The 279,918-nt window shown below is 45.7% G+C and overlaps 1 protein-coding gene across 3 annotated transcripts; it reads left to right on the plus strand.

Moving 5' to 3' along the window:
• Positions 1 to 132,832: 132,832 nt before the first annotated feature.
• On the plus strand, positions 132,833 to 232,201 carry CYRIA (CYFIP related Rac1 interactor A). 3 transcript variants are annotated; one of them, XR_013484412.1, is made up of 13 exons: positions 132,833 to 132,909; positions 175,745 to 175,871; positions 202,675 to 202,754; positions 212,601 to 212,722; positions 216,105 to 216,210; positions 216,746 to 216,882; positions 217,200 to 217,277; positions 220,229 to 220,345; positions 220,435 to 220,514; positions 222,108 to 222,234; positions 224,024 to 224,094; positions 227,402 to 228,888; positions 229,243 to 232,201. XR_013484412.1 is itself a non-coding variant. In XM_078149223.1 (13 exons), the coding sequence occupies exons 4-13, from the start codon at positions 202,685 to 202,687 to the stop codon at positions 227,463 to 227,465; spliced, it is 972 nt and encodes a 323-aa protein (XP_078005349.1). In that variant the 5' UTR covers positions 132,833 to 132,909; positions 175,745 to 175,871; positions 184,744 to 184,901; positions 202,675 to 202,684; the 3' UTR covers positions 227,466 to 232,201. The 3 variants fall into 3 exon arrangements, 2 of the variants coding, with proteins under 2 accessions (XP_078005349.1, XP_020823091.1); XM_078149223.1 differs by adding an exon at positions 184,744 to 184,901 and having other exon boundaries at positions 227,402 to 232,201; XM_020967432.2 differs by having other exon boundaries at positions 227,402 to 232,201.
• Positions 232,202 to 279,918: the final 47,717 nt, after the last annotated feature.

A 279,918-nucleotide genomic window follows, 5' to 3' on the forward strand; every position in this document is an offset into this window, starting at 1 on the left:
CACCCCAGAGGGCAGAGTTCTGTATTTAGGTCAGAAGCTACCGGAGAGTAAAACTCCAGGTAAATATGAATCAAAGCTTAACTACAGTTTGTGTCTGCCAAAAGGTGAATGGGAGGGTCCTCTCCGGCAAGGATGTTCAATGCGCAATATGCCTATCAGGTAAGGGCCAATGTCCTGTTCTTCCTACCACAGGAATTCATAAAGACCCCCAAGTGCCAATGGGCAGACACAGAGAAGGGCAGTTTCCTTTGCATTGTGCCCTGTGCCAGGTGAAGGGCCCTTCTGACAAAGGGCCACACCCTCTTATTGCATTGTCATGATGCCTCATACAGAAGAGATACTTAATGCCAGTTGACTGACTTGGGGACCTTAACAAACTGGCCAGGGATTCCCCCAGTCTCTCCTGCTACATTAAAAAATGGCCTAGAAAGATCGCATGGGTCCAAATAGGGAAATCAAAGTGGAAAAGTCTGTATTATGCAAATTACGTAATGGAGGGGGTGGGAGTAGCCAATGGTTTGTCCAAAAAGATTGGGGGGTAGGGGAGGTGTTAGGGAATTTCAGGTTCCACATGAGGTGGCAGTGATGGAACAAAAAACAAAGACTCATGGGGTCTTGGACTGCCCTGACGGGGGCAAAGCTTCTGGGAACAAGGATGGAGAGCTGGCTGCCTCTGCCTTAGGCAGGCCTCATCAGGAGGATGGCTCTCAGTTCTGGGCATCCATACTGACAAAGGCATGGTTTACAGTAAGCCGTCCAGCAGGAGACATATAGGCAGACAGCCTGGTGGAGGGGACAATCATCTCACTGGAGTGGGCTAGGGGGAGTTATGAGTCTTGCCTTCTTAACAAGCCTGCAAGCTCATCAGGGTAGCAAATGAGCCCCTGGGAGCTTTGTAGCCCCCCAGAGCCAAGCACAGAGCACTGGAGCAGCTCTGGAGGGTTCCTGGGGCAAATGAGTAGTCATCAATTATTGGATTATCAGAGCTTCCAGGTGCCAAGTACCTAGAGTCGGAAGAGCCTTGGGAGACTTTGGTTCATCCCTGCCATTGGACAGGTCCTAAATGGCGGGGTGAGAATTACACCGTAGAGCCTCTGGCTTCAACTCCGGTCTTATTTCTTTGGCTTTTGCTTTTGTTTGTTGCGTTTTATTATTTTGAACTTAAAAACATAAATAAACACAAACATGTCAAGATACAATGATGAGCAGGAAAGAGGATCATATAAGAAACTGGCAACTTAGGATTCATTCGGTATACACACACACACACACATGCACGCATTATACATATGTTGCACATCCACATACATAGGCATATATGTGTGTATATGTATATACATGTATATATGTATATAGTTTTGTTATTCCCTTGTTATATTTTATGCATATATGTGTAGATATACACTTTAGCAAGGTAGGAATCAAGTTGCCCTATCTCTGGACTCTTGCATGCATGCACATATGCATACACACATACAGGCACAGATCCAAAGCCTCACTTTCTGCAGTGCACAAACAGCTGGAGATGATCTCGATGCCTCTTCTTTGGGACGTGACCAAAGGAGCCCCGGGACATGAAGGTAATTGACTCTCACTGCTCTAAATTACAGTGGGTCCAGTGGATATTAAAGACACAGAGAGCTCCATGGGAACCGATGCAGAGTGAAGCCAGCAGAACCGGGAAAACGATGTACACAATGGCTACAATGGCGTGCAAGGAACAAACAGCAAGTGAGGGCAAGAAGGGCTGCATTCTGCATCAGTGCCTCTCCAGCGTTTCGCACAGAGTGAGTGTGTAAACTGCTAATTTATCATCAACAAAGAATGAAGCAGAACCATGCGTAGTCATCGTGGCCAAGCATGACCCTAAAGAAGAGGTGGAGGATTGTGGATGCAGAATACTGCATACGCTGGTGAACAGGGTTGGTTGGTTTTCTTGTACTACTTTTAAAAAATTCTTTGATACAAAAAGTAGCTCTCTGGGTAAGTGAAGGGGATGGATGCATTTGGAAATGAATGTGATGCAAAAGCAAAATATGTCTCTAAAATGTTAATTGTGAAGCAAAGTAACTCCATGAGAGCAAGGATTGTTCTCTTCATTTTTGTGCCCATAGCATAGTGACTTAGATTTGGCCATCTCCCAAAAGTGATGCGCTGAATGGATGCACCCCCAGACTGCCTGTCACCCCCTGTCCTTGGCTCCTGGATGGTTCTCTATCCAGCCTTTTTTCCCATGTGCACAAAGTATGAGAAAGGGATATCTTTCCTACAACATGAATTCAATCTATTCCTTTCCTTCCTTCTCTTTTTGACATTTCATCAGGGGTCTTTGCAATGCTTGGTTCACTCCCAACTCAACTCATCTGCAGCCTTGTCCTTGGACATGTTACCTCCCCTTTACCCTCTTACATCAACACTTAGCTTGGCACATTGCAAGAACCTAATGAATGCTATCTATCTATCTATCTATCTATCTATCTATCTATCTATCTATCTATCTATCTAAATATATATCAATTATCTATTATCTATCTTGTATCTATCTCATATATTCTATCATCTATCTATTTATCTATTTCACATATTCAACCATCTGTATATATATTTATTTATCTATAATCTATCATCTATCTATCTATCCATCCATCCATCCTCTATCCTATCTATTATTTCTTCACTGATGCTGGGAATAGTCATAGTCACTGATTTGGAACATCTATTAGTTCAGAAATTTAGCAGCTGAGTCATGCTCTTATTTAAATAATTAACTCCTTGAAACCAAGTGAGGACATAATTTGAAAGAACTAGGCATTAATTGGCTTAGCCTGGTAAATAAATGAAAGCAGCAGAGGATGCCATGAACTTGAATGCATTCTTCAGACACCATTACTGATCGCCCAGGAGCAGAAGCAGATCTGTCTCCCATCCCAAAGACACATCCTACCCTCAATTTTCCTCCTCTTGGTTTCTGGGGCTCTGCCAGAGGCTCTCCCACTTCTCCAACATTGTGGATTTCCCCTCCTTGTTCACCTTCTCAGTCCAATCAGTGTTGGTGCTGGCAATCCAGCTACTGTGATAGGTCTCAAATCTGCCATCCCCGCTGCCCTGACCTTAATCCAGATTCTCAGGACTTCTCTCTTTACAGCCTCCTAGCAGTTCTGCCTAGCTCTCTTCTCCAAACATGTCCCACCTCCTCTCTAATTCACTGCACTGGTCTGACTCTGTTACTCCCCTGCTCAAAGCCATTCTGTGGCTCCTTATTCAAGAAGCTAATCAATCAGCCACACTGATTAATTGATTAATTGTCCCTGGGTTCATTCTTCAGGACACAAAGACACTAGTGAGAGTCCTCACCATCAGGAAGCTTACATTTTATTTCTATTTCTCACTAAATAAAGGTAAAAATCCATTCTTCAGCATTCAAGGACCCTCTGCTACTGGTTCATAGGATCTCTGGGAGCTTAGAAGTCAATGGGTATGAGATCCTTCTAGCTTTATCTCCCCTTCAACATGCCCCATCAGAGACAGCCCAGCTGCATCCTCCTCATATCAATGCAATGTACAGCTCAGCTAAATAGCAAAAGGGAGGGTTGGGAAACATCTCTGTTTAAATGAGGAGCAAGAAGGCTCATTAGTGTCTGTGATGAAGCCAGCATGCTAATGATTCAGTATTTGATCAACTTAGAGCATCTCAGAGCTGGCACCAGCCTCTAGTCCCTCCAAAAATTGAGTACATTAGGCCCACCACATGGTCATTCATCTTCCTCATTACCTCCCAAGGCAGCTGCCATCCAACATAGGACCAGCTCTCAGTGGGAGGAAGTCCCCCTGCTCTCCCACCACCCATCAAAATCTGGCTCTCAGCACATTGCACCCATTATAACTGACTGTTTCATGGAGTCTAAGAGAAGAAGAGTAATCTCTCCTCTACTTGCCAGCCCTTCAAAAATGGAAGGAACTTTATGTGGCTATTGTTGTGGATATTGATTTGCAGTGCTATTTTTAAGAAAAGATTTAGCTTAAAAACAAAATGAAGGAGAAAGTATCAGGTGCCATGTTCCCTAAGCCTTCTCTTCTTTAAAGCCAAGCATTCTCAGGTCAACCCGTCTTCAGAGAGCACCATCTCTGGGTTCTTCCCTTTCCTTCTTGTCCCCCTTCCCCCAGACCCTCTCCAGCTAATCAACATCTGCTTCGATGAGGATGCCCAGACTTGGGCTCAGTCCTCCAGGTGGAGGGAGCAGCTTTGAGCAGAGGGCCATGGCTCTGGGACCTCCCTCACTCTGGATATTAGACTCAAATAAAAGAAGCCTGTGTAATGATGGCAAAAATGCTCCAGGACTATGTACCCTGGCTGTCTCGGCCAGCTATCATCAGCGTGACTTTGGGCCAGACATTTACTGATCACATCTGCTTCTCTGTGAAACGATGGAGTGCGCTGCATGTTCTCGGGTCTCCCTGCAGCTCTCATTGCCTGATTCTGTGGCCTCTGACTCTCCGTTTTCTCCTCTGTAACATGGAGACTAAAAATAATTTCATTAAGTATCTCCTCTGGTTTTTGTAGGGAAAGGGCTTTGCAAACTGGGGCACAGCTAGCAATGGGAGGCATCACTATTAAGGCCTTGGAAGATGGCATTAGGTTCCAGACCCACTGAGCCAGAAGTTCCATTGTGGGCTCCCTGCCCTGAAAGGCATTTCTTTCTTCATCTCTTTCCCTAGGAACACTGAATATGCTGCTCTGTCATGTCTTTGAAAGGATAAAGACCATTGGAAGGGCCTGGGAGGCCACAGAATGACTCAGGAGAAGGGGGCCACTGAACTCTCTGCATGGGGTGAAGGGGAGGGCAGTGCAGGTGAGGATGAAAAGAGAAAATATTCTATATTGGGATTAGTTAAAGCAAATGGGGACGTTTGCCCTGGAGAATGGGAGTAGCGTATTACTTGCAGACAGTAATAATAACTTGAATTTATTGTTATTATTATAACAATACAGGACAGCTGGGTGGGCCAGTAGCTAGGGCATTAGATCTGGAGTCAGGAAGACATGAATTCACATCTTTCCTGGGACACTTAGTAGCCATGTTACCCTGGGCAAGTCAATTGACTTTCATCAGACTCAGTGTCTTTATCAATGAAATGGAAAAAAAATACCACCCACATCCCAGGGTTGTTGTGAGCATCAAGTGAAATAATCTTTGTGAAGTATTTCACAAACTTAAAAGTGCTGTAGAAATGCTAACCAATATTAATATTGATATTAATATTAGTGAATTCAAAAATAGCCTCAGACAGTTACTACCAATGTAATTCTGGGCAAGTTACTTAATGGTATTTGCCTCAGTTTCCTTATCTGTAAAATGGGCTGGAGAAGGAAATGGCAAACCACTCCAGTATCTCTGTCAAGAAAACCCCAAATGGGGTCATGAAGAGTTGGGCATAACGGAAACAACTGAACAACAACATTAATATTAGTATTATTAGTATTACTATTCAGGTATTTGAAAGGTGGCAGAGTGACTGTTCTGTTTGACCCTACAAGGCAGAGCCTGGAGCAATAGGGAGGAGGCCACAGAGATCCATTTAGGTCCAAAGTCAAGAGAAATTTTGATATTCGAGACCACCAGAAGATGAATGCACCTCCTTGCAAAGGAACAAACTGTTGAAGGGGTCAGAGAGAGCAGACCCTGTCAGGACCACTCCCAGAGACTTCTGCCACTCAGGACCAGGGCCCACCTCAGATGGTGCAGCTCTGAAGGCCTTTCCAGTTGGCAGGTTCTGGGATTTTGCGAGGCACAGAGAAGAGATGTGACTTGCAAGCAGTCACAGAGCTGGTGAATTAAACTCCATCAATAAGAAAACTCATTTATTAAGTGCTTAATAAATAACAGTGCCTGACACATAGAAAATACTTGGTCAAGGCTTTTTGATTGATGAATTGATGAAGGTGAATTTACCCGCTTGGTGTCCTTGGGAAAGCTCTTACCTTTCAGAGCTGCCATGTTCCCATCTTATACATGAAGCAGTTGAATGAGACATCTTGGACAATTCTGCAATTTTCTCTATCCTTCTTCCACCTGTAAAGACTTTCTAAAAGCAGAGCTCACATTGCCAAGGGGCCTCAGAGGTCTCAGCATCCATCTGAAGAAAGGTGGTACAATAGGGAGAACCCTGGCTTTCCGGGGCCAAGGACCTGGGTACAAATCCCAGCTCTGCTCCTTCCTACCTAGAAGAAAGAAGGTGGCTCAGTGGCTAGAGCTCTGGGCCTGGAGTCAGGAAAGCCTGAGTGCCCATGCAGGCTCAGACATTTCCTATTGTGTAGCCCTGGACAAATCTCTTATCCTCTGCCTGCCTCAGTTTTCATAACTGAAAAACTGGAATAATAATAATAATAACATCTACCTTCCAAGGATATTATGAGGATCAGCTAAGAGGATATTTATGAAGCACTTAGCACAATGCCTGGTACACGGTAGCTAATTACTAAGTGCTAGCTCATTTCCTCTACCTCCCCTTCCTATCTGTGTGACCTTGGGCAAGTCACTTGTGAGTAATTAATTATTTTTCTCATATTTAATAATTAATTATTCTAATAGGACCAAGTTTTCCCCTTTTCTACTTCCTCATCCAGAAATCAACCAGTGTGGGAAATCTCTCTTAAAGACTTACCAAGGGGGGCAGCTAGGTGGTGCAGTGGATAGAGCTCTGGCCTTGGAGTCAGGAGGACCTGAGTTCAAATTTGACTTCAGACACTTGACACTTACTAGCTGTGTGACCCAGAGCAAGTTACTTAACTCCAATTGCCTCAAAAAAAAAAAAAAAAGACTTACCAAGGCTAAGATCTAGTCAGACAACAAAAGAAATTCTAAGTTTAGGCTAATGGATGTATTCCTGTTCATTGTGTTTGCTCAGACAGGTCCTGGAAAAATGTTTATTCTGCTTATTGTCAAGACAGATGATAAGAAAATTGAAGTCTCTTTGACCAAGATTTGAGTGACCTAAGTCACATACCCCAACATAGCTCACCTCTCATTTGATTAGCCCAATAAGCATTGAGTAGCCACCCCTTGGGAACACCTCCTCTTTGAAGGACATATAAACTGACCCCATCACTATCAGGGATCTTTGGTCTAAGAGAGATGACCAAATCATCATCCTTTTATTTATAACTTGATGGCCTTGTAAATTACCCAGAAACTATGTCTTTTGAACTTTTACTATTGTCACACACTGAACTTTAGGCCTCAATTCCTCTTCTGTCAAATGAGGGGGTTACACTGATGGCCTCTGAGGGTCTGTCCTTTCCAGCTCCAGTCTTGGAGCCTTTTTCCCCATAGCCTCTCGAATGACGATCATCCCTGTGTTACAGAGAAGCCGCGGCCCAAAGTCTGTCTGGTGCCTCATTGAAGGCTGATTGGAGGAGCTCAGCTGTCCAAGTCTCAGCCAGAAGAGTGCAGGCTTAGGCAGATCCTACTGAGCTGACAAAGCCTCAGGCCTATGAATGGGAACAGCTGCATGGACAGGGCATGAGCAGGCTCAGACTCAGCAGATGAATATATTGGGCAAGAGAGGAGAGGAGGAAAGCCCTAGGAAAAGCTAAAAGATCTCTTTGTGGGGATGCGATGGAGGAGTTCCAGCTCGACTCAACGATTCCTTCCTGTTCCGAGACTCTGGGCTGCTGGGCTGCTGTCCTTTACTGAGGCTCAAGGGATTGGGATCCGAATTGGTGGAGGGCCAAGAGGCAGTGGGATATTAGACTAGATGACTGGCCTTGGATATAGGAAGAGCTGTGTTTGAATCCCACCTCAGTTACTTCCTGAAAAGCCAGGTAACCTCAGAAAGACTGGGCTTGGGGCCCCTCTAAAGGCTTTCAATCTATGGTTCTCTTATTTATACAATGGAATCATGGGTGCTAGCAGTATTGATGGATTTCAAAGGTGTGGGTGTGGGGCCAAGGTTTAGAGAAAGGGAGAGGCTAGCCAGGCACACACCCAGAGAGTAAATGGAACAGCAGGAACTTCCACGGAGGTCATGCACCCCTAAGTCTTGAATTCCTTCCACTGCAGTTTCCAGGTCCCAGGCTCTTTAGAGAATGGCCTCTGCCTTGAATTAATTTATCATCTTAGAAACTTAGAAAGGTTAAGTGATTGGGCCATGGCTTGAGTTAATCAACATGTATTAATCATAGCATATCAGCACTCACAAATCCGCATAATAGGAAGGACGTTTCAAATTCCAATTAAATGTTATTGTTGTTATTTTTCTTTTCTGTTTTTTCCTCTACAAAAATAGTGCTTGCTTAGGGCAATGAGAGGGAGAGAAAGCAAACAGTGTTGTGGGAGGGTACTGGGCCAGAAGAGCTGGGCAGGAATCTGGACTCCCCAGTTACTACTTCGGGACCTTTGGGAAATCACTTCCTCTCCTTTGGCCAGTTTCCCCATCTATAAAATGAGCTAGTCCAATGTAATGAACTTCACCAGTCCCAGCTCTAAACCGTATGTTCCTAGATTCAGCACTGGGGGCACCAGCCTGAACTTATCCTGGATGCTAAGGGGCAGGAGGGGAGACTAGTATTGCAATGGTCTTGCCAGGGACTGCAGAAAGAGCTAAGGGCAAGTAGAGATTCTCTGAGCTAGGTTTAAGGTGATTGAGCAGCTGGGCCTGAGAAGAGAGATGAAAGGAAAAGGGCCCCCAGGAGACACAGCCTAGCCAGTGCAATGGGTTCAAGAGAAAACCCATGTTAGACTTGGCAGTCTCATAGAGTCATTATGGCCCTGTAGGTAAGGGGATTGTAGAAGGGTGGCCAAGACCTTTCTCCCTTAACCCAGGGTTTAACAAGACCAGAGGAGCTGAGAAAGGAGATCAAATATTAAGAAAGACCAACTCAAACGCTCCAATAGATTTGAGAATTCCATTAAGTCGAGGGTTTCCCACAATGATGCAGATTGCAAACCTACCATGGCTTTCCATTTTGTGCAAGTCTTGCCCCTGTCCCAATTCAAGTTCCACCACAGGGGTCCTCTTATGTGCATGCAAACCTGTCCAGCTTTCTCCTGACCTCTTAAGGATGAGAGTGGAATGTTGGGGATGTTCACCTATTAGCCTTGGCCCTTTCAAAGTGACCAGCCCATCTTCTTTTTCACTCATTCATTTCTCTCACCTCAATCAATAGTCATTAAGCAGCTATTGTGTGCTAGGCACTGTGCAGGGCACTGAGGACACAGAGGAGAAAAGTAGTTTCTGTTCTATCCATGACATCTGAACTCCAGTTTTTCATAGGCCCATAATTTGCATATGCTGCAGCTCACTCATCCTCACCATATTCCTCTCAAATGCCCTCTGAGTGATGACCATAGAGCTGCATCACACACAGACGTACAACAACACTGCTGGGCTATTTGCAAAATTTAAAAAAAAAACATTCCTGCATTTCAGATAAAGATCTGGGACATTAACAGAGCCTGGCAATTTCTTGAAAGTGGAGCCAGCCTGGATCTGTCCTCATATTTAAACATTTAGCCTATTGTCCATTTGTACTGTCTGTTCAGATGAGAAGAAGAGAAGAGAGGAAAAAGAGGAGGGGAAGAAGAAAAAGAAGAAGGAAGAGGAGGAGGAGGAGATGATGATGATGATGATTATGAAAAAAGGAGGAAGAATAGGAAAGGGAAAGAAATGTATGGATAAGGTCAACAAGAGAAGAGAAGGTAGACCAAAAAAAGGGTAAGAAGAGGGAAAGCAGAATCAGAGAATCTGTGAATTGGAAGGGGGCTCAGAGGTTATCAGCTCCAACTCATGCTTGAAAAGTATTCTCTCCGCAGTGTATGTGTAAAGTGGCCCTCCAGCCTTTAGAGAATGGACCCCTGGGAGGGTGATAGAGGGGCACCATCTCCCCAGGAAACTTGTTCCATCTTTGGAAAGCTCTAAGTTTTAGGAAACTCTTCTTTAAATTGGACCAAAATTTGCCAGGCTGTGCCCCACCCCACAGCTCCAAATTCTTCCTTCTGGGACCAAAGAGAATAATTCTAACCCTTTTTCTCACTATCATGTCTTTCCTGAGTCTTCTCATCTTCAGGTTAGAGATCTCCAGTTATGTCAATTCCTCTAACAGTGTCAGACATTTGATGTTCTAAGATCCCTAGCAACTTTGATATTCCATGGTCTGTGTTCTAAAATCCCTCCCAGACCTAAAAGTCTTCATCCTATGCTCTAATATCCTTCCCTGTTTTGACATTCTGGGTTCTGGGTTCTAAGGTCTGACATCCATTTACTTGTCTGAGTCCATGATGAAGGCAGAACCAGAGCACCCAAAGCTAACCCATTTGTTAAAGTACTGATCCTTTAGAAAGGCAGTTATCTCTGTGTGTTCTTACTTTCTAATCTGATGTACCCATGGACTTCCTACTTGGAGCTGTTTCTGGAGCTGTCCCTAAAATATAATATCACCAGCAGCTACCATCAATGCACCAGCTGAGCCAACACTCATTATTAATTGCAAATATTACCCTTCACACAGTTTCCAAGGCTGAGGAAGGAGGAGGGGGACTGGCCTGCTCTTGACAGGACCCTGTAACATTCTGCTGGAAGGCTTTAATGCCCAAATGGAATTTCAGAACCTTTGTCCTGGCTCTTGCAACATGTAGACAAAGACAGATGTGGCTCAACCAAGAACCAGTGTTCTTTCTGTGATTGCTATTTACAGCTGACTGCTCTCAATCTATGAGAGCTATGAATGAGGCACAATTCCATGGACATAATCGGATGCCGGGGCTAAGAGGGACCTTAGAATATGGAATATAGAACAATGTCATATCCAGGAGGGACCTTAGAACACAGATGATCAGATCTAGGAGACAGAATACAGAAAGAACATGGACATTCAGATCTAGAAGAAATCCCAGAGTCTGTATCCCAACTTAAACAAACAAGCCTTATTCCATCATGAGAAAATATAGCACTGGATACAATTTAGACCTGAAAAGGACTTAGAGATGACCTAATACAAACCTTATTATTTTTCAGGTAATCGCATTGAGGACTATTTGGTGACTTAACCGAGGCTACATAAGTGGCAGGTAGCAAAGCTCTTTAGCTAGCTCCTGGGCAGCTAGGTGGTGCTGCAGTGGATAAAGAGCCAGGCCTGGAATAAGGAGACTCATCTTCCTCAGTTGAAATCTTATCTCAGACACTTACTAGCTGTGTGACCCTGGACAAGTCACTTAATCTTGTTTGCCTCAGTTTACCCTCTGTGAAATAAGCTGGAGAAGAAAATGGCAAACCACTCCAGTATCTTTGCAAACAAAACAAAACAAAAAAAAAATGGGTCATGAAGAGTAAGTAGGACAGAACTGAAAAATAACTGAACAACAATCTCAACAACCAAAGTAAAACTCCCACCTGAAAGAGTAAGGGAGAATCTATTGGCTCCTGAGGCCCCCTCCTCTATTTTCAAGCAGCCCTAAATGCTAGGAATTTTTTCTGAAATCAAATTCAAACTGTCTCTTTGAAATATTTTCCCCATTTTTACTGATTCTGCCATGTGACCAGCAGGACAAGTCTACATATTCTTCTTCTCTTCCACATGTAACAGCTTTTAAAATACCTGGAAAGCAATGATTGAGACCCTGCCCCCACCCCAAGTCTTCTTTTCTCCAAGCTAAATCTCTCCCTTTTCCTTCAAGGTCACCTAGCAATCTGATCAATCAGCAAGCATTTATACGATATTCTAGGTGCCATGCTATGTGTTAAGGTACAAAGAAAGGCAAAGATAACCCCTGTCCTCAAGAAGCTCAGGTTCCAATGAGGAAGACAACTTGGCAAAGATTAAATACAAAGAAGAAATCTAGAAGGGAGTTTGAAAACCAACAGAGGGAAAGGACTAACAACCCAAGATGAGGATGGGGAAAGCCTTCTGTGGGAGATAGGATTGAACCAAGGAATTCACAAGGCTGAGCTGAGGAGGCAGAGCATTCCAGACTTGGGGGACAATCAGTGAAAAAGCATGGAGGTGGAAAATGAAATATGGAACATTTTATGCAAGGAACAATAAACAGGGAAATATACTTGGTTTGTACATTTCATGGAGGGGAATAAAGTGTAAGAAGACTTGGAAGGTAGGAGGGGGCAGCTTATGAAGGGCTTTGAAAGACAAATGAAGGATTTTGTATTTGCTCCTGGCGGAAGCCAGTGGTGTTGAGTAAGGTGGAGAGAGTGGTGACATAATCAGAAAAATCACTTTAATAGCTGAATGGAGGATGGGCTGCAGTGGGGAGACCCTTGAGGCAGGAAGACCACCCCCTTCAGCAGCTTTTACAATACTCCAGGCTTGAGGGGATGATGGAATGTACCAGGGTAGGGGCAGTGTCAGAGGAGAGAAGGGGATAGATGTGACAGCTGTTGAGGAGGCAGAAATGACCCCACTTCCTATAATAGCCACTGCAGTCCCTCCATCTCAGGCAGAGAGGTTGCAAGATGGCAGCATTACCTTCCTAGGGCTGAGTCATCCAGATGACACCAAAAGGATTGTTAATTAGGAAGGGGGACTGCGGGTCTCTGCAGCATCCCAGACAGGCTTGGTTCTCAGCTCAGGTTTCCTCTTCTCCTGGACCTCATGTAAGGTTGTATCACCATCTGGTGGATAAAATGGGAGAGACAGGCAGAATTGTCAACAGCAAAATGTTTCCATTAAACTGAGTTAACAGAGATATTTGAAAAACTTTATAGGTTTCCCTATTTACGAGGGCCTTACTCTCCTTCGATAGTCTGGAGAGATCTGGAAGGGGCTCTAGAGACCATCTGATCTAACCCTCTTATCTTATAGATGAGGAAACTGAAGCCTAGAGAGGGGAAAGGACTCACCCAAGGTCTCATATAATAACTCTTGTGATGACTACGTGAAAGAACTGTAGAGACTTAACCTGGCAGAAGGAAGGTTTAAAGGGACATGTTAGCTGCCTTCAAATATCTGAAGTGCTCCTGCATGGAGGAAGGATTAGGCTTGTTTGGCTTGGCCCTAGAGGGCAGAAGCAGGAGCATTAGGGTGAGATGGAAAAAGGAAAGCTCAGGAGGAGTCTAAGGAAAGCTTCCTAACAATTAGAGTTGTCTAAAAGTTCAAGCAAGGTGCTTCATCAACAAATAGTGAGTTCCCTGTCATAGAAAATGTTTGAGCAGAGGGTGCATATGACCCTATAGTTGGTAATTTTGTAGAAGAGATCCCTGTCACAGGGAAGGGTAAGACTTAATGACAACATAATTCAGTTACAATGCTTAGGAGAGCATTTACGGGTTTTTTTAAAATATTTTATTTTTTCCCAATTCTACGTAAAGACAATTTTTAGCATTCATTTTTGCAAGGTTTTGAGTCACAGATTTTTCTCCCTCCCCTCGCCTCTTCCTAAAATGACAAGCAATTTGATACAGGCTATACATGGATGATTCATGCAAAACATATTTCCATATTAGTTGCAGTTGTAGAAGAAGAAACAGACGAAAAGTGAAAAAAAAAGTAAGTAAAAAAATCATGCTTCAATCTGAATTCAGATTTCATTAGTTCTTTATCTGGATGTAATACCATTTTTCATCATAAGGCCTCTGTAATCATATTGCTGGGAAGAGCTAAGTCGTTCATAGTTGATCATCCCAGTGTTGCTATGACTGCGTACAATGTTTTCCTGGTTCTACTCATTTCACTTTGCATCAGTTTATGTAAATCTTTCCAGGTTTTTCTGAAATCTATCTGCTCATCATTTCTTATAACACAATAGTGTTTTACATTACATTCATATACCACAACTTGTTTAGCTCTTCCCCAATTGATGGGGATCCCCTCACTTTCCAATATTTTGCCAATATAAAAAGAACTGCTATAAATATTTTTGCACATGTAGGTCCCTTTCCCTTTTTATGATCTCTTTGTGATATAGACATAGTAGTGGTATTGCTGGGTCTAAGGGTATGCGTAGTTTGGTTGCCATTTGGGCATAGTTCCAAATTGCTTCCAAATAGTTCCAAATGGTTGGGTCAGTTCACAACTCCAATAACAATGCATTAGTGTCCCCATTTTCCCACATCCTCCCCAACATTTATCCTTTTCCTTTTTCTATCATATTAGCCAATCTGATAGGTATGAGGTGGTACCTTAGAGTTGTTTTAATTTGCATTTCTCTAATCAAAAGTGATTTAGAGCACTTCTTCATGTGGCTATAGATAGCTTTGATTTCTTCATCTGAAACCTGCCTGTTCATATCCTTTGACTGTTCATCATTTGGGACTCAGTGGAACATTTAGAGATGTCATGTGTCATTAATGAACAAGGATTTCTATATTCATTTCCCCTTCATTTTTCTCTTCATTATGCATTCCAAGTCACTTTCACATTCCTGGCCTCTTCATAGAAGAAAATGAGCTATGTAAGAATTCCCCATGTCCTGACAACTCATAAAAGCCTCGCAAAGGTCCATGAATTTGTCTTATTCAATAAATAGTTAAGACACAGGATTTACGAGAAGGAAGGGACATTAGATACCACTGAACCTGGAGTCCAATCCATGCCTAAGAAAGAATCCCTGCTAATCCTCCTTAATAAGAGGCCATTGAGCTGTCACTTAAAGCCCACTAACGTGGGCAGCCCTCATTTCTACTGAGGCAGCCTAGCCCAGCCCATCTCTGGAGAGCTCTGTGATGACATTTCTCCTGACATCACACCTCAAATGATTCTCTGCTTCCTTTACCCATCACTCTTGGTTCCATGTCTGGGGCCCAGCATTCACTCCTCTTTGGATTCTTGGGTGACAATCATTCCTTGCTTCTGCTGCAAGTGTACTCTTTTTTTCAGGCTCTCTATCCCTAAGGATCTCACCCAACCATCTCCTGGTATCACCTCAAGGTTCTGTACTTTCTTGGTTGTCCTTTCCCTGATAAGGCCAGCTTATCTCTATCTTCTCTAGAAGGTGGTACCCAAAACTGGACACAATAACCCAGATATAATCTAAACATGAGAAAAAGATAGAAGGAATTTGAGAGCCAACTCCTAAGACACATTGGTATAGAAAAGGAGCAGAGAAGAGGCTGGTGCCTGACTTTCCTAATGCTATGCTAGCTCTTTAGGGAGATACTCATGCTTCCTCTTGACATGGAAATTCCGGATTCAAATGGAAGAAAGGGAGTGTATTTGACTGGATAAGATGTATTGGTCCAACAACTCCAGTGCCAGGATTCTTTCCAGGGAAATTCCAGACAGTGTGGGTACTTTCAAGGGTAATCCAAACTATGTAGGTACTTATTAAAAAATGGACTCTTTCCAAGCATCCAGACCCAGCAGCAGACCCAGAGCAGCAGGTGACCATCTAGGTCTAGAAACCCCAGCAAAGAAGGCCAGTGGCCAGACCCCTGGCCCCCAACACAAGAAACTTAGGACAGTGCCCCCTATACCCCAGGAGTAGAGCTCAACTTTAAAGTCATGAAATAAGCTGGAAAATGAGGCATAAATAAACAAAACCCTGACCATAGAAAGATACTATGGTGACAAGGAAGATCAAAACACAAAATCAAAAGAGGAAAACAATATTGAAGTTCCTATAGATGAGCCTGAAAGAGAAATATGAATTGGTCTTAGGCCCAAAAAGAACTCCTGGAAGATTTCAAAAAGGATTTTGAGAATAAAATAAGAGAGAAGAAAAAACTGGGTTGGGGGAGAGAATGAGAGTTATATAAGAAAATCATAAAAAAAAGAGTCAACAGCTTGGTAAAGGAGGCACAAAAAAAGGGGTGGGGTGAAAGATGTATGAGGGAAAAAAACACTCAAGAAAACAATTCATTAAAAAGCAGAATTGGCCAAATGGAAAAGGAGGTATAAGAGAAGCTCACTGAAGAAAATAATTCCTTAAAAATTAGAATTGGAGAAATGGAAGCTTGTGACTCTATGAGACATTAAGAATCAATCAAATAAAATCAAAGTAATGAAAAAATGGAACAAAATGTGAAATAACTCATTGGAAAAACAACTGACCTGGAAAATAGATCCAGGAGAAGTAATTTAAGAATTATTGGACTACCTGAAAGCAATGATCAAAATAAAGAAGAAGCTAGACAGCATCTTTCAAGAAATTATCAAGGAAAACTATTTTGATATCCTATTTTTTTATTTTTTATATTATTTTTTTTAAAATCTATTCACTTTTAGTTTTCAACATTCACTTCCACAATATTTTGAGTTCCAAATTTTCTCCCCACCTCATCCCTCTCCCCACCTGAAAATGGCATGCATTCTGAATACCCCTTCCCCTAATTTGCCCTCCCTTCTATCTCCACCCCCGTCTCTTATCCCATTCCCCTTCAATTTTCCTGTAGGGCAGGATAGATTTCATTGCCTCTATATCTTATTTCCCAGTTGCATGTGAAAAAAAAATTAACATTTGTTTTTAAAATTTGGGTTCCAAATTTTCTCCCTTTCTCCCTCCCCACCTACCCTCATTGAGAAGGCAAGTGATTCGATACAGATTATACATGTGTAGTCATGAAAAATATTTCCATAGTAGCCATGCTGTGGAAAACTAACTATATTTCCCTTCATCGTATCCTGCCCCCTATTTATTCTAGTCTCTCTTTTGACCCTGTCCCTCCTTAGAAGTGTTTGCTTCTGATTACTCCCTCCCCAAATCTGCCCTCTCCTCTATCATCCCCCTGCTCTGTTGTCCCCTTCCTCCTCCCCCATTTTCCTGTAGGGTAAGATAGATTTCCATACCCAATTTAGTGTGCATGTTATTCCATCCTTAAACTAAATCTGATGAGAATGAGATTCACTCATTCCCTCTTACCTTTCCCCCCTTCCCCTCCACTGTAAAAGCCTTTTCTTGCTTGTTTTATGTGAGATAATTTACCCTATCCTACCTCTCCCTTTCTCCTCCCACTATAATCCTCTCTCACCCCTTAATTTTATTCTCCAGATATCACTCATTCACCTTCAACTCACCTTGTGTCCTCTCTCTGTCTATCTATCTACACACACACACATACACACACACACACACACACACACACACACACACACATATATATATATATATATATATATATAATATATAATTTTTTCCCTTCAACTACCCTAATACTTTACAGATAATGATGCAGTGAAAATTACATTTAATAAGAGAGCATGGAAAAATAGATTAGAAATTAATTGAAAACTAAATAATCTAATCCTAAAGAATAAGTGGTTAAAAGAACAAATCATTTAAAAAAAGAAACAATCTCATTAAGGAGGATTATAACAATGAGCCAACATACCAAAATTTATGGAATACAGCCAAAGCAGTACTTAGGGGAACAATTTATATCTCCAAGTGCTTACATCAATAAAATAGAGAAAGAGAAGATCAATGAATTGGGGGAAAAAAACTAGAAAAAAATAAATTAAAAAATCTCAATTAAACACCAAATTGGAAATGCTGAGAATCAAAAGAGAAATTAATAAAATTGAAAGTAAGAAAACCATTGAAATAATTAGCAAAATTAGGACCAGGGTTTATGAAAAATAAATTAGACTATTTGTTAATTTGATTTTTAAAAAAGAAAGAAGAAAACAAAATTAGTATTATCAAAAATAAAAAAGGTGAATTCACCATCAATGAAGAGGAAATTAAAGCAATTACTAGGAGCTATTTTGTCCAATTGTATGCCAATAAACCTGACAATTTACATGATGGATATTTACAAAAATGGGGTGTAGTGTGTGCTCAGGAAAGACTAGTACCTCTGGTGTGAGGGCTGCCAAGCCATTTTCAGGGCTACTTTTCATCTTTGGTATCCACCTGATCCACCTAACTCTCACCTGAGTCTCCAAGAAGCTGTAGCATGCACAGTGGCCACACTGTGGTAACCCATTGTGTTAGATGGGTTGAACCAGGTTGAGGGTAACCAAGGGGTCTCAAACCTGTCAGTGAGTTAAGGGCATGTCTACCTCAAATATGTGAAGACTTCCCCTAATGGCATGAGCAGATGAGAAGAATTTGTTCCAATGGCCACAAAGGCAGCTGAAGTAAACACGTGGATCACTTAGAACTTGGTTACACATCAAAGACGCAACAGTCATCCATTGCATCTTCAGCCATCACCAGCCATCTTGACTCTGTTCTGCCACTGGACTGTGATGAATCTGGAAGAGAGAATGAGGCCAACGACTTCATGCAACTTTACCTCACTTAAATCCAATTCATGCACAAATCAAAAGACATCACCCACACCATTTTACTTTATTTATTTATTTTTTAGCTATCTCAAAGTGCCTATACTCACAGGCAAGTGACAAAGCAGCAGGTGTGGATACAATGAGAGCTGTAGTCATAGCCCTGCACACAGGCAGACCAGGCCATCACTGGAAACAGCAATGGGATTTGGCAAACCCATGGATTTCTGAATGACCATAGAAAAGTATCTTGATGACAGGGAAGACTGAAACACAAATTCAGGAGAAGATAACATTGTCAATATATCCACATCAGAAAACTCAGAGGGGAATATGAACTGGTCTCAAGTTCAAAAAGCCTTCTTGGAGAGCTCAAGAAGGATTTTAAAAGGCAAATAAGGGAAGTAGAAGAAAAGTTGAACAATTCCTTTAAAAATGCACTTGACAAAATGGAAAAAAAAGGTGCACTGAAGAAAATAACTCCCTAAAAAGTAAAATGGGCCAAATGGAAAAGGGGGTACAAAAGCTAACTGAAGAAAACAATTCATTAAAAATTAGATTTGAGCAATTGGAAGCTAATGACTTTATGAAACATCAAAAATCAGTCAAACAAAATCAAAAGAATGAAAAAAATAGAAGAAAATGTAAAATTCCTCATTGGAAAAACAACTGACCTGGAAAATAGATTCAGGAGAGATAACTTAAAAATTATTGATCTACCTGAAAGCTACGATTAAAAAAAAAAGAGCCTGGATAGCATCTTTCAGGAGATTATGAAGGAAAACTGCCCTGAGGCCCTAGAACCAGAGGGTAAAATAGTCATGGAAAGAATCTATTGGTCACCTTCTGAAAGAGATCCCAAATTGAAAATGCCAAGGAATATTGTAGCCAGATTCCAGAATTATCAAGTCTAGGAGAAAATCCTGCAAACAGCCAGAAAGAAACAATTCAAATATCATGGAACCACAGTCAGGATTATGCAGGACCTTGCAGCTTCTTTATTAAAAGATCTGAGGGCTTGGAGTACAATATTCCGTAAAACAAAAGAGCTTGGATTACAACCAAGGATCAACTACCCAGCAAAATTGAGCATAATCTTTCAGGGGAGGAGATGGACATTCAATGAAATAGGGGACTTCCACAATTTCCTGATGAAAAGCCAGAGCTCAATAGAAAATTTTATCTTCAAATACAAGCCATCAATGAACTTCCTAGGAAAAAATCTCCAGGGCCAGATGGGTTTACAAGTGAATTCAATCAAACATTTAAAGAACAGATAATTTCAATACTATATAGATTATTTGGGAAAATAGGTAAAGTCTTACCAAATTGTTTTTTATGATACAAATATGGTGCTGATCCCTAAACTTGGAAGAGTAAAACTAGGGAAATAAATTTGTAAACCAATTTCCCTAATGAATGTTGATACAAAAATTTTAAATACAATACTAGCAAAAAGATTACAGCAACTTATCATGAGAATAATACACAAGATTTATACCATGAATGCAGGGTTGGTTCAATATTAGAAAAACTATCAGCATAATTGATCATATCAACAGCAAAAATAACAGAAACCACATGATATCTCAATAGATGCAGAAAACGCTTTTGATAAAAAACAACACCCATACCTGTTGAAAACACTAGAGTACATAGGAATAAATGGAGTCTTCCTTAAAAATGATAAGTAACATCTACCTAAAACCTTCAGCAAGCCTCTTTGGAATGGGGACATGCTAGAAGCATTTCCAGTAAGATCGGGGGTGAAATAATAATGTCCATTATCACCACTGTTGTTCAATATGGTACTAGAATCATTAGCTTTAGCAATAAAAGCAGAATAAGAAATTGAAGGTAGGCAAAGAAGAAACAAAGCTATTACTCTTTGCAGGTGATATGATGATATACTTACAGAATCCTACAGAATCAATTAAAAGCTGCTTGAAATAATAAACAACTTCAGCAAAGTTGCAGGATATAAAATAAACCCACATAAATTATTAGCATTTCTGTACATTATCAACAAAGCCCAACAGCAAGAGATAGAAAGAGAAATTCCATTTAAAGTTACTATAGACATTATAAAATATTTAAGAATCTACCTACTGAAACAAACCCAGAAAGTTTAATAAATACAATTTCAAAACACTTTTCACACAAATAAAGTCAGATCCAAATAACTGGAAAAAAAAAACATTAGTGCTCATGGGTAGGCCAAACTAATACAATAAAAATGACAATTCTACCTAAATTAACTTACTTATTCAGCATCATGCCAATGAAAGTGACAAAAATATTTTATAGAGCTAGAAAAAATAATAAGAAGATTCATCTGGAAGAACCAAAGGTCCTGAGTATCAAGCGAAATAATGAAAAGAAATGCTAGGCAAGGTGGCCTAGCCATACCAGATCTTAAATTGTATTATACAGCAGCAATCATCAAAATTACTTGGTACTGACTGATAACTAGAGTGGTGGATCAGTGCAATAGGTGAGGTACTCAAGATACAGTAGCCAATAACTATAGCAATCTACTTTTTCATAAACCCAGAAACCCCAGCTTCTGCAATAAGAACCCATTATTTGACAAAAACTACTGGGAAAACTGGAGAGTATGGCAGAAACTAGGCATAGACTGAAATCTTACCATATGCCAAAATAAAGTCAAAATAAATACACAATTAAGATATAAATGTTGATACTGTAAGCAAATTGGGAGAGCAAGGAATAGTTTACCTGTCAGATTTATGGAGAACAGAAGAATTTATGAGCAAACATGAGATAGAAAACATTATGGAATGCAAAATAGATAATTTTGATTACATTAAATTGAAAAGTTTTTGAACAAGCAAAGCCAATGCAACCAAGATTAGGAGGAAAGCAGAAAACTGGGAAAGAATTTTTACAACCAGTGTCTCTGATAAGGACCTCATTTCTAAAATGTAGAGAGAACTACGTCAAATTTATAAGAATACAAGTCATTCCCCAATCGATAAATGGTCAAAGGATACAAACAGGCAGTTTTCAGATGAAGAAAATTAATTAATACAATTAAGGGGAGAGAGGGGATTGCATGAGAGAAGGAGAAAGGTAGAGGTAGAATGGGGTAAATTACCTCACATAAAAGAGGCAAGAAAAATTTTTTACAGTGGAGGGGAAAAGGAGGGAGGTGACATTGAATGAGTGAATCTTACTCTTATTGGATTTGGCTTAAGGAGGGAATAACACACACTTAATTAGGTATGGAAATCTATCTTACCCTACAGGAAGACAGGAGGGAAGAGGATAAGAGAGGGGGGGTGATAGAAGGGAGGGCAGATTAGTAATCAGAAGCAAACACTTTTGAGGAGGGACAGGGTCAAAGGAGAGAACAGAATAAACAGGGGACAGGATAGGATGGAGGGAAATATAGTTAGTCTTTTACAACATGATGATTATGGAAGTGTTTTGCATGACTACATATGTATAACCTAGACCGAATTCTTTGCCTTGTCAGTGAGGGTGGGTGGGGAGGGAGGAAGGGAGAGAATTTGGAACTTATGGTTTTAAAAATGAATGTTGCATATTGCTTTTATATGCGACTGGGAAATAAGACATACAGGCAATGGGGTATAAAAATCGATCCTGCCCTACAGGTAAATCAAAAGGCAAGGGGATAAGAGGGGTTTTGAGATAGAAGGGAGAATAGATTGGGGGAAAGGGTATTCAGAATACACCTCTCTGGGGTGGAGGAGGGGAGAGATGGGGAGAAAATTTTTAATTCAAAATCTTCTGGAAGTTAATGTTTAAAATGAAAAATTAATTAATTAACTAATTAACAAAATAAAATAAAATAATTGTTGACCTTATTGAATACTTGAGAGTCTACTTGCAAAGACAAACCCAAGAACTACACGAACACAGTTAAAAAAACCAAACACTTTTCACACAAATAAAGTCAGATCTAAACAATCAGAACAGTATTAATTACTCGTGTATAGGTGAGCCAATGTAATAAAGATGACAATTCTACTTTAATTAATTTCCTTATTCAGGCCAGACCAATCAAGTGACCAAACATATTTTACAGAGTTAGAAAAAGCACAACGAAAGTCATCTGGAAGAATAATATCAAGGGTAATAATGAAAACAAAGGGCAAGGACAATGGCCTAAGTGTACCAGATCTCAGACTGTATCATAAAGCAGTAATCATCAAAACTATCTGATACTGGCTAAGAAATATGAGTGGTGAATCAGTGGAACAGATTAGCTTCACAAGACTCAGGAGTAAATGACTGTAGAAATCCAGTGTTTGATAAACCCAAAGACCCCAGCTCTTGGACAAGAACTCACTATTTGACAAAAACTGGTGGAAAACTAAAAAACATTACGGCAGAAAGTTGGTATAGACCTATACCAAGATAAGATCAAAACATAAAGGGTGATACCATACACAAATTAGGAGGTCAATGAATAGTTTAAATATCAGATCTATGGAGAAGAGAAGAATGTATGACCAAAGAAGAGGCATAGAGCATTACTAGAAACAAAATGGACAATTTTGATTATATTAAATTAAGAAGTTTTTGTACAAAAAAAACCTAATGCAACCAAGATTAGAAGGAAAGCAGATAGCTAGGAAACAATTTTTAGCAAATATCTCTGATAAAGACCTCATTTCTCAAATATGTAAACAACTGATTCAAATTGATAAGAATAAAAGTCAACCCCCAATTGATAATTTGTCAAAGAATATGAACAAGCAGTTTTCAGACATAGAAATCAAAGTTATCTATAGTCATGTGAAAAAATACTCTAGACCACTATTGATTAGAGAAATGCGAATTAAAACAACTCTGAGGCACCACCTAATACCTATCAGATTGGATTATATGACAGAAAAAGAAAATGCTCAATGTTGGACGGATGCGGGAAAATTGAGGAACTAATGAACTATTGCTGGAGTTGTGAACTAAACCAATCATTCTGGAGAGCAATTTAGAACTATCCCCAAAGGGCTATCAAACTGTGCATTCCTTTTGACCCAGCTGGGTCTGTATCCCAAAGAGATCATAAAAATGGGTAAAGGACCTACATGTACAAAGATGTTTATAGCAGCTTTCTGTGGTGGCAGAGAATTAGAAATTGAGGGGGTGCCTATCATTTGGGGAATGGCTGAACAAGTTGTGGTACATGAATGTAATGTAAAATATTATTGCATTATAGGAAATGATGAGCAGGTAGATTTCAGAAAAACCTGGAAAGACCTATATGAACTGATGCAAAGTGAAGTGAGCAGAACCGGGAGAACATTGTACACAGCAAACAGCAGTATTATATGGTTATCAGCTGTGAAAGACTTAGCTATTCTTAGCAATACAATGATCCAAGACAGTCCCAAAGGAATAATGATGAACCATGCTATCCACTTTTAGAAAAAGAACTGAAGGAATCTGAATGCAGACCTAAGCATACTATTTTTTTACTTTCTGTATTCTTCTGCATTTTGTTTTTACTTTGGATCTGTTTCTTCTTCCACAACTGTGATTAATATGGTAATATCTTTTGCATGATTGAACACACATAACCTAAATAAAATTGCTTACCATCTCAGGGGAGGAGAGGTGAGGGAGGGAGAGAGAAAATTTGGAACTCAAATTTTATTTAAATGAATGTTTAAAATTAGCTTTATATGTAACTTGGGGAAAATACTATTTAAAAAAGGTACTCTTTCCTCTTGATCCTTCACAGGGAAAATGAATCTCTGTAGTTCATTTAGAGAAAGAGGAGCAATCTCAGTCTGATAGAAGTATAAACAGGTTTGAGGCAGCTTCATCACCACCATCTTTTTTCTCCTCCACCCCTCACAGAATAATATTGAGATACCAAGATACCACGTCCTTTCAAATCTCCCTGGCATTTGTCCCCTTTTTTTAAAAATCCCTACCATAGCCGCTAGTTTAGGGCCTCACAACAAGCTCTTCCTTGGCCTAATCCCCATTTAAATTGATCTCCTACACTCCCCTCCAATTCATCTTTATCATATAGTACTCCAAGCCCTTCACCCCTCAGTGTTGTCATAATTAGCTAGTGACTAATTAGCAGCATAGGCCAGACTAGGACGCAATTGTCTGCAGCCTAGCTCATCTCTGCCAGTACAAACATGCTGTGTTCCCACCACCACCACCACCTGCACAGGTCATGGAATTGAGAGAAGGGATCTTTCTTTTGTGACTGTAGGTCAGTACTTTTTGGATCCATAGTTGTGGTCACCAAAGAAACGTGTAGATAGGGTGAAGAATGATGACATTCTGTTCATGTGATAAGCTCCTCCTTCTAAACCAACTTCTTCTTTCAGGTGTATGAGCTCTATGTCAGAGCTCAAAGCACTTTAGACTGTCTAGTTTAACCCGCTCATTTCATAGAAGGTAAAAATGATACCCAGGGAGGGGACACTTAGTACAGTGCTTGGTACACACATGTGCTTAATAAATGCTTAGGGACTGACTGTTCTCCCCCAGGCAAATTTCTCATATCCTTATGATCAGACCACAAAGTGAAGAACACAAAGGAAATTGTGTCCTCCCTAGAGTGGATGACTCGAATGTCCCCGATATCTGAATCACCAGAGCTGTCCTGATCGAGCAGGAATAGAAAACTTAATGAAGAGCGATTGTTTCCAGAAGACTTGATCCTCGTACTGTTTGGGGATAGATAAAAAGCTAACAGGATGCAAATGGAGGAAACCCTGTTATCACCTTGAAGGCCTGTGTATTTGACCAGTCACATCAGTTCAAAGATCAAAACACACTTGCATTCAACTATAAACGCGCAATTAAAGGTTGACATTCTCTGTCTCACAGTCCCTCCCAGTTCTGACATTATGTGTTCCAGGTTCTAAGGTCCATTTCAACTCTGACATTCTCTATTCCCTTTCCTAATGTCCTTCCCAACACTGACATTCTGTGTTCTAGGTTCTAAGGTTCCTCCTATCTCCGAATTCTCTGTTGTAAAGAACTCCTCAGCTGTAGCATTCTATGTTCTAAGGTCCATGCCAGCTATGGAATTCTCTGCTCAATGGAACTATTAAGCTCAGAATTCAGTGTCCTGTGTTTTAAGCTTGCTTTTCTCTCTGACATTACTTGCTCCGTGTTTTAAGCTTCTTCTTACCTCTGACATTCTATGTTCTCTGATTCTCTGGGTTGGCCTTTAAGGACAGGTCAGTGTTGGCAAGGAAGGACTGAGGTGGGAGAAAAGGCCAGGTCTACCGCTTCTGACACACCATATGTTGTGTGGCCCCAGCATGAGGAATCCCTCTAGTTCAGAGAAAAATAACTCAGACCTCTGTTTTGACTTTCTCCTTGGGTTTCAAACTTTCCTGCCAACCAGAAGGATCCAGACTCTTCTAAAGACCTCTCTGCACATGGGTCTGGGAGCACCCAAAGTCCATCAAGGCCCATAACCACCACCTATAAGACCTCAGTCTGCCCTACTCTGCAAAGCCTGAGAAAATGGCTAAACCTCCCTTAGGCCACTAGATGGCAGCATGCCACACATCTTTGAATGGCTCCCACCCATTACAGAACCCAGTCCCCGGTGCCCTTAGGGAAAACAAGGGGATGTCACAGGTGATAGATAGATAGATAGATAGACAGATAGATAGATGGATCCATGGATGGATGGATGAGGTGGATGGATTGTGTGCGCTCATTATCCTTCTCAACCAAGCCTGGCCCTTTAATAGCCATGTAAGAGTGTGGATGTACTTCATGGTACAGAGGGTTTTTTCTAACTTTTTTTTTAAATTTTTATGAAAAAAGCACCTGGGGGCAACTAGGTGGCACAGTGGATAGAGCTCCAGCTTTGGAGTCAGGAGGCCCTGGGTTCAAACCCATCCTCAGACACATGACAATTACTAGCTATGTGACCTGGGCAAGTCATTTAACCCTAAATGCCTCACAAAAAAAAAAAAGCAACTGCGTGCTAAACAAAGTAATTTTCTTGTTAAAAATCTGTGGGCCTTCTTTTTCCAAGATATGAAACTCTTAACTCTCATTCTAATAAACTGTTTATCAAGTAGAAAAAATGTAGATAAGTGAGACAGAGAGAGGCAGAGAGAGAGAAAGAAAAGAAGAAGAAGAAGAAGAAGAAGAAGAAGAAGAAGAAGAAGAAGAAAAAGAAGAAGAAGAGAAGAAGAAGAAGAAGAAGAAGAAGAAGAAGAAGAGAAGGAGGAGGAGGAGGAGGAGGAGGAGGGAAGAGAGAAATGTTTTTAACTAAACACTGTATTGACCAATTAATTATTCCCAAGGGAAATAAGGAGGAAATAGCTTTTTGACATAGAAAAGAACTCTCACATAAGAGTCAAGAGACATGGATTGTTATGCCCAACCCAGAAGCCTCTGGGACCCTATAAATGGGTAAGGAAAGCCCCACCTCTCTCTGGGCCTTAGTTTAGCTTTCTGAAGAACAAAATAGCTATAATATCCCTTCCAACTCAGTCATTCCCTTGTTCTCCATGGAGGTAAACTTAGGAGTTAGAACAGCCAGGGCCAGTAAGTATCATCTGTGTGACCTAGCATAAGGCTCCACCATGCTGGCAGGCCTCCTACAGCACAACAGCATAGGTGAGAGCCAACCATGGGAAGCAGATTCAAGGTGATCTCCTGTGACCTGATAAGGTAGGAATGAAATGGAGCTGAGCTGCTACCTCCTAATTCAGAACTGAAAAGTGGTGCAGAGTCAAAAGTACATCTCCCTAGTCTTTCCTTTTGCACTAAAGCTCTAGGAATTACTAGCTGGGTGATTTTGATGATTCAATTTAATTTAATAAAGCCCATACCATGATCCAGGTAAATCTTTCCTTCCTTCTAGACTTCTGCTTTCCTTTCTGGAAGATAAGATGGTTGAAGTAGACAGCCAGCATGGTCTGTCCCCACTCTGACGTTCTTTGTTCTGTGTTCTAAGGTCTTTCTCAGCCTTGAAATTCCACGTTGTATGTTTTACGATGACTCTCACCTCCTGTGTTCTAGATTCTGTATTCTATACAGGGTGTCCTAAAAGTTTTAACAAAGTTTTAAGCTAATAAACCTTAAAATGTAGACACCCTATATTCTAAGCTCCCTCCTAGCCTTGACATTCTGTGTGCTAGCTTCTAAGCTGCCTCTCACTAATGATGTTCTCTGTTCTAAGATCACCCCCAGCTCTGATATTCCAGGTTCTGTGTTCTAAGGCCCTTCCTAGTTCTGATCTTTTTTTTTTAATTGCAGGGCGTGGGGATTTTGCAATCCCGATTTTTGGAGTGAATACCACAGCTGTTTCCCTGACCTTCTGACTTGGACCAAACAGCCCCACAGCTGCTCTTTTGCGAGGCAGGAGAAGGAAGAGGTCCAGAGAAGGATGTAAAAAACAGCTGAGTGGGCTGGCTTCCTCTGCTTCTGAAGATCAGTTTATCGATGGGCAGGGAGATTTCTGCTTTTGGTTTGCTGGCTGGGGGTGGGGGTGGGAGCTGTTACTTGAAAAGAGCAATTCAGAAACAGAGTCTCCAAGATGGAAAGGAATTCCAGTTAAGGTGCTGTCCTTCATGGTCCTTTCAACATGACTTTAATGGAATTTTTGGCTTCTGCAAGCCTGTGTCTGGGAAGATTCCTGGGAAGGTTCGCATCTATTGTTATCCTACTGAATTTTCACAAAACCCCTATAAGGATGGTAGGGCAACTATTCTTACACCCACTTTGCCAATGAAGAAACTGAGGCCCGGAGAGATTAAGTGACTTGCTCACTATCACACAGCTAGGAATGAGCAGATCCAGGATTGGACCCAGGTCTTTTAAATCCCAGTCTGTGCTGTGTCTAGATGCTAGAGACAGCTGTGGGACCACAGAAAAGGCCCTGGACTGAAATTCAGGAGACCTGGGTCTGAATCTCAGATCTGTTTCTTACTACTCCGTGACCTAGGTCAATTCCCATGTGCCCTCTAGCTTTCAGTTTTCTGATCAAAGGAATGTGTTGGATTGGTCTCAAAGGTTGGTTCCCAGATTCCGTGCTGCACTCTCTCTCTCATAAATCGACTTTGGCTCTCATCAGATGGCTTTTCCTCCCTGCTTGGGCTTATTCACACATTCTCAGAGAAAACCATGAATTTCCTGGAGTCTGAGACCTGTCGTTCCTTAACTCAGATGGCCCCACGATCCCATCCTGTGGTCGCCCCCACCCCCAACTTCCTGTCTTCTTATGTTCTCGTCCATCTCCTCCCGCCATGTCTCCACACAGAGTCTGCACTGTGCGCTTGAGTCTTTTTCTTGTTCCTCCAGTTATCTTGTGGGGCAAGCATGGAAATCGATGAACTTGTTTTTTGTCTTCCTTCATTCATTCCTGTGATCATCCTTCCTCCTTTTCCTCAGGATCAGAATTTTTAGCCCTGGGAGTGACTTAGAGCTCCTCCTCTCCAACCCCCTCATTTAGTAGTTGAGAAAGTGGAGGCTCAGAGAACTTGGTGACTTGCCCAAGGTCACACAGGAAATGGCTGAGTTAAGTGTGAATTCACGTCCTCGACTTTAAGGCAAGTGTTCTCATCCTGATGCCCTGATGCTCACAGTCATACATGACTCAGATGGGGGTGTCTTTTCTGTCCTTTCTCAGGTATGAATTTGGTTTTGGTGACATGCTGCAAGCTCCATGTGTCAACATGCTCCAGATGTTTTTTCTATTGCCTTCTCGATCAGCTACAACTGGACTCATTTGGGACCTCCTACTTCATTTTCCTTCTCTCTCTCTCTGTCTCTCTCTCTCTCCCTCAGTCTTTCTGGCTCTCTGTCTCTCTCTCTCTCTCTCCCTGTTTCTGTCTCTCTCACCCTCTCCCTCTTCCTCCCCCATCCACCACACAGCTGCCAAATGGATATTTCTAAAGCTCAAGTATGATCATGTCATTCTCCTGCTCAATAAATTCCCATGACTCCTTATTGTTTCTAGGGGAAAAATACAAAGTCCCTGGCCTCACATTTCAAGCCTTCCCCAGCCTGGCTGCCACCCGCTTTCTCTGTTGTCTTTCATCCTTCACACATCCTTCACACACTCCTCTGTTCCTGCCAGCCTGGTCAGCTCACTGTTCCCCAATCATGACATTCCCTCTCCCACCTCCATGACTTTTCAGATTGTTCCCTGTGTCTGAAATTTTCAATTTAATAAACATCTATTAAACACATACTCTTTGCCAGGCACTGTGCTAAGCACTGGGGATACAAAAAGAGACCAAAGACCCTATGGAACTTACAATTTATCAAGGGAGACAATATTCAAACATACATACAAAGTAGACTATATACAATTTACATAGGAAATAATTAATAGAGGGAAGGCACTGTAATGAAAAGGAGTTGGGGAAGGCTTCCTGTAGGAGGAGAGATTTTAGCTGGGATTTAAAGGAAGCTGGGGATGTCAGTAGTCAGAGTTGAGGAAGGAGAAGGTTCTAGGCAAGGGGGACAGAAAATGCTCCTTCTCTTCGCCTGTACCATTTCTGGAGGGTTCTCCCTCCACCCTAGAACCCTGAACTTCCCTCAAAGCACAGCTCAGGTACCACTTTGTGTTCTAGGCTTTTCAAGATTGTTCCAAGTGTATAGTGCCCATCCCTTCTTGAAGTGACTTTAGGTTAGTGGGCATGCATTGTTAAAGGCCATATGGTAGAGGGCAGAGAGAGCTAACCTTAGAGTCTGGAAGACCTGGCTTCCAACTCTGCCTCTGATACATCCTGGCCCCTAGTGGCCAGGAAACTCCCTGAGGCTGGAAACTTCAGAGTCGGCACCCCTCTGCATTGTGAAGAGGAAATTTCTCAGTGGGAATCCTATGCCATGGAATCACAGAAAAAAGAAGGAAAGAAAGAAAGAAAGAAAGAAAGAAAAGAAGAAAGAAAGAAAAGAAAGAAAGAAAGAAAGAAAGAAGAAGAAAGAAGAAGAAAGAAAGAAAGAAAGAAGAAAGAAAGAAAGAAGAAAGAAAGAAAGAAGAAAGAAGGAAAGGAAGGAAGGAAGAAAGAAAGAAGAAAGAAAGAAAGAAAGAAAGAAAAGAAAGAAAGAAAGAAAGAAAGAAAGAAAGGAAAGAAAGAAAGAAAGAAAGAAGAAAGAAAGAAAGAAAGAAGAAAAGAAAGAAAGGAAGGAAGGAAGGAAGAAAGGAAGAAAGAAAGGAAGGAAGAAAGAAAGGAAGGAGAAAGGAAGGAAGGAAGGAGGAAGGAAGGAAGAAAGAAAGAAAGAAGAAAGAAAGAAAGAAAAAGAAAGAAAAGAAAAGAAAGAAAGAAAGAAGAAGAAAGAAAGGAAGGAAGGAAGGAAGAAGGAAGGAAGGAAGGAAGAAGGAAGGAAGGAAGAAAGAAAGAAAAAAGAAGGAAGGAAGGAGGAAGGAAGGAAAGGAAAGAAGGAAGAAGGAGGAAGAAAGAAAGAAAGAAAGAAAGAAAGAAAGAAAGAAAGAAGAAAGAAAGAAAGAAAGAAAAGAAAGAAAGAAAGAAAGAAAGAAAGAAAGAAAGAAAGAAAGAAAGAAGAAAGGAAGAAAGGAAGGAAGGAAGAAAGGAAGAAGAGGAAGGAAGGAAGGAAGAAAGGAAGGAAGGAGAAGGAAGGAAGAAGGAAGGAAAGAAGGAAGGAAGGAAGGAAAGGAAGGAAAGGAAGGAAGGAAGGAAGGAAAGAAAGAAGGAAGGAAGGAAGGGAAGAAAGAAAGAAAAGGAGAGGAAGAAGGAAGGAAGGAAGGAAGGAAGGAAGGAAGGAAGGAAGGGAGAAAGAAAGAAAAGGAAGGAAGGAAGGAAGGAAGGAAGGAAGGAAGGAAGGAAGGAAGGAAGGAAGGAAGGGAGGAAGGAAGAAAGGAAGGAAGGAAGGAAGGAAGGAAGGAAGGAAGGAAGGAAGGAAGGAAGGGAGAAAGAAGGGAAAGGAAGGAAGGAAGGAAGGAAGGAAGGAAGGAAGGAAGGAAGGAAAGAAAGAAGGAAGGAAGGAAGGAAGGAAGGAAAGAAAGAAGAGAGGGAGGGAGACACTTTGTACCCAGGATTACAGCATCACAGTTTCCAAGTCCTCGCTTGATGGAGGAAGAGGCTGCAGCTCAGGGAAGTTGAGGTGTTTGCCAGTCACACAGATGATGAGCGTCAGAGTGGGATTGGAAGCCAAGTCCTCTCCCTGCAGAGCTCAGCCCCTTTCTGTGTCCCTGCTTTACCCTCTGTTCCCTCAGCCTAACACAGTCTAGTACCTACTGCAGTGGATGGGGAACTGGACTCAGAGTCAGGAGGACCTGGGTTCATATCTTGCCTCTGGGACTTATGTGCTGTGTGACCCTGGGCAAATGTCCCAACCTCTGATTTTCTCATCCATAAAATGAGGGGGTCAGACTTAAGGGCCTCCAAGGTCCCTCCCTGCCCTTCATCTAGGACCTTCTATTCAGAGCTAAGAGAGGTCAGAAGAGTTGAATCCAACAAACAAAATGTCATGCCCAGTGTTCACCAAGTCGCTTCTTTCAGTGAGTCCTTACAGATGGACATTGGGTGGGGCCAGCAGGAGAGAACGGAACATGTTTGGTAAGCTGGACAAGTCCTAGGGACTCTTGATCTCTCCTCTTTCCCACTAGTTTTTGCTCTCAGTGGTTTGAAACCATTTGCCAGGCATGACTGAGCTTCCCCTCCTTGCCTGGGCCTCTCCTGAAGGCTCCAGCTCCTCCTGGAATCTGAATATTAGAACTCACAGGAAGATGCAGGCCAACATCCACCCTGGCAGTTACGCTCCCAGATTCTGAGATGGGGCCTCCAGCCTCGTCTGCTGCTGCCCTAGGATTTGCGGTGGCCACGGCTGTTCAAATATTCCGTAGCCTTGTGAGAAAAGCCGAGGCCTGGGTAAGAAAGGAAGTTGAACGGACAATTATTCATTAACCTTGAGGGTGGGACCCTGTTATTTCCGGTTTGGTTTGCTTTCTGGGCCCAGGGAACAGATGGTAAATTCTGAATTTGACTCTAATGGGGGCCCGAAACAGGGAGTGTAAAACAACCACCCCAGACAGGAAAAGCAGCAGGAGCCATGGCCCAGGCCTGGTGGTTTGGAGCTTAACCCCATCAACAGAATCAGAGATTGAACATGGGAACTGGAGGCTTAGCCCACACTCTTTGCACAGCCTATGGAACGTTGGGACTGAGACGTGCTCCTTGCGGCCGCTGCAATTTCTACTTCCACTTCCACGTTTATATCAATTCTACATCTGCCATGCCGCCTTCTTGGATTAAGGCACCACGCAGAAGGGAAGGGCCTGACAGCACAGAACACACAATGTCAGATATAGCAGGCCCTCAGGCCATATGGTATAGAACAGGGGCCGTCTTCGATAGAGAACATCTCGGGTCAGGGATGAGGGGACCCTTATCCTCTGGAGTGCAAAGTACCCAAGCTGGGAAGGGCCTTCAAACCCAGAGCACAGAACAGCAAGACTGGCTTTGAAGAGGAAACAGAAGAGCTGAGCTGCACCTTGGAGCAGACGCAGAGAGCCCCAGAGCCGTGGGGCCCCAGGGATCAGCTCCTTCAGCCCCTCCCCCTCCTCCTCATCCCACAGAGAAGCTCTTCCTCCACCAATTCTGCCACTTAGTAACTTTGGGATCCTGAGAAAGTCACTTTCTTTTTTGGACCCTCAGTTTCCCCATGTGTAAAATGGACAAACTGCAAACCATTGCATGTATTAATTACCTCACAGCCTTGATGTAATAATGCATCAATCAACCAATCATACAAAAGCATTTATTGAGTACCTACGAAGGGTCAGGCTCTGTGCTAGGCCTGGAGATACAAGTCCAAAGAATGCAATAATTCCTACTCACAAGAAGCTTGCATTCTAACTGAGGAGCCAATAAAGCCTGTGCATGTAAGTGAGTGCACACAGAATGAATCAGAACAAGGCTGTTGGAGAGGGATGGCAGGAGCACTGGGGGTGGGGGTGGGGGATCAGCAAAGGCTTCTTGGAGAAGGTGATGCTTTAGCTATGTCTTGAAGGATAGAGGGATATGTTGAGGGGAGAGGCCATTCCAGGTGTGGGGGGGACATCTACTACAAAGGCACAGTGATAGAGATGGAGTATTGGGTGAGGACCAGAGACAAAGCCAGTTTAGCTAGACTGTGCATGGTGTGGAGAGGAATAATGTCCAATGAGCTCACAGAGGTAAATTGGGTTCAGGTTGACAGGAGCTTTAAAAGCGAAACAGAGGATTTTATATTTGATGCTGGAAATAATACAGAGCCATTGAAATTGATTGAGTAAAGGAGTGAAATCTAGAAACCTGCTTTTTAGGAAAATTACTTTGAAAGCCACATGGAACAATGATGGAGTGGGCAGGGGCTAGGGAAAGGGACACTAATCACAAGTCCATTCTAATAGCCCAGGAGAGAAGTGAGCAGGGAACATACTGAGAGGTGTCATGAAGAATAAAATGTCAAGGTTTGGTGATGGGACAGACACACGAGGTTAGGAAGAGTGAGAAGTAAAGAATGCCATTGAGGTTGTGAGCATGGGACACTGGGACGCTGGCCATGGCCTTGGCAGAAATAGTGACATCAGAAAGAGCAGAGGCCTGGAGGGGAAAGAAAATGAATTCTATTTTGAACATGTTGTGTTTGAAATGCCAGCAGTTATCCAATATAAGATGTATTCATTTGGAGGAGAGAATCATAAAATCTTGGAAAGTTAGAGTTGGAAACACTTCAGAATGGATACAAAGCAGGATACATAGAAAGACAGATGGATGGATAGATACAATACATACATACATATATTTATATCTGTCTTCATCTATCTATATCTATATCTATCTATCTATCCTTCTATCTATCTATCTATCTATCTACCTATCTATCTATCTATCTATCTGTCTGTCTAGTGATTAGTGTAGGAGGCATTAACAGCCAGGAGGAGGATCAAGAATTGTCTTCTGAATGGTACTAAAAGGAATAGAGACTTCTAAGAGGTGGAGGAGATAGAGGTGGAGGAGATGGAGGTGAGCAGAGAACATACAAGCTGAGGGCAAAAGTGGGATGTTGGTGGAATGTCAAGTTAACTAATTTGATTGTGTGTGTGTGCATGTGTGTGTGTGTATTGGCTAGGTGGGTGGTGCAGCATGGAGTGAGGGAATAATGTGTCATCAACCTGGAAATCTGAACTCATATTGTGAAGAGCCTTAAAATGCCAGAGGACTTTGTACGTAATCCCAGGGAATACATGAAGCTTTTTGAACAAAGAGAAGTAACATGGTAAGAGTTGTCCTTTAAAAGTAATTTGAGAGAGGGATTGGAGAAGGAAGGAACTGGAGACAGGAAAATCAATTAGGAAGCTGTTGTGCTTCTGCAGACAAGAGGTGATGACATCCTGGACTGCTCAGATGGCTGGGAGATCAGAGAGAAGGTGATGGAGATGGAGAAGGTGATGGAGATGAGAGAAGGTGATTGGAGAAAAGAGAAGGTGATGGAGATAAGAGGTGATGGAGATGAGGGAAGGTGATGGAAATGAGAGATGTCATGGAGATAGAATTGTCAGGACTTGACCATGGGTTGGCCACATGGCATAAAAGAGATGCTCTATGCAGAGGGTGCCTTGCCCAAATAAGATTCAATTCAATTCAATCCAATTCAACAAGTGTTTGGCACTGTCCCAGGTGCTAGAGATACAGAATCAAAAAAACCCCTCTCCCTCCAGAAGCTTCATGGCCACAAATAAGTAAATACGTGGAAATGCATACATTTGGAAGAAAAACAAAGCCAGTTATTGCTGAGGTGGGAGGGGAGGCGTGGCATTAATGACTGAGGGCATCAGAAAGGCCAAGCCTGGAAGGTGGCACCCTGTGTTGTGCTTGGGAGGAAATCATTGATGCTACAAGGTAGAAGGGGAGGAGAGAGAACATTCCAGGCATAGGGAACAGCATGTGCAGCTAGAGGCTGCCAAGTTCAGGGATTAGCAAACAGGCCAACTTGGCTAGGACAGAGAGTGCATGGAAAGCATTTAGTTCAGGGCCTGACACATAGTAGGTATTTACTAAATCCCTTTTCCTTCCCCTAAGCAGATCATCTACAGCCAAAGGACTGTGAAAAGTAAGGTAGATGTCTCTGATATTAGAGATCTGAAGATGTCTCCTCTGAATGCTATAGCAATTCCGATCTTCTCTGCAATTATTTTTATCTCCCACAAATGTTTGCTGTTTTTCCTGAGACAGCAGCTGAGGAAATCGTTAATAAACATTTGTAAAGCCCTTATTCCATGCCAGGCATTGTGGTGAGCTCTAGGGACACAAATAAATAAAAATGAAAGATAATTACTCAAAGAGCTTATATACTAATTGGGGAAGACAGCATATAAAGGGAACTGATAAGTTGGGGGAAGGAGGTACAGAAATGGGGGCAGCAGAAGAAGGAAGGCCAGTGGAGGCCTCTCCCCACAATGGAGGCTCTGGGAAGAATTTACCAATGGAAGGGGATGCTGGGGCAGAAAGATGTTCCAGGGTGAGAAAGACCCAGGCACCAAGTGAAGTTTTCAGGCGGAGAAGGCAGCTGAGACAAAGTGGCAAATCCTGACAGCAAATGTATGCCCTGAGATTTGGGGAGATTTGGAGACCGCACGGGCGAATCAGAGATTGTCAGAATCAAAGAGCTGGAAGGACTTTGCCGAGGTGGCAGACTACGAGGGTAAGACATTACACATATCATCCAACTGGCTCAAGGGTTGATTGGTCTAACCAATAGGCTAGCTTTGCTGAACTGATTTTTTTCTCTCTTTTTTGTATTCTTTGTTGTGAGGAAAGGATTTCTAGTGATCAGAGACAGGGATGTATTTGGAAAATTAGGTGATATTAAAATAAAATACCACTTTTTTTTGAGGTTGAAAGGACCTCATCTCAGTGGGCTTCTAATCCAGACCATAAAGTGAACAAGAATCCCCTCAACCATCATATGCCCAATAAGTGGTGATGCAGGTTCTCCTTCAAGATCTTTGCCCATAGGGAAGTCATTACCACTCAGGGTAGCCCATTCTACTTTGGGACTGAGCTAATTTGGAGGAAGCTTCTCCTGATATCAAGCCAAAACTGGCATCTCTTCAACTTCCATCGATCTTGGTTCTGGCCTCAGGGGTTAAATAGAATGAGTCTTCCCAATGACAGCCATTTAAATACTCAGAGAGAGCTAGCATCCCTCCCTTGCCCAGTCTTCTCTTCTCTAGGCTGAACTCTTCAACAGGCCATAAAATCAATATGGAGGTAACATGGTGATCATGGTGCAGGGGTGTGTAGCAATGTATATAAGCACTCAGGAGAAGTTGAAAAATGTTGAGGACTTCAATCTCTTTGTTAATTTTTCCCCCCTTAGGCAATTGGGGTTAAGTGACTTGTCCAGGGTCACACAGATAGTAAGTGTCAAGTGTTTGGTCTGAGGACAGATTTGAACTCCTGACTTCAGGACCACTGCTCTGTCTACTGAACCACCTAGCTGCCCCTCTTTGTTAATTTTTTAGAGATATTATAACATGACACAGCTCATGTAACCCACCATTAGCAAACACATGAGACTGAAAAAGGTGGCCTCATGTGGTGAGGAAAACAATGAACCAGGAATTAGGGGACCTGGCTTCTGGTCTTGGCTATGAAACATACTAGCTCTATGACTTTGTGTCAGTCAAATAACTGAGAAAGAGACAGCACTGGATTTTTAACAGAGAGCTTAAAATGGAATTTTAGCCCCTATCTGTGTGGCCTTGAGAAAGTCACCAGGCTTTGGGTTCCATCTTCATAAAATGAAAAGGTCAGATTAGCTGTCCTCCAGAGTATCCATGAACTGAGCTTCAGGGTTCTCATTTGTGATATGGGAATAACATGGCCATCCCTTATTTCCTGTATGTCAAGTTATTGTGAGGAATGGCCAATTTCCACAGGAGTGTCTGATGAGGTATGAGCTATGGTGTAAAAGTTCCTCCCAATTCTGACATTGTATGTCCTAGGACATTTTAAGGACCTTCACATCAATCTGTTTCATGTTCTAAAACCTAAGGGCCCTTCAAGCTGTAACACTGTGTTCTTTAAATTCTGAGAATCCCCCAGTTATGTCGTTCTTCATGTCTATGGCATGGAATTTCACAGTAATCCCATTTTCCCAGGAACCTAGACATTTAGAGGTTTTCCCCCTTGCAGAGTTTATGGAAGAGTTTTATTGTTTGATTAAAAGCAAAATCTAAGGTTTGGTCCCAATATTTGCATCCATATTTTGATTAAGGGTTTATGCAAATTCCTCCCATAGGCGAAAGAGTTTCAGGAAACATAGCCCATCCTCTCCTTCTGGCTGAGGTCCCCTTGGATATAGACCTGGGAGTGGTCACTGTGCAGACAACCCAAGTGGTAACCACAGAGACCAGCACCTAATATGAGGAAGCTACTGGATTCTGCCCTTGGTTAAGCAGAGAAGACCTTCTTGATCTGCATATTGTTTACATAAATTTGCATGCCCTATTCAAGAGACTTTGACTGCACATTTATATAATAAGATACTATACAGCAGCTGTAATAATTGGTGATTGAAATGGCTATAGCATTGTCAGGTTTGCAAAACACTTTACAAATATTATCTTATTTGGTCCTCACAATAGCCCTGGGAAGTAGGAAATATCATCATCTCAATTTTACATATGAGGAAAATGAATCAAATCGATCTTTCCCAGCATCACACAAATGGTGTGTGAGGCAGGATTTGAACTCAGGTCTTGCTGACTCCAAATCTAGCAGTCTCTTCGTTATACAATGTATTCATCATTTAAGACTCAAGACCTACAATTGCAGAATCTAAAGCTGAAAGGAACCTCAGACACCTTCTGGTCAAAACATGTCATTTCACAGATGAGGAAACTGAGGCAAAATAGTGAAGAGAATTGTCCAAGGTCAATAGGGAATAAGCAGCAGGTCTAGAATTTGAATCCAGGTTCTCCGACTCCCTCTGATGTAGTGCTGAATTTTCAGTAGGAAGACAGGGAAGAGTTTGGGGGAATGTTAAGGACCCACAATAAACCTTGCATCTCTGTGTCTTCTATCACTTTTCCTTCCCCCAGGTGCCACAGAAAAGAAGCCAGGACTGCGGCACCACTGGAGGAGAAGGGCAGCCTCCTAGACAAAGGAGTTTGTCTGCCTGCTTGTCTCACCTGCATCTGTCTCTCTGTCTTTATCTGTCCCAGTCTGTCTCTCACTCAGTAGCACATAAAAATCCAGGCAATCATTTCAGCACCACCTGTTCTAGTACTACTTTAAGCCCTGTCCACCTCCCAAAGGACTTTGTGTAGGAGGACTGGATCTCGCTCCCAGGTAGTTTTTCTATTTCCCTTGCTATCTGCACTCCCTAGGAAAGTCCTTGGTGCTATATCACGGGCTCTGAGAACACTGAAGAGCAGAGCCACTGTTCCACACATATCCCTTCTTTCATTTACTCACTAAAGCATAGACATGAACATATTACTTCCCTGCTCTACAAACTTCGATGGCTCCCTATCACCTCTAATATCAACCTACTCTGCTTGCCATTTAAAGCAAGTATTTCACAGCCTGGCGTTTTCTCACCTTTCTAGTCTTTGAGCATGTAACTTTCAAAGCATTCTGCTCTCCAGCCATACCGAGCTATTTGTGCCTCAACCAAGATGGTCCATCTCTGGTCTCCCTGCTTGGTGCGGGCCAGTGGAATCTGAACTCTGCAAAGTCCTGTTTCTGATGGAAAGGCACAGCCTGTGAGTCTCTCATGCCTCCCTTCCCCCACCCCATTACCCTGAATTTATTTCGTTTGTACATAGATACATTTCACTTCCTGCTCATTCTCTGTTCCCTTCCACTTTCACATTGGCTGCCTTCCCCCTAGCACCACCATGGGCACCCTTCCTCCCCATCTCCCCATCTCCCCATCCTTCTCCCACTTCCCAGGTCCCCTTTATGATTTGTCTTCCTCTCTTAAAACGTTGGCTCCTTGAGAGTAGGAGCCCAACCCTAATCCTGACTACCTTGAGGCTTTTCATTTGTTTTACTTTGCTGGTATTTGCAGCACCTATGATAATTTCTAGAACGTAGTGGGTGTTTAATAAATGTCTTTTTTGATAGAATGAGCAGTTATGTGAGAATCCACCTTGTTTAATGGCAAGTGTCTCCTCACCAGAGAGGAAATGCTTTCAGCTTCAGCTGCTATGTCTAGAAGAGCTGGGATCCATGTCAGTGGCCAGGCTGCCCACAGTGAGGAAATCAGGGCTTCCTGCAGTGTTAAAGGAAGAAGTACCAGTAACTCACTACACACAGAAAAAGCTAAAATGCTCTCTTGTTATTTTCCTAGCAAGACGTTGTTCAGCACTAAAGTTCACCAAGGAGGCTATGAGGAAGCTCTGTTTTTTCTGCCCAGAACAACCTCGATCCCAGTAACAGCCCCACAAAAGAGAAAGAGAATTAGCTTTCCCATTAAAATGCTAATTTCCCACCCCTCCTCAGTCCCCCACGTCAGGAGATCATTTACAGTGTGTCAGGTCAGTCCTGTTAGTTAATAATCCAATGGATGTGGCTGATGGGAGGGCCCAAGGAACTGGAGCCTAGCCAGTTGTGTTCCTTCACAGTGCATCGTTATAGGACCTACACTGGGAAACTGGAGTCTGTCCCCAAGAGTAACATGTGAAGAGGAAGGGGTTACAAGTATGGTGAAAGGGATGGAATATGATTCACTGGGATAAGAAAATACTTGGTATTCAGAAGCAAGATCACTGTCTTCAAGCACTAGAAGACCTATCATGGGGAAAGACATGTTCTCTGTGGACCCAGGGGGTAGGACCAGAAATTCCAAGGAAGGAAATCAACCTAGTATTTGAGGCCTTCTACAATCTGGCTCCCACTGACCTTTCCCGACTTATTTTATACTATTCTCCTTAACTCACTTTGTTCCTGTCACAGTGGTCTGCTAGATCTTCCTCTGCATGCCCACCTCCCACATAGGCAGAGTTCTCCCATGTCTGGAATACAATTCATCTTTATCTCTTTGTCAAATAACCCCATGTTCCCTCTAAAGCATATGTCAAGCCCTACCTCCTACACAAAACCTTTCCTGATCCCAACAAGTTGGTAGCCTTTCCTCCATCTTGAAGTCACATTGTTTATATTTGTACCTGCACGACCCCAGGAAAATGTAAGGTCCTTGAGGACAGGGGCTATTTTATTATTTTTTCTTTGTATTCCTAGTGCCCAAAAGCACAAAAAAAAGTATGAAATTATGTAATAGAAGTTTATTGGACTGAGTTGGAGAAATCCGCCCTAAGAACTTCCAAGCCACTGGTGGTGTCTCTGCTGTTCAGTGTGGAGACACCAGCATGCCATCCTGGCATTGTCTATCTGTGCCTTAAGGTGAGATAGCTTGTTGTCCTAGAAAGAGCATGGAACCCAGAGTAGTAAGACCTGGGTTCAAGTGCTGGCTCTAACAATCGCCTACACCTGAAACGATCTCTTTCCTCCCTCTGGGCTCCAGTTTTCTCATCTGGACATGAGAGAGTTGGCCTAGAATCATCTCTAATATCCCTGCCACCTTGGATAGCTCAAGTTCTGTGTTCTAATGCCCTTCCCAGATCTTAAATTACACATTCTGTGTTTGAGGTCCCTCCCAGCGCTGACATTCTATATTCCTCGTTCTAAGATCTTTTCCAGTTTGGCTGTTTCCTTTTCTCTTTTCTAAGGTTCCTCTCAGCTCTGATATTTTCTGTTCTGTGTTCTAATGTCCCTTCTCATTGAAAAATTATTTGGTTCTTTGACTCCTGGTATTAGACATGTTCATAAGGGGCTGGGGTCTGACCCACTGAATTAAGGGGAGAAAGAAGGAATTTATGGATGAGACCCTATAGGGGATGCTATAGAGCAAATAAAAATGACCACCCTCTCCTCAAGCAAAGGAGAACCCAAGCAAGGACAAGATACAGAAAGAGAGACAAAGAGAGAGGAGAGAAACATACAGAGAGAGACACACAGAGAGACAGAGACATAAAGAGAGAGAGAGAGAGAGAGAGAGTGAGTGACAGAGACAGAGAGAGAGGGAGATAGACAGAGAGGGAGAGAGAGAGAGAGAGAGAGAGAGAGAGAGAGAGAGAGAGAGAGAAGAGAGGAGGGAGACAGAGAGACAGAGAGACAGACCGAGAGAGAGAGAGACAGAGAGACAGACAGAGAGAGAGAGAGAGAGTGAGTGACAGAGACAGAGATAGAGAGGGAGATAGACAGAGAGGGAAAGAGAGAGAGAGAGAGGGAGACAGAAAGACAGAGAAAGAGAGAGGAAGAGAGAGAGGAGAGAGAGGACAGAGAGAGACAGAGAGACAGAGGAAGAGAGAGGAGAGAAACAGAGAGGACAGAGAGAGGAAGAAAGAGAGAAGGACAGAGAGAGAGAGAGAGAGAGAGAGAGAGAGAGAGAGAGAGAGAGAGAGAGAGAGAGGATGGTGGCACGGTAAAGAAATCCAGATCAAGTATGTATTCCAAGGTCCCAGCTTTGGCCAGAAGAAGAGCCACCTTTTCATCAGAGACTGGAGAGATTTTGGGGGAAAGTGAAACATGAAAGAGAGAGGAAGGAGCTCACAGTGAATGGCCTCAGTTTCTTTGGTAATGTATAAAGTGAGAGTCTCAGCTAAGAGGGTTGTGTTGAGAGCTCAAGTAGAGGATGGAGGTTTGGGGACAACCAGTGCGGGGAGTAGGGTAGAGAAGTGATTTGAGAAGGAAGGCACTGAAGGATTGTCTCTCCAAAGTGTGGGATCAACCAAGATTTGAGAACATACGTGGGTAGTAGACTCAATCGCCAGGGTTTTGTGACTTCCTCCAGTTCACTCATCAGCATACAAGTGAAAGCAAAGGAAGTGGATTGGAGGAACGGGGGACTAAGGGGGGGGGAAGTGATCCAGGTCTGGAGTTTGGAAAGGTAAGGTTGGTAATAAGTGTAGGAGGAGGGGCTCAAGAGCAGTGGATGGTGTAGGGATGAACTGATTCACCAAGGGATCAACATTAGGAAGGGTGGAGAGTGAGTCAGAACAGTACGGATGGACTGGGAAAGTACTGAGAAATGATGGGAGTTGATGGTGAGGATGAAGAATGGATGACTCTTTACTGGAGATTGTGTAGAGAGGATTCATTCCTTAGGTGGTGGTTGGAGTAATCATCTCTGAGGTCCTGGCTAACTCTGAGGTTCTAAGTTAGCTTTGCTCCATCTGAGGATCACAGAACTTAAGAGTAAAGAGAAAGCATAGCGGCCATGTAGTCCAACACCCATACAGGATCCTAGATTTCAGAGCTGAAAGATCTCTTCAGTCATCCAGTCCAACCCACACATGAAAGCAATTTCCCCCATAATAAGCCCTAAAAGTAACTGTCTAACCTCTGTGCAAAACCCATCGCAGAGAGGGGACCCACCCCCTTCCAAGGTACCACATTCCATTTGGGAACAGCTCTCCTTACAAGAAAAGTTTTCTGGACACCATGCCTGGATCTCTCTCTGGGCATCTTTCACCCCCTGGTCCTTGTTCTGCACACAGAATGACCCTAATCCCTCACCTACATGAAAGTCTTTCAGATAGTTGAAGTCAGCCATCATGCTCCACCCCCACTCTTCCCTTCCCCAGGCTAAACTTCCTCACTTCCTTCAACTTATTATCATTATGGCAAGAACTCAAGGGCCTTTGCCATCTGACTTACCCTCCTCTTATTATCCTCCAGCTTATAAAATTCTTCTTAAACAGTGGCTTCCAAAATTAAATCCAGTCCTGCAGATGAAATCCAAATTCCGCCTAGAGGAACCACTTGTATAAAAGTCCAGTGTCAGGAGAAAGCTAGAAGGTCATTTAGAAATGAGAGTGTAAGGAGAGGCGTAGGAGGATCCAAGATCAGAGAAAGGGTGGGACCCAGAAAACAGAGTACTTTATATGTCAGGCTGAGAGGAGTTGGCATTTTGATCCTTGGGAAAGTAGAGAGCCATTGAAGTGTTTTGTGTGAGTGGGAGGTAGTGACATGGTCAGACTTGTACTGCAGGAATCTCAATCTATTTGAACATCTATCTGAGGATGGATCAGAGAGACTGGATACTGTATGACCAATCAGCCACAGTTTCTGCATCCAAATCTCATTATTTTACTGACAAAGCCAACCGAGGCACAGAGTAGCCAAAAGATCACTGAATTTGGAGTCCTGAGACCCTGGTTTAAAATCTGGTCCACAGCAGTGAGGGAATTTTAGGTAAGTCACTCTCCAGTGCCTAGTCTAGTATTTAGAATATGTTTTTGCCTGAATCTGTGATATCATGGTATAGAAAACTCTTCTTCTGAGACAACACCCCAGGGGCTTTTATCTTCTGACCTGTCAACTTGTTTTGTTTTAAAATATTTTGATAACCATATTCCAGCATAATTGCTTTCCTCCACAGTCCTATCTATTTTATTTTAGGCATTTAAAAGCATTATCCTGAGAAGGAATCCATGGATTTCACCAGACTGCCAAAGGGGTCCATGGTGCCAAAATGCTTAAGAACCTGTTCCCTGTGCCAAGGCAGGTCAGCACCTGCTTAGTGACCTAGAATCCTAAGTTTTCCTACAACTCTAAGAGGTCAGATGCCTTGTCTAAGGTCACACAGACAGTGTTTGTAGGAGGCAGGGCTTGAATACCAGTATGTACTATGCCCAGCCTGGTATAGAGTAGGTGCTTAATAAGTGCTTATTGATTGATTGATTGACTAGGGGACTTGGAGTGGATCATCCCTGAAGTAAAATGTCCTATGCTCTCAGTCTCTTCCAGCTCTAAATACCTTAATCATTTAAGTTGTCCAAACCTGTCCAGGTAGCATGTGACAAAGATGGCCAACTAGGGGGTGCCACAGTGCATAGAGCTCTTCACCTGAAGTTACAAAGATCAAATTCGACCTCAGACACTTACCGGTTGTGTGATCCCACACAAGTCACTTAACCTTGTGTGCCTCAGTTGCCTCAACTGTAAACTGAAGGTTATAACAACACCTACCTCCCAGGGTTGTTGTGAGGACCAAAGAGATAATTGTAAAGCACTTTGCCCAGCGCCAGGCAGATAGTAGGTGCTATATAAATGCTTATTCTCTTCCCCCATTCAGGCCCTTCTATGGCTCTCAATCCAATGTCCTTTGCACTACACCATTTTTGCACTACACCAACAATGATGGCAATAATGAGGGTAAATGGACTTTCTAGAGGGCCTTAGAATCCCAAGGACTTTATCCTAGCCATCATCTCCTTGGGCTATCCCACCATCTTTATCAATTAGGAACCACTTCATAAATGAGGAAAATAAGGATCATAATAGAGCCTCATTTTCCTCATTTATGAAGTGGTTCCTATCACATGACTTGCCTGAAGTCCCACTGTTGGTCAGCAGCAGAGTTGAGTTTTCTGACCCCCAAGCTCAGGACATTAGATCCAAAGAAATATACTGTTAATGGTGGGGTTAGTAGTCGGGGGCTGTACCTGGGAAGTGGACCTCCTCAGGCTGGCAACTGGGCACAGAGCTGCACAAGGGCTGCATGAATGACTCACCCCAGAGTGACTTCACCATGGTGCCATGGACTGGACACATGTTTTGTGTAAATAGCATCAGCTGAACCACTGATGCTAACTCTAGAGGCAGCTGGTCTGGACACACATCAGATATGAAAGCCCATTCCCTGAAGGTGATGACATATCCCCATGAGCTCATCTGCCTGTCCCTGGATGCCAGGGAGAGCAAGGGGCCTTGTCCATAGTGTCAGGGAAGGATGGACCCAGCAGACTTTCAGGGAAAAAATGACCCCAATGAGCCCTGGGCTGGAGCTCTGTATTGCCCTAACTGTGATGTGGACAAGTAACTTTCATTCTCTGGGCTTCAGTTTCCTCATTTGCAAGATGGACTACTAACCCCTGCCTTGTGTGTCTTACAGAATTTCTGAAGAGTTAGAGTAGCTGATCACTATTACCCACAACCACATGTGAAGCTTCAGGATAAGTGGAGGAATGATTACCGAAAAACTCAGCCCTTTTATTGCTCTTCATGAAGTTCCATTCCAGCTCGGATGTATGTTCTTTCCCTTAGATTCGTGTGGAACACTTTCTAAATGCTCAGCCCTAGGCAGAGGGGTAAAACCAGAGCAGGTAAGAGGCACACACAGGTCCTGCCCTCAGGGAGTATACAGTCTACACAGGAAGAGGGAGCCAATAAATGAAAATCAAGCCAGGAACTGGTATTATTAACCTCAAGAGCCCGAATATGTGCCTCACCACGATCACCATTGACAGGATGACCTCAACGTAGCAGTCAGAAAAGGAGAGCTCAGTGTGGGCTGGAGGAGGGGAGACTTTGCAGAGAGAATGTAAAGGTTGGGCAGGGGCTGGCCAGACAGAGATCTGAGAAAGGAAGTCCAGGACAGAGTTGTCCTGAGTCTCTTAATCATCAGCTGTGATGTGCAGAGAACAGATATGAAGGTGACCCTCAAACTAAATCCAACTTGGTAGAATTTTAGTGGCAACTTCTTCCTTTTGTAATCTGACCACTCAGACCAAATTCCCTGGGCCCTTACTTCAGAGGAAGGTAGGCTGGCTAGTATATGGGTAGAGCTCTAAACTCAGAGTCAGGAAGACCTGGATTTGATTCCTGCCTCAGACACTTACTACCCATGGGACCTTGGGCAGGTCACCTCTCATCTGGCTCTGAGTTTCTTCATACAATGAATGGGCTGGATTTGATGAGCTTAGAGGTCTCTTCTAGCACTAAATCTAAAATCCTACAGATGAGGAGGCCTTGGAGGCTAAGCTAAGAATACTTTGCACTAATTGAATGGAGCACCATCACCATACAGGGAAGAGCCGATGAAATATTTGATGAAAGTGTTGGGACAGCTAGGTGGTGCTGCAGTGGATAGAGTGCTGGGTCTGGAGTCAGGAGGGCTCATCTTCCTGATTTCAAATCTGGCCTCAGACACTTACTCGCTGTGTGACCTTGGGCAAGTTACTTAACCTTATTTGCCTCAGTTTCCTCATCCGAAAATGAGTTGAAGAAGGACATGGTAAAACACTGCAGTATCTTGGCCACAAAAACACCAAATGGGATCATGGAGAGTCAGACATGACTGAAAATATGATTGAACACAAAAGAAAGTTGCTTCTAGGCTCTTATCACAAGAATGGAGCCATAGTGGGACAAAAGAACCCTGCTAGAAATATCCCTGGGGAGCATTCCTTGAGCCATGGGCTAGGTAACAAAAGTCTTCCATGAAGTAGAGAGTCCCATGTGGGAGAACTTCAGGTGAACCCCTCACCCAATTCTATCTAAGGACAGACACCTCCAGCAGCATCTCCAACCTCAGCAGCATCTGGGGCTGCTCTCTCTTTTCATGGATACACTTCAGCAATGTAAGCTTCTCATCCAATAGCAGGTGCAGGAAGGACCTTAGAATCTGGAATGTCAGAGCTGGGAAGGGTTTTATGTAGCACCCTATATGGGAGACCTCCTCAATCTCATACTCAAAAGTTTTCAGCTTGCTTCCTATGCTCAAGCTTCACAGTTTCTCTGTGGGATCTGCACTCTTTAAATGTTGATTTGCAAGCCCCCACTAGAGCACTTGCTTTTAACATTCAGCCATTAGATACAATTAGCTCAAGATAAAGGTTTTTATTAAGATAGCATAGTAAGAGAACAACACACAAACACACGCATGCCCCAAATCTAGGAAGGAATAAACTAATCTACAAATTTATGAGCAAGACACTCATTCCTTTGTCCAGATAACTGGGTGTGTGTGTGTTTGTGTGTGTGTGTGTGTGTGTGTGTGTGTGTGTGTGTGTGTGTGTAAGGATATCACAGAGCCGCACACAGATCTCTGAGTCCTTCTTTGGAGACTCTCTACTGAACTGACATTGAACTCTTTGGGTCCAGTCATTCGATAAGCTCCGAATACTGTCTATTCCAGATAACTCTGTCTTTACTGAAAGCACATTGTCAATGAATCAACAAGCTTTTATATATTTATTTTTCATGTTTCCATCACCACCCACTGACTCATTGCTATGTTTTTTTGTTTGTTTGTTTGTTTTTGCAAGGCAATTGGGGTTAAGTGACTTGCCCAGGGTTACACAGCTAGTATCAAGTGTCTGGTCTGAGACTGAATTTAAACTCTGGTCTTCCTGACTCCAGGACCAGTGCTCTATGTACTGTGCCACCTAGCTGCCCCTAAATCAACAAACTTTGACTGAGCATTTATGTTCCAAGCAGTGAACAAGTCTCTGACTACCAGAAGCCCATGATGTAACAGCAAAGACAGTATATTGTGTATGTGTGTGAATGCACACACGAATATCAAGTTAACAGGGATATAATAATAAGAAGAAGCACAATGCTAGGAATTAGCACTTATATATCACTTTAAGGTTTGCAAAAGGCTTTATAAATATCTCATTTTGTCCTCACAACAGCCCTGGAAGGTAGGTCCTATTATTATGCCCACTTTTCTGTTAAGGAAACTGAGACAGACAGAGGTTAAGGGTCACACAGCCAGTAAATGTCTGGGGCTGGGTTTGAACTCAGGTCTCTGATTCTCAGTCCAGTGTTCTGCCCACTGTACCACTTAGTTGCCTTAGTACATCCAGGTACTGTGCTAGGAGTACAAGCAAACAAATACTACAAACAAAAAGACAGTTCTTTTCCTAAAGGAACTGACATTGCCATGGAGGAAGAAGCACATAAAATGAAGTTGGGGAGGAGGCACCTGGAGATAAAGTCCTGGAGATGAGGAGTGGAGCGGCTGAGACCTTCTTCAAAATGAAAGTTCCTGGAGGAATTCCCCAATGGGAGGAGTTGGAGATCTTCCAGGAGAAGACTGCTGAGAAATAGGGTCGGAGAGTAAAGAGCAGATGTGAAAAAGGAACCTGTCCCCTCCTTGTGTCTCCCTCCATCTCTGTCTCTCCCTCTTACCTCCCCCCTTTCTCTCTGCTCTATCTGTCTGTATCTCTCTCTGTCTCTCTCCATACATACACACACACACACATATACAAACATATATACATGTGTGTGTAAAACATGTTACAGGTATCTATGTAAACATATAGCATATACGAAGTGAATAAAAGGTGGTTTGGGGTAGGTGGGTACTAGCAGCTGGGAGGATCCAGGGAGGCTTCATGAAGGATGTGGACTTTGTGCTGAAGCTGGAAGAAACCTGGAGATTTTGAGAACTGGAGGTAAGGAGGCTGAGCATTGCAGGCATGTGAGTCGGCCAGTGGAGTGTACTGTGGTAGACCAGGAGGCCAGCATGGCTGCTCACAGAGCACACAGAGGGGCTGAGGGGGACAGAGATGAGGAAAATCAGAAGCTCCCATGTTGTGAAGGCCTTCAATAGCCAGACTTCCTATCTGATCCGAGGGGAAAGAGGGAGGTGATGTAATTTACTGAACCAGAAGAGATGTGGTCAGACCTATGGTTTAAGAAGATCACCTTAGCAACTAGCTGAGTGGAGAATGACTGGAGAGAGGGGAGAAGTAAGGCAGAGACCAATCAGGAAGCAATTGTAATGGTCCAGATGAGAGATGATGAGGTCATGAATTAAGGTGATGCCTGAGAGAGTGGAGAGTTGGGAGATATTGTGGAAGTCGAATCAACGAGGCTCGCCAACTGAGTGGCAGTGGGGACAGGGTGAGTGGGAATGAGGAGTCAAGGATGATGCGGAGGCCTTGAGACACTGAGCCCGCATGAACTGGGAGGATGGGGCTGCCCTGGACTTTAACAGGGAAGTGAGCATGAGGTACAGGGCAAAGATACTAGGTCTAGTTTGGAATAGGCTAAGTTGGCCTGCTTATCTCACTGCCTTTTTTATTTTGACAGAGATATTTAACTGGTGGTTGGTGGGAGTTCTTCAGGTATAGTTTACGTGGGCCTTTGCTAAGCATTTGATCTCATATCCTATAAAATGACTTACCAAAATCAGTCACCTATATACACAGCACTTCCATCATCTACCACTTAACGATTCCATCAAAAAACACTGAGGTCAGTCTCCCTTGACTCCAGGAGGCCAGGGAATGTTGCAAATGTCTTTGTACCCCCAGCATCTGATGTCCTCTATGTGCCACTGTAGGCCCTGAATAAGTCTTAATGATCAACTGATTGATGGATGGGTGGATGGCCGGTTCTTGAGCCAGCCCAGCTGCCTTTCTCTAATTAATTGCTGTTTCCATTTCTAAATGTTCACCAGCCATCTTTTCTAAAAACCTCTTCTGGAATTTTTCAAGGAATCCATGTCAAGGGACACAGTATAGCATAGTGGCCTTGGAGCCAGGAGCACCTAAGATTGAGTCCTACCTCTGATCCACAGTGACAGTGATGATGATGATAAACAATATTTATCTGGAGCCTTAAAGTTCACAAAGCATTATATATGTCATCTTATTGGACATTCACAACAACCCTAGTAGGTAGATGCTGCTCCCATTTTACAGATGAGGACACTAAGAAGTTAGTGACTTGTTGAGCATCACACAGCCAAGTGTTGAAAGTCCTGACTCAGAGCCTCCTGCTGCATCCTGCTATGTGCTCCTGGGGCACTTGGCCAGAGGCATCAAACCCACTTGCCCAGGGCCAGGTGCATGTCGCGTTCAACCCTCCTGGGTGCCTCCTGGCCCCAATTCAAATGTCATTTCTATCTGCCTTTAATGTGTTAACATATTAGTAAAATAAGGAAGACAGAAATGTGTGGTTTTCTAGGCCTCACTGTGGTCTACAGTAATCCTTACTCAGGATTTAGTGACTCTCATTTCTTTTGGCTTGGACATCCCTGTTCTATGAATGCTGTTAGACTAGAAGCAGAAAATAAAGTGGCCAACTGAATTGGAGGGAGAATTTCTTCACCTGGGAGTTTTCTATACTCATGGAATCATACACCCAGCCTGCACTCTGTCAGAGAAAGGTCCCTGGCCAATAGCTTGCAGACTCTGCTGAGAGCCGCCATTTGCCTCCCCCATCCAGTGGCACCACTGTTCCTATTTGTCTAAGGAGACACTGTTGGCCAGTGTTGGAGACAGAGCCCCTGCTCACAACTCCTGCTTCTGTATTGGTTGGCAAAATGAACCCGATACACTAAATCCTAATTAAACACATCCCTGGTTCCATTTCATTCAAGTGGGCCTTGGACAGTAATACATGCAAATACGTGATTCGGGTTTTATGCTATATGCAACACTGGATCATGAGCCTTCTCCAGTTGCAATTAATAGTCTCATAAACTAGGAGATTTATTAAGGCTTCAGGACAAAGTGAGCTCATGTTTTTAGATGAGGGATTAGAGCCCATGGCTCAGATTCTTAAGGCTGACACAGAGATAGGGTGGACGCCAGCACCGGGCCCCCCTAGTCTGGCTCCTGTGGGCCTGTACTCTTTGTCTGGGGGCAGATCAACATGGGAGCAACAGTCCACCCTGGGGAGGAACAGACTGGTCCCTTCCCCAAGACCCCTGTGCCTTGCAGGTGGGGCAGAGAGCTTCCATGCAAAACATTAGGTACTTGCCTGTGACGTATTCCAGTCACTGTTGCTGTCCTTGTTAGTGGCCCAGAGACAGAGGAGTCAGCCAGGAAGTCACTGGGAAGGTCACTCTCCACTCAGGTTCTTCCTCTTGAATGTAAGGGCATGGGACACACAGTAGGTCATCTTTGGACCCCACCACAGTTTTGCATGATAACCTCATTGCCTAGAGTTCTAAATGGAAGCTGTCATAGGAATAGGAGACTGCTCTCAGGGACTAGAGGGACCAGACAGAAAGCTAGAAGGGCTTTGGAGGCAAATTCTCACCCAGCCCTCTAAGTTCAGAGATAAGGCCCAGAGAAGTGAAATGAATTGTCCAGGGTCACACAGTCAGTCCTATAGGATTTGACAGATAGGCTTCTATATGTTTGAAAGTGTCTCAGACAAAGCAGAAGTGAAGTCCTTCCATTTTCTCTTTCCACTGGCCTCTTTCTCAGCATCCTTGGATTCAGGATAGGAACAATAACAATACGTGGGCTGCTAATGGGCCTGGTACTCCCCTGGAACAGACTGACTGATACGTCAGTCTGAGACAGTGTGAAATAACCTGAGTTCAAATTCAGCTTCTTCTTGATACCTTTGCAACCTTAAGCAATCATAGAGTTTCCCTGGGCCTCAGTTTCTCTCTCTGTAAAATAAAAATGGGATGGATTCAGTGCATTGAAAGACTCTTTTTAGCTTTGAATCCTTGACCCTATGAATTCCCAGAGGCCTTTCAGCAATGCTGATATTTTTTCTGGAAGGAGGATGGGAGAGGAGGATTCCTCCTCACTGAAGTCTTCAGTCACTGCTTGGATGACCCACCATTGGGTACGTGGTGGAATGGTTCTAGTTCCACAATGGGATGGACATGGTGCCCCGCAATCCCTTCTACTTTGGGAATTCGGCAGCATCCAGGGAGTCCTGATGCTATACCATAACTCAGAGCAATGACTGTGAAGTCAGGCCTAGAATAACTTCTAGGCCTAGGTTTAGCAAGTGCTCTGCTTATTACAGCCCCATGCAAGGAGCATTACAGTCCCATTTCCAGGCTTCAAGCTGGCTGAGAAGTAACCGAAGGATCCACTGTTTATAAATGCTCAAGTCAGGACAAAAGCTTAGACCTTCTTATATCAAGTCCAAGGCTTTTCCCAAAACTCCACCCGCAAAGTACCATAAGCCAGAGTCAGGGGACCTTAGAGAACGCTAGGTTAAGCCTTTTGTTTGGGGCCCAAGAAAGTGGAAGCCCATAGAGGGGAAAGGCTTAGCCCAGGGCTCTTTTGGGTTAATAGCAATGTCTGGGCTAGAGCTGCTTGGGCTGGGCCCAGGCAGTAAGGGGAAAGCTGATTTATGGTGTGATAATACCAGCATGCCCAACCATCTTTCAATGCTCCATCAACTGCATTTGGAAAGCTCCAGTCTCATTTTCTATGCACCCCAACATTCCTCCTGTGCCTGCAGGAGCAGGGTGTCTGTGAAAATGAAACTCAGATGAGTCCCCTTCTGTCCTCTTGGCTGCTTTGAGATGTAGCCAAAGAGGCACCTGGAAGTAGGAAGGCACGCTATCAGACCGTAAGACGTGAGTCCGCTCCTATGTCGCTGACAGAGTGGTCCCTCAGGGCGGCTTTTCTTGAGAGACACAGTACAACGTATTGGAGGGATCTCTGGCTTTGAAGCTGGAATACCTGAGGTGAATCTCAGTTCAACCTCTGATGAGCAGGGTGACCTTGAAGAAATCTGAAGAGTCCAGGGTCATTGCTTCCTCATCTGTAAAATGAAGGGGCTAGAGTCAGTGAAGTGACCCAAGTTTTAGATCCTATGATACCCAAGGGCAGTGAACAGATATAAAGAGGGTCCAAGATGAGAGCTCTCTGAGTCTGTCACAAAAGAGTTCCAAGAAGATATAGTTAGGACCTCATTGTTCAATGGAAAGTCCTTGGTAATATCATAGTTAACCCCTGATGCTTGGTTACTCTAGCTATGGGCAATCAGGGAGGGAAGAGGCAATGACTCACCCCTCCCTCCCTAGCTCAGCTCCAGGGAGGACAATGGTGGTGCTTAATGAGGCTTTTTATTGGCTTGAGGAGGCAGCTTTATATTGTTAAAAGACCAGGAACCCCTTGACTCAAAACTGGCTTGTGCATTGGAAAAAACAGGGGCACTGACCTTCAGATCTCATGGAACTTGGAATGTAAAAGGTGCAGTATTGCTTCCAAATTGTAGTAGGAGGAGCTAAGTAGGGGAGGGGCCAGTAGCATGGGGCTTGACTAATAATAATAATAATAATAATAACAATAATTAACATTACTGTGTTGCAGACACTATGCTAAGCACTTCACAATATCATCTCCTTTAATATCTGATGTAACTATGAAGGAAATACTGAGCAAAGCTGAAAGCTGTCATTCTTCTGAGCTTGCATCTTCTTGCTTTTCTTTCTCTTCCTGGTAGGCCAAAAAAAAATGTTTCTCAGTTTTCTCTTTTATTCCTGGCAGATTATGAAGAAGACATTTCTTTCTACTTTTCCTAGAGGCAGCTAGGTGGTACAGTGGATAGAGCCACTGGGCCTAGAGTCAGGAAGATGAGAGTTCCAATGGGGCCTCAGGAGCTTAACTGTGTGCTTCTGAGCAAGTCACTTACCTCTGTCTGCCTCAGTTTGCTCAACTATTAAGTGAGGAGGATGATAGCTCTTATCTTCCAGTTGTCATGAGGGGCAGATGAGAAAGCATCTGTGAAGCATTTGGCAAGCAGTAGGCATTTACCATATTCTTGTACCCTGTGCTCTGGGGCTGGAGGCAGAAGGACAAGTTCTTTTCCTCTTTCCATCTCCCTCTTTCTGGTGAGATGACTTCTGAGTTTCTGAACTTAAAACAGTTTCTGACTGAAGCAAGGATGGAGATTGATCAAGTCCATTAATAAAGTTATGCTACTTGACTTAAAGTAACCAATACTACAGAATGCCCTGATGCCTGACAAGAACTCATCTCACCTGCTTCACAGAATTAGGGGTGAAGATTAGATGGAAAGTCCCATTGTATGTGTATATATACATACGTGCATATATACATACATACATACATACACACACACACACACACAATCCCCATTTAGTTAAGGCTTTTTGACTTGGTGTCACAAGAAGTACATTCTGTGGTCTTGGTCCCACCCTATAGGGTTTATATAAGATCAAGAATCAAAGATCCGAGCACCAGGAAGGTCTGTGGTGCCAGTCTCCAGGAAAGCCCCTGTGGCAAATTGCTTGGGAGGTGGGAGTAGAAGGAGAACACATTGCCCCCTTCCTATCTCCCACACATCCAGAGGAGGACTTTGTGAAATTTGAAGGACTTCTCACCTCCATCCTAGCAGCATCCCAGGGGATGGCATCTACTGGTAGCGGTATCTGTATGGGCAGCTGAAGATGGACTGGTGGTGATGAGGAAAGGCAGATTGAAGGCTCCTCATGAGCCTAGCAGAAGAGTTCCATCATCCCCCCAAGGGAACTCCATGGGTAGCCAACTGAAGGAAGAAAACAGGCTCTGAGATGGAGCCCACTTCTCCCTCAACTCTGGTGGGAGAGTGAGGCAAAGGCTTTCAGGGGGATATTTTGTACTAGCTTTTACCAAAAGCTAATTAGGTCTGGCTGATTCATTGTTATTAGCTGGTAAATAATCATGGGAGGAAACAAACCAGTGGGATACCCCCTCACCCTTCAGGGCTGCCCCTTGACTCATAAGATGGTGTGCAGGGTACCATCGGGCCAGTGTGAGTCAGGATTGGGAGAGTAGCTTCAGAGCCTCAGAATTACACTAACAGTCATCTGCTGATTGAATGATTATGGTTCTTTCTCACTACACTTTCTGTGGACTTCAGCTCAGCACCTCCCCTTCTGGATCTTAATTTTCTCCTTTATAAAACCAGGAATTTGTGTGAGACAAGCTTTGAGGTCCCTCCTAACTCTGACAGCATGTGCCAGGGAGGCACACAGGTGGTGTGATGGGTAAAACTGCTTGAATGGGGGTCAGGAAAACCTGAGTTCAAATCCTGCAGGCATTTGTTTTTCAACTTATGATCTAAGTGTTGCCTAGAGCCCTGAGAAGTTGAGACATGCCCAGGAATCCCCAGCCAGGATGGGATCAGTTAGTGCAGTGGCTAGAACACCGTATTTGATGCTGACTAGCCACATGACACTGGGCAAGTCCCTTCACCTCTATCAGCCCCAGCTTCCTCTTCTGCAAAAAAGGGATCATGGTAGCCCCTACCTCACGGGTTGTTGTGACGAGCGAGTGACATAGCAAATGGACGGGCTTAAAGCACTCTACACACGCTAGCTATTATTCTAAGCATCTTTTCAGCTCTGACATTCTGTGTTCCATGTTCTAAAGCCCTTCCTTAACCTGATGCTCTATGTCCTATGGTCTCAGGTCCCTCTCAGCTCTGCTGTCACCTGTTCTACATCCAAGATGTCTTAGAACTATGATGGTCTGTTCTGACACTCGTATAATAAAGATAAGAACTGGAGCTAAGGATGGATAAGAAGGGCATCGTCACGCTGGGGCTCCTCTCTGACACTTACATTCTTGCCTCCCCCCTTCCCTTTCATTTCTGTGGGAGACCCAAAGGATGCTGAGGGTTTGAGAAAAACTTGTGAAACCTCAGGCCAGCAGACTATGGCAGTTTGTTCAAAGGAAGCCTTTAAAAATTATTCAGAAGGAGTACACACTGGCACTTAGGGATTTCTGGACGTCAAAAGGGGATTTTCTATACTTAAGTCAGAGAGAGACTGGGGACTCTGAGCTGGCTCCTGGCAAGCAGGAGATGAGGCACAATGACAGACTTATTTTCTGCAGCCTTTACTCTGCTGCTGGCTGTTCTGCGTTCCACATGTGTGTCACCCCTAGAGATGAGTTTTCTTCTGGATAGAAACAGCCCCCATAACAAAAATTCTGGGAAATGATTTTCTTTTCTTTATGGAAAGAAAGCAGCATAGAGTTCAGATCTGAAACTTCATTTTTTGAGTTCCAGACCCAAAGCAAGATGGCCGAGGAGCCCCTCCCAGCCCCTTCTTCCTTCTGCCGTTATTTCCAATTGACCCTGCCTTCACTGAGTTGATCTTGTTTATACACAGCTTTGCCTAGAGTCTTCTGCCTCGGACCTTCTGTTTGATGTTGGGCTTTGTTTTTCTTTGCTTTGTATATCCCCAGCACTTAGCACAGTGTCTGGTGCACAGTGGGAGCTTGATAAATGCTTATTAACGGACTGAGACCACTCCTCCCCTGATGGGGAAGAAGCAGCTGCTCAGCTGAAGACCAGAGGATACTCAGAGCCTGGTAGTGGCAGGCAACTCAGGAACCATGTTTGCAAGTGAACAGCACCTAGAAATGATCATGAAATCCATGGGGCATCACTCAGCAGAGACTTCCTGCCAGCCCCATGAGACCATCGGGGCAACACAGTAGAGTACCAGAGGGCATCAGCCCCCCTTCAGTGCCAAAGGTGTGAACTGCCCCCTTCCTGACCAAACATGTCCGTGGCGTGCCCTTCTCTATCCCCCTAGAAAGACTCCTCATACTGTTGCCACTTGTACTGTGGGGGAGTGTGCTTCAGGTTAAAGGGGAAATGTTCTGTTCCTACTGTAATTACTATTCCCTTTCAAAAGATCCTTTGGCTTTTAATTTTGGCTGAGCAGTAAAAAGTAAACACAGATATATACATATACGTGCACATATATAAAGAGAGAGAGAGATGATAAGTAAATAGATTAGAGAGAGAGAAAGAGACAGAAAGAAACAGAGAGAAAGAAAGAGAGAGAGAGAAATTTTAGTGGACACAGACCTGCACTGTTAGGATCTCAGATAGCTCTTTTGGGAGTCTCACATGTGAAATGGGGTACTCCAGGTCCTTCTCAGCTCTGATATTCCATGATCTAAGGTCTCTGATCTTCTCAGCTCTAGCATTCTCTGTTCTAAGGCCTCACATCAATGTCCTTTGCTAAGGAAGGTATTGACCTATGAGATCTCTGCAGTACCTGCTACCCCTGACCTCCCAGTTTCCATTTTCTTGGGTGGGTTATAATTGTAAAAACAGGATACTTCAGCTGATAACATGTTGGCCACATCCTCGTGTCTGGCCAGACACTGAAGAAGGGCTTTGTCATGAGAAAAACAACAGTCCCCTCATGCAGACTGCTCATTACAGATAAACACGTTTCTGGGACAACCTCAGAATAAATGTGAACAGTGAAGCTTTTCTGCTGTCTGTCCGCAGACAGTTGGAGGCTGAACCTCTTCCATTCTAACTGCAAGCCCCCAAGGCCCCAGAGTCCCAAGGAGGCTGCAGAAGCCTTCCTGGCTGCTCAGCTCCATCCACTGACCCTCCTGGGGGCAGTGCAGTCTTCAGCCTCCTCCTTATCCTCATTGCCTTCTCCCTTTTCCTTTGCGGCTCTGAATCATCTGTGCCTGTCTGTAGAGCTGGTGTTTAAATAATTCATAGTTATTTCTTTCTCATCACGCCTGAAGTCCAATTATGCTAATCACCAGCGGGTCTCCCACTCTGCCGTGTGCAGCCTTCTGTGGTCTCCCCCACATTCCCAGCCTCTCCAGGGATGCCTGGGACACGAATGCTGGCCTGCATTTGTCCCCACTTGTCTGCTCCCCTGACCCAAAAGCCAGTGGCTCACTTGGGTCTCTTACCCTACATTTATTTCTTGGCAACTCTGGACTCTTTTCCTTTTTAGAATTAATGTAATTTTCACTCACAGATACCTCGAACATGCAAATCTCTTCAGAGGATCTTGACCAGTCAATCTCATGGTCTCCTAAGATTTTAACAGCCATTTTCCCTTCATCTCTTGGGGTAATGGGAGAAGCTTTGGGCCTGGGGCTATCGGTCTGGTCCAAGTGTTGGCTCCATCACTTACAAGATAAGTAATCATGGCTGAGTCCTTCTTTCCCTCCGGGCCTCAGCCTCCCCATCTGGGATGAGGGTGGAGGAGACAGTGGAGTTGATCTCTAAAGCTTCTTCTAGCTGCAAAAAATCTCAGGGCTGATCAAATTCACACCCTTTGCACCTCAGCTTCTTCCTTTCTAAAGTGAAAATGTCAGTACTAACTCTGCAGGGTTTTTTCATTCAACCCAACAAACATTCCTGCAGTTTCCACTCTTGGCCAAGCTTTGCTATGGAATGGAATTTCTTCCCTCCCTTTCTTCCTCCCTCCCTCTCTCCCTCCCTCCCTCCCTCCCTTCCTTCCTTCCTTGCTTCCTTCCTTCCTTCCTTCCTTCCTTCCTTCCTTCCTTCCTCCCTCCCTCCCTCCCTTCCTTCCTTCTTTCCTTCCTTCCTTCCTTCATTCCTCCCATCTGGTCCAATGATTTCATTGGCATTACATATTCCTAGTGTGAAAATGCCCTCCGCCAATGCAAACGAGCAACTCCTTGGCAATGAGCAGTCTTCCTTCTCTTCCACCTGCAGTCTTTGAGAGTTACCTGAAACAGTAGGGAGTTACTTCCTTCGCCCATTTTTAAACAGTCAGTATGTGACAGAGAGGAGCCATGATCCCAGATCTTTCTGACTCTGAACCTGGTCTCTAGCCATGTTACCACTCTCAGGCTTTGGAGATGCAGAGAGGGAAAGAGAGAAACAGCCCAGTGGCCTCCCTCAGTAGGCTTCCAATCATAACAGACATGAGAAGGGAGCCACCAGATCTGCCTCCCAATCATGGAACATGGCATATATGCTTTGGCTCTATGGGGAGGGCACATTCTTTGGTATCTTGTTATAGGATAATGAAATAACATAATGAAAAACTCCTTGGTTGGTCCTTGGGTATCCGTATGACTGAGGACTGTGCCAAAGAGAATCAGTGACCAAGTCAGAAATCCAGTTGAAACAGCCTCTGGTCTCTTTGAAGGTGGCTTCAATGTTGGGACATGATCAATACAAGTTCTGCCTTAGAAATCCAGCAAGGAAGAATGGGAGGTGGGGTGGGAATTCACTACCCCACCCCCTTTAATCTATGATGACTGCACATCCCAGGCAGGAAGAACATGTTTGACTAGGCAAACATGAAGCTCCCTCAAGTCCATGGCTACCTCTTCTGCTCCCCTCATCCCAGGTGCCCACACAGTGATTCTGATAGGTGGCTGCTTCCACACTCAATGCCTATCTTGGAAGTTCCAGAGGTCCAGAGTCAGGATATGATTGTTGATCTCCACAAGAGCTTTTCAGAGAAGCAGGCCACTTCTGCCAGAAGGCTTCGGTAGCTGAAATCTGGATGATCAGATGATCACTTTGCAAGCTAATTGGACAGAATCTAGCTAGTATGAATATGAAATAAGCATTTAGTAGTCCTACAAGCCTCCCAGGAATATTTACCTCCCAGGAGAGTATTATAAAGGCTAAGGGTGACAGTTTCATGTTTTAAGTCCCAGTGCATGCTTATGAATCTTAAAGCACAAGCTTTAAGCATGTCTTTTGTGGTAAGAAAAATAAATAGCTGTCTTATGCCTGATGTCTACTATTCTGTTCAATGCTTGCCTTTCTAGAGGGGACTCTGTTAGTCTCCTTTGGAGACACCTTGGATATGATATATCTGAGCTTGTTTTAAAAACACTTTTCCACTTCACGCTGAAGTGGGAGTGAGTAAATCAGAGACAGCATAAGGAAAGCCAGGCTCCCTCTCTCAGGGGTCTGAACCTGAGTCATATGAATCTGAAGCAGGAGTTCCCTTGGGAGAAGGGACTTCCCTGGGGAATCCATAGGTGATGTGTTCAACTCCCCATTTAGCCAACAGTTATTAAACACCTTCTCTATTCAAGACACTGGGGAAAGAAGTGAGGGGCATGGCAGATATGCAAATAAGGCTGAAAGGAGGCAGAATGCAAGCCCAGAGGAGATCCCTATAGTGTCAATCAATCAGTCACCAAGCATTTGTTAAGTACTGAGATTTCCATTAAGGAGCCCTGCGTTTTGTCAACCATTAACAGGCTGAGCAATGTCAGTTATTAGAACCACCCGACTCATTTTATTTTCTCATCACTTCCATTCTAATCATAGTTCACATCCCGATAGTGCTTCATGGTAGCGCTCTCCTTAAATTAAAATGGGTAGTAGGAATATAATTTTTCACATTTTACAAGTGAAGAAACCAAAGACCAGAGAAAGGAATTGGTTATGTTCAGGCCAGTATGCTAGCAGTAAATGGGGTAGCTAGGTGGCACAGTGAATGGAACACTGGACTTGGAATTGGGAAGACTCATCTTCATGAGTTCAAAGCCAGCCTCAGACACTTAGCTACTGTGTGACCCTGGGCAAGTCATTCAACCCTATTTGCCTCAATTTCCTCTTCTGTGAGATGGAGAAGGAAATGGTAAACCACTCCAGTATTTTTGTCAAGAAAACCCCAAATGGGGTGACAGAAAGTTGAGCACAATTGAACAACAATATGCTAGTAAGTAGCAGCTAGGACTGAGATCTAGAACTTTGGAGGGCCAAATCTAGGACTCATTCAACCACTTCTGAGAGGTGGAAGGACATGAGTTCAAAACCTACCTCCAACAATCACTACCTATGTGACCTTAGACAAGTCATTGTGTAAGTTTCCTCATCTGTAAAATAGTGATAATGATGCTTCTAACACTTATCTCACAAGGCTTTTAAGAAAGCATTTTCCAAACTTTAGAATCCTATGGAAATAGAATTTGTTGCTATTAGTACTGGTGTTGGTATTGGAACCAGTGTCGTGTTCTTCCTAAGTATTAGGGTTTGAAGCTAGCCTCTGCTTCTGACAAATCAGTCCCTCCCACCCCGCTTGGTGCCTCAGTCTCTTCATCTCTAAAGTGAGATGGCTGGACCGACTCACCTCTAGAGACTCTTGTTCCATGGGGCTTGATGGATGGATTTTTCCTCTCCCAGGTCCAGGGCTTTCCCCTCCACTCCTCCCCAACTTTGTCCCTCTCCTAGACTTCTTTAGGTTCTGGTTCCTTCCTCTTCCCTTCCTGCAGAGGCAGAGAGAGATCCACAGCAGCCACAAGGACATGTTCTGGCCCATCTACCACCTTGTGTAACTTCCTTCCTGACTCTCACAGTGACATGTCAGGGACCATGACCCAGACAATCCATCATCTTCCCCTCTTCTCCTTCCCTTTTCTACTGTAGCTGACCTAGTAATCAGAAGAATCACTTTCTTTTTTTACGGCACTTTGAAGTTTCCAAAGTAATTTGTCTCTTCAAAAATGGACAGTGGTCTATGTGGTCTACTGTATAAAGTGCTTAACACAGTGTCTGAGATACATTGGGTGCTTAATGTATGCATGTTGCCTTCCCTTCCCCTCTGCCTGAATATCAATTCGAGGTGAGCCACAATCATTCATCACCCTAATTTCCAGCCTCATCTCATACTCCACCATAAGCAATCAAACCTCCAACAAAGTGAACTCCTCTCTGCCCTGAAACGTATTGGAACTTCGCACACAAAAAAAGATCTGGAAATTTAAGATGTTAAGTTTAATCTGAGGCAGCCAAGAGAGATAATGGAAATACTGACTTAATATCCAGAACCAAAGAAGTTTTAGCATTGCTCTTCTCTGGCCCAGTCAGACTACAAGAGGTTTGGGTTCTGTGCTAGGTGTTGCTATGGCCCAGTAAAGACATTGATACTGGAGAGTCAAGAGGAGGGATGAAAAAGGCTTCTGGGTTACATCACACAAGTCCATGGAAGAAAGTGAGGCTGTTTAGCCCAGAAGAGAGAAGGCTGGTGGGTGGAGGTGGGCCAGGAGAGCTTTCTTCCAATAGTCAAAGATCTACCCCATGGAAGGGGGGATTAGCCTTGGTCTGCCCAGGAAAGAACTAGGAGCACATGGGAGGGAAAGTGGTGAGAGATGGAGAATTCAGCTTGATGTCAGGCCAAACTTCCTGGTTCTGAGCCCCACTCCAGAGCGGCCTGGGTTGCCAAGGGGAGTCGGGGCATCCCCTTCACAGGAGCTAGGCCATCACGCATCAAGTTTGTGGGAAACAACAATCTTGGTGAAGTAGGTCAGGGTTTGGAGCCTGAACCTTCTTTCATTTGGCTCCAAGTTTTGTATTTGTCCAAGCGTTTCACATAAATCACCTCACATGATTCTTCCAACAACACTCTTTGTTTTCTATTTTAAGAACTGTGTTTCAAAAAATCCTAATTAATCTTTCTTCTCCAAATCCTCTGAAGGGGAAGTCTGGCAGCCCCCCGGGTCAGAATAACCCCTGGATTGAAGCTCCAGGAGCCTGGCCCAAAGGTGAGTCCATTCCAGGACAAAGGATGCCTACAAGGGGACATCAAAGGCTGGATCCTGAGAGAAATGCTCATCAGGACCTCCCCCTTGACTCTGCCAGAAGCGGGGCCAGGGTCTGAAAAGGCAGAAAGGAAATGAACACTAGCCACTCTCACTATATATGTAATAGACAATTCCTCCCCACTCCCCATCCCACCCTGGGATTTTGCTAGGTGGGGACCATTTAAAGCAAGAAGAGACACAGAGCAAGAGACAAAGAGAGAGAGACAGAGAGACAGAAAGACACAGACAGGAATAGAGAGACAGAGACAGAGACAGAAGAGAGAGAGAAAGAGAGAGAGAGAGAGAGAGAGAGAGAGAGAGAGAGAGAGAGAGAGAGAGAGAGAGAGAGAATGAATGAGTTTAGAGATCACCTAGTCTAACCCCAAATGGATTTGCAGAGAATTTCAATAACTTATCCAAAGTCACACAGGCAGAGCTGGGAGAGAAACATAGGCCCTGAGTCCAAATACGGATGCCTTGTACAGTGATAGATAGTAAGTTCCTTGAGGGCAGGGACTGTCTTTTGCATCTTTTTGTATACCCAGCACTCTGTACAATGCCTGACACATAGTGGGTATTTAATAAATGTTTATTGAAATGAATTGAATATACATATATATGTATATGTAGTGGTATATTATGTATTTAAAATATGCTTTATATAATATGTATTATACCAGCTATAATAAGAATAACATACTGTAATAATACTAATATTAATAATATACCACACACAATAACATACCATGCTAGTGGGTCACTGGTCTGGAAAAGTGATCTAATTAGAGTAGAAGCCTCCCAGGTAAGAAAACTCCTTTCACAAAGCAGATCTGTACATGCTTCACATTGGGAACTCTTAGAGGATCACCTGGGGCACAGGGGGATGATCTGATCAGGTTCATGCAGCCAGTCGGGGAAGGAATTTGTTCTTCCGCCTCTAGGTGAATGCCTGGCAACCCCCAGGATCTGCCTGGTGGCGAATAGTGGCCACTTGATAAATGTGTTTTCATTCTTTCATTCATTCCTTCCTGTCTCTGGGGATGGCTTTGTAACCACCGTGCCATACCCCTCGCCCTTTCTAATGGATCACAGAATCAGAGAATCATAGACCACTATCACCAAATGAGATATTAATGGTAGATTAAGTAGGATATAATCATAGTCATACTTGGCATTTATATTGGGCTTTACAATTTGCAAAGCACTTTATGTGCATTAATTCATCTGAGCCTTACAACAACCACAGCCAGATACCATGTACTATAATTATCATCACCCCATTTTGCATACAGGAAAACTGAGACTCAAAGAGATTTAGTGACTTGGCCAGCATCACACAGCTAGTAAATGCATAAAAAGAAAACAACAACAACAGGCCTTCCTGACTCCAGGTCCTGCAATCCTGTGTTGAAATAACAGAGATCCTTTCCAACGGGGGGGGGGGGGGGGGGGAATTTAAAAAAAAATCCAATTCATCCCCTTTCCTTCCCTCCCCTTCTGTTCCTTTTCCTTCTTCCCTTCCCCTCTCCTATCCTCCCTTACTTCCTCCTCCTCCTCCTCCTTCTTCTTCCTTCTCTCTCTTTCCTCTCTCTGTCTCTCTCTCTTTGTCTCTATCTCTCTCTCCCTCTCCCCCAATCTGTCTCTTTCTCTTCTCCAGTTATTAAGAAATTGTATGTGCCTGTGGACTGCCGTGGGAGGTGGTGAGTTTCTCCTCCTTGGAAGAGGTTTTAGGGAAAGTTTCATCGCCACGCGTTGGTGATATCGTAGAGGGAATTCTTGTTCAGGCGTGGGTTGTCACAGCTGGTGTCTGAGGTCCTGAGATTCTGGGTTCCGTGATTCTGTGAATGAATGAGGGAGTAAGGGAATCCAGTCCAAGCCTTTATTTCACAGCTGGGGAGACTGAGGCCCCAAAAAGGAGTCCATTTCCCCTGTGAATTCTCTGCGTTTCCCCACCAGGCCAGAGAGGATGGGATGCACGTTTACGCTTCTGCGGGCTGCGAACAAAGGCAGGTGCTCGTTGACATCCGCGGCCAAAGACGGGGCCAGCACGGAGCCAGCCTCCCAGTTCGTCAGCAGACTCGGCTTCCTTCTGGCTCTTGGGGCGGCGAGCTTGTTAAGAGCTGCTTCACCAGCTTATGTCTCTAATCCAGTCGTTCTCATTCACCAGGGCCTCGCGGTTTCCATTTGCATTATTTATGCCCTGTAAACCGGGACCAGGATGGGGGTCTCGGAACAGCTGCTCGGCCGGAGCCCAGACCGACTTCTCTCGTCACCTCGTCCCCTGGCCTCCAGTGGCTGCCAAGGCTCCGTCCTTGCTCCCCAACCCGACTCCACGGCTGGGAAGGACCATCCTCTCTGACCATCTTCAGTCGGCCTCCCTTGCCTGCTGGGAGCTTCCCGATCCAGATCGCCGGCCTTGCCCTTTCACCCCCTCTTTCTGTCTGCGCTCAGGGCGTATCCCTCCTGGCCTTCATTAAAATCCCCACTCGGGGCTTTCTTTTCACCTTTCCCACAACGTCTTCACAGGCTGAAACCTTGGCCACAGGCAGCTGTGACTGGACCCTCGGCCCTGCCCAGCCAGTGGTCCGGTCATTCGGATTTTCCCTTGAGTGGTAGATGGCATCCATCATATTCCTGGCAGTGATAGCAATGGTCCAGGGCAGGGGTGGGAAACCTGCAGCCTGGAGGTCACGTGGGGCCCTCTAGGTCCTCAAGTGTGGCCCTTTGACTGATTCCAAACTTCACAGAACAAATCCCTTTAGAAAAGGATTTGTTGTATAAAACTAGGACTCAGCCAAAGGGCCGCACTTGAGGATCTAGAGGGCCCCATGTGGTTCCCCTTCCCTGCTCCAGGCCCTCATCACCCAGGCCAAGCCTCAGCTGACTCCACGATATGCCTTGTCTCTATTTTATGTTTCCATATTTCTGTTCAGTTTGTCTTTCCTGAGGGAATGCATGCTTCTCAGACACAGGGACCCTTTAATTTCAGTCTTGTATTCGTAGCACACGGTACATAAAACATCAGGGGCTTAGTAATTAAACAAGCATCTCTTAAACACCTACTACGTGCTAGTCACTGCCATGTGCAAGGATACAATTCAATGAATTAAATAATCCTTACAGGAAGTAGCTTGCTTTCAATAAATGCCAGTAGCTCTCAATCATCTACAGGATCACCTTAATCCTCCTAAGTACTCTGTAATGACTACAGTGGCATTGGCCTCCTGGCTATTCCTCACACAAGGCCCCCCATCTCCTGACTCCAGGCATTTACCCTGGCTGTGCCCCATGCCTGGAACACACCCTTACTTCATTTCTGCCTCCTGGCTTCCCCAAAGTCTCAGCTAAAATCTCACCTGCAAGAAGCCCTTCTCGATGCCCCTCCATGCCACTGCCTTCTCTCTAAGAAAGCTCTCATCAATCCTGTCTAGGTCTTATTTGTATGTCATTGATTTCATGGTGTCCCCTCCTAAGATGGTGAGCTTCTGAGAGCAGAGACTGTTTTCTTCCTGTCTTTGTTTCCCTGGCAGGTTAGTACAGTAGGTGCCATACAGGAGGTGCTTAATAAATTCTACTGACTTGATTCTAATTTTACTTAGCTTGCTAATCAACCTAGTTCAAGTCGTGCTCTGGCTGGCATTCCACATTCTATATTCTAAGGCCCTTCTTTGCCCTGACAATTCTGCAGTCTAAGATCTAGTCCATGGCCCTCCACCTCCTACCTCCTTCATCCCCCAGTCCTGGAATGATTCCATCCTCATCATGGCCTCTAAGACTCCTGATTTTCCTTCCAGACTCAGAACAAGTATCCTATTCTACAGAAACTTTTCCTCCTGCTCTGTTCCCCCTCCATGCTCTTGGATCTGTTTTGCACAGACCCATCTAAAGATGACAGAACAGAAGCTACTTGAGGGCACAATCTGTTCCACTTTGCATCCTTGGGTGCCAACACACAGTAGGTACTTCATAACAAAACGTTCATCCATTGATCTCCCAGCCCTGACATTCTACACTCAGATCTTTACCTGCTCTTGCAAAGTCCCTCTTCTAAGGCAATTCCCAGCTTAGCTGTCCCAGATTCTGTGATCTAAAGTCCCTTCCTGCTTGGCCACCCTATGCCATAACAGCCTGCTCCATTTCTGAGTGCTATTTCTAGACTACAGAAGTAAAGAACTCCCAGCGTTCACCAGCAGGTTTTCAACTTAGCAGACACTCTTCAAAAGGACCAAACAGCACAGTGATGGGTGAAGTTATGGGGCCCAAAGATGGTACTGCGCAGAGTAGAGGGCCCAGGCCAAAGGCCGCCACCTGGTCTCCCTCATTGAAGGGGAAAAATAGCAGGAGCCCTCAGGCCCTAGAGGCACAGGACCCACAAGGAGGAAGACCTAGGAGCCAAGGAAAGAATGGGGATGAGGCTGGGCATCAGTGAGGTAACTTCAGACTGGGTAAAGCCCACTCTGCTTACTCAAGAAGTTTGCCCTGCTACTGCCTCTGGACAGTGGGATGTCACACAAGGTCCTGGGCTGGTGCTGCAGTGGGGAGATACCTCCCTCCTGGCTGATTTCTTATTTTTTGAGCCACATCAGGGAGGTGAGCTGCCCAACTGGATGGGCCAAGGAAGCAATGGGAGGTGGCAATTCCCAAGAAGTGCAGGACTAGAACAAGTGAGTCAATGCAAAGGTAGTCTGGTCTCTATAAGGGAGCCTCGTTTCTCTGAGAGGCCCCAAGAAACAGACCCAGGCAGATATAGGGGCTTACTGCCCCTAAACAGAAATTGATGCATCCACTAACAAGCATTTATTATGTGCTTACTGTGTGCCAAGGTATGTGTCCAAACTCCTTAGCCTGGTATTCAAGGCCCTCCATAACCTCTACCTCTACAGGCTAACCTCACCTTGCCAGCCTAAACAGGGGTCCTAGTAACTGCTGCTTACTTCTAAATGGTAGTTAAGATTGCCAAGGGTTTTCTATGCATGAGCTATCCCTCCCCTCTCCCTCTCCAAAAAGCTGCTATACCTTGCTCCCCTATGCCTTTCCTTCACCATCACTGACTTAAAGCCGTCACCTTCCTAGGCCTAGCTCCATGATTCCTCCACCATGAAGCTTTCTCAGCTGGAAGAGCTCACTGCCTCTGAATGACCATCACCTCTTTGTCCACCTCCCTCAGGCAACTGATTTCTAATTGACAGCTCCTGAGCACTCCGAGGAACCTGTTCCTGTGGGGAGCTTGTCCCATTCTGTCTCAAGTGGCAGTTAACCATTCCTGATGGCTTACCCCTGAGCAATGACTGGTCTTTCATTTGGTCTTTTATCCCCCCCATAATGCTTTGCCAAAGGCCTCATACTCAGCAGACATCTGTAAAAGTTTGTTGAATGAATAAATGAAGGATCCAGAGACTGCCTTCATGGGCAGCAGGTTGGCATTCTCTCAGAATCTCTGGGACTGTGCAGGGATGGGAAAATGCATTCTTAAGCTCCAAGAGGCTGCCTGGGCCCATTGTGTTTTTAGAAGAAGAAGGGGGCAGACGATGGCTTCCTTCCTGCTCACACTCACTTTTATGGGATATGGGCATCTAGAAAGACAACGGAAAGTTCTTGCTGCTGATGCACAAGGCAGACCTGTCTAGCTTTGCAAATTCTGCAGGGTCTGACACAAAGAAAGCAGGAAGCCATCGTAGTAGGGATGGCTTCTGGCTCTTCCTAGCTGTGTGACTCTAGGAACATCACTTCTGAGCCTCAGTGTTCTCATCTGGAAAATGAGCATCATAACATTTCCAACACCTGCCTCGCAAGGTAATGACTCTTCCATAAGGTCATGTATGCAGATTTTAAAAAGCGCCATGTGAAATTCAAATAATATAGCTAAGGTTGTTTTGTAAGGCGCCTTACAAATATTATCTCTTGATCCTCACATCAACCCTAGGAGGGAGGTGCTGTTATTGTCCCCATCTTACAGATGAAGAAACTGAGACAGACGTGGGTTAAGAGACTTGCTCCGGGTCACACAGCTAGTAATGAACAGAGGTCGGATTTGAACCCAAGCCTTCTTGATACCAGATCTATGATCTTTCCCTCACCTGAAATAGCCCCTCATTTCCTTTCCCTCTGTACAGTCCTTTCCCATCCTTCAAGACCCAGCTCCACCCCGTCTCCTCCCTGAAGCCTTGCCCGCTGCCCCCGACTGAATTCCTCATTCTCTGAACGCATTTGTCACGAGGTCTGAAGTCCGTCCTTTGTACTGAGTTAAAATGCGTTGTGTAGTTTTTCCCTCTTCCATAGTCTTAGTGAGCTGGACAGGCCTGAGCACTGAGAACGCTCAATGTAGGGGGACCTTTCACATTACTTGATCCTGCTCCCTTATTTTGTAGGGAGGGAAACTGAGCCACAAAAGGGAGAACAGACTTGTCCAAGTTCCAACAATGTCTCAGGGGCAGATTCAGAAGTAGAATCCAAGCCTCCCATCCTCCTAATTCAATGCTCCTCATGATATCCTATTGCCAGAAATAATGAAAATTAGTGGGGTTTTGGTGAGGGGGAAAAATAATAGTCATTGCCCAAAAGTGCATGTGCCTTAACAAACAGTGTATCCTCTACAACCTTCAAGGTTGTAAGCCCATTTCGTGAAGGGGAACCAATGTCAGAGACAGGATTTGGTCCCAGGTTGGTCTAACACACTTTCTATGGTCCCAAGATATTGGAAGCAGAGGGGAATAAGGGCTACACAAAGAGGAGAAGAGGAACGTCAGAGGGGAAGGAACAGGATGATTCCTCCAGGGAAGAGGAGACCCTCCAAGGGTTGTTTCTAAAGGAGAGAAGGAGCCCATGAGCCTGCAGGGTCTTCCTTCCACCCTAAAGCTGCAGATGTTGCTTCCTGCTGTTTGGGCATGATTAATGTGCTCACCCAATGCTGTGGGCTGAGGCTGGTCCCACCCATGTTACTGGAATTACAGAGGCAGTGGCTGACACCCTTGTTTGCAGAGTGTCCCCGTCTGTGTCCGCCCCAAATGATGGGCTCATTAAAAGCTCATGCTCTTGAGAGCCGTCACCAGTGGCTGGTGACTGAATCGGTGCTTAGAAGAAGAGTTAGTATAAATAAGTGAGCGGAGATCACTGAGTCTCAGCCTGACAGGGCTGCACAAGGCATCTCCATCATAGGGGTAGAGACTTCCATCTGGAAGGCCCTGAGAGGCCAGAGACTCCAACCCCCTCCTTTAAGAGGGAGGAAGTTAAGGATCAAAGAAAGCCATGATTTGCCCAGAGTTACAGGCTAGTCAATGTCGGAGGCAGACCTGATTCACTCCAGTCTCCCTCCCAGGGCAACAGGCCCATGAAAGGATTCCTGGCTATCCCTTGCCTTTCTCAAAAATGAGAAATAAAGGCAATGATGACTTTGAGGGTAGTACATGTCCTTAGAATGATACAAAAGGTCTGCAAGGGCTGAAAGACCAGTGGAAGGAGAGAAGAATCCAAGTGAAAGGCTGGTCCCTGACTGAGGAACTAGAGGTTCCATTTGATAAGCACAATGGATGTGGCTACTGTCTTTCCAGAGCATGCATCCAAGACAGTGCAGGGAAGACTTGCTAAGACAGAAGGAGTGAGCTCCCTCTTTTTAAAGGTATTCGAGCCAAGTGAATAAACATGTGTCAGCATATTGTTGAGGCAGAATTATAACTGGGAGTTCAGGTACCTGAGGGAAATTCTCTTGGATGGGTTGGAGGTGGGGAACCACGGACAGTGTAGACAACAGTTAGGTGTAGTCACCATGAGATATACATACCCATGAAGCAGGGGATGGTGCCAGACAGTGAAGGACAAGATGGGGGGCTCAGAAAGTGTAGGCACCAGGAATTTAGAAAAGGCCTGAGAAGTCAGGGAAACCTCAAACCACTGAGGCTAGTAACTCCAATGGAAAGCATTATGGCCAGTTGTAGAGAAGAGAGAGAAATCCTCTCCACTGTATTTTCCCTGTTCCTGGAACAAGGAGAAAGGCAAAGATTGATCTCCTTTGAAGAGATGGGGTCTCCCTGTATAGCTGGCTCTCCCCTCAACTGACACTCGTCCCCCTCCTTAAAACAGGTTCCCACCCCAGGTGTGCCTCTTGCCTTTCAAAGCCCACCAGGGGCATGGAATCTTCTGGATCTGCCATTACTTAGACATTCTCTAATGTCACCCAAAGAATTTTTTCATCCTTCTGAAAAGGGTAATTTAGTGCAGAGACATCTTCAAACTTCATACAGCATATTAACACCTCATAGACTCTGTTACCTCCCCTGTGATTCCATCGGCTAGGCTGGGAAGAAAACCAAAGGACCAGGGTCTTCTGAATGCAGTATTGATCTGTTTGTGTTGTGTCCTGCCCCCCCCATTCCTCCATTGTGTAATTCTTATGGTTGGGATCATTCCTGGGTTTCTGTTTTGTCTCTATAGCCCAAGCATCTCCCACAATGCCTTGCACATAGCAGGTGCCCTTCCAATGCTCTTTCAAATGACTCAATTTGGTAGAGGGAGGAAAAGCTCATTCTTTGTGCATGTTTCTGGGGTCTGTGGCTAAAGTCAAGAAGACCCACATTCAAATCCTCCCTCAGGAGCTTTAGGTGTATGACCGCGGGAGAGCTGTTTGACCGCTATGTGCCTCAGTTTCTTCATCTGTAAAATGAGGCTGTTGGACTTCATGGCTTTCCAGCTGTGAAGATCTATGATCTGCTGGTCTGATATCAGATAAGACACCGAGAGACCACTCTTCCTTTCCGTGGGAGAGAAGCTATTGTCCTACATCTGGAGCTGTGCAGTTTCACTGGGAGCTTGGCTGCACCTTAATTCCATTTCCTAGATGGGTGATTAGGTGATATTTATGCCCCTGCTCTGACCTCCGATTTTGGTCCTGGGCACAAGGGGTTGGCACTAGCTGACCTCCAAGATCCCTGCATCTTGAATTCCTTTGAGTCATGGTCCTTGATTGTCAAAATATTAATTAATTACCTAATTAACTAATTAGCTGCAAGGCCCTGTGCTGAGCATCAGGAGAAGGAAGAACACTGGAAACAGCAGCAGGGCTTGGCTAAATGTAAGTCCATAGGACCACGGAAGCACCGGGGTCTGAGAGCCCTCAGAAGCCGTAATACTGTCTGCCGCATTTCACACTGAGGTCCACGCCAATTGAATGACTTACTCAGAGTTCCACAAACTGGGACCAGGGTCACACAAACACTAAGCAGCAGATCTGGACTGTGGAGCCAGTCCCTCTGACCCCCAATCAAGAAACGCTTCTTGAGCACGACCTGGCACTGGGCTAAGCCCTGGGGACACAAAGCAGGACCAGCCTGCCCTCAAGGTGCTTGCACACTGGGAGGACCACTTACCCATAAACCAATGCCCGCTTGATACTTCACAGAGCAGTCTGAGCGGTCATTCAACACACATTTAGTGTTTGCTTGCTTGCTTTGCTTCTTGGTGATGCAATCAGGATGAAGTGACTTGCCCAGGGTCACACCGCTAGTAAGTGTCAAGTGTCTGAGACAGGACTTGAACCCAGGTCCTCCTGACTCCAAAGCTGGAACTCTATCCACTGCCTACCTAACTGCCCCTTCAATAAACATTCACTAAGCATCTACTTAAGTGCCAGGCACTGTGCTAAGCACTAAGGATATAGAAACAGGCAAAAGACAGTTCCTGACCTCAGGGAGCCCTCAATCTAAAGGGGGCAAAAACAAGCACATAAATATCTACAAACAAGCTATATATTGGATAAGTAGGAAATAATTAAAAGAGATAGAATCTCAGTGAGGAAGCCGCTGGAAACTGAGGAGAAATGCCGGACTCCTTTGGTTGACCGCACTGCCTGTGGAGGCCTGTAGTGAGCTATCTGTGATGGTGTGGAAACAGAAGCTGGGTGAGCTTCTATCAGGGAATTCCTGCTTCAGGTGAGAATTGAACTGGGCAACTTCAAAGATGCCTTCTAACCTTAGGCATCCATCCATCCATCCATGCTTCCATTGATTCATTCATTCATTTATTCATTCATTTGTTTAATAAAAATTGACTATAAGTGTCAGCTGCTTGAAACATAGGGGCTTTTCAGAAGGGAGAAGCTCCTACGTGTGTTTGTTTGGTTGCATTTTTAGCTCAGCCTAGAGCCAGAGGGCCCCACTTCAGTCCAGCTCTGAGATCTGGGCAACAAGACTGGTCCATTTTACTCCTGCACTAACACTCTTTGCTGCTATGGAATTTTCCATTTGCGATATCCTTTGAGTAACAGTTTCTGAAAGCCCTGGCCATCCCTAGCCTGTTCCTCTGGCATTCCTGGCACGCCCCTCAGGTCACCCAGTGAAGATGCTGCTTGTGGAGCAGAGAGCCCAGAGCTTTCCAGTACTGTCTCCCCAGCCCCAACCCCCACACCAAGCCCCCAAAACTTTGAAAGAGAGCCCGAAAATTGTGGAAACATGCCTTCCAAAAGTTGCTTGCCATGTGACAGACGGAGTCTCTTTCTGTATCTTATATTTTCCCAAACTGGCACAGTTAGACAGTGCCAGAAAGCCTGCCCCACCCCCTCTTCATTCTCCCCCAAGCTGCATCTTTTCAGAAAACAGGCATCTGGAAGCTGGCCGGGATCTGGAAGACGCCCGTCATTTCTGACAAGCTGACACAGAGCCAAAGCTGTTTGGTTCCAATGGCAGCAGGCGAGTGTGCCCGGCTCCAGGGATGACAGTCTGGGCTGGAAACTAAAAGCTGAGAGGGGGGAGGGGCAACCTATTAGCAAGTTCATTTACCCTGTGATGCAAAAGACTTCTCCATCCCTGAGCTGACCCAAAGTAGGAAAATTATGTGGGAAGTGGTACATGCATGACGAAGCCTTAAAAACCAAACACAAGAGGCAGCTAGGTGGTACAGTGGATAGAGCACCAGCCTTGAAGTCAGGAGGAACTGAGTTCAAATCTGGCCTCAGACCAAACACTTGACACTTACTAGCTGTGTGACCCTGGTCAAGTCACTTAACCCCACTTGCCTTAAAACACACACACACACACACACACACACACACACACACACACACACACAACATCTTTGACCTGCAAGAAACAGTTGAAATAGTGACCAAAGACTGGCTGAGCTGGGTGGGACTTTGGAGGATAGAGGAAAGAATAGCCCAGCTGGGAGAGGACTTCCTCAGAATATGGGATAGCAGAGCCAGGAGGGTTCATGGCATGGAAAACAGTAGGTAGCTAGTAGGCACTTAATAAATGCAGATGATTTGGGAGACTGATATAGTGGGTAGAATGGATAGAGTAATTATTTAGTATCAGAGAACATGGATTGAAGTCTCAACTCCACTACAAACCACCTGAAGGTCTTGGGACAAGCCATGTAATCTCAGTGGGACTATCTCCTCACTTGGAAAATGCAGGGATTGGATGAGATCATCCCTGAGGTCCTTTCCAGCTCTAAAATTTTATGTTGCCACAGTCTTTGAACATCAGAGAAGAAGGGCCATTAGAGACATCTAGTCTAATCTGCTCATTTTGAAGACAGGGAAAGCGATGCTCAGAGTAGATGTATGTGAGGTGCCCAGGGCCACATAGTGAGTTTATGTAAGAAACAGGATTTAAACTCAGGTCCCAGGCCAGGACTGTTTCCATTACCTTGTATAACTGCTAATCTTTCTTTAAAATTCTAAAGTTAAAAAAAAAGACAAAGTAAAAGACTGCTTCATTTCCCTCAGAGGCTGCCTTCAAAAGGTGTGTTCCCATAATAAATGATGGGGAGTGTGACTCAGAACACCCCCACTACCTGTGCATGCTAACAAACAGCAGGTGCCCCACAGTCTGTGGGTGCCTCCCTCCCCTGCTGTTGGGAATCTTGCTGTGATTCCCTAGAGCTTTCCCTGGTCCCAGCCAGCAGGCTCAGGGCCTCGGGGACAGCAATAAATGTTATCTCTCATCCAAACTCTTGGTTCTATCATTTAATGCCTTCTGGAATCTGGTTCCCATCACCCCTGGTCCCAAATATTCACATATTCAATATGCCTTCCCCCCCCCAACTGAATTCTACATCCTGGTTGCTGCCTCCCTGCTATCTCCATTCCCAGCTCAAGCCACTCCCTGATGTTTGGAATTAACTGTCCTAACCCCATCTTTGCCTATCAAAACACCTTGTCTCCTGTGAAGTTCAGCACAATTACCACCTTTTCCATACAGCCTAACCTCATATATCTTCAACCCACTCCTATACCCCCTTACAATACACACAGCAAAGTGAACTCTTCTTCAACCATTCCATAGACATTTGCTGCTTTGCATTTTTATCCTTTGTTTTCATTCCTTCTGAAGCAGAGTTATTTGTGTCTTAGGCTCTTTCTTCCAATTGGGTTATAATCCTGAAGAGCATGAGATAGATGGATAGATGATACATGGATGGATGGATAGTTGGATAGACAGATAATGGATGGATGGATGATTAAATGGATGGATGATGGATAGAAAGGAAGGAAGGAAGGTGAATAATTAGATGGATGGATGATAGATAGATAGATAGACAGATAGATAGATAGATAGATAGATGGATAGATAGATATATAGATACACATACATAGATCATCCATGATTTCATCAGGATCAGAACCTCTTGTTGAAGCTTCCTCTAATAATTTTGGTAAGCAATTCATTTGTAGCCCATGGTCTTAGGGAGTTTCCCAGGCCACTGAAAGGTTCATTGACTTGTCCAGGGTCACAGAACCAGTTAATGTCAGAGACAGAATTTCACCCCCGGTCTTCCTTAGTCCAAAGTTAGCCCTCAAGTCACAGCACTACATTATGGATTATCATTATCAGTGTTTCATCTTTCAATGAGACTGTTATTTGAACAGGAAAGAATAGAGGAAAAACTGTTAACAGGAATTTGAAAAAATGGCTAGGCAAGTTTAGGTCACTGGTCCAAGAATAACTCTACCTCATAGCACTGAAGGAACGAGAGCCAGGATTGATAAAGTACTTTCCGTGAATTCTCATTTGATGCCCACAACAACCTGGGAGGCACAGATGCTTGACCTCCAAGAGTCTGGGAAGAGATTTTAGAAGGTCGGTCAACTTGAGTGGAAAAAAGTCCACTTTCATTTCCATGTAGTTGGTTCTCTTTGTAATCCTATATATCTTATTTATGCAGTTAAATGCTTTTCAGGACACATACAAAAAGTGCATGGCATGCAAATAGTGGCTTGTAACCCTGGGCAAGTAAATCAGTGACCTGGGACCTTCCCTAAAACTGTGTGTTACAGATTAGTTTCTTACTTGAATTGCTGGAGGAAGTTTCAATGAGAGTTCCTAGCCCTGATGAAATCAAGGGCTGTCTAATCTAATCTAATCTAATCTAATCTAATCTAATCTAATCTAATCTGTCTATGTGTATCTGTCTGCCTATCATTTCATCTGTATATATGTCTGTATTTGTCAAAAGGGTAAAGAACCCATACCATAAGAAAAGTGCTTCTGTCATTCCTATTTGGCAAATGAGGAAACTGAGGCACAGAAATATAAAATGATTTTCAGGGGTCACACAGATGGAAAAATGTCTGTTGTGGGAACAGAACTTCAGCCTTCTTCACTCTTCAGTCCTGCACTCTCCCCTGCACCTCACTGTCTTTCTTGAACCAGCATTCAAGACATAAAAGCCACTGTCAGTTACATTTGAAAGATGAAGGGGAAGGGAAGAAATGGCCCCAGATTGGAGAGAAGCAAAGGCTGTTAGTTTTCCAAAAGAGGAAGCTGGTGGAGCCTACAGATTATAGCTGGTGAATTTGATTTAAATGCATGGCAGAATTGTTAAACATCTTGATAGATGGGTGGTTTGAGAGTAGGAAGGAAGAAAAGCAGCAGTGGCAAAGAGCTGGTCTGGCTTCATCAAGAATAAATCACTCCAAGCTAACCTCACTTCCTTTCTTGACTGTTACTGGATTGATAGTTCAAGGGAATTTTATAGCTAGAGTTTCCCTCGGTTTTAGCAAACTGTCTGATAAGCAGTTTGTGTGATTCTTGTGGAAATGATGAAGCGCTGTGGAATAGCCTGAGATGTGTGCCAAGCCCACTGGCTGTTCAGACATAAAGGATGTGCATTAATAGTTTAATGCAAAGTACTAAGGTTAAAATCCCACCCTAAGCATTCCATCCTCAGACCACATTTGGCATGCTGGGATCTCATTTGGGCAATCCATTTTAGTGAGGAGGCTGAGAAGGAGGAGAGCATCCAGATAAGTGCAATGAGGATGGCCAGAGGGTAGACCACACCATACTTCAACCTGACTTGGAGGAACTCAGCATGTTTAGCCTGGAGACAAGAAAATCCAGAAGGAACAAAATCATATTTCTTCTAAACAATTTTTCTTCTTTGAAAATTATATTTCTTTCAAATATATGGAAGGGTATCAAACAAGATGGAGGACTAGCCATTCTCTCTAATCTGTACAACCTCTCAAATCTTTCCAAAACACAAATTATGTGCTGAAGATAAAGCAACTTCATCTGTCTTGAAAGTGTAGGACTCCAAAAGAAGGACAAAACAAAGAAACAAAACCTGGGAAGTGATGCTCAATGCCTCTCAGTTCACTCAGTCCTCCCACCCCCGTGATACCAGCAGCAAGGCTGCTCTAACAGACCCAAGAGTCTGACACATGGGCTTACAACAAAACCTACCCCCAAACCCTGATCTCCCCTCCTTCTTTTTAGTTTCATGGAGACCCTGGATCTAGGAAGATCGCCAATGCAGCCACAGCCTTTTAAGAGCAAAAGCCAGACAGGCCAACAACCTCATAGCACCAGTGCTGCAGAGCTCTGAACTGTCAGTGCCATGCCAGGAAACGAAAGAACAGAGGGAAATAGACAGGCCACCAGGACAGAATGGCATATACGTGTGGGGAGGGGAGGGGAGGGGGGGGTGCTACACAGGACTCCACTAAGCCTGAGGAAAAGAGCATAGCATCCAGATGGGGCAGTTCTGACCACCCAAAAATCAGAGACCTAGACTGGTGACTGTTCAGCATGGGAGGAGACTGAGATGTTTTGTGATCCAACCCCCAAGGAAGCCATTATCAGAAGTGAGTGAGTCAGAAAGTGAATCAGGGAAGTCAGGGCAGGGGAAATATTAAAACCACCAAAGCTCTTAGGAAGAAGAAAACTCAAAGACCTTGAACATAGCAAATAAATCAACAGGGAAAACATTAATCCCAGGAGGAAATATGGCCCCTAGAGTTAGTAAATGACTCTAGGTATCCAAGAATGAATATTGAAAACAAAAGGAAAATTATATTTGATGAGAAAAAAGATCCTGTGGAATGTGAGAACATGGAACTACAACATGATGTTTCTTAGTGGTTCAAAAGAGAAGGGAGATGGGGCTTATTCTGGGTGTAGCCTGGAGCATTTGGGGCTTGAAAAGTTTATTTGTCTCACCATGGGAGAGGGAAGAACTGGAACTCCTGAAGGCAACTGGAACCTGAGGGAGTGGGAAAACATGGATGTAAGGAGGAAATTTGGAGGCCAATGTGGGGGGGAAAAGGTAATTAGGGGAAGGTATAGATGAGTGGCGGGCTATATAATCCAAGACATAGTGAGGAAGGGCCCTACAATGGGGTAGTATCCTCTCTGACATGATAATAGTTGGCATTGTTTTGAGAGTAAGGAACAATGGAAAATGGAAACCAGAAAGCAAGCTCTATGAGACAAGGCAGAAAGTAGAATGGCCTAGGTGGCCTAAAGGGGAGAACCTAGAATGAATACCATAGAAACTCTGGTTACATGAGAAATATGAAGAAGAAAGAGACCAGATCTTATAGGAATCATGAATCAGCAAATGAGAGTCTACAGCTGACAGAAAGAGGATGGAGAATGAAGAGAGAGGGACAAATCATTTTTGGAAAAGGATGAGAAAAAAAATAAAATAAAATAAACACTAATGAACAGGCCTGGTCGAAGGGGAGGAGAGGAAAGGAAAATTTACTTGACTGAGAGGAAAAAAATGGGAGAAGAGTTACATAACCTGATAAAATCAGGAGAGAGAAAGGAATTTATAAACCAAACCCCAAAGGGGAAAGAATAATAAATGAAAGGAAGGGATGAGAAGCAAAAGAAAGAGAATCAGTGGGAACAGGGGAACCTTAAAATAAAAGATTAAGGGAAAGTAACTGAAGGAATATAGGAATATAACTGTAGAGGGGGAATCTTAACTTGGATAAAAAAAAACTATTTTAGAGACAGCTGGGGGAAAATATAAACTGAACTCTCATAACTGAGTCTTATAACTGTGCTGATGGACCCAGCTTTTGATGCTCAGTACTTTCTCAACTCTTTCAGATACTAAATCTCCTGCAGTTATGGGTAGGAGATTCATTCTTAACCAAATAAGAGATAGAGGCAATTAGAAAAGATATCAGATAACTTCGTTTACTTAAAGATGAAAAGCTTCTGCACAGACAAAATTAATGCACCTAGAATAAGAAAAGAAGTGGTCAAAAAGGAAAAAAAACTTTGCATCAAATTTATCTAAGGGTTTATTATCTAAGATATAAAAGCAATATCTGTGTGTATGTGTGTACACACACACACACATATATATATACAGATGTATATAATATACATAATATATGCACATACGTATTTCTCTGTGTGTGGACATATATATTATAGATACATGCATACATATATACATACATATGTACACATGATTACTAGTCATTCCCCAATAGTTAAATAGTCAAAGGATATGAACAAATAGTTCTCAAAGGAAGAATTGCAAAATATTCCCAACCAAATGAAATAATGACCCAAATTACTAATAACAGGAGAAATTCAAAGCAAAACAACTCTGAAATTTCATCTTACACTCTGAAAACCGGCAAATATGATGAAAGAAATGGTAACAGTTGGCTCAGATTTTTACAATCTAGACAACAGCTCACTACTGTTCATACTCCTTAAGAGTCTGCCCAATATGACGGATGTTCTAATAAATCTTGTCTTTGGCTGAAAAAAATAGAAAAAAGAAATGGTAACAGTCAATGTTGAAGGGGTTGTAAGTAGGTACACTAACACACCATTGGTGGAGTTGTGAAATGGCACAACCATTTTGGAAAGCAATTTGGAATTATGCGAATAAAATGATTAAAATGTCCTTAACCTTTGAACTAGAGATTCCATTACTGAACTTATACTCTAAGGAAAACATCAATAAGAAGGAAGTCCACATATACTTCAAAATATTTATAACTTTTTGTTTTAAATAAAAATTGGAAAGAAAGTAGATGCCCATCGATCGGGGGATAGTTAAACAAATTGTGGTACATGAATGTAATGGAACATGACTGTGCTCTAAGAAATGATGTATGTAATGAATACAGAGAAGCATGGAGAGATTTAGATGAACTGAGGCAGAGTAAAGTAAACAGAGCCAAGAACACAATGTGCACAATTTCTGCAACAACGTAAATGAAAAGAACAACAAGAAATTAATGAAATGATGATGTTCAGGCATGTCTAACTCCCTGTGACCCCATTTGGGATTTTCTTGGCAAAGATACTGGAGTGGTTTGCCATCTCCTTCTCCTGCTCATTTTACACATGAAGAAACTGAGGCAAACAGGGTAAAGTGACTTATCCAGGGTCACAGAAATAGAAAGTGTTGGAGACCAAATTTGAATTCAGGAAGAGGAGTCTTCCTGATTCCAGGCCTGGCCCTCTATCCACTGGGCCACTTAGCTGCCCAAAGTGATTGCAACAAAATGACAAATATCAAACAAAACTCAAATGAAGACATGTGGGAGGACACACTCAACCCACCCCTTCATGGAGCTGGGAGGTCTACAGTTGTCACACATGGCACGTGTTTTGGGAGTTTTTCAATGTCTTGACCAGTTGTGCTGATTTTTTTTTCCTCTCTAAAAAAACACTTTGTTATATGGGATGACTATATGGGAGGGAAGGCTATCTTCCCTCACCTGGGATAAACATGATAATAAATGAAATAGAAAATATCAATAAAAACTTTAAAAAGTTGTATCATGTCAAAAGGGATTAGATCCATTCCTTTTAACACAGCAGAGCACCACTTGAAGTAACCAGCCATCAATTCGCCAGTGTTTATTAAACCCTGACTATTTGGCAGGCGTTGTGCTAGGTTCTAGGGATCCAGAGTCAAAATGAGACCATTCCAACCTTTCAAGGAGCTTGCATTCTGCCACAGAAAATGACACGTACTGAGACAGTTAACTATGCAAGAGATAAAACTCAACTTCAGGGGGAATTTCTGCTAGCCACAGACAGGAGAGGGGTCTTATGTGGGAGGTGGAATGTGAGCTGAGTCTGAAAAGACACTCATAATCCTGTGAGGCAGAGCCCTGGTCAGCTTTGCCAAGGGACACATTTAAGCTTAAAAGAAAGCCTTCTGGGCATTAGAGTTGTCCCAAACTGGCAGGGGCTGCCTTCAGAGGTAGTGAGCAGGCTCCTCCTCACTGGAGTTCTTCAGGCAGAGGCTGTCAAAGAGGATATGCCTGCTCAGGCAGTACTGGTCATACCACAGGCCTCCAGAGTTCCTTTCCAATGCTCGAGATTCTGTGACCTATTTGGGAATGATGGTCATCCACTCAACACCACAAGCACTTACTGGTTGCTTCCAGCCCACAAAACCTCATCCTTTAAAGTCAGTCAGAGCAGCTCCTTTCCAGCCAAGGTCTCATTCCATACCCCCCCCCCCACATCACCTCTCCCTCCAAGTTCCTACCACTGAAAACACACCCTTAACCAAATTCAGTCGTGGATGAATTCTGGTCTTCCAGCACTCACCTCTGCTACTGGGAACACCTTTCAGAGTGTATTAGAGGCTAGAGGAGGGGAGATATTGTGATTTCCCAGATGAGGAAAATGAAGTGGAGGCATAATAGTGGTGATCTGGGAGTTAGCCACACGACTAGGTACCAGGTCACCTCATTCCCAGTTCTGTGCTCCTTCATCATCAATTACATTAAAACAAAATTTTAGAGCTCAAAAAGACTTTGTAAGTAACTAAGTCCAACTCCTGAATTTGTAAAGGAGGAAACTTGGGGCCAGAGAGGAAAAGTGACTTGTCTAGATTCACACAACTAACAGGCACCCAAGGTAAGATTTGAACTCAGGCATTCCTGACTCTAAGCCTAACACTTTATCCACTGGGACACATAGCTACCATAAAGCCATCATATATGGCAGGTCCACTTTTCCTCCCATGTCTTCACTCTTTCCTCAAGTATTGACAGTGTGGATGGGTGCTGCCATTGGCTAGGAAGATTCTTAGTCAGACTAGGCAGATACGAGAAGGTCAAAGCTAAGGTCAAGATACAGTCAAGATGAACACTGGGGAAGAAACAGGGATGTAGATTGCTCACCAGAAAGTGAACTCAGAAGTAGGATTATGGAGACTTGGCTCAGCTTCTGGCCACTTAGCCGGTATACGATCCAACAATCCAACCCATTAAGCAGGTTTGAAGTTCCACCACTTTCCAGGCACTGGGTAAACAGGGACAAATGAAACAAACAATGGTCCTTACCCTCAAGGTCTAAGGGGATACGTACCAAAAAATCATAGATTTAAATCTGGAAGAGGCCTTGGAGATTATCATTCCAAACCCTCCTTTTACAAATGAGAAGCTGAAACCAAATGAAATTGAGCAACTTTCCCAAGACTCTAAAGCTAGGGAATATCAAAGGCAGGATTTGAACCCAGGTCCTCTGAAATTCTACTCCAAAATTCTTTCCACAAAACAAGCCTATCTCTCATGGACAGATGTGGTCACTGGAGGACAAAGGGAGCATTAGAGTTGCGAAAGACTTCCTAAGCAACAAGTCACGTGAATTGAACCTTGAAGGAAATCAGGGATTTTAAGAAGCAACAGTGAGGTGGGACAGCATCCCAAGAAGGGGGAGTGCAAAAGCATAAAGAGAGGAGATAGAGGATTGAATATAGAGAACATTCAATAGCCAGGTTGTGAACAGGAACAGAAAGCCTGTAAAGGCAGGCTAGGATCTGGTTGTAAATCTGAGCTGAGCTTCCGTGATATTCCAAAGGCAGCTGTGTACAGCAGAAAGATCACTGATGCTAGAGTCAGGTTCTGGGGCCAAATCTCATCTCTGGTACTTCCTACATGCATGAACTTGGGCAGGTCACTTAATCTTCATGAGCATCAGTTTCCTCATTTATAATACAAAGAGACTGGACTCGATGGGCTCTGAGATCCCATCTAACTCTAAAGCTAAATGGTTGTGGTACTAATAAATAGTCAGTGGAGTTTGGTCAGTTCTAGCATTATAGAAAATCACTGTGACCATCTAATGGTTTGGGAGATGGGATTGAAAGGGGGTGAGACTTGAGGCACAGGATTAGTTAGGAGGCCATTGCAATAGTCCAGGTGAAAAGCCACACCTAGATGGCAGCTGTGGGAAGAGAGAGAAGGCAGTGGAAGGGGGAGATTTGTGGAAGGTAGGAATGAAAGACCAGGCATCTGATTGAACATAAGGTTATGAGAAAGTGAGGAGTCAAGGATAACTCTGAGGGGTTTGAATCTGGGCTCCTCTGAAGAATGAAGCATCTTTAACAAAAATATGGAGATTTAGATTAGAAGAGGGGTGCATTTAAGGAGTAAAGATTTTTGTGATCTTAGACATTTTGAGTTTGAACTTTAAGTCAAGAAGTCCTGGGTTCTAATTCTACCTTAGAGACTCACTACCTATGAGACCCTGGTCAGATCATTTTATCCTCCCCCCAGCCTCATCTTCCTACTTGGTAAAATGGAGATAGTAACAGCATTCACTACTGTGAGGAAGTTATAAGATAATGTCTGCAAAGGGTTTTGCAAACATTAAAACATTGCCAGTTATCTTTTAAAATTCAAATAATGTTTACTAATGTTTACTTTTACCAAACATAAACATTCCCATATACAAAGAATAACAAGAAATAAGAGGCCATTTGTTTTCATGAGTATCCATTTCATTAAAGGGCAGAGCCAAGGTCCTTCCCCTGAATCACACTATGTCTTCCTGAGATATGTGCTTCTCAGTGTGAGCGTACCCTTCATAGGTGAAGATCATGACACCATGCCTTCTCCTTCTGGGAGATTTACACCCTTGTCCGGAGATAAGATTGGCCATTCAGAGAAAATTGCAAGTCCTTACCTTCTCCACCCCCAAATGCTGGAAGCTTCTTTCTTTTTCTTTCTTTGTCACAGTAATTCTTACAGCATAACTAATTCAAGTTCCCCTTATTCTGAGTTATTGGTAGTGGGGGTAGTTAAAGACTGCCAGAGAAAGAGCTTGGGGCCCTGCTTTGTGGAGGAAGATGGCTTTCTGAGTCTGTTGGGTGGAGGGAGTGGGGAGAGCTTCCCAGTGCATACTGGCTTGGACCTTTTGGGAATGGGCACAAACAGGCCTAGTGATGAGGTAGATAGGGGGCCACCCCTCCCAATTTACTGTGGCTTCATAAAACACGCTATCCTCAGACAGCACAGAGTGTTGATTCAGAGCCAGGGCAAGGAGTCTCACTGACCCTGCTCCACTGACCCCCCTCCAGAGACAATGGTGCCTTTATTCCTAAATGGGATCATGCCTTTCTGGGCCTGGCCCCCAGAGCTACTTCCCCCAACCCCCATTCTCACAGCAAGATGCATCTGCAAGAGATTTTAACAGGCCTGATGAGATCTCCTGGCTGCAAAATGCAGTGCCAGCCCTTCATCGCTGGGTAAGTACCAGCCTAGGTTGCCAAGGTAACCACATTGGGAAGCCCCCAGAGATGTCTTAACCAGTACCATGGAGAGCAATAAGGGAGGCTAAGCATCACTTGGAATGAGGCCGTTATCACCTGCCTATGGTTTAAAAATCCTGGCAAGTTTCTGTCTGCAAGACAAGCAATGAACAAACCCCATGCAATTGAGAATGACAAAAAAGAGATATTGAGACAATAAATGCAATATTGGTTACCATCACTAGAAGCAGAAGTATTTAAAGGAATAATGTGATGACAGTTAGCAGCAGAAAGCCTCAGTATGTCTTCAGTGCATGGAAAAGGGGTGGCCAGGAGAAGGAGAGAAGAGCACTGTCCTGGGCCTTCTCTACTCCACTTCTTTCTCTGTGACCTTGGCCAAATGGCTTTCTTCATGAACCTCAGTTTCCTTGTCAGCAAAATTAGATAATTGGTAGCATAAAAGAAAGAGTGCTGGAATGGGGGTTGGGAAGCCTGGGTCCTAGACCTAGATAAGTTAATATTTGATGTAAAATATCTCTGTCTAGTCTTTAGGGATTAGAGTACATGGTCTGTAAAATTTATCTCAGCTCTGACTTTCTTTATTCTAAAATCCCTTCTGGCACTGACACTCTGTTCTAAGGACCCACCCAATACCGACATTCTCTGTTCTGTATTCTAATGCCCTCTCAGTTTTGAAACTCCATGTTCTATGTTCCAATGTCCTTCCAAGTCTGACCTCCTCTTTTCTATGTTCTAATATCCTCCCAAGCCTGGAATTCCATTCTAAGCTCTCTTTTCCAGCACTGACTCTCCCTACTGTGAATCCCCTTCCAACTTGGACATTCCATAACCTATGCTCCATGAAAACTCTCAATTCTTAAAATCTGCATTCTAATCAGGAAGCAGAGAAAAAGAAAACCAGAGATGGTGAGAACTGGAAGGGAACTCAGCAGCTGATTTTTCCAACCCATACGCCAAAGGGATACTTGAATCAACTGTTTAACTTTGGACAGATTTTTCTGCAGCCTCCCTTAGCAGTACACAATTTAAAGTATACATTACAAGCTTGCTTCTTGGTGATCTCAAAAGCCTGTAACCCCATCTGCTCCACCTCTCTTTTCCCCACCTAAAGCCCAACACTGCCAAATAGCCAAGTTTTGTACCAACTGTCCAGGTGCCACTGTTGTGGTGGCTTGGCCATTTTATAGAAGCTACTGGTCTTCACTCCCAGCCCTAAGAGTAGATGTTCCATAAGAGTCTGCCCTTCTCCTTCCACATTGTCTCCCTTGGTGAACTCATCAACTTCCCTGGGCTCAATGATCATCTCTAGCCTGATGGTTCCCAGATCTATATGAATCCCCAGGTTCTCTCCTGAGCTCTAGCACCAATGGCTTACTGTGAGCATTTCAAACTATATGTCTCAGGGGCATCCCACACCACTCAACATGTCCAAAATAGAACTCATTATCTCTCTTATGAAACTCACCTCTCTGTCCCACTTTCCATCACTATTGGAAGCATCCTCAGCTTTCCAGTCAACTAGATTCTCAACCTTGGTGTCATCCTTGACTCAGCATTGTCTCCCACCCAACATTTCTAATCACTTACCAAGTCTTGTTGATTCTACCTTCACAACATCTCTCAGATCTGTTCTTTTCTCTCTATTTGGATGGACACCACCATAGTTCAGACCCCCCTCACCTCTCACCTGGACTGTTGTCATTTCTCTCCATACCCAGAGGCAGCAAGGTAGCAGGGTGGATAGAAGGCTGGGACTGGAATCAAGATAATAATAACATCTACCTCTCAGGGTTGTTGTGAGGAGAAAATTAATTAACATTTATAACTTATTTTGCAAACCTATGTAAATGCCAGTTTTGTTATAATTATCATTTATTATTAACAGTAACAACAATAATATATGCCTCTGGTGGGATTCAGACTCAAGACCTTTACTTCCCAGATCCAAGTCCAACATTGCCCATCATAGGACGTCACCTCTAGCAAAACACTACTCAATTTAGAGTCAGAAGATGTGGTTTCAAATACGAACTTTGTTTGCTACCTGTCACTTATGTCACTGGACCTCTGGGCCTCAGTTTTCTCATCTGTATCATGGACTAGATGACCTCAGAATCCAATTCTAACATCCAAGATATTCTGATGACCTTTGGAGAGGGTAAAAAAGAGGTCATGAGAACCAGAATGGACATAGGGATGGAATTACTGCTGCTCTTGCAATTCCAAGGTACCAAGAGCCCAAACAACAGACCTGTAGATGTTGGCTGGATCCCCAGCAGGGACACAAATCCCTAGGGATGGGTGGTGCATGATGTGCAGGTAGAGTATGTCCCAGAATCATCCTGCCTCCAAGTATTTTGAGGACTAAGGAAGGAAATTGGACTTAGCCAGGCTACAGCCAAAATTAGCTTGAGCTTTGAAACTCTGAGGTATCACCCCTTGGTCTCCTAACAATTCCCTCCCCCAGAAGCTTTCATTCTTTTTCCTTGGCCCCAATTCATCAAAGAGCAGGGTTAAAAGGAAGAAAAGGTGATTGTTTGATCTTTCAATGTACTTACTGCTCAGACTTTTTTAGATGTGACCTGTCCCTCCTCCCCAGGCCCCCCACTCTCCATTCCTAGACCTCAGGATGGCCACAAAATACATGAGAGTGAAAATGGAGTCAGCTAGAAATAAAGAGAGAGAGAGAGAGAGAGAGAGAGAGAGAGAGAGAGAGAGAGAGAGAGAGAGAGAGAGAGAGAGAGAGTATGTGTGTTAGTGAAGGAAGCCCATTTGGGAGTACTGGGAAGGTTATTGGAATGATGGGAAGATCTAGATTAAAATCTCTGTGACAAGTCTCTACCCTTGTCTGAGCTTCATTTTCCACCTCTATATATTCCTTGTAAGGATCCCAAAGGTCCCTTCCAGCTCTAACTCTCTATGATTCCATTTCTGTTCTCAACACCTGGTTTCATGTCTCTTTGGGAAAATCATCTTCAGTTCCTAGAGGATCCATACGGGGAGGCCTGATGCTGGCCCTCAGAGGGACATGAGAATCGGTCCTAGTGAATTCCCTCATCTGATGCCAGGGTATCAGTGGGACTTCATTTGCATTAAATGAAAAGGGTAAGTTGTTCAGGAACCAAAAATACGCTGTTGCTACGGTTACATCTCGCTCGATGCAAATTACAATGTGTCTGTGCAGACGGGGTAAAAATAACCCGGACTCTACTCCCTCATTCTCTCTCACTTGCTCGTTCACTTGCTCTTCTCTCGATGGGCAAGCAGGACATTCAGTCACATCCTGGCTGCATGGACTCAGTATATGGCTTTCTCAACATTTGCCTGAATCAACCTGAGACCCAAGGACACTTACTTCTGAACAGTGTTTTCAAGCCATGGACAGATGGTTTTACCTTGTAATTTTCTTTATAAAGTTATTCAAAACAATTATTAAATTCAATGAACATTTATCAAGTGCCTACTATGTGCCCAAACCCTCTTCTATGTGCTAATGATACAAAACTAAACTTTCTTGACCCTAATCATTCAACAAGCCTTTATTAAGTGCCTACTACATGCCAGGCTGGAGATACAAACACATTGAATTAAATAATCCTTACTCTCATGGAATTTACATTCTAGGGGAGACAGTATGTGCACAAGTCACAAAATATGTAGATCACAGACCTAGGGATGCAAGGGATCTCAGGGGACATCTAGTCTATCTACCTCCTTTAACAGAGGAGAAATTGAATGCCTAAAGAGGCCAGGTGACTGGCCCAACCTCACCCAGTGGGATGTGGCCCTGCTCCAGTTCTACCCTAGGTCTTCAGTACAAATCTTGGGCTCTTGCCATCATGACTCTCTGTCTCTGGTATCCAAGCCAAATTGCCATACTTGAGCATCAATCGTGTGCTAGGCCCTTCTTGGGCACCGAAATGAGGTGGGGCGTGGAATCCTTTAAGAGCTCACTGTCTAGTAAAGGGGTAAGACGTGCACACAAATAATTCCAATGTGAAAGAGAACGTCAGAAAAAAAACAAAATTCAAACCACATGGGTGATATTATAAATTCCTTGGGGTAGGGGGAGAGGAACAGAGCCTGATTTGTATTCTCAGCTCCCTCCCCATAAACACAGAACTCTGAACATAGTAAGTGTTTAACAAATAAATATGGAACATCTAGAAAAATGAAGACAAAGATGAAGGATCTGAAGGGGAATGAATGGAAGGCACCCACATGGAGGCAGGGGCAGTGGCTGTGGGTCTTTTCAGACCCAACAATCCTCATGATTTTCCTGGGAGAAGGTCCTTGTTTTTAGCCCATGGCACCATATCCTAGTCCGTTGAAAGTCATTCTGGATGCAGGAGAGAAGACGATTGTATTTGGAGTCAGAGCACTCAAGTCCTCTCTGTCCCTTACTACTTGTATGACACTGAGGAAGCCCCTTGGCTTCTCTTGGTCTCAGTTCCTTTATCTGTAGAAGGGGTTTTCCTGGATAAATATCCCGCTCCCCACCTGGCTCTGACATTTTCTATTCACTCTTCCAAGACCTCTCTCATCTCTCAAGCCCTTATGCTCAGACATAACATGTTCCATGTTCTCTCCCAGTTGTGATTTTTTCTCTGTTCTGTATTCTGAAGTTTCTCCCTCCTAGTTCCAGGGCTGATACTGTGATGGCCAAGATCCAGCATATGAGAATGAAAAAAGTTGTTCCCCAAATACAAAACCCATGATGCTGCAGAGGAAGATGCTGGGCAAAAATAAAGCTCACAGGGATTTTTAAAAGGTCTTACACAACCCCTGCCAAACTGTGCCTGAGCTCTTTTTAGTGTGAACATAAGCACTGAGGATGTATCACCCACCCCCATTCGCCCTAGAAAGATCTCAGCTCCCAGCTCCTTTCCCTTTGCTCAAAGAGATGTCTAGGTACCCACATTCCACTGGCCCTATGAGAATTACAAAGTACTAGAAGGGACCTTAGAAGTCATCTAATATGACTGGGGGTAGGGGGAAGGAAGTTCAAGTTCATAGAGGGATCAAGACTTGCCCACAGCCATGCCAACAGTAAGATGCAGTATCAGAATGTGAACCTGGGTCCTCTGACACTCCATGCAATGATCTTCCCACTTAATCAGTCCTCTGACTACTGATCCAACATACCACCCTTTTCTGGGGTGCCCTCATGAGCTCCACACCCTCTGAAAGGACCTGAGGTCCCAGCTGTGGGATGCTGCTTTCCAGATTTGGCTTTTCTGAGCAGAGGCTAGCTATGGATCAAAGGACTGCCAAGGAGTAGGATTGGCTGGTTTTAGGCTCCCTCTAGGAGTCTAATCTTGACAGAGCAGGGAGGTGGAGAGAAGCTGATGATGAGGGCCCCAGCTTGTAAATAGATCTTTCATTTTCTAACTCCTTTTTCTTAGCTCTTTCTTCATTTGTCAAATGGGTATAATAACACTTGCAATACCTGCCCCAACAGGGTTGTTGGGAGAATCAAATGATGCAGGATACATGGAAAGTACTTTGCAAAGCACAAAGCATTCTGTGAATGACAGCTGCCCTCAGACCCGTAACTAAGGTGTGGCTACTGGGTCTTTGTCTTCAGGTGCTAACTGGAGCAGGCACCAGAAGTCTGGGCCTCTTCCCCTTTGTGGTTCTTTGGCTTAAATTCCCCTTGTAAGCCACTAGCTGCATACCAAATGGAGCAGCTATATCCACTTCCTTACCTACCCTAGGCTTCTATCTCTCTAGGGGTTCTAGTGTCTGACCCAGGCTGCTACACCCCAGAGGACTCTCCAAGTGCCAGAGGTGGAGAGAATCTGGTGATTGGATTGGATTGGGTAGACAAACCCTGCCCTTCCCAACTGAATCTTTCCTAAATGCCAGAAATCCTAGTTACATCCATGAGGACCAAAGCCTTCCTCCACTTTTTACCCACTTTCTTCTCCCCTCCCTTCATTCCCCCTTGGAACCATAGACCAGTGTGATATTAGGTGAAGAAAACTCAATTTTTTCACAATGGACTGATTTGTGGGTCTTTCTTTTCTAATAGTATTCAATCAATTAATCAATGAGTCTTTATTAAGCACCTGCTGTGTTCTAGGTACTGGGCATACAGAAAAACAGATGAAGAAATCTTTCTGCACAAGCAGAGAACACTGTTGATACCGCATGGACGCACTTAACCTGTTCTGTTTTCACAATCATTATTTATGTATGTTTCATATTTCCACACACATCCCCTTCTCTATACTGTCATATCGAAGGGAGAAGAATTTCATAACTTCATCTTTTCATCTCTCCCAAACTCTAGACACAGTGGTATGCTCCTAGCAGGCAAGCAATAAATGTTCTTGAAATGAATTGAACTGAAAAGAAGAGAATTGAATTGGGGAGGGGTGTGGTGCTTTGGATTCAGGGGGCCTGGATTCTATTCCTGCCTTGGTTGCTTATTAGCTCACTGTATGACCTTGGCCAAGTCATTTCACTTTCCAGAGCCTCAGTTTCCTCAGCTATAACATGATAGGGTGGGACTAGATGGATTCTGAGCTCCTTCCTGCTCTAGATGTGGGACCCTATGAATTAGCCTTCAATCAAGTCAGATATCAAATAAATATGTGATTTCATGGATATGTTTTTTCCTCCATCAGTAAAAAGTCCAATAAATCCATTTCATGACTCTCATGCAGGTATTTGCATTGGTTCCCAACATGGCATCCTCCTAATGTGCCAAAGTGTTTTTAGCCTCTTCCCAACACCTCAAACACAGTAGTCAAGGGGCGTGTGGCCAATTGAGCAGGCAGGCTGATGAACCCCTCTTCTTTTTCACTCATCCATTTCTTTGGGGCCATCCTTCACTCCAATTCTTCTTCCTGCTCCTTACTTTTCCGTATGTGGTGGACACTTATCCCCAGCAGGCACCTCTCCGTTGCACCCTGTGTGATCCTCATCTCGAATTCCCCAGAAACAGTCGTAGTTCATGACTAACAGCCACACTCTACAATTGGAGTATCGGTCCCTTCCAGCTGTCAACCCTGTGAGCCTATGATTCCATGACCTATGAACAGAGGCATTGAACATAAGCTAACCTGTTCTCAATAAAGCACATTTGTGATTATTATTTTTTATACTGAGCAGTACTTCTGGGATCCCCTCAGGATCTTAAGAGGTATGCAGTGCCGTTTATCTGTGTGTAGAATGGCCCCAGACTTCAGGGGCTCTTGGTTTTATTTTTTCAAGTTAGGATTTTCCCCCTCTTTTGTTATAAAGACAATACTATGTTCCTTCAATTATTTTACTTCGATTGTTTTCAAGGTAGCCCCATTCGCACTGGCTCTCTTCCCCTTCCCCCAGTCTCCTCTTCTCCTTTGGAACCCTTTTCCCATTAAGGGTTTTTTCTGTTTGTTCCACTCTCTTGCCTTTATCTATTTATATATTTCCTTCCCTTCATTTTTCCTCCCAGTACAGAAGATTCCCTTTTCCTCTCCTTCCCTTCAGCTAGTCCTGTTGATTTTTAAATTTCATTTTGTGCCTCTTTTCAAAAATGATTTCTCTCACTCTCTTCATTTTCCATCTTCTCTGTCTGTTTAGTCTAGAAGACTCTCATTCTCTGATTTATGACTCCTATAATCATCTGGTCTCTTTCTTTTCTCTATATTCTTTATATAACAAAAGCTTCCAAGCTATCCAAGTCTCTCTCCTCTAGGCATTTTTTGCCACTGCCTGGTAGGACTTGCTTACCCCATGGATTCTCCTTTCCCCTTGTGCCTCTTAGAGTAATGCAGATTATTGCAAGTGTTGGAGAGTACACTGCCACAGAGTGGGGCGGGCACCTCTACCTGCCTCTCATTGATTTATATCCCTTCTTGTTGATTTTTTTTACATTTGCCTGGAAATCTACTTCCTACATCCATGCTGTCCCACTCTCTGGGTGCCAGTTGCCCCCAGAATTCCATCTCCCAGGACAAGTAGACTTTTTAGACAGCAAATTCTTCAGGAATCCAAATCCAACTAATGTGAGGTTCTGTTCTTTCTTCACACTAGGACCATTTATCAATCACCTCTACAATAAAGCACCTTTCCTTCTCCCCCTTTTCAACCTTTCCCCCCTCTTCCTCACTCACTCTCCTATAGACTTTTCTCTTTCTGAGACCATGAGGTCACCTTCCCCTTGTTTCCAGGCCTTGATTTGATCTCAACACATCACTCACTTTTCTCTATTCCCTGTCCACCTTCTCATAGAGTGTTTTCCTACACAATAAGTACTCACCTAAAGGCAGATTGTGGTCATGTTCACTCCATAATGCTCTTTCTTCACTGTTCTCTCTACTTGATTTCTGCCTTCACTCCTATCTCCTTGCATATATTTAGAAAGAAGTTTCTTACTGGCCTCTCTGTCATCCCCCTGTTGCTGTTGCTGTCTGCGTTTATTCACTATTACAGCAATTCTTTTGTTTGAGGTGTGTGAGATGCAAACAGTCTTTTCAATTTTGATTTTCTTTCTAAAAATGCTTGCAACTCTTCTTTACTATTGAAGGATCATCTTTTGTCCTATATTGTTAAGCTCAGATTTGCAAGATAGGTCACCCTAGGCTGCATCCTAAACTCCAATGCTCTTTGGACTACATCATTCCATTCTCTCCTCCTTTTTCTAGTGGGCACAAAATAGTCTTGCATTATCCTCATGTCCTTTGCTTTGTATTTGAAGGTCTGCTGATAGCTTGCAGAACTTGTTTCTGAATTGAAATGTTAAATTTTCACTTTATGTTAAGGGATATGCAATTTTGTTTGTTTGCTTGTTTGTTTTTATGGTAGTGATCAGTGAATACTTTCAATCAGAATTTCATTTTCTATATTCAGAAGTTCTGGGTAGTTCTCTTCTCTTATTTCCTTCATTATTATGTTAAGGTTTTTTGTCCTGTCATGTTCTTCTGGGAGACAGATAATCCTTAGGTTGTCTCTATATATCTTGTCTTCAAGAGCCATATGTTTTGTGGACATAATGAGGAAATTTTCTTTTAATGTTGTTTTTTTTTACCTCTCTTTTACTGGGTTGTCCTTCACTTCTGTGTGTTTGTATTCCCAACTTTTGCTTTTTCTTGAGACGTGCCATTGCAAATTTCAGGTTTTCTGTTCATTATTTTTGCTGTGCAAGACATAAATTCTGCATTGATAATTCTCATTTCTCTTTTAAACACCTCAGAAACAGCATGTTCTCCTCAAATTCCACAGGGTTCTCTGTCTCATCAAGTATTGGATCATTTCCCTTACTTTTGTAGTATTTATGCAGAGACACATGAACTCATTTACTAGATCTAGAGACCATATTTGCTTCTGTCATTACTGTTTTTTTTCTGTTGATTTATCTATGTTCAAGGTTTTGAAGATTTATACTTCCTGAAATCTTTGATGAGTTCAGTCTCTCTCCCACTCCACCCCCTTATTTCCTTATCACTCACTTCTTGACTCCCTCCCCTCTGCTGATGGTTTTCTTGGGGGATAGATCTCAAAGCATCTTCTCCTCCTCCTGTGGCAAACATTTCATGGTTCACCAGCCTAGGTCTCTGCTCCATCTGAGTTTCGGGGGTCAAAATTGGCCTTAGGTGGGTGCTGTGCTCTTTCCGTCAGGATTGGTGGGGTGCTGCATAGCTCCACACTCACACAGTGGCCTGTCCTGATGACCTATCTCACTCTCTGTTCCTCAATTCTCTGGCTCACAACTGGCAACACAGAGCCTGCTTTTTCCAGTGCCAGCAGTTCAGGGTTTTGTAGCACTGATGTTTCTGGCTTGCCCCCAGCAGGGTTTTACTCCTGAAGGGTTGTGGTCAAACTGGCTGTTGAGGCCCGAGCAAACTTTTGAAACCTAGAGCCAGGGTCCCTGTAGCACTGGAAAGGGGGAGGAGAGGAATGGGGTATAGGGGCGGATTTTGATGTAAGCCTATGTTGTATCCTTAGATCTGTTAGAGGAGTCACTGTGGAGACATTATGGAAGGTGAGGGAGGGGTGCTGAGTGAGCTCAGGCTCAATGTCAGTTCCTGAGCCTTCTTTTGGATTTTGGCTGTCCTTAGACCATGAAATAAGCTGAAATTTGTTTATGTTTGGTGTATGATTTCTGTTTTGGAGAAGTTTGAGAGGTCACGTGGATCAGAGAAAATGTTTGGTCTGCCATCTTCTCTCTATTCCTTTTATAGAATCATCATCATCATCATCATCATCATCACCATCATCATCATCACCATCATCATCATCATCATCATCATCATCATCATCATCATTATCTTTCTGTCTCTTTCACCATCCAGCATTCTAGTCTCACAGCTGACTGGGTATCTTCTTTTAGCAAACCTTATCTTCATCTATAAATGGCGACATCTGAAGGTTACTAGGGGAAATGAGATAAACATGCTCTTTAAATTAGCTATCTAAATCAGCCACATAATATTCAATCTATGTATCCAGCTAAAGGGCTGAAGGGGAACTTTACCCTCTTCACTCTAACAAAAACTGCATGGGCTTTGTGGCAGCTATTTGTTGTTTTTTTTTTTTTTTTTCTGAAACAACCAGAAGTCTATTTCACTTATGTCTGCATTCCCAGCTGTGCCCAAGATGGTTGAGAAAGCTGGATGTCTGAATGTTGAACAAATAGGGTCTTTCAAAATGTGGAGACACCCTGGGGTGTTGCCAAAACAGGCTTGGGAATCACTGCTTAATCTAACAGACTCCCTGACCTTCTTTTGCTGGAAGTTTTCCATAGCTTAAGATCAATGTCAGATGGTAGAAGGAGGGAGATCTCCTAACAACCCCCAACACCAGCCAGGCAGGTCAGCAGCAGGAGGTTCTTTGTAGCAAGGGAGCCCTTTCCTTCCTGAAAAACTTATCTGAGAGGTAGTGATGAATAATAATCCATGTGTAAGAAGGTGAACAACAACTCAAGTGGATGTAATATTCGACTTCCTCCCCGCAGATCTGTGGGGGGTTCCAGAGATGGATTATAACCCCCATTTTACAATTCCTTACTGAAACCCAGACAGGGAAAGTCACTTGAGTAGAATCACACAGCTCTTCCACCACAGACCAGGAACTTGAGCTGAGCAATGTTCTTTTAGCTCCACCAGGTTATTCATCTGGTTAGCCATGGTTCACTCGTGAGAGGGGGAATTGTTGGAATGTGGGTTAATGATCAGAGTTTACCTGGGCTTGGGAGCAGGTGGTAAGGAGAGAGAATGATTCCATTTCCTTTGGTCTTTTTTTATTCTTAAACTCAGAGGAATTACCAGAGAAGCACCATTTGCTTCTTACATAAAACACACTTTGGGGCTTCTAAGAAAAGACTTGAGATTTATGTAGTCCGTGGCTCCCACAGTTGCTGCTGGACACCATGGTCCCGATCCAAAATGTCACTTTATTCCATGCTCCCCCTCCTTCCTGTGCTTCTCTGGGGAACTCATTCTAAAGGTATCATTTCTTTCTGGGCTCCCAGTGCCACGGGCCAATGGGTCTGCCTCCCAGCTGCTCTGAGCCTCCCCCCTGCACCCAGATCAGTTCCTGGGCACAGATCAGCTTCTGACATTTTAAGGCACCTTGCACATGTCAATAATATAGAAAACACAAGCTCGTGTGGGCATATCATACCTCTACCTGCCACTTGTCGATAGTCCCATAGACTATCAGAGCTTGAAGGGATTTTTGAGCATGTGATACTTGAGAAGCATCTGATACAATGCCCTAAGTACGACCTGTGTGCTAGATGCTGTACTCAGCACAGGAGAGACAAAGAGCAAACAGGAACTAGGTGCTACCTTCTAGGAACTTACAGTTTGTTGGAAAGTTACAGCAGGTACATAGAGAAAGGAATTTCAGGGGACAAAGAGCAGTAATAAATAGGGAGGTAAAGGAAGGGCTTCCTGGAAGCTGATGACAGCTGAGCTGAGTTTTGACAAAAGCAATCAGAGGATGGTAAGGAATGGGAGGAAATAAAGAAAAAGGAAATGTGAGAGCTAAAATGTGAGTTAGAATATAGAAGGTCAGAGATGAAAGAGACCTTAGAACATAGAACAGAGAAGGTCAGAGCTTGGAGTGACCTTAGAACAAAGAAGGTCAAAGCTGGGACGGATTGATTTTAGAACATAGAACAGAGAAGGTCAGAGCTGGGGAGGACCTTAGAACAGAGAAGGTCAAAGCTTGGAGGGACCTTAGAACAAAGAAGGTGAAAGCTGGGAGGTATTTTAGAACATAGAACAGAAAAGGTAAAAGCTTGGAGGGAATTTAGACCATAGAACAGAGAAGGTCAGAGCTGGAAAGGACCTTAGAACAGAGAAGGTCAAAGCTTGGAGGGATTTTAGAGCATAGAACAGCAAAGGTCAAAGCTTGGAGGGACCTTAGAACAAAGAAGGTCAAAGCTGGGAGGGATTTTAGAACATAGAACAGAGAAGGTGAGAGGTCAGAGCTGGGAGGCATTTTAGATACCATTCTATAAATAACTCAAAAGTTAAGGAACTTCACAAAATCAAGCTACATTTAACATCACTCAGACTCAAAGGCTAATATAATCTCAGAGCTGGTAATGACCGCAGAGGCCAAGCAGTCCACCTCACTCAGTGGCCCAAACCCAGGCCCTCTTCCCTTACAATCCAGTGTTTTTCCTGATGTATTCTTCTGCCTCCCAGGATGAAAATGACTCCCATTTCTGGTGAGCTTTAAGCTTTGCAAAGGCTATTAGACTGAGAGTCAAATTAGACTGGGTTCAAATCCTGCTGCAGACACTTACTGGCTGTATGACCCAGGGAAAGTGGCTTAACTTCTCTGTGCCTCAGTTTCCTCAGCTGTAAAATGAGGGAGTTGGACTCATTGACCGCTGGGATCCCCATCAGTTCTGAATCTATGATCTTATTATCCTATAAGTCAGAGTACAAGGTTATTATCCTCATTTTACAGATGAGGAAACTGAGGCTCTCAATGTTTAAGTGATTGCTTAGGGTCACAAAGTCAAAAAATGTCTGGGGAAAGATGGAGACCAAGGTTTTCTGGCTCCATTCAAGGCTCTACCTGCTATAATAGCTGCCACTTGATCAGTCAGTCAGCAAGCAATTTAGTATTTACTCTGTTCCAGGCACTGTGTTAAGCTATGAGAATACAAACCCACACACACCCACACACACACGCACACACACACACACACACACACACACACACACACACACACACACACACAAAGTGTGGCCCCTGAGGCAGCTGCTTTCTTCCAGAGAGGGCTCCATGCTGGGAGCTATTCTGCTGGCTTGATGACAGACTGGATGATGAGACAGGGGGCAGACACATGTCTGACATGACCAGCCTTCCTCTGTCCTTTGCTGAGCTCATATGTAGGGAATGCCAGAAGCCAAGCCTACAGCTGGAAGCAGAGACGGAGAAGGAGTCCATTCAGAAATCATTGATGAAGCACCAAACACGTCCCAAGTCCTGGTTCTTAGTGGGACGTACCAAAATAGATTTGCCCCACACGCTACATGTTTACCATGGAGAAGCAGGGGAGGAAGGGAGAACAAGCACCCAGCCAGCTCCGAAATAAGGGGGCAGTGACCTGGCAAAGCAGAAGTCTAAGTGTCCTGTAATGAGAATTCCCTCAGGAAGGACTGAATCAGAGAAGGCAGAGGAGCTGTCCAATGGAGGAGGTGACCTAAGACCTTAGTCAAGTTCCTCCAAGCCCTACTGCAGGTCCCATTTCCATGACACTGCAGGCTCAGAACTCTGCTGTGCCCACTCTCTAGATCCTCATGACAGAGGCAGAGCAGAGGTCGTGCTTCCCATTTCCTAATGACTTGAGTTCAGAGAAGCAAGGATTGACTTGGCCAAGGTACTCCAAGATCTCCTGACTCCTGGTCAATCACGTCTTTCCAATGCCCTCCACCTCCTAAATCTGATTATTCTTGAAAAGGACATTTTCATCATGCTGCTTGTCAATGCAGGATGGTGTAGTGGCTACAGTTCTAGCCCAACGCCCTGAAGACCTACATTCTCATCTTGCCTCTGACCACACGTTGGCTATGGGACCCTGAACAAGTCACCAAACCTCTTGGTGTTCTAGGTAGCTCTAAGATGCTAAGCATTTATTAATCTCTTGCTGTATGTCAGAAACTGTTGTAAGGGCTCCAGACACAAAGAAAAAAGAAAAGGGAAAAAAACATGGTTCTGCCTTCAAGGTATTCACATGCTAATAAAGATGACGATATACGGTTAACTATGTATGTCCAAGATACATACCATGCAAATCATTTCAAAAAAGGCCGTGGCAGTGAGGGAGGAACCAGGAGGAGACGAGGAAAGGCCTCTGGAAAAGGCTGGGATTTGAGAGAGACTTGAAGGAAGCCAGGAAAGCTAAGAGGTAGAGGTGATGAGGTGAAGAGGGTGGAGAGATGGAGGTCCTGGGCAAGGAGGAGCCAGGAGGCCAGTGTCACTGGCTCAGAGAGTACTCAGCAGGAGAGTCAGGTGTAAGAAGGCTGGAAAGGTAGCAGGGGTAAGGTTGAAGGGCCTTGAATGCCAAACAGAGGATTTCATATTTGATCCTGGAGGCAGTCTGAAGCCAATGGAGTCCATCGAATAGGGGTTGACGTGGTTGGACCTGAGTTTGAGATCCTTTTGGCAGGTGAGCGGAGGATGGGCTGGAGGTGGGAGAGACTTCAGGCAGGTTCCTGACAACATGGTAATATGAATGACTTCACATGTATGATGATATCCTATCGATTCACTTCTCCAAGAGTGGGGGAAGGGCTGGAGGGAGGGAGAGAATTTGGAATTCAAAGTTTTCAAAGATGAATGTTGGAGATAAATTTATGAGAAAGAAGAAGACTGTTCTTATTTGTGTCCAGGTAGGAGGGGATGAAGACACACACCAGGGTGGAGGCTGAGAGTGGGACATAGATGAAAGATCTTATTCCAAATCCCCAGAGGAAGAAACTGAGTCTCAGAGATGGTAGGAGACTTGTTCCCAGGCAGTGTCAAAGCCAGGATTCAAACTCGGGTCATCTTTCTCCGAGAATCATTTCTCCATCAGAAACAAGGCTGTGAGCCTGATAGCGAGGTGGCACTAGCTGAATCAATGGCCAGATGTCCAGAAGGATGGGAGGGGATGGGAGCTTGGAGCAGCTGGGCCTGAGAGAAGTAGAATGCCTGACCTGAGGAGGAGATCAGCGGAAGGAGGAGGGGAGGAGGGGGTCTGACCGGTACAATCCAGAGAACAAGTGTCTGTCAAGTGTGAAATTGGCTCTGTTTAGGATGCCCTGAGCCCGCAAGAGCAAATCCCTGAGATTTATTGTGACATCCCCCAACCAGCTTCTTTCCAGCTTCGTCATCTCTTTCCTCACAGCTGTGTTCCCTGAACACACCACTGGCAGTCACTGCCTCAGGCAATGCAGCTGTGGGATGGCTGGACACCTGCTGCTGTCAGCTCTGCTCATTACTGGACCCAGAAGCAGGAAGGAGGCACTTCTGAGGTCAGAGAGAGAAAGCTAAGGGACACTAGTGATGAGTGTCCTTGGAAAAGCAGTCCTGAGGATGGTCTCAGATAGAGCAGTGAGCCTGCTGCCCTAGATGTTAGGAACAGCTAGAGAGGCTTTTCTTGTCTATCTAATAAGAACACAGGTCATGAGGCATGCTGAGGAGAGAGCCAGCCTCAGAGGCAGCAAGGCCTGGGTTCAAGCCCTCTTCTAACACATACTGGCTGGGTGACCCTGAGTAAGTCACTGCTCTGAGCCAAAGGATGCAGAGAAGGTGGTGACCTGAAAAGGAACATGGACTTTCCTCATCTTGGAGTTTCTTATGCCGAATGAAATCCCATGTCTAGTTCCTATCTCTAATTCTAACGGAATAGGAGGCACATGAAAGAGGTTATTGTAGGTTACAGATGAAGCATCAGCAAACAGACTGACTGTGCATGGAGCCCTAATGAAGAATCTTGATGCCTGGGAGAGGGGACATGAAATTTACCCAAATTTTCAAAAATGGAAGGCCATGGAACATACTGGCTACAGGCCAGTGAGCTCTGCTGCATGTGGCTGCAGTGAACTCCTCTTCCTGGATGCTCCTCCTGCTTTCCTTCTGCCTGTCTATCCCTACTTCTCAGTCCTCTTTACTGTATAATCTTCCATGTCGTGCCCGCTGACCATGGGCATTGGCCAATGCCCTCCACCGGGCCCTCTTTTCTTTTCTCTTTACACTCTCTTGGCAATCTCATTGGCTGCCAGGGATCTGAGTATGACCTTTATGCTGATAATTATCAGACCTACATATGCAGCCTCAGCTTCACTCCCAAGCTCCAATCTCTCATCACAAACTGCCTTTGGAAAGTCTCAAAAATAGATATCCCACAGACATCTCAAACTCAATGTTTCTGTTCCAAACTGAAGCCAATGTCTTCCCCCCAAGTTCTCCCCTCTTCCACAGCTCCCCTTTAGTGCTAAGGGTACTGTCATCCTCCCAGCTCCCAGGCTCCCAATCTTGGACTCATCTTCTGTTTCTCTCTCTTGTTCACTCCAGTCAGTCACCAAATTCTATCATTTCCTTCTCCCCAACTTCTGTGCTGTACATTCCCATCCCCCCTCTGACACTGCCACTACCTTCCTTCATACCTTCATCACCTCTCACTGGCCCTGATGACAGCAAAGTATGACCACGTCCCCATCTTTGGGCGTTTCTATTGCCCATAACTTTATTAGCCTCCTTGGATGCCACAGCACATTTTCAGTCATATTGAGTTTGAGGAAACTGTCCTCTCTCCATGGTCTTTCTGTTCTGTACGTGTGAACTTGATTTTTGGAATCCAGGTTAAGACTTTATATTTTCCTCTAATGAATTTCATCTTCTTGCATTCAATTCAATGCTTTAGCCTACCAAGAACCTTTTGGAACCTCTCTATTACCCTTTGTTTTAGCCATCCCTCAAGCTTTGTCTTTTGCAATTTTGATGAGCATACAGTCTCTGTGGGGGGGGGGGACCTGAAGCCTCAAGGCCACATGTGGCCCTATGTGGCCCTCTAGGTCCTCCAGCACAGCCCTTTCACTGAATCCAAATTTCACAGAACAAATCCCTTAATAAAAGAATTTGTTTTGTGAAGTTTGGATTCAGTCAAAGGACTGCACTGGAGGACCTAGTGGACCACGGTTGGGCTCAAGACCACAGGTTCCCCACCCTTCTTGCCTTTATCAAAATCATTTAAGAAATCTTTTTAAGCAGTACAGTACCAAACACAGATCCCCAGGGCACTCCACCAGAGACCTCCTGCCATGTTGACATTAACCCATTAATGCTCTGTCTTTGCGTCTAGCCATTCAGCCCATTCTGAATCCATCTAATTATATTATTCTCTTGAGCTTTTCTAGAGCATTTCTACACAAGTCACTACCAGGAGTCAGTCTGTCAAATGCTTAACTGAAGTCTAGGTAACCTTTAGCTATAGCATTCCCTGACTGGCCAGTCTAGTGACTTTGTCAGAAAAAGGAAATGAGTTCAACGTGTCATGCTATTTTCTTGAAGATCTTCTGGATCATTGGCATGCTCACAGGCTTTCCCAGATGCTCACCAATCATTTCTGTAGTGATCCATTCTAGAAATGTGCTAACAACAGAAGTCCAGCCCCTAAAGCAGGGCAGCATCTTCTGTTCTCTAGGTCTGCACTCCTCCTCCTTTTGACCAGCATCATTCCAAGGTGCTGGACAGTAGCTCAGCAATCACACCTACCACTTCTCTCCACATTCAGCTCTTTCTGGGCCAGATGAGTTGCATTTGTTGAGGGCAGTGATGGGCTTTTCTACTCTGTTTTTGTCTTGGGTACCAGCTGCTTATTGGTCAACGTGGGTTTGTCCATTCTGGGGTGCAGGTCATTTTTCATGATGCAGAAATCAGAAGCAAAAAGAGAATTGAGCAGCACTAGCATTTAGAAATTCTGCTATTTGACCATTCATTTATAGCTTCTTGTTGTCATTGCCCTTAGATACTCTCTCCTCAATCCCCCAGACACAGTACATCTGCCGCTTGGCAGCAGACACCTTCTACTTCAACACACAGGCTTATCCTTCATCCCCAAGTCCTCTTCAGACACTTATGGATAACGGTCTAGGTATTGGGTAGGGGAAATGAGAAGCAGGGAGGAAAGGAGTATATCTGACAAAATAACCTTTGGACTCTCCTGATTCATTTGGAGCCACAGACTATAGGAGAAAGGGAATGAAAGGGTGGAGAGTCATAAAGGAAGACTAAAGGAACGGGAGATGTTCAAGTAGGTGATCAGATGGGCATAATAGGCTATGTGAGGTACTCACCTCTCAGCACAGGGCAGGAGTTCCATATCTAAAAGGATGAAATCCCCCAGGGTATAGCCTCTGGTACAGAGGAAGCAGAAATGGGGCAAAAGGCAAGAAGATGGTGAGATTATGAAAACAAAGAATGGCCAAGTTTGGGTATAGGGTATGTAGAGGGAAGATACTTAAAAGGCAGCATTGGCACCAGACTGAGAAGGGATATGGAGGTCAGTGTTAGGAGCCTGAACTGGAACAGGGAGGTAGTAGGGAGCCACTGAAGGCTCTTGGTCAAGGGAAAGCTCTGACTGGATCTATGTGTAAGAGTCTGGAACAAATCTACCAATTTCAGACTTTGCCTTTAACTGGCTATTTGGAGTGGCCCACTGAATATTAAAAGGTCAAGAAATGGTAAGAAATGCTAGATCTTTGTTATGCCTGCTCAAAGAATGAAACTGAGAGGCTAAAAGCAAAGAGGACAAACTCTACAGAGGCCAGCTTCGGAGTCAAATCAACTGAATTGTCATGAGGAGTTGTGTCTGGTCCCAGGAAGTAGGCTCCTGCTCAGGGGAGGGCCAGCCTAGAGTCTAAACTTCCACTGGTCCAAGGATGGAGTGCTGATTCTTTCCAAAAGACTATGACAGACACCTAAGCTCAAAGTTATGCTAACTCAGAAGATGAGCATTGTGGAAACTTGGACCAATTATCTCCTGGTCTCAGAGAAGGGAGTCCCACTTTGACCTGAACGTGAGTGGTAACATACTAGGTCAGCCCCTCAGCTCAATGCGAAAATGGGGACAGTGCAGAACATGGCCAGGCATTAGAGACACATGCCCTGCCCAGGAGCAAGTGCAGAGGGCCCAGCAGAGTGGCTGGACCACTAAAGACTGTCATACCCCATGAGAAATAGTTGAGGTCAAGACAATAACAGAAGGAAGCCTGGTGGCTCTGTGAATAGAGCACTGTGCCTGGAGTCAGGACGACTTGAGTTCACATCTGACCTCAGACACTTAGTAACTGTGTGTCTCTGGGCAAGTTACTTGACACTGTGCCTTAAACCATTCAAACATCTTCGCCAAGAAAACCCCATGAGCAATGTGGTTCAGGGGTCACAACAAGTCAGACTCAGGTGAACAATTGAACAAGAAGGCCTGGTGACATTGGAGAGAAAAGCTTCTCAGACTAGATGTGTGCCTACAAATACAAAGGCAAGATGGAATCTGTCCTCAACAAGATTGTGTTCTACTGGGCTTCTACATAGGGGATAGTTGGCCAGGGAGGGATGTGTTGATTGGGGAAGTCACAGGCACTGCACAAACAGTATTGACTCTCAGTACTGATTTGGTTACAACTCTAGTCCTGGAAAGCTGGGTGGGTGGGGATGGCATGAAACCCAAGTGCCAGAGCAGGAATGTGCTTCCTTGCTTGTGAGCTCTGCACGGCGCCTGTTTCCGTGGCATAGTGGATATCTTTGGGAAAGCACAGCCCACTTTACAGTGCATGGTTTGCTCCTATTCTTACTGTGGTCATTCTATCAAGTGCCATTGCTTTGAGCTAGCGGTGTCCTCAGATTAAGAAACAAGGTGAAAAACACCAGGCGGGGCTTGGGCTTCGTGGTTTTAGAAGAATGTACCAAAAGAGTACCTAGAATCGGGGGTAGGAGTGAGGGGCGGGGAGACAGAGACAGTGGACAATGGTACTCCATGAGGCAAATGGAAGAATGGCCAGGCCATTTCTTGTATGCAGAATGGAATCTAAGGGGAAATGGGCAGAGGAGGCAGCAGCAGCAAACTTTTGTGACGTTTGTGGCATGCCTACTGAGGGTCAAGCAGTGTGCTGAGCACTAAAGGATGTGAAAGCAAAGATGACAAGGACTCCCTGCCCTGGAGGATCAGACCTTCCACACACAAAAGGGCCTGCTGAGACCCTGCAACATCCTTTAACGGCTGTCCTTACCTCCCTATCACTGTCTAATGTCTGTGAGGTTTTTATTTGTTGGCTTGCATAGCCCATATTTGATGCTTTGTTAGAAAGACATTTCCTTCCAAAGTGAAAGTCTCACTGAAGACCTGTGGCCGTTTCTGGTCATCAAAATATCACCAGGTTTCTTGAAGCTCCGGTTTCCCATTGCCTGCTGTTATTCAACTACTGTTATTCAAATTGTGCTCTCCTCTGGCCCTTTGTCTCAAATTCTGTAGCAGCTCCCATCAGTCAGGGAGCCTCAGCAGGCACAGATAATGAGGAGCGAAAGGAGAAACCAAGGGAAATTGGAGCCCTAGGCCTGCAGGAGACACTGGGATCTGATAAGGATGGAGACACAGAAGTAACTAGAACACTCTCTTTTTAGGTGACAAAGAATGGCCCTTGTTTGAGGGAAGCAGACATTCCCAGCTCAGCTTCCAGCACCAGAGCCTCGCCTAGCAACCCTGCAAAGCTTAGCTCCTTCAGGAGATCCAGGATTTCAGCAGCATGAGTGCGCTCCTTCCTATGGCAGAAACCACAACTCGTCCACACGGTCTCATTCCTCCTCTGTATCTGCCATAGATGGTTCACCCAATGTGTGTGAGGACTTCCTGGATGCCTGTTTATTGTATTTTTAAGATTTCATACCAAACCCCTCCTGTCAGGTGGCTCTCCCTGAATACCACCATGTGGCTGGACCACCTCCCTTTCACAGCACATGTCTACTGGGTTTCTTAGGCCACTTCTTGTGGGCAAGACCTGATTCTATCCTGAAGGCAGTTTTTACCCATTACGGGGCTCTTCTTTGCCCTTGTGATGACTTTCTTGTTTTATCAGTAATTGTGGCACTCCTTGGCTTATATCCATACAGTATCCAAAGAGGAATGCTATGATTAAAAAGATGAAGCTTTATTTCAGGGAGAAACTTGGAATCCCTGAAAACAAAGTACACATTCCCAAATGTAGTTTAGCCTGTTGTCTTCTTACTAGTGAATTCCGGGCCTGGCTCATTGAAAATATCTGACCTGGGAAGATCTTTAAACCATAGAATGTTAGAGCTGGGAGGGGAACCTTAGGGCTGGAAGGGCCCTCAGTACCTAGAATGTCAGAGATAGGAAAGGGACCTCAGAAATTACAAAGTGGGAAGGCTCTTAGAACTCAAAGAACAGAGAATGTCAGACTTGGCAGGGCCCTCAGGCTGTTCATTGTGCAAATGAGGACACCAAGGCCAGTGATGGGAATTCACTCATCCCAGCCCTGGTAGTTTATATCACAGTGACTGAGTTCTCTCTGGTTCTCAGCCTGTGTCCCCATTCCCATACACCATTGTGTCCTCAGGGGTCAGCATCCTTCACTGGGATCTCTGAAAGAATGAAATGACAGATTGTATTGGAGGATGCCTGGGGGCAGACAGAATCTGAAGGATATTACGAAGTGGAATGAACAGCCGGACTCATCCTGCACCGTGCGCCTCGCTTGTTCGGTGCTAGAGCAGAGCGCTTGAGGGCCCCTCTAGCTGAGGTGTTTGCCTGGTGTTCTTGCCAAGGAGACAAGGCATCGGATCGGAGAATGTTAGAACTGGAGATGAGGCTTTGAGAAGATGAGCTAGCGGGTCAATACCACAACATGGAATGTGAGCTCCCTGAGGGCAAGGGCTGTTCTCTCCTATGTCTGTGGATCCTCCAGTGCCCAGCCCACAGTCTCATTTTCACTCAATCACTCATTTGCATGGTTGCAGTAGAATAAAGGAGAAAGGACTCAGGCTCAGTGCAGGGGCCAGTCTTGTCTCCCAGGCAGAGAGAGGCTAGAATCCAGCTGTGAAATGGGGCCGGCTCTACCAGACATGGTCAATGGGCCAGCTTCTTGGGCAGAAATGAAATTAATCCAGAAAAGGGCGGGTTCTGTGGGAAATGCGACATCGGGAAATAGCAATGATGTAAGAAGAATTTTTGAAAGTAAGCGAAGAAAGACTTTGAATAAAATGCGGGCTTTTTCTTTCTTGGATAAAAGCACAACCTTACTATTGCTGGGATGCTGGGACCCAGATTTTCTTGGCAAAAACAGGTGCTGTCAGTTCTCTGACCAGAGTGTTAGTCAATTCAAAGGGATTTATTGAGGTCCTAATTAATACTGTGTGGAGTACAGAAGGGAAAATAAAAAAGTTTATCTCTGATCTAAATGACATAATGCAACAAATAATAATAGTTATGACCCAGATAACGTGTTATTATTTGTACTTTTATTATAGCACCTTAAATACTTTGGATGCCAGTCTCACTTGGATCATGTTGAGGCTAGTAATTCAAGTAAGCTCACACCCATTCTACAGATGAACAAACTGAGATCCGGAGAGTGGAGTGATTTATTTACTTGGGCCATCTAGCTTTTCTCAGGCTGAGCTCGACTTTTTCCATTCATTCTTCGCTCCAGTTACTGAGGATCCACGATTTCCCAGTTGGGTCCAGGTCAAACACAGTCTCTGAGGTCCCTTCCAACCCTCTGATTCCATGAATCCCTGATTCCCCCCACAATGCCTCTGTGGCTTGGCACAGGGTCAAAAATCCTCATCACCCTGTGGTTACTTTAGTAACGAGCCTCCCTAAATTTAACCAGGCTGATACCCTGATTACAGACAGATGCCTTTACATCATGCCAACAACAGTGCTAAGAGCTATGAATAGGAAGGGCCAGTGTGTGTGGTGGGTGGGACAGCGTCTATGAGGAGGTAATAAATGCCTCCCCAGACCCTTCCCAGCTGGGCATTCCCAAACCCAGTGCTTAGCAGAGCGCTCAACTTATGTTGTTGCTGAGTCGTGTTTTTCAGTTGTGTCTGACTCTTTATGACCCTATTTGGGGTTTTCTTGGCAAAGATACTGGACTGGGTTTCCATTTCCTTCTCCAGATCATTTTGCAATTGAGGAAACTGAGGCAAACAGGTTTACATGACTTGCCCAAGGTCACATACCTATTAAGTGTCTGAGGCCAGATTTGAATTCAGGTCTCCCTGACTCCAGGCCTAGTGCACTGCACCACCTAGCTGCCCTTAGTAGGTGTTTAATACATGTTGACTGACTGACTGACTGCCCAGGTCACTTGGGGGTTGCCTTTCACTCTTCATTCTCACTGAGGCCACATAGCCAATTGGTTGCCAAATTTTTCTGCCTTCACAACCTCTCTTGCCTATATCCCCCTTTCTCCTCCACTCACATAGACACCACACTGATTCAGACTCTTATTACCACCTACCTGCAATACTGAAATAGCCATCTACCTGGTCTCACCGCCTGATAAATCCTCCATTCATCTGCCAAAAGCAGAGATCTCTCCTTGTCACACCACATGCTCTACAATTGAGTGACACTGGCCTCCCTGCCATTCCATGAAAAAAACACTCCAGCTCCCGGCTCTGAATTTTCACTGACTGTCCCCCGGACCTGGGACTTGCTTCCTCTCTTCTGCTCTTCCTTCCTGGCTTCCCTGGCCTCCTCCAAACCTCAGGCCAGGTCCCAATTTCTGCAAGCTGTCTTTCCTAGTCTTCTTAGGGCCTTCTACCTGATACTACCCTCAACTTGTCATATATATATATATATATATATATATATATATATGTGTGTGTGTGTGTGTGTGTGTGTGTGTGTGTGTATGTATGTGTATATATAGGTATATATAGGTATATGTATATATATATGTATATGTGGAGAGAGAGAGAGAGAGAGAGAGAGAGAGAGAGAGAGAGAGAGAGAGAGAAAGGATAAATTGAAGGATAGATGTGATAGACAGACAGACAGACAGATAGATGATGGATGAATGGATGGATGGATAGATGGATGGATGGATAGATGGATGGATGGATGGATGGATGGATGGATGGATGGATGGATATTCATTATTGTTTACATTTTGTCTCCCACATTAGACTGTGAGTTCCTTGAGGGAAGGACTGCTTTTGCCTTTCTTTGCATCCTCACAACTTAGCAGATAATAAGCATTTAATAAATGTTTTTATCTGATTGAGTGACCTAACTTATCAATGTATTGATATATTGATGTATTTCCTTATCTATAAAATAAAGGGGCTGGATCAATGGATTCCAGTGTCCCTTCCAGCTTTAAATATATAATTAAGTAGAAAAAACTAAACATTTAAAATGCTCCCCTCATCTGTTTGGTGGGGGCACTCACTCGATCCAGTAAGAATGGATTTAATGTTCCTCTCTGGCAGTCACTGTTCTAAGCACTGGAAACAGAAAGGCAAACATCCAGCCACGCCCTCTCCCCAGGCATTGCCCCGCCTCCATCCTTGCCCCAGCCTCCATGGCAGATCTCCTCCTCACTTTCAAGCCCAGCCTCTGGAGCTCTCACTACATGACTGTTGACATTCTATGAAACTCCTGGTTTGCTAGTTTTAATAGTGATGCCCAGGAGCCTCTTTCTGTCCAACAGCCTCTCGGGCCCCTCCAGTTTGGACTTTTCTGAGCTAAAGATATCATATAATTCACTGTCATTCAGTGTCACTGGGAGACTGTTGTAGTTGAAAGTTGGGCATTTTTTATAATTCAATTTCATTTCATTTTCAGTTCTCAATTCTCTACTTCCCACTTCCCCCTCACCCATCTCACTGGATCTCTCTCTCAGCTTCTCAATGGAAAAAAATCCTGTTACCAATAAGTCTGGTCAAGCAAAAAAGTCCACATTAACTATGTGCAAAACATTTTGAAAAGAAAAGAAAATATGCTTCAATCTTGTCTCTGAATCCGTTTGCCCTCCCCCGGACTTAGTGCGCCTCACATCTGTCCTTGTGATTCCTGGTTGGTCATTGTGTTGCTCAGGGTTCCCAACTCTTTCAATTATTTATCTTTACAATAAACCTGGTGCTATTCACCAATGGGATCACCTCAACAGCAATCTCACCATCTCTAGCAGGGTCATAATCTGGAGGTCATGAAGAGATGCCAGGAGGTCAATGAACTTAGATTAAAGTACATCTTTATTTCATTATGATGTTTCCCTTTCTAATCCTCTATATTATACTGTACACACTTAAACACACTATTTAAGGAGGGGCCATTGGCTTCACTAGACTGACTGCCCGTGGAGTCCATGACATCAGGAAAGTGAAGACCCATTGAAGACCCAAGGAAGACGTTCTTGCCTTTGGCCCTTGCCTAGAACATCTTCCATGATAACGGGAGACATAACTGTTGGGCATATGCTGTGCTTTATGCTTCCATACTGGCAATGAAAACATCATTGTGTAATCGTTGCTGGTTGCATCTGTCAAGGAAACGCAGGTGACAGGGACATGTGTGTGATGGGGACTAGTCCATGAACAGAGTGCATCTGTGCATGCCACTGACGCAAATTCCCCATGGAGGAGAACATTAGAAAATGCAGAGACCTTCTGGAATTGGGGAGCATAAGAAAATGGGGGGAGGGAGAAGGGAAAAGTTTTAAGATAAAATCCAAGTGGTTACCTATGGAGCTCTGTGGGAAGGCTGGGTAGCTTTAGACCAGGACATTGTAGGGTGGGGTTGATTTGAGGGGGAAAGGAATGAGGGAGCAGGAAGTGAGAGACAGAAAACAGTGTCTGAACAATGGTGGCCAGAGTTCAGTGCCACAGGAATGGGTAGGGTATGACACACTACATACCCCAAATACCTCGAAATGTCTTGGAGAGCTTGGCCAATAAATTGTTCTACAAGAGGACCATTATCTCAGACTACATGGTTGACCTTTGTCACCTGGTAACAACATTCTTCCATAAAAACTTAAGAACATTTTGAGTAGATGCCACTATCTCATAGGGCACCTAGGTAGCACAATACATAGAGTGCTAGCCCTGGAGTCAGGAGAACCTGAGTTCAAATCCAGCCTCAGGCATGTACTAGCTGTGTCACCCTGGGCGAGTCACTTCACACTATTTGCCTTAGTTTCCTTATCTGTAAAATGAGCTGGGGAAAGACACGACAAACCACTCTGTATGTCTGCCAAAAAAACAAACAAACCCAAATAGTGTCACGTAGAAGTGGACAACCACAAGCCCATCTCAAATACTCAGCAGCTCCTTCCTCCATAGAAGGAGAAGATTTCAAATTATAGAGAAAAATGATCACGTGGGAACAGGATGACAAGCATGTCATCCCTGCAAACCTGTCCCTACAGGAGATGTTCCCAAGAGGTGTGTCTGCAGGGAGCCTGCAGGCACTGAGCTTCCCTCTCAATACTGTTTCAGATAAAATTTTGTTGCTATCTTTGTCCTATCACCTACATTTACTAAGGTATCTCCCCTCTCCCTTCCTCCCCCCACCGAGCAATCTCCTCTAACATATAAAAATAGCAGGGGAAAAACAAACAGCTCAGCAAAATAAGTCAGCATATGAAAACCTCTGACATTATAGGCAGTGTTACACATACACACACACACACACACACAAACACACACGCCTTGCACAACATACATACACACACACAAGCATACCACACACACACACACCTCTCACAGACACACACACATCACACGTACACACCGCATGCACATACCACACCACACACACACACACCTCTCTCTCTCTCACACACACACACACTCACACACCCCTCTGTAAAGAATCAGAGGAAAGGTCTTCTCATCTCTCTTCTTTGAGGACAAGCTTAGTCATTAGACATTCAGAGCATAGAATTTCAATTTTTCGTTCTCATTCTTTCCATTTCTACTCTTACAGTCATTGTGTCCAAACTATTTATTCCGTTACAAAGAACAATCATTGTATCTACTTTCCAGAGGCAGCTAGGTGGTGTAATAGAGCGCTGGGCCTGGATCAAGAAAGTCGGAGTTCAAATATACCCTTAGACATTAACTAATCATGTGACTTGCACAAGCCACCTTCTGTCTGCCTCAGTTTCCTCAACTTTTGTTCAATCATTTTTCAGTCACATCTGACTCTTTGTGACCTGATTTGGGGTTATCTTGGTGAAGGTACTGCAGTGATTTGCCATTTCTTTCTCCAGCTCATTTTACAAGATAGGAAACTGAGGAAAAAGGTGTAACTGCCTCACCCGGGGTCACGTAGCTAGTGTTAGAAGCCAGATTTGAACTCAGAAAGATGAGTCTTCCTGGCTTCTGGACAGACACTCCATTCACTGCACCATTTAGCTGCCCTGTTCCTCACCTTTGCAATGAGCATGGTCATAGCACCTGCCTCCCAGGGTTGTTGCCAGAATCAAATGAGATTAATATTTGTTAAGTACTTAGCACAGCATCTGGCACATATCAGTGTTTAATAAATACTAATCTCTTTCCCTTCTCCCTTCTTTCTTCTCTCCCTTCCTTCCTTCCCTCCTTCCTATCCTCCTGCCTTCCTCCCTCCTTTTCTTCCTTTTTTCCTTCCTTCCTTCCCTCCCCCCTTCCTTCCTACCATCATCCCTCCTTTTGTCCTTTGTTTCTGTTTTTCCTTTTTCCTTCCTTCCTTCCTTCCTTCCTTCCTTCCTTCCTTCCTTCCTTCCTTCCTTCCTTCCTTCCTTCCTGATAATCCACTGAACAGTAAACCTGGAAGAAGAATAGCAGGATAGTGACTTGCCCCAGGACCATTTCTCTCTGATTCCCATTGAATGTAGAGCTGAAAAGACAGACCTAATCCTAATGCCCCATCCTCTGTCTGAGCCTACCCCCTCCAGGTGCTTGCTGATGCCTGCTTTGCCACCTCTCAGGAGACAGGCGTGACCACGAGATCCACAGAACTCTCATTGGCTCCATCGCTCCCCAGCCAGAATCTCTCACTGACAAATGCATCTTCACCCTCCCTCTTCTCTCTGGAATTTTCAGGCTTTAATCACCTCCCAAGAGAGCTCCAGGCCCAGAATGTACCACTCCTGAGATTTCTTCATGCTGATGCCTTTTTTTAGACTTAATTAAAAATAAGTGTGTGACTCCAGGGGCAGAATAGAAATTCTGACCCAGATCCAGCTCAGAAAAGGCCTGTCAAGGGAACCACTCTAGCAGTACCTACCCAAGGATGCAGCCTTCCTTCTCACCCTCCCGCTGTTCTGACCACTCTCGAGCCAACAATGTCCTCCAAGAGAAATAAAGGGCCTTTGTCTGAGCACTGAAAGGGCCCATCCTCCCTCCCAGAATCATAGCATCTCAAAGCTGGAAGGGAGCATAGACATCAACATATACCCCTGGAATGGAAGCTCCCTGAGGGAAGGCATTGCTTTCAGTTTTTGTGCTTGCTTTTCCAGTCCCTAGCATAGTGCTTGGCCTGTAGAATTCAATTGGATAAGTTAGTGCCACCATCTCATTTTACAAGAGGGGAATTTGAGGGCCAGAGACATTGAATGGCTTCCCCATTGTTACACAGGTCAGAAGAAGGTTGGAACTAGGGTTTGATTCCAGGTCTTCTGACTTCAAACCCAGGATTCTTTCCACTGTTCCACAGTTCATCAGACACTTGACCAGTCCAAATGGGTGTTCTGTGCCCTGGAATGCCCTGAAGGGACTCATCGTAGACGGCTGACTCTTCCTTATTCTTTCTTGCCATGTCTATATGTATGCAACAGCTATCATGGGGATCCTGCCTCAAAGAAGAGGGCCCAAATTCACCAACTTGTCAACAATGTAAAAATATACATTAGAAAGACCCCATCTGTCCTCTCACTATAATCACTCAGTCAACACATAAAATATATGACCATCAAAATGGCATCCCCGTTGCTACAGTGTTCTGAGGTGCAAAAATCACTTTCCTCATGCTGTTCCTGGGAAGTAGGTACTATTGGCTCCACTTTAAAGATGAGGAAACTAAGACCCAAAAAGGTGAAAAATGACTTGCTCATGGTCACACAGCTAGAAAACGTCAGAACCTGTCTTTAAACAAGATCCTCTGACCATGGCCCATTCCACTACAGCACAACTTGATGGCTTACTTCCCAACTCAAATATCTTCTACCCCAGTTATCCAGCCCATAATGAACAGCTGATTCCTTGGCATTAAGACAGCCTTCTTAGGGTATCCTCTCTTAAAATGACAGTCCCCCTTGAAGGGAAAACTCATTTACCTTCCATCCACCTTTCACATTTTAGTGTGAATTCATTTCCATGTTTTCTGTCTTCTCTGAGAGCTCTGCCAGGTGGGGGCACTGGGCAGAATAGGGGACTCATATGTGTGTATAGATAGATATAGGGAGTGATTGTTGAGGGTCATCACACAGCATAGGGGGAAGGACCCTGGACAGGTATCAGGTTCTCTTCCTCACTGAGACACTTCATCACTGTGTGACTTTGGAAAAGTCATTTCCCCTTTCTTGGTCTCCTGTCAGTCAGTCAGCCAGTCAACATTTATTACAAGAGGCAGTTCAAAAAACGAGGACTCAAGTTGGAGTAAACGCTAACTGGAATCCGGGAAGGCTTCACAGAGAATGGGGCATCTGCATAGAGTCTTAAGGGGAGACACGGATTTCAAGAAGTAGGGCTGGAGAAGGAGCACATTACTGCTTTGGGGGATAATCTGGGCAAATGCATGGAGGTAGGAGAAGGAATGTGATGTATGGGGAAGAGAAAGCAACGCCATTTGTGTGAAGGGGAGAACATGAAACCAGTCTGGAAGGGGGGCTGGGGCCAGATCGTTGGTGGCTGTCCCTCATTCTGGAAGAGGACCAGAATGCCATCCGTGTGCTAGAGCCAACCTTCAGTGAGCCCGACTGCTGCTGCTCAGACCAGCACGAGCTCGGGATGCTCCACCACAGCTGGGGCACAAATAGTCCTTAGGATCCTTTAGGGTGGATTCTCAAAGTTGAGTTATCTTGAGTTTCTCTTAAGCTGTTTCAATGCTGCTTTGCTCATAGAGCACACAGTCCCTTTTCTGATGCTGAGCGGTTCTGTGCCAGTCTATCCCATGTCACACAATCAATTCCAAAGTTCTTAAGAGAGACCTTTACAGTGTCCTTGTACCGCTTCTTCTGCCCACCATGTGAGTGCTTGCCCTGTGTGAGTTCTCCATAACATAGCCTTTTAGGCAAGCATATGTTTGGCATTCGAACATGGCCAGCCCAGCAGAGTCGTGCTCTCTGGAGAAGAGTCTGAATGCTTGACAGCTTGGTTCCAGAAAGGACCTCAGTGTCTGGTACTTTGTCCTGCCAGGGGATCTTCAGAATCTTCCTAAGACAATTCAAAGGGAAGTGATTCAGTTTCCTGGCATGGCGCTGATGGACTGTCCAGGTTCCACAGGCATACAACAATGAGGTCAGCACAATGGCTCTGTAGACCTTCAGTTTGGTAGGCAGTCTAGTACCTCTCCTCTCCCACTTTCCTTCAGAGCCTCCCAAACATTGAGCTAGATCTGACAACACCTGGGCCGACCTCATTATCAATGTGGACATCCCTGGAAAGCATACTACCAAGGTAACTGAATTTACCTTCACCATTCAAAACTGCTCCATTTTCGGTAACTGATGGTTTCAGGTATGGATGGTGTGGTGCTGGCTGATGGAGCACCTGTTTCTTGGTGTTAATTGCTAGGCCAAAATGAACACAAGCAGCAGAGAATTGATCCATACTTTGTTGCATCTCAGCTTCAGAGGCTGCACTGAGGGCACAATCATCTGCAAACAGAAAGTAATGCACCAGCACTCCCTCCACTTTGGTCTGGGCTTGTAGTCTTTTCAAGCTGAAAATTTGCCATCAGTGCAGTAGCTGACCTTGATGCCATGTTCATCCTCATTAAAAGCATTTGACAACATGGCTGAAAACACCATGCTAAAAAGCCTGGGAGCAAGCACACAGCCTTGTTTCACTCCCTCGGTGACTGGGAAAGCGTGAGAGCATTGTCCATTATTCAGAACCTGGGCAAGCATGCCGTCATGAAAATCATAATGGCCACACCATAAAGGGCTTTAGATGTAGGTTAAGAAATAGGCATTTTATTCTCAAGGCAATAGGGAACCACAAGATTTTTGAGCAGGATATTAACATGATCAGACACTATTTTAGCATTTGTATGCAGGATGACTTGGAGAGTAGAGAAATATGTAGAAAAGAGGGCAATCAGGAAGTTAAATAGGTGAAACAAATGATGATGAGAGATTGAAACAACAGCAGCATTTTACAAACATGACTTCTTTGACCTGACTAAAGTTCGTTGAAGTGTTACTATCATCCCATTTTACAGATGAGGAAACTGAGGCAAACAACATTTAAGTGACTTGCCCAGCATCACATGGCTAGGAAGTATCTGAAGGTGGGTTTGAACTCAGTTACCCTTGAGTCCAGGAGCAGCATTACCTACATAAAATCCACTTAGCTACTGCTGAATTAAAATTGAGCCTGTGTCAGGAAAGAGAAGAGAAAGAAGAGAGAGCGGCTATGGAAATAGAATTGATGAGATTTGGCATCTGTTGACTGTGTGTGTGTGTGTGTGTGTGTGTGTGTGTGTGTGTGTGTGTGCCAGTGGGGTAGAGAAAAGGGGGCATTGAAGATGATGTCAAGGTAGTGAGTGGATTGATTGGCTGAAAAGGCAGCAGTCCCCTCAACAGAAATGAAGTCTGTGCCCCCTTTCAGGTTCTATGTTTCTGTTGTCCATAGTCCCCATCTGACCACTGTGGCCCTGGGATTCCTCAGGTCTTCTGGCCTGGGTGTATTCACAAACCCTTCTTCCTTAATCCTACTGGGGCCCAGCCTAGTTAAAAACAAACAAAACTCTCACAAAAGGACTAAGGTAAAGAAAGTGAATACAATCAGGTTCACACAGGTCTCAGGAATGGAGTCATTCTTCCACTTAACCCTGTCTGCTCCTAACTGCCCAGCTGAGTCCAGCCCCAGGGGTACCACAGATTCCTCTCTCCCACTAATAGATGCCCCTCGCCCCCAGCGCTGAAGATCTGTTTCTTTGTAGAAATTCACTGTGTAACCTCAAACCTACCTTACAGGGTAAGATGCTCTATGGAGGGATGGAAATCAGAGAGTTATTGAATCACAGTACTATAATCCCTCTGACTATACTTCCCAACTTCCAAATAACCCAGTAGGCTTGGATCCCAGAGGGATGACCACTCTCACATTTGGGGAATAACCCTGTGGGGCTACACTTCTAACACTAGTGCATGAGTTCCCAGCAGTGCGTTTCCAATTAACGATCCGCTAGAAGACTTCATGAGCTTTTAGCCAAGGCATTTACTAAAATGGCAGACCTTTCTTGAGCTTATCATTCTCTGATACCTATTCTAGTATTCTCTGCCTTATCATGCTTCTTCTCCTTGGATAATTCTTTTTTAATGTGTTATTGATTTTTTTTTTAAACATCACATTCATCACCTTTCCACTACCCTAGCAGTGAGTCTTCGTATGTAACAAAATTTTTTAAAAAAAGGAAAACTTTTATTTTTTATTCAGAAAAAACAACACTAAAGTTATTTGACAGTCTGACAGCCCAGCAGTGGACTGAAACATCTGCTGCGACCCTGCTGGAAGCCAGCTGAACTTAATAGAAGGGATGATGAAGTTGATAGGGGCTCTGGGAGGGGAGAAAAGGACTCCCAGGACTAGGAGTCTCACCCAGAGTGTCTCCACCCCATGTGTTCTTGACATGTGGGCTTCCCTACACTTGTTTTTTTTTTTTTGATTCTGAGCCCACTCTCTTGAAGGACTTTGTGTCTGTGTGTATGTGTGAGTAAGGGGAGAGCGTGCCTTCTAGTTAGGGGATGTTGTTTGGTGACTCCTGTCCTTGCTATAACCTCTCAATAAAAGCCTTTTTATTTATCTTATTTATATTACCAGTAAATGCCTTCTTTCCTAAGCCAGCATTCAGTGATTAGGAGGGAGGGTGTTCTAGTCAAGGGAAAAGACAAAGAAAATGCCCAGAGTCAGAAGATGGAATGTCTCGTTGAAGCAGTCAGGAAGCCAGTCTCCCCAGATATAGGGGGAGTGAGGTGTAAGAAGACTGGAAAGGTATGAGAGCGATGAGTTTGAAGGGCTTTGAATGCCAACTAGAGAGTTTTATATTTGATCCTGGAGGCAAGAGGGAGCCACTGAGTTTATTGAGCAGGGAGTGATATGATGGGACCTGCCTTTAGGAAAATCACTTTGCTGGCTCCGTGGAGGATGGATTGTGGTGGGAAGATACCTGGGGTAGGCAGACCCCCCCAGCAGCTACTGCAATAGTCCAGGTGTGGGGGGTGAGGGCCTGTATCAGGTGGAGGCTGTGTCAGAGGAGAGGAGGGGGTGTGTTTGAGAGATGCTACAAAGGTAAAATCAACAAATGATGATGCAAAAGTGAAATCAACAGGCCTTGGCATCATATTGGATATGGGGATGAGAGAGAGTTGAGGGGCCCAGGATGACTTCTGACTGAGAGCCAGGGGGACTGGGAGAATGGTGTTGTCATCCACAGTAACAATGTAGGTAGGAGGGGAGGCCATGCTTAGGAGGAAAGATAGTAAGATAGAGTTTGGAGGTCATCAGAGATGAGGCAGGAAAGGGACATTTGACAATTATCAGCATGGAGATAGTAATTAAATCCAAGGGAACTGAGGAGATCACCAAGTGAAGCAGCATAGAGGGAGAGAAGAGGACCCAGGACAGGACCCTGAGGGACCCCTCTGGTTGGAGGACATTCTTCTTCAGGCCATTCAGCCCCTCACGCTGAAGCGCTGGCCTCCTGGGCTTTCCTTTAGGCCACTGGAGTGATCTTGTGGGTGGTCCTGAGGAAGAGCTTCCACACTAGGAAACAGGCTGGTCAGACATGATATTGGCCTCTCAGCTGCTGATGGAGTGGTGATAAATCGGACAGTGCCCATAAAATGCTAGGAACTTGTCGACGAGGGACTGTGGAAAAGAAAGCTGTTATTACTGGGCTGTGGACTCTCCGGGAGCCACCCTGAACTTCACAGGCTCCGGGCTGGGTGCTTCCCCTGGAGGCACTTACTCATTTTTGTGTTAGGTATAGAAAAGACCGATGGAGTCAACAATCCCTGTGCCTCCCTGGTAAAGCAGATGAGTATCAATGATGTCAGCATGGCAAGATGCCAAGAAGTGGTGTGCTTGGAGTCAGGAAGACCTAGAGTTAAACACTGTCTCTGATACTAGCCATGTGACCCTGGGAAAGTCACTTAAATTCTCAGAGCCTCAGTTTCCTCACCTTTAAATTGGAGCAATAATAACCATCTGCCTCACAGGCTTGAGAAGAGGGTTCCCTGGGTCAAAGGGTATAGATATTTTAGCCATTTTTTTTTTGGTATCATAATTCCAAAATGACTTCCAGAATGGCAAAGTGTTTGCAAATTTATAGCATTATGTAAATATGGATTATTAATAAAAGAGTAGCAGGACTGAGACCCCAAGATGAAGATACTGAGACGTGGAGTGGGGTTGGGAGATCATCTGGTCCAGTGTCATCCCTGTGGGAACATACTAGCTTAGAAAACCACAATTTCACATCATCCATGTCTCATTGTATTTTTTCTTTTGTTAAATATTTCCCAATTACTTCCCAATCCTGGGCTCACTCAGGAGTTTTGCAGCCTGAGGGGATCCAGACCTTTGATCCAGTCCATCTAGTTAATCCTCCCAATTTTTGAGATGAGGAAAATGGGACTCAAAGAGGTTAAGACTGGAGAATTCCCAATGGAAATGTGGAGATGGTATACATAATATCTGGGAAGTCTGGACTCACGAATATCACTACAAAGCATTCTTTACTATACATTCCAAAAACAAAGAAGGGCAAATAATTGAAAAGCATATTCATTGATAACAATTTGCCTGACCAATATTATAAAAATGACCACACTCCATACTTGGATTAATGAATCGATTTAGTGCTGTACCAATCAAACTCCCAAGGAGTTACTTTGCAAAATTAGACAAAATCAGAGCACAAACTATTTGGAAGAATAGAAGGTCTCAAATCCTTCCTGGAAGTAAGCAGAATCAGGAAAAGAGTAAACACAGTGCACGGCATTTCCATTTACAGCCAAAGAAGGCAAACACAAAGCTAGATTCAGTGCAATTTCATTGACCCATCTTGACCCTAGAGAGAAGATAAGAAAATGGATGTCTGCCCACCTCCCTCACCCCCCACCCCCATGGGAGAAGTGGTAGACTATGGTACTAGGTGGCTCATTTATTTTCTTTGTTATGGGAAAGTTTGCCTGGGTAGGGGAAGGGTAGGGCAGCTACACCCTCAAGGAAGAACCTTGCCCCTTAGGAGACTAAAAAGTAAAAAGATGGAAAGCCTATTTTTTTAAGTGCCAGAGCCAGGATTTGAAATCGAGTCCTCTGACTCCAAACTAATACAGCAATTCCACTAGAAGAGTTGTTTTGAAAATGTAAATTTGTTCCAACACAGTTGGTGGATTAGGAAAGACTTTCAGTATGGCAGGAGTTTCTTGTGTGCTTATGTGAGAGTTTGACCTGGAAAAATAGTGAGTGAATGCAGAAAACTGCCCCAGTCCACAATCATGCACAGGCTGAAAGCCTTCTGACACCCACTTCCACAAGCACCTTGGCCAAGGTAAATTGCCACGTTTCTTGTATCTATTCTGGTGCAGTGAGAGCTGTGGGCATCAGAAGCCTGGTCTGCCCGTCCCTCCCTCCCCACCTTACACCAGGACTGGAGCCATTCCCCACCAAGGCTGACTGTGTCTCACCTGCAGTAACTCAGCTTGGCCGACCGGGGACCTGTGGGAACCTGGAAGCAGAAGCCCACGCCAGGGCCAGGGCCACTATACTGTAGTATTTATGTAACCATTTGACGTGTATAAAACTGTGCTAACAGTTTTATTAGGTTCCTCTCCTTTATTATGTGTCCCTGATATAAAAGGTTGAATTAGGTGATGTCTGAAGTACTTTCACCTCTAAACCTGTGATCCCTATAACCATATGACCCTCCTAGATAGGTAATAACACAGTCTGAGCTTGAAAATCTCTAGAGAAAGAGAAACAACTCCATCCCAAGGCCACCCATCTCAATAACAACAGCTAACATTTATATAGCACCTACTATGTGCTAGGCACCACATGAAGCTCTTTCCAAATATTATCTCATTTGATACAACAACCCTGAGGTCGGTGCTGTTATTAATCCCACTTTACAGTTGAGGAAACTGACAGAAGCTAAGTGACTTACCCACAGTCACACAGTGACCTAGAAATGTCTGAGGCAAAACTTGAACTCAGGATTTCCTGACCCCAGGCCCAGCACTCTATCCATTGTGCCAGCTAGCTGCCCACTGCACTTTCGAGCAACCTGATTGATACAGAAAGTAATCCTTCCAGCAATAGTGGCTTCCTATCGATATAAAATCATATCTTCGGCTCTTCAAAGCCCTTCACAGCCAGGCATCCTCCCATCTTTCCAGTCTTCTTATATCTCTCCCCATGTACTCATCCCATGCCACTGGCCGCCCTGTTGTTCCTTGAGCAAGACCCCCATATCCTTTCTCTGGGCATATTCACTTGCTGTATCCCATGCCTGGAACTCTCCCTTCCTCATTGCCACCTCTTAGCTTTCTTGGCTTCCTTCAAGCCTCAGTTTCTTCAGGAAGCCTTTTTCCATCCTCCTTCATCTTAAAGTAATCCCCCCACCCAGACTATCCCCAAACCACAGTCTCTGGCTCTCATTGGAATATCATTGTTTACATGTTGTCTCCCCCTTTAGACTGTGAGCTGCTTGAGGGCAGGAACTCTGTTTTTGTCTTCTTTGTATGCCCAACATGTAGGGTAGTACCTGGCATATAGTAGGTGCTTAATAAATGCCTGCTGATGTCTTAATGTTGACCCCAAAACCACATCTTTGTAACTTCCTCCCATTGCTCCTACTTCTAATCTCTGGCTCACAGGAAAAACAGAAAGTCTAACCTCTCCAGAACATGAGGTTCTTAAGACAGTAGCTTTCATATCCCTTTCTATTTCTTCTTTTCTGGCTAAACATTCACATTTCCTTCAATGACTTCCCAGGTGGGATGGTCTTGATCCATTCAGGTTGCTTTTTTATACTCTCTGAATGGAATCCAAAAGGCCAATGGCCTTCCCCAAATGGGTGCCCAGGAGTTAAAGTTAGGGTCTGGCTGGCTGTCCAGGACAGAGGACAAAGGCATCATCCACCGCCACCACTTTTTAGTTGACTCTGATCCTTTGAGCTCAGGCCAGTGCAGTCAACATTTATTACTGCAGTTCAGTTCCACAGGTGTTCATTCAGTACCTGCTGTGTGCCAGACACCGAAGCTTCAGAGACAGGAAGGCAACTAGCTTCCAAAACAAAGGGTTCTATTAGTTCTTTTGGCCGCCATGCCCCATTACCAGCTGATAATGAACTTGAGTTTTCTGTTGGATGGAGTGCTGTCCAGCTGCACCCAGCTCCCTGGGAGCTTGTCCTTACACAGTGGATTTATTCACAGCACTTTGCATTTTTATTAGCTTTTATATTCATCTGCATTGAATTTCACCTTGCAGTGGGCATCCATGATGAACATGAGAGCAGATCTTGAAGAATACAAGTTCAAAAGCATTCTCTCTTGACAGTAATGTTTTCCGTGTGACTTTGTACTGATTATAACAAACTGTAGCATGTTAAAGAGTCCCCCCAGTAAGACAACAAGTAACCACTCCAAGTTCTTGGTCTAGCAATCTACATACAAAAAACTAAGTGGATGAAGAATTTATATGGCCCAAATGATGGCAGGGAATGGGATGAGCAGCCCATTGACCTGGGCCATCACTACCTATGTCTTGCACAGGGTCTGCCAGTGGAAAATGAGCTAGACTCAGAAATTATTGGAGGTAGAAGAATGGGCTGGATTGCATTAAGGGAATTGTAAAATGGTTTTAATAACCTCAAGGTGCTACCTGTCACAAATGCCCATCTTATTGATATTAGTTCCCTCCCAGTTAAGGCATGTGGCTGTGAATCATGGAAACCACAGTTTCTGAGGATTTCCAGTTTCAAGTGACCCAAAGAGCAATTACAAAATCATGGTAGGGGTAAGTAGTACATAGCATATTCTTTGTGAAGTATTCTATGCAAGAAGGATGGCAAGCACATCATAAAGCTGAGGATGCTCGGGGAAGGAGGATGGCTAATCATGTAGCCAGATCAAAGAACAGATGGTTCACTTGTATGTTGCATTCAATGAAATATTCAGAAGACCTAGAAGGTTAAAACAGAGTGCTGTGAAAAATAATGATCAAGCTTGGCCCCAAAGAAAAGATACAAGAAGGAACCTACTTCCATTTCTTTGCAGAGGTGGGACTATGGATGTGGCAAACATTGGCAGAATCATTCAATGTGTTGGCTATTTTGTCAAGCTGCTTATCTCCCTCCTTATAATGATGATAAGATGAGGATGATAATAATAGATGCTAGCATTCATATGACACTTTAAGATTCACAAAATGTTCCATTCTCTCATTTGACTTTCACAACTCTGGGATGTAGGTGCTTTATCCTCATTTTAGGGAGGAAACTGAGGCAGACAGAGGTTAACTGAGCTGCCCAGGGTCACATAGCTAGTAAGTGTCTGTTAATAAGGAATAGCGGGGGAAGGGATACATTTAGACATGTAACAGATATGGAAACAAAATACATAAAAAATGAGTTTTTAAAAAAGATCTAGTGGGAGGTCTTCAGAGCACTGGATAGCTCCTCCAAAGCTATTTTAGGGAAATTCACTGGATTGACCCCTTGAAGACTTTACCTGCTACCCTTTCTTGACAGCTAAGATGATGGCCTTTCCAGTCCTACAGGATCTCTCCCATTCTCAAGATCTGCCAATGGCCCACAACGTGGCTCACCAATCATGTCTGTCAGTTCTCCCAGACCTTGAGATGTAGTTCATGTAGACCAGGAGGCTTGGAATGGAAGTGAAAGTCTAAACCTCCTTGGCCTGGGCTTTGACTCCATGTCAGCCATTTTTTTCTGGCCTTTCTAGGACAAAGATTAATTTCCTGGGGCTGGGAAGTCCTGCCTTATTTTGTTTTGTTTTTGGTTTTTGCCATCCCACACAACCTGGTGGCATCTCGAATCTTTTTCTGTTTGCATTTTCTCTTTCCTCCAATGGCCATTTCAAACCAGGAGTCCCCTGAGCATCTCTCACTCAGACGATCCAAAGCATAATTCATTCTCTTTCCCCCCAATCCCTCCCTCTTCCAGACCTCCCATCCCATCAAGACACCAGCATCCCTGCAGCCACCTGGGACCCCTCACCAAGGAGTCATCCTTGGTTCCTCTTTCCTCCAGCCTTCACATTCAATCATCTGCCAAGTCTGCATTACCCTTTCTTATCTCCTCCGTTCCGCCTTCTCTCCTCACTCACTAGTTCACCTTTTCATGCCTCATCAGCTCTTACTTGGACTATCACACTATGTCCTAATTGGTCTCAGTGCCTCCAGTCTCTCCTTATTCCGCATCATCCTCCACATAGTTGTTGGTGATTTTCCTAAAGGATAGTGCTCTCTAGGGCACTACCTGCCCAATAAAGTCCAGGGGCTTCCTAGATCACCTCCAGGGGCAAATAAAAGTCCTTGGTTAGATATTGGAAACCTTTCACAAGCCAGTCCCAGCCTAGCTTTCCAGTACTGTTACACGTCACTCCCTGCCATGCATTTCTCAGTCCAGCCAAATCAGCCTTATGGCCATCTATCTCACACAACCCCCCCAATTCCCACCTCCACGTCTTTGCACAGGTCATCTCCCTTGCCAGATATGCCCTCACTCCTCAATTCCGTCTCTTGAAATCCCTCGTTTCTCTCAAAACCGAGCCAAGGTTCCACCTTCAACATGGACCTTTTCTGATGCCCCTCCCCCAGCCACTAATCCTTCACCAGATTCTCCTCCATATTCTTATATAGATGTGAATTGTCTGTCCTGATTCCCTACAATCTCCTTGAAAGCAGCCATCCATTCCTGTTCATCTCCATTAGATTGCAAGCTCCTTGAGGGCAGGGGCTCTCTTTTGCAACCCCAGAGCTTAGCACAGTGCCTGGCACATAGTGGGTGCTTCATAAATGTTTGTCCCGGTCATTTCAGTCCTATCTGACTCTTCATGATCCCCTCTGGGGTTTTCTTGGCAAAGATACTAAAGTGGTTTGCCATTTCCCTCTTCAGCCCATGTTACAGATGAGGAAACTAAGGCAAAGAGAGACTACAAAATACAAGAATAAAATAGCCAAAACTTATACAGGGCCTACTGTGTGCTGGGCGCCAGGCTAGGCTCTTTAGAATTATTGTTGCAGTTGACCCTCACGAGGACCCCAGGGAGAAGTTGCTGTTGTCATCTCCATTTTGAAAATGAGGAAGCTGAGGCAAACAGGGAGAACAAGTGTGACCTGCCCAGGTCACCAGGACTTCCAGACACCAAAACCAGGCTCTGCCCACTGTGCCACTGAGCTGTCTAGGGAAAGAACTTGCCTAGGGCCACATAGCTACCAAAGGCTATGGCAAGATTTGAACTCAGGTCTTGCTGATTCTTTCCTGAGGAAGCCCATTCTACTGTGGGGCAGTCCTCAGTTTGAGGAAGGTTTTCTTGACTTGAGTCTAATTTGGCCTCTTGACAGTTCCCCACTTTTGCTCCTCACTCTGCCCTTTGGGGCCAAACGAGCAGGTCAAATCCTTCCTCTGTAGGGCAGCCCTGCGCACACTAGGTGGGTTTAGAGCTGAAAGGGACCTTGGAGGCTATCAAGTCCATCTCCAACACTTTACAGATCAGGAAACCGAGGCCCAGAAAGGGTAAGTGACCTGTCCAGGGTCATTCAGCAATAAGTGTTTGAGGTGGGATTTGAACTCAGTTCTTTTGGACCCCAAATGTAGTGCCTGATCTATACTCCCTCTCAGATCACTACCATTCCCCAGCTCAGCCTTTTTTTTCCAGGCCAAACATCTTCAGTTGTTCTCCTTCTATGACCTTGATTCAGAGCCTGTCATCACCTCAGTTGTCCTTCTCTGGTCACTTGAGGTTAACCATGGCCTTCCTAGACTGTGGTGTCCAGAACCAAAATACTTGAGATGCAGTCTGATCAAGGCCGAAGACAGCAGGACCAGCACCCCCCTCTCCTGAAGGCTCTGTACTTCACTGCATTGGCTTTCTTAGCTTCCATGTCGCGTTGTTGACTCTTATGGAGTTTGTAGCTTTCTAAATCCACCATATTTCTTTTCTTTCCTTCTATTTTTTTGACTACTGTCCAATCATGACTCCCCCATCTTGTACTTGCAGAGCTGATTCCTGGAACCCAAGCATAGGATTTTATGTTTGTCCCCTATTGAATTCATCTTATGAGATTCAGTCCAGTGCCTCAGCTGGTGAAGTGTCATCCGCTACAAGTAACTATGCGTCCTAGCTTGGTACCCTTTGTAAATCTGCCAAACATTCTGTGCACGCTATTATACAAACATTAAAACATACACACACACACACACACACACACACGCATGCACACGCAAAACTGAGCACAGATCCCTGAGACACTTCATTGGAAACCTCTTGCTGAATTGACATTGAACTGCTAACAATCCTGTTTGGGTCTGTCCATTTACCCAGTTCTGAATTCATCAAATGTAGTGTTTCCCTCCACCCACCCCTTCCATGAAATTAAGAATATGGGATATTGAAATCTAGCTAAACCATATCCATAGTACTTCTCTCATCTACCAGTCTAGTAACCCTGTCAACAAAGACAGTAGTTTATTTTGGCATACCTTATCCTGGCTGAAGCCACGCTGGCTCTTTGTACTCATAACTTTACCGACCATCTCCTTAAAGACTGAGTCTAGCATCTAGGAATTGCAGTCAAGCTCACTGGCCTGAGTTTGCAGACTTTGACTCTCTCCTGTTTGGGAAATCAGGACATTTGTACTCTCCAGTCTTGGAGAAGATGGGATACATCTCCCATTTTTCATAATCTTTTGGATATCTGCAGCTGGGACTCAACCAATTAACTTCCAGTTCATTCAGACTGAGGATCTGGGGCAGAGAAACTGAATTCCCCAAGGGCACAAGGAGCTCACCTTTTCTTAGGCATCATCTCCCAGTCAATCACTTTTACTCTGGTGCTTCCACTGCAAACATCATTCTCCTTGGCAGGGCAAACAGAAGCATCAGTGGGCATCTCTTGTCTCTATTGCCAACCTACCTTTCCAGCCTTACCTCAAAATATTTCATTCCATAAAGTCTCTACTTCAGGAAAATTCATCTATTTCCCATGCCCTGTATGCATCCAATCCTTTCCTGTCTTTGTGGTCTGGACACCCTGTTCACCAGGCCTGGACTACTACTCTCCCTTCCTCTTTGCCTATTAGAATCCTCCCCATGGTTTGAATTTGGTTCAAAAGTTTCTTCCTCCAGGAAATGACCAGGATCCCCTTAGGATTTTTTTTTTGTTTTAGGCAATTGGGGTTAAGTGACCTGCCCAGGGTCACACAGCTAGTAAGTGTCAAGTGTTTGGTCTGAGGCCAGATTTGAACTCAGGTCCTCCTGACTTCAGGGCCGGTGCTCTATCCTCCGCACCACCTAGCTGCCCTCACTTGGGATTTTCTGTGACCCTTCTGCTGGCTCCTCTTTGAATTGAATCTCCTCCATTTCTGTACCTGTGAGCACCCCATACCTGCAGCAGCAGCAGCAGCAGCAGCAGCATTTCTCTCAGGATCTGAAGGCTCTCTCCTGCTCCTCCTGGCCAGAGCATCTGTCTCTGTTCTGTTCAGCTCCGCTCAGATGAGCTCTGTACCTATGAGACAAAGTGCCCCTGATAACATTGCTTCCCCCAGAGTCACTGTTCGTGGAGTCATTGTTTCAGCCAGCCAACTAGCACATATTAAGTGCTTACTGTGTGCCAGGCACTGCGCTAAGCCCTGAGGACACAAAGAAAGACAACGGCAGCCCAGACTCCTCATGTCTGCAACAAGCAAAGAATGATGGGCATCCCAGGTGTGTACAGGATGAACTGGAAATCATCAACAGATGGAAGGCATTAGTGTTTTAACAGGGCTGGGAAGGCTTTTTGAAGAAGGTGGGGTTTCAGCTGGGATTCAAAGCAGCGTGGAGATTCTAGTGGAAAGAGAACAGGTCTGAAGTTGTTGCTCTGTCGTGTCCAGCTCTCTTACCCCGTATGGGATTTTGTTGGCAGAGATACTGGAGCGATTTACTATTTCCTTCTCCAGCTCATTTTACAGATGAAGAAACCAAGGCAAACAGGGTAAAGTGACTTACCTAGGGTCACACAGCTAGTATGTGTCTGAGGTTGGATTTGAACTCAGGTCTTCCTGATTACAGACCTGAAACTCTATCCACTGCACTGCCTAGCTGCCCCAGATGCAGATCTGAGGATCTGAGTTCAAATCCTGGCTCAGCCAATTACTACCTTTGTGACAACAGTCAAGTCACTGAACTTTTCTAGGTCTCAGCTTCCTTAACCATAAAAGGTGGGGACTGGATTAGATGCCCTTTCAATTCGGGGTCTCTGATCCCATGAGAGTGTAGAGGGTTGTCTCTTTACAAGGGTCCCATGACCTTCGAGGCACACTTGTTCCGCACAAGGCTGATCTAGCCCTCTCTCCGTAAGCGTCTTGGGCCCCGTCAGGCTCTGAGCTATATGAGGGCAGAAATAGTGTCTGAACTCCACTCTGCATGTGCTCCTGAGCATTGCCATCATCCCCTAAGTATCTCCTGGGCATCTCACTGTAACCCCATGGGAAAGCTACTGAAGACATTATTATCCTTCCATTTCACAGATAAGAAAACTGAGGTTCAGAGAGGGTAACTTTCCCATATAGTCACACAGCCAGTAATTGTCTGAGGCTAGATTCCAGCTGGACCCAGGTCTCTCATCTCTGATTCCAACACTTTGCTCAGCAGCCATGACAAGAGCTGGATAAATGTTTGGTGTTACTACCACTTCTTTTGAGGAAACTTGGAAGGTCCAAGAGCTTCCTAAGGTCATGGGATGTGTACATGTCAGAACTGGAATTAAAACCCAGGTCACCAGGCTCCCAGTCCATGCCTCTCTGCCCCAGTGCCCTAATTAGGAGAGCAAATCAGTCTACATTTAATTAAGGCTTTAGAGCCTATTTCAGCAAACAAATTATTTTAAGGGTGAAAATCAATTAAAAATCCAATCTCAATTAACAGGACAAAAAATTAAATGCTAAATCCTCCTGTCATTGTCATTATTGATCTCTACAGCTGAAGCCCAACAGTATTCCCGATAATGAGGAAGGGGCATTTCCTCAGAATTCTGGGTCTTAAAAACCTGCAAACTGATGAGCATTTATGTATTTGCACACGGGCATATCCATATACACATGAGTATATGGACAGACGCTTTCTGGACAGAAAGTTCCAATGGCTGAAACTGACTCCATCAGGAAATGTATTGAAAGTAGTCCCAGAGATGGTCCCTGCCTTCGAGAAGCTTACATTCTGCAGCCAAGGGTTGTTTTAGATCAAAGCATCCAACTAACCGTCCCCTAAAGGGCTGTGTTGACATCTTGTCCAGAGGAAGAACAGCCTCTCAGTGCCAGGAACGTGATCCCTTCCTTCAGGGGGCATATATTTTCAGGAGAGTATGCACTTCTCACACAGATGAGGAAGTGCGGCTTAATTTCAGGAGGGAGTCAACTGAGACAACTGTGGAGGCAGCACGGATCTGGAGGGGTAGCAGAGGAGTAACCAGGGTTGGACTTTAAAAGAAACCAGGGATTCTCAGAAGAGAGAGTGATTGGAGTATATTCTGAGTATGGCAGACAGCCTGGACAAAGGTGAAGAGGTGGGAGATGGATGGAGAGTTCAGGAAATAGCTAATACAGCAGTTTGGCTGTAATGTAAAATGTATGATGGGGAGCAATTTAATCTGGAAAGTTTGGATGAAGCTCAGAATGGAGACCCTCAGGGAGGGGCGAGGAGTCGCTAGTTTATTCTGGGGACATGGGGAGCCTCTAGCCCCTCCAAGGACAGTGTTTTATGCTAATCAAGTCAGCGGCACAATCATTAAGCCCCTACTAGGGGCCAAGAACTCTACTAAGCTCGGAGAATACAAAGAAAGGCAGAAAGAGGCTTAGCCCCAAAGAGACTCAGTGTGGGATACACCCTGTGGATAATGAGGCATCTACAAAACGTATACCGAGTGGATGGAAGGTAAGCCCAGACTGAAGATATTGGTAGATGGGGGACCAGGAAAGGCCTCCTACAGAAGGTGGGATTTGAGCTTGTCTTGAAAGAAGCCAGGGACATGAGAAGGAAGAGTATTCCAGACATGGGGTAGTCAATACAAAGGAATGGATGCAGAGGGTGGAATGTGGTGCCAAGAATGATAAACATGGGCCTATATGGGCTTGGCCATATCCTCCATTAGTGCCCTCCTAAACAAAGCCGTCTTGCTGGGAGAACGACTTCCCAGATAGCAAAGTTGAGAGGCAGGATCATTCCCAATGCTCGCTAGCCTCCTCATTGATCTTCCTACCTCCACCCTAGCTCCTTCAATCCATACTTCATTGTGCTGCCACATGAGTCTTTCATAATGCAGATCTGATCATCTCACTCTGCGGACCAGTCTTCAGTGGCTCCCTATGGCCAACCCATTTAAGTTCGGCCTGCTCTACTTGGTTCTAAGGCCCTTCCAACCCTAGGGCTACCCTGCTTGGCTAATCTTGGCCCACGCTGCTCCCTTACCTGAATTCTTATGAAGTTCACCCAGAGCAAACCAAAGGCCACCTTCTCCCTGAGGCTCATTGGTTTTGTCCTTGCTCCTTGGCCCTCACAGGGCCATGACTCTGCCCTGGTGATGGGAGGCAGAAGAAGAAAGAGCTCCAGAGTGAAGACCCATGAGCTCAAGTCCTGTCCCTGCCCCTTCCTACCTGTATGACCTGGGAAACATCACTTTCCCTCCCTGGGCCTCAGCTTCTTCCTCTTTAAAATGCGATGTTTAGTCTAGACAGCCTCAAAATCTATCCCGGGGGGCCTTTTCTGATGGTGGCTCTGATTGTGGTTGAAGGCTTCTGTCTCTACTAGACTATGAGCTCCATGATAGCAGAGACCGAGCCATACTATAAATAAGACAGTTCATTATCTGTCCATGGCTGCCTTTGGGGACTTTTGAGGCCAGGAAGAGAGATGACTGAGGCAGCCTATCCTGGATGAACTCAGATCATTTCTGAACAGCATCACTACTCTGTCCAGAAGCTTGAGGCTAATGTGAGGCCAGAAGGATGGTCGGTTTCATTAATGGCTGGCTCAGGAGCTTGGGGATGGGAGGAGGATTGCATGGATGAGCTATCCAAGCTGGGTCCTGGGAAAGGTGGGCAGCATGCTGGTTGATAGAAGGATTCTATTCTCCCACCAGCTCTAGTTTGGGTTTCTGAAGCCTGGAAGGTGAGGATACAAACTGCAGAAGAATGCACCTGACGGAGGGGGATGGAAGAAAGAGACAGACATGCAAAGACACAAGACAGAAACAATCAATAAACCTACATAGATACCATTTCAACCAGTAGTGATCCAAAAAAAAAAAAGGCAAAACCAAACAAAAACCACAATCCCTGCTCGAAAAAAGGTCACGGTCTAGTGGAGGAAACAACATGCAAACAGCAACGTACAAACAAGTTGTAGACAGTATAGATTGAAAATTAACAACAAAGGGAAGGCACAAGGATTGAGGGGGATCAGGAAAGGTTTCTTGTAAAAGGTGGAGTTTTATGACAAATGTGGGAGAAGATGTGGGAAAACTGGGACACTAATGCATTGTTGGTGGAGTTGTGTACTGATCCAATCATTCCGGAGAGCAATTTGGAACTATACCCTTTGACCCAGCAATACCACTGCTAGGTCTGTATCCCAAAGAGATCACAAAACAGGGAAAAGGACCCACATGTTCAAAGATATTTATAGCATTTCTTTCTGTGGTGTCAAAGAATTCGAAATTGAAGGGATGCCCATCAGTTGGGGAATGGCTGAACAAGTTGTGGGATATGAATGTAATGGAATACTATTTCGCTGTAAGAAATAAAGGCAAATTTCAGAAAAGAAAAAAAAAACCTGTAAAGACTTACATGAACTGATACAAAGTGAAGTGAGCAGAACCAGGAGAATATTGTACACAGTAACAACAAATAACATTGTATGATGATCGACTATGATTGACTTGGCTCTTCTCAGAAATGCAATGATCCAAGACAATTCCAAGACTCAAGATGGAAAATGCTATCCACATCTAGAGAAAAAAAAACAATAGAGTGTGAATGCAGATTGAAGCATACTATTATCACTTTGGTTTTTTTAATGTTTTTTTCCCCTTTTGTTCTATTTCTTCTTTCACAATATGACTAATGTGGAAATATGTTTTACATGATTGCACATGTATAATCTATATCAGATTGCTTGCCATCTTGGGGCGGAGGGAGAGGAGGGGGGGAGGAAATTTGGAACTCAAAATCTTGTAAAAATGAAAGTTGAAAATTGTCTTTATATGTAATAGAAAAAAAAATAAAATACTTTTAAACATTTTAAAAGGTGGAGTTTTAGCTGGGAATTGAAGGAAGCCAGAGAAGCCAAGAGTTGGAGGTGGGGACAGGAAGCATTCCAGGTCTGGGGAGGGGCAGCCAGAGAAAATACCTGGAGGCAGGAGAGTTTTCTGCTAGGTGAACAGGAGGTCAATGTCTCTGGATTGAAGAATATCATGGGGCAGCAAGTGGTAAAAAGATTGGAAAGGTAGAAAGGACAAGGACAGAAAGGCTTTAAAAAGCCAAACGGAATTTTACATTTGCTCCTGGAGGTAATAGGAAGTCACAAGAATATATAGGGAGGGGGTGAGATGGCTAAACCTGAACTTTAGGGAGATCACTGACAGCTGTGTGAAGGAGAGATTGGGGGGAGACCCAGCTGAGAGGCAGACCCCAACCCCAGCAGCTATTGAAATAATCCAGTTATGAAGTGATTAGATCCTGTACCAGATTGTAGCAGTTTCAGAGGAGAGAAGGGGACAGATTCAAGAGATACCATAAAGGTGAAATTGACAGGCCTTGGCCAGATTGGAGATGGGGGGTGGACCGATAAGCACTAAGGGCTGGAGCATGACCTTGGGGGGCAAGCCCGGAAGATCGGGAGGATGCTGCTGTTCTCGGCAGTAATAGGGACCTCAGGAGGCGGGGAGGGTTTGGCGCAAAGACGATGAGCTCGGTTTGGGATGTTGGGTTGAAGGTGCCTCCCTGCTATTCATTTCTAGATGGCCAATGGTCAGTTGAAGACTCAGGACTGGAAGTGAGGAGAAAGGTTAGGGGTGGCTAAGTAGACTGGCAATCCTCAGCATAGGGCTGGTAACTGAATCTCAGAAATGATGAGCTCCCCAGACAGACATGCAGACAGACAGACAGATAGCAGGTAGTGTAAAACCTTGCAGCGAGAGGCACGTGGCCTTTGGACACCTCTTTGCACTGAGCAAGAATGGGCAGGAGGGTGCACGCAGTCCCCCAGCCCTGTAACTCCTACCCAGTTTGAGAGGAAAAGGGCCGGGGCCCAAGGCACACAGGCCAAACAAACAAAACAAAAAGGCAGAGCTAGTCTCCAGCTGGGGCCTCTGCTTTCTGGCCTTGGGTTCGAGTCTCAGATTCTTTGCCCTCTCACGTTTCCCTTCTCCAATCTGGGCCTCAGTTTCCCCATAGGTAAAGTGAGGGGAGAGGGTAGGTGGTGAGCTTTCCTTCAGCCTCCCAGCGGCTCAGGCCTAGCCCATGCCCTGCTCTGGTCTGCCCGGGTGGGCGGACCTCGGCTGGGGGAGGGAGGAGGGACGGAGGCGGGCTGGGCGGAGGCGGAGGCGGAGCTCCAGGGAGGTGCTGCTCGTGAGCAGCCAGAGCAGCCGCAGCTGCGGGCGGGCAGGCTTGGGGAGAGGCGGGCGGCGGCGGCGGCGGCGGCGGCGGCGGCGGTGGCGGTGGCGGTGGCGTCTCGGACTCCGGCTCCCGGTGAGTGCGCGCGGCTGCGGCTCGGAGCTCGGGGCTCGGGGCTGGGGTTGGGGGCTCAGCGCGCAGCGTCGTCCGCAGGGGGTCCAGGCTCCCAGGGCTCCAACCTTCTCTTGCTCTGGCCGGGGCGCTGGACGAACTTGACCCTCTCCCTCCCTCCGTCTCTGCCCCTTGCCCATGCCCGCCCGGGAGGCCCTCAGTCCCCGTGCCCTGCCCTGCCCAGGGCTGGGCAGCTGCCTCCAGTCCCCTCCCCGTACCCCTACTTCCTCTCGTGCTCCCGAAGATGTCCCATCCCCCTCTAGAAAGAGAGCAGAGGCCCCCAGCCCCAAGGTGAGCAGCTCCTCCTCCTTCTGCAGAGCATCTCTGGATCCTCAGCCTGGCCACAAATGGGTGGTGGGTCCCAGCGCGCCACACCCGCCCCCATACACACACACCTGTCCTCTCCCTCTCCAGCCACCTGCCCACTCCTGGCCTCCCCTGCTCGGGTAGATCAGACCCCCGCCCCTCCGCCCTTTGCTTGTTATCCTAGGATCTTGAGATCAGAGGATTTGGATCTGAAAGCGAGCTTAGAGATCCCTTGGTTCCAAGCCTCTCCCTCATTTTGACAGAAGAGGAATCCGAGGCGCGGCCCCTGTAGCCACAGCTCAAGGCCCTTCGCAGCCTCCGAAGTGCCCAGAGCTTCATGAAAGAGATGCCCCAGGCCGACTGGGCTGGGGCCCCTTGACTCATGTAGGGCTGGGGGATGCCGCCGGTTTCGGGGAGGGCTGCCGGTGTCTTTCTTTGTATCCCCAGCCCTCAGCCTCGAGCCCGGGGCGGCCTCGGTGGGAGCGAATCTAGTGCTTGTTCGTTGATTCATTAGAATAGAAACTGAACCGGGCGGGAGTCAGGACACCTGGCTTCTGGTCCTGACTATTAGCTGTCTTTGATCGAGTCGCTCTTTCTGGGTGTCAGTTTCCCCGTATGTAAAATGAAAGGGTTGGGCTGAATGGTCCCTCCGAGTGCTGCCATTCTAAGATGTGTGTGTTGCCGGGGGGGGGGGGGGGTTATCCTTCCCCGTGTCCTCTTAGGACGGGACTGTCACTGGCCCTCTGGACTCTCTCAGGGGGTCCGGGGCTGGCTTTAATATCCCTGCTTTTAGGGATCTGGGCCAGTGACATGTGCAGTCCCCCTCCCCCTTTAGTCCATTTCACCCTCTCTCATTTCCCTTCCGGAAACTTTCTATGCTTTATTTACAGTTCCCCTTTCTGGCATCAGCCGAGTGTGGGACTCTTTCCCCAAAGTGCTGGGAGGGATCCCAGAGCAGGCTCGGGGCCCTCTAGGGCAGGACCTGGTCCTTTCGTGGTGGACCACGCCCCCACCCCGGCCTTTGGGATCCATGGGCTTTGAGCCCTCTGATCCCCTCTGTGGCTGGCAGGTTTTGTCATTGGGGAGGGCAGCCGCCAGCCGGGGCTGTTTTCCCGCATGTTTCTCAGTGCCTGGTGTTGCTATAGCGACCACTTTGCTCGCTCAGCTCTCCTGACTCTTCCGGGAGCCCGTTTTTTATTGGTCTGTTGTCCTGTCCTTTATGGCTCTAATTTCTCCTTTCTGCCTCCCTGGGAGATAAACAGTCACAGACAGGGTACTGGGCTGGGCTGGGCTGAGCAGAAGGATGAGGACGCAAGGCTAGCCAGCAGGCTGAGAGCTTAGCACGTCTGCCAGGGGCAGCCTGGCAGGATGGGCATCTGGGATCCTCCTCTGCCTCTCTCAGATGCCCCCGGTTTGGGGACGATGGGTAGGTAGGCTGGTGGCTGAGCCCAGAGGAGGGGGCAGCAGTTCCCCTAGTCCTAGGCCTGGGGTGGAAGGGGGCAGGACTTGCCCACTGGCCACACCCCAAACCCATGGGTCCTGTGAGTTTCTCAGCCAGGGTTTCCCAAACAGAGCCCCTCTCAGAGCTGGCAGTTACAAGAATGTGACAGCTGACAGTAAAAAGGGCTGGGACTTGTGCAATCCTGTGAGCCCTGGACACCACCAAGCAGCCAGCCGGTCAGTGGTCAAGAGTGAGAGAGAGGGAGAGCTGCCTGTGACTTCCTGTTTGTGCTGCTCACTAGTAGTTTGCTGGAACATGCCCTTCAGGGAGTCCATGCAACCGGATGCTTCAGGGAAGATGTGGACAGGACCCCAGTCTATCCAGGGACAGCAGAGAGGTTCAGAGGGAGTCAGCACTTTCATTGTGCTCTCCACAATGGACAGTGCCGCCTCACCTAAAAGAAAAGAAAACCAAACAAAAACAAGAAAAAACAAGCCAGAATTGATGAGTGCCATCTACGTTCTAGAAGAGAAAACAGCAAAGAAATTACTTTATCAAGGATCGCAGCCAGTGGGGATCACCAGGTTGTTGCAGCATGTTTTGGGTGGTGACATCTTCAGTCTGGGAGACTCCCAATGAGGAACACAAATCAGTCAGAAGCTCTTCTGTGTCTTAGCTTTGGAAGCTCTCCTGGGTGTCGAGTGTAAAGGGTTCCCCAGCTAGACTGTGTCTGCAATAGGGTTGGGCGCTGGGCTGTGCCAAAGCCCAAGGTCCTCTCCTTCCCCACTCCTCATCGCCTCTGCTCACAGTGCTAGCTTACTAGATGTTCTGGGCTGTGAAGTTCACAATGTGCTCTGTAGTGAGTGACCAGCATGCGAGACTTGGGGGCAGGGTGACATGGGTTCAAATTCCCCCTCAGACACGAGGAGCTCATTGACCAGAACCAAAAAGGAGTCATTCATTATTCCAAGTTAAATCATTTATCCTCATCAGTTTTCTCATGATAAGAGTTCTTTCTTCATGGGGATGGCATGAGGCTTAAATACAATGAGGTCTTCAAAGAGCTTTGCAAAGTATGGGGTTGTGCGTTGTTTTTATTATTACTTAGAGGAGCCATATTTGATCTCATTTGAGCCCCACCACCTCTCAGTAGTAAAACACTTCTTATTTCTGGCGGTTGTGCTGGTGACAGTGTGTGTCTCTTCCCTTAGCCCCCAGCTGAAGCATGGTGGCTGGAATCCAGAGAAGGTGGCATGCTTTCTTGGCTGCAATGACCCCAGGCCCATGGCAGTCTACAGGTCTTCCTCACCTGGGACTTGCCCACTGGACATGCTCCCGGTCTCTTGGTTCTGATGGCAACTTCACAGCCACCAGCCACCTCCTGCACTCTCTGCCAGACTTCCAAGGTCCATCTTTGCTTCATCCCCATAAGGCCCAGGGAAGAAAGGATGGAGCTCTAACATAGCTTCCTACCACCACCTGATGTAGGGAGAACCAGCCTGCTGAGTTCTGGAGAGTGGCTGGGACTTTCCCAAAGGTACCTTCTAGGTCCAGAAAGTCTGGTCTTATGAGGATGCTTCCATCTGCTCTTTAAGGAGGGGTCCCAGTGACTCTCTACCTGAGCTATGCTGCCTGGCCTCAGGACCCTTCATAACCACAGCAGCAGGCCCTCCGGGCTAATTCTGGCCCAATGGATCATTGGATAGCCATGTGAAGGAGCTCTCTGCTCTTTGCTCTGGGGCGGGGAGGGGGGGGACTGCATATGCTCATGGTTATATGATTGCATGGTAGACGGTCTGTGGTGTCTCCCAGTGGTCTGGAACTGGGCCAACGCTGGATTTGTCTCTGAGCAAGAGGGGGAGGAGCTGGGCAAGCATGCTGCCATGGGAGAGCTGCTTTCTAGGAAGTCCTATCAGACCCTAGGCCCACTGCCTGTGGAGGAGGGGCAGGCGACCTCACCTGGGTCCTGTTACATTGAGCAGTGGGTGTTCCTTTTCCATAAAGGAAAGTACCGCATTATATCTAGAGAGGAAAGGGATCTTAGAGGCCAACCTCTAAGACTAGGAAACTGGGGCACAGAGAGGTTTAAGATCTGCCCAGAGCCACACAGCTAGTAAGTATCTGAGGCAGGATTTCTGATTCTACGGCCAATGCCTTTGCCACTGTTCCTTGCTCTGGTCCAACCCATTGCTGGGCTGGCCACTGGTAAACTTTTAAGCTGCAGCAGACCAGGAAAACCATGTCCTAAAGTACAGATGGGCTGTGATCCTGTGAGGAGCGGGAGGAGCCATTCTAGCAAAAATCACAGAATCTGGAAATAATGAAAGGAACACAAAAGTGCTAGCGTCCCAGACTGAAGGACCTCAAATGATTCTTATGGAGAATATGGAGAGGTGAGGGCTGGCTGAGATCAAAGACCAGTACCTAATGATGCAGGACAGCTCTAATGCAGGTCTCCAGTGGAGTGCCTCAGGGATCTGTGCATGCCTCTAGGTAGCTTAATTTTTATCAGTGCCATGTGTATCCAATTTGCAGATGGCACAAGCCTGGGAGGGATGGCTAGCCCACTAGTTGACAGGCTTGAATATCGGCTGAAATGGAATAAGATGAAATTCAACAGGTATAAACAAGGTCTTATACTGGGCTACAAAAAATCCAAGTCCATTAGCACAAGATGGAGAAGACACAGTAAGACAGCAGTCTGTCTGAGAAAGAGCAGATGGTTTCAGTGGGCTCTGAGCTCAAAAAAGAATATGACCTTTGAGGTGGGAAACAAAAAAAGCCAATACATTCTAGGGCTGTGACCTCAAGAGCTAGAACATTGTGGGGAATTGAATTGGATGAAATGTAGTAAGGCTATGTTTTTAAAGCCTTACCCCTGGGTTCAAGAAACTGGCAAGACATGGGAGGACACCTGTGGTTAGACAGCTTTGTATGAAAAAGAGCTGGGGGTTTTAGTGGACCACAAACTCAGTGGGAGTCAGCAGTCTGATGTGAGTCAGGAAATCTAAGTGGATCTTGTGCTCCCAGGAAGGGGGAGGTGAGAGTCCCACTGGACTCACTCAGTCCTGGATGCCAGAGTCTGGGAAGGACATTGATGAGCTGGGAGCTGCCGAGGGGCCCTCCAGGAGGGGGAAGGGTCTGGAGTCCACGTCCTGCAGGGATGCTTGCTGCTTTGCCCAGAGGCAGCCAACATGTTGTCCTTCCTCCTCACCCCAAAGCCACAGCTGGGATGCTACCCACAACCCTGAAGTCCGTAAGCTTCCAGCCCACCTCCAGCTTGTCATTGCCCTATAAATAGACTGCTCGGTGTTCGTAATGCTCTGCCTGCATCCAGCCCGATCATTGGATTCCTTCCTCCTGTCTTCTGCACGGTAACTGTGCCTGCCTCGAATCCCAGCCCTGGGCTGCAGCCCACGTCAGCAGCTCCTCTGGCTACGATTCTCCTGACCCAGAATAGCTCAGTTCCCTGCCATTGCTTACTGGATCAAGGGGATGTTAGCATGTGGATGAGAAGTAAACATTTAGAAGCTTGATTAGGAAGGCTCCCTCCCATCAGGGAAGGCAGGAGGGTGCTCCAAACACCTAGCAATTTTCTTCAGGGTGGGGCACAGGGAAAGAAGGGCAGATGATGGGGGGGCGGTGTCATAGATAGTCTGAGCCACCACCAAAAAACCAAATGCAGGTTTTTGTCATTTCCCTGGGAGGCATCTGGGTTTAGAGGAAAGACCATCAGGCTTGTAAGCAGAAGAACGGGAGGCCAACAGCCCCTTGCCACCTCTGTGGCTCTGGACAAGTCTCTTCTCTCTGGGCCTCAGTTTCCTTTTCTGTAAAATTAGGGGGCTGAACTTGATAGACACTAAGGTCTCTTGCAGCTCTGAAGCCTCTGCTCCTCCAAGCTCAGGCAGCTTGGAGGCTGGGGAGGAAGGGGCTTGGAGGTGGAAGTCCACCTCCCACCCTGTCACCTCCATGTACCTTTGGTAAGATTTCTGTCAGGCTAGTGCAAAACGAACAAACCAATAAAAACTTTCTTTCTTTGTTAAATGAGGTCACTGACCTCATTTTCCTTGGCTGCCTCCTCCATCTGTGACTTTTGGTTTAGAGTTGGGGAGGTCTGGTTCTGAATCCCAACGCAGACACTTACTAGCTCCATTAACTTGAGTGCTCAGTGCCTCAGTTTCCTAATCTGTAAAATGAGGATGAGAGAAACCATAATAAAGTTGTTAAATCTAGCTTCAGCATCATAAAGACCCTTAACCCTGAGCAAGTCACTAAACCTTTGTGAGCCTCAGTTTCCTCGTCTGTAAAATAAATGAGAAGCAGGGTAGTGGAGTTAATAGATAATAGCCTCAAAAGTCAGACCCATGCTCAAGGTCCGCCTCTGATACATGCCTGTTGTTTGACACAGGGCGAGTCAGAAGCTTTTGATGCTCCCAGCAGCCCTAAGACTGAGCAGAAGAGAAGGTACATGAGTAGAAGGGGAATGGATAGAATGTTGCCGTGGAGTCAGGAAGACTCGAGTTCCAGTCTAAAGTCAGACATTTACTGGCTGTGGAACCTGTCACTTCACCCCTGCCTGCCTCAGTTTCCTCATCTGTAAATGGGGATAGTAGCACCTACCTCCTAGCATTATTGGAAAGGTATGAGATAACATATGTACCACGCTTCATGAACCTGAAATTGCTATAAAATGCTGTCTTCACCATCACCTTCTGTAGAATCAGAGGTCTGGTAAAAGAAAATGTATACAGCAGGAGCACATCCTTTGCAGGATGGTTAGTGGATTGTACTACAAACCTTGATGTGTTACGTAGTTGTCAGTTATTTTCATTATCACTTGCAGTATTAGTGTTACTGTGCTGTGAATTGGATGGACTGAGCTGGAGGGTTTGATGGAAAAGATTGTAGATTTTGCATCAGAGGATCTGGGTTTGAATCCTGTCTCTCCTATTTATTAGCTGTATGATGTCAGACAAGTCACTTGCCCTCTTCGGGACTCAGTTTCTTTCTTTGAAAAATTCAAGTGTAGGTCTGGCTCAGGAATGGGGAAACCTGTGGCCCTCTAGGTCCTCGAGTATAGTCCTTTGACTGAAACAAATCTTTGTTCTGTGAAGTCTGGGTTCAGTCAAAGAGCTGCGCTTGAGGGCCTAGAAGGCCACATGTGGCCTCGAGGCTACAGGTTCCCCACTCCTGGTCTAGGTGATCTCTCGGGGTCCTTCAGTCTTTCATTCAGTAACCCTGTGAAGACTGAGAGGCCCATGTGGCAGGCGGGGGGTGGTTGCAGGGAGAGCCAGGAGCAGACAGAGAGGTAATTCATGCTCCCAGCTGCCAGTATGTGTCTTTTGACATGGGGAAGAAATTTCCTGGCATGGTCACCCTTGCCCCACTATGAGCTGGTTTTTGAACCCGTATAAAGCAGAGATTTCCAAATATAATAACACCTTTAAAAAAAATCTCACTTTGGAGTACTACAACCTGTTGCCAGGTCCCAGGACAGATCAGCAGACCAAATGCCAGGCAGAGTTAGGTCTGAGTTCAAATGCTGACTCTACAAGTAAATAGCTGTGTGACCTGAAGAGAGTCCTTTTACTTTTCCAGGCCTCAGTTTCCTCTTTGGTAAGATAAGACGCTTGGACTCAGAGTATGCCTGAGGAGCCTTGCCAGCTTTGCCATCTGGTGACTCCCTGATTCTAGGACAGTTAAGAGGGTGGTCAGCATCCTAGCCTGGCCAGTGTTGGTTCTTAATGGCCTGCAGAGAGCCAGCCTATTTATTTAATGACTTCATAGTTCAGTAAATCCAGTGAAATTGCATAAGAAATGGAGAATGTCAGAGCTAAGGAGGCCTTAGAGACAGATCATCTTAGGAAACCCTGTTTTTTTTTTAAATTAAGATTTTATTGATACCTTTGGGTCATCCTCCCTTCTCCTCCCTTCTCCCTCCTTTTTCCTCTCTCCTTCATCCTCCCTCCTTCCTTCCACTATGACTCTTTTCTTGTAACTAAGCAAAACCGTTACTCAAAACCAGGAAGACAGAGACTGTCCAGTAGCTATGCTGCGTCCTGTGCCCATAGCCCCCCACCTCTCCAAGGAAAGAAAGAACATACATTTCCTTGTTTTCAGGGCCAAGAATGACTGTTATTATGGTTAACCCAGGCCCTTCAATCAATGAACAAGTATTTATGAGGCTCCTCCTCTGTGCCAGCACCATGCTATGTTCTAGCTATGCACAGAGACAAAAGTGGATCATTTTGCATCCCCAAGGAGATCACATTCTCCAGTAAGATGCTATACAACATACAAGATAAGTGCAAAGTCTTGGAGAAGGCACTGTACCTCGAGTCACAGCTGGGTGTGGAAGGTGGCATGGAGCCAAAGTGCGAGGGTCTGTCCTAGGAGGGGGTGCATTCCTGGCGTGTGCTGGAAACGGGCTAGCCAAAGGTACAGAGAGAAGCCAGTTTGATTGGGCTGCAGAGTACATGTAGTAGAGTCCTAGAGGATATGTCTGGAAGGGCAGAGTGGATTCAGATTGTGGAAGGTTCTAGATGCCAAATAGGAGAGTTGATAGTAGAGCTGGAGGTAACTGGGAGCCATTGGAATTGACTGAGCCGGGAGTGACACAGTCAGACCTATGTTTGGAGAATATCATGTTAGTAGTGTTAACCCAAAATGGCTACTCCATAAGACAGGGAAAGTAACTTGATTTATTGATGGTATAAGTTGGCTTCAGGGCAGCAGCAGCTGGGTGGAGAGTGGAGTGGAGGGAGACCTGTGACAGGGATGAGATGATTGCAGTGGTCCAGCCCAGAGGTGACGTTGGATGGAGAGAAGTGATTTCTCAGCCGAAGTTATACGACTGCTTAGCCAGGGGATCACAGGCCAGGACCCAGCTCTCCAGATTCTTTTTCATGCATGGAAGCGTGCTGCCTTCACTCTGCGGGCACATGCCCTCCGCTGAACTGAGAATCCTGGGTCAGCAGAGTTCATCTCACGCTCGAGCCTTCTATGTTCTGAGGCCCTTCCCAGCTCCAGTGTTCACTGTGCTGTGGTCTGAGGGCTGTCCCAGCTCTGCCATTGAGTCAGGCCCAGCCAAAATTCTCCAAAGAGGGGAGAGTCCATGAATAATCTCATAATCTCAACCACAACTTTAGTTAGATGCAAACACCAAACCTGAGGGTCACTGGGCTCTGTCAAGCCGAACAGCTTTGTGATCAAGGTCAGAGTGAGAGCCTTTAGAAAAGACCCTTGCTTCAAAGGGAGGCATTGGGTGAGGGAAGGGAGACCTGCCTGCCTTCTGGGCCCAAACAGACAGCTTGGAAGGGGATGAGGAGGATGAGAAGTGAATAGGGAGAGGGCCATCTCCATCTTTGCAGGGAGGAGGATGGGGGGAGAGCTTCCCTGACCACACATGCAGGATGTCTGCTCTGCCTTGCATCCATGGACCAGGAGGCAACACGGCCTAGTGGATGGAGAGCTGGGTGGGCAAGATGTGGCTTCAAGTCCCACCACGGACACATCTCTAACCCTTAAGTGCTCTGGACGCCTCTCCAAGACCAAGCTGCAGAGTGGCTACAGACCTACATTGGTAGAGGGAGTGAGCTAGACAGGAGGTATCGGCTCAGTGTCAAGTTGTCTTCAGGACAGAGTGTTGCACTTCGAGTGGGGAAGACCTACGTTCCAGTCCTACCTCAGACTCTTCCTAGCTGTGTGCCCCTGGCAAAGTCATGCCACCGATGCCTGCCTCAGTTTCCGCACCTATAAAACAAAGATCATGATAGCACCTGCCTCCAAGGGTTCTCGGGAGGATTAAATGAGGTATCTGTGATAGGCTTAGTAAACCATCAGGTGAGGTGTAAATATAAGCTGGTAGAGTGGTACAGTGGATAATACTCTGGACCTGGAGTCAGGAAGATCTGGGTTCGAATTCTGACTTTATATATATGGGATACCTCGGGAAAGTCGCCCCTACTCTGGGGTTTTACTCATCTTCACATTCACTCAGCTTACTCATCTGTAATAATAGCTAATGTTTGCATCATAATAATGATTATAATGATCTGGATCCAGTCATGTGGACTCTTGGTGAGGAGTCCAGAGCCTGGCCTCTGCCCCCTCCCAGGTCAGTAGTGCCAGGTCCAGAGGCAGCTCAGCCCCATGAGAAGGGGCTCTGCAGGGCATTCTGTGGCTACAAGAGTGAGTGTCTCCCTCAGGGTCACCCCCAGAGTTTTCTTTTCTCCTCCTCGCACATCAGAGGATGAAACCAAAGAGGGTGATTCATGAGTCTCAGCTGTCTGCTCTCAGACCCCAGCTGTGATGGGGCCCCACCCTGCTCCGACTCCCATAACTCACTGGCTTTATTGAGGCAGGCTTTGGTGGGGGTAGCCCAGAGCCATCCATCCTCCGCTGGCCCTGGGAATTGTCTGTAGATGGGCTTTTATAAAGAGCTTTATGCCCTAAAACTTGTGAGGTCGTGTGCATGTGTGTGTGTGTATGTGTATGTGTGTGTGTGCATGCATGTGTATTTGTACATTATTAGCCTTATTTTATGGATGAGAAAACCAAGGCTCCAAAAATGAATTGGCTACAGTGAGTCTACCAAAGGTCTGCAGTGAGTCAGTCGCAGAGCTAGGATGAAAGCATTGGATCATTGACTGAGAGCGGGAAAGGGCTCAGAAGTCATCTATTCTGCTGCCTTCATTTTACGTATGAGGTAACTGAGGCCTGGAGAAGGAAGTGATGTCCAGGTTCATATAGGAAGTCAATAGCAGGGCCAGACTTTGAGCTCATACCTTTGAACTCAAAATCTGCTCTCCCATCCACCTTCCTGCCCTAAATCTGTGGAGGGATCAGAATTCAGGGCCCTTCCAAGTCATCTCCGTGATGTGTTACATGGCACTGCCTCTCCTCCTCATCCAGAAGGGCATCGGGATGCATTTAACCCACCAAGCCTTGAAGGACAATGTGGGGGCCATCAGGGGGTGGAAAAACAAATCAATCAACTAAGAGCACCTACTAAGTGCCCACTGAGCACCTACTAAGTGACTTGCTGAAGCCATCTCTCCTCTCAAGGAGTCTCATGAGCACTACCTGCTGGGGCATCTCCCTAATCCCAGGTGGTTCACACATCTACAACCCATACCAGGCGCTCTCACTCACACCTGGGGCAGGGGGAGCAGGGCAAGTATTCTCTCCATCTTACAAATGCATCCTGGGAGGGGGAGGAGGCCAGCTGGATTTGGAGTCAGAAACATCAAGATTGATTTCTCACTCGGCTATTTCCAAACTGTGTGTCGTTGCTGGGCCACGGCTTCCTTATTTGTACTAATATCTGACATTAAAGAGCATACTCATCATCTCCTGTGACCCTCCTTCCAGACTTGGTGTGGTCTGTCCTCATTACTCTTCTACAGATGAGGAAACTGAGATTCATAGGAGTTCAGTGGCTGGTCCAAGGTCTATCAATTTGTCAGAGCAAGGGACTATACCCCAGTGTCAGGGCTCCAAGTCATGATTTCATGTTCCCTGGCTGACACTCACACTCAGCTGGTGTCTCATTTCAGTCTCTGAAAGTCCAGGAATCTCCGTGTCTGCCCTGAAGGACCTCAGAGGTCCTCGGGTCTGGCTCTCCCTCCCATGACCTCTGGAGAAGGACAGCCACTCCAGGACATCAGAGCAGGATTTGGGATCCCCTCACCACATCTGGCCCACCAAGGCTGGGGAGAGCAGAGACCTGCCAAGTGAGCGGGAGGGGCCAGTGGGAGACTCCAGCCCCTGGCTGTGTGCTGCTGGAGGGCTTTCTTTTCTTTTCTATTCTTCCCTTCCCTTCCCTTCCCTTCCCTTCCCTTGCTCTCTCTCTTTCTCTCTTCCTCTTTCTTGCTCTCTCTCTCTTTCTCTTTCTCTCTCTTTTCTTTCTCTCTTGCTCTCTCTTTCTCTCTCTCTTTCCCTCTCTCTTTCTCTCTTTCTCTTTCTTTCTTTCTTTCTCACTTTCTTTCTTTCTCTCTCTTTCTCTCTCTTTCTCTCTTTCTCTCTCTTTCTCTCTCTCTCTTTCTCTCTTTCTCTCTCTCTCTCTTTCTCTCTCTCTCTTTCTCTCTCTCTCTTTCTCTCTTTCTCTCTCTCTTTCTCTCTTTCTTTCTCTCTTTCTCTCTTTTTCTCTCTTTCTCTCTTTCTCTCTCTCTCTCTCACTCTCTCTCTCTTTCTCTCTTTCTTTCTTTCTTTCTTTCTCTCTCTCTCTCTCACTCTCTCTCTTTCTTTCTTTCTTTCTTTCTTTCTTTCTTTCTTTCTTTCTTTCTTTCTTTCTTTCTTTCTTTCTTTCTTTCTTTCTTCTTTCTTCTTTCTTTCTTTCTTTCTTTCTTTCTTTCTTTCTTTCTTTCTTTCTTTCTTTCTTTCTTTCTTTCTTTCTTTCTTTCTTTCATCTTGGAGTTATATGCATTCAGCAAGTTGGGCTGAAGCATTGACAGATGCTTCCAAGTCCAGAACCAGGCTTTCCCCTGCTCACTCCCTGCTTTCCTTCAATGACACTGAGCATTGTCGTAGAAACAAAGGCAGTTTTGAAAGCTGCAGGGCCAGAGGAAGTATCCCTTTGGGGGCTGGGGGTGGGGATTTCTCCACTTCATTTCTGCAGGAGCCGAGGAGCACGTGACAGAAACCACTTGTGTGAGGTGCCCAATTGGTCTGCTCTGGGCTGGGCCTTTCTGTGCACCCACGTGGTGGAGGGTCTGGGAGCCACTGAGGGCAGCTCCGGCTTTTCTGTGCCCCGATGAAGGGGTTTCATCGTGCACGGGTCAAGGTGTGTGAGGCTACCAAGTGCATTGGAGAGAGCCCCGACTTGGGGTTGGAGGGTATAGGCTCAACCCCCCACCTGGCCACCAGATTTGGTGTCTGAGGGCCTGGATTCAAGCGCTGACAATTCTGCTTGCTGTCTTTGTCACCTTGGGTGAGTCACTGGACCTCCCTGGTCCTCATCTTCCTCATCTGTGAAAACATCAGGTTTGACTAGATGGCTGCAGCAGGTCTCTTTTATTGCCAGGTCTATAATCCTGCCAAATAACCTTGGACATGTCACTTTTTGCTATCTGGGCCTCAGTTTCCTCGTCTGTAAAATGATCAGGTTGGGCTAGGTGGCCCTGAAGCAGATCCCTTTCCTCTCAAAACCTTGTGATTCTGGGGTGGGGGTCTTAGCCTTCTTCAGACCCCTCTGGCAGTCTGGCAAAGCCTATGGACCCCTTCTCGAAAAATGTTTTTGAAATATATGACAAAATTCATAGGATTACAAAGGAAAATGGATTGAATATATATATATATACATATATGTATATATATGTATATATATACATATATATTTCAATCTATTTTATGTCCTTTGTAATATATTACACACACACACACACACACACACACACACACACACACACACACACAGGCACATAAAAGCCCAGGAGCTCTAGGTTAAGAACCCCTGAACTGGGTGACAAGTTAACCGCACCTGGTGATTAACTAACTGTTGCTAGGGTTTGTTGGGGGGTGAGAGAGATGGGGTATCAGAGCTGGAGGGGACCTCTGAGGTTGGCTATAACAAGCACAATAATTACCCACATTTTCATTAGATCTGGGGTCAAGGAATGTCCTCCTAATGCAATCCCAGTGCTGAATTCAGTAGGTGGCACACAGTAGGCTCTTAAATGCTGATTTATTGACATAGCACATTAAAGCTTGAAAAAAAGGTTTGTTTGTGTTTCATAACAAGCCTATGAGGGAGTTATTATGGATATTATTATCCTCATTTTACAGATGGGGGAATTGAGGCTGGGAGGTGATGGCACTTCATGTCAGAGTCAGGATTTGAACCTGGCTGCATGCCTAGCACTCTCTCCACTATTCCAGGGATTCCTAGAATCCCTACTTTGCTTTGACGCTCCTTCCACCAAATTCCACCTCAATGCTGAGCTGCCGGGCATCCTGCGTGTCAGGAAGTCATTTTGATTTGTCCAGGCTCCCAAAGCCAGGATGTGCCAGAAGCAGGATTCTCACCCAAATCCTCCTGACCCCCCTCCCTTTCCCATCTTATCTATTATTAATATGATCTCTAATCAAAGTAATCACTTCCTAACTCAGTAGGCCTCACCTGTCCCCCCATCCCGACCCACAGCACACAGCTGCTCAGGCCAGAGCCCTGTGAAAGCCCCACCTGAGCTCCTTCCTCCGTGATTCCCCTACTCCCTTCATCACCTCCTCCATCCTGGGATTCTGTTCCTTGTCCCCCACTGACCACTCCCTCATGCTCACCTCCCTCCCCTCTGGGCTCCACCTGCCCCTCTGGCAGTCCTTCTCCACAGGTATCAAACTCCCTTTCATCCTGAGCCCTCTCCTCATTCTTCTTAGACCCCCGAGACGTGATGGATGACCCAGCCTCCGGGCCACCCTTTCCCTCATTCTTTGGGTTCCCTGGTCGTGGTGGTTGAGCTGGAATACTCCATGTTCCCATTGCAGCTTCTGGGCTCCCTTGCTCCATCACCTCCCCTCCTTCCAGCTTCATTCTCTCCATACTTCTTAGCATCAAGATTCTGGTGCTATTGCCTGTGAAGCCCCTGGACACTGGCCTGTGTCCCTCAGTGCGATTGGCTGTGGCTCTGTCTTTCTAAGGCACTTCCCCATGCATATTGATATCCCTGCACTCCCTCAGAGAACCCATACCCCAACAAGACCTCCTCCATCCCACCTCGGCTACCCATAGCGGTGGCTACCCTTTTGATCTTCCCATCACCCCCAAACGCACCACCCATGAGCTCGTGAACTCTGAAATGCCTCTACCTGATGGCAGTCTCTTGTCACGCCACCTTTCTCTCTACCTTGCACCCCCTAATCCTCACTGTGGCCTCTGATCCCTCCACCCTCAGCCCTGTCCTGGGCCATCATCTCACCTCTAATTCCCACCTTCCACATTTCCCTCTCTCAGCCCCTTGGGGCACCAGTTCAACGCTGCCCACTTCTATCCTCTGCAGTCCCCTGCCAAGCCTAGCCTTGGGTCACCCTGACCATCTGATGCCTTCACTCCCATACACGTGCTGCTGATGGGGCTGGAGGGAAGCCATGATGAAGCTGTTGGCAGTTCTGTTCTAGGTGTGAGGAGCACCGCCTCATCTGGGTCCTTACCAGGGCAGGATAATCCTTGGCACTGTCATCACCGGCCGATCCAGGGCCTGGAAGTCTCATCTGGATTCCCTCATCTCCTGCCTCGAGTCCCAGCTAACACCCTCCTTCTACAAGAAGATCCTGATGATCCACTTTACTGCCAGAGCCTTCCCTCTGAGATATCCCCAAGCTATTTCATCTCTGTCTTGTTTGCTGGTCACCCCCATTAGACTGGAGACTCCCTGAGGGCAGGAACTGCTTTTGCCTTTCTTTGTCTCCCCAGTGTTTAGCACCATACCTGGCATATAGTAGATGCTTATTCATGGCTTGATGATTTGACTTTCTTCTTGTGCATAGAGTCCTGCACTGTGGGTTGGTAGAGAGGTTCCCTGCCCTCATGGGCTTACAGTCTAGTTGGGAGATGACTCACACAGAGAAAAAAAATAGGCGGGGTAACAGGATCACAGACCTAAATTTAGTTCTAGGAGCCTCAGAGATCATCAGATCCAACCCCTCATTTTATAGATAAGGAAACTGAGTCCTTCTGGCTTTGCCAAAGTTGTGCAGTAGCTGAGACAAGATTTGAACCCAGGGCTCTGACAGACCATGCTGAGTGCCTTAGCGAGATAGTGAACCCAGGGCTCTGACATATGAGATGCAAATCTGTACAATCTTGGGGTTAGAAAGGCCTGAAGGTGGGGGGAGCATTTGAAGGATGAATAGAATTTCCACCAACAGTTTTTGATTTTCTTTGTATTTCTGGCATTGACCCCAGTGTCTGACATAGACTAAAGGCTTAACTACTTGACTTGTCAAAAAAGGCTTCTGCTTAAGAGGGGAGCTGGTGACCTCTCAAAGCCCTCTGACCCCTTGAGAGGTCACCTGCTGGCCCTTTTCTGTTGAGCTCTCTTCTCCGCCCTGATACTGCAAAGCTCAGCTGGAATGTGGTGGCCTTTCCTCCTCGTCTGTCCTCTCCTGTGTCTTCCCCTCCTCCCTCTCTTCCTCAGTAATTTATTTCTGTCCTGATGCCAAAGTTTTCCAGATGCTGAGGGGGTTGGGGGGCTTCTCTGCCCTGGAGAGGCTGCACTCCTCTGAAGAGGTCCACAAAGGCACAGATGCCCCAGAGGCCTTTGGCCTCTTCTTGCTCCAAGTCTGCAGAGCCTGAATGAAAAGGCCCAGCTCCTAGCAGACTGGCCCTGGGCCGTCCCAGAATCCCAGAACGTCCAACTAAGAAGGACTCCCAGAGGGGGCCACTCTGCCCTCAGCCTCTGCCTGAGAGCCTCCAGTGAGGGGAAACCCTCTCCCCAGCCAGGCAGCCCAGCCCACTTGGGGGCAGCCCTCATGAGGAAGACTTTCCTCTTTATAGTCTCCACCCCTTGCTCCTGTCCTCTAGGCCCAAACAAGATGGCAGTTCTCATGCCTTCCTGAGTCTTCTGTTCTGTAGGTAATCAGGCCCAGTTCCTTCCATCAGGGTTCACACATTACAGACATAAACCCCTACCCCACCCTGGCTTCTGCCCTCTGGACATTTTCCCACTTAGCAGAGCTTTTCCTAAATTGATGGGCCTAGTACTGAGTACCAGTGGTCTGAGCAGGGCCCAGGACAGAGGAACAATTATGTCCTTGTGCCTAGAAGCTCTGCCTCGATGAACGTCGCCCATGATCCTTGGCCGCTGTATCCTGCTGTAGCCTCGTACTGCCTGGGGGAATTTCCTTCCTCATCATTCCAGCCTGTGTCCCCATGGAACAGGGGCTCGTGGATTCCTGAGATTTAGGTATGGGAGGACCCTCAGAGGCCATCAAGATCTGGCCTTCATCGAGCCCCAAAGGGGTCTGCGCATAAATTTCAGAGGGTCTGTGAACTTCAGTGGGGGGAAACTACATCTTTATATCAATAGAATTGGTTTCCTTTGTAATCATGTGTTTTATGCATTTGACAACCTTTTGGGTGTCCCTGGGCTACGGAAAAGGTTAAAAGCCCCTAGCATTTGGCCCAGGGTCCCCAGGGCGCAGGCCGCAGACATGGGAGTTGGATCCAGACCCTCTGTCTCCCAATACAGTGTTGTGTTTGGGATGGGGGCGGGGTGGCCTTCCCCAGCCCACCCCCACTGGGCCACCCACTGGGGCTTAATTCTAACGTGGATGTAACCCCTCTCTGTGTCTCTGTCTCCTCCTCTATCTCTCCCTCCTTTGTCTTGTTCAGTTTTGTCCCACGTAACATGCAGGAGCTGAGCCAGACAAGGCCCCTCCTAAACCAGCCATTCTCGCTTCTACCATCCCAATCCCCTCCTAGCTCCCACACTCTGTTCTAAAGTCCCTCTTTGCTCTGCTGTTCTCTGTTCTAGGTTCTAAGCCCTCTTCCAGCTCTGACGTTCGGTGTTCTGTGTTCTAACATAGAAGCTAGAGTGCCCCCCAATCCTGGCATGTTCTAAGGTCCCTTCCAACTCGTAGAGTCTCTGTTTTGGATTCTAATGTCCCTGCCAACTCTGACATTACATGTTCTAAGGTCCCTCCCACCATGGTCATTCCATGTTCTAGGCTCCATTTCAGTTTTAAAATTCTACAATCTTATTTTGTTTCTCTTGGCAAACACTGCATCCCTCCTTGTATTTGATCTTTCAGCGTTGATTTTCAGGACTTTAGACCAGCGCCGAGGTACTTGGAGTCAAAAATAGATTTGAAAACCACTCCTAATATATGTGTGTGCTTAAGAAACCAAGTTGCCAACCGAACAAAAAGCCTTTCATGTCCTCCAGCAGCTGAGGTTTCAGGACGCCCACCTGCCTCCCTCTCGGTCACACTACTTCACAGGAAGTCAAAGCGGTGGCCCGAGGCAGTGTTTGTGGTCCTGCTCGCCTCCGGGGCCTCAGCAGGCTGCAAGCCCCAAGCCTGGTGGAGAGAGAGTCACGTCTGAAGCTGGTGCCGGGAGGGAGCCCGCACTTGGGGGTCTGGGGAGGAAGCCTTCGGGGTCCGGGCTGCCAGGCAGCTTACCAAGGCAATCCTGGGTAGCAGGGCACCGGGTGCCAGGGCCCATCGGCACAACTGCTGAACTTGAGGAATTAGTGGGGAGTCACACTGCTGTGGGGCACCTTCGAAATTCCTCCAGGGCCCTGGAAAAAGGAGAAGCAAAAGCTGCTGCCCGTTCTGGTCCATGTTTCAGCTGACTCACCAAGCCCCAGTCAAAAAGAGGTTTCAGTTTTTAAAAGGAAAGTGAAAGGCCAGGATAGGAAATAAGGAACACACACACACGCGCGCACACACACACACACACACACACACACACAGCTATACGCACAGACACACACACATGCACACAGACACACATGCACACAGACATAGACATACACACACACATGTACACAGACATGCACATGCACAGATACATACATATGCACAGACACATACACATATATATGCATATACACATACATGCACAAACACACACATGGCATTGAGCTAGGACAGGAGCCTTGCAGGAGGAGAAACCTGACCAGCAGTTACTGGGGACACAATGACCCCCATTGTCCCAATCTGTGTGGCTTGTCCAGACTTAACTGGGGGAACTTCTCTTGGGGAAGAGGCCCCTGGGCACAGGCCCCACTTGAACTAGGCCACTGGTTGCCCAGAATCTGAATTTCCTGACAAAATTTCTGTCCTTGGGCATCACTGGCCACAGCCATGCTTCCTGGCCTGGTGTGGGCACTCCATTCCTAAGTTGCTCAGAAGAGTGGAGAGTGCCCTGGGCTGGGGGCCAGGTGCCCTGCTGCAAACTTGCTGGGGCCATCTCTGTGCCCGGCAGCTAAGGGCCTTCCCCTCTCTGGGCTTCAGGAAATGGAAGAACAATGCCCCCCCCAAAAAACTTTGCTATTCTGTATCCTAAGTTCTGTCTCAGCTCTGACATTCTGTTCCCAGGTCCCTCCTAACCTTGATATTTGATGGTTTTCTGATTTGGCCTGCCACTCCTTGGGTGTCCTGATGATGCAAAGGGTGTTTACGCTAGGTAGAGACAAAAAGGAAAACCCTTTTTCCCCAGAGCACTGATAATAGGAGTGTGCAAGGATGCCCAGGCCAGGGAAGAGCATTTGAGGAGAAAGGGGCTCTGTCCAGCAAGGGTCTGCTCTTGGAATTGGGGGACTTTGGGGGTTCCCAGCCACTTGGGACCTCATCCTAAATATCAGAGGCTATAGAAATGGGCCCCAAAAATCTTGTGAGGCTTTTAGGCAGGGCATAAGGAGCACCGGTCTGGGAGCCTGGCTACCTGGGCTCCAATCCTGGCTCCTTCACTTACTGGCTTTGGGCTTGGCTCTTTCTCAGTTTCAGTTCCTCTCATGTATAATGGGGCTAATAGCCCATGGGTTACCTATTCACTAGGGGGCATAATACCATGAGAAGCAGCCTGACATAATGTAAAAGATCTAGGTGGATGGATGGATGGATAGATGGATGGATGGATGGAGAGATACCTAGATGTAAAAGTAGATAGGTTAGATAGATAGATGGCTGGGTAGATAGAAAAATGGATGGATGGGTAAGTCGGTGGATAGATAGATGGATGGATAGATAGATAGATAGATAGATAGATAGATAGATAGATAATTTATATGTAGTTTACTATGTGTTGAGCCCTGTGATAAGCACCAAAAAGACATCCTCTCCCCTCAAGGAGCTTACATTCTAAGACAGCACACAAAGAAGGGTTGGGAAGGAGACGGCTAAGTGTTGTGTGGTGCTGGCATAAACTAGAGATGGCTGGGGAGACCATGGGGACCAAGCTCTCGGTAGCTGAAGTGAAGGCTCACCTGTTAGAGCTGGGTGACCCAGGGCCTGGGCTCAGACTGAACTGTGGTGAGGAGGGGGTGATGGGTAGTGTATACGGAGCACAGTGAGGAGATGTCTGGCCAGTAAGTGGCACCAGCCTCAGCTCTGGCATGCACTACCTATGTGACCTCGGACAAACCATTTAACTCCCTTGGGCCTCAGTTTCATCATCTGTAAAATCCAATGGTTGGACCAGACAGCCTAGAGGTCTTTTCTCAATCTAGACCCATGAAAAATCTAATTCCACTTCTAGCAGATCTGTGAAGTGGAGACAGGGACAACTTATGTCAAGAGTTATCACTCTTCACAATTTCTGAGTGGTGGCTGATACTGAAGAAAGCATGATTTGTGTGACAGCCTTTGGAAATGGCAGGAGTGTTGTGGTGTCCTGATCATCCAGCCTTACAGGAAATAATTTTATCTCATTTGTCAATGCTCTCTCAGATCTGGAACCCCAGGGATGCCCCAGTGACTCTTGGCAACCTCAGTCAGAAGATCACTGGGTGCTGGAAGGGGCCTCAGAGCTCCTCTGCTCCTGCCTCTATTTTACAGAGGATTATGCCAAGGCCCAAAGAGGAACAGGTCCCTGACCAAGGTCACATAGATAAGAGTCCAGTGCCCTTGACTTTCATGGCACCTCTCTCTTCACAAGAGCTCCCAGCCCAAACTGATCTCCCTACCTTCATGCCTCCTTTGGGAAGTCAAAATAGCCAAGCAGGATTCCCCTGGATTTAGCAGTTAGAAGGTAGGAGGTACAGAGAGGTCACAAAACTTGCCCGTGGTCACACAAGTGTGGCGGGGCTGAGAATAGAAGGGGCCGCCATCTTGAAGTCTGGAATGTTAAGTCTACAGCTGGGACCACACCATGGCTGGGTCTTACAAAAACCCAGAAGTCAGCCAATGGACTCCATGCTTCTCTTGTCTGTTAGGGGAAATAATGGGAGAAGGACATGAAGATGTCAAGAAACTGATTTTTTTTGTGGGGCAATACCCTCCTTTGAGGCGGATCACAACCTATTTTGCCTTATGGAGTTAAAGGGTTGCCTGAGCCTTGGAAGGGAAACTACTTGTGCAGGGTCATACAACCAGTAAGTGTCAGAGGTGGGATCTGAACCCTACTCTTCCTGACTCCAGGTACAGGCCCCCTCCCCCCACACTAAGTTGTATTGTTTCTCTAGAAGGAGTTGGGAGGAGTGGATGGCGTGAGAATGAGTCCTCCTAGAGCAAGGCCCAGGCCCAGCTCCCCATTCAACTGCACAGAAAGTCTTTGCCTAAAGAAATGGGGCGGGGGGTCCAACCCTTAGGGCCAGGCCTACATCAGGTTTCCTCTCATGACAAGTGCTAGGCCCAGGGAAGTGGCCTGCCCCACAGCCTCCAGTTTCCGTTAGTCATGGCCTGGCCTTTTTTGAGGTCTCTCAAATGATAGAAAGGATGGTGGATTTGTCATCAGAAGAGCTGGCTTCAATGCTTCACTTTGTTACTTCCTAGCTGCATGTCCTTGGACAAGTCACTTTTCTCTCTAGTACTCACTTCCTTTTTGTGGTACCCATATATCAGTAATGACCCTTTTCCCCTAGAGGTGTGAGGAGAGTTGTGTCAGCTTTAATGCACTATGGACATTTCAGGAGCAGTAGAAGGTAACCTCCTGTCATCCTCAGTCCACCCAAAAGTTCTTTTTTTTTTTTCCGAAAAGGACTCAGTGGGCCGTTAGTAGCAGGGCAGTCCAAACAGTCTGTGACCTGCGGTGGGAGGCCTGGCTTTAGATCTTGGCCCCAGCACTTCACTAGCCAAGTAGACTTCACTCTTCTGGGGCCTATTTCCTGCTTGGTCAGATAAGGCAATAGTCCTTGCCTCCCCAGGTGTGTTCCCGGGCTGCTGTCTGTGAATAATAGTAATAGTAGTGATACCTTATGTGCCTGAAAGGATTTGGAAGGGTTCAAAGCACTATCCGTACGTGACTCGGCAGCCCACGTCTCATGGCGGCCCGTGAGATCGGGGCTTGGGGTCGGGATTCTCCATGTGGCAGACAAGGACACCAAGGTGTGCCATGGCCACCCAGCCCACAGAGGTCAGAGATGGGCCTGAACCCAGGGCTTCTTGTCTCCCAGCCCAGCCTCCGATGAGCCCAGGGTGGCAGGCAGCCTCTGACGGTACCAGCGTGAGCATGGGAGCCGCCATCTTGCTTTCATCTTTGTACGGCATGAAGCACACAGCGGGTGCTTCATAAGTGCTTGTCGGTTTCTGATCCATGCTCAAAAGAGCCACCTCAGTCAAGGCCATGTGATGGGACAGAGACGCAGACTGTGGCATTGTTTGTGGTCAGTCACTCTTAGTATCCTTGGTGCCAAGCCCAGACTTGGGCACTCAGCACGTGCTCGTGAAATGCTTTTGCATCCCTTCATCCCTTCGCTGGAGCCTGGGGAGTTTACTTGGCACTGCCCTTAAAGGAAGCTCCCCCCCCCGCCCCAGGATCAGCTGCCTCCTTCCCCCTTCCCCAGCTTGCTCCACTTCTGTTGGCTTTCACCCTGGTGATAAAGCCCAGGCCTGGGCCCAGGGGTGCCTGAGGCCAGCTCCGGCAGTCTTTGTAAAGGCAGCCAGCCTTCTTTCCCCTCACTCCATGGTGAGGCCCCCCGCCCCAGGTTAGATCACTGCTGAGGTCCCTCCAGCTCCGAGTTCCTGCCCCTTCCTGTCGGGGTCTCCCTGGAGAACCATCCTCCCTCTTCTGAGCTTCCTCCTCGCTAAGCTGGGGAGCAGAGCCACTGTGGTTCACATCCCCTAGGAGGCTGTGAGGAAGGCACTTATCTAACAGTCAGTAGAAGTGGAGGGAGGAAGGGGTGATCTTTGACCCCTCTCTCCGAAGCTGCCTCCCATGTTCCTGAGCTTCTCCCAAGCCTCTGGCAACCCACACCAAGACTGCTGGGAAGGTCTGGGGTGTGCACCCACCTTTATCTGACCAGTCATCTCAGATCTCTTCCCCTAGACTTTGCTCTGCCTCAACGTACCAGACTGAGGAATGGCCACAGAGAGCTGGAGCCCAGGGCAGGGCAGCTTCAAAGCTTTCTCAGATGTGGCATTTCTGTACCACACCCTGATCGGCACCAGGGCAGGATTAGGGCTTTTACAAATGAGGATGGAGGCTCAGAGGGACTCCCCCAAAGCCACCCAGGGACTGGACTTAAATCTGCCTCCTTCCTCCCCTCCCTTCTGCCTGCCACAGGTTACCCCCAGGTTCCATCTGGGCCTTGCACTGGGGCAGCAGGTACTCGAGGGTTACTGTGACCTTCTCCTTAATGCCAAAGTGTCTCACTTCTCAGCCTCCCCACAGCCCTGGGAGGTAGACAAAACACAGGTTGTCTATCACCCCATTTTGTGGGTGAGGAAACCGAGACCCAGAGGGCACATGGCCTGCCTACTCACACAGCCTATAAGTGTTCCCCCCAAACCCAAACTGTGTGACTCCTTTTTCAGAGTGGGGTGAGTGGGGGCCTGCAATCACAAATTAGAGTGGGGAATTGCAAGCAGAAAAAATAAAAAGATCACAATACTAACAGGAATTCTTAATCAGAGGTCTATGGACTTTTAAAAAATTAATAATTATATTTAATATAATTAATTGCTTTTGTAGTCATATATTTCACTTTATGACTTTTTTGACTTCTTTTTTAAAAAAATAAATGCTATTCTATCTTTCCAATTACATATAAAGACAATTTTTAACATTCCTTTAAAAATTTTTTGAGTTCCAAATTTTTCTCCCTCCCTCCTCTTTCCCCTCTCTAAAATAGTAAGAATTTGATATAGGCTATGTATGTACAATCATGTAAAATATTTCTATATTAGTTGTGTTGGGGAAGAAGAAAGAACAAAAGGGAAAAAACATGAAAAAAATAAAGTGAAAATAGTATTTTTCAATCTGCATTCAGACTCCATGAGTTTTTTCTATGGAAGTCGATAGAATTTTCTATCATGAGCCCTTCGGAATTTTTTTAGATCATGATATTACTGAGAAAAACTGAGTCAATCATAGCTGATCATTGTACAATGTTGCTGTTACTATGTACAGTGTTCTCCTGGTTCTGCTCATTTCACTTTGTGTCAGTTCATGTAGGTCTTCACAGGTTTTTCTGAAATCTGCCTGGTTATCATTTCTTATTGCACAATATTCCATTACAGTCATATACAACCACTTGTTCAACTGTTCCCCAACTGATGGGCATCTCCTCAATTTCCATTTTTTTTCCAACACAAAAGAGCCGTTGTGAATATTTTTGTACACATGGGTCCTTTTCCCATTTGTTTGATCTCTTTGGGATATAGACCTAATAGTGCTATTGCTGGGTCAAAGGGTATGCACAGCATTGTAGCCTTTTGGGCATAGTTCCAAATTGCTCTCCAGAATGGTTGGATCAGTTCACAACTCCACCAACAATGCATTAGTGTTCCAATTTTCCCACATTTCCTCCAACATAAATCATTTTCCTTTTCTGTCATATTAGCCAATCTGATAGGTGTGAAGTGGAACCTCAGAGTTGTTTTAAATTGTATTTCTCTGATTTAGAGAATTTTTTTATATGAGTATAGATAGCTTTGATTTTTTCATGTGAAACTGTTCATATTCTTTGACCATTTATCAATAAGGGAATGACTTGCATTCTTATAAATTTGACTCAGTTCTCCGTGTATTTGAGAAACGAGGCCTTTATCAGAGACACTGGCTGTAAAGATTGTTTCCCAGCTTTCTGCTTCCCTTGTTATCTTGGTTGCATTGATTTTGTTTATGCAAAAATCTTTTTAATTTAATGTAATCAAAATTATCCATCTTACATCTTGCAATGTTCTCTGTCTCTCATTTGCTCAGAAATTCTTCCCTTCTCCATAGATCTGACAGGTAAACTTTTCCTTGCTCTCCTAATTTGCATATGCTATTACCCTTTATGTCTAAATCATGTACCCATGTTGACCCTATCTTGGTATACAGTGTAAGCTATTGGTCTGTACCTGTTTCTGCCATACTGTTTTCCAGTTTCCCCAGCAATTTTCATCAGATAGTGAGTTCTTTGTGTCTTTGGGGTCTTGGGTTTATCAAACACTAGGTTACTATGAATCTTATGTACCTAACCCATTCCACCAATCCACCCTCTATTTCTTAGCCACTACTAGACAGTTTTAATGATTACTGCTTGGTAATATAGTTTGAGATCCGGTGTTCCTAGGCCGTCTTCCTTTGCATTGTTTTTCACCTAATGCATTTAAAAACACTTCTGGGAAGGGCTTCATATCCCTCACCAGACTGTCGACAGGGGTCCAGGACACTCCTCAAGGGCTAAGAATTCCTGCCTGACAGCACCAGAGGGGCCTGAAGCTCATCCTATAGTTGGCTTGGTTTTGAGGACTGGAGTCAGGAAGCCTTATATTCAAGTCCTTCCTCAGATACCTCCTCCCTGGGTGCACTTTAACTTCTATGTGTCTTGGTTACTTCATCTGTAATATTGAGGAATCTGAAGGCCCAAGAGGGAAGGTCATTCTCCCAATGTCCCAGAAAGTGTAACCACGTTACATCCAGATAACCTCCCATCCCCCACCTCCATTATGGTGCCATGCTTCTGCTCATCTTTGTGTGCCTCAGCTTCCTGATATAGGATCTCAGAATCTTAGAGCTCATTCAGTTCTTCCCCCTCAATTAGCAGCAGACAGCCCCCAGTCCCAGAGAGGAGAAGGGACTTGCCCACATTGAACCCCCCAGGTCTTTTGACTCTAGATTTGGTGACCTCGCCACAAGCTACCTTTTCTCCATTTTTATCTTTTTCACGTGAGGATCTTAGTGGCTCAGCATCAGAAGGACCAGCAGTAGTCCTCCATGTGAGCTGACCCTGCAATCATAGTCCCGAGTGCAAATCCCAGCTCTGTTATTCAGAATGTGTGGGACCTTGGGAATGGACTTCCTCCTGCCCACAGTTTCCTCCCCTGAGAAGGTGGGCATTGGGCTACCTGGCCTTGAGGCCCCTTCTGTCTGGAGCCCTGGGATCCTCTGAGCTAATCTAGCCAGCTCCTTTCCCAAGTGAGCCAACTGAGGCCAGGGAGGTCAGGGGGTGGTGCCACATTCCCTGACTCTGAATCCACCATGTTCCAGAAGAACGGGAATTTGCCTTCGGACACTGGGTCTGAATCCCAGCTCGTGCTGGGCTGTCCATGTCAACCTGAGGCAGTGGTTCCTCCCCAGGCCTCAGTTTCCTTATCTGCGCAGCCATCTGACTCGGGGACCTCTAAACTGCCTGCTGGATTTAGAGCCACATGTTTGAGGACGGCACCTGCCTCAGTGAGGCTGCTTGTCCCATGGCTGAGGGAATGGGGGCTCCAGACATCAGCTCATAGCACCCCCATTCTTTAGCGTGGTCCTCTAGACATCAGCTCACAGCACCCCATTCTGGGGGCTGGGGCTCTAGACATCAGCTCACAGAACCCCATTCTGGGGGCTGGGGCTCCAGACATCAGCTCACAGAACCCCATTCTGGGGGCTGGGGCTCCAGACATCAGCTCACAGCACCCCATTCTGGGGGCTGGGACTCTAGACATCAGCTCACAGCACCCCATTCTGGGAGCTGGGGCTCTAGACATCAACTCACAGCACCCCATTCTGGGGGCTGGGGCTCTAGACATCAGCTCACAGCACCCCATTCTTTGGGCTGGGGGATCCAGACATTTGCTCAAAACACCTCATTCTTGGGGCTGGGGGCTCCAGACAGCTCACAACACCCCATTCTTGGGGGGCAGATGATTTCTTTCTGCCTGGGGAAGGAAAGAAGAGCCACTCTCCTTGCTGGGCAGACTTTGCAGATGAGAATTCTCAAGCTCATTAGAGAGTGTGAATTTTCCCTGGCACAGAGTCGGGCACATTCTCCCTGGCTTGCACATAGTTTCATGAGTCTTGGATATGAGAACAGATGGCATCCTGCTCCACGTTTTATCTTTGGTCTCAGGAGAGAAAACTGTAGTGCGATGCTCTGGTTCAGAAAGGAAGCTTAGATGCCCCTTTCTTCTCTGAGGAGAGCAGAGGGGGTGAGGCACGTCAAGCTGGGAGCGACCTTGGGTGCTGGGGAAGGGACAGCCAGTGGCTAACACAAGAAACTGTGAGCAAAGAAGTTCATCATGCAGAAGAGGCCCCTTCCTGCTCCATGGGAGGAGACTGAACCTCAGTGAAGGAAGTGACTTCCCCAAGGTCACTCTGGTTTTTAGTGACAGAGCTGGGATTTCAGCTTCACTCCAAATTCCTGGCTTTCTCACAGACTCCAGGTTCTGATTGGCCTCAGTATAGACCACTCTGTTTCTGTTCCTCCTCTTCTCCTTCCTCTCCTGAGCTGGGTTTATGCAAAGCTTCAGTGTGGTCTCTGATCAGTGCCCATCTTTAGCTTGAGCCTACCTTCCCCACCTTTCTAAGGTGCCTCTTTTTATGGGTGCAGCCCATACTTAGGTCGATCTGATAGTTTAGGGATATCCTCCAGATCCTCTCTGAAGTCAGGAATGAATGAAATTGTACTAATTACCCAGGATCAAGCCCTGAATCTGACCCCTGCCAGGTGTGCCTGAATACATCAAAGATCTGTGATTTCATCAGTGTGGGAAGCTGGGTGGCAGCCCTGCCTGAAGCTAAGAGGATCCCTTTTAGAGAGGTCTCTGGGGCTCAGAAAGCATCGTTGACTCACCCATCTCAAAGGAGGTAGCATTTGTAGAGTGCTTAGCCAGAGCTTGTCACATAGTAGGTGCTAGACAAATACCCTTTCCCTTCCCCTCTCCCCGACAGGGCAGCAGAGGTGGTGCCAGAGGCGGATTGTACCCTCTGGGTGTTCCAAGCTTTCTTCCCAAAACCCTATGGTTTTGCGTGTAGTAGGTACTTAATAAGTGAAAGGAGGAAGGACATTTATTAAGCGCTTACTGTGTGCCAAGCACTGTGCTGATACTAATAAAAAAAGCCAGACCCTGCCCTCAAAAAGCTCTCCTTTTAATTGAGGGAGTCAATACATACATGAGTTCAGTCTTAGGGCAGATGGAAAGACCCAGGGTACTCTAGCAGGGCCCAGGGGTCTTTAGGTCACATCAGGAGGTCAGATGGGAGTGTGGGCATTTCCAGCTGGCGAGGGCACGTAATAGTGCTTCTCTTCCTGGACCACCTGCAGTGTTTCCTGGCTGCATCTTGTTGGTACAAGTTTGCTTGCATGTAGTTCTTCCCATTAGGGTGTGAGCTCAGCAAGGGCTTCCTTTCTTTGGCACACAGTAGGTGTTTAATAAATACTTGTTGACCGACTGATTGATGGACGTAGAGATAGCACAGGTATCTCTGTGTCTTTCATCTAAGGTCTGGGAGGCCTCGGATAGATGAGGGCAGATATTAAGTCCTAATGGTCTGACATCCATCTCACAGGAGAGAAGAGGGTTGGAACTCATCTAAGCTTTGAGAGCGGTCAGACAGTGCATCTGACTAAGAGAACTGGTTATGCACCTACCGTGTGCGAGGTGGCCTCGATGGGCTCTGAGCAGCAGGGGGCCTGGAAGGAGAGTGCAAGGAATAAGCAGAGAGGCAGCTAACTTTCCTGAATGGGGATTTTTGTTGTTGTCTTTGATGACAATTGTCTTCAGTGCCTATCGCATAGTAGGCACTTAATAAATTGTTGTTGATTGATTGATTGGTGAAATCTCGAGACTTCAGCCTCTCAGTCTGGGGCCATGATGACAGTGACGGCAGCTGATCACACTTATGAAGTGTAGATGGAACCCCACGCACTTTTCTCCTGACTGCTCCGTGAGATGGGTGGCAATGTATTGTTCCCACAGTACCAAGTGAAAAAGGCTCAGAAAGGGCAGAGGGACTTGGCCAGGGCAGCACAGGCAGCCGGTGTCCAAGCCCTGAATCCCAGGTGAATGCTGCTGTATGTTCATTTCACCTGCCACCATTCCATGGCTCAGAGGATCTCAGAGGCCTTGGAGCCTGGAGAGTCTCTGTCTCTGACACTTGGAGCTCTATGTTCTAAGATCCCTCCCCTCCCCACTGCAGCTCTGTCTTCCTTTGTTCCTTAAATTCTGAGGAAGACTAACAAAAAAGCAGACACAATTCGTGGCCTGCTTCTTTTCTTCCCTGCCCCGCCTGGACACAACACGTTTGAACCATGATCAGGCCAGCCCAGGTTTAATCCGTGGTCTCAGTCTCTAGATTCCGGGGCAAAGTCCTCTCTCCACCTTCTCTGCTCCATGTTTCCAGGCAACAATGCCCGACACTTCTCCATCTCTCATTTCCGTGCCCCAGACTACTATATGCTAGATGAAGCAGGTGATTGCGGGGTGGAAAGCGTTCCCTTCTGTGGGAGGTCCTTTCTCCAGGCCACTTTCCCAGCCCCAGGTGGGATAGAGTCCCATGATTTACAGCTCCTCCTGACTGCTTTTAATAAGAATGGGGGGGAGCTCAGCCCTCATGGCTCAGTGGAGAAGGGAGCTTCACTGGCACTGACCCTGCAGCTTCTAGCCCACAGTTCATTTAGGCATCTGATTTCAGCCCCAGGACACCTCCTGAGCCCTAAGCTCTTGGCAGGCTAGGCCAAGATGCCAAATTCTGCTTTTTCTGCCTGATCCTTCGATGATGGACAAATCACTTCCCTTTTTCCCTCACTTGTAAAATGGGACTAATGATTCCTGATCTGTCAGTCTGATGAGGTGTGCATGCGTGTGTGTGTGTGTGTGTGTGTGTGTGTGTGTGTGTGTGTGTGTGAGAGAGAGAGAGAGAGAGAGAGAGAGAGAGAGAGAGAGAGAAGAGAGGAATTGGCCCAATTTAGTTAAATTCCAATGATAACGATTAAGCTACTACTGTCTATAATGGGAGGGCAGGGACTCTAACAGGAGAGATGCACGCAAGTAGAATATAACAAAGGGGATAGGACACTGGACCTGGATCCAGGAAGACCTGGGTTCAGATCCTGCCTCAGACACCTACTAGCTGCGTGCCCCTGGGCAATGAAGTCATTCCACCTCTCTGTATAGTAGTTTCTTCCTTTCTGATGAAACACTGCTCTTAAATTCTCATGGATCCTTACTCAGAGGTTCAGGCTGTCATAGGCAAGAGTTCAGTCTGTGATGTGGCTGTAGGCGAAGGGAAGTTATTGGTTGAACTCTCAAGAGGATTTTCACATTTACGTTTCCAATGCTGGGGCTTTTCATCTATTCATTTGTAAGGTGTAGGAAGCCCTACCAGCTGGAGGCAGCAGTCAGACAGTGGGTAGGGCGCTGGGCCTAGAGTCAGAGAGATCTGAGTTCAAATCTGACCTCAGACCTTAAGTAAGTAACTTAACTTCTGTTTGTTTCAGTTTCTTCAACTAAAATTGGGAATAATTACACTGCCCTACCTGGCAAGGTTGTGTGAGGCTCAAATAAGATAATATTTGTAAAGTGCTTAAAACAGTGCCTGGTATACAGTAGGTGCTATAGAGATGCTCATTCCCTTCCCCTCCCTTCTGTTGTATAATTCCGGTCTTTGTCTCTTTAGTAGGTGCTAACTCTTTGCAGGCTAGGGTGACTTGTGCATTCTCTACCCTGCCTCGATCTTGAGTCTGGGCTTCTTTAGGAGAACCTTCTATAATTTCTGTTGGTGATGACCATTGACCTGGTGCTGAAGAATGATTGTTATTGCGATGATTAATAATAATAATCAGCATTTATGTAGTGCTTTAAGGGCTGCAAATAGCTTCATGTTCTCTATATCACTTGTTATCCCCCTGGATCCATGGCAACCTTGGGAGGCAGATGCTGTTATTATCCCCATTTTACAGACTGAGGAAACTGAGTCTGGAGAGGTTAAGGGCTTGCCCAGAGTCACACAGCTAGTAAGTGCCTAAGGCTGGACTTGAACTCAGGCTTCCTGACTGTCCACGTCCACACTTAGTTGGGTTCAAGTTGTGGTTTTTAAACCATTCAGGTATCAAAAATGGTTAATAAAAGTCATGAAACTATCTCTGCTCTCCTCAGCTGGGTTATAGATTTTCCTATGTTGCTATACGACTAGGATGGATGGGAGTTTTACAAGACTCTATACAGGGCCGATTTTAAGTCTATACTACATATATCAGAGTGAGTAATGCCAGTTTAAGTTGGCTTCTCTGGCTCCTGGAAGGTCTTGAACACAAGACTCTTCCTGTCTGTCCCAGTGATGGCCAGAGACGGGCACCTTCTGGATCTCATGGTCTCAAGGCCCATGTTCCTTCCAACGAGAGAGCTCTGTGCCCCTTGCAATGACTGGTCTGTGGACTCTACTGCACTCGTGATGCCAAGGTTCATCAAGGGATCAGTATGTTCTGCCTTGCCTCCATCATTGTGGTAGCCAGTCCTATGTAGCCCTCCCCAGGCTGCAGAAATGCAGCAGATGGGTGAAGCATTTGAAGCCTTGAAGGGCTGGGAAGCCCTGCTCTCCACCTCTTTCCTCACCCATCTACACCAGGGTGGGAGCCATTCCCTGGCCACCTTGAGGAATGCCTTAGCTCCTCATCCTCATGGAAGCCACCGCCATTGAGGATGGTGCCTATGGACATCTTCCAGATGTTGCCATTTGGGCAGAGATGGCCGGCCAGGCACACACAGGGGAGATGTGCACATCCTGAGAGGTGGTCTTGGCAGAGGCAGCCAATGACCTTGCAGCAGATGATAGGTGGCTCTGGGTTCCAGGGTCTGCCTCTCCCAGCTCTGACATCCCCTGACTTTGGAATCTGAAGCATAGCTGATGCTGAGGGTGGGCTCCTTCTGCTGCCACCTCACATCTGAAAGTCAGCATTGTTTTCATCGTTTTTAAAGCAGCCAGTGATTTTCTGAGGAATTGTTTGTCGAGAATTTATCCTCAACCCACAAGACCCTGCTTGGTGTGATTTGTTATTATTGTTTTAATGAAGAAGATTTTTTGTGAGTCAGGTGCATCATGTTCCTGTAGGAAAGCATTTTGGAGATTCAAATGACTCTCAGGTTCTCCAGCCTCTGTTTCCTTAATTGGCTCTTTGCTTCAAAGTGAGGTCCACATTCATCAGGCCACTTCAAAGGGAATTTCAAGGCAGGGCTTACTCTGCTCATTCAGCAGACCTGTGTTCACATCCACAGAGTCTGAGATCTAGGGCTGGATCCTCTGGGAGATGTGATGCCCCACCTAGTACAGGGTTAAGAAATGTCCACAAATCACTGGGATACAAATCAGAATGGGGAGCTTGCCTAAGAGGAGCGCTGGATGTGGGGGATGCACGTTAAGGAGGGATCATCTCCATATCCAAATGGGATTGGGGGATGGGGTGGGAGGAGGAGGAACGAATCAGGGGTGGCTTCCTGGAGGAGGCCTCATTGGATGTGACCGAGGAGCCGTGGGGTGTGGGATGTGCTCAGCACAAAGGTCAGTACAGGCAAAGGTACGGAGGTGGGAGAACACAGGGAGAAGTCGACGGAAAATGGTTGGTCTCAGTTATGCATTACAGGAGGAGAGTGTATGAGTATGTGTATGTGTAGAAGGTGGGACTGTCACACAGAAGAGTGTGTAAGGATGGAGAGAATCTTGGTCCAGTGGTGGGAATAGAACTCCAGTTCTGCTCCCCTGCTGGTGGCTCAGTGAGTCATCAAGACCTGACTTCGCATCTGGCCCTGGGCAAGGCACACTATCTGCCTCAGTTTCCTCAACTGTAAAAAGGGAGTAAAAAACAGCACCGACCTCCCGGTTTTGTGAAGACCAAATGAGATAAGTTTTATGAAGTGTGTGGCTCAGTGGCTACGATATAATAGGTGCTATAGAAATGCTTGCTCCCCTCTTCTCCCCCTCACCATGAATGTGTGCAGTGAGCTCAACAATGACCTTTTTCTAAGGTTCTTCCCAGCTCTGACCTTCTCTGTTCTCTGTTCTAAGGTTTTTCCCAGTTCTGACCTCTGTTCTCTGTTCTAAAGTTCCTCCCAGCTCTGACTTTTTCTATTCTGTGTTCTAAGGTTTCTCCCAACTCTGACCTTCTCTGTTCTAAGTTTCCTCCCAGCTCTGACTTTCTATATTTTGTGTTCTAAGGTTCCTCTCAGCTCTGACCTTCTCTGTTCTCTGTTCTAAGGTTCCTCCCAGCTCTGACCTTCTATGTTCTCTGTTCTAAAGTTCTTCCCAGCTCTGACCTTCTCTGTTCTAAGGTCCTCCCAGCTCTGCTCTTTTGTGTCACTACGTCACCCTCACCTCTGATGATTTCTATCCAGTGTTCTGAGGTTCCTTCTAACTTTGATGTTCCATCTTCCAAGGTCCTTCTCAGCTGTGGCATTTCTTATTTCATTTCAAAGTCCTTCCTTGCTCTGACCTTGTATGTTCTGTGTTCTAGGCTCCTGCCCATCTCTGACCTACCACGTTCTATGGTTGAAGGGCCCTTCCGGTGCCAACCTTCTCTTTTCCAGGTCCCCCTCTTGGCTCTGACATCTAGCTTCTCTCTTCCAAAGGCACTCCCAGCTCTGACATTCATTATTCTCAGAGTCTTAAAGACTCTGAGTCAGTGTAATTGGGGAGTTGACACCCACAGATGAAAGCTAAATATAAAAGAGAGTTCTGTAAAGCCATATGTGATGCTAACTCAGTTGAATGGTCCCAAAGGGAGTTAGGAGGAGGGGAGATCATGGGGTCCTGGCTGCATATGGAAGTTTCCTGAAGCTTGCTTTGAGGATTGAGCTTTGGTTCATCAACATGACCTAGGGGCCCAGAAGGGGAGAGAGGGTGAGACCTCAGCAGCCATCTCTTCCAACCCACAGGGGAGGGGAGGCATTCTAGCCTGGAGGGAGCTCAGTGTGCACATGCTGGGTCTGGGGCCCAGCTCAAGGACAGCCCAGCAGAGTCACATGTGGAGAATTCTGCCTACTAAGCCCTGACTCCTTGAAAGCCTTGAGCAGCAGGCTGAGCAGCTGGGCTTCCAAGTGTCAGAGTGGGCTTGTCACGGGAGCCCTGAGTCAGTGTTCAAATTTACTGCTTGGAAGACTTCTTTCAACGTGGCTTTCTTGGCTTTGATGGCTTGCTGTAGTAGCTCAGGTGTGTCACCAGGTGCTGGGTGAGAAGGGCTCGTTCAGTCCTTTTGGGGGGCTCCTCCTGCTGCTGGCTCAGGCATGTGAGGTGCCTTTGGCTTTGATGGGGGTTCACAGTGCCTTGGGCTATTCCATTCACAGAGGGGGCCTGGAGATGCAGCGGCGGGGTGGCCTGGCCTTCCATTACGCTGCAGGGTGGGCCTGTAGGCCAAAGCATCCCGCAAATGACACCTTCGTTCATGCAGACACTTTACCTCTCTCCTTTACTCCCTCTCTCTCCATCATCCACCTGCATTGTGGGCATCTATCCTGGGGGAAAGAGCAGCAGCCTGACCCTGGAGAGGTCAGTCTGTAGGAATGAACACCTCCCCACCCAGAACCCCAAAGTCCACGTGGTTCTTCGGAGTCAGAGGCCCTGGGTTCAAGCCCTGGCTTTGCCCATGTGACAGGCGATTCCTTTCCTTTCTGTGGGCCTCAGTTTCCCCCTCTGTCAGGTGAGGGAGGTTGCACCTGATAATCCTCCCCGATATGAATCCTGTGAGCTGAGGAGCCCCAGGAATGAGCTCAGCAGTCTCTGCCTCTAGCTCTTAGTGATGCTTGGTGAGGAGGAAGGGAGGCGGTGCAGAACGCCTCTGGCAGACGCTAGGCGTGTGGTACAGGCTGTTACGCGGAGCACCAGAAAGGGGAGGGGAAGTGAGTGTCTGCAAGGCAGCTCGGCTTGGAAATGGCCTGGATGGGCATGGTGGCCTGATTCTAGGAGAAAACAGACGAAGGCTCGATGGCCAGCACCCAGGCCCAGGGGGCAGCATCCAGCTGGTGACCTGGTCTGGATGGTCAGGGTGGGGGAGGGAATCTGTTCTGGGGGGCCATTGGCCACATGCCCAACCCACTTGGAGAGGCAGCTCAAAGGAGACTTGGAACCAGAAAATGTCATAGGGGCATCTAGCAGGCCCAGTAGGTAGAGCGCTGAATTAAAATCCAGCTTTAGACACTTACTAGCTGTGTGACTCTGGGCAAGTCACTCAACCCTGTTTGCCATGGTTTCCTCAACAGCAAAATGGTGTTCCTAATAGCACCTCCCTCACTGGGCTGTTGTGAGGATCACATGAGATAGTGTTTGAAAAGTGCTTCCTTAGCATGGCTCCTAGCACATAGTAGGTACTCATTAAATTCTTGTTACCTCCCCTGTTCCCGCCCTCACTCTCCTGCCACATGGCTAGGGGAAAGTGAGTTCACTGCCACCAGTCTGAGGTTTCTCTCTTCCTTTGGTAAATGGGGGTAACAACACTTCTTTGAAGTTAATTCAGTAGACATTTTTATCTTTGGAAGGCTTTACTGATGCTGGTAGAATTCACAGCCGGAAAAAATTGCTGAGTAACACTGTCCTCATTGCACCTGTCATTAGCTACCTCTTTCAATGAATATTAAACTGAGTCTTAGTGACCCCCTCAAAGTCCCCAAGGAGGAAATGGCAGAGCTGGGATTTGAACCCCAGATCTCTGGTTCTGGGTCTAATGCCCTTCCCACTGCCCCACACTGCCTCTAGGGGAAGGCTGAGCTGAGTGACATTGCAGGACATGGGTTTAGTCACTAACCTGAAGCCTTAGAATGCTTAGAAAATGCCGATTTTAGCTTCACTTGATATCTTGATATGCAGCGTTACTGGGGGAATCATGGGGCTCAAAAACTTGTCCCTGGGACCATCATGAGCTTCTTGAAAGCACTGAGCTGTCCCCCAAGTCAAGTGGACCCACTGTCTTCCATGCAGGACCAGTTCCTTACTCTACCCCCAGTCTCCCCAAGACACACGAACTGACTCGATCTGTGATTTTGTAAAAGTGAACTTCTTTTCGATTAACAAAAAGCCACCCACCTCTTCCTCTCACCTCCTACCTTCCCTATTCAAAAAGAAAGAACACTGATCCTTGTCATAAATGTGTATAGTCCAAGCAAAGCAAATTTCCACATTGGCTGTGTCCAAAACGTCAGCACCCTGAATCCATTGCGTATTTTGTTACAGTTCCCTTGGATTCATGGTTGGTCCTTGAACTGATCAGGGTTCTGAGACCTTTCTAAATTTCATGTCTACATAATTTTTCACCTGTATAAATTGTTTTATTGATTTTGCTCACTTCATTCTCCATTGGTCCATATACATCTTGCCAGGTTCCTCTGAAGCCATCTCCTTCGTCATTTCTTACAGCACAACAGCATTCCATCACATTCATCTACCAGAACTTGTCCAGCCATTCCCCAATTAATAGGCATAACTTCAAATTACAATTCTTTGCCATCACCAAAAGAACTGCTATAAATGCTTTTTTTTTTTTAATATATGGTTCCTTTTTCTCTCTTTTTTTAGGGGTGGGGTGAGATACAGACATGCTACCCTTTGGGGTGTTATAGATTGAAGGGTTTGCACAGTTTAGTAGTTTGAGGGACATTTATTCCAAATTTCATCCATAATGGCTTCACCAACAGAACAATAAACTACCTATTTTCCCACAAAACCTCCAGCATTTGTCATGTTCCTTTTATGTCAACTTTGCCAATCTGATGGACTTGAGATGGACCCTCAGAATAGTTTTAATTTGTATTTATCTTCTTATTTGTGATGTATTACAGTTTTTTCATATAGCTATTGATAACTTGGATTTTTTCCCTTGAAAACTGCCTTTTGAACATTTATCAATTAGGAAATGGCTCTTATTCTTGTAAATTTAAATTAGTTTCCCATATATCTTAGAAATTAAACTTTATCAGAGAAACTTGATGCAAAGATTTTTTTTTTTTTATTTACTTGCTTCTCTTCTAATTTTAGCTGGATTTATTTTGTTTGTGCAAAAAAAAATCCCTTTACTTTGTTTGGTCGAATTCTTTGCCTATTCATAGATTTGGCTCATAATTTACTTTTTATTCTTCTAATTAGTTTATGATGTCACCCTTTGTGACTAAGTTGTGTACCTATTTGGAAGTGAGTGTGTGGTGCAAGATGTTGTTTTATACCTAGTTTTTGCCAGACTGCTGTCCAATTTTCCCAGCAGTTTTTGTCAAATAGCAAGTTAGTAGCTGGTGGGGTCCTTTGGGTTTATCAAAGACTAGACTATTGTATTTATTCACTTCTCTATGTTATGTGTCTCATCTGTTCCAATATTTGAGACCTCTATTTCTTAACCAGTAAAAGATCATGCTGATGATTTCTGCTTTATAGTATAGTTTGAGATCTGGTACTGCTGGGTCTTCTTCCTCCCTAGTATTTTTTTTTCTTTCATTATCTGCCTTGAGATTCCTCTAGATGAATTTTGTTATTTTTCCCTAGCTCTAACAGTTAATACTCTGGTAGTTTCATTGGTATGACACTGAATAAGTAAATTAATGTAGGTAATCATGTTAATATATATTTTAGTATATTACCGTCTCTGAATCACATTGTACTTCCTCCTCTGTCCCCACGCCCAGTACCTGCACCCACTGTCCATGAAGTTGGGAACACTCTTGCTTCTCATGTCAATAACCAATTGTTTCCAATCTGTTGAGATCAGTTAGTCAACCAGTATTCATTTAGTGCCTACTGTGTCCCAGGCACTGTACTAGGGACACAAAGTCAAAATGAAACCATTCCCTGCCCTCAAGGAGCTTGCATTCTACTGAGGGAGACAGCATAAATAAGTGGAATAAATATAAAGAGTAAATACAAGCAGAAATGAAGTAAAATCAATTCCATTTTTCATAATGTCGCTCATTATGTCTACGCCTGAGAAAAAATGACCGAGTTGCTGCTCTCAACGATCTGACAATCTAGTAATGTAGCAAGATGAGTTAAGGAAAATTACCATCAACATCAGAATGAAGTCACTTGGAACAGAATGAGAGGGTTTTCACCAAGTAACTTTGGATCAGGAAGTTGTTTAAGGTAAGAAGGGAGGCATCACTGTGAGCTGGGCTGAGTCAAGACTTCCTGGGGAAGATGGTGCCTGAACTGGACCTTGAAGGAAAGGGAAGATGTCAACACGTGGCGATGCAGAGGGGCCATGCGTATAGGGACTGAGAGGAGGGGAGCAAGGCAGTCAGGGGGCATCAATATTTAGGAATGGCCAAAAGTACAGGTCAGCTAGCACATAGAAAATGTGATGGGGAGTAATGGTGACTGAGGTCATTACTGCTATAGGCATATTCGAGATAATTAAATCCAGAGACATAGACTGCAGCCAGGTGATGAGAGGCCTTGAATGTCAGGAGAAGAAGTTTACATTTTCATTAATAGCCAGTCAGAAGCTACTGATGGTCTTTAGTGACACCTGTCTCCACAGACAACTCATAGGACTTTTGGTGACTGTCTCCCAACTCTGAAGTGTTTTCCCTCCTCCTCTCAACCTCCTGGCTTCCAACAGGCCCTGAAGTCACCGCTTCTGTAGGCAGTCTCTCTTGGTCCCACTCGATGCTAATGCCTCCCTTCTCTTGCTTACCTTCAGTTTCTCCTGTATGGACCTCATTTGTCTGCAGATGTCTTCTTGTCTCCTTCGTTAGACCCTGAGCTCATTGAGGACAGGGACTCTGTTCTTGCCTTCCTTTGTATCTTCAGCACTTAGCACAATGCCTGGCACATAGTAGACACCTAAAATGCCTGCTGACTGACTCAGCAAGGGGGCAATGTGAATTAGGGGTTTTATGACCCTCATCATCAAGGATAAATCAATGATTGAACAGTCAGAAGGTCACAGATAGTCTAGGTGAGAGGTGATTAAGAACAGGGGAGAAACTAACCCTAGCCTGTCAGTACAGTATAGGGGACAGATTCTTGGTTTTGGAGTCAGAAAGACCTGGATTCAAATCCTGTCTTTAGCACTCACTTCATAGGATCATGAATCTGCAGTATGGAGGACCTTCAGAGGCCATGTAGTTCAACTTCTTCGCTTTACAAATGAGGAAACTGAGGACCAGAGACGTTAAGGGATTTGCCCCAAGTCACATGGTAGAGCTGTGATTCAAACCCATGTCCTCCTGGGACCTGTACACCCAGTATCCCTGTTCAACTCTGCCGCATTGCTCCCCAACATTGGGTTTGAGGCATGAAGATGATGGAGGTGGAGGCAGAAATGGGAAGGGCTGCAGGGTTAAGAAGGACTTGGAGGAGGCAAGATTCTACAACCTTGGGCTCAGGAAAGTTCTCCTCTGCCTTAGGCAAAGAGCAATCAGATTTGAGTTGTGTCATGATTACGTTAGAAATCACTCTAAATGGGAGCTGTTTCCTATCAGGTATCTCCCACCTTTATAACCCTTTTTGTACATATGTGGTCATGGTGAGGCACTGCAGCCTGGGCATGCACCCAGCATAAGGCCTCTCCATCACCCCTTGGGGCTCCTGGGATTTTCATAATATATTTGGACATAGAACAAGGGATTTGGTGTAGTGTTCCCAATAGGCATGTTAAGCAATTCTGGCAGATACTGTCAGCCCCGTCTTAAAGATGGGGAAACTGAGGCTCAGTTTGGGAGAGGAAGGGCCATCCTTTGGTCCACATGGCGAGTGAGTGACAGAGGCTGGATACCTGTCACCTTTGGGTTTCCAGTCTGCACACCCAGAATCTGTCTCCTCTACACTGATGGATTCAACCAGGCAGCAGCAGGTCAATTCCTTTGAAGAAAATGTGTCGAGGAAACCAGAGACTCCAGCTGTTTTAGAAATTTGTTCCTGCTGAGTTATTTGGAGGCTTTTATAGCAAGAGCTATTTAAAGATGAGTCCATGCAGGCCTAGGTGAGCAGCAGAAAAGCGTGGGGATTCAAAGACCTATTTGTTCTTGGCCACCCCCACCCCCAGCCCCAATCTGCCTCTTGTCAGTTTCTCTCCCCGCTGCTCTTGGCTCCATCCCCTGAGACCGAGCAGAAATAGGCCAGGCCCTGTTCTGGACCCCCAGGAGCCTGTGGTACAAGCATGGGGATTTCTGGATCTTGTGAATCATTGAGAGTCCCAAGACATTTATGAAGGGAGCCACAGGTATGCTGGTGACCATGAGCAGCCTGGGACCAAAGATTCTTGTCTCAGGAAGAACAATCTGAGAGTTTATCTTTACATCATCACCATCATCACCATCATCATCATCACCACCATCACCACCACCACCACCGTCATCAATAACATTTATATGGCACTCACAAATGTGATCTTTGATCCTCAAAACAGCCCTGGGAGGGTGGTGCTATGATTATCCCCATTTTGCAAATGAGGAAACTGAGTAAGCAGAGGTTAACTGCCCTGCTCAGAGTCACACCGCTAGTTAGTGTCCAAAGCTGGATTTGAAATCAGGTCTTATTCATTCCAAATCCAGGGGCCACCAAATGTCCAGGGGAAAGCGAGGAGGATTAGGAAGCAACAGGACACCCTAAGGAAGGTTAGCCTGGAGAAGACAGGCTTTACATGACCGTTGTCTTAACGGATTGGAGGAGATGGCCTCTCGAGAAGAGATTCACTTTTTCTTCTTGGCCCCAGAGAGCAGAGTTGTAGTAACACAGAATGGCTTGCCTTGGGAGGTAGTGAGCTCCCTGTCACTAGAGGTAGACAGGCGGAGGTAGAATGACCTCTTGTTAGGGATGCTACAGCGGAGATTCCTGCTCAGGTGGGAGTGGGTCTGAAATGCTGCCAAGTCAGATATTATGTGGTTCTGTTTAACCAGTGACTGGTTATGAAAAGCCTCTCATAGATATTCTGAAAAGTCATTGTAGACAATTTCTCACTGAATCCACTGACTAAGAGGCAGAGAGTATAGGGGGTATTCTATATGGCATAGGGAAATGAGTTCAGATCCCACCTTAGTTACTCAGTGTGTGACCCTGGGCAAGTCCCTGAACCTCCTGATGCTTCAGACCGGGAACTTGTCTGCATAGATGTTAGAGGGAATTCTGAAATTGGGAGTCCCCTACAGTGACCTGGGAGAAATCCCAGATTGTCTCTGGATTCACATAACTTTATGTTCAGGGAGGACTGTTTCCAGATGTATTCTCCCTCTCCCCTCTCCCCTCTCCCTCTCTCTCTCTCTCTCTCTCTCTCTCTCTCTCTCTCTCTCTCTCTCTCTCTCTCTCTCTCTCTCTCTCTCTCTCTCTCTCTCCCTCCTCCCTCCCTCCCTCCCTCTCTCTCTCTCTCCCCCCCTTCTATCTCCCTCTCTGTCTCTCTCTCCCTCTTCTATATGTGAGCTACTATTTTTGTGCAGAGCTCACAACCAAACAGTGAGGTTTCTGTGGGCAGACCAGGAAGCTAGTTCCCAGGCTTCAGCTTGTCCTGGTCCTGCCGTTCCCGTGTCCCTGCTTGACCTGGCCTTCCCGGAAAGGTGCTATGTAAACACAGTGGCCAGTGTCAGTAAACAGCTGCCATTGATGTTTACCCGGAGTGAGCTCTTCGATCTCTCTTGCCTGGGTCTGGGCAGACAGCTGGACCTGACTGTGGCATGGAGGGGACCCCCCCATTTCCTTGCTCTTCCCTCAGCCCCATCAAAAGCAGCACCAGCAGCCATGTTCCCCAGATTGTCATTGGCTGCCTCTGCCCCTCCCCCCAACATCTCCATCTTTGTTTCATTCCGTCTCTTTCTATCCCCCGTACCCAACACAGTGCCTGGCACATCAGTGCTTCATAATGCTATTGACTGATTGATTGACACTCAATCAGCTGTGGAATCTGTAGTCTTAGCATGGTCTCAGCATTAGACTCCATGGTCTACGGAAGCCAGCCAGGCCATTACCGTCACTGGGAGACAAGTGACTGCGGTCACAGCTGCTGAGTTGGAGGACATGAGTGCAGTTAGGATTTTGTGGTTGGAGTTTCCCCTCCCTCTACCAGGATGGGACTTTTTCACTTTCTTCCCCATTTGGTGGCCATTTTCCTTGATAAGCGTGTGGCCTCAGCATGACTCAACAGCATGCACTGAGAAGTTTCCTCACAACAGCTGGATGCCGCTCATGGAATAATGGTTTGAGGGGGTGGGAAAGGATGGAGGGGAGGAGGATCTGCAGCTGCAGGGTCATGGCCTCCTGGGACCCATCAGTGGTGTGGGACGCAAACAAGGCTCTCTCTCTGGGCCCCATGTCCCCACATGTTAAATGACTGGCTTGGATTTGGTTATCTCCAGCCCCGCTCCCAGCTCCAACCTGCTGTGTTCTCTGTTCTAAGTTCCTCCAGCTCTGGCATTCCATGGCCCAAAGTCCATCCTATCCCTGATAATCTCTATTCTATTTCACTTTTCCTCTCCAAACTCTGTTTTCTGGGATGGATTTTGGTGCCGGTGAGGCCTATATGTCCATTTATCAAAAAAAAAAAATACCTACAGTGTTCAGGGCATCGGTGGTGGGACAAAGATAAATTGGGCTCCATTGAGGATGGGAGCTATTTTACTGTGGAATTCCTCCTGACCAGGTAATGGGCTGGGGGAGCCTGGTTATGGTCAGTGTCACATCTCGAAAATATTTGTCATGGCAACTTTGCAAAATATGATGTGTCTGAGCAGCAATTTCCTTGGAGAAGTCTATGTGTGAGGAAGCATGAAGACCACAGGCTGCCCTTTAAGATTTAAGGAGAACTATCTCCTTCTTAGTGTGTCATTAACCTAGCCCCTGCCTGGCACACATCTCCTGCTTCAATGAGTTCCAAAAGTCCTGCTTCAACAGAATCAAAGAACCACATACAGTTAAACCTGAAAAGGCCTTGGAGAACCTGAAGCCCTCATTTTACAGATGGGGAAAATGAGGCTGAAGCTCAGCACCCAGCTCCTTCTCATGTTTGAGAAAGGATTTTATAGGAAGTAGATAGGAGGGCTTCCTGATTTCCATAAGATCTGACGGGTCGTAAAGAAATGCATCTCTTTGTACCTTGGAAGGGTAGAGGTCTATGAATATTGAATGTTTCATACACTGTCAAATGCAATTGCAATGTCAGTCAGTTCTGCTTAACTGTTGTTCTTTGTTTTAAGGATATAGTAAAAGCGGAAATTATTATGAAAATGAATTTGATCTCTAAAACCAAATCAACAAAGTAACATGTAAAAAAGACCTCACCCATTATGTTTTGTCTCTTTGGTTGACAGACCCAAGTTCCCTGTTCTACTCGCTGGTCATCGAGCAGCTGTCCAGCAGGACTGCATCAGATCCCTCCACACTGAGCATCTACTCTCTTCCTCTCAGGCAGGCCCAGCTTTCTCCAGCCCTGCAGACGTAAGTAAAGAACCTGTGTTTCGGACGGAGAGGGTTCTGTCAGGAGGTTGGGGCAGGAACAATTACGAGTGGACTGAAGACCCCCATCAAGGCTCCAAAGCAGACACCCAACTCAACTGGGCATGCTTGGTGAATCACTGAACCTGGGTCTCATGGCCCTTATTTATCCTCTTCTAAAATGTCAAGGTTTTCCTGAATGGTCAGTAAGGTCCCTTCTAGCTTTGATCTTCTATGTGATAATGACATGTATAGCCAACATTAATTTAAAAAAAATAACATTTCATAAATTGCAAAGCATTCCATGTACATTATCTCACTTTGGGGGCTCAGACCAACCTCGTGACTTAGCTACTGTGGTCATCGTTATGCCCATTTGACAGGGGAAGAGACTGAGGCTTACCTACTGTCACACAGCTAGGAAGTACAAGGGTGGGAGTCCAACCCATACTATGTTTCATTTTATCCTTAGACTCTCTTGAGTCCAGGCCCAGTGATCTTTCCACTTTATTGCTCAGGGGATAGATGCAGGGTCTAAGACCCTGCCCTGAGATCCCTGAATTTTAAGGTATTTTCCAGCTTTGGCATTCCATGTTCTATGTTCTAAACTCCCCCTCACCTATGACATTCTATGTTCTAAGGTCCCTTTCAGCTCTAATATTCTTTGTTCTAATGTATCCCTCAGTTCTAGGTTCTAATGTCCCTCCCAGTTCCTACATTGTGTATCCTGTATTCTGGGGTCCTTTCAGCTTCAGCCCTAGAGTCTAGGGTCCTTCTCTTCCCCTCTCGGAGCCATGGCTTCTGACTTCTGGGCTCCTATTCCAATATCCCTTAGGATCCTCACTCTGAAAGGGCCCTTGGAGCCTATCTAACCCAATCCCCCCATTGTACAGAGGAGGAAGCTGAGGCCCAGCCAGCAAAGCCACACAGCTGCCAGGTGCTCTGCTTATGGTTCCAGCCCAGGCCCGTACCCCTGAGTCTGGCACTTTCCACTGGGTCCCATGCTTTGTATGTGATGTTTCATGTGATGCTTACCCCATATCTGGGTACCATCATTACACCTTGTTTACAGTTGGAGGAACAAAAGCTGAGACTTTGTCCTTGAGCAGGCGGCTGATAACTGAGGCTGGGAATGAATCAGGGTCTTGCGGACTCCAAAGTCAGTGTCCTGCCCATCATGCCCCGAGGCCACGTGGCATCCCCCGGGTCCATTTCTGTGTGTGATTGGTATCTAATACATGAGCAGAAACCAAAGAAGAGCAGAATATTAGAACTCAAAGTGGCAACCTATGATTCTTGGAACCTAGGGCTTAAGAGCGTCAGAAAGGGCAGAAGAAATCCTGAATGGGTCTAGCCCAGATGCCTTATTCTGCGCATTGGAAACCAAGGCCAGAGAAATGAAGACATACTCCCATTATCTCTCTTCCAACTTAGTTGGGCAAAGGCTGCTTTTGAAGCTGCTGTCCTTCTCCATTTCATTCCTCCCCCTTTCCCCACCCCCATTATTTTCTTTCTTCCTTCTTCCTCCTCGTATTTCATTTTCTCTTTCTCCTGTCAGTGTCGCTCCGTCGTTATTTGAGGGTCTGAGGAGAATGGAGAATGTGTCTATTGGTTATGTCCTTGCTGGGCCTTTCCATGGTATGGTACATTCTCTGGGTGGAGATGTGGGGCCAAAAAAATGGATTTTGTTTTGTTTTGTTTGTTTTTTTATTTTTCTGCCCTATAGGGCTTAGGCAGAATCAAACAGAAGCTCTTTGATGTAACTCTCAGGGCCATGAAACAATGCTTCTTTGGTCATCATATCACACCATTATCTAAAATTGAGCTTGCAGACCACTAGCATCCCCATATCCTTTTCAGATGAATTGATCCCTAGCCATGTCTCCCCTAGAGAGGAGGGTGAAGTTGATTTTTTTGACCAAAGTATAGAATGTTATAGGTCTAACCATTCAATTTCATCTTCTTTGATTAGCTATGTTGATCTAGCCTGTGGAGAACTCTTGAGGTCTTGACTCTCTTATCTTTCAATGTGTTGATTATCCCCCTTTCAGTCTGGAGTCAGCTGATACTTTGATAATCATGTCAGATGTGCCTTTTTTCAAGTGTTTGATAAAACACTTGTTGTCAAGCAAAGCGACAGAGATTCCTAGGGCCAGAGACTGAAAATTTATCAGTGTCATCATCATTAATGATAACAGTGAGAACATTTATATAGCATTTATTATAGGCCAGGCATTACACAGATGTCATCACATTTGATTTCCATGACAACTTTGGAGGTAGGTGCTATTATTATCCCCATTTTACAGTTCAGAAATAGAGGCAAACAGAAGTTAAGTTATTTGCTCAGGGTCATACAGCTAGTACGTATCTGACATCAGATTTGACCTCAGATCTTCTTGACTCCAGGCCAGTGCTCCATGTTGATTGTTTCTGGGTGTTTTTGCCTTGTAGGGAGGGACAGAATCTAACATAAGCTCCACTACCTAGCTGCCTCACTTTCCCTCCAAGATGAAATTAAATCACCAGTGTCCACTCTTTGTATCCAATCTCTCAGTTCAATTTCGTGATTGGAAGGGATCTCATTGATCATGTAATGTATTTAATAGTATTTTTTTCCAATTACATATGAAGGTAGTTTTCAACATTCACTTTTACAAGATTTCGAGTTCTAATTTTTTTCTCCCTCCCTCCCTCACCTCCCCCCCCCCAAGACAGCAAACAATCTGATATAGGTTATAAGTGTGCAATCATATTAAATATATTTCCATATCAGTCATTGATAATGCAACGTAAACCACACTTAAAACATTCCACTCTACTATAATACATGAGATGGGTGGTCATTCAGCCTCTACTTGGAGACCTCCAGGGCTAGGAAGGGAACCTACCATCTCTTAAGGGATCCCATTCCACTTTGGAAGAGTTGTAATTGTTGGATATGTGGTCTTGACATTTCATTTTTGAGAGCTGACAACTCTCTTTTTTCGCACCCTTTGAAATCTCTCCTCAATTTAGAGTAAATGTCAGATTACGCCCAATGTTGCTCTGTCACAGACTCTAAGAGGGACTAGTTACTTCCCCCTCAAGGTTCCCATCATTTCCACTGTGGCAAACTGTTTCTTCTTGTTGGTGAGAATCAGATCAAAAATAGCAGTTCCCCATGTCTGTTCCTTATTAATGCAAGTTAAACAAAGAAGAAGCAGCAGCTAGCTCTCTGCTTTGAGAAGAGAAAGCTCAGGGAGATGTCAGGAGAAATGAAGCCTCCTATCACTGCTGTGCTAACACCCTAGCTGTGTGATCAGTTTCCCAGATGATGCATCTATTTCTCCTCTCTGCCTAGGTGGTCTGTAGAAATTCTCATAACAATATTGCTCTTCTTCCTACCTTTGTTTCTCGACACTGAAATATTCCCTGACATGCTTCCCTTCTCTGATTCCTAGATTCCATCACCCTGGAAGGTCTTCTGCAGGACGAATGCTGTTCTACTTGCCCCCTGTTACTTATCCTGTCCTTTGAGTATGAGGTAGCCCTTCTAAAGCCTTATTCCAGTCATGTGTGTCATCACACCATACCTCAGTGGGCTAATGAGGAAGATTGGGTCTGTTTGCATTACATTCTTCCTTTCATCTTGCTCCCAATCCATATTTAGGGCAGTCACGTTTAGAGATTTGGAGATGTGGGTTTTCATGCTTGCTCCTTTTTTGGATTTCATTTACTGTGAATTTCTGAACATTGTTCCTCCTATCCTCCTTACGCTGTGGCTCCTCTCAGTGGTATTTAGCTTAGTGCATGGACCTAGGCAGTTGGCTCCCTCCCCAATCCTTTTCAGCTTAAATCCCTTTTGATTCGACTTTTATAACTGCAGCCAATGCATTCTTACTGGCCCCTGTCTTGCGTGTGCTGTCTCTTGCCAACAACCTGTCATCCCTACATTTCAAGACACTGTCCAGAAATCCAAATCCCATGGTCAGACACCATCTTCCTAGCCAACTGCTTGCTTCTCCAAGCTGCCTTACTCATCCAAAGCCATTTCTTTTGTTCTGGAACCAAGAGAAGAATGCCACCTGTACACCCAAGATCTCCATTTCCTTGCTCAAAATTTCACCCTCCTTTATGATCTTTCTGGATTCCTTGGAGTAGCACCACAGAACACTAGGATATCAGAGTTGGAAGGGACCTAGGTAGCCATCTAGTCCAGACCACATTTGAAAAGGAATCGCCATCTTTCTATGCCCAGTAAGCAAGTGCACGAAAAGGAGGGGGAGCCTGCAGCTTCCCAAGGCAGCCCATTCCTCTTTCTGAGAAGCTCTGTGAGGAAGTTATTTTCCCTTCAAATGCAGCCTCAGGTTGTCTCTCTACAACTTCAGCCTACTGCCTCTGGTCCTGCCCCTCGGAAACAAACCAATGTGTGTGAGTTAGACTGGAGAATGGTACTTGAAGTCCCTTTCACTTCTCAAGTTCTGAATTTCTGAGGGGCCTAACTGTTCTACCACACTATGGTCCTTCAGATGCCAGGACATAAGGATCTTCTCCACCTCTCCTCCCCACGTCCTCCCAGTCTACCTCTTCTCTTCCTCAGTTCCTTTAATTGATCTTATTATGACTTGGACTCAGATCCCTTCTCCTTCTGATTCTGCTACAATGGGCATTCTCCACATGATCAATGTCCTTCCTAAAGTTATTGCCTACAACCTTCTCAGCATGGTGTCATCATCTGATTTGAAAAGGATGCCAGGAATACCTTTGTGCAGATCATTGCTAAAAGTGCTAGATGGCACAAAACCAAGCTCTGATCCTTAGTTAAGGGCACTCACTCCCCATAGATCTTCTAAGTGATGTCAAGACAAAGTTGTCTTCTGTTTAAAGTTTGACCATTCTGCCATGACTGAATCAACTGAACCACACAGTGAGTCAACTAGCATATATTAAGAAGGGCAGCTAGGTGGTACAGTGAATAGGGCACCAGGCATGGAGCTAGGAAGACCCTTCTTCATGAATTCAAATCCAGTCTTAGACACTTAGTAGCTATGTGGCCCTGGACAAGTCACTTAACCCTGTGTGCCTCAGTTTCCTCACCTGTAAAATGAGCTGAAGAAGGAAATGGCTGACCACTCCAGTATCTTTGCCAAGAAAACCCCAAATGGGGTCACAAACAACAACAACAAATGTGCCAGGAACTATGCTAAGCACTAGGGATACAACAAAAGGCCAAAATGTCTCTGCTTTGAAGTAGCTCACAGTTCAGTGGGAGAGGCAACATGCAAACACATATAGACAGGCTGAATTAAGAGCAGTCTCAAAGAGAAGACATAAGAATAGGGAAAGGCTTCTTGTGGGACATGGGATTTAGCTGAGACCTGATGGAAGCCAGGAGATGGAAAAGGGAAGGGATAGACTTGTAGGCAAGGGGGAAAGTAGGGGAAATGCTCCAAAGTAGGAGAAGGAATGTTGTATTTGTAGAACAGCCAGGAGACCAGTGTTGCTAGATCAAGGAATGGAGAATAAGGTGGATGAATCCCAGAAAGGCAGTAGGGGACCAGGTTCCAAAGGGCTTTGAATGTCAAACAGAGCATTTATCCTTGCTCCTAGAGACAATGGGGAGCCTGTGGAGTTTATTGAGTAGAGGGTGACATAGTTGGACCTATGCTTTAGGAATATCAGTGTTGGGGAGGCTAAGTGGTGCAGTGGATAGAGCACCAGCCCTGGAGTGAGGAGGACCTGAGTTCAAATCCGGCCTCAGACACATAATACTTCCTGGCTGTGTGACTCTGGGCAAGTCATTTAACCCCAATTGCCTCACTAAAAAAAAAAAAAGAAGAATATCAGTGTAACAGCTGAGAGTAGAGTAGAATAGGAAGAGACTGCAGGCAGGAAGACCAATGAAGAGGCTACTACAATGGTCCCAGCAAGAGGTGATAGTCCACAAAAAGGGACACATGCAAGAGACGTCATAGAGGAAAAATAATCATAAGATTTCCCAACCACTTGTCTATACAGCATGGGTGAGAGTAAGCAGTCAGTGCTTTCTCTGGGGTTGAAACTAGGGAGACTGGGAGGATGCCCTGTCCTCAGCAGTAATAAGGAAGCTCAGAAGAAGGGATGGGTTTGGAGGGGAGCAGGGAGAGGTGAATTTTCTTTTGGATGTGTTCACCTTGAGATGCCTAGCCAAGCCACATCATATAAGCAACATTGATTAAGCACCTACTATGTGCTTGACACCATGCCAAGTGCTGGAGATAAAAAGAAAAGGGAAAAGGGAATGTCTATGGGGAATCCACTTAGAAATATCCACTATGTAGTTGGTGATATGGGAATGGGACCCAGAAGAAAGATTGGGGCATATAGATCTCAGAGTCATCATAGAAATAAGTAGACCCATGGGAGCTGGTGGAGTCACTCTGTGAGAGAGAGTGGAGAAATGAGGGCTCTGGCCAGTGCCTTAGTTATGCACACCATTACTGGGTGTCATGTGGATGCAGTTCCAGCAAAGGAGACAGAGAAGGAGCGGTCAGAAAGGAAGGAAGAGAGCCAGGAGAGATGTCTCAAAAACCTGGAGAGAAGAAAGTATGGTGGAGAAGAGAGTGATCAACACTGCCAGGGCTCCAGAGAGGTCAAGAAGGATGAGGATTTGGAAAAGAATATTCAATTGTCAATTAAAAGACCATTTGGTACCCATGGAGAGAACAATTTGGTGGAAGAATGAGGGTGGAAGACAGACTGCAAAGAATGAGAAGAGAGAAGCTGAGGCACTGACTCTGGATGGTGTGGCGTGGAAGATCCTTCCATAGATGCAGGTCCATAGCCTGCTTGTAACGTATGGTCTTTGGGAGATGTCCAGGCCCCTGAGAACTTTCATGACTTACCCGAGGTCACACAGTCTGTGTCAGAGGTCCGACTATCCCAGGTATCCTCCAGCCCACTGTCCAACTCCATGTGCTTCCTCTTTACTCACCTGTGGTATTATATTTCTCTTAAAAGAATTTCTTAACATCTTTTGGTTTTAGCTCACCTTCATTCCCCAAGGTGTCTCCCCTGCTCCCTCAGGGTGATCCCTTATAACAGAAAGAAAAAAACTTCAGCATAACAACATAATACAGCAGAAAGCTCGATATTGTATGCGACGTCCTGTACCCATACTCCTCCACCTCCGCAAAGAAGCAGACAAGGTGCTTCCTCAAGTCTCTTCGTTGGGGCCACTATTTAAGCCACAGGTAGAGAAAAATGATTTTAATAATGAGATAAGGACGGAGCCTGTGATCTCATTAATGTAAGTTAGAACTCGTACCATGGAAACTCCTTTTACTACAGTTTGAAGCAACACCTTCACTGCTTCTTCTAGTCAGAAACAGTCATTTGCAACACTCAAGGGCAAATGACTTATCCAGGGTCACACATCCAGTATTTGTCAGAGGCCAGACTTGACCCCAGATCTTTCTGGCTCCAAGGTGGCCATTTGCTACTGCCACACTACCTCTTGTAAAAAAAAATCAATGATAATATTATTGTCACTATTATTTATTATCAGTAATAACATCATTATTGTTGTGTTTAATAACGTTGTTACTCTTATTGTCCATAACAATGTTGTGATTGCTATCATTAACAGTACTAACAACATTGTTGATAACAGTAGCAAAAATATGTTCAACAAAAGCGATGCCCATAAAACTCCCCTTTCAAAGCAAACAATGCAGTATGAATTCTGGGGAGTGTCCTGTGGTAGAACAGGAAAGATTTCTCCAGCTTCTGGATTTTCCAAGTTTCCATCCCTAACTCTGGCACCCTGCTTTAGGCTCCTGCCTTAGCATGTGTTTTGTGACAGGCCCCAGGAGAGCTGAAAAACACGCATAGAGGAGACTTGGACCACCAGAAATCTCAGCTCTCTCCATTTTCCCCCTTTTGCTCAAACCCCATTCACTGTGATGCTCCCTTGGGATGTTCCACAGTAGTCCTTCCTGGCCTATCAGTCTGTGCACAGTGAGGACTCTGGCCCCCATCCTGGTGGGTTTTTGGGGTGCTCCCAGGAGGCCAACACCAGCTCCATGCTGACCTCCTTCCCACGGACCCTGTGCATGACCTTGGCCAGTGCCATCTGTGCCCGAGACCTGGTTTGACAAGGGTCTGAAGTTGGGCAGACAGCAGAACTCTGGGCCCACTCTCAAGGCTCCTGGCCCTTGGCATGCTGCCTCCCCAATCTCCTCACAAAGCACTTTGTTCCTGCCTCCTGGTTTAACCATGTGTTGTGTAGCCATGTCTTGTCCCCCTCCTAGCCTTGAGTTCATGAGGTCAGGGTCATGGGATCCTGGACTTCGGGCTGGCTGGGCTCCCAGAAGCCATCACATCCACCCCTCATTGTACAGAGAAGGAAAATGATGAAGCTCAAGAGGTGAAGTGACTTGCCCATGGTCATACTTGACCACCGAGCATTCATTGGGCACCTGCTATGTACCAGGCACAGAGCTAGCTTCAGGGGATATAGAGGCAGAAAGAAAAAAGTCCCTGGTGTCAAGGAACTTCCATTCTATCACGGGGAATGGTATGCAGCCGACTTGGAATTCAGACCCCTGCCCCTGGACCTCCATCGTCATGGAAGACTGTACCCTGCAGGTCTAGACTGGTGTTTCCCCTTGTCAGTGCCTAGACCAGTGCTCTGTGTATAAATGCATATACTGACCATGCTTTATGGTTATGAAACTCCTAGTTCTTGCCCTCAAGGTATTTACAGTCTGATGATATGATGAATTTTTGTTGCTGTTCCAATTTTTTAATGGTCTTTTGGTCCCATTTGCCTGGAGGTGAGAATAGAAGGAGGCAAGAGGACAGAAGGTATGTTCCTATTCTTGGAATGATGAGGCTCCTACTTCTTCTTTAGGCAGAGAGATTCCCAAGAAAGACAGAAGAGACGGCTCTGTCCAACGCTCAAGCTCTCCTGGGGCCTGTCCTGGGCCTGGGGGGCTCTGCAGACACCTTTTTTTTTTTCCCCATCAGCCTGGATTGTTGACTGTAACTCATAGGAAATTATACTTCCAGGTAAGAAGTGACCAAGTGAGGTATGACCAGCCCCTCCTCATCTCCCAATGCAGTTTGGAATGCCAACTGGCACACCAGCCAATACCAGATGCCTTCCATATTCAATATCCTTCAGTTCATAGTAATTGGCATTCAAATTGTGTGACCCTGGCCATTTAAATGGTATCTGTGGCCTTATTAAGGAAATACAAAACCTCAGTTGTTCCCAACAGGCCCTGGAGGCCAATGCTATAAGTATGGGTGTCCACATTTTACAGGTATGGAAACTGGCAGCCCAGAGCTAATCAGTCAACACACAGCATGCTGAGGGCCAGGGCTATAAAGACAGAATAAGAGTCACAATCGTCAGACAGGAAATTGGCATCAGAGGTGGGATCAAAGTGTCTCCTGTTTCTAAGGAGAGTGCCCTTTCCATGGTTCTAGACTCTGTGTCATGGCATGGAGTCTCTCCATGGCCAGGCCTAAGGAAGAGAAACCCCAACAGGTCCTGCCACCTTCAGTGATTCACTTACAGGTCCCACAATGGCCTGTGTGACTAGTAGTGGGGTCGCAGCTTGTGCAGCTAAGTGCACAACGCAGACCCTGGGCCACTGGGCTGGTAAGGAGTGGAGGAGAGGGCTGTCTAACTGCAAAGTGTCTCTGCTCTGCTGAAATCCCAGATCTTTGGGAAGCACTAACAAGTTTGTAAGAACAGAGGCTGGTTATCTCTGTCATTCCTATCAGTATGACCAATAAGCGATAAGACTAGCTGATGTTTACATAGCTAGCATTTTTATATATAAGGTTTACAAAGCACTTTACAAATATCAACTGATCCTCACAGCAATTCTGGCAGGTAGGTGCTATTATCCTTATTTTACAGATGAGGAAACTGAGGCAGACAGTGACTCACACAGGGTCACACAGGTTTTAAGTGTCAGAGACTGGATTTGAACTTACTTCCTAAATCCAAATTTATATATTCATTAAAAAGTGCTGCCCTAGAAATCCTATGAGATTAGTAATGCTTCTGTTGTTTCTTTTATAAAATTGTATTTATCTCTTTTGTTTTCATATCAAACACATTCCCCACTGTACATCTTCTCCCACCCTTCCCAAAGAACAATCCTTTATAACAAAGGATAAAAAGGTAGAACTATTCAGCCAAATGAACAGCATATTGAAATGGTCTGATGTATTTAGGGTCCTGTATCCATAGTCCCCCATCTCTGCAGAGAGAGAAGGAGAATGGCCTCGTTGGATAGAGTCTCGTCTCTGGAGGTTATTCATCTTGGTTATTAGGATGCTGAAGAATTCCATTTAATCTTTTTGGTCCTTTCTTCCATTCACATTTCCATAGTCATTGTTAGTAACATATGAGTTGTTATGCATATTGTGAGAACCACAGTGTGGCTCATGAGAAGCTGAAATTGCCCACATGATTTATAAACCCATATTCTCATTGGCCATCATAGTCCATTGGGCGCTGTGAGTGATGTTCTGAAGATAAACGCACACTTGGGCTCCATGATGGCCACATAGCTCTGGAAGCCCTACCCTCGATGTGCCTGAGCTGGCTATAAACACTCTGGAGCTCACACTCTGGCAGAGTCTATTCAGGGTTTAGACTCACCCCCTTGTGACTTCGTCCTTGTTCAGTGAATAGGGTTGGTCCTGCTCATTCATCTTGGAAAATGGTGGCACAGAGATGATTTGGGGGCAGGAGCAGGGCCAGGAACGGTGATGAGAAGTTTCAAAGTGGCTAATTCCTAAGAATTAGAGCTGTCCCAAGGTGGAATGGATTATCTCAAGAAGTGGAAGGCTCTCCCACACTGGTGGTCTTCAGTTCAATTCAATCAACATTTATTAAGCACCTACTATGTGCTAGGCCGTGGCAATACAAAGATAAAAATGAAACAGTCCTTGCTCTCAAAGGGCTTATAGCCAATGAGGAAGAGAGGGAGAAACCATCAGGGACAATGGGTACATATGAAAGAAAATACAAAGTATAGAGAAAGTAACTTTTAGAAGTAGAACTGGAAGGGTCCAGAAGGATCAGGACAAGCTTTCTTTAGAACAGTGGTCCTTCACTTGATGCCCATGCATTTTTTAAAGAATTATCTTGATAATACATTTAATAGCAATGGGTTCCTTTGTAACCCTTATTCTGTTTTGTGCCTGTAAAAATATTCTGAGGAGTTCATTGGCATCATCCAACTTTTAAAGAGATCCATGACAAAGAAGGTCAAGAACATCCGCCCTAGGAGGTAGTACTTAAGCTGAGATTAGAAGAAAGAGCTAGATTCTCTGGGGCAGCCAGGTTGTACAGTGGATAGAGAGCCGGGCCTGGACTCAGGAAGACCTGAGTTCAAATCCAGCCTCAAACACTTGCCAGCTGTGTGACACTGGGCAAGTCACTTAACCCTGTTAGCCTCAGTTTCTTCCTCTGTAAAAGGAGCAGGAGAAGGAAGTGGCAAACCACTTCATCATCTTTACCAAGAAAACCCCAAATGGGAGCACAGAGAGTTGGACGTGATTGAAATGACTTGACAACAACAATAGAGTCTTTGAGACATAGGCGAGGGTGACAGGGGGTCCATTTTAGGCATGGGGGTAGCCTATGGAGATGGAAGGCCACATATGGATATGGGGAATGGCAAGCAGAGCGGGTTGACTGGAATGTCACATGCTTCAAGTAGATAACTCCGGTGTTTCCACGAACACTGAAGTCGCTGGATGATTCTGAGCAGAGGGAGGTTGTGGCCACAGTTCTGCACTAGGAAGGTGGCTAGCAGTGTGTGGAGAGATTGGAGAAGACAGCCTGGGGACCATGGGAGGCTGGGGCACTGGTGTGGAGAAGCCAGATGCTAATGAAGGCCCTTGGGAGTTGGGAGTGGTGGGAGGCAGGGAGAGATATCCAAGCTGTGGCCCACTCCAGAGCCCAGAGGCTGGGGTAGAGTGACCCCACTGGCATCATTTGGAAATCAGGAGGAAGAGGAGCTGGTCTGAGGGAGGAGAAGGCTGGAGAGTAAGGGGGCTCTTGGAGACCCTGCCTGTGGCATGAAAGCTGTGGTGGGCCTTACCAAGCTAGAAGGGCTTGGAACAGGCTAGCAAAGGGCCATGGGTCTTGTTGTCCAGTGACCGTCCCTGCTAAGCTAGGAAGTTAGCCACCCAAGAGGGAGTCCCCAGCCCTGAGTGATTCAAGTGATGTACTGAGCTGTGGAGGGGCTGGGGTTATTGTTGACAGAGGCCCCATGCTACTGACATCATGGATCTGAGGTCTAGGCAGAAATCTCCCCTAAATTCCCCAGTTCTCAGCACCACTGAGGAAGTATAAACATGACATATAAGCAGAATCTTTTTTAAATAGCAAAGAGGAAGGGGATTTTCCCCATTACTCCAAGGACCAGTTCCTCCATGGACAGACCCAAAGATTGTTGGGTGACTCATCCCCCAGTTTGAATCCTGGGTTACCAGGGCTCTTCAGACGGGTAACCCATCTGTTTGTTCTCGTAGTGGGCTGCTATCTATTGGTATCGGCTCTCCCTCCCTCTGCCCCGACCATCCTCTCTGTTCTGATCTCTTCTCCCCTAAACCTTCGCCTATGTGTCAAGGTTACCTCAAACACTGTAATGGTGGGAAGGGAGCTGGAAGAAGGAAAAAGTGGACATTGTGGCTTGAGGCCAACTGAGGAAAGACTCTGTGATTGCCTCGAGGTCCCACCTGGCTCTGTGCCAGCATGGTGAGAAGCACACTGGTCTGACTAACCCTTGCCTCTTCCCCTTTCTGAGCCTCAGTGGGGCCATCTAGAAAATGGGTATGATGGTCCTACTTACGCTGCTCCCTCCCTCACAGGGGAGGATCTTAAAGTGCTGACCATGGGCTTGCCCTCCTTGTACAGGCTGCCCTGGTCCCCAGGGAGATGGAACTTAGATTCTCAGCATCACAGTTTGGGAGCAGGCAGGGAATTCACTTACTCAGCTGATTCACCCTCTCCGATTTACAGACCTGCCCTAGGTTACAGAGGATGTCATTCAAAGACCAGGACTGAAAGCCAGGTCCTGGGATGGCCAATCCCTCTTCTTTCCAGCATGTGCTCTTGCCATGACCAATAACCAGGATCTTCTAGAATGTTGACTGTGCCAGGGAGGCATCAGGACATGGAACACAGAATGCCAGACCTGGGAGGGCCCTTAGCTTTCACCTGGTCCCAACTGTTTACTGTACCCACGGGGAAACTGAGTTCCAGGAAATGGAAGGTTTTTGCTCAGGGTCACTGAGTGAACTAGTGGAGGACTCGAACCCAGACCTCCTTGCCCCCAGGCCTTGGTTGTTTCTATGACATCACAGCAACTTGGCATCAACAGAATCTAAACCTCAGGTGGGTTCCTGAGTGTGCTGTGGGAAATATTTTTTGTAGCAGTGGTGAAGGCAGATTGGAGGCAGTTCTGCCTTTTCCTCTTCTGTGGTCAATCAGCCATTTATGGTCAATATTTATTAAACATCCTCTCTGCTCCAGGCCCTGTGCTAGGCACTGAGAACATGAAAGGAAAAATGTGAACCGGTTCCTGCCCTCAGGGAACTCCCATTCTGCCATGGTGAGATCACACACACACACACACACACACACAAACTTAGGCATATCGAGTACAAACAGAGATGTCTACAAAATACAGATGACTCAGATACACGGTGATCTCAGAGAAGGCTCACGTTCTCATCCATCAGGAAATCCCAGCCCTTGTGAGAGCGCGCTGCATGGCTGCAACCTTGAGTAATTTGTTCCTATCACTTGTGCCTCAGTTTCCCATTTGTAAAAAGAGAGATTTGGGTATGCTTTTCTCTGATGCAAGGTCTGCCTCAGCCATGGCATTCTGTTCTAAGAGCCCTCAAAGCTCTAACGTCCCTTTGTTCTAAAGGCCCTCCCACTGCTGACATTCCATGCTTCTGTGGTCCATGAGGAAGGGAGTCTACATCTGGAAGGATAGCAGAGACTCCGGTGGCCACCTGGAAGCCCAGCTGAAACCAAAGGGTCAGGGAGCATAGCCCCAGAGCCTGTCCTCAGAGAGCACGGGTGTTCTCTGGACAGATTGTCTAGATAAATTGTATCAGCTTGTTTGATTGATTTGACTGTAAGACTGGCTTAGTGCTCTGAGCAGAGCATTTCCTGGGAGGCTCCCAGGTCTGCTGTCTTTGCATGCCTGCCTTTCTGATTAGGAGTCCTGGTAGAAATGCTGATCATCCATTAGGAATCCAGGGCTTTGGAGAAATCTAGAATCTTAGCTTACTTTCATGACCCAGATAAGACTTAGAATGAATGCCTGAGACACAAGGCCTAGGGATTCACTAGGAAAAGTGAGAGGTGGGATTTCAGCACCAAGCTCACAGATCTGAGGTGCGACAAACGTTAGACACCATCCTGTCCTGTTCCCTAATTTTACAGAGAGAGAAACTGCACCTTACAGGGGTGTACTGGACTTGGAGTCCGAAAGACTGGCTTCAAATCCTGTATCTGATGCTTGCCTCCTGGCTGGGCAAGTCTCTCTACCTTTCTTAGCCTTAGTTTCTTCATTTGTAAAATGGGGATAATGATAGCATCTACCTCATCAGGCTGTTGGGAGTATCAAGTGAGGTAATGTATGTGAACACTTTCTGATGGGAAAAGCATTGTAGAAACATGGACTTTGTGACAATAACTACACTCATTCTCCAAACAGCCAATAAGTGGCATTTCTGCCCAGTCATCCAAGTTCTGAGGGTGGCAGGATTTTGAGTTGGTAGGGACCTTAGAGTGCATCTCATTCAACCCCCCATTTTACAGAGAAGAAAATTGAGGCTCAGGAAGAGGAAAAGAATCGTCTAGAAGAGTCTCAGTAATCGTGGCAACAATAGCCCGGTTCCATGGTCAGAGCCTCCAAACAGGCCCCGTGAGCAGGATGTCAACTTCAAGCAGGGAGCCGCTGAGAGCGGACCCTTCCTGTGCAGCCCAGGGAGTCTGGGAGGGACTCGTTTTCTCTGCAGCTCAGCTGCCGACAGTCGGTGGCTGCGTGTTAGTTACTGGGGCCCCTTAGTGGACACAGCCCCAAACTGCAGCCCTGAAACCTGAGACGATTGGCCAGGACATGAAGCCTCCAGGTCTGGCCACCCGCCTCGTCCTGGGTGCCCTGGTCTCCTCTGCTTGAGACAGAGTTTTACTCAGATCATTTTAGATACATTGGAAAATAGCAGAGAGAGACAGGATGGGGGAGAAGGAGAGAGACACGCACAGAGGGACAGAATAAAGAAACTGACAGAAAGAGACAGAGATAGATTTCCTGGAGAGAGCTGCACCTGCAGAAGACATAAGAAAGGGACAGAATGGGGGCCAGAAGAGCTAGACACGGGGGGAGGGGATAACAGAGGAACGAAGGTGGGGAAAGAGATACCTGGAGAGATAGAGCCACCAACAGAGGAGACAGACACAGACCTGCAAGAAAGAGGGTGAGGATGGGGGTGTGGAACATCCCACAGGAACAAACACTAGAAGAGTTTGTTTTATCAATGAATAAGAGCCAGGACAAGTCTCTATCCCTGATATTGACGTTGATCGTGATGTAATAATAATAGTAAATAGCTGATATTTAAAGCACTTTAAGATTTGCACAGTGTTTACAAATACTATTTAATTTTATCCTTGTAACAACCCTGGGGAAAAAAAGGTACCATTATGATCTCCATTTTACAGATGAGGAAACTGAGGCAGACAGATTAGTTAAGTGACTTGTCCACAACCACCCAGCTAGCAGGTGTCTGAGACAGCATTTGAACTCAGGTCTTCCTGATCCAGGCCCAGCTGCTCACGAGCCCTGGATTTGGAAGCAGAAGGCCTAGGTCTGAGCCCTGTCCCACCATCTTACTTAGTGGCTGTATGACCCAATCACCTTCCCTCTCTGGTGCACACCAGAGAGAGGTAGACAAGTGCTCTCTTCCCACCATAGGCCAGGGGGCCCTGGCTCACTTTACTGCTCATGGGGACCATAATGGTTCTTAGTCTCCTGATCTCCAAACTGTGGTTGGCAAATGTGGAAGCGCCATGAAAATAGCCACGGACATATCTTTGGCCCTTTGAGATTTACTTTTTTGTCTTTTTTGTCTTTTTAGGCAATTGGGGTTAAGTGACTTTTCCAGGGTCACATTGCTAGTAAGTGTCAGGTGTTTGGTCTGAGACTGGATTTGAACTCGGGTCCTCCTGACTTCAGGGCTGGTGCTCTATTCACTGTGCCACCTGCCCCTCCCTTTGAGACTTACAAAGCGCTTTTCTCAGAAGTCTGTGGTGCAGTGAATAGAGCACCAGCTATTTTATATACATGTGTGTGTCTCTGTGTGTGTGTGTGTCTGTGTGTGTATGTATGTATATGCGTATATATACACACACACATATATACAAATATATATACACACATAGCGTGTAGACATATACTATACATATACATATGTATATACACACATCCTATACATATATAATATACATATATACACACATAGCATGTATACATATACCATACATATGTACACATATCCTATACATATAATATACATGTGTTACACATGTATAATATACATATATACATACATACACACATATACAAATATATACACACATAGCATGTATACATATACTATACATACACATACACATACACATATCCTATACATATAATATACATATATTACACATGTATAATATACATGTATACATACATACACACACATATACACATATATATCGCTAGGTCTGCAACTGGCGTGACCAGGGAATCTCCCCCAGACTCAGTCCTCCAGAGACCAGGGGGATTTCCTTGAATTCCCGTCTCCCTTTGAATTTCCCTGGCTGGCATCTGTCCTGAGAGCAAGGGCCAGAGCTTTAATTATTCAGTTGGAGAATTAGATGTTCAAGGTCATCCCAAACTCGGATGCTGAGCCATAGCCCTGAACAAGGCCCTATCCCCAGGAGACAGCTGAGCTGTAACCAGGGTGAGGAAGTCGGTGCTTGGGCCCAGGTGGCCAACACTTAGTGTGGGTGAGGGGCAGGGAGGTAGGGACAATGTACCTCTTCCCCATAGCGGAGCAGACCCAACCATCGCCACACCTAGCACCTCTCAGGAGGCTGCTGTCTGCACCGTGTGATGTGTGCTCATTCCCTCTCTCCTTGGTTGTTATCCATATGGTCCCCTCTCTGGGTCCCCCTTCTCCCCTCCCCTCAACACACATGCACACAACCTCTAGTGCTAGACTGTCCAGGGGATAAGTAGCCATCCCCTCTCTTGGCATGGCTGTACTCACCCGCATGTGCTTTCTCTGCCGTTATCCATTCTCCTCCTGACCCTGCTCCTGAGTTTCTGGACTTCAAACTGTGCCTCCTCGCCAAATGCCTTCACCCCCATCCCATCCCACCCACCCCTTCCCAGGTCTCTTTTGTCTATTGTCTTCCCTATTCGAACACAATCAATCAGCATTTATTATATGCCTGCGTGTGCCAGGCACTGTTCTAATAGAAGTTCTCTTCGGGAACCATCTCTGTTTCCTTGTATTTGTATGCCTAGTGGTTAGCACAGGGCCTGGCACATAGTAACACTTAATAAATGGTTCCTTGTTTTCTTCCTTCCTTCCTTCCTCCTTCCCTTCCTTCCTTCTTCCTTTCTTTTCTTCTTTCCTTCCTCTTTCCCTCCCTCCCTCTCTCCTCCCTTCCCTCCTTCCTTCCTCCCCACTTCTCTTCCTCCCTTTAGAATGTAAGCATCTTGAGGTCAGGAGCCCTTTCTGCTTTTTTCTTATGTCCCTCTCTCCCCCGACCCCAGCACCTGGCCTACAATGAGCATTGAATAAACATTCGCCATTCAGCTGGTGACCGCACCAGACTCCACCTTCCTTACTCATCAGTCTGCCCTCTGGGCTCCTGTCCACCCCCCAACTGAAAAGTACAAGAGCTGAGTGTGAATTCTGCCTCTGAGATCTCCTACCTCTGTGACCTTGAACAAGTCACTTAACCTCTTAAGGCCCCCATTTTCTCAGCTACAGCTGAGAATGAGGAGGTTGGATCGGATGACCTCGAAGGTTCATTCCACTCTGAAGACATGACCTGATGTTTTGGCCCTAGCCTTCCTCAAGCCTTTTCCCCTTCTCTGGGCCTCGGGCATTCTATGGGCATCTTAGGTCTCAGAGCTGGAAAAGCCCTCTGAGGTCATTGAGGCCCAATTCCTCCTGTTACACAAGAAGAAACTGAGACCTCAGTCCCCAGAGATGACAAAGCAGGGCTGTGCGTGGCTGAGTTGGGGGCCGTCCGGCCTCTTACATCATCCAGGGAGGCCTGATGGGGCCCAGCGCTCAACCTGGCACCACACACAGTGGGCCCCTAATCAGTGGTGTGCTGTAGCCTGTCCCTCATTTTCATGAAGGGGCTTTGTGAATCGCTTCATAAACCATCTTCTGTCTTAGCCTCACCTGATGGGGCCTGGACATCATTGTTTCATTTTCCTCGATTCTGATAGAAAAGTTGTTGAGGCGTTACACCTAGAAAACACAGTTTTGGTCCCTATGATTTTACGTAAGGGTATATAAACACTGCCCCACCCCCTATGCCCCAGTGAACACGGTCTATAGAAGATAATTTGGCGTTGGGTTTGTGCAAAATGGACTCTGGTCACTTTCTGTGGTGCTGTTTTCCCTGGACTTGGATTGAGAGGACTGCATGTGGGCATAACGACCTGGGCTCCAGGGAGGGGAGCAGCTGGGCCATAGTCCCTATGGTCCCATGTAGCTCTGGGCCCCATGAAGCCCCTGTGGAAAGGAGCCTATGCGATCATTGGCCCTTTGGAAATGGTGCAAGTTTTCTTCCTGCCCCCAAACCTTTCCATCAGAACCATGGGCATGCCCCAAGTTAAGAAGGCTTAGAATCTGGCTGAAACTCTGTGGTCCAGGGTCCCACCTGGCAGCAGTGAGGCCTGTCTGCCCAGCCGGCACAGCTGAATCCCTCTCTAGGTGAAGTCACGTTGAATGAACAAACGTCTCCCCCCCATCTGGGAGTTTTAATCTCTGTCACAGGAATCCAATGTGGAGCACAGCTGGGATGTCCAAACAAGCAGACAATGTCTGCTTGTGTGGTGGGGGGTGGGAAAGGGGTGTGGCCCAGCTCTTATCATTGAACAATGCAGGGTTCTTTGGAGACTGACTCGAGGGCTTGAGGGACCCTGGACATCTTGTCATGGACAAGGAGCGACCTCTGCTTGTCCCAGGGGCTGACTGTGATTTATGACAGTGGAGATTAGGGGTCTTCTCCTCCCAGGAGCCCTGCAGGGCTTAGCGCTGGTGAGTAATGGGGAGCACGGTGAAGTCAGTCAACCTCCCCTTGGGGTACGCCCGGGAAGGGCCGCCCATCAGCCTGTGATGCCAGATGGAGAAGGGTCTTCGAACAGCGTCTGAGCACAGCCAAGGGGAAACACATGGCAGTGATGAGATACATAGTATAGATATAGATATAGAAGTATACATATATGTGCACACACACATGTATGTCTGTATGTGTACATATGTATGTGCACACATATACAAATATACGCATCTCAATATCAAAATGGTTGTATGTGTGTCTGTGTGTGCATATGTACGTATATGCATATATAGACACACATATTTATGGTGTGTACATACATATACATGCATACATATATCCAGATATGTGTATGTGTGTGTATATCTTTTAAGGTATGTAAAGCAGTGTATGCATTATCTCAGGTGATTCTCACAACAACCCTGGGGTGGGTGCTATTATTACCCCCATTTTATAGATAAGGAAACTGAGGCAGTCAGAATCTAGATGACTTGTCCAGGGTCACACAGTCAGTAGGTGTCTGAGGCCGGCTTTGATCTCAGTTGTTCCTGACTCCACATCCAGCCCTTTCCCAGTGTACTCACTGCCCTAGCCACAGCTTGCCTTGTTGAGGCCTCCTCCCTCCTCTCTGGTGTCTGCTATGGGGTTCTTGCATTCTATGATTGAATTACTCATTCTGCTGCTGCCCAGGAAGCTCCCCTCTCCACCCCCACCCCTCTCTCAAGAGTCTGCCCAAAAGAAGTGAGAGCTCTGAAGCTGGGAGCTCAGTTCCCTTCTACCTGGAACCATTTTTCTCCTTTCTCAAAACAATGGAGCTGGATTTTGAGGTCCCTCCGAGCTCTGCCGTTCTGTGTTCTGTGTTCTAAACTCTCCCTCCCCCGATTCTGCCATTCGATGCCTCAGTGATCCTCTAGGCAGCTATGGACCCAGACAATGGAGATGCCAAGTAGAGGCGGGTTCGGCTCCCTCTGTCCGCATATAATCTACATATCCTCAAGCCTTATGGGACGGTATTTGCTAGAGAGCAGAATGCAGCCAGAGCCCAGGAGATCTTAGAGAATTTTCAAGATTTCTTCTTCCCAACATTCCTGCTTTCTTTGGGGTTAGCGCTCCCTCCTCCAACAGGGGCTGAAGCCTCATCAGACCCTCATAGCTGATCCTAGAAGCAACCCTGGGCTTGGGGTGTGAAAGACTTGGATTCAAATCCTGCCTTAGACACTAATTGTGTGACTGTGTGAATCACTCCATTTCTCCCAGACTACTTGTTCATCTGTGAAATGGGGAGAACAATAGAGTTAACAGGTTGTGATGAAACTCACATGAGATAATGCATGGGAAGTGCTTTATTAGTAATGATGATTCATATCATCATCATCATATTTACATAAGACGCCGTGGCCTTAAATTTATCATGGATTCAAATGCAGTCTTGAGACAGAGTGGTATAACGGTTAGAGCAGATCCAGTACCCATCCCCTGACCCTCAGTGACTGTGATCATTGCTGAGACTCTTACCCTCTCAGCCTCCAGTTCCTCCTCTGAAGATGGGATGGTGACGCTTGGGCCACCAACCTCACCAGGCGTTTGTGAAGAGAAAAATGTTGTAACTCTTAAGTCACTGTGGGAATATGAGCTAGGACTCCAAGGTCATGGATTTGGAGCAGAAAGCCACCTGCCTTAGAGGACATTTCATTTTACAGATGAAGCAGTTGAGGCCCAGAGAAGATGGGGGTTTGTCCAAAGTCTTTGTTGTTCAGTCATTTTAATCATGTCTGATTCTCCGTGACCCCATTTGGGGTTTTCTCGGCAAAGATACTGGACTGGTTTGCCATTTCCTTCTCCAGCTCATTTTACAGATGAGGAAACTGAGGCCAACAGGGTGAAGTGACTTGCCCAGGGTGACACATCTAGGAAGTGTCTGAGGCTGGATTTGAACTCAGGTCTTTCTGCTTCCACCCACTTCGGGCTCTACCCACTGTACCACCTAGCTGCTCCTGTCCAAGGCCATAGATATTATGTGGCAGAAGCAGGATTCAGGGGTCTTCAGGCCCCTAAACAAGCTACCCAGCCTTACAACCACAATCATGCTTGTTGGCTGGCCCACTTAGTCATGAATCCCTTGGCCACGGCATCCATATCATGAGAGAAAGGCATAAGGAATCTTGTGGGTCCCCATGGGGCTTTAGTGGCTGCACGATTTTGTCAGAGTGGAAGCTATAGATGAGGAGGCCTAAATCCCGTGACATAAGTCAACTGTGTACATACTGGCTTTGTGCTTTAGTTTGATTTTTAATAAGCATATTTTATCCAGAGATAAATTCCAGGGCCAAGGCTTTAATCCAATTCCTCAATGATTCCATTGCTGCTTTAGGCTCTGAGAATACAGATCGACTTCCTGTCTTATTTATTTTCCAAATCAAGCACAAATCCAAACACCAGTCACCCCAAACAGCTCTCCATCTCCTTTCAAAGACAGAAATCTTCCCAGAAATCTATGAGAGAATATTTAGAAAGACCTTAGCACAGAATCTCACACGTGCTAAGTATTTAATGTGTTTATTTCCGGCTTCCCACCCCCCTCCATTTCCACAGACAATTCTTTCACACAGACTTTCATTTTCCTAAGACCACAACCCTATTTCCATTTCTTTGATGACTGAGCCATGGGACAGGTACATAAGTGTTTAGCAGGGACCCTTTATACCAGAATGTCTGGGTGAAGGGTATGGAGTCCCAGGAGGAGTTGGAGGAGTTAGTATCAATGATTATAATAGTGCTGGTGATGATGAAGGTAGTGCTGGTGATAGTGACTAGTACACACAAGCACACACTATAAGGTTTGCAAAGTGCCTTACCACACCAGGAGGCAGGTAAGTCTAGTGCCAAGAGCTCTCAACTTGGAGGCAGAAGACCCAGATTTAAAAGCTGATTCTTCCACTTAATTCCTGTGTGATTGTAGAAAAGGCATGCCCCTCTGGACCTCATTTTCCATGCTGGTAAATTGAGGGGATCAGGCTAGGTTACACCTAAGATCCTCTCCAGCCCAAGGCTATGACCTCCTTCTCTAACAATTCCAGCCTGTATCAGAGTGGTTGAGTCAGAGACTTTACTAACTCCTCTTAGAGAACGTCCATATCTGGCTGCCTGCTTCAGTGAGTGGAGGGGCTGGGGTGTGGTGAGGGCACCTCCTAGTCCCACTTTGGAAAGGTATTCCAACTCTCCATAATACTTGTCTTTCCCCATATGCTTTACATCCACAATCTCATTTGACTCACAACAACCAAGTAAGGTCAGTAATGACATTAACTGACATTTCTAATGGAGCCATGGGTACCATGTGTACCATGTGCCAAGCTCTACCTGCAGGACCTTGCTTGAGCCTGCTAATAGCCCCAGGAGGTGGGTACCATGGCTATGACTATGTCCATTCCACAGAAGAGGAAGCTGAGGCCCAAAGAAGTTACTATAACTTGACTATAGTCACACAAGTCTATTTGGTGGGATAAGAATGCTCCAAGGCCATCACTCCATACACTGAGGTACACTGCCTCTGAATGTGTGACTCCAGGCAAGTCAGAGGGTCAGTCAACCAACAAGAATTTGTTAACCACCTTCTATGGAACAGGCACTGGAGTCAAATACAAAAAGAAAAGTAATTACAAGATGACATTTTAATAGTGGAGACAAGAACACTCTGGATTTAAGTGTACACAGGACAAATACAGAGAGAATACATAGAAACACAAAGAGGTTAAATATAAGGTTGTTTGGGAGGGAGGGTGCTAACTGTTGAGAGATCAGGAAAGGGAGAAAGGAGGGCTTAAGTGAAGTCTGTGGTTGTACGAGGTGAATGTGAGGAGGGAGGGCATTCCAGGCACGCTGATAGGGAGAGAGTCAGGACCTTGGACAGAGCCTCGACTGGTACTCTCACTTGATGGTTGAGGAAACTGAGAGGGGGGATGAGAGAAGAGCCCAAGGTTGAGCTTTGGACCTCAGTGTCTTCATACAGAATGAAAATTATAGTACTTTCATTGCCCACCATGCAGGGAGATCATTTGTAAAGTTTAAAAGATTATAATTCTCATTACCTAATATTAAACCATTCATGCAACAATTAGAATGTAAGCTTCCTCTGGCACAGAAAAAGTCTTAAAAGAAACTATGTGGTGCAGTGGTCAGAGCACTGGGCCTGCAGAAAGGGAAAACTAAAGTTCAAATTTGGCCTCAGAAACATACTAGCTATGTGACCCTGGGCAAGTCACTTTAGCTTTGCCTGCCTCAGTTTCCTCAATTGTAAAAGGAGAATAATAACAGCACCTACCTCATAAGACTGTGAAGCTCATAGGAGATACTATTTGTAAAGCACTAAGAATGGTGCCTGGCACAGAGCAGACACTATCTAAATACTTATTCCCTTCCCCACCTCATCTTGTAAGTCTTCCAGAAAGCCTCACCCAGAATTCTGAGGTCCTTCATCTAACTCTCTTGATATTCTGTAGGTACCAATACAAAATGTGGAATGTGTACCTATTGACCAGCTAGTTAGCAGGTAAGGAGCACATAAGGTTTGGAGTAAGGGAGACCTATGTTCAAATTCTGTCTCAAACTCAGTTTCCTTGACTCTAAAGTGAGAAGAATAATAGCATATACCTCACAAATTGTTGTAAGGACCAAATAAGATAATATTTATAAACCTCTTAGCACAGAACTCAGCAAAAAAAATGGTACTAATAGGTCTTAAATAACATAATTAATAGAATAATAAATATAAATAAATAATAAATATTAAAATGCTTGTTCACTACCTTCCTAACTAATAAAGGCTGCTGATTGATTTTAAAAATAATAATAACAATAATGATAACTGGATATTATGCTATGGGAGGCACATCCCTTTTAGAAGTGGCTCTTTCCTTTCAGAAGTGTTCAGTCTCCTAGGGAAACATAAAGCATCAAATCAGATGCCTTTGACAGGCTGCAGCTTCCTCAGCAATATGTCCATTCATTGGACAGGGATCTCCCATTTAAAATACCAAGAGCCAAATGCAAGTTTATGGCTGGTCTTAGCCCTCCCAGCCTCTTTCCACCCCTATGCCACCATCTCTGCAGAAGCAGAAGGGGGCAGCAAAGGACTGGGGGTCACTCATTCATTCCATTTCTTTCCTTCATGAGTTTCCAAAGCCAAAGAATTTCTCATTGAGTGGCCAGCAGGCTGGTGATGCTAATGCTGAGCCTCTTTGTAATTAACTCAGCTGCTGATCATGAGCAGACTCAGCCTCTCGCTGGAACAATACTCCTAGTCTTTCAGGCTTGTAGGATGTTCTGAGCTTACACATCCCTGACACAGTCTTCAAGATCCCAGGGTCAGGTCCACACTAGGTGTCATCAGGATTCAGTGGAGGGATGTTAATATAAAATGTGATTCAATGCACAGGACTTATGAGTAATAATAATAATAATAATAATAATAATAAGGCTTTGAGGCTTGTAAAGTACTCTGCAATTCATGATCTTGTTCAATCACAAATAAGTTGATGGGGATGCTAATGGAAGGTCAGAAGATGGAGGAAGGAATTCCATGGGGGAAAGGGGGATGGTCAGAAAAAGCCATCCTGAAAGGAGTGCCACTTGTCATGGCTTTGAGGATGGGCAGGATATCAACATGTAGAGATGAAGTGTAAAGAGTGGCAGACATAGGGATCAGCATAGGCAAAGGGATTGCAGTAGAACCATATGGGATGTGTATGGGGGAAGCCAAGTAGTCCTGTTTGTCTGGAGCTTTGAGTGCTTGGTGGTGAGAAGCAGAGGTTAAGAGTAGCTAGGTGGCTCGATGGATTAAGTGCCAGACCTAGATTCAGGAAGACCTGAGTTCAACAAATCCACTCTGAGATGCTTACTAGCTGCATGACCCTAGGCAAGGCACTTAACCTTCTCTGCTTCAGTTTCTTCATCTATAAAATGGGCTAGAGAAGGAAATGGCAAACCAGTCCAGTATCTTTGCCAAGAAAACCCCCAAAAGGTCATGAAGAGTCAGACACAACTGAACGACAAAATGCATTCCTGGATAAAGTGCTTTACAAACCCTAAAGAGCAGCTATATGTACATTCTAGATATTGAATAATGACTTTTAGATGGTGGCAGCCCAGGGAATCAAGTGCTGGACTTGGAATCAGGAAGACCTGACATCAAAGCCTTCCTCGACACTTGGGTGATTGTGGCCCAGTTCCTTATCTGCTCACATGATCGTCCTGTGTTCAGTGGCATATGAGAACACTGTAGGCCTGACCTCATAGAGTCCTGATGAAGCTCAAGGGAGAGAGAGAGACCATATCTATTTGCTCTCCACAAAGCCCTGTAGAAAGGTCAGGGTTTTCCAATGAGTATGTAGCAGGTGGGGCTGCTATGAAATTATAGAATGAGCAGTCTATGATGGGTGGCTGAGGCCTCAGCTCAGTGTGTCTTTTAGGGCTTCACATATGTCCTTGAAAGGCCCAAGCTCCTCCCATAAAACACCATTGCCTCCAAATGCAGAGGATTCTCTGGGGATAGAAATAGCTAATTCTGTTCCCAATATTTATTCTGAAAACTTTAACAAATAAGATTTTCAGGTTGAAAAGAACAGAATTGGAAAATCACTGAATGTGAGAGCTAGAAGAACCCCGAAGACCTGGGAAGTCTGAACTGAGAGGGTCTTTAGAACATCCAATCTAGAATTCTGGAGTTTGGAAGGGCCTTAGAACATCCACTCTGGAATGCTGGAGTTTGGAGGGGCCTTAGAACATAAGACATAGACTGAGGTATATGAGAGCTGAGGGCGTCTTCGGGATATAGAATGTCATAGCTGAGAGTGACCAAGGACAGGACAGAAAGTAGCTTAAACCGTCTCCTTGCCAAATGCCTTGAGTCCTGCCAAAGCTATTCTGGGATGAATTTCCTTAAAGGAACATGTGGTGGGTGGAGAAAGGAATGAAAATGGAAAGGCAGAAAGGGCTTTTCCCTACTTCTTTTTTAGAAGTCCCAAATGTCTCTTCAGGCCGTTTCAGGTCCATAGCTGGCCCCTTTCTGTAGTAGCTAAACGAACAGTCCGGAGCCTGATTTGGTAAGCCAACAAGTTGTAGCCTCTCACAGCACGGCACGACATGACATGACAATGATGATGGTGGTGGTGGTATTTCTGTAGCATCTTCCATTATGTTTTACTCTATGCATCAACTATTTATTAAGTGCCTACTGTATGCAGAGTCCTGTTCTAGGCACAAGGAGAGATAGCACCCACCCCCTGCCCTCACAAGGGGCGTCACATTTACCCTGAAAGCCACATCCTTAGTGGGTTTAAATGACGTTTCACCAGATGTCTTGAGCCTTTGAATCATTTTTTTTTCCTTTGCCTTTATAACCATTTGCTTTTTTTTTTTTATTGCATCCCCCAGGTTTCCTGGAATGGGCAATCTTCTTAAGGTCCTAACCAGGGAAATTGAAAACTACCCACATTTTTTCCTGGATTTTGAAAGTAAGTTCAACAACTGACTAGACCCTTGTCCTTTCCCCTGCTTGTCCTTGCAAATGGCAAGAAGGTTTCAGCCTCATGGTCTCAGCCATGCTGCCAGCCCAACCTGGCTCCCTTAGGCCTGAGTCTTCCAGGAGAATGATGGTGATTCTTCCTCATCTGCTTTCAAACAGCTGTGGTCAGGCTGTCCATGGTGCTAGAAGTGACCTAATCTTCAGAGAGAAGAAACTGAAACTGGACTAAGACATTGAAAATACTGAAGAATGCATATATTTTAAATTACCTTGAAAATGCAAGGGAATGAAATGAGTAAGGACAAGGGAAATAGTTGAATTGGAGAGAAAAAATTGTCATGTGAGTGGTCTGCAAACACATTCAAGAAGTACAGCAAGAATCCAACATTAGCCCATTGACCCATTTAGAACATCAGATATAGGCTTTAGAACTTTGATCCTAGAACATCAGAGCTGGGAGGGACCTTAGAACATAAGACGTAGACTGTTAGAGATGAGAGGGACCTCCAACCTTCCGTCATGGCCATGGATCCTCTGCGTGTTCAGTGGAAGCCAGCCATCAGCCAGGGAAAATTGCCTTGATTAACAAAATTTAAATTTCAAGATTGGGAAGAAAGAAAGAAATAGATTCATATTTTGATGTTGGTCTGACTTCTCTTTTATTCCAAGATGCTAATTGTGTATTATCTCATATGAGGTAATATATTTAAAGTGCTTTTCAAATATTAAAACACTATATATTTATATATTATGTATATATAAACATTTATATACATATATACATAACATATATATATATATATATATATATATATATATATATATATATATATATATAGATGTTGTTGCTGTTGTTAATAATACTATTATTTTTTCTAGGGGATGCTCCCATTTCAGTTGTCTGGATAAATTTCTTTTCTCAAAAAAATTTTTTTTTCTCATCTATGTAAGATGGTGGATTATTGGTTTATGCAACATCCAATGGGCCAATATTTGATTTTTGCTTTATTTCTTTATTTATTTGAAGATCACTTATATAATATTTTTTTTCTCTCCAATTAAGCTAGCTTTCCCTGTCCTTGTTCATTTTATTCCCTTTCATTTTCAGAATAATGTTTTATATATATATATATATAATTAAGTACTTTTTTTTTAGTTTTAGGAACTATCACATGTCTCTTCCTGTCATTACTGGTTCCTTTGCTAATTTCTAACTAACCATGGTCTCTAGCCATATTTTGTTTCATTCTGAAATAAAAATAGCCTCATATTTATTTTTTTAAACATGGATATTAAAATGTTCCAAAAAGCATAGCAAAATGATGTCCTACAGCGAGTTCTCTTCCCCTCTACCATGACATTGCATAGCTCTGGCTGATACATAATAGTCCTCAGGGCTTGCCCAAGTAGCCCTTTTTGATGGAGTGTCTTAGATAGATATGCCAAACAGAAGCCCACATTTATATATATAACAGTGTCTGGAACATGTGCAGAGCACTTGGGATGGTGTCTCTCCATGTGGAAATCCTAGGAAGCCTGCTTCTGGGAAAAAACACAATGACATGTAAGGGAAGTGGTTTGGAGAGACAAACTGTTTAGGCTTGGATATTCTGTAGCTATTTCTGGTCAGCTAACCACATATTGGTTGGATGCAAGGGCACCCAAAGAGACCAGCTAGCTTTAGCTATGGTTGTCTCTGACTCATTGATTCTGAGGGATTTTGATGACTGCTCATTCATGGTGACTGGTCAAGGGAGTGGAGTCGCTGACCTTGGGAGTGTCAAAAAGTCAGAAGAACTAGCCACAGGAATCTGGGAGTCTGAGACTGTCCCAGGGGTTGCAGCCAGCACAGTATTGATGCCCCAAGGATCAAGGAGTGATCGTACGGACCCATACCAGGTACAGCTGAAATGAGGGCTCATCCAGCAGAGATACTAGCTTTGGAAGTGAACTTGGTGAGACCAGGGCTATGTAGAAACTGAACTAAGTATTAAGCCTACTTCCCTAGAGACTGAGTTGATAAATGATGGAGTATAGTATACCTCGGATGTAGTGAGGGAAAATGTTTTATGTTCTTGGTATATTTTTTAAGTAAATGGATCTGGGATGCTAGTTACTGGCCTCTGAACAAATAAAGTGGACATGCTAGTGAGAGCTTGATCCAATGAGTTAACATAGGGAAAGCCCTTTGTAAATTGTAAAGTGCTATGTAAATGCTATTTGGCTAGCTAGCTTAAGAGTGGTGGTGATGGTGGTAGTGGTGATGGTGGTAGTAGTAGTTATCGGTCATCATGATTTTACTGGACCTGTGATCAGGAGCTTCCCTTGTGAAGAACTTCCTTGCACCAATACAGGCCAGCGCCTTTTCTGCCCCATGCAGTCCCAGAGAGACTTGCCTGAGGTCTAACAGCCAGGACATGTCTGAGGCAGAACTTGAATCCAGGTTGTCCTACCTCTGAAGCCAGCCTCTTGTCCATTGAACTATTTCTGTCTGCACAAAATATATGCAAAGCTAAACAAAATATTTCAGGGGGCAAGGGCACTAACAGCTTTTGGACTATAAAGTCATTGTTTCATTGATGGGGTTATTTTTTTTTCTAGCTCACCAGGTGAGCAGCCATCTACAAATGGCTAGAGCAGTTTTAGATTTATAAATCTCATCCCTGACAACCACCCTGTAAGGCCATAGTGTGAGTAGAATTATTCCCATTGAAAACAGAAGGAAATGAAGATGAAAGGGAGAAATGACTCACCCAAGGTCACACAACTAACAGACATAAGCCTTGGGCTCAGACCTTTTGACTCTAAACATAGAGTTCTTTCCTTCACATTAGGCTCAATCCTGTTTTTATTAAAAAGAATAAAAACAAAATCCATATGAATATAACTATAACATGCTTAATGCAGATGTGTCTGAACTTTATTACCTGTAAGTCTGATTTTTGAATGCAAGAGGATTTGGCTTCAAAACTTCAGATCTATTCCCCTCAATTTAAAAAGGAGGAAAACTAGCCTCAGATTGGGAAAGGGACTTGCTCAAGGTCATGCAGGAATCTGGAAGATCTGGATTCAAAAGTCCCACCTTAGATGATTAAGTGGCTAGGTGACATTGGATAGATCACTTTTCTGGGCCTCGGTGAGCTCCACCTCTTAGAGACAATGGTGGTACGGTGGGAAAAGCTCTAGCTCTGGAGAGAGAAAACCTGGGTTCAAAGCCCATCTCTGATGCTCACTACCTGTGTGACTGAGGACAAGTCTCTGAGTCCCAGTTTCCTCCTCTGTAAATTGAGGCTGCTCCAGTAGTTGCCTCTGAGGCTCTATGACCAATGAGCTGTGATCCTCTGACTCCCAACTGGCATCATGCCAAGCTGACTAGTTTCACTTCAGCTCTGGTGCCCCTCTGGTTTGTCACCAAGGCCAGAACTGTCAGGTTGAATCAGTGCTACAAGACTCGTTTGAGCCAGTACTTTAGCAAGGGTGGGGGAAGTCTGGGAGCTGAGGAAAAGCCCCAACTTCAGCTTTCTGGCAGTGGAAATTGCCTTTCTCTGAGGGATGATGGCAACCAAGATGAAAGAAAAACTGAAAGAATTCATGAAAGACCCCCCACCCCCACTCCCCACTCACTGGGTGCAGTCGGTGTTTCTGGAAGAACCAAGGGGGAGGTTGGAACACTTAAAACATTATTGGCACCTTGGACTGTTGTTTTTCAAAGAGCAAATAAGTTGTGAGTGTCACACATTCCTTTTGAAGTCAATGATGAAATATAATTGAGCTGAGTTGAAGGAGTCTAATTGAACTGGGGGAAAGTGTTTCAGAGTTAAGTCCTCTGTGTTAGGCCAAGGGTCCCAACTGTCTGGAATGAGCTCCCCTCCCCCTCCTCTTGTCATCAGACCTTGGAGAGGAAGGCTCCACTTTCCACTAATGACCCACAGGTTTGAGCCCACTGCACTGTTTAAATTCTGCCATTTTATTCTGTGTGTCTGTTTCCTTCCTCAGCCCAGCCCTTATCTCAGATATTTTTTGTTAGGAGCTGGATCAGGCTGGGAGAGTCCTAACATCAACACTTCTCTCCACTGTCCCATCATAGGGTGGGTTCTAGAATGCTCTCCAGGGGAGTACAAGCCCAGGCTGGCCACTGAATCCAATTCAATGAGCCTCGTGTGATGGGGCTATACTGAAAAGGGAGGAAAAGAAGCAGCCAGTCCCTGTCCTCGGGGGGGGGGGGGGTGTTATTCTACTAGCATAGACACAGAAAAGTGAATAAAAATACGTACCAAGCCACGTCAGCCGAGGTGGCGGTGGCCCAGCAAGTAAGGGACCATATAAGGCCTCAGTGGGATATGGTACTGGAGCTGTGATTTGAAGGAAGGCAGTGATTCTAAGAGTCAGAGGTGAAGAGGGACAGAATTCCAGGCACAGCAAACAGATGATGGAGAGCAGGGACCATGAGTACACCAATGTGGTAGCACATGGAGTGTGCAGAGAGGAATATTGTGCAGTCACCCTGTAGGGTCTGATTATGGGGGTCTTTACATGCCAGATTCAAGAGCGTCTGTTTGAACCTAGGGCCATAGGGAGCCACAGATGTTTATTCAGCAAGAGATAGATATGCTTCAACCTGAGCTTTGGGAATACCCCATTGGCAGCTGGTTGAAGGCTGGACTGGAGGGAGAGAGCCTGGGGATCAGGGGAGCAACAAACAGATCCTCACAGCAGCCCAGAAACGAGGAAATGAACATCTAAACTAGGGCCATTGGGAGCCAGAGAAAGTGGAGTGGGGAATGGAGGATATCCACTGAGTGTGAGGCACTGGCATTGGTGCTGCTGATACAAAGTCCCACCCCTCAAAGATCTGCTTCTGTCTGTCAGCATACTTGGGGGGCTTGGGGAAGGGGGAGAATGCAAGATAAATTGAGGGAGACAATATTCACCAATCAGGGGATTGGGAAAACTGGAGCAGGTGGCACCTTGAAAGTCAGTCAGCGTGGTGCAGTGGTTAGAACACTGGACTCAGAATCAGGAAGACCTAGGCTGAAATCCTGCTGCAAAACTTGAGTTGGGTGATCCTAGACAAATCACTTGACTTTTGTCTGCCTCAGTTTTTTCATGTATAAAATAAAAGGATGGGACTTGGTCATCTCTAAGATTGCTTCTATCTCTAAAGCTCTGATCCTGTGAAAGAAGGCAGGAACTCTATGAGGTAAAAATGTGGAGGGACTCTATCCAAGGGTAGAAGCTGCTTGTGCAAAAACACAGAGGCGGGGGCAGACATGAGTCTGGGAAATAGCATATCGTGTTGGCCCTCTTGGCTAGAAGGTAGCGCGTGAAGGGAAACAATGTGAGACAAGTCTGAAAAAGATGGCGGAAGCCACATGGTAAAGCACTAACCTGCAGATTAGGTCTCCTTCCCATAAAATAAATGTTTTGTATCAACAGTACCTTATTTTTAGTAGATGTTTAATTAATGATTGGTGAATCGAATTGAATTGAACTGAAGCTACAGTTCTTGAGTAGGAAAGGGACCAGGCCAGAACCAGACTTCAAAAGGGGCAGTGAGCTTGGCTACTGGGTGGGAGATGCATTGGAGGAGAGAGATAATGGAAACAGAAGGTGCTGCTCCCTGTTTCTACCTCGAAAGATGTTATTGGCCTAAATGTAGGGAGGGCTAAGTGTGAGCCTCCTACATCCCAGAAACCAAGCTTCTGGCCCCTCATTACAGAAGGCTGAGAGTCCATGGTGAGGGGTGATGAATGTCCCCTTGGAAATAAACATGTCAGCCAAGTCAAACGTGTGCTTTCAAACTTATCTCTATATTTTGACGCCCCTCCCCCTTTCTCTGAGCTGTTAATGCCTTCCTATAAATCGTTACCACTTTACATCTTCAAATGTTAATATTACATCATAATTTATGTCCCTCGGTTTATCCCAAAGAAGAATAAAAAAAAAAAAAGAAAGGAGACCTCTGTGATTGATAGAGCCAGGAAGGCTTTGCTGTGTGTCCCTTTCTTCATTTGCCCCAACAGTGTTTATGCAGTGGCCCCCAGGGCTCTGAGCAAGTCATACATCCTGGTGCCAAAGCCAGCCTGTCCTCAGAGGGCTGGAGACACCTCAGAATAAATGGTGCCTTGCATACCGCCTGTGATCTTTGGCATTTAAAGAAAAAATCCTCTATCAAATTGTGTGGCTGCTTCAGCTAGTTTCCAGGGATGAATTCTCTGTTCTCATGGTTGGTTTAGAGGCCGAATAAGGCTTCAGCTGGTCTCACATTCTAAGGATGCACGCTGGGAATGATCACCCTCTTGGAGGCCTCTGTTTGTAGTCAGGCATCTGATATCTCTGACAAAAGCATTTCTGGTTAGCCAAGCCTCGTGGTACCTTTCCTCAGCTCTGTTGACAGGGAGAATGCTTATCATTCCACCTGGGATGAAAGGGCTCCGTTTCTCAATGAAAGGGGCCAGCCGGAACATGAAACTGGCCTCTTATCGACATGTTGACAGTCGATATTCACCATCACTTGGGGGCAAAATTCTCCCAAATGAGGTGAAATCCTTTTGATGAAAACCTCCATCGATCTGGCCTGAGTCTCCTTCCCTGACAAATCCCGCATATGTTGGATTCCAAACACTGGGCACTTTGAATCCGGCAAGCAGATGAATGTCAGGAAGGTCAGAGGGCAGTGGGTGTGCTGTAATACACTGGGCTTTCGTGGGTCCAGAACAGGTGTGTAAATCATCCCCCCATGTCAGGGGCTGCATGGGCTGCTTCCTCAGGCTATGGAAAGTATTGGTTTCTGAAATTGCCTGTGTAAATCACAGGGACTTTAAGCACTTCCTTGTTAAAACAGCAGTGTTTCCTGGCTTATGTAACGATCTTTCAGAATGACACTGAAATTACTGGAAATCATTGGAGTTGTGGAAAGCCATCATGAGATGAAATCTGGAGAGAGGCCACTGCCAAAAGAAACACAGGACAACAAATTAGGGAGCAAACACTTGCTTGGTCACCAAAGGAGCTGGGTTCAAATTCTGATGCTGTGTGCCATTGGCCATGTCCGTTAATCTTTCCTAGCTAACATTCTACTGATTCTCTATATTGCTGGTTTATGAGGGCTGGGGACAAATGAATCTGAATAAGCCTGGATACCATACCATGTCGCAAACATGGTGACCTCTATCCACTGCTCTGGGTTCTGGCAAACAGAAAAAGTCAAATCTCTTCTCTAGTTGGTGGCCTTTCAAATATTTGAAGACAGCCATTATGTACCCACCCCCCCCCGTCTCCTCTTTTCCAAGCTAAACATTCTCAGTTCTTTTCATTTGTCATCATATCACATGAGGTCAAGGCCTTAAAAGCCCTGATTGACTTCCCCTGGACTGTTTCCAGTTTTTAAATGTACTGCTGAAACAGTGGCACCCAGAGCTTTACTCTTATTCCAGACAAGGTCTGAGGAAATCGGCTAATAGTGTACCCATCACCTCCCTATTCCTGGAAGCCTTACCTCCAGTAATACAATCCAAACTTGTGTTCGTTTTTTTGATTCCATATTGGCTTTGCTGTCTGCTGAAATCCCCAGATCTTTTTTCAAAACTACTGCTTTTTGACACATGCCTCTCCCATCTTGTAATGTTGATGACGGTTTTTCACATGGGTAGAAGACTTTATGGTGAATTTCACCTTGGACTCACCCCGATACTCTAACCTGTCAAAATCTTTTGGAATCCACACTCTTCATCTAGTGCATCAGCTAGCCTTCCCAGCATTTATTCCTTTCACAAGTCACTAAGAAAAAATGTTTAACAGCCCAGGGTCAAATACAGATGCCTGGGTTACTCCACCAGAGATTTCCTGCCATGTTGATTCTAACCTACTCTGAGTCCCACTAAGTTTTGAAGCCATGTGGTGATATTATTTGAATCCTTATCTTCCCTCCTATCCATAAGAAAAGTATGGGAAATATGATGAAAATGTTGCTAAAATCTAGGTAAGCTATACCCACAACATTCTCCCATGTACTGTATTAGTAGTCCCATCAATAAAGAAAACAAGCTTAGTCTGGCAAGATCAAAACCATCCTTGCAATCACCTCTTCCTCTCAAAACACTGGCCGACCACTCTTCATGATCCAGTCTAGAGTCTCCCAGGAATGAAGTCAAGCACATTGCTCCAAAGTTTGCAGACGTTGTTTTCCTTTTTTTTTTTTTTTTTTGAAAACAAGAACAGCGTTTGCGCCTCTTCAACCTTGTGGCATCCCTTCTATTTTCCATGTTCTTTCAAGTGTCACTGAAGATGGCCATGCAATCAAACCTGCCAATTCTCTTGCCCACTTACAATTAGATCATAAACTCCTGTGGTGTGGGGGCCTGAGTTTGTTTCTGGCATTGAGCACATTCTCTCATGCTCCCACTTGCCACTGAATGCAACTGGGGGAAATCACAAAGCCTTGGTGACTGAGCCCACTATAACTTTATGGCACATCATCTCAACTGGGCCCTCACTATTGCTAGGCAATCCTGAAACCTCCCATAATCTACCCTGCCCCTCCTGCTATCTTCTCAGTTAAGAACCTTGCCTCATATTTCACTGAAAACATCCCAACCATTCACTGAAAGCTCAATCTTCTTCCCCCTCCATGTCTTACATTACTCACATGTCTTTTGCATTCAGAGCCTTCCATGACCTTCCACTCCCCCCAGCTTTCTTATGCCTTACACTCCCCTTCCCCCACACCCTACTGCCCAATGACACAGGCTTGCCACCCGCCATTGCTCACCCAGGACATGCCATCTCCAGACCTCCCCCAGGGCTGGGATTCTCTTCTTCCCTGTCTCTGCCTCCTGGCTTCACTGGTTTTCTTTAAGTTCCAACTAAACTTCTGCCTTCTCCAGGAAGCCATTCCCAGTTCATCTTAATGTTAGTACCTTCCCTCTGGTGATTATCTCCAATCTGTCCTGTCTATAGCCTGTTTATATGCACTTGTTTGCATTTTTTTCTTCCCATAAGACGGACTATGAGCTCTGTGAGAGCAGCCACTGCTCTTGAGCTTAGCACAGTGCCTGACACATAGAAGGCACTTAACAAATGTTTATTGACTATCTTTTGCCTTTCTTTTTACCCGTATCAGATAAAACAGTCCCTGGCACATAGTAGGTCCTTTAAAATACTTGTCATTAACCATGTTTAGTAACTGGAAATTTGGGTCTGTGGTATTGTCCAGGTTGGGGACTTCACAAATGGAAACTCCATCCATTTGTGCAAATTAAAAACTCCTGTAATTGATTGTCTATAACCCTAGAGTCTTCTTTTTATCTTTCTATACCCAGCTACTGGCAGAGTATCTGGAACATGTTAGGCTCTTGGCAAATGTTTGTTGGTTAATCTGAAAGCTGCCTGAGGGGGGTTCAGTGACCTGCCCATGATCACAAAGCTGGTATATATCTGAGGCAGAATGTTAGTCTCAGTAGGAGCCTCCTACATAGTAGACGCACAGTCAATTGACTTGAGTCTACCTCCTATTAAACTATACATTCCTGGGAGGTGACACTTGGTAGTTTCCACATCTGCATCCCCAAGTGCCACACACAGGGCCATACAAGCAGTAGGTATTTAAGTAAAGAAGGTTTGTAGATTTGAAATGAAAAATTCCTATTTCTGGGGCCAATTTCTGGTCCTTGTGGTTTAGTCTGGTCTTTAAAAGGCAAAATACAGAAGCACGAGCAGCCATTGTTCTCACCCTGAGATATTGGCCTAAGGGGAACTGAAAGGACTTTCCCTGGTGAAGTTATGAAGCTGACACCATGTGTATCTGTGTGTCTGTCCTGTTTTCCACGTTGCTTAGATGCTCAGCCCACGGAGGGCGAGAGGGAAATCTGGAACCAGGTCAGTGCCGTCCTCCAGGATTCGGAGAGCATTCTCACAGACCTGCAGGCTTACAAAGGCGCTGGCCAGGAGATCCGTGATGTGAGTAAGCCAAGCCAATGATAATATTGTCCTGACAACGGCGGAGAAGGGGTTGGGGGGGGGACGGAGAGGGAGGGAATGAAGTCATCGCTGCAGTATTTCCTAGAATCCTGGAAAGAACAGGGGATATAATGTGCATTTAAGCCAATGTATGAATGGTCCCTTTTATTTTAGGAAATTCATCCAACCAGACATTGTATCCACCCCTTACCCCCTCATCCAGGCATACATACTCGGGGGTTCAACATCCGCCTTTCACATAATGATTTAGTGTTCCAGCTTTCACTTGCATAGTCATTAACCAGTCTACTCTTTAAGGAAAACAAACATGGGATGATAAGGCTAGTTTCTAGCAACTCCTTCCCATTCTAGCCAGTGCTGCTGCTTTGCCAACCCCATATCACGGATGAGGGTGATGCTGACGCTCTCCAGGGCTTTCCCCTTCAGATCATCCCAGGGTCATAGATTTAGAACTGGGAGAGACCTTAGGTGTCAGCTGATCTGATTTCCCAGTTTTATGGATGATTAAACTGAGGCCAAAGGTCGCCCAGGCATCAAGTGGCAGAGCCAGGGATTCCAGTCAAGGACTTCTAAATGCAAATTCACCATTCCTACTGTTTGCCGCCCCATGCTGCCTCCAGCCCATCCTCTTCCTATCTTATTAGAGTGGTTTGTGAATATTAAATAAAAGTGGTCTTCTCAGGTTGGCATTCAGAGCCCTTGACAACCTGGTCAAGCCTCCTTGGCAGCCTTGTTTCTGATCACTCCCCTTCATATGTCCAGTGTTCCAGCCAAAGTGACCTTGCTTACTATTTCCCAAACTCATCCTTCCATCTCCAGCCTCACATTGGCACATCTTGTCCCCATTCTGAGAGTGCTGCATTGGCACATGCTGCCCCCTATGCCAAGAATGTGCCATTGGCACAGGCTGCCTCCTATGCCAAGAGTGTTCCATTGGCACAGGCTGCCCCCTATGCCAAGAGTGCACCCTTCCTTCTCCTTGCCTCTCATAGTCATCCCATGCCTTCAGAGATGACTCTTCGGGTGTCGCCTCCTCCAGGGAGTTCCTTTGGTTTCTCTATTTGTGAGTGATTGCTCCCTCCTGAAATAACATTGGACATACTTTGATGTATACATGCTGCACCCTCCTAGGAAACTCACTGAGGGTGGGGATCTCTTGCTTTTTGCTTTGAATCCTAAGTGCCCAGCACAGTGCCTGGCACAGTGTTCATTTATTCATTCATTGAACAAGTATTTATAGCATAGTGTCTGGCACGTAGTAGTTGCTTAATAAATTGATTGATCATGCATCTGTCATGTACCAGACACTGCTGGTGCAGAGGACACAGGCAGAAAGATCAAAAATGGCCTCTGCTCTCAGGCAATTTACGTTCTATTGGGGGAGATACGTGCGCCCACAAGCAAGTGCAAGAACAAATCCAAAGTCCATAAGCAGTTATTGGAGGGGAAAGCGCTGCTCCCCAGCGAGTTAGGGAAGGGCCCACGCAGTGACTTTTGAGTAGTTTGAAGGATGCGAAGGGTGATTCTGAGAGGTGGAGACAAGCAGGGCAAACATTCCAAACATGGCATGGGGGCAGAGCACCAAGGTGGGCCGGGCACTCTCACCTCCAGGGAGCAGCACTTTGGCCATTCAGTTTGGAAGCAGGAGGCATGTGAAAGGCCTCTGCGACAGCAGTTGGGAGCCTGATTCTGTAGGGCTCTAACACAGCCCCGAACCTCTAACAGAGAAGGCAGTATTTTCTCCCTGGGCCAGAGGGAGCCATAGTATGAGCTTTTGCATGAAATGAGTGTCATGGTCAGATGAGTGCTTTAGGAAAATCACTGGGTGCCACATGGAGGACTGATGGGAGTGAAGAGGGACTGGAGGCAGGAGGACCTGCTAAGAGATCATTGCAATAGTCCAGAGGAGAGCAGATGAGGGACTGAACTTGGGAGGCATGGAGGAAGAAGGGGGGTGGTACATATGAGAGGCAAGAGTTCTAGCCATCAGAATTTCCCACTTCCAACACTCAAAGCAGATGATTTTCGAAACTTGGGATGGTCTTTAGCCAGAAGGGAGTCTGTATTTGGTCTTTCAGAACATCTTCCACTGACACCTTGCAAGGGAAAGAAACAAAGCCTTGTTCAGGGCCATGTTAGTAGCAGACCGGTGAGGGGTGGGGGGAGAAAGTTTTCAGGATGTAAATCTCTGGGCTGGTTCTTCAGAAGGAGCTAATGAATGATCTCAGAGGAGACTGCCTTGTCACAGAATGTGGCACTGGCCATATAGGTTCTAGCGCAGTGCCTTGCACATAGTAGGTCCTAAGAAATGTTTGTAGGTAAAAGAATCCAACTCCAGACTTGTCATTTTTTCTATATGGCCCCAAAACTATAACCTAGAATGTGAAACTTAGAACACACAGTGTTGGAATTGGAAATACCCTTTGAAAATAGAATTTTAGAATGTGGAATGTTTGTGCTAGAAAGGACTTTTGGGAATAGAATGTAGGAGATGACAATGATCTTGATATACAAGGTGTCCCAAAAGTCTTAGGGCTTGCAACTAAATAATGTTAGAACTGGAAATGAAATAACTTTAGAATATAGACCCTTAAAACATAGATTATTAGGGGCAGCTAGGTGGCGCAGTGGATAGAGCATCGGCCCTGAAGTCAGGAGGACCTGAGATCAAATTTGGCCTCAGACCAAACACTAAACACTTACAACTGTGTGACCCTGGGCAAGTCACTTAACCCCAATTGCCTAAAAGCAAAACAAAATTAAAAAAAATAGGTTACTAAAATGAAAGTGACCTTAGAACACAAAATATTAGAACTTAAAAGGAACTTAAGTATTAAAACTGAGAGGTACTTTAGGACCTAGAACTCTGGAACATCAAATGTTAGAACCTGAAGAGACTTTAGAACAAAGAACCTAATCATCTAGAGTGTTAGACCTAGAAGGAGCCTTATCCTGTAGAATATTAGAACTTTAAGGTTCCTTAGAACATAGAACTGTAGAACACAGAATACGAGAGAACACAGAATACGAGAGTCAGAAAGTATTCTCTCCATATTTAAGTTTTTCATCATTTGAATGAGACGAATCATTCCATGCCTCTGGAGGGGTAAGGACAGTTGCTGAACCTGACACTTCATGGTGTAGGAAGCTCTTCTCCAATGAGGAAGCTCCCTCTACTGAAGCAAGTTGGCTTCTTCTCCATGACTTGGATCTTAGAGCACCATCCAGAGCTCCGGGGAGGTTATGTGACTTGCCCAGGGTCACACAATGAGTATGTTTCTGGGATAATACTTGAGCCCAGGTCTTCCTGGCTCAGGGGCTGCTTCTCTATCCATGACATCCCATGGCTTCTCCCTTGTAGGCAATCCAAAATCCCAACGACATCCAGCTGCAAGAAAAGGCTTGGAATGCAGTGTGTCCACTTGTTGTCCGTCTGAAGAGGTTCTATGAATTTTCCATCCGGCTTGGTGAGTTCAGATTTTCAGCTTCATTTTATTGATCTGTTTTTAAAATCTCAGTTCTGATGGGAACTCCCACATAGAGAGCACCCTCTACTTTTTCCTTTGGAAGCCAAACAACTGCCTTGGGAGGTCAGTGGTACAAGGATTGTTGTCCACTTTTTGGAAAGGAGGAAGCTGAAGCCCAGAGAGTTAAAGTGAGGATTGGGGCATGTCAGCATTCCCCTCCTCCCCCAACACACAAGCCTCTTGCCCTCACCCTCCTTCTACAAGCTCACAGGGAGAGATTGAAGTTGGGTTACTTCTGAGATGCAGAGTCATAAGATGAGAGCTACGAAGGATTTTAGAGACCCCTGGCTCCAATCCCTTCGTGTGAAAAGAAGGACACAGAAGAGGGCAGAGACTTTTCCTAAGGCTCCACAGACAAAGGTGGAAGGGCTGGGGTTGGACATCCTCTGCCTTCAAATCCACTTCTCTTTCCCCTGAATCAGGGGCTGGCAGTCAGAAAAGGGGGCTGGTGTGTGTTCATGGCTCTACCTTTCAGAGAAAGCTCTGCAGAATCTTCTGGAATGCCTCACGTGCCCACCCTACACCCCAACCCAGCACCTGGAGAGAGAACAGGCTCTGGCCAAGGAGTTTGCTGAGATCCTCCACTTCACCCTACGCTTTGATGAGCTGAAGGTGAGGTGGGGTCATCTGTCCTTGGTGCTCCCGGGTATCTTTGTAGCCCCTCTGGCTCAGTGGTTCTCAACATGGGCTGGATATCAGGAAGTCCATGAATGTGGACAGGAACCCAACTCCATCTTTATCTTCTAACCTCTAAAGGAAACCTGGCATTTCCTTGAGTTACAAATGTAGGCAACAAGCCATGGTAGACTTTGGCTTCACCAGATGGCCCAAGGGGCCCAGAGCACACAAATGCTGAAATGCCTTGCTCCAGCTGCATGTGCCCCTCCCATAGGACCTGGCCAATGCTTGTCTTCTCTGTCTCCTTCCAGATGAGAAACCCTGCGATACAGAATGACTTCAGCTACTACAGGAGGACAATAAGCCGCAATCGGATCAACAATATGCACGTAAGCATGCAGATTTGGTGTGTGGGCTGCGGACTACCGTACATGTATTTTGTATGGAAGAGAAATTTGAGAGAAGGTTATGGGAAGAAAATGGTGGTCATCCCACTTAAAAACTATTTTTGTTTAAATAAAATGTGGTGGATGTCTTTTATCTTTGTGTCACCTACATTCACCGCCCCCCAAGTATCCCTTATCTAAAGAATTGTAAATTGAGGGAGTCAAAAGATTAAGAAAAACTAACAAATGTGTTGTAAAAAAAGGCTAATGTCCTCTGTCCTGTCTCACCCATGGGCCTCCACCCATGCAGGGGAGGTACTTTCTGGTGTCTCTTCCCTGAGGCCAAGATTGGTCACCACCATCTTACAACAACACTGAGCATGGGTGTTGGCTATCATCATTGGGTGAATTATTTTTCTAGTTCTACTTCCTTCAACCAATAGTGGCTCAGACAGTTCTCCTTATCCATATACATCTTTTCTTACAGCTTGATAATATTCCATTTCCTTCATGTACCACAACTAGTTTAACCTTTCCCCAATCAATGGGTATCTATGTTGTTTCTAGTTCTTTACTGCCACAAAACTTGCTGCTATAAATATTTTGACATATATTAGGCCTTTCTTTATAATTTTTTTTTCCATTGAATAATGTCTACCAGTAGAATCTATTGGTTAAGGGGTATGAACATTTTATTAACTCCCAACATAATTCTAGATTACTCTCCAGAATGGATTCATTTACAACTCCACAAACAATGTAACAACAAAGTCTGTCCTTGAAAAACATTTATTAAAGGCTTACTATGTATAACAACCCATGAAGGTCTATCTTGGGAGTGGGAGAATATAGTTCCTACCCTCATGGAGCTTATAGTCTTCTTTATGTAGGTGGACATATGACACACATACAGATAACTACGGTACAAGGTATAGGGGAAAAAGAGGTTCAGACAAAGTTCCAGGAATATTTGAGGAAGGATCAATTCCTTCTAACTGGGGAGAATCAAGGAACACTTCATGGAGAAGGTGGAAACTGAATTTGGTCTTAAAGAAAGATTTCAGCAGATTGATGTGAAGAGAGAGAATATTCCAATCATTGGACTTGACCTCCATGGAAACACAAGCGGGAGAAAGCAGGTGGAGTGCATGGAATAATTAGGCTCCAATGTGGCTGAAATGTAGAGTTTCTAGGGGGCTAGTATGAAATAAATCTCCAAGTACAGGTTGGGGGGCTACTGTAGGGTGGGGAGGGTGCTTAAATGTCAGGCTTAGAAATTCATATTTTAACCAAAGGAGCCACTGAAGACTTTTAAGCAGGGATGTGTTGTGGTTGGACTTCTTCTGTAGGAAGATTGTTTTGGCATCTTTGAGAGGATGGACTGGCTAGAGAAGAGACTGTAAGCTGGGAGTCCATTACAGTAGTCTATGTGAGAAATGATGAGGCTGAATTAAGGTGGTGGTCATGTGAGTAGAAAGAAGGGTTGGGTGGAGAAAGACTTGACAAGACCTGTTGAGTTATCCCATGTTGGGCTGAAGGAGAGCAAAGAGTCAAGAATAACTCTGATATGTTGAACCAGGGACAAAGATTTGGAATGCAGTGGGGGATGGGGGAGGATATGTTAGCTGTACCTAAATGTTTGAAGAGCTGGCCATTGAAAGAGAGATGAGGCTTGTTCTGCTTGGCCTCCAGGACAGAACCAGAAGCAACAGGGGGAAGTTTCCAAAAGATAGATTTAGGCTAGATGGCAGGAAGAACCTCCAAGCAATGAGAACTGTCTCCAAGTGGAATGAACCGCCTCAGGGGTGGTGGGTTCTCTCCGTAGGAAGCCTTGAGCCAAGGCTGGAGGACCACTTATTGAGGATGTTGTAGAAGAAAGCATTAACCAGCTGGAGTTGGAACTGGGGTGGGGGGAGCAGTGGGGAGAAGGAGACCAAGATTCCCTCCAGCTCTAAGATGTCATACATTTGTAATGGGGAGAATCCATCTGTGTGGAGGTACCCTCAAAGAAATAGGGTTAGATCAAAGGAGGGAGACAGGGCTCAAGAACAAGATAGTGAGTTCTATTTTGACCACATTGAATTTGAGGTGGTGGCAGGACATCTGGTGGAGATATTGTGCAGGTAGCTGGTGGTGTGAACATGATGTCTGGGGGTTGGGGATGAACTTGATCCATAGATCTAGGAGTCACCTGCACGGTAGCAGTCATTGGAGCTGTGGTGGCAAGGAGAGAAAGACAGACAGGCACTGATGAGAAGTGGACATACAATTCAGTAAACATTTATTAGGCTCCTGCTGTATGCATGACATTGCGATAAATAAGGCAATATGATGGAGTGGGAAAATCACTGGATCTGTCATCGGGGATCTTGAGTTCAAATCCTTTTTTCCCTTCTTCCTGCCTCTGTGACTTTGGACAAGTCACTTTTCATCTCTTGGCCTCAGTTGCCTGATCTGTAAAATGAGAGTACTGGCCTTAATGATCTCTGAGGTCCCCTCCAGTTTTAACTCTATGATTCTGTAAAATAATGATGATGATGATGATAATGATGATGATGATGATGATGATAAATGGACCCAAAGATACAGCACAGGCCCTGCTTCAGTCTAATTGAGGCAGAAGGACATCGATGAATTAGAAGGGTTCTGGATTGGGAGTCAGGAACTCAGTATGAAGCTTGGCTCTGCCTGCCACTTACTGCCTGTGTGGCCTTGGGGAAGTCACGTCATGAGTTTCCTCATCTATGAAATGGGAAGGTTGGTCTAGATGGCCCTTGCTCGACATTTACGGGATGACATCCCTATGACATAAGGAGCATGTGATTACTTGAGAGGAAGAGTCGGGGCCATACAGCCAGCAATAGAGACTTGAACTCAGGTCCCACTACTCCCCATTGCCTGGCAGCTGGGACCCCCTTTTTATAAATGCCATCTTCTCTCCTTCCTTCCATCAGCTAGACATCGAAAATGAAGTCAACAATGAGATGGCCAACCGAATGTCCCTCTTCTACGCAGAAGCCACCCCGATGCTGAAGACCCTTAGCAATGCCACAACGTACTTTGTGTCTGAGGTGGGCATCCTCAAGTAGGGGGGTTGGGAGATGGGGTGCAGCCAGAAGGACTCACAGGGATGTTCTCATCTCTTGTGTCTTCTTTGTAGAATAAAACCCTGCCCATCGAAAACACAACAGACTGCCTAAGCACAATGATAAGTGTGTGTAAAGTCATGCTGGAAACGCCGTAAGTCAAGGTGGCCATCGGTCACTGAGAGGGTGCTGGGGGCCAGCACTGGCCGCTGGGCCTGTGCTGTGTATCTTGTTGGGGATATGTGACTGAGCATGGGGGAAGATAAATGGAAAAGCCCCTCAAGGGTCTGGAGCAATATTAGAAGGCAACCTTGGGTGTTTGGGTCATCTTCCCATGGTCAGACTGAGCCCAAGAGCTCTCTTCTAGGTCTTTCCCACTAGTGATGAGGCTCCCTGAAGGAAAAGTGGAGGGAGCACTGGATCTGGAGTCAGGAGGGTCTGTGCTCCAGCCCAGTGGCCATGGCTAGAGACTTATCCTCTGAACCTTAGTTTTCCTGTCTGTAAAATGGGGGCATCTGCCTTACAGAGTGATTTCTTTTCACTTCCTGGTTATCCATAGTTGTGGATGTTCTCATCATTTCAGCCCTGTCTCTGTGTCCAATAAAACAGTCTTCCAAAAACAAAAACAAAAACACAGTCTTCCTTCTGGATTTGTCATAACATTCTTGTTGCAAGCCCTAAAGTTTCAGATGAGTAAATCCAGGCACATGGTAGGCACTTTATTTGGACTCTGGCATGGAGGGCTATGCTTGTTTCTTTAGCATGTAGAAGTTTATGATATCTTAGATCTAAAGCCAAAAGTGACCTTAGAGGTCATCGAGTCTAACTGCATCTTCTTACACACCAGACAGGCAAAGTACTTCCCCAAGGCAACACAGGTGGTGTTTGAGGAGGGATTCGAACCCAGCTTTCCTGACTCCCAAGCCAGTGCTTCCTGTTTCTGGGGACACAAAATGCCTTCCTTTACAACTAAACTGTGAGGTTTCGCAGTGCAAGGATTACTGACCCATTTTACAGAGAGGGAAACTGAGTCCTAAAGAGGTGAAGTGACTTTCCTGTGGTCACACAGCCCAATACCATTTACACTGAAATTTTTCTTAATACTAAAGTTGTTTGTTTTGCTTTGAAGTTACTCCCCTCCCCAAAAAATATTATCTGAAGTTTTCTCCAATCTCTGTTTGACTTGGGACATGTAGACCACCAGCCTGCCCCTAGTGACCACATGGAATGCAAGCCATGTTCTCAGGCTTTCTGCCTGCTGGCTGCATGCCTTCTCCTCTTCTCCTACCCTGATCCATGGTCTGTGTGTCAAGGAGATAAGCAACTGCTTCTGAGGATCAGCCGCTTCTTCTATTGGAACGAGCCGGATTCTTCTTCCTCCATAGCAGAGTCATTATTCTCCAAACTCTTGGGCAGCCAGAGGGACCCACTAGAAAATAACCACAATTAATGGGCATTGGCAGGATGAGGGCAATTCCCAGTCCCACTCCAGGGTGAAATGGAAGATGTTTCTTTGCTTCTTCATTTCCCATCTGCTCTCTTTTGGTCTGCCTGGTCAGGAGGATGGATTCTTGGCAAAATGCTCAGTAGTGGACTTGTTATTGGCTTCTTGTCTCCAGGGTGGGTCTGAGAAGGTCCAGGTGAGATCATTCTAATGACCCCAGGTAGCCAGTGTTTGGATATTTGAATCATCGGGCTTTGTGGGTGAAACACAGCTGGGCTGATGAAAATTTGCTCTGTGTTCCAGAGAGTACCGAAGTAGATTCACCAGTGAAGAAACTCTCCTCTTCTGTATGCGGGTGATGGTCGGCGTCATCATTCTCTATGACCATGTGCACCCAGTGGGGGCTTTCTGTAAGACATCCAAGATTGATGTAAGGACTGCGAGGAGGCAGACTTGTTCAGCCAATGGCCTTTCAATGGTGCTGTCATGGTGGTCAGGTCTAACACAGAATGTTAGAACTTCTAGTCTTAGAAAAGAGAGGAAACCTGAGCATGAAAGGAACCAAGGACATCGAATGTTCTAGCTTGAAAGAGCCTTACGTAGAACATAGAATTTCAGAGCCAGGAAAAACCTTTGTCAGAGGAAACAAGAATGTCAGAGAATGAGAAAGTGTTTATTGAGGGCTTGCTAATTCTACAAATTCTTCTAGAACTCCAAGAGATGATCAGAGAAAGCATTTGATTGGAAAGGTCACCTCTAGTAGTGAGGCTCATCACATCCTCATGAAGCAGATGTGCTGGATAATCCAGTCCACTGGGCTGGCATGGATGGTGTTTGGTGACAGGCAAGGCAAGACCCTTCTCATAAGTAATCCACATTGACTGGGTTCCTGGCCCAGCAGGGGAGAGATGGAGAGTGATCAAGAGAGGAGATGGGAGGAAGGGAAAAAAAGGAGGGAGAAAAAAGATTAAAAAAGAATAGAAAAAAGGAGAGAGAGAGAGAGAGAGAGAGAGAGAGAGAGAGAGAGAGAGAGAGAGAGAGAGAGAGAGAGAGAGAGAGAGAGAGGAGAGAGACAGAGAAACAGAGAAGATAGGAGAGAGAGAAAAGAGATAGAGACAGACAGAGACAAATAGAGACAGAGAGAGAAAAGAGAGAGGGAAGGATGGAGGACACTGGTGATAATGTTTCACAGGTGAAACACTTAGAAAACTTGCAGGTGTTCTTGGTTCTTCTGATCTAGATTCTGCCCTTCCTAGAATCATAAAGGGGAAAGGGAACATGAATATGAGAGCTGTAAAGGATGAGACAATTGGCCCCAGTATGCCTTTCCAAACTTGCTGTGCACTACTCCTCCCCCACTACCTCCACCTGCTCCTTCCTTTTTCCTTGGCCCCCAGAGGTACCTCATACAAGCATTCTCTTGCCCTCCCAAACTTGGCCACCCCTTCACATTCTTATATCCTCTACTGCCCTAACCAAAAATCCTATCTCTTAGTCCAGCCTGTCCCAGCTGGGTGTTAGGAAGAAAGCAAGCTGATTAAAGTAATTCACTCTAAGGTGTGATTGACTGTGTGCCCAGGAACCTTCAAGTGGCATTCATTGTTTAAAAGAGCAGGCTTCTTGCCACCAGATGGCTCTCTAATCATGGGATTTCAGGTGGAGTAAAAAATGCAAACCCTTGTGAGGGTCAAGCTAGGGTGGTCTTGCTGGGAAATCTGACCCAGATGCCAGCTCTTCTCCACCCGCAGCTGCTCTATTTTTCTCCTGACTTTTCCATTCCCCACCCTGGACCCACAGATATAAAGGCAGTGTTGCATAATGGTTGGAATCCCGGATTCCTAGTCAGAAGGTTGACCCAGGAAGCAGTGGGTTCCACCTAGGCAGCTTCAAACAAAGGCTAGCCAGACACGACTTGGCTTTATTATAAAAAGGATTCTTGTTAGTTCATGGCTGGCCCAGATGGGTTCTGTAGTTCTGCGTGCTGAGACCCTGTGCTTCCAATTCTATGGCCAAGAGTCCTAGGTTTTGTTACCTCCTATCTATGTGACTTTAGACAAGTCCTTCCCCCTCCTTGGACCTCCCTTTACTTCCCCGAAAAAATAAAGGAGGTGATTTTGTTCAGGCAACAGTTGGATAGGATTTTTGTCATGTGAACCTGCCGTAATGTGATGTTTGTCTTCCTGACCTGTGGGGTGCTTGACTGACATTTCTTCTCCTAGATGAAAGGCTGCATCAAAGTGCTGAAGGAGCAACCCCCAGACAGTGTGGAAGGCCTCTTGAATGCCCTCAGGTAAGCCTGGAATTAGTGTCAGAGCTGAGAAGGAATTCAGAACGGACATGTCCAAGCTCGAGGGAGGTTCGGCTCGTAGAAAAGGCAATGTCTACTTTGGGGGAGGCTTCAGAGCACAGAATGCTAGGTCTTACAGGAACTTTGGATCTTAGAAAAGAGAGGATGACTCAGCATGAAAGGAACATAGGACATTAAGTGTTCTAGCTCGAAGGAGCCTTACGTAGAACATAGAATTTCAGAGCTGGGAAGGACATTTGTCAGAGGAAATGAGAGAATGTCAGAAATGAGAAAGTGTTTGTTGAGGGCTTGCGATGTGCCAAAGACCATGTGGAACTCTAAAAACAGAAATAGGAAAGTGAGAAGATTGCTAATCTCAAAGCATCTACAATATGCCAGGCACTGTGCTAAGTGCTTGGGATTCAGAAAAAGACAGAAAATAGCCCTTGCTCTCAAGGAGCTCACAGTCTAATAGAGGAGAAAACAAACAATTCTATGCAAACAAGATCCAGAGAGGATGAACGGAAGATGATTTCAAAGGACAGGCACCAACCTTCACGACTTGTAAGGTATAAGAAGTCTGGGAATACAGAACAGGGGATGTTGTAGCTGAGAGACCTTAGAACACAGTCATGGCTTGAGCACTCGCAGGATGTCTGAGTGAGGAGTTGCCTTTGAATATGGAATATCAGAGATGGGTTAGAAGACCTTAAAATGTAAGAATGTAGGAGGTTGGAACTTAGAAAGTGCTTGGGGATAATCTAGTCTGATCCCTTTTCTAAAATCAGGATTTTGAGGCCTACGTGGGGCAAATGACTTGGCCAAGGTGATACATTGAAGTAGGGCAGAGGAGCCAGGCTTCATGAGGCTCTCTCCACTACACTAATCACTCAGCACCTAAAGCAGTTTGTGTGGGCCATACTCTGGCCAGGGCAGAACGCTGAACTCAAGGCTGCTTGGCCATGCTTCTGACCTCAAAGGTGGCATTCGAACCCAGATCTTTCTGGTTCTCTGTCCGAGTCTTCTTGCCCTTCATGACAACTGAATGAACCCAGCATATGCCTGAGATCACAGGTCACGGAATCATCGATGTGGAGCTGGGACCTTTGAGATCATGTCCAGTCCAGCTCCCTCCGAGCAGAGGAAGAAGCTGAGACCCAGACAGGAGGTGACTTAGAGCAGAGAACCCTAGACCCAGAACTAGAAAGCACTGCAGAGGCCATTGAGGTTGACCCCCTCATTCCACAGGGGAAGGAACACGGCCCACCCAGGGACTCCAAGTTCGAACATCAGTCCTTTGAAAGCAGGGATTGCTTCTTTCTTTGCCTGTGTATCCCCTGCACCCTGCACCAGGGAAGCATGTCATAAATGCTTGTTGGTTGATTATCCAAGATGACTCAGGGAGCAGAGAAGGGATTTGAACCCAGTTCTCACCTAGAATTGAGGACTTGGAGTCCAAAGGCCTGTCTCCGGGCCCAAAGTTTCCCTTTCTCCCTCCAGGATATAGGTCTTGTTGGAGGCACAATATTTCATAATGAAGGATGCTCTTTCTTTGGCCATAAGATCAAATTGGGGATGGTCTTCCTTCATGGGGGTTGGGTTGGGGAGCATCCGCCCTGGTGGAGACAGCCCTCAAAGGGAAGCCCTCTTAGGTTCTTAAATAATTCAATAGGAGTTTCCTGGCCAAGAATTCTTGCATTATTGTTACTGTTTTGAAAGGCCCTTGTTGAGTTGTGGGGATAGAGGGTCTGGAAAATTCTTCAAAAGACTTACAGGGCCTCTATCTGGAAAGAGTCTCAAGGTCAATCTGATCCAACTTCACTGTTTAACTGAGGAGTAAACCATGTCCCAGACAGGGTCAGTGATCTCCCAAGTTGTCAGGGACAACCTTGGGGTGCTAGCCAAGGTCCTCTGACTCCAGAGATCAGGGCCTCATCCTGCTTCCTCATTTTGGGGCCCCTTAGGACCCAGATAGTCATTCCCACGTAGTTCTGAATCAGACTGGGGTCTTTGTCAGGCTGGGATCAGGAGATCAATGATAGAAAAGGGTGATCTTTGGTAACTGCTTATTCTGTGGAAGTTGTCAGTTTTAACACAGGTCAGTGACTGTATTTGGAAGGTGAGATGGTCCCATCTCAGTGGCTAAACCACAGGACTCCCAAGAGTACACACACATCTGTACCACCTTCCCCTCCCCTAGCTCAGTCAGATCATACTAACCCTGTGAGGTTGATATTGGCTTCCATGGGGATGTAGTAGTAAAAGCCCTTCTCTTGGAGACCAGAGACCAGCTGATTGATACTGAGAAAACTGTTTAGCCTCTGAGCTTGCTTCCTTCTCTGTATAAAAGGGTAATAATCATACCTGCATATTAGAATATAAGCCAGTTGAAGGAAGGACTGTCTCACTTTTTGTATTTATGTTCCTGACACGCACCCTAGTACCTAGAATACAGTAGGTGCTTAATAAAAGCTTATGTATTAAGTGATGGATTGTACGTCCTATTTCACAGGGCAGTTGTGAGAAAAGTGCTTTCTAAACCTTAGAACATTATGCAAATTTAAGGTCTGGCTATCCTTAACTTACTAAAAAGGAAACTGAGGCACAGAGAGGAAAACTAACATAGCCAAGTCAAGGACACCCCTGCTATAGGCATTTTAGTGGCCTAGAAATCCTATCCTTGGTCTGAATAAGTGTTTGAGGGGCAATCTATCACATCAAACCTTGGAGTCAGGGTGTCCCAGGTTCAAGGCCCGTCTCCGACACATATTGATTGTGTGACCCTGGCAAGTCACCTAGCCTCCGGTGCACAAGGCAGATCTTTGGGACAGTCCTCACTCCATTGCAGATGAGCTCCTGATGAGTTTCCATTTGGGGGAGCTTCCCACACTTCTGAGATCACAAATCCAAGACAGCAAGAACCCAGGAGAGGGGCATGGGGGTGAGGCAGAAAAAAGAGTGTTAGGGGGAGGTTGCAAAGAGGCCAAATCAGGTCCTAATATATTTGGAGAAATTTTTGAGTAATTGAACCTTTGGTCCCAAAGCAGAACGTGCCACCTTGGGGACATATCAGGAGTCAGAGGCCTTGGGTTCAAAGTCTTTTTCAGATCCAAATTCTGTGTGTGACCCTGGCTGATTTGACCTCCCCAAACCTCAGTTGCCCCATCTGTCCAATGAAAGGGTGGGGCTAGCTGCATCTGGAGTCCTGTCCGGCACTGAGATGCTGGGATCCTGCACTTGCTGGGCTCAAGAGCAGCAGACTGTGAACTCCGGACCTCAGTTCCTATTTCCCGTTTGCTTTCCCCTCCAGGTTCACCACAAAGCACCTGAATGACGAGTCGACCTCCAAACAGATCCGCGCCATGCTCCAGTAGAGGCCTCTCCGCACTGAGGATCCCACCGGGGCCCTGACCTCAGAAGATGTATATGTTTACATAATTTAATACAGATTTATGTTAATACTTGTGTATTTACATAACCATTTCCTTCCTGTCATTGAGATATATGGCCCTTCAGTCCTAACCTGACTGATTCTCGCAACCCGTAGTGAGACATAAATTTCCTCCCCAGCCCTCCCCTTGACCTTCAGACAGACAAGCCCCATAGCCCCACCAGCCTGGGAGAAGGGAGGCTTTGTGTTTTCTGTTCACTGGACCCTCAGCTGTCCAAAGTCCCTCCCTCTCTGTGGTAGCCTTCCCTTCCTCATTGCCCTGTCTTTGGGAGAGAAATAGAGTTGTGGAAGCACAGCTAGGCCTCATTCCTGTCTCAGCTGGGCTTAAAGCAAGGCAGACGTTCTCCTGAGACAGGAACTACATTCACCATAAACACTTTTTAAAAATTAAAATAAAAATAAGAAGTTACGTGTGGAGACGGGGGAGCTGGTAAGTATTAGCACTGGCTCGCTCTTCCTCGGCAGGCCCCACAGCGCATGTGTGGGGTCTGTCTCCTGGCTGGGACTCGGGGGGGACCCTTGACATCAGCAATTTCTCTCATTTGCACGATGGATTTTTCTTCTGCCTTTCTCTCTCAAACCATCAAGACAAGCTGCAATGCGGAGTTAATACTGCTTGATGACAGAGGCCCCTCTGCTCTCCTCCCCCCTCAGAAGCCTCAGCTGAGCCCTCTGTGCCTCCAGATCCATCCTGCTTTGAAGGGTCTCAAGAGGCCCGAGGGTTCACCTTCAGGCCAGGATCTTCTTCTGGGGGTCAGGCACGTTGGGCTCTGGGAGGGGCCCCCAATGCTGAGGAGCCAGAGGGAATCCTCAGCCCTCCGCAAACCAGGGTTCAGGGGAGCAGCAAGATAAACGTTCTGGATAATTCGAGGCAGTTCTGTTTTCATCGGAGGGTAATCACCAGGAAATGCTTTTAACTTTCAATCTACCCCTAGAAGTCTTCCCCCCAACCCCACCTTATGTCTGAACCCTCTTTCCTGCCTCGTGGACGACAATCTGGCAAAACTTCCCTGGAGGATGGAGGGTCCGGCAGGGCCCCATGAGCATCATCCGGGAACGTAGCCTAAGACAGCCACGTGGGACTTGAGCAAGTAGAACATGACATGTCATCTTGGTGAACCTTCTCATTTTACTGACGAGGAAACTGAGGCACAAAGCAGGGAATGTGACTGCTCAAGATCACTCTGCGGCAGTGCACAGCTCCGTCTCCTTCCCGGTCCTGTCCCCTGCTCACTGCTCTCTGGGCGTGTTGTGAGACTTGAAACAGCGAGGCGAGGGCCATGTTCTGTGGCAGGTTGGGCGCTGGCCTCTGAGTCAGGAACAGCTGGCTTCATCTGCCACCTCAGGTACTTGGGAGCCATGGAGAAGTCACGTTCCCGCTTTCAGACTCGTTTTCTTCATCTGTAAAATGGGGTACTAGTGCTGGCACCTGCCTCCCAGGGTCATGGGGAAGAGGAAAGCAGACTGTATTTGTCCAGTGCTTAGCAAACCTTCAAGCACCATAGAAATGGGAGCCAGTGTTATGGGTTACCTTTAAATGGCTTTTGATCATTGATGTGGTAGGAAATGGAGGGGGGAACGTGGCGGGGGGCCCATCTAGGTCTCTGCTTCTCGAGTGGCTGCCTGATACGGGCCCATTTTGTGGTCGTTTGCTGGATTCTTCTCACAGATAATTTCCAGCTAATTCTCTTTGGCTTCAGCCCTTGGAATGAGCAGGAGGACATGCACACCTTTGGTGCTGGAGTCTGGGAGTCATCACCCCGTCCTGCCCTGCCCCCTCCACACAGCCAGGGCACAAGCTTGCCCGCCATCCTCCTGGCTGTACCACTCAAGCACCTCTGGGACAGACAGAACCGGAGGTCTCATTCCCCCCCCCCCATTGGGACCCCACACACACAGGTGGCCATCTAGGTGCCTCTCAAGGAAAGACATTCCATTGTCCAGAGCTGTCTTATCTTTAGCTTCCAAGATCCAAGTTCTTCCCTGTGGGTCCAAGCAGAGCAAGCCTGATTCTGGTTCCACGTGCCAGCCTTTCAAATACTTGAAGACAGCCCCCATGCCCCGCCCCCACCCCTCAGCTTCTCCAGCTTGGCTGCCCCAGTTCTGTCCACAGCCTTCATCCTGAAGAGTCTGAGGCCTTTGATTCTGGCTCTGCTGCATAACTCCCAGCTAGGTGGCACAGCTGATAAAGCCCTGGGTCTGGAGTCAGGAAGACATGAGTATGAGTTGTGTGACCCTGGGCAAGTCACTTAGCCAAAGTTCTCAGCTTCTCCATTTTTAAAATGAGGATGATGATGGTGCCTGCAAGGCTGTTGGGAGTTTCTAGTGAAATAATCTGTGTAAAGCACTCTGCAAACCTTGGAGCAAGAGCTCTCTAATTACCAGCACCCATCATTCATTTCCTCATCTCTCAAATGGAGGTTTTGGACTGGATGGGTCACTTCCATGTCTCAACGTGGGATCCTCGGATGCTGTCTGCCCGTCATTTCCTTCAGTGACCTCGGACATGTTGTTCTGACTGTGTGGGCAGTAAAGAGTGCCCTGGGCCTGGAGACAGGGAGCAGGTTCGAATCCTGGCCAGCAGCAGTGTGACCCGGGAAGTCCACAGAATTAGGGGCTGGACTCAGTTAAGTCCAAGGTCCTGTCCAGCTCTCCATGTGGGGTCTTATGATTAGGCTTCCTGGGAGGTCCATTTAAGCTCCAAATCTATGATCTAATTGGATCTCAGATCCACCTTGATTGTCCTCCCGGAAGCTTCCCAGCTAATCAGGGTCTTTTCTAAAAGGTGGCGCCCGAAGGCAGCACAAGAGGACAGCTGGGGCCTGGAAGCTGCCAGGCCCTTACAAACCACCCCAGCTCGGGGTCTGAGCCACCGACTTTCATGGTGGGCCTTCTTGAGCTTCCGTCCACTGATCCCAAGCTCCATCCCACCCCACCCACCCCCATCTTTTTTTTTCAGTGAATTCTTCCTCCATCCTGCATCTAGGAAGTCTTTTTTTGTTTTTTGTTTTTTTTAACCTAAGGGGAGGACTTAAAATTTATCCTCACTAAATTTCATTTTAATTACTTTGACTCATCATTCATTCATCCTGTTGAGATATTTTGGCACCCTGGTTCTTTTCCTTCATGGTGTTAGCTGGCCCTCCCTGCCTTATGACATCTGAAAATCTGATAAGTGTAATCGAATTTAGAGCTGGGATGGAGACATCTGAGGAATGTGCCAACATGACCTCTACCCTGCACCACAAACAGGCCCAAATGTTGCACAGATTACAAGGGGATGGCCTGGGCTCAGAGCATCACACATCTAGGGTCCAGGACCCCTCAGAGTCCATCTGGGCCAACCCTCCCCATTTTACAGATAACAAAACTGAGGCCCAAGTATGTTAAGGTCTCCTAACTCCAAATGCAGCGCTTTTCCCACTACCATCTGTGCCTTCACCCAAACCAGTGATGATAAGATTGAACAGAACCAGTTCAAGTATCTTTGCTGAACTCAGGTGCCAGGCAGTAAGGGAAAAGCAACCTTCATCTTCTATCAGACAGCAATAGCAGTCCAATGAGCATTCTCCAAAGAGTCTTGCAAATAAATCCTAGGCTATTGAGAAGTGGAAGGGACCTGAGCCTTTCCCGTTAGTCAATACAGTTGTAACACAACTAATTCTGGAAAACAAGAGTGTGAACTGTGATCTCTGGAACTGTTAGGCTACATGGAAATACCCGTCTGTGATCCCTGAAGGTCACAAGTGCTGTGATATGGAAAGCGTGACCAATGTGGATGGTGGGCTTTTGTCATTCTCTGTGGCCTCATGGGGTTGGAGCCTCTAGAGCCAGCCGGGGGTCCTTGGACAGTCAAGAGACCCAGACACAGTTATGGTTGTAGGTGAAATGCTAAGCACAAAGTAGGACTTTTCACTGGGGCTCCTTTTACAGAGGAGGAAACTGAGTCCCAGAGAAGGGAAGGGACTTATCCAAGATCACACAGATGGTAAGGAACAGATCGGGATTCAAAACCAAGTATTCTGACTTCAGACCCATACCTCTCCCAACCCCGGTGGCCTGGACCACCAGAGAGATGGGAGATTAAGAAATAGGATTCCAGGGTCCTGGGACAAGAACTTTTAGATTTCCATTGAACCAAGTTTCTATCTCCACCTTCATCCACCACTGCCAGTTTTGCCCATGACCTCAAGGTGGTGCCAATCTGTAGCTGGAAGAGTCTGAGAAGGAAGAATGTGTTGCTGGAGTTGGAATAGAAATATTTCATCTTCTTCCCCTCCCCCCCTGCCCTTCCCCGCTCCCCCCCTCCCAAGAAAAAAATAGCAAGGATCTGTGCCCCCCTCCTTAGCGGGTGGAGGGAATAGCCTTGTGCTGTAGACTGATCTGACTTCCTTTTTGAAAATGGCTTGAACTAGGCTGCTCTGAATTTGTAATGGATTTGACAGTAATGCAACCAGGACCTTTCCCTTTAAGAGCCAAATGCACTAGAAGGTTCTTTGCCAGATGTATGTATAAAGAGCACTGCGCCTTGTGAACGAGACCTGGGTCCTGGTTCTCATTTACTTTTTGCAGAAATCATGGTCCTTCCTGACCTGCCCTTTCTCCTTTTGTACAGAAGTTTTGAGTGTAAAATGAAATAAAATTTGGTACATATCCTGAGAGAGCACGGATTCATTTCTTTAAAGTTTAGCCCTGGGGTAACTTCACTTTGGGGACTGAGAACTGGGTAAAATCTTAGAGGTCATTGAATGCCCCCATTTTAAAGAAGAAAAAACTGAGGTCCATGGAAGTGAAAATTACTTGAATTATCCTGAACTCCAGGCATACAAATAACAAAAGTAAAGAAATTCCCTACGCTCATCAAACTTAAGTTCTAATGGGGGAAACACACATATAGCAAAATGGTAGCTCGGGAGGGGCATTTGGTCCAGAAAGTTACTGGATGGTAAATGGGGCCATAGGAGGGAATGTTGACACACCCCACTCAGGAACAGTGGCAAAGTAGATTTAATCATAGTTTGTGGTTCTAGAACTAGAGCTTGCTACATAGACCATCGCAAGATATTTAGAGAGGAGAGTTCCTACAAGGTAAAAGAACCAAGACCCTGACCCAGGCCCTGAGATTCCAGATCCCATACCTTGACCACCATGTGTCACTGGCCATTGTAGAGAAAACATTTACTGAACAGTTGTTCTTCTCAAGGGCCTTACACTATGTAAAGTAATGGGGAAATGGTAAAGAGTACCAAATAGCTAGACTTTAGTCCACGTGTAAAAGATCTGGGTGGACCCTAAGCTCCATAGGAGTCAGCTATGCAATATGGCAGCCAGAAAACCAAATTTGATCTGAGGTTACATGAAGAAGAAGCCAGCTTCTGGGAATGAGATGGTGATAATACTGCCAGGCTCTGTCCTGGTCAGACCCCAGTGGGAGTTCTGTGCTTAATTTAATTTTGGACACTGCATTTTAGGAACGTTTTTGAGAAGGCAAAGGGTATCCAGAGAGGGCACCCAGGATGTGCCTTATTAGGAAGTAGGAAGATTGGTTGAAGGAAACGGGGTGAAGTAAGGGCAGCTAGATGGTGCCATGGATAGAGCACTGAGCCTGGAATCAGGAAAACCTGAGTTCAAATCCAACTGCAGGCACCTGATAGCTGTGTCACCTTGAACAAGTCACTTAACCCTGTTTACCTCAGTTTCCTCATCTGTAAAAATGAGATGGATAAGGAAATGGCAAAATACTTCATCATCCTTGCCAAGAAAATTCCAATTGGGGTCACAAAGAGTTGGACACGACTAAAATAACTCAAGAAAAACTTCCTGAGAGTGAGAGCTGCCCCAAGGTGAAATGGGCTGCCTGGAGGGGTGGAGAGCTCCCCAGCACTGGAGCTCTTCAAGAAGAGGCTGGCTGCTGGTCAAAGATCTTGGAGGGTGATTCAGATTTGGTTGAACCAGGTGTTTTTAAGGATATATTTGGCTCTGAGATTCTTTGTGTACCCAGGACCTCCAGGGGACACCAAGTTTGACTCTACTTCCATCACAGAGCAGCATCTCTCGAGCAAATTGCCCACAGTCAATCAACAGGCTTTTATTAAGGTGGCCTTTACAAATTCTGAAAATTCTCCTCCCAGCTCAGGGATGAATCAAGTTCCTGAGCGAGGCTCTATCTCTCCCTCAAGGTGCTATTGGAGGCTCCTGAGGAGGTGGGCTGACTTTTCTCTATGCTATTTAATACCTCAAGCCTCCATTCTGGTCCCCAGTATTAATTGTCATAGATTCCTAGTTTCACTTACCCAATTAACATCAACTCACTTTTACAAAGAGATATTTGCTAAGAAGATACAGGGAAAGCACAAGTCCATCTACTTCCTTCCCAGTGCCTAGGGTCACACTCTCTCCTGCACCATGCTTCCGAGCGTGGGGAGAGTGGGCTTTAACTTAACTCAGTTTCCACATTGCATTTACCCACCAAGTCACCTCTAAATATGTCCCTCTTGCTCTCTCTTCGTCGCCTTTGATCTTACTTCTAGACGTGTCAATCTGGTTACTCAGGACCTTGATTCTCACTATTTTTGGCAGTTCACAAAATCTAGTATGGCCTCAGCTCCCAGACCTCTACTGGCCTACTCATGAACTGCACGAAGCCAAAGGCTGATCTGATACTCCTCCACCTGGAACAGCAAAGAATAGGCACAAGCCAGAAAGAAGCAAGAGCCGGTCATGAACTCTCAAGCTAGATTGTAGAGACCCAGGTAGAAAGAGAAGGGCCCAAGGCCTCCACCCGAACCAGGAGGCTTACAGCATCTCTTGCCCATGGCACTCCTTGCTTGTCCACTCAAACCCAACTGGACAGGAAAGATGAAATGCTGGTAAATGCCTTTCAAATGTCCTCTCTGGGAGCCAAGATGGCGGAGTGAAAAGGTAGTCGCTCTCACTCTCCCCTATCAGCCCCTGAAAACCCAGAAAATATCAGCCCAGAAAAAAAAAAACCCTGGAACACCTGAACTAGAAGAAAGACAAGGAGCAGCAGTGCAGTAGCCCAGCAAAGGGATCTCTCAGTGCCTCAGCAAAAACAAGGGGCCCCAGGCAGATAAGTACTCTGCAGCATTCATCTGAAAGGAGGTGAAGAAAACAACCTAAAGGCTTCCTAAAGCCCTGGTCTTACTGATTCCAACCCCACACCAGGTGAGCTGTAGGAAGCCTCCAATTTTGAAGAAATCCTGAAGCCCAGGTGGTAGAGCAGGCAAACACCAACACCTGGACCTCCGAGTGCCTCAGTGAGGGCGGGGGAACCGGTGGAAACCAGCTCAGAAAACCACCAGGAGCCTCCGCACTCCACTGCAAAGGAATCTCCCAGTGTATTAGCAGAACGAGGGAGACAACACTGCAGGGGGCCCCAGGCAGATAAACATCCTGCAGCAGCCATCTAAAAGGAGCGGAAGAAAGCTAAAGGAAAGGAAAAGCAGGCAACCTAGAATTGCCTGAAAGTTCCAGCCTTGCTGATTCCAGCCCAACACAAGGTAAGCTGCCAGAAACCTACAGCCTCCAAATCCCAGCGTAAGAGGCCCCAGAACGCAAAGCCAGTGACCAAGACCTAGGCTCCCAACACAAGAAGCTTGGGTCAGTACCCTCTGTTCCCCAGCAGGAGAGCTCAATCTCTTTAAAGGCCAGGGAATAAAGAAACACCATGAGTAAAAAGAAACGTACCATAGATTCATATTATGAGAAGAGTGAAGATCAAGACAGAAATTCTGAAGAGGACAACATTGTCAACAAACCCACATCTGCAACAACAAAAGGGAATATGAACTGGTCTGAAGCCCAAAAAGCCTTCTTAGAAGAGCTCAAGAAGGATTTTAATAGTCAAATGAGAGAGGTAAAAGAGTCCTTCAAAAATACAATTGGCCAGTTGGAAAAAAATATACTGAAGAAAACAAGTCCCTAAAAAACACAATTGGCCAGTTGAAGAAGGAAGTACAAAAACTAACAGAAGAAAACAAATGTCCTCTCTGTTCTGACTCAGCAGCGCACCAAAAGTCCATTTCTTTACAACATGTGCATCCCCAAGCCCATGTGGGGATTTCATCAGTTAAACACTTTGCTTTTATTCATCAATCCTGACTTGGCCAGTCCTCCAATTCCCTCAGAACCCACTATGGGTGAAGAACTGTGTATTTGTACACAAATACAATAAATAAAATAATCCTTATTCACAAAAGACTTATATTCTGATGGAGCCAGCTTAAGATCAGGGGCAAGGAAAACTCCAAGAGGAGAGAGGGTCAGGTTTTGTTTGCTGGAGCTGTCCCCTCTGAAATCTGACTTGATTCAGCAGGCTGAGATGAGAGAGGGAATACAGAATACTTCTGGGGTGGGTGCACTGAGCCACTGAGCACTGTACCAAGAGGCCAGAGGCTATTAAAGTGAAATCTGAGCTTACAGAGTCAATGGATCTCTTCTGTCCTGAAATCAGGGAGAATTCTGCCCTCCCTCTGAATTCGTTATCAATCCTGAGATGGACTACGAACTGAGGGTCTCCCTCCCTGCCACAGTCACTTCACATCCAACTCTACAGAATGTGTGGTCTCCATGTCTTTCTCTAACAAGTCATATTACAAGTACTGGCCAAGGTAAGCCCCAACCTTTCCTTTCCATCTTCAGCTCACAAGCTTACTCATTTCCCCTTTCAGCTGTACCTTATACAGCACCTGGTCCTGCTTTATACTTTTTGTGTGTTTGTTTTAAAATCTAGACCTGTGGCTTTGTTGATGCATGCAGAATTCTGCAGGAGCCAGCTGGAACAAAACCCCTCAGACATTGAACCCACAAATAAGGGCTTGATTTATGGTTTTGTTGGCTGTCTGGTTTTAAGAGTGTGGCAGAGAAAATGTTGATAATCCCAATTAAATTTAAAATGGTGTCATTTGCTCTTTTTCATGATCTTGTGATTAACCATCTACTACTACACCAGTAACTATAGGGAATTGTTGTTGAGGAAACTTCCATCAGTGCAAATCAACACTTGGGGCAGTGAATCAACAAGCTTTTGCTGAGTGCCCACGATGTGCCAAACACTGTGTGCAGCAGTGTAGGGCCTTGGACCCCAGTCTTCCTCTACCTCTAATTAGTGATGGGGGGAGGCTGCCTCTATGTGTGTCGTAGTCAAGGATCTCAGGCCTGCAACATAATCGGATACAAAGTTAACACAGAATGAATAACACAGGGTAACAAAATAGGTGCTTTTGAGAGTAACAGTAGCTGGTGTGTAAATAGAGGTAGAAGCTTTGCAAAGGCACCAATCCAGGGCTTCTAATTCTCATTTTAGAGACGTAGAAGAATCTGAGAAGTGACCAGTTTTTCAGGTCTATTTGTACATCCAAACAGCATTAAGTAATCTCTAAGGATGTGTCTGGCGCTGTGCAAGTACAAAAAGGGACCAGTTAATCCTTTCAAGGAGCTCACCTCCTATTGGGACATAAATGGTGGCTGTAGGTGACTAGGTCATGCTTGATAAAATGATACAAATTGTGGCTTGTGTTCTACAGGTGACGAAACTAAGGCAAACAAGGTTAAATGACTGGTCCAGTGTCACACAGCTAGTAGGTGTCTGAGGCCAGATTTGACCTCACAAAGATGACTCTTCCAGATTTTAAGCCTGGCACTCTATCCTCTGTGCCGCCTAGCTGCCCACGACATTTATGGGTCTAATCCCTCTTCTGTGTGATAGGTTTTTGAATACCTGAAGAGAGCTATCATGTCAGTTCATCTTTTCTCCAGGCTGAATACCTCTAGTCAGTTTCTTCACATTATCTTCATATGGCATGGGCTCTGGACCCATCATCATTCTTGGAAAAAGGAGTTGGGTTTTTTGAAGGAAATTTTTTTTTGGTTTTTGATTTTTGACATCTGTATCCCTAGCACCTAGCAAAGTTCTTAGCACATAATAGGTGCTTAATGAATATTTGATTGGTTGATTGGGGGAGCTTTGAGCAACCTCATTTTACAGACGAGTTATCAGAAGAAGGAATGGGGGAGTGGCTTTTATATAAGATCTCACGAAGAATTAGGGATGTGGCCAAGACTGAAAACAAGATCTCTTTTGTTATGGAATTTTTTTTTATTTCCTTTTATTAATTTTTGTTATTCAGGGCTCAGGGCCATTTCTCCTGAATATTTGGCTGTCTGAAGCCTGTTTCCTGTTAATATTAAATTCATCTGGCTAAAACTTGACTCATGGAATGATAGTATTAAGGGAAGATCTTTCATATTCCTAATATAAGTAGCCAAAATGGAGTTTGAGCATCCCAAATTTAATTTGCTTTATTTGTGAAAGGAAACCCCTGGTTCCAACCCTTTCGTTATCTTTGTGACATGTAAATCTTCCTCTTTCAATTAACTATTATTTTTTTAAAATATATATAGCCTTGTAACATTACAGGATAGATTTTTGTAGATTCAGTGTTTAAATCCATAACTTGGTTTATTTACTAGATCAATCTAACTCTGTTTGTTTACCCCTAATGACATTGGAGGAAGTGTGAGATCATGATTCTGTTCGACTAGGCCCATGTGACTTTTATGAATCCATAAAGATTGCTATATGTTTAAAATACACAATTATTTCTCCATCTCTGTGACCTATCTTTCCCCTACAAAAAGCTTTGTCAAAACCCCCATCTTGATTCAGAGGAATTTTGTGGAGTTCTGAATCTGTGTTTGATTAATCCTAATAAAGCCTAGATATAAACCTCTGGAATCTGTGTCCTGATAGCTTTTGGCAGCAGAACTTCAATGGGAGTCTTTTTCCCATAACACTTCACACCAAGTCCCATGTGTTTTCTGCCTCAAACCCTCTTGCCTATTTTAGTTAGGGAGTTCATAGGGAAAACTCTAGTAATAGTAGCCAGCATTTATTTAGCACTTTAAGGTTTACAACACACTCTGCATGCTATCTCTTCTTATCCTCACACCAATCCCCATTTTACAGATGAGAAAACTGAGGTTGAAAGAGGTGTAGTGATTTACTTTAGGTCGCACAGTAAGTATATAAAGCAGGAAGTAAACTTGGGTCTTCTTGGCTTTAAGTCAAGCCGTGTAGATTTGGGGAAGGAGGAGTCTCATGGTGTCCTGACTAACCCAGGATTCAGTACAGGTGAGCATCTTCAGTACTCCCACTTGGACAAGGATTAAATAATAATCTTCCAAGCTGAACACTGTCCTTACTGAGCATCATTTGTCAGAGTGATGAATTTCATTACAATGAAATGGTTAATTAGCTAACAAAGACTTCATTTGCCTAATGGCTCTGAGCTCCCATGACTCAATGCTGTTTGTCTCATCTCCTTTATAGTCACAATCAAATATTTCTAATTGATTCACTTGAAATTGCAAATCTGAGTGTGTAATTGATCTTCACTCAAGATCTCCTCTTGGAGGTCAATCCTATTTTCCACGTCTTTTGTCATACCTTTTGAAATGATCCATCTCCCACAGGGAAAAGGCCAGGATGATTCCATGTCAATGATGTCACACGATACCAAGAATGATTTCTCTATGGTCAGACAAAGAGTTCGAATAGGCACCAACCTGGCTCCCTCCAGAAAGATGCTCTCATCCTCACTGCACCTTCCCATTAAAATTTGAAACCAATAGAGGTACAAAATTATGTCAATGGGTTGCTTATAGGTCACTCCAGAATATAGGGCACCCCCCCCAATGAGTTCACTTTGAAGGGGGAAAGATAAAGGATATACTAGAAAGTAATATTTATATTTATTTAATGTTATTTATTTATTATATGTTGATTAAAATAATTATGTTCCTTTATTTATATTTACAAATATTTATTTCCTATAGGAGGATTTTATTTGGGATTTTTTGGAAGGAGGTTTACATTTTATTTTCCATGCACACACTCGAGATTTGGATGGACCTGTGGCCTCATCAATATTGACGCACCCCTCACCGCAGCCCACCATCTTGTATGATTCTTTTCCATATCCTTGAATCTTATCAATGCCCTTTTTTTTTTAACATCACAGCCATTTACAGGAGACTCCTCCCACCCCCATAGCACCTTCTCATGTAATAAAGAAAAACCAACTGACAGTGTGGCTACCATTTCACATCCGCAGTCCTCCTTCTCTCTATCAAGCGGAGGGCAGTTGGTTCCATAATCTGTTTTCCAGAGCCAAGAGTAGTCACCGCAATGACCGAGAGTCTGGCTGTCTTGTAGTCTTGTTTTCATTTCTCTTATCACAGTCTCCTTAGTGCAGTGCCTGGCACAGAGTAGGTGCTTAATAAATGTTTACTGATTAACTGACTTGAATATTCTTCCCTTGGTTCTACTTGATACATTCAGCTCCTATACATTTTCCTGTTTCTCTAAATCCCTCATGCCCATCACTTCTTACAGAGTAATAGTACTCCAGCTCACTTCCATAGTTCTCGGTATCATGAATTGAGAGCTAGGAGGAAACTGAACAATCAACAATCCCAAATCTCTTCATTTTACATATTAGGAAACTGAGGCAAAGAGAGGTTACATTTTTGGCCTGGAGTTATCCATGTAGTAAGTGAATGAGGCAGCATTTGAATTCAGGTCTTCTTGACCCTGAGTCTGGCACCCTATTCTCAGCCTAGGATTCTTCATGTAAGGTGCATGGACATATTTCAGATAGATGTTCTGTCTGTCTGAACTTGGATAGGAAAAAAAAAATCTTTATTTTCATTAAGCTATAACTCCTTTTTATAATCCTGTGAATTCTATCTCATGCATTTAAGGTAGTATTCTGATATTATTGATACTACTATTTATGAACTTAATCAGCCTAAGTCAGAGTCATAGTCAGATGTCCATCAGAATAAGAACAACAATGGTAATTGTAATATGACAGAACTAAGTATGTAGTGCTTTAAGGGTTGCAAAGCAAGAAGGTTCCATGAGAGTTGAAGACTCCCTGCTCTAAACCATGCTGCCGCATTGTTTAGTCATGGATTATATGGGCATCTACTTTATTTCCCGTGTTTTGCTACCATCATTATAACTAGGGGAAATTTTGCTGTTTATGGTCCCTTCTTCATGTATGTGCCCAGGCAAGGAATCTCTTGGCATCCCTGTGTGGTAAGGACACTCTGGCCTAACCACCGAGAGCCAGGCTGCTCGGGGTTTCAGGGACAGTCCAAGGAGGTGGGTCCTTTTCTCTACCACAATCAGCTAGAGTTTCTGTCCTGTGTTTCCCCATGACTAGTAGCCTAGTTTGACTTAACCAATTTAACATCAATTGCCTTTTACAAAGGCATACATTTAATAGGAGCTATTAAAGCTTAAAAGTACCCTAAGACTTTTGGGGCACTCTGTATTTCTTTAAAAGATAGAGTGAGAACAAAGTACATTTTCCGTGACACTTTAGGGGTTCACTTAACACTACACCACTTTGGTCTCAATGAAGAATAGGCAATGACTCAGCCCACTGTCCTCCTGTGCTCCTCCCACAACACTTCTCTCCAGGCTAAACGTGCCCAGTTCTTTCAACTGATTTATGTACACCTCCAATAGTGGGGGCTTTACACATGCCTGCAGCTTGTTCAGTTCATTGATGTGGTATGATATCTGCTGGTCAAATACCAACACCGTTTAACTGCTGTGTGATCCCGTTAACATCCATTTCTCTTACGCTTAGAAACCTCACAGGGCTTTGGGGAGCAAAGCCTCCTGGGCAACTCGAAGGGCTATAGAAACGTGAGTTGAAGTGGTGCTGCTGATGAGGAACTATTACTAGTAATCATTATCATCCTTAAAAAGTCTTACCTTGCGCTGCGTTTTCATTGGCAAGTTGCCTCAAGTTATTTCAAAAATAAGCAGAATACAGATCTTAAATATATTAAAATAAACTGAGCTTTTAAAATTTCTTAAGAATTTAAAATACACCGCAAGGTACAAGTAGAAATAGCAACCTGCAATGCCGAGGTATAATTAGAAATACTAACCAGGATGGTATTTGTGACTATGAGGCAACCAGGTGGCACAATGTTGTACTTTGAGTCAGAAGGACTTGGACTTAAGTCCTTCCTTAGGCATTCACTGGCTGTGTGACATTAGGCAAGTCACTTAAACCTCTGTCTGCCTCAGTTTCCTCATCTGTAAAATGAGTTTAATCAGAGCACCTGCCTGACTGGGCTGTAGTGCAGATCAAATGAGATACGTGTAAAGTACTTTGCAAACTTCAAGTTCCACATAAATGTTTACTATTGTTCTTATTATGCCCATCATTAACAGGGCATAGCATGGGGCCCAGCACTTCCTAGAATAAGGCCTCTTGTTGCCTCTGGACCCATGAAGACCAATTCCAGCCAGTTCTTTCTTTGCCTCTTCATGGAGAACCTGAGAGATAGCCTCGCCCTGAGCAACAACTCCCTTCTATCTCTGCTTTCATCCCTAGTGAAGACGGCAGAGCTCTCTGCCCTCTGCCATGGGGTGTTGAGGTGTCAGTCCTTGGGCAAGGAATGTATTTGTGATCAGAAGAGACTCTGAGGAAGTCATTTCTCCTCTGGAGTCATCAGGCTCCACCTCTTTAAAGTGTGTCAGTAGGAGAGGGATGAGACAATGCGGTCCCCATGTTCTCCACCTTTTTGTGTCATGCCCCACCCCCCAGCAGTGTAGTAAAGCCTAGGGATGTCTTTTCAGAAGAAAGTATTCAGATTCGTAGAATGAAACACAGTCAGTCCATAAACCTTTGTGAAGCTCCTACTAGACATCAGCACTGTTCTAAGCCCTGGGGATACAAAAAGAGGCAAAAGGCAGACCTTGCCTTTAAGGAGCTCAAGTGGGATTATGAAGGAAACCAGTTCTATTGTTAGAAAGAAAGATATATTTTTTTCTTCCAACCCAAGATCATGGATCTTCTGAAATCTGTCCCTGGTCCCCTTGGCCTGTGGATCCTCTAGGTCCCTCCTTGGTCTGAGCTCTCTCCAAGGTCTCTTACGTCTCTGGCAACATGAGCCTCATGTTCCAGTAATTCTTCAATCTCTCATACTCCTGTGTTTTCAGTCCTAAGGTTCCTCCCAAATTGACACTCTGATTGGTGACATACATTCCCTCTGCCCATCCAGCCCTGACACTTAACTTTCTGTGTTCTAGCTAAGGTCCCTTCCCCCACAGACATTTTGGGTTCCATGCTCTAGGAGTTCTTCAACCTCTCTTCTTCTGTCTCGTTTGCCTAGAGTCAGGAAGACTCATCCTCCTGTTGGTTCCTCCTCTTGCAAGATATCTTGGGGTTTATGGGCTAGATTTCTTATTGAAGGTGGGTGACTTAAACCCAAATCACTCTGGCTCTCACTTCTTGGCCAACAATGGGTCCCAGCCCAAGCTTCACTTGGTCATTGTTTGGGTTCTGATGGCTCAGAATGAGTGAAAATAGAAATTGTTTCTTTTTTAATCCAGAAACCCTGAGGGTTTTCCCCTCCCAGTTGGATTTTTTTTTGACTAGGTAAAAGAGGCTGTCTTTTGCCTTATTTCTTACCTAGCCTTCATCACTGAATGGGCACTACCTCAGTCAAACTGAGAACTGGGAAAGAATTTAGCTTTAAAAGGCCAAGGCCTCCCACTTCATCTGGGGCCATCTCCAATTGTCCTGATGTATGTCTTGCCACTAGACCCAGATGGCTTCAGAGGAGAGAGCAAGGCTGGTGACTCTGCACAGCCCTCCTCACTTCAATTCACTTGTAAGTCATGGCATCATCTTCCTGAGGTCATTGGTCCTTGTGGAGAACGAAGGACGGAAAGAGCGTAGGTGCCTCCCAGCTCTGACATTCCATGGCACTCTGATGTGACAGGGATGCTGCCCCTTTGCAGACAGCCTCTGGTTTCTGCCAACAGGTCTTTTGAAGTCAGTTCTGCTGACCTTCAGCATGCTCATCCTCACTGTTGATGGGCCTTATCAAGTTTGTTTGGAAATCTCACTGGCAGGGAGTTGTCTTCCTCTGCTAGAAGAAATTTTCCTGCTCCCCTTGGCCTTCTCAGAATGATCATCGCTTTCCAATTATCTTTTCTGTTTCTATTCCAATAAAGCTGGGAGACAGAAATGCTGGGGGAGGTTATCATATTTCACCTCCATCAAAGCTCTATTTGCTTAAGGTGGAAGCAAGTTAAAAGAAAAGAAAAAAAAGGCCAATGCCTCCATCGTCCTCTCTAAAGCGGCATCTAAACAGAAGCCCATGTTCTGCCAGATGTCACCATTGATCAACGCGATAATGTTTCCCAAATGCAGGGCCCGGCCTCGGGGCTGAGCTCTGGGTGATAGTTTTAATTTCCTTACCAGGGACCTTGACCTCATCCTCCAGGAATGCCCCCCCAACCCCGCAGAGGAGAGGCACAGCCAGCTATTTGTCGGCTCAAATGCATCTTAATATTGGCTCATGCAAACCAGGTGTGGCCCCAGAGGCAACAGAAAGGGGGTGGGGGGGAGGGAGAGAGAGAAGGGGAGGAGAGAGAAGGAGGGAGGAAGAGAGGGAGGAAGACAGGAAGGGGGGGGAGGGGAGGTAGCAGGGGGCAGCCTGGAGAAGAATTTGCAGAGAAGGCCTTCTCTTTGTTGGAACGACATGCAGGCTTCTTCTTCAGAATCCCAGCACTCCACGACGGGATGGAGACCCAGAGGGTCTTTCCTTTGGTAAGCTCTATGTGCCCCCTTCTCATACTGCGGGCATGCCACGCATCTTAAAGGGCTAGCTCTCCTGAGAAGCTGCCCGAAGGCCCCAGTCACAAAGGACAAGCCTCCCCTCAGTCCTCACATAGCCCTGAGGTTCCAGGGCTCTTTCTTCCGCTCAGCCTGCCCTGTTTAATAGCAGTCGTCTGTATCTATACATTTCCACCTAACACCAAAGTATGTGTCTGTGGGGAGGAGGGCAAGCGGGATGCAGGATAAACACTGACTGTGGAGTCACAGAAATCTGGATTCAAATCTCACCTCTGACTCTTATCACCTGTGTTACTTTAGGTAAGTCACTTCATTTCCCCAGGCCTCAGTTTCCTCATCTGTAAAACAAAGATCCTGCCCTACTTGACCTGTGATGTTCCATCCATCTCCAGAACAGTGAATGGCTTCCCTGCCCTCTCCCTGAGAAGATACAGAAAATGCCTGTGTTCGGCCCTGGTAATGGTGGGCACCTCCAGAATTAGAGTTCGAGTGCTGGGGGTGTGGGCAGACTCTTGTCTGCTGAGCCTCCCTTTCCTGACATCTTCTCCAAATATAAGACATAATTTCTCTTACTTCAGAAAATCCTTTTCCTGAGTTTTCTCTCCCATGGAATTTCAGACCTCACTATAGCAAGAAAGGGGGAGGAAATGCTGAGCATGAGGCCAAGTGATGGCCAGCTACCTCGGCCTGCCCCAGGGGCCTGGGAGGAAAGGGCCTGGGCATCAGCTCCAGGCTTCCTTCTTCCTTCTTTTCTTTTCTGAACTCAGAGCAGAGACCACAGTTCTTGAGGCTTTTCCTGTGAAAATGAGTTCCCAGTTTCAAAGGTTCCCAAATTTGAGAATATGGTCCTGGGCCTCCTAGGGGCTTTGTCCACAGCCTTTTCCATGGAGGAGGCCAAGGCCCACCCATGGAATATCCCCCTGGAGACAGTTCATGGAGGTGGGGTGAGCAGAGGACAAAGACCCTGCCCCAGGGCAAGTCCGAGGAGGCTGCATCCCTTCAGTGGATCCTCCAAGGACACTTCTCCTTCCAAAGAGAGTCTGATGACTCTTAGAGCTTTTCCTATTTCTACAGGTGTTTAAAGGCTTCAGCAAATCCTTCCTGTCTTAGGCATAATGTGATGGGGGAAAAAACCCCAAAACAAAGGTTATCTCCAAGCTGATACCCAAAGAGTGCGTTTAATAGCTGCATGGGGATGTGACCCATTGGAGGGGAAGCCTAGTTACAAGCCATACCTAAGCTTTATTCAGGGGACCCTTCCTGGATTGACCATCCAGGCTAGCAGCAGACACAGAGGGGTCCTCAGCCCCATGGCGTCTGCTTGCTTCCATGACGGATCTTGGTCTGTCTGGATTCAGAGCCCTTCGGGGACCCTGGGTCACGGGTCCTGTTTGTTTGTGTCTGTTTGTTTGTACCCTCTGGAAGGCGACCTCCTTTAGAATGCAGCACTACTTGTCGGTGTTTCTGGGGCCATGATCCCAGCTCAGGGAGGGTGGCATTGGAATTTCAATGTGATTCAAAGACACTTGGTAGCATAGCACTCCAGATTTCGAGCTGGGAGATACCATAGAGGCTCCTGTTCAGTACCCTCTTTTTACAAGGGAGGGAGAAGAAATCCAGGGATGGTTTTATGGAAAAGATAAAAATGGGAAAATGTCTTTTCTCTTAAGAGTCTCACAGACAACTATTAAGGCTAAAACACAGACATGAAAAGCCAGCATGTGATAAGCATGTAAGAGATATAAAAGCAAGGGGCAATGAGGGGTCAGGGGAAGAAAGCTCATTGGATCATAGATTTCAAACGAGAAGTGACCTTCAAGGCCACTGAGGCCAATTCCCCTCATGTTAAGGATGAGGAAACTGAGGCACAGGAAGGTTAAAGACTTTGCACCAAGGCCACACAGCTAGTTCATATCTGTGGGTTTGAACTCTGCTTTTCCTGACTCCATTCTAGTGCTCTATCTATCATACCACACTGCCTCTCTTCTGGATCCAGATGTGAGCGGCAGGGAGAGGGAGAAGGGGAAGGCTGTGCAAGGTAGGCTTTCCAGAAGAAAGCATTGGAACTGAGCCTTACAAAAAGAGAAGGACTTCATCAGGCAGGACTAGAGGTGGGTAGAGGGGCATTCTAGATGTGGGAAGGAAGTAAAAGCAAGGGAGGTTGGATAGGAAGGCAAGGTCAGATTTTGGAGGTATTTCAATGCCAAGCTAAGGGGCTTGTGTTTTCTCCTCTAGGTCACCAGGAGAACATGGAAGTTTGTGAATAGAGGAAATATTTGATCAGAAATGTGCATTAGGATTATTCCCAGGCCAGCTTGTGTTGGGCGATGCCCCCAACATGAAGAACAGCAGAGACCAGGATCCAGGAAATGGGCAGCTACTTTTAGTACCTGACCTCCTGGATCCATGAATCTAAGACACTTGGGAGCTGTCTTCTGTTTTCTGCCCTCTTTTGTCCACTTGCAGGAGGAGTGAATCATGTCTTTTCTGGAAGTCCTGGACTCATGGTCTGGGGGCAGCCTGTCTATCTTGGAAGCTCAAGGCACACAACCGAGTGGAATGGTATGTGTGTTCTATACACTGAATCTTCATTGATTCTTTGCATCATGCATAAATCCATCATACAGTATGCAAGTGAGCATTCCTGTGGGCAGCTAACCGTGAAGGTCATGAAGAGAGGTCAGTGAGTGAAGATGAGAGGTGGCTGGCAGGCAGGCGCTGAAAAATTAATCAGAAAGAATGAGTACTCACTAACCACTCCCTTAGACCAGCAGGGTGGTGCAGCCCTCCAGAGAAAGATGCAGAGCTGGGGAGCTGGAGGTCCACTACTCTTTGAGAACCAAAGATCTTTTCCCAGCAAAGGCAACCTAATTATGTTTAGGAAGCCATTTTTATACAAATGTGGGACTCTATACTGATCTCTATTGAGTTTTTTCTCATGAGGTTCAGGCAATTCTGGAAGTTATAAGGATCCCTTTGGATCCTGACTCCCAGATCCAGAGTCTTCTCTTGTCCTGGCTGATCTACCACCCTGTTTCATATTATCTACAAGTGGGAGAAGCTTGCCAGCTCAGAGAGGTTAAGCAACTTGGCAAAGGACACACAAAAAGTCAGTCACATCAAAAAAGAGAACAACTCATAGGATGAATGAATAAATAAGTGAAAAGGTGTTTACTAATTATTCTTTTATCCAAGTCATTGACAAAAAATGTTATAAAGCACAGAGTCAAGCAAATGAAAGGGAGATGATCATGTCATAGAGGGAGTGGCCCCAAGGGACCAAAAAAAGACCTATTGTAGGGAGCAGGAGATGGGAGGATGTGGCAAAGAGGGAGATTTCAGGGAAGTAGAATGGGGTTGTGTTCAGAAGGTAGTGAGTTCCCTGTCTCTGAAAGTCTTCAAGCAGAAGCTGGATAACCAAGTAACAAGGAAGTTTTAGAGGCTAATTTTAGGCTCAGGAAGACCAGCTGCTCTTTGACTTTCATTGAAGCTCTGAGGTTCTGGCTTTGTCAGAAGCTTTCATTCCTGACCTCTGGGCTCCCTCTCTGGGTAGAAAGTTCTGAGGAAGGTCATGGAGATGCAGGTGGGAATGCCAGCCTTGGCTCACAGCTCAGTGGGCCTTTGAGAAAATATACCAGAGGTTCTCTAATGATACCTGCAATAGCTCTTAATGAGAAACCAGGAAAGATTATGTCCTAGGCCCATCCACATGCACTGTGGTCATTAGTCTGTAGGATGATTGCGTGAAACGCCTGTAGGGCTCAGTTTACAGGACTTCTTCATCCCCAGCATCTCACCATGATTCATACATCCTATCATCCCATTTCCCTTCCCTGGTTTATTTATTTTATTTTTTATTCATTTAATTTCAGAAGAGTCCACATGGCCTCTATAAACATCTCTTAAGATTGGCAACAGAGGCAGCTGGAGATCTGTACAGCGGATGCAATGAAATTATGGATCAGAGAGTTTAGACATCTCATTAAAGTATACTCAACAAGCTGATCACATTAGAAAGTGAGAGAGACAGCAACAGAGACAGAGAGAGGGAGAGGGAGGGAGGGAGAAAGAGAGACAAAGAGAGGAAAGTCAGATAAAGAGAGAGAGGGAGGGAGGGAGAAAGAGACAGACAGAGAGAGAGCACAAATCATAGGATGAATGAAAAATAATAATCACTTCCTATGTGCTAAAATAGAGAAATGACACCATTCTAATAGGGATAGACAATAACACCTGGGCAGAGGTGGCCAGGGAGGAGATATTTGGTCCTTCAAGTTACAGGGATGGTGAGTGGAGCTTTTCCAGCAGCTATGGCAACACCAATTAGATTATGGTTCCCTACCTGGAAAGTTGGGCAGTGTAGAAATGGCACCATGGAGGTCCACACTGAGTGCTCAGTCAGGTAGCTGCTGAGGAAATGTCTGGAGAGTAAGGAATCCAAGGATGTCAGAGTCCAAAGGGCCTCAGAAGTCAAGTCCACTTCATACCTGGCCAGTCACCTCTCTTACAATGTCCAGCTTCTACCTGAAGCCATTTAGTGATAAAGAATCTATCGCCTTCTGAAATGGACCCAATCCCCAGTTCTGACTGTCAACAACTCTACTCCTTGGTCCTGCCTAGTTCTGTTCTCTGGGGTCAAGCAGAAGGAGTCTCACCTCTCTGACACAAGACAATTCTTTGGATGCTTGAAGGCACTATCATATGGGATGCTTGATTCAGTGATATTTGAAAGATCATTGAAAACAGGGCCACTAGTTGAGAAAAGGGCAAAGGCTGGCTCAGTTTAAAGAGAGAGACAGACAGAAACACACACAGTGAGACAGAGAGATGGAGAGAGACATAGAAACAGAGACAGACAAAGGGAACAGCGTCTACAAACTATAGCCCAATGAACTTGGCTTTGATTCCTGGAAAGATTCAAAAGTGGATCATTAAAGTGATGCTTTGCAAACATCTAGAAAGAGAAGCATTGATTACCAAGAATCCATCTGGCTTCCCTGAGAATGGGTCAGACCAGACTAATCTCATTTCCTTTTTGGACAAGATTACCCCACTGGCAGCTGAGAGGAATGCTCTGGAGACAGTTGACCTTGATTTTAGCAAAGCTCTTGATAAAATCTCTCATTGTATTCTTGTGGAAGAGATAGAAAGATACGGATCATATATGCATGTATTAGATAGCATAATATAATATAGTATAACATGACAGAATAAAATAGAATATATGATATGGTATATAGGCTGGAATATAGAGCATATATTGTGTCATGTCATATTATATCCTATTTTATCCTCTATTCCAGCTGTACTTTGAGCAGATCAGACAACAATGGGCTAATCACCTCCCTTATCAAACACAGGCTACCGCTTAAAATGAAGCCTAGGTTCCCATTCACTTTTTGGCTACCATACCCTACTGATGACTCACAGGGAGTTTGTAACCCACCCCAACCCCTCCATCTTTTATTTGGGACCTGCCCGTGCCTACCCAATATTATCCTTGGAAATTTGACATTTTTTTAGCCCAAGTTTAAGACTTTCTATTTAACCCAACTAAACCTCTCTGCCTTCCATAGCTACTCCCATAGAAGGGTTTTCTGGCTGAAGTTATGTCTAGGCTCAAATATGGTAGCCAAAGGCAATGTTGGCCTAAGACATAGTCAAAGACAAAATCTTAACAAACAAAAATCATAGAAGATTATAAGCAAAATTGATTCCAAAAAAGAGTTTAGGGAACAATAAGCTTACAGAAAACCTGGCAAGAAGCCCTGTTAAGTCTCCATATCTGAGGATAAAACTAGAAGGATAAAAAGAGATGAAAAATAGAAAAGATCGGCTGAAGTTTCTGCAAAAACAAGCCCTTTCCATCACAGGCAGTGGAATCACCACACTTAGATTTAAACATCGTGGTCCCCAAAGTGGAAATGACATTTTCAGGATGAGAAACCTGAGGCACAGGAAGATTAAATGCCTTGCCCCAGCATCACCAAGCGAGTTCATATCTAATGTGGGATTTGAACTCTGCTCTTCCTGACTCCATTCTCGTCAAATCCTTAAGTCTGGAAATGACATGAAAGGAAACAAGCAAGCCCCAGCCAGGCACACCGTGTCCCCAGTGTCTCAGAGGAGTTTGAAGGCATGAAGCTTAACACTGCACTGAGACTTTGGGGACAACCTGCATCTGCAGCATCAGCCTATGCTGTAGGTGACCATATTTTGAGAGCAGGGGTGAGGGTGGGGGGGAACCCTCAGATATTATTCCAAACAATGATTGAGTATCAGTAACTAGCCAAGCCGAGTCATACTTTCCGATTCCTGTATTTTTTTTTCTTTTTTAAGTAATTCGTATGTGCTTTGAAGGCATCCTGACTGAAGATTTAAGAAGGAAGAGAACAAACATGAGAAGAATGCTCCTGCTCTTCCTTTACAGCCCAAAAGTAACTAACACTTGAGGCAACTCCAAGCCTTCTCTGACTAGGAGGCACAATTCCTCTTCAGAATCTATCTGAAGAGGGAGAGGGTCTATTGGTCAGTTAACAGACATTTATTAAGTGCCTACTGTGTTTCAGATACTGTACAAAGCACAACACAAAGCAAGAACTATCCCACCTTCATTAATTTAACTGTTAATCACCTAAATGTGGGATCTTTTCTTGAGTATCCATCACCCACTGGAGAAAGCCAACCATCCAGTACTGATATTCCTGTTTGAAATGAAATCAGAGAACAGGAGGGAGTTGGAGCAAAGGAAGGAAGGGCCAAAGGTTCTCCTTGGGTCAGCCAACGAAGCTACTGGAAGGGTATGTTTGGATGTGCATGTCCACAGGCAACGACAGAACAGAAAATGAGTATTGGTCACTGCACAGCTCAATGTCACACGATGATCACTTTCAAACAAACACACTGAATGAGCACAGCTCAGGAGGCATTGGCTTCTGTTGTGCAGGATGAGGAGGGAAAGAAATTCGATTAGAGCATGACCAGATCCCTCCAAACCTAGTGACTTCAGGGAGGAGGTGGTTATGCTCAGGGAGGATCAGACATTCGCATCTCACCTCAAGCTTCCCAAGACCCCTTCTCTGCTATTCCTCCATCAGCTGAGATCCTCACCATGTACTTGAGAGAGGGTGGAGGTAGGAGAGAGAGAAAGAGAGAGAGAGAGAGAGAGAGAGAGAGAGAGAGAGAGAGAGAGAGAGATGAGGATGTAAGGTAAGAGAGAGAGAGAGGGAGGGAGAGAGAGAAGGAGAGGAAGAGGTAGAGATTATTCAAGGAGAGCTCTCCTTTCTGCCCTTCTCTTCATCTTACATTCACCTGATAGCTTCCCCTACTGTCTCTATTTTCACCTATGTCTTACATAAAGTGGGAAACCTTCTGCTTGCCAAGGGGAACCCATCTACACGGCCAAGTGATCTCACTCCATCCTGTCTTCTCCAGCATGTTGCCCTTCTCTACCAACACCAGTATTTCATTTACCTTCAATCTCTTCCTGTCACTGGCTAATTTCCTGTTGCCTACAAACCTAAGTCTTCCTCTTCCTAGAAAAATTCTCTCTTGATTCATCTATTCCTACTAACTCTAGTCCTCTATCCTCTCTCTCTCTCTCTCTCTCTCTCTCTCTCTCTCTCTCTCTCTCTCTCTCTCTCTCTCTCTCTCTCTCTCTCTCTCTCTCTCCTTAAAAGTGCTTCTTTCCTTGAGTCACTCTTTGTGTCTCTGGGTCTGGGTCTGGGTTTGCCTGGTGAGTCTGTGTCTCTTTCTTGTCTTCTGGCTCTTGCCTGTATTTATTCAAATGGACAAATTCTCAGATAGCTAGAGGACTCCCTCTTAATGGGGAAGCAGCTACCCTGCCCGCTACTCTGATTAAGGGAGTAGTTCACCCTGCCCCTACACCTGCCCTTCCTATGATATAGGAGCAGGTATCTCTTTCCCAAATCTGCACCTGGCCTGGATTCACTCAAACTGACTCACTCTTGAGAGTTCAACCATCCTTGAAAGGCTCCAGGAGGTGTGACCAACCTTTTCTTGGCCAATAGCCAGGCTTGCTTTCAAATTCAGTTAAGAAAATTGTTCTTACTTGCCAAGAGATCACTGGGTGTGACCACAGTTTTACAGCTAGTTTAACACCTCATTATCAGCCCCTTACTCTGTGTGATTAAATTCTGGGCTGTCTAGGCAGGGCAGTGGGGTGAGTTAAAGACCAACTCTCTTCCATAAATACATAGACAAAGTTTACAAAAAGCATATAAGGTGGTGTGGGGAGGGTGAGCACAGTAGCTGGCGTTTGAACTGACGTGGAGATTCTCTGAGGTAGAAGCAAGGAGGGAGAATATCTCAGGAGTGAGAGACAGCAAAAGCAAGGCATGGATGGAGCTAGGAAAGGGGATATCCTGTGTGGGGATCAAGGCATCTGGTCTGACTGGGCTGCAGCAGATGTGTAGGAAGCCGGGAAAGAGACGAGGACCAGATTGTGAAGAGCTTTGCGTGCCAGACAGAGGAGATTACATTTGATCCTCAAAGTAAGAGGGATTCACTACAGTTTAAGGACACGATCAGATCTGCCCATTAGGGAAATCAGTTTTATGATTATGTGGAGGAAGAACTGGAGAGAAGGGGTGAGACTTCCAGGAGGGAAACCAAAGAAAAGGTTATGCCAATCTTCCTGATGACGAGAGATGACCTAGGGGCTGAACTAAGGAGGTGGAGAGAAGGGACACACGTGAGAGATGTCATAGAAGCAGGGACAAGAAGTGGTAATGGACTGTCCAGGTGGGATGAGTTCAATCAGGTCAACAAGCATTTATTGAGCACTTACTCTGTGCCAGGCACTGTGCCAAGCACAGAGAATACCAAAGCAAACAGGAACTTCTCAAGGAAGTTGCGATCTAATGGGAAGAGAGAATGAGGAGTCCAGAATGACATCTGAGTTTCTGAGCCTGAGCAACTTGAAGGATGGTGGTAACCTTCAAAAGGAATAGAGAAGTCTGGAAGAGGGAGTGTTGGGGAGAAAATAATGAGTTCAGTTTTAGGTGTGTTGAGTTGGAGATGTCTTTGGGAAATCCAGTTTGAAATGTCCAACAGGGTTAGACTTTGCATTAAAATTGGTGATGAGCTGCTAAGGCTCAGGAGAGAAATTAGGACTGAAAATCATCAGCATAGAGATGATAATTGATCCCAAGGGAGATGATGATATCACCAAGTGAGATAGTATATAAGGAGAAGAGAAGAGGATCCAGGGCAGATCCTTGGGGTGGACTGTCAGAGGGCATGACCTAGATGAATATCTCTCAGAAGACACATTAGTTATTGCCATTCCTTTCTTTCCTTCATCCTTCCTTGTTCCTTTCTCTCCCTCTTTCCTTGGTGCAGTGAGCCAGCCTTCCTTCACATGGGTCAGAAGCCTATCACCATAGTGATCTTGCCAGCAGAGGCGGGACTGGTCTCTTAGGAAGGCTTCCAGGCTTTTCACCCTCATTTGACTTGCTAGACATCCAGAGCTGCAGGGTGAGATGTGGAAGCATCAGTTACGGTCTAGTTTTGTAGAAACTGTATTTGATATTTATAGCAGCTCTTTTTGTGGTGGGCAAGAATTGGAAATCGAAGGGATGCTCAGCAATTGGGGAATGGCTGAACAAGCTGTGGTATGTGATTGCAGAAGTCCATTATTTTCTCACCTCAAGCTTCCCAAGGCAACTTCTCTGTCAGCTGAGACTCTCACCATATACTTCAGAGGGAGAGAGGGAGAGGGAGTAGAATATCATCCCATTGGAAAATTATTGTGCTATAAGAAATAACAAGCAGGATGATTTCAGAAAAACCTGGAAAGACTTACATGAACTGATGCAAAGTGAAGTGAGCAGAACCAGGTGAACACTGTATTCATTAACAGCAATATTGTTTGACAAAGAACTATGAATGCCTTAGCTATTCTTACAACAATCCAAGAAAATCCATGAGGGCTAATGCTGAAGCATATTATCTGCCTTCAGAGAAAAAAACTGACATTGATTTAATAAAGACTGAAGCAGGCTATTTTTCACTTTCTTTCTTTCATTTTTCTTCCCTTTTATTCGAGCCTTCTTATATAAAATGATTAATGGGAAAATGGTTTATATAATTTCACATGTATAACCTATACCTAATTGCTTACTGTCTCAGGGACGGGCAGGGAGAAATAGAATTTGTAACTCAAAACTTTAAATGAGAATGTTATTTTTTTAAAGTCTTATGATACAAAAAACAAAACCTCGCTGTTTGATGGCAGCCTCATGTTGGAGTGGAAAGAGCATTTGAATTGGAGACCCAGGACATGGGTTCAAATCCTGATTTTGCTATTGCTTAGCTCTGAGGTCCTGGTTCTGTTTTCTCCTCTCTAAAGCAATAAACGGAAGAAGGAGGTGAAAATAAGATGGTTTGTAAGGGCCCCAAGTGCTTCAAATCTTGTTATAGTCCAACCACACCTATGTCTCTGCCTTTTGCAGCTGAGTGGAGATTCCCCAAGAGTTCAAGCAAACTGTGCATTTTCCTAAGGAACTCAAGGCTAAAGCAAACACAGAGAAGAGTCCCTGGGATCAACAGAAGACAAAAACAATCCCCTTCCATGGGCAGTGATGCCAACCTGACCTTCTCTAAACACTTAAAGGCTGTCATTCATTGCCAGAGGCACATTCTGATTCTGCCTTTTATCATCTGTATGAGCTTGTGCAGGTATTTGGCCTCAGCTTCCTCGTCTGTAAAATAAAGGGGGGGGTGAATGATCTCTGGACACCCTTTCTCTTTTAAAAGCTTATAATCATATGACCCCAATATGGGGTAAAAAGATTCATTAGAAGTAGTGTGGAAGCATAGAAAGATTCCTGGACTAGGAGACAGATGACCTAGTTGGTGTTCAAGCTCTGACAGAAAATCACTGAGCCTTGGTATCCCACTTTGTAAAATTCAAGGGTTGAACTAGATGATGTCAGTGAGTCTGGGTTCTAGGGCACTTCCAATGTTCTGACATTCTCTAATCTAAGTTCTAAAGCCCCTCCTAGTTTGAATAGGTTATGTTCTAGGGCCTCTCCCAGCCATGCCATTCTCTGTTCTATGATCAAGGGCCTGTCCCAGCTCTGACATTCTCTGTGTGTTTTAAGGTTCCTCCCAACTTTGGCATTCTCTGTTCTAAAGAACTTCCCAGCTCTGGCCTTCTCTGTTTTCTCTCCTCAGGTCCTTCCTGGCTTCAAAAATGCCGTGATCTGCATCACTTCCCCTCGCAGACCTTCTGACAAATGAAGAGATCAGAGTACGCGGTGTCTGAAGGCTTTTTCTGTGTGCTTCAGCAAAGGAACTTTAATCTCCCGTGCACTGAGGCTCCATATCCCCCTCCAAGGAGATTATACTAAATCACAGAAGTTATCACTGGCAGGAATATCTCAGCTTAATCCTCCCGCTCCTCTTTTGTCTCATTCCTTAATCATCACAGAAAGTGGCTGGACTCAGCCCAGCTAAAGGGATAGGAACCAGCTCCCGACCTGGGAGGTCTGGTCATCGGCTACTGGGAGCCTGGATGGCATTGTGTGGGCACAGAGGGCATTCACAATCAGACCGCCAACAACCTATCAGGAGCCCAGTCAAGGCCAAGAGGAGCTGCACAGAAGGGCTCTAGAACCCATCAGGGACTCATGGAGCCAATGGATAGAGCTCCAGGAGACCTAGACTCTAATCGAGGCCCTACCATTAAGTGTCTGTGTCAACAAGTCACTCCCCTCTTGTGCCTCAGTTTTCTCCTCTGTAAAATTGGAGAGTTAAAATAAGATGCTGTCTAGTCTTTGTACTCCCAGCTCTGACATCTTGTGTTCTAGGTTCTGAGGTCCTTTGGGCTCTATTATTCTCTGTTCTCAACTCTACAGTCCCTCCCAGCTCTAATATTTTAAGTTCTAGGTTCTAAGGTCCTTTGGGCTCCATTATTCTCTATTCTCAATTCTACAATCCTTAGCTCTGACTTTCTCTGATCAACATTTCAGTCCCTCCCAATTTTGTTATTTTGTGATTCTGGGCTTAAATCCTTGATATGCTGGTTCAGGACACAGGTAAAGAAAAAGGATGGGGGAAGGAGGCAAGGAAATTATAACAAGCCTGGAAATGATAAGACTTGGGAGGAATATGTCCTCCCTCTTCAAATATAGAAAGGGCTGCCATGTGGAAGGTGGAAGATTAGTCTTATTTGCTTGGCCCAAGAGGGAGGCAAATTTGGGTTCAAATCAGAACCAATCATCAGGGCTGTCCAGCAGTCTCATGCCTAGGAGATGGTGAGATAACTCTCCATCATTGAAGGTATTTAAGTAGATGTTAGATCAACTCTCAGAAATGCGATCTAGGAGATTTCTGAGCTAAGTAGAACATAGAGTAAAGTGCTATTGATAACCGTGCCAACAGTGAGGTTCTCAGCTTCTGTGTTGTACACTTAGCCTGGCACATAGTAGGTGTGCTTAATAACTGTGTATTGATTATTATTGATTATTGACTATTGGCCTAAAGTGGAAGAGATCTGGCTGGGAAGCCTAATGGCCAAGTCTGGGCCCCAGCCCTGCCTTTTGTCCCTCTGTGGCCCCAGGCTAATCATGGCCTCTCCCTGGGACTCAGCTTTCATCATTTACAAAAGAGAGGGCTTGGACTAGATATCCTTAAAGGTCCCTACATTCATGCTTCTGTGAAAGACAACAAGCCAGCATTAAAGAGTCAGGAAAGACAGGTTTGAGTCCCACCTCTGACACCTACCAGCTGTGTGATAAGGATAAATCACCTAATGCCTCTGAGTCTCAGTTTCCTCCTTTACAAGATGGAGCTAACAATAACTGTATTCCTGTCTCACGGTACGATTTTGTAGTTCCAGTGAGATGATGCATATAATGCATAAAGTGAACATGAGGCATTATTAAAGTTTAATTGGGAATGGGAAGCATTTGCAGCTTCTATTCCAATCTGGACTTGGGATGGAGAAGGGGAAAGCAGGAACGTAGTCTGATGTTTCCTAGATTTGGGGACAGCAGATTTCCAAAGGTTCAGAGAAATGCTAGGTGAAGACTTGGATCAAAATTTTACAGAGACGGTCAGCCCCTGAAGAATGGGAAAAGGCATGAGGAGAAACAATTCTGATGAGGAGGAAAAGGAGGATTGTCTGAAGAGATGATGCAGATGCACCAGGATATCTCCAGCCAACAGTTTATCAAAAAGATATGTGCAAAAGCTGGAAACGAGGTGGTAGCAGGAGATGTATATACAGGCGTGGTCCTGTAAGACTGACTCCTGGAATAACTGGGGAACTTATTAGTGACGGGATATTTAGTGAGCATCTGAAAAAGGAAGCTGCTGTCACAGGGAGCCAGCAGGGCTTCTTCAAGAGCAGGAGGTGCCAGATGAAATCCATCTCTTCTGACAAGGCAACAGGAGTGTGAGTTCGGGGGCTGCCCAGATTTGAGCAGAAGCTTCGCCAGGCTCGTGGGCTTCTTCTGGAGAAGACGGCAAGAGGAGAACATGTTCAGAGAGACTCCAAGAATATTCAGTACTGGATTGACATCAGCCCTTCAGCTCTGGGATCTGGTTCTTACAGCGTTAGAAATGACTTGGATAAATACCCCGAGGGCATTTTACCATGGCTCGGGTCTGGCAGGGATATCAACACACGGATTGATAGGGTCTGGATTTGAAAAGAGCTTAACGGGCTAGAACCTTGGGCTGAATTTAGTGAGATGAAGTTTAATAGGGGAAATAGAAAGCCTTACATTTGGACCTTTTAAAATTCCATTAAGATGGAGGAAGAGTGACCAGGCAGCAGTGCATCTGAAAGTGATCTGGGACTTCAGTGGACCACACGCTTTGTAGGGCTCACTGATGTGAAACAGATGCCCAGGAGGCCAAGCCGATGTAGGTTGTGTGGCCCCTGCCAAAGTTTCTGCCAAATCTCAGGGTCTCCCCCAAGCTCTCTGCAGCCTTTGACACCATCACTCTCTCTGTGTTAGTGTGCTCTCTTCTCTGGGGTTGGTAACATGGCCCTTTCCTGTTCCTCTTGCTCCCTGTCTGGTCGATCCTTCTCAGCCTCCTTCCCTGGATCATCCCCTGATTAGGAGTGTCACCCGAGGCCTCATCCTGGCCCCTCTCCTGTGTCCTCAGCCTTCCCACTGGCTGAGCTCACAAGTCTTCAGTGACCATCACCCTACCTTCCTGATGACTCCCAGATAGATCCCTAGAGGCAGCCAGAGCTTCTCTCCTGAGCTCAGGCCCCAGATCAGTGACTGCTTATTGATATCTACAGCTGAATATTCACAGGAAACTCAAAGTCTACGTGGCCAACAAGGACAGGACCTACTGCTCCAGAACTTCCCTGTGTCTCTTGCAGGCACCACTATTCCGCAGTGAGCCAGGTTCACACCTTGAATCTATCACACATCTTCAGCTGCTCACTGGCTCTCACCCCATGTGCACAATCTCTCTCCAGACCTGAGGGTTTCCATGTCCCCAAATCTCTCATAAATGAACCCTCCTCTGGGCTCCAACAGCTGTCACCTTGTGAAGACCCTTGTCACCTCCTCCCACATGGTCTTCCCGCCTCAGGCCTCCAATCCAGCCCCTGCCAAGGTGCCCTCTGACCTTGTCACCCCTCCTCAAGAAATCCCTCTTCCCTCTGGCCCCCGTTCTGCCTCTTCCAGTCTTCTTAGCCTTTGGCACCCTCCACGTAGGGTCTGATCATGATGCCCTGTTTTCTATTCCACACACACATATTTATACAATCACACACATCACATACTTCTATTCACACTCACATACTCTTACAATGCACACAATTACACATACACTCTCACAGTACACTCACATATTCTACACACTCATTCACACACACTCACGTAATTCACAACAAATACACAATCACACTCATGCACAGACCACACAGTCTTACTCACACACACATTCACACTCAGACATAATACATTCTTGAATTCACACATATACCTCACAACATACACACTCACACTTACACGCACTGACATATTCTCAATGCAAACATTCACACAATCGCACACTCTCACAACACAAATACTCCCACAGTCACATGCGAGCACACACACACATGCACACACAATACACGATCTCCCTTGCTTTGCAATGGCTGTTGCCCTCCCCGGGAGTCCTTCTCCTCACCCGTAGCTCTTGGAAGCCCGGGTGCCCTCCAGGCTCACATGGAGCCCCACTGCCTCCAGAAAGCCTTTGCTGACTCCCCCCCTGCCCCCAGGTGTCAGTGCCTCCCTCCCCTCCAGACTCCCTTGTCTCCATTTTGTTTACAGTCTGGGCATCCTTCTATAGGAGCATGGTAGAATGCAAGCTCCCTGAGGGCAGGGATTGCTCCCCACCTTTGCATCGTCGGTGTTGGGCTCAGTGCCTGTCAGTGGAGTCCCCATTGAAGGGATGCTTGATTGATTGTTCCAGGTCTGCCCTGGCCATGCCACCTTTGGGTAGGGCAGTCAGACCCGGGCCAACCTTCAGAGAGGCCTGAGGGCCTCCCAGAGACTGTGGGGGCAGCCTCCAGCTCCTCCCAGTCCAGGATCTGTTGAAAAAAGCTGGGCCACTGAGCCAAGAGAAGGCTTGGGGCCACAAGCTTGCTGACCATGCTTACATATGCCAAAGGCTTTCCCGTGGAAGATCAGAGGCCTATATCTGGGCCCAGAGGCAGAACTGGGCAGAAGCTGTCCAGACAGATACAGGGCTGTCAGGAAAAGCTGTATGGACAGCTGGCTAGGTGCTGGGGACACAGAGACCCAAGGGATCCAGGACCTTTCCTCTAGAACTTCATGGTTCTAGGCAGGACCACAAAATGGAAGGCCCTTCCATCAAGGTCAGAGGTTCTACGAGATGGCACTGGTGTCCAGACAATGCTGCGAGTGGGCTGGTGAAGAGCTCAATGCCCCAACTTTACCACTCAGTCCACCAGCCTTCCCTAGGTGCCAGACACCTCTCCAGGCCAGCAGGCATGAAAAGGCAGAGGAGAAACAAGTCCTACCATTGGGGCACTTGCATTCTAATTGAGTGAGACCCTATTTACAAATGGGGAAACTGAGGTTTTGTGAGAGATAGGACCTTATCTACAGGCACCTAGGGAATCAGCTCCTGGCCTGGGACCCAAGTGTCCTGGCTGCCACTGCACTTTGAAAGCCTGCAAGCCTCCAGTGACCCCTAGATGGTGCTGATGCGTAGGGGCCAGCCTGGCAAGGCTGAGGAGGCCTTTGGGCTCCGCCCCCTTGCCTTTGCCAGCTCCCTCCTGGCCTACAGTGGCAGTCACAACTGCAGGGACAAGGACAAAGGGAGGGCCAGACTGGGCAGAAGCAGCGGGGATGTCCCTGTCCTCAGGTTGGCCCTGCCACCCCAGACCCAAGCTGGGCCACTCCTACTGCCACAGAAACCCTGGGGACCAAGATGGATGCTGGAATCCGGATGCCAGGAGCTAGAAGGGGAGGCTACTGCTGCAGCTGGGGGCAGGGGGACCAGCTGGTCCAAGCACACACACAGGCATGCGTGGACATCTCTCACCTGCCTGGCCTAAGCCTGCCCACCCCACCACGTAGGCTGAAAGCATCCCCTTCCTTCTCCCCCCTCCTCCTTTCCCTCCCTCCCCCTCCCTGCCTCCCCCTCTCCAGGGCACTGCCTTCTAGTTGCATAGTCCAACAGACACACACGCACTTTACCTGTACTCACAGCACACACCCAGAGGCACCACACACACAGCGTTCACAAATCCACACCCTACCACAATAGTCACCATGCACAATGCACACACATTGTGTACACACAGCAGATGTCCACCAAGCACTCTAGACGGACCACACGTGTGCTACGTGGGCACACCACCTCCACACAACCAGTCCCCACACTGGCCACAGCATCCTCTACACCAGGAGCCTAAGAACCTCCCCTGGGGCTGTCAGGCTAGAATCCCTGGAGACTCATCTGCAGTTTTAGAAACTATTTAGACAACCATATTTCAATATAATTGGTATCCTATGTAATGCTTTGCATTTTGCTTTATGCTTTTAAAAACATTAATTTGAGAGGGGTCTATTGACTTCATCAGTCAGCCAGAGAGATTGAGCAGACAATCAAAGGCTAGGGTTCCCGGATTCCTCACGTGCCACACATGACATATACAAAACACATGTGTATATCATACACATGCGTGTATCGTACACATGCATGTGCGCACACACAGAGTCTCCTGAATTTGCCCTTCCAGGTTCAGATCGGAGTAGCTGTCTATCTATTCATCTCTGTCAGACCAGAAGGAAGCTCCAGGCATAGCAGCTGTTCTGAGAGTTTCCAGCCCTGAGACCCGGACAAGTCATTGCCCCCTCTGAGCCTCAGTTTCCTCCTCTGTAATATATGGGAGTGGGCACCACAGCAGACAGTTTGCTAAAGGCTGGAGTCAGGAGAGCTGTGTACAAATCTGGCCTTAGATACGTACTATCTGCACGGCCTTGGCTAAGTCACTTAACTTTGGTCTACCTCAGTTTCTTCATCAGCAAAGCGGGGCCAGTAAAAGCACCTCCCTCTCAGAGCCATTGAGAGGATCAAGGGAGGTATTTGTGATGTTTTGCAAACCTCAGAGTGTATTTAAATGCTGCCCATTAGTGATACCAAGAATAGAATTTTATAGATATGATCTCCTTCCTCAAAGCTTTCACCGGCCAGTCTTTGAGAGGAGAAAGCTCTGAGGGGGGAGGGATTTATCACACCTGGAAAGCTCCCAAAGCCCAAATGAATCCAAGTCTGTCCTGATAACGGCTCCGCCCTGCCTGCTGCATCCCATCTCCTGCCCTCCCATAGCCATCTGTCTCGGAACTGATGGTCAAAGTTCCCTTTGAGAGCCTGTGAAGATGCCCAGCAGGCCCTGAGCTCCAGAGGAGAGCCATTACCACATCTCTCTGGCCTGTAAAGGCTCCAGGGGGAGGCAGGTAGGGCCAGCATCATCTCCTAGAGAAGGAGACTGAGCTTCAGAGAGAAGTGATCTACCCATGGTCGCTCAGCTAGGAGGTGTAGCAGAGCTAGGGTCTGCCCCGACTCCAAGTTTCTCTGATTCTGATTTCATTTCTTCTCCCACTACATCATGTCGCCACTTCAGCCCCATCGGGTCCCCTCAGGCTGTCCAGATGGGTTTTTGCTTTCATGTTTCCAAGGTGTATACGTTCATGTTGGAGGGAATGGGTGGAATGTGAATAGCATCTTAGCTTCTTGGAGGATGTTTGGGGAGGGGGGGTGATGTACCTTGGACACCCACTTTCCAAAGATACTGTAGGGAGGGGGAAAGCCTCTTCAAGAGCCCAAATTCCAGGCCAAGAGCTGCTTCTGACATTCTGTGCCTCTTCCCATCTTAGGGGCTCAAATGTCTCCTCTGTAAAATGGGGGAGGGAAGAACCAGAGGTTTTTAAAGGTCCATCCCAGCTCTAATCTCTGTGGTCTTAGGAACTTTTCACAAGATGGGTATTTTACAATATGGCCCCTAGCTCTGTGGCAATGAACAGCTATTCATAGGTATACTGAATTGTCGGTTACAGAAGAAAAAAAGGAGGGTTAAGGCTAGAAACAGAAGAGAGGAGAGGAGAGGAGAAGAGAAGGGAGGGGAGTGGATGGGGGGAGGGAAGGGGAGAAGAAAGGTAGTTTTCAGATCTACCGAGTTTCAGCTAAAAAGTAGAGCAGAGCAAGTTTGTGCCAACAGAAACCCTGAGTATGTGCAGTCTTTGCAAGCCAAGTTTGACCACCATTTAGTGTCTGATGCTACAGCTGCCATTCTTGCCCAGGCTTGTCAGGAAGCTCTGCTTTCCTCCATGAGGGAAGGGGGATAATGGATATGAGGCAATGAAGTTCTTGGCCACAGAAACTCTATAAAAAAATACACACACACACACACACACACACACACACACACACACACACACACACACACAGAGAGAGAGAGAGAGAGATACAGTTAAATATTCCCCAATTACGTGTAAAAATTTAATAACCTTTTTTCTTTAAATTTTGAGTTCTGAATTCTCCCCCTCTGTCCCATCCTTCCCCCTTCTTTGAGAAGACAAGCAATGTGATATATATTATCCATGTGAAGTCATACAAAACATATTTCCATACTAGTCCTATTGCAAAGGAAAACAAAAAATAAAATTTTAAAAAATTGTGCTTCAGTCTGCACTGAGCTCAACAGTTCTCTCCCTGGAGATGGACAGCATCTTGCATCCTGAGGATTGTCTTAGATCATTGTCTAGCTAAGTCTCTCACAGCTGATCACCCCATGGTAGTGCTGTTATTGTGTCTAATGCTCTCCTGATTCTGCTCAGTTCTCTTTGCATCAGTCCATGTGAGTCCTCTCAGGTTTTTCTGAAACCATCCCCCTCATCATTTCTTATAGCACAACAATATTTCATCACAGTCATGTACCCCAACTTAGCCATTCCCCAGCTGATGGGTGTCCCTTCAATTTCCAGGTTTTCGATTTCCCACCCAAAAGGAGCTGCTATAAATGTCTTTCTATAGGCAGATCCTTGTCCTTTTTTAAAATCTCTCTGCGATTGCTTGTTGTCCTTTGTTCTCAGAGGACCAAAATAACACCACTGTGCTGGAGCCAAGCTTCAGTGCATCCGACGGTGAATGATCCGACCAATACAAGTGTGGAAGGTTCTTCCACAGGTCAGGCACAAATAGTCCGTGTGAACCTTTGGGGTGGATTCTTTAAGTCTGTGTATCTTGCATTTCTCTTGAGCTATTTCATTTCTGCTTTGCTCATAGAGTACAGCGCCTTACCTGATGAGGGCACGCCATGCTGGGCGCTCCTGTGCGGGTGTCTCCCATGTCACACAATCAATTCCAAAGTTCTTAAGAGAGACTTTGAGAGTATCTTTGTATCACTTCTTCTGACCACCGTGTGAACGCTTGCCCTGTGTGAGTTCTTCATAAAATAGGCTTTCTGGCAAGTGCACATTTTGCATTCAAACAATGTGGCCAGCCCCTTGGAGTGGCGCTCTCTGAAGCAGAGTTTGAATATAAATCCTTTTCCTTCTGAAAAACCTCTTTGGGATACAGATCTATTCGCGGTCTTGCTGGGTCAGAGAGTACACACACTTTTACAGTCTCTTGGGCATGATGCCAGATCATTTTCCAGAATGTTGGACCATCTCACTGCTCTACCAACATTGTAGAGTTCACAGCTAGTTCACATCTCCACCAGTGCATTGTTCAGTCTTTTGGTCACATCGTACTCTTCATGACCCTGTGAATCATACTAGCCATGGAGTTGTCTTGGCAAAGATACTGGAGTGTTTGGCCAACTCCTTATCCAGTGGATTAAAGCAAACAGAGGCTAAGTGACTTGCCCAAGGTCACACAGCTAGTAAGAGTCTGAGACCAGATTTGAACTCAGGTCTTTCGGACTCCAGGCCCAGCTCTCTGTCCATAGAACCACCTAGCTGCTCTAGCACTGCATTAGTGCCCCAATTTCTCCACATCTCCTCCAGCATTTGTAATTTTCCTTTTCTATCACATTAGCCAATCTCATGTGTGTGTGATGGTACCTCAGAGTTGTTTAAATTTGTGTTTCTCTAATCGATAATGATTTAGAGCATTTTTACATGACTATTGATGGCTTTTATTTCTTCTTACGAAACTGTCTGCTCATATCCTTTAACCATTTATCAATTGGGGAAGGACTGTTACTTTTTTATATAAATTTGTCTCAGTTCACTGTATATTTGAAAGAGAAATTTATCAGAGAAACTTCCTGTAAACTTTTCCCAGTTTCTTATTTTTCTTCTGATTTTGGCTGCATTAATTTTGTTTGTGTAAAAGCTTTTTAATTTCATGCAATCAAAATGATCTACTTAACTTCCCATGATCCTCTCTACCTCTTGTTTGGTTACAAACTCTTTCCTTATCCATAGATCTGACAGGTACATTTTGCCAAGCTCCCCAAAATTACTTATAATATCACACTTTACGGTTAAATCATTGGTGCTAGAAGTAATACTGCCCTATCAGGCTTTCACTACCTCTTAACTGAATGTGCTCTTCTCTGCCCTTGGGCTATGACCCAGAAGTGAGATAGCCTATGGAACTGCCAAACAGCATCTGGTCCTGTGTCCAGGGCTAGCACAGGGGTACCCTGTAATCTCCTCCTAACCAGTGGCCAGGTCCCTTATTGTCTCTGCCTTGAGAGCTTCTGAAGCCACAGCTGCTATTGTCACCACCCACTGGTTCCACCACTGGTGTTTCATCCACGTGGGTTCCAGCTAGTTTTCTCTTCCATATCACAGATCTCTCTTTCCAACCTCCTATATTGTCTTAAGCTGAAAAAAAAGTCTCACTCCGACCTTTTATTGGCTCTGTCACTCCAGAATTCAATTTGAGGCATCATTTTAAAATGGTTTGGAGAATGTTGGCAGAGGTTGCCTGAGTGCTTTTTCTACTCTGCCATCTTGGCTCCACCCCAGAAGTCCCACAGCATCTTTCAAAGTCATTGACCAAATCAGTCTCAGAAAGGCTGTGATCTTTGTTGATGAAGGGAGCAGCCATGCTGGTGAAGTATCATCTCCCTCCTTCTAGATGGTAAACAGCTTGAGGGCAGGGCCTAGGTCTTATTCTTCTCTTCCTTGCTCTCCAGGCCTTGTACCTTCTCAGTATTTGTAAAACAACTTGCTCTTGTGAAAGGACGTGAGATTCTTTAATACTTGCAGACACCGGTCATGAAGAGAGTAGGGAGCCAGGACACCAAACTGTGTAAAGATGACTGACCCAAGCCCCCAGGTAGCAAGAAGACCGCACCTGTGGTGTCACTGACAAATGGAAACACCTTCCAAAAGAAGGTAGCCCTTCCTCGGTCCCTTGGCACCTTAGAGAGCTCCCTGGGCCACTCAGAGGCTCTAGGACTCCCCAGACTCCCATGGCCAGCGTATGTCAGAGGTCTTCCTGACTCTAAGGCCAGCTCCTCCAGTGCTCCACTCTATTTGTAAAAATAATTGTTAAAAATTGGAAGCCAGCAGCTGGAGGGCTCCCTCTCATTGACTCTGCCCACTTCTTAGTGGCCTCTGCCAGGTCCTGTGCACTCTGCTCCCCTCCCTAGGAGCAGCTTTGTGGCCTGGGGTGGTTGTCCCCACTGTCTTCTAGCCTGCATTCACCCTCTAACACAGCCTAAGCTGTAGGAAGGGTCAGGGTGCACCCGCTTTCCCTGAATGACCTTTACCCAGACTCTCCTAGGGATATCAATGGCAAGTTAGGCTCTGCTCACCTCTTTCTTGGGGTTCTGGGCCACCTTTGGGATAACGCTTGCATGAGCTACACTGTAGGCCGGGCACAGGCCCACCAGGTTAAAAGCTGGAAGGCCTCTTAATGGTCAGTTCATCTGACCTTGGCCACACAAAAGCAGAATCTGAACCCAGGTCCCCCAGCTACAGTGGCAGTCCTCTTCCTCTTGTACCATGCTGCCTTTCCTGCTGCATTTCTACCACTCCTCCAAGGCTGAACCCACTCTAGAGCTCAGTAAATCTTTGTTGAATGAATGAATGAGTAAATGAATGAATGAATGAGTGAATGAGTGAACTCAACACAGATCGTATTTTCTTGCAGGGAATCTGGGCAGGGAGCTGTGGATAGAAAGCCCAGGTTACAAATAATTTTCTTTGATGTTTCTCCTCCCCCCTCCCCAATGTTAGAGGCCATTCACTTACAGGTAAAAGACTGCCTAGCCGAAAAGTGTTAATTAAAGCCAATTAACCGTGGCTGTAGCTGCCCTGCCAATAAAAGAGCCAGGCTGATGGGAAATGCCTGGCAGACCTTGCTGCTCTTTCCACCCCCAGCACTCCAGCTGAAGGTTTTTGGCTGGGCTTCATCTCAGACTTCTGAAATTCTTCTTAATGATCCCAAGTGGGGGCTGATGAAGGGGGTGCCTGGAAGAATTAATGAGGGAGGCCTGCACTGCGCCTGCTTCTGCAGGGAGCCTGAACAGGCCCGGGCAGCTCACAGGCGGAAATCAGGGAGGGACCCAAGAGAAGAGGCCAGTCACCGCCCAGCTGAGGGGCTGTGGACAAGTCCCTTCCCTGCACTGGGCTGCCAGGCTGTCCTCTGGAAAAGGGGCAGGGGAGAACAATCGGCAGCTCTGACACTGGGTGTTCCTAGGTCTCTGCCAGCTCTGATGCTCTGTGTTCTCTGTTCTAAAGTGTATCAGCTCAAAAACTGCATTGCTCTTGGGCCAAGGCCTCTCCTAGCTCGGACCTCCTCTGTTCTCTGTTCTAAGGCCTCTGATTTATGTCCCAAAGGCCCCCTCAGCGCTGACCTTCTCTGTTCTATGCCTCTTCCAGATCTGACCTTCTCTGTTCTCTGTTCTAAGGCCTCTCCCAACTCTGATGTTCTGTGTTCTAAGTTTGGGGCCTCACAGGGGGGCTTTCTCACATTTAATCACAGTTGGAAGCTGCTTCAGACCTGATTTTCCATCTGCTCTATGGAATGAACGTGGGGGAAGAAGGCAGGTAGGCTCCAAGTTGCTGGCACAAATCACCAAGACCCCTTGACCTCTGCTGCAGGCTTCCAACAGAGGCTCAGAAGGTCCTGTCCAGGCTGCAGTCAAAGCTGTCGCAACTCTCAGGAGGCAGAGTTAGCCAGAAGGCGCTTTGTGGTTCTCTGCACCTAAGACCTCAGGCAGCTAGCAGCCCAGACCGGAACATACACACAGCCGGGAGAAATACAGCCAGAAATCCCCAGTGAGAGCCCTCTGGGTCCCTCAGATTCTCGCTGTGGTGCTGCTTATCCAGGAAAGGGCCCCCTTTTGAACGTGGGGTAGAGTCGGAAGTTTAGCACAGCCCCCAGGCATGCAGTAAGTGCTAGAGAATTGGCAGCTACTACTATCAGCTCACCTTCTCGCTGCTCACTGCCTATGTGGCTTGGGAGAAACCACTTCAATTCTCTAGTCTTCCCTTCCTCATCTGTGAAATGAGAGGATTTGATTGAATGATCTGGGAGGGGAATTCCAGCACCAAGGATGATTGGGGAATGTCTGTCCCAAAGGCTGAACTCCTACTGTTTTCCATAAAGCCGAAGGCATCCCTGGGGGGCTGATAGCCTCCTGGGGCCTGGGAGCAGCTCCTGCCCCCCAGCTCCATGGGCCAATGACCCAACCTCTCCAAACCTGTTCACCAAAATAATCCCTGCCTTCAACATGCTCTTTCCAACTCCCTTCATTTACTTTGTCCCTAACACAACAGTACAACTATTTAGCCCAGGAGAGGCATTCTGTCTATGCAGTAATTGATGGATGTGGTATTGCAGGCTGTGGCTAATAGAGAACGGCCCTGAAGTCTTAAGTGTACTTTTAAGCTATTGAAAAAGCTTTAGGCTGCACTAATGCTCTGGGGGTGCCTGGCATGATGTGATTAAAACTTAGAATTTGAGAGGAGTCTATATTAGAAGTTAAGATGAATCACAGAATCAGGGGATTCCTCATAGGAAGGAACCTCAGTGGTCCAACCCATATCCAAAATGGGAATCACATCTCAGTCTACCCAAGAAGCACTTCGTGGGATAACCCATTCTGTTATCTGAAAAGGGCAGCGCACAGAGGGATGGCCATGGCACTGCTCCTGAGAGCTCTACCTCTGCAGATCTGACCACACCTCCCAGTCCTATGCTCATGAAGTTTGTTTTTCCTTAAGTGTAAGGTTTTACCTTTGTTGAATTTGATGAGAGAGAAGAGGAAGAGGAGAAGAAGAAGAAGAAGAAGAAGAAGAAGAAGAAGAAGAAGAAGAAGAAGAAGAAGAAGAAGAAGAAGAAGAAGAAGAAGAAAAGAAGAGGAGGAGGAGGGGAGAGGGAGGGGGGAGGGGAAGGGGGGAGGAGGAGGGGGAGGAAGGATACAGAAACAGTGACAGAGGGGCAGAGTCAGAGAGAGCACTCTGGAAGATGTCTGGAGCACTGAAGCCCTCCATCCCTCCTCTGCCAGGCCTTTGTGCCAGACTCATGATCTTTCCTGTACTCCTCATCTATTCTTTCTTTCCAGATGGTCTGCAGAATAATCAGTCGACAGAATCCTATCTCCTGCTTCCACTGACATTCACCCAAATACTCCCCCACCATTCCCGAATGCCTTTTCATGAATATGACTTCTCATTATAGTTGTTGTTTTCCTTTGTTTGCGTCCTCAGGGCTTAGTGGAGTGCCTGGCATACAGTAGGCACTTAATAAACACTCATTGACTGGCTTGACTATCCAGCTAAAAGCACTTTACAAATATTATGTCGTTAGATCCTCACAGCAACCCTGAGAATCAGATGACATTTTAATCCCCATTTTACAGTTGAGGAAACTGAGGCACAGAGCAGTTGTCAGCGTCATCCAGCTAGCGTGCATCTGAGGCCAAATTTGAACTCGGGTCTTCCCCACTCCTGGCCCAGAGCTCTGTGCACTATGGTGCCTCCACCATAAATGTTTATTAGCCCATTCCCATATCGTTTTCTCTTCTGCATCTTTCCCTGTAATTGGGGGCAGTGAGGACACACCACCTGTGTCCTTGCTCTACCGTTTCTTCCTGAAGACTTGGCCTCTTTGGCAGAGCTTCTGAGTCCTTCTGGAGGGACCACCTACCCAGGAAACCAGCAGGCGCTGGTGCTAACCACTCACTTCCACCCATCTTGGGAGGATCTCTGCTTGTCTTAAATGCACGCACTGAGGCTGCACCTGGCCTTGCTACTTTTGTTCTCACTCTGACAAAAGCTGCCCCAGGACCCGAGAGGGAAGCAGTCATCATCCCTGCTCCCTGACACCTTCTTAGAGGAGAGGCTGCCACGGCATGGATTTGTGTTAACTCACTCGATCCTCACAACAACCCTGAAAGGCAGGCACTACTGTTATCCCCATTTTACAGATGGGGAAACTGTGTCTGAGATGGCTTAAGTGACTAGCCCAGGGTCATACAGCTGCGAAGTGTTTGAGGCTGGATTTGAACTCAGGCCTTCCTGACTCATGGCCCAACACCCCATTCACTGTGCCACTTACAGTTACTCCTTCCACATCACAGGGTTTAGGGGTGTATTGCCTCCACAATCTGGAATATCTGTGTAAAATGTTTTGGCCTTCCCTTTCTTTGTACCAGAGAAAGAGTCTGAATTTTTTTTTCCTTTTTATTTTATGGGGTGTTTAGAGTAGCTTATTGTAAAACTTGGTTAAGTATTTGGTGATGGGCTACATGTAGGTCAATGTTAAGTAAAATACCTTTTTCTTTGGTATCTGCTGGCCTTTGTGTGCCTTCCACAAAACTTCCCACAAAATTCTCATTTAATTTCTAATCCTGATATAGCAAAACCGTGACGGGGCAAGTCACGATACGGAAGGGATAACTGGATTTGCTAGAATACTGTAATTAAAAATAGACTTGGGTTCAAATCCTGTCTCAGTCACTTGCTGTGTGACTTCTGCAAATCCCTTAACCTCTCTGTGCCTCTGTTTCCTTATATGTGAAACAAGAGGCTTGAACTCAGTGACCTCTGAGGCCCTTCCTGCTGTCCTACTCTGATCTCTCACAGTCTCCTAGCTTCTTGTGGTTCTACTCTATCCTTTTTTGGAGGACAAGTAGCTGCCGGAGAGCGGGGAAAGAGAGGAGAGAGAAGGACTGAAAAAATAGGAAGAAGGAAGCAGAGGGTGAAATCAGAGGCCGAAGTCTGGGCACCCTTTAGTCTGAGGGTGGGCACCCCTCATGTTCCAATAGGTGTTATCTCCTGCCCTTTGCCAGGTGGATTAGTCATTTCATCACTGTGAGCACCCTCCACTTGCTATAATCCTTACATAGGTTGGTTGGTCCAGTTTCTGAGGTGATTAGGGTCACCACAGCAGCCCTTGGGGGCAAGAAGGCAAACCCTGTCCCTAGGTTGCTGGAGAGCGGTCAATCATAGAGAGTTGGGGAAGTCCAACAGTCAAGGGTAGACCCTGACCAACCTGGACATCCAGAGACTAGTCAAAAGGTGGAAAAGGGCATTCTGGGATTTCCGGGGCTGCTCTCCTGGCCTCCTGCCATGGGCACCTTCATCTTTTGCCAACTGGAAATGCCAAGAATGGCTCTAGTCAAAGATTCCAAAGTACCTGACACCCAGGCTCCCATCAGATCCTTCCACAGTGCTCTGATGCCAAAGGTCTTCGAAATTGAGGAGCCCATAGAGGGGCAGTGGTCTGCCAAGTCACAGAGCTTGATCTAGAATCAAGATCTTTGGACTCAAAACTGCAAAGTTTCTGCCATTGTGATTCTCGACTTTCTTATATGCAACATGGTCCGTTTCATGACTGACAACAGTCTACACCTGCTTAGGAAATATTCTTTCTAACAGCTGTTGGAACCTGGCTGATAACCAATGCAGAACACACCAGGAGGGTGTAAAGGCCCATCCCTTCAGGGTTACCTCTAGTGTATAAAGTGTAAGGTAAGGGCCTAGCACGTGAAAAGATTGGAATGTAGAAAGGGGTCATGTGCAAAGGGCTTTGAAGGTCAAACAAAGGGAAGACCCCAACTCCTTATATAAGTATATACAATGTAAATATGAAAGAGGTGCTCAGTAATTTGGGGAGGTAGGGTCCCAGCAGCTGTGGGGATAAGGAGAGGCTTCATTGAGAAGGCAGCATTTACACTGAGTCTTGAAGGACAAATGGATGCAGGAGGGAGAGTTGAAGAGGGGCTCATTCCAGGCGAGGGACCAATCAGTGCTAAGGCCCCTAGGCAGTGGACAGGGTGCCCTGTGTGAGAAACAGGGAGAGGCTCAATTTAACTGGATCTCAGAGTGGTGAAGGGAGGGATGTCCAATGAGGCCAGACAGATGGGTTGGGAGCAGGTTGGAAAGCTTTGTAAATGCCAAACGGCGCATCCTAGAACCAATCGTGAACCTCTGGGATTCATCGAGTAGGAGAGTGTCATGGTCAGATCTCGGCTAAGGAAAATCATGAGACCAAGAGAGGTCACTTGACTGGCCCAGGGCTAGTGATTGAGTCTCTTTCCCAGTAAAAAGGTTGTTGCCAGCCAGGAAGACCAAGAGAAGCTTTTACCGGAGGCAGCCTTGAATTGCCCTTTAAACAATCACTCAAAATTCAACTGGCAAATGGAGACATTCTGTACCTAGAGGATTCTTCAGATGAAACAAACCTGGGAGGGCTTCTAGTGAACAGCACGCTTAATAGAAAGCCACCTTGACACTGAGCTCCAAAAGTGACATCATCCAGGACTATGAAGGGGACGGCTCCCCTGCACTCTGCCCTGGTCAGGACACCCTCTGGCAGTACCAGCTTCAGTCCTAGGCACCACAGTCTAGGATCGACGTTGGTCATGGAGAATGTGTCCATGGCAGATGACCAAGAAGCTGAAGGGCCTTAAGTCCCCTATTTAACAGAATCAAAGATGTTTAGACTAGACACCAGGAAACATGGGGAGGGGAGGAGAACACCACAGCTGTCTTCACATGTGGAAAAGATTGTCACATGGAATAAACTCAGCCTTATTCTGTTTGGTTTCAAAAGGCCCAACCAAGAGCAGTGGGTGGAAATCACACACTTTGATTTAATGGGAAGAAAAGCTCTACCACTTACTGCCCAGATCAGTGACATTGGGCAAGTCACTTGGCCTCTGTGACACTAGGTTTCCACACATGCCGAATGAGAAGGTCTCTGAGATCCTTCCTACACTAGATCTGTGATCCTTTGAGCGCTCAGAGCTGCCCATAAGAACAGTGAGCTGCCTTGGGAGGGCTTCTTCCTCACTGGGGATCTCAAAGCTAAGGCTGCATGGTTACTCTGGTGGTAGGTTCTAGAGGGTATTCCCATTCTGATATGGATTGGACTAGTGGCCACCGGATCCTCTCCAGCTCTGAGATTCTGTCATTCTGTGAAGGTGGAAGCAAAGGGATGGCACCCAGAGGGCATGTGGAGGGACAAGGGTTGGGCCAGATTGGCTAGAGGACAGAGTACAGAGGCCCTTACCTCTCTTCTTTTCCTTTGGCTTTATTGTGGATGTGTATGGACTGTAATCTTTTCTAGTATAGTTCATGTCCCATTTTTCATCTTTGAAAGGCTGTCTGGAGTTGTGCCCAAAATAATACCCCCAGTAGCAGGTAATTAATGACTTTTTCATTGAATGAATGAACTTAATTGAATGAGTGAGTGACAAGGAAGAGCTGGTACTAGAGCAATGCTCCTCACCAAGGCACCACCATCGAAAGCTCATTGCTGGCCCCTTTTCCCAGAATACCAGTGATGAATTACAGCTGTAGAGACAGAATGGAGAAAATATTGAGAACAGTCCAGATACCCAAATTCAAATCCCACCTCCTGCTATTTGCCAGCTGTATAACTTTGGAAAGGCCACTTCAACACCTCTGTGCCTCAGTTTCCTCATCTGTAAAATGGTCATAATAGCACTTCCCAACCTACCTAGCTGGGCTCTTTTAAGAAAGTGTTTTATAAATACTTGATAATATTATCTGACTCATATGGCCTACTGGGCCTGAGGGGCCGGGGAGAGGCTCTCTCTCCTTTGAGAACAATGCCTTTGCTGGCTGAGAATGTCAGGAATCCTCCACTTGGGTCATCACAACTGAGTGACCCAGAACAATCCTGCTTGTTTTCTTAAGTGTCAGCCAAAGGGCAGTCAGCGTATGGAATAGAAATGATATTGTGAGGCACTTCTCTCTGGAATCCACTCCAGCCAAGATCTCCCTCTGAGGGAAGCCCTGAGAGTCCCTTGCCTGCCCCCCATCCCCTATAGCCCAAAAGAGATCCCCCAGATCTAGCCTGGACTCTCTCCTCTCACGACACAGGTTCCCATGAGCAAGTCCAGGGGCTGAGCTGTCCTTCCTGTGTAAACAGGAGGGTGAGTCAAGATGCAGAGCCCCAGATCTCCCCCTCCCTCCCTCCCTCCCTCCCATCAGCCCCTTCTCACCCAGCATGACTGGATCACTAATCCTGACCTCTCAGGCCTATGGTTAAACTGAGTTACATTCTCTTTCCTGGTTCTTAGAAAAACAACCAGAATCGTCCCTTCCCCTCCAAGCCATATATCTACACTTATCTTTGCATGTCCAGCCCCGGGGACAGCACTTTGTTGCTTGGTTGACTGATTGGTTTGGGGCTGGGTGTGCCATGGGGCAGCTAGAAGACCAGGCTTAGCACAGGAAGCACAGGAACCTGGCACTTCCCCAGGTTCACAGCCTCACTCATTCTGCACTCCCTCCCTCCTTCACACCTACTCCCATGCACAAGCAATCCCCCATCTTGTCATTATAACTGCTCCCAGACGTCTCTCCCATTCATCACTTCTCTCTACTCACATAATGCTCACCCTCATTTAGACTTTCGTCACCCCTATCACCAGTCATCCTGCAATGATCTAGACCCCACCTCCAACTCTGAGAATCCCGAGTTTTTTTCTAGAATCATCTGAAGCAAGACTCTCTGCACGAAGCCTGTTCCTATCCTCCACCCAATCACTCCACATTTATGTCTTTATTTCAGGTGACTGATACACCCGCATGCTTTCTCCTGCATTCAGATTTAAGCCTCTTACAAGCACTGAGGCAGGCAGTCAAGGAGCATTTATTAAGCGCCTACTAAGTGATGGGGGCACTGTGCTAAGTCCCGGGGATACAAAGAAAGACCAAAAACAAAAGTCCCTGCTCTCAAGGGGTTCATGGGAGTTTCATAGGGAAGACAACCTGCAAACAACCATGTGCAAACAAGCTAGAGAGAGGATAAGCTGGAAAAATCAGTAGAGGGAAGGGATTGGGTTAAGAAGGCTCAGGAAACATTCACAGCAGCTCTTTTCGTGGTGGAACATAATTGGAAACTGAGAGGATGCCCATCCATTGGGGAATGGCTGAGCAAGCTGTGGTATATGAATGTAATGGAATGCTATTGTGCTGTAAGAAATGATGAACAGGCTGACTTCGGAAAAACCTAGAAAGATTTGTATGGTCTGATGCTGAGTGAAGTGAGCAGAACCAGGAGGACGTTGTACACAGTAACAGCCATGTTGTGTGATGCTTAATACTGACAGACTTAATCCTTCTCAGCATTACAAGGATCTAAGACATCCCCAGAGGCCTCAGGTTGGAAAACGCTATCCACGTCCAAAGAAAGAGCTATGGAAGTTGAATTGCTATTTTTTTTCTCTTCTTCTGAGTTCTATTGCCTCTTTCTGATGGTTCCTCCTAATGGTTTTAATTTTTACTTACAACATCACTAATGTGAAAATACGTTTAATAGGAATGTAAATGTAAAACCTATATCAGATTGTGGTCCGTCTTGAGGAGGGTGGGGGGAAGGAAGGGGGAGAAAAATTTTAAACTCAGAAGCATATGGAAGTGATTACTGCTAAATGAAAATAAATAAATAAAAGAAGAAAAGAAGAAAAAACAAAACAAAAATCAGAAAAAAGGAAGCTTGGGAAAAGCTTCTGTAGAAGGGGCACCTTTAGCTCAGACTTGAAGTAAGTTGGAAAGTGGAAGGACAGAGTTTCAGGTGGGGGGCACAGCCAGGGAAAATGCCCTGAGTCTGGAGATGGCCCAGCAAGGAGGTCCTTCCTCATGCCTACAGTAAGAGGCCACACTGGAGAAAGGGTGGCTCCCAGCTTCCTGGCTGATGAGCAGTGAAGTCTCATCTGTGAGTGGCGGATAGACTGCAGTCTGGGTAAGACATGGAGACCCAGTCCAAAATAATTAAATATATGAATGGATGGATGAGAAAGAGAGAGAGATGAATAAATAAGTAAATGAACAAATGAATAAATAAATTAATAGATAAATAGATTAATGAATGAGTAAAAGATCATGAAAGATGGGAAAGTTACCACAAGATTGGAGAGGAATTCATACTAACCATAATTAGCATTTATGTGATGCTAAGTTCTTCATGTAAGTTAAATCATTTGGTCCTCACCACAACCCTTTGAAGTAGATGGCATTATTATTCCCATTTCACAGATTAGGAAGTTGAGTCACAGAGAAGTTAATTGTCTTGCTCAGCATTATACAACTTGCCGATGTTCAGTCATTTTTCAGTCATGTCTGACTCTACATGGCCGCATTTGGAGTTTTCTTGGCAGAGACACTGAGTGGTTTGCCATTTCCTTCTCCAGCTCATTTGACAGATGAGGAAACTGAGGCAAATAGAGTTAAGTGACTAACCCAGGGTCACACAGCTAGGAAGTGTCTGAAGGCGGATTTGAACTTGGGAAGACTGGTGTTCCTGACTCCAGGCCCAGTGCTCATGTTCTGTGGTGCCATCTAGGGAGTTTAGTGTCTAAAGCAGGATTCAAACTCAATCCTTCTTAATTCCAATCCTGTGGTCTCTCCACTATGCCTCCTAGATGCCACAAGGAAACTCAATCCCATTTTACAGTAAAAGAAGAGAGCAGAGTTCTGTGCTGTGGGCCAGGGTGCTCCACTCGGTCCTGGGAAAGTTCTAGAAGGGATCATTCATCCGGTGAGCAGCCAGCATCTAGGAACAGGAGTGCAGACCCCCAAGAAAGGTGACCTTGCTCCCAACAGATTGGACCAGATGCCAGGTGAGAGGATGGTCAGTTAGGGTGATTTGCACTCAGACCCGACTGAATGACTTGGCACAAAAGATGGTCATTAACAGCCCAACCTTAGGTTGGCAGGAGGTCCCTAGGGGGGTGCCCCGGGGATCTGTGCACAATATCTTATCAGTTACCTGGATAAAAGCATAGAGAAAGCACTCATCAAACCCACAGATGGCACAAAGATGGTGGCTAGAGTCTTCACATGGAACAGAGCGACCCGAGTTCAAATTCTGTTTCTTCCTGGTCTATGTGAACCTGGGCAAGTCACTTTAAAAAAGATCCAAGTCTGAAAGGTACCTTAGAAGGCCCCTTCTTCAGAGGAGGAAACTGAGGCCCAGACAGATACATGACCTGTATTAGATCAGGCAGATTCTAAGCAGCTGAGCTATCGTTCGAATCCAGATCGCTCAACTTCAAATCCGGCATTCTCTCCCCTGTTGCATACCTTCCCGAGCCTCAGTTTCCTCATCTGCCAAGCATGAACTGGTCAGGTATGTGACAGTGGCAATGCATGCCTATGGTCTAGGTGGCCACCAAGGTCCCTCACAACTCCCAAGTTCCACAGTTCTGTGACCCCTGGACTAGCTAACTCCCAAGGTCCCTAAATCCTGTATCTTAGATTGGAGACAGAATCTCAAAATACCTTGTCAGGCTAGAACATGGGCCAAATCTGATAAGATGAAACTTACTAGAAGAAATGCAAGTTCTTGTACCTGGGTTCAAAAAATTCCCATCTACACACACACACATGTGTGTGTGGGAGGCCTGTGTAGACAAGTTTGCCTGGAAAGATGGGGGTGGTTCTTCAACCATAAAGTCAATATGAGTCGTCATCATGAAACAACTTTCACAATGACAATGACAACAACAAATAGAATTTGAACTGCGCTGGCAGCCCTCACTTTTAGATAAGGAGACATTCTCACTGCCCTCTGTCCTAGTCAGAGAAAATGCGGATAATCATGCTCAGCTCTGCACGCTTCATTCATGGAAAGATTCTGACAAGTTTGTGCGTGCCCAGAGGGAGGGGACTCATGCTAAGTTTAAAATCAGCCAGAAGGATGGCGGTGGGGATAGTTAGCCTAGAGCAGATTCTGCTGTAGGGATGAGGAGTAAAGCCGTCTTCGTGTATTTAAATGGTTGTAACACTGAGGAGTTATTAAATTTGCTTTGGACATCTGGTCTCAGAGGACAGGAGTCAGGAAGGCTTGATATCAGGACACAGCTTCTCACAATGAGAGCCATCCCCAAGTGGAAGGGCTGCCTCTGGAGGGGTCCCTTCCCTGGGCACCTTCAGGTCATCTCTGGCTGGCCACTTCTTGGGAAGTGCAGAGATCACATGAATCAGACTAGAGGCCCTATGAGTTCCCCACCAGTTCAGCCACCCTGCTATTCTCTGCTTCCGTGGCTTTCCAGTATCACATTTTTGGTACGTGCAGGACAACAAAATCATAGCTGGATGGGACCCTAGCGGTTATCACAGTCAATTCCTGCACTTACTAGATGGCAAAACTGAGACCCAGAGTTATCCAAATTGTCAGTGACCTACTAGGGCCTCGGATACAGGCTCACTCTGCCAATCACCATCACTTTCCAGAATATCCTGCTGCCTCTCATGAGTAGGGATTGTTTCTATCTATATCTATCTATATCTATCTCTCTATCTCTCTATATGTGTATATATGCATATATATATGTATATATGTATATATATATATATATATATATATATATATATATATATATATATATATGAATCCTGCTTGATCAATTGAACCCCCATCATCTGATGCCAAGTCCAGAGCTTTTGCATTATAGCATCCTAATCTAGAAAGCCCAGGCGGCTGGATTCCCTGACTAGACTCTCATAGAAGGAGGCTGAGGCAGAAGCCTGAGTCACAGGATCTGTGTTGTTTGGGGTCCAGAAGAAAAAGTTCCGATGTGGCCTTGGGAAGAGACATAGCCACATCTGCTCACAATGCTGTCACCGGTCCTAAAGTGATGGAGATGGTGGGAAAAGGCCACCCTGAAGCCACAGGATTCAGGGTCACATCTTACCTCTGCCACTCGCTACCTGTGTGACCATTGGTCGATTTCTCTCTCTCTCTCAGCCTCACCTGGAACAAGAGGGAGCTGACTAGGTCACTAAGGCTTTTTTTTCACCTCTAATCTTATTTGATGTGGCACATGTTGTGTTAGTTCTCAGGGGATGTTAGGACAGTGTTAGGTCACCAGTCCTAGTCAAGGTGAAATGTCAGAATATGGGAATGAACTCAAGGGGTGGCCGTTCGAAGGATGGAGGAAAAGGACGTGAGTGTAAAGGCGAGATTGAAAACAGAGCACTGTTGGGGGAGTATGGGAGTGAGGAGGGTTAGGAAAAGGAAGACGTGAATCTGAGGTCCAGGGTTCTCCAGGAAGTCCTGGAATTTAGACTTCAGAGACCATCTACTCCAAATCCCTTATTTTACAGATGAGGAAACTGAGGCCCAAAGAAAAAAAATATTTACCTAAAAACATATAGGAATCAAACAGCAGGACTGAGATTTGAACCTATAGCTTTCGAAAACCAATTCACCAAGCACAGGCCAAGTGGATATCCAAGGCTCTGTTGTTGTTTTTTAATCATTTTCGGTTGTTTCCAACTCTTTGGGACCCTATTTGAGGTTTTCTTGGCAGAGATACTGGACTGGTTTGCCATTTCTTTCTCCTGCTCATTTTGCATATAAAGAAACTGGGGCAAACAGGGTTAAGTGACCTTCCTAGGATCACACAGCTAGTAAGTGTCTAAGGTCACATTTCAACTCAGGTCCTCCTGACTCCAGGCCCAGAGCTCTATCCACTGCAGCGCTGCTTAGCTGCCGTTCTGAGGCTGTGGCATCTGGACCCAGATGAGGACCCAACGAGGACCCAGAGATTCAGGCAGGCAATATTGGGAATTGTGCTCTGGGGAGTCTGAGCAAGAAATGCACTTCCTGAGGAGCCCCAGAGCTTGTTCCTAGGGCTGAGGGTAGGAGGGAAACGGTGTTCAGACTGACTCTAGGATGAGCCAGCAAGCAACAGGCCCTATGCCCCTGCTGAGGGCCAAG

Source organism: Phascolarctos cinereus, unplaced genomic scaffold, assembly GCF_003287225.1.
Source record: "Phascolarctos cinereus isolate Bilbo 61053 unplaced genomic scaffold, phaCin_HiC Scaffold_2;HRSCAF=192, whole genome shotgun sequence".
In the NCBI taxonomy this organism is placed as follows: domain Eukaryota; kingdom Metazoa; phylum Chordata; class Mammalia; order Diprotodontia; family Phascolarctidae; genus Phascolarctos; species Phascolarctos cinereus.

Bases quoted from the DNA above. Each gene is read 5' to 3' on its own strand.
- CYRIA (XM_078149223.1), top strand. From the start codon at position 202,685: ATGGGCAATCTTCTTAAGGTCCTAACCAGGGAAATTGAAAACTACCCA. The intron at 212,723-216,104 runs GTGAGTAAGCCA...TCTCCCTTGTAG, and splicing joins CTGGCCAGGAGATCCGTGAT to GCAATCCAAAATCCCAACGA. The intron at 220,346-220,434 runs GTGGGCATCCTC...TCTTCTTTGTAG, and splicing joins CAACGTACTTTGTGTCTGAG to AATAAAACCCTGCCCATCGA.